Source organism: Balaenoptera acutorostrata, chromosome 15 (assembly GCF_949987535.1).
Source record: "Balaenoptera acutorostrata chromosome 15, mBalAcu1.1, whole genome shotgun sequence".
In the NCBI taxonomy this organism is placed as follows: domain Eukaryota; kingdom Metazoa; phylum Chordata; class Mammalia; order Artiodactyla; family Balaenopteridae; genus Balaenoptera; species Balaenoptera acutorostrata.
Genome location: NC_080078.1, coordinates 4,857,482 through 5,145,839, shown reverse-complemented (window position 1 = coordinate 5,145,839; position 288,358 = coordinate 4,857,482). Strand labels below are relative to the sequence as shown.

Here is a 288,358-nt window from a genome sequence, read left to right as displayed (position 1 = left end):
CATCAACTGATGAGTAGATAAAATGTGGGGTATCCACACAGTGGAATACTACTCAGCAATACAAAGGAACAAAATACTACTATGTGCTACAACATGAACGAATCCCAAAATAATTATAAGTGAAAGAAGCAGATGCAAAAGAATATGATTCCATTTCTCGGAAACGTCCAGAAAAGGCAAATCCATGGAGAAAGTAAGTCAGTGGCACCAGGTGGCCCACAGGCGCCCCCAGGGCTCCAGGCACCTCACCCACACATGCCTCCACCCTGTGGCCAGCTCCCTGTGGTGGTGAGAGTGAGCTCTGGCAGGTGACTAGTGAGCACACACAGAAAGCTGGCCCAAATCTGTGGGCCACGGAAGGACCACAAACTCCAGCTTTAGCACCGACCTTGGGAAAGCAAGGTACATGAAAAGGTGCTCAACATCACTGATCATCAGGGAAATGCAAATCAAAACCACAATGAGATGGACTTATATACACTACCAAATGTAAAACAGATAGCTGGTGGGAAGCAGCTGCATAGCACAGGGAGATCAGCTCAGTGCTTTGTGACCACCTAGAGGGGTGGGATAGGGAGGGTGGGAGGGAGACACAAGAGGGAGGAGATATGGGGATATATGTGTAGCTGATTCACTTTGTTATAAAGCAGAAACTAAGACAACATTGTAAAGCAATTATACTCCAATAAAGATGTTAAAAAAAAAAAAAAAAAAACAATGAGAGGGAATTCTCTGGCGGTCCAGAGGTTAGGACTTTGCACTCTCAGTGCCAAGGGCCCAGGTTCAATCCCTGGCTGGGGAACTAAAATCCCACAAGCCACGAAACAAGGCCAAAAAAAAAAAAAAAAGCACCAACTCACACCTGCTAGAATGGCTTGCTTCAAAAAGAAGAGAGATGCTCTGTCAAGGATGTGGGAAAACAGGACCCTTGTACGGTTTTGGTGGGACTGTAAATTGGTACAGCCAGTATGGAAAACAGTATGGGTTTCCTCAAAAAATAAAAGAAGAACTACCCTATGATCCAGCAATTCCACTTCTGGGAATATATCCAAAGGAAATGAAAACACTATGTCGAAGAGATAGCTGCACCATCACATTCACAGTGGCACCATTTACAACAGCTAAGACAGGAGACGGCCTAAATGTCCCTCAACAGATGAATGGATAAAGAAGAGGTATATATACACAATGGAATAGTACTCAGCCATAAAAAGGAGGAGAGCCTGCCATTCACAACAACATGGATGGACCTTGAAGGCATTACGCTAAGTGAAATAAGTCAGAGACATACAAATACTGTATGATCTCACTTATAAGTAGAATCTATTTTTAAAAAATACAAACATATAAAAAGAGATCAGATATGGGGTTACCAGAGGAGGGAGATGGGGGACACTGGAGGAAGGTGGTCAAAGGTACAGACTTCCAGTTATAAGGTACATAAGTACCAGGGATGGAACGTACAACACGATAACTGTAGCTGACACTGCTGAATGGTATCTGTGGAAGTTGTTAAGAGAATAAACCCTAAGAGTTCTCATCACAAGAATTTTTTTTTTTGTATTTATGAGATGATAGATGTTAACTAAACATATTGTGGTCATCATGTCAAAATACATGTAAGTCATTATGTTGTACACCTTAAACTTATACAGCACTGTATGTCAATTATATCTCAATAAAACTGGGGAAAGAAAAGGGGAAAAAGACCAACGCCTTGAAAGGGAACTCTGTCAAGCCAGGGGGCAGAGTTGGGAGCAGCTGTCCCAGCCTAATTATATTTTAAAAGAGGGCTGTAGGGCTTCCCTGGTGGCGCAGTGGTTGAGAATCTGCCTGCCAATGCAGGGGACACAGGTTCGAGCCCTGGTCTGGGAAGATCCCACATGCCACAGAGCAGCTGGGCCCGTGAGCCACAATTACTGAGCCTGCGCGTCTGGAGCCTGTGCTCCGCAACAAGAGAGGCCGCGACAGTGAGAGGCCAGCGCACCGCGATGAAGAGTGGCCCCCGCTTGCCACAACTAGAGAGAGCCCTCACACAGAAATGAAGACCCAACACAGCCATAAATAAATAAATTAAAAAAAAAAAAAAAAGATGGCTGTACATTTTTATAAATGTTAAATCATTTATAAGCAACAGTTTGCTAATACCAAAGTTCTATAATTAAAATACTCACCATTTTGAGATAAAAGAAAGGTTAGCTCCTTTCCTGGAGATTTCAAATTCATTTTGGAAGTTTTTCCATCACTTAGAGACTTCTTGATCTTGGGCTTTTTCATTAAAAAAAAAAAAGAAATCATAAAGCAAAATATAACTTCTGCATCATTATGGACTAAAACTAATTTTACATTATAAATAATTAGAAAAGTATTAATGAGGCCATTATCTTTATGCTAATTTGACTATTTTTAATATGCCTAAAATTTGACTTTTTAACCTGTATATTTGTCCTATTAAGGAAATGAATAACAGAGCTATTGTATCTGCTGGAAGGCTTCCCCCAGGAAAGCAAAGACTAGAAAATACTCCCTGGGTCTGTTGGGAAAGTATTAATCCATCTTTTAGTGGCTTTAAGTACTATATATATATATATATATATAACCATATATCAATACATGCTGTTTATGCCCACATTTTTATCTCCAGTAGATCTCACCTTTGAACTCCAGACTTTGTCTCCAGCTGCCACTTGCTGTCACCATGTGGATGTCTCATCAGGCACCTTAAGTCTGACATGCCCAAACCCAACCCTTTAATTTCGCCCCCAAAACTCATCTCCCCCTCAAACCCCAGTCCTCCCCTTCATGATAAATGGCAGCTCTGTTCTTCCAGTCGTTCAGGCCAAAAAAGAATCTTAGAATCATCTTTGCCTTCTCTTTCCCTCTCAAACTCCACAGCCTTCAAAATACATGCAGATAATTCCAAGAGCTTCCTTACGGGTTTGTCAACAGCAAAGCCATCGTGAGCCTACTGACCCCCCTTGCTCAGGGCCCCCTCCCGGCCGGGCACTGCCTCACTCAGTGCGTCTTCCTGGGCCACCCCGACGTGGCCACGCCTGCTGCTGCACCCCTTCCAACACCCCAGAGGTGCTCCCGCCTCAAGACCCCCGCACAGGACAGTCTCCCCCCAGCTGCGCTCACGTGTGGCTTCGTCCGAAGACCTTCCCTTCCCGCCCCACCCTGTCTCTCAGTCTCCACTGCCTGCCTCGCTTTCCATCGCATCACTGATCCCTCCCAAGTGTAAAGAAGTATAGCACTGCGGTAACGGGTGTAAATCCTGGAGTCGAACTGCCTGCGTGCAAACCCCCAGCTCCACTGCTTACCAGTTCTGTGACGGTGGGCAAGTTACTCGACCTCTCTGTGCCTCAGTTCCCCCTTGGAGCCGGTGAAGCACCTACAGGTCGTCTGGGCATTAAATGAGCGGACCCCTGGGAAGTGCACAGCACCGGGTAAGCACCCTGAGGGTGTTCACTCTTCCTGTTCTTCACGTGTCACCACGTCCCTCTCTCCCCCGGAATGTGATGCCCACGAGAGGACGGGCTTTGTGTTCCCGCCAGAACCCTGGCACCAGAAGAGCCCTCACCACGTAGCAGGTGCGCAACAGCGGTAGATACCGTGGCCGCGGCACTGTTTTCATCGTTAGCTGTGAATACAAACCTCTGATTTCCTTATCTTGCTCATGTCAAGCAAGACTCCTAACTTGCTTGAAGACGACTTAGTGCTGCCGTACTGCACCTCAGACTCCTGGCTTCTTAGCGCACTTGGACTCCTGTTCTGGGTGTTCTGATCAACGACAAACACATAGGAGGATTTCTGTTTTCCGTGGAGACACACGTGCACGTGATTTTAACGTGGTATGACTGATTTACAATGACCTGCACATAACGCACACTATGACGGTGAGTTTCGACGTGTCTACACCTGTGAAGCCATCACCTCAGGGAGGGGACGTATCCATCACCCCAGGTTTCCTGTGCCCCAGGAAGCCCTCTTCCCTCATCCTCGGGCAGCTACTTACCTGTTTTCTGTCACTACAGATCACTTGGCATTTCTAGAATTTTCTGTCATTGGAATCACAGCGGTATGTATCCTTTTCTGTCTGGCTTCTTTCACCCAGCATAATTAATTCACCCATGCTGTTGCCATGTGTCATGAGTTATTTCACTGCTGGCTCATTCTCCCGTGTGCGGTTATAATAGGACTTGTTTATCTTGATGGATGTGCGGTGCCAGACTGGAAGCCAGACGTGAACTTGATCGGATGGTTTCTGAGGCTGTTCCCGCGGCCAGCGCGTCCGTGTGTGGTTGCTGGAGTCCGCGGTGCTGCCGTCCACGATGGCCTGGATGAGTTTAAGGTGGACGCTGCACTTCCTTCCTGCACTTCCTTCCGAGCAGAGCCCCAGACCCCGCCTGTGGCCAGGCTCTCGGATGACCTGGAGGGCGCGGATCTGATCGGGTGGACTCTGCGCTACTGACGTTGAACCTGCACGAGGGTCCGAGGCACATCCTGGGACTCGTGGTCAAGGGCGCTCCTTAGGTGACCAACAGAGGTCTCCCTGAGCGAGCAGCTCTGGCGAGTCTCCCCGCTGGGGGTTCCGCTGGCCGCCAACACGCTCCCTTGTGGCTCCGAATGAAGGACTCAACGATCAGAAACCCTTCCAGCCCACGACCCTGAAACCCCCGCTCCATCTGACCCAGCGGCTAGATCTTTCGGTCAACGGCGCACGCTGTCCCTGCTCCCCCAGGGCTTTGGCGGGAAGCCCAGTGTCTAGCCCCATGAGCAGGTCCTGTCCTCTGGGACGCGCCCAGCATCCTGCACACGCTCGGGAGCTGTTCCTTGGCATCTCTGCTCTGGGACGGGCGATCCACTCTTGTAAACACTAGATCATGGGATGAAACGTTTCATAAAAACCACCTCAGGTGCCGTAGGCCTCGTGGTCCAGCCAGGGGAGCCCCACACCCCTGAGGGTGTCGGTAGGCGCTCTGACACTCATTACATATCTCCACTATCATAGGTCATGACCAGAAAATATAAAGACAATACACTCCTTTCAGAATGTGAAAAGAAGTCTTACATTATTTAAGTTATTTCCTGAAGGGTTACAAAAGCCCAAGATAGTCTTGATGATGGTTTAACCATTCCAGAATAAAACCCATTCCTTACTCTGTAAATTCTAAGGTATTATTTGTTACCTGATTTATCATTGTATAAGTGCTTCCAGCTTTGTTTCCAGACAAGTCATCATTTGGAAAATTTAAATAGAATTTAGTCGATTGGTTAGTAACAGAGATGAGTGCAAAGCTTAACAGAGCTTCAAAGAATTCCAGGAAAACCAGCTGAAATATAAGAAAATATAAAGGGTCTTATTCATCCTGACACACCTCAAGGTGGACCCGCAGTTCTGGGTGTTTGTTCTCCAGAAAGTACCACCTTGTTCAGCACTCAGGCATCATGGGCGCACACCAGTTTGCAATAAAAACTACAGCATTTAAAAGGTCTGTGAGGATGTATATTCTCTCCTTAGTTTGTAAGTCATTTTTCTATTTGACGGAAACATTTTATTTTATATTAGCTAATTGAGGACAGTCACTTTCAGAAGTATTTCTTTCTTGCTTGGACAACTAGAGAAGTGGCACCTGTAAGAGTTGGTGCTGGAATGGCTAAGCCCTCTGGAGATGCTGGGATAGGGTGAACGTATTTTGTACATAAGGAGGATATGAATGGGGAGGGGGGTTACAAAGGGAAGACTTACGGTTTGAACTGTGCCTCCCAAAAAAGCGTTGGAGTCCTAACCCCCAGTATCCTCAGATTTACAGATAATTGGGCTAAAGTGAGGCCATTAGGGTGGGCCCTAGTTCAATGTGGCGGCTGTCCTTATAAGAAGAGGGAAATTTGGACCCACAGACAGAAACAGAGAAGACAATGTGAAGAGACACGGGGAGCAGACGACCTCTACAAGCCAAGGAGAGAGGCCTGGAGCAGATCCTTCCCCACAGCCCTCAGAAGGATGCAATTCCAGCAACACCTTGATTTCTGACTGTTAGCCTTCAGAACTACAGGCAAGAGATGTGTTATATAAGCCAAAAACAGGTGGCTGGGGTGGAGGTTAGCAAGTACAGATGTCCTGAGGTAGGGGTGTGGTGGGCGTATTCAGGGGACAGCTAAGCAGCAGGTGTGAGACTCAGTGTCAGACGTGGACCCAGAGAGGTGGCCGTGCTGGCACCATTGGTGCCAATCCTATCTTGCTGTCCAAGGTAGAACAAACAGCCTGAGTTGGACCTGTACCGTTCGTGACACCTCTTTACAAACCTCAAGTTTAAAGTTGCTGTCAATTCCATCATGCATGAAAGGATTATCCTCTGCTATGACCTCCACAAATTTGCTTGCTGTCAATTCTTTATTTATCATTTTAAAGCTCTGTAAAAGAAACAAATCATAATGGCCGATAATTACAAACAGCTATATATTTTTAAAGTTAATTTATACCAATACAGCACTTTAAGGAGATGGTCTAGAAATAAGTATCTTAAAAACTGGTAATTTTGAAAAGCATTCTGGATTAACATTGGTATTTACCTCTCTACTCCTTCCCTAATCCCTCTAAGACAACAGTCAAGATTTTTTTAGAGGCATAAACATAGGACAGAGAACGGGAGAGTGGATGACCCAGATGTGAGATGTCAACACAGCTCTACTGGTGGGAAAGCGCTGGACCGATGGGCTTAGCAGAACAAGGAGCAGAGAGCTCAGGGAGTCAAGAGGCAAGTCGAGTCCAGTCGGAACTCAGGAAGGAGTCGGCTCTGAAAGCCGTGCCTCAGGTAAGGCTGAACACAGGAAGACTCCCAGAAAGTCTAGGTGAAGACCCTTTCCGCATCTAGACTGAAAACAGAAGGTTGACTCGCTGGAGACACTGAAGCACAGCGCATTTGGCTCCCCTGAAGTCACAGTCCTGCTGAAAGCAAGAATGAGGGGAAAGTGCGTGTGGGTAGGGCCCTCCCTTCACACTCACCCTTCCCTCCACTCTACTCTAAGAACCATGAAAACCGGCTTCGTATCCCCCAGGCAGGAGTTAGGAGAAATCCTCCCCTGGAAAATCGAACATCCAAGAGAAAAGCTCTGTCAACCGTAGGCTGGTGGAGGGTCTTCCCTGGCAGTCCAGTGGTTAAGACTCCACACTTCCAATGCAAGGGGTTTGGGTTCGCTCCCTGGTCAGGGAACTAAGATCCCACATGCCTCGCGGCACAGCCAAAAAACAAAAGACAAAACTGTAGGCTGGGGAGGAGAAAGGGGAGAGGTGGGGCAGTTTCCTGGCTTGGTTACTCCACAGTGAAACCGAATCTTTGACAAGTGCCGCGCATCCACAAGAGCTTCCAATCAGCCTTAATTTATTTTATTTTTTTATTTTTGGCTGCGTTGGGTCTTTGTTGCTGTGCTTGGGCTTTTCTCTGGCTGCGGCGAGCGGGGGCTACTCTTTGTTGCGGTGCGCAGGCCTCTCATTGCGGTGGCTTCTCTTGTTGTGGAGCACGGGCTCTAGGCACGTGGGCTTCAGTAGTTGTGGCACATGGGCTTAGTAGTTGTGGCTCGCGGGCTCTAGAGCGCAGGCTCAGTAGTTGTGGCGCACGAGCTTAGTTTGCTCTGCGGCATGTGGGATCTTCCCGGACCAGGGCTCGAACCCGTGTCCCCTGCATTGGCAGGTGGATTCTTAACCACTGTGCCACCAGGGAAGCTCCCAGTCAGCCTTAGAGTGCCACAGTCCTATCTATGAGTGGACAGCCAAGGTTCACCACACATGCTATGGGGAAAGCCTTAATATAAAAGCCAGAGAACAAAACCAACAGAGGTGGGGAAGGGAGATCGGGACTTGGAAGGAACAGAGGCAATGTAAAAAGCCGAGAAAAAAAAATTCCATTTAGCTCCCCCACCCCCAATTCATTTCTTTAGTGGAATAAGAGAGATTGCATCCATGTTTTAAAAACAAACAAAATGCTTAAAAAAGGGACAAAGGATTAGAAATTTGATAGCAGAAACTCAAATAGAAGGGGAAAGATAATGCAGGAAATCTCTCCTAAAGGAGAACAAAAAATGACAAAGATGTGGATGGTCAGAGAGAAAAGACTAAAATAAAATTAAATTGGTCCAGGAGGTTTGACACCCATGTTCCACAAAAAGGATGGAGAAAATGCAAGGCAGGAAATCTGAACAAGTAATTCCAGAGCATTTTGCAGGACTGAAGGGCACAGGTTTCCAATGTTGAAGCTCACGAAATAAATGTAAAAAGACAAATACCAAAGCTGCATCACTGTGAAATTTCGGAACAAGGATAAAAGATTGTAAAATATTTCAGCGAGGAAAAGAAATTACATCAAAATGATTGAGAAGCAACAGTAATCAAGACAGTGTGGTACTGGTAAGAGGATAAACATACAGATAAATGAAATACAATTGAGAATCCAGAAATAAAGCCATACATCTATGGCCAACTGATTTTTGACTAGAATGCCAAGACCAATCAATAGAGGGAAAAACAGTCTTTTCAACAAATGGTGCTGGGACAACTGGGTATCCACACACAAAAGAATTGTTGGACCCCCTACCTCAGACCATATATTGTACAAAAATTAATTCAAAATGACCTAAAAGTAAGAGATAAAACTCAGAAGACAACATAGAGGTTAGTCTTCATGATCTTGGATTGACAATGGATTCTTAGACTTAACACCAGAAGCACAAGTGAGAAAAGAAAAAAATAGATAATTGGACTTCATCAGAAACCAGCAAAAACAGAAGGTTTTAAATAAATCAGAGTCTCATAACATAACATACTCAAATGTTCAGGTTTCAGTGGGAAATCACTGACTCATGGTGCCAAGAACCAGGAAGATCTCAAACTGAATGAACAAAGACAATCAACATATGCCAACACCAAGATGACAGAGAACATAGAATTAAGTGACAAAGATTTTAATTAAAATGCTTAAATGAGCCATTACAAACGTGCTTGAAACAAATGGGGGAAAAAAGAAAGTCTCAGCAAATGAATGGAAGAAATAAAGCACTAAATGGAAATTTTAGAACCGAAAACTATAATAATTAAATTAAAAACCAATAGATGGGCTCAACAGCATAAAGAAAGGAATAGGGGAAAGAATCAGTGAACCTGAAAATGGAATAATAGAAATTATCCAACCTGAACAACAGAGAGAAAATAGACTGAAAAAAAACAGACTCAGGGACCCATGGGCCTGTAATAAAAGATCTAACATTCATGTTATCAGAGTCACAGAAGGAAAGGAGAAAGAAAGGTGGGTTGAAAAAGTACATGAATAAATAATGGCTGAAAACTTCTTAAACTTGGTAGAAACACAAACCTACAGATCTAAGAATTTGAGTGAATCCCACATAAGATAAACCCAACGAAATTCACATCAAGACACAAGTCAAACTTCTGAAAACTAAAGACAAAGAGAAAAATCTTGAAAGTGGTAGTGAAACGACACCTTCCTATAATGGAAAAAATTCACGTGACAGCAGATTTCTCATCAGAAAGCACGGGAGCCAGAAGGAAGGGGCACAGCATTTTTCAAGTGCTGAAAGAGGACTATAACTCAGAATCCTCTAGCCAGAGAAAATATCCTTCAGGACTGAAGGGGAATTCAAGACATTCTCAGATGAAGGCAAACTAAGAATTTGTTGCTAGCAGACCTACCTGAAAAGGATGGCTGGAGAAAATTCTCTAAATAGAAAGGAAATGATAAGGAATCCAGGAACTTCAGGAAGGAAGAACAAATATTGTAAGCAAAAATATGGATCAGTACAATATACTTTCCTTTTCCTCTTGAGTTTTATAAATTATATTTGGCAGTTAAAGCAAAAATTATAATGCTATCTGATGTGGTTCTAAAGGTAGGTAGAGGAAATATCAATTATATTATAAATGGTAGGGGGTAAAAAGATGTAAAGGGAAGTAAGAGTTTCTGTACTTCACTCGAATTGGTCAAATGATGACACCATTAGACTGTGATAAGTCTAATATATTTATAGATAGATACTCAAAAAAACACTATTAGATCTATCAAAATGAAATTCTAAAAAATTTTAAAGTAACCTATGGGAAGGAAGGAAAAAGAAAACAAAAACAGAGAACAAACAAAAATCAAAAAATTAAATGGCAAACTTACACCTAACAAACCAATTATATTAAATGTACATGATCTAAATACACCAATTGAAAGACAGATACTGGCAAATATTGCTGGTGGGACTATAAAATGATCCAGCCACTATGAAAAATAGTTTGGCAGTCTTTTAAAAAAAATTAGACAAATACTCACTATATATAACTCAATAATTGCCACCTGGGGCATTTATCCCATAGAAATCAAAACTTGTCCACAGAAAAACTTGTACACAGTTGTTCATACTATATTTATTCTACAGCCACAAACTATAAACAACCCAAATTGTCCATTGATAGATGGATGCATAAACAAATCATCACGGTATATCCATCGAATGGAATGCTATTCAGCAATAACAAAGAACGAACTATTTATACATGCAACAACATGGATGAATCTCAAAATAACTATGCTGAAAGAAGCTACACAAAGAGAAAATAGAGAAAAGAGATACAGAGGATATAGTATTATAAACTATTTTAGCTAGAGTCCCAGAGTGAAAAAATGGTTCTGAAGCAATGATTAAACAAGTAATAGTGGAAATTTTTTAAAAACTGATGAACAACATTAATCCATGGATTTCAAGGTAGCAGGTAGCAAGTTGGAGAGATTCCTACTGGCCAAATATGGGACAATTTGACCATGGGGGATGGAGGGAAGACTGCAGTGGACTGAAACACATCAAATATGTATAAGTCCAGGAGTTATAATGATATTTTCAAAAGCTCATTAGTCACTGTTGAAGAACTGCCAGGATATCAACTCATTCTGAAAATTAATAAAGGGAAAAATTGAGCACTTATCCTTCCTTTCCTGTGTATTTCAGAGTCATCAAATAGCTGATGAGGTAAAGTTCTTCTTCATATCGGATTCACAGCTAAGAAATGCAGATGGAATGATAGAAAATTACTATTGTGGGACCCTTAAGGAAATAACGGATGTTAGCAATGACTGTCAGGGCTACTCGAACCACTAGTGAAAGGTTTATGGGGAATGTTGAAATGGAAGGATTCTGCTGACACCATATGACCCACTGGTTGATCTCAGCATCACTAAAAGGGAGCATCCCTGATGTGACACAACAGGAATTAGCCAGAAGCACCTGCAGCTTTGTCATGAAAAAAAACAAAACCTGAGGGACTTCCCTGGTGGTGCAGTGGTTAAGAATCCACCTGCCAATGCAGGGGACACAGGTTTGAGCCCTGGTCCGGGAAGATCCCACATGCTGCGGAGCAACTAAGCCCGTGTGCCACAACTACTGAGCCTGTGCTCTAGAGCCCATGAGCCACAACTACTGAGCCCGTGAGCCACAACTACTGAGCCCACGTGCCTAGAGCCTGTGCTCCACAAGAGAAGCCACCACAATGAGAAGCCCGTGCACCACCACGAAGAGTAGCCCCCGCTCGCCACAACTAGAGAAAGCCTGCGTGCAGCAGTGAAGACACAACGCAGCCAAAAATAATAAATAAAAATTAAACAGCTTCTTTTTTAAAAAAAACAAAACCTGAATCTAATCAAGCTTCTAATTCTAGTGACCACTTTGATGGAAATAAAGGGGAAAAGGAACACCTGTCATCAACTCTCTGAGGATGCAGCCAACCAAAACTGAAGTCTGACCAGTCAATCTACAGGGACAAATGGCCTCATTTCATCAATAATAAGGGACCACGGAGAAGAGGGAAAGTGAATAAACAGCTGTATAATATTCCATCCCAAAAAACCACATACCTCAAAAAAAATATTTCCTATCAATACTAGTTTTTCGTATATATGACATTTAAATTTGTAAAACCAGTTTTTTGTATACATGTGACACTTAAATTTTTAAAATCACTCTATCCCTTATTAGTAGTCAATCCTTTTAGTTTTATCCTTTATCTACCCACAAGTATAAATTAAAAATATCATGAAAGAAAAACTACCAAGAATATGAGAATATTGTATAAATTAGATATTCTCACTATTTTCCAAACTAATAACTTTCTTAAATCATTTTTTGATGAACAATAGTTTTTTTTAAGTGACATCCATCCCCCCATCTTCCTTTAAATGGAAAGGTCTGCATCAATAAAGATGCTGGCGGCCCCACCGACCATAGCCCTCACCCCTCGCTGGGAAGCCCATTGGGCAGAAGCTCCTTCTGTTTCTCTTCCTTCCACTATCACAGGCCATTAGAGTTACTCTCCTCTGCTGATGGCTACGAAAATTTATCTCAGACCTTCACCTTGTTCCTTGCACATCATAGCTAGAATATTTTGCCTTTCTTAAATTAAAATCAAAGTACCTATAAATATAAAGCCAGTATCAGCCATGAGTGGTTACCTTCAACATCCAGAGGAAGTGTCTCATGTCCATTGTGAGCTCATGGGGAGGGGCTGCATTTGGTCTGCAGTAAACTGTGTAGATATCCCAGCACTTATCCACATAATTCATTGAATAGAGTGTCCGGTGGGCCTCGCAGAATAAATTGCCTAAAGATGCAATGGAAAAATAAACATCCAAAAGATGATTACAAAACTCTATTTTGGAAAAAATTATGGTAAATATAATCCTATTGGCTTTGTATTTACCTTTTACACGGCAGGCATTTGGGCGAATGTTCTCATTCATCAGTTTTGTAAAACACAAAAAGAGTGATGGGCTTCTGTCTCTGTGATTAAGAAGATACCATAATCACTGCTCCTTCCAGGAGGTGGAACTTAATTCCCCTCCCCTTGAGTATGCGGTGGGCTTAGTAACTGGCTTCTAACAAGCAGAGTATAGCAAGGGGAAAATAGTAAGTCTGCAGTTGAGAAACCTGGCTGACAGCACTTAACCACGTGATCAAGGTTAACATCCCCAGTAATGAGACAGATCGACATCATTTACCTGATAGGATGGTATTCTTCCCCCAAACTCATAACCTCAGTGTGATGATGAAAAACATCAGCAAACTGAAATCGAGGGGCATTTTACAAAATAACTGACCAATATTCTTCCGAAGTGTCATGGTCATTAAAGACAAAGAAACTATCACAGTTGTAGGGGACTAAGGAGATGTGATAAACACAAGGTGGGATCCTGGATTCAGTCTTGAAACAGAAAAGGGAAAAAACTCAGGAAGTCCTAAAAAAACCTGTAATTTAGTTAATGGTGTTGTAGCAATGTTAATTCCTTAATTTTGGTAAGTGTACCGTGGTTCTGTAAGATGTAATAATTAGGGGAAGCTGGATGAAGGGTGTATAGGAATTCTGTGTGTTACGAGAATTGTGTTGGCGACACTCTGTAAATCAACAATTATTTCAAAATAGTTTTTTATTTTTTAAAGATACAATATCAATTTTGCTCTGAGAAAGACAGGAAATTCTGGTCTAAGGAAGAGCTGGTGGTGACTATTTCTGAATAAAAACTTGAGGGCTATGTGCAGAATTGAAACATGACCCACGTCGGAAGGGTTTTCAGAATTTAATCTCGTTTCTCGTGGTTTTATGGTTAATATTTGTGGGAAACTTTTGTTTCTGATCCTTCATTTCAAGAGTATGAAAAATAATAATATCGAAGAAAACAGAACAATATCATAACAATCCAAACGGTGAGCTCAGCCCTCATCCTATCACGGGGTCCAGAAGGAGTACTTACTGGTATTCTTTGTGATGGATGTGGTAAGCCAACTGCAGGAGATAATCCAAAAATGTTCTCAAAAGTATTGTTGCAAATGGAGAATGAATTTCTTCAACTGGTATGTCCTTATTGGCTAAAAGAAGAAAATTGGGGAGGATACCTGGTGGTCTCTAGAACCTTCTATCTTATTTGCTCCTGGTACACAACTCAAAGAACTGAATACAATGGAGTACATTTTTTTCCTAGAGACTACCCTGAACAGCATATAAGCGTCCACCTAAACATTAAGGTCCACACGAAAGAGCTCCATCTGGTCACTTTAGAAGAAACTTACGAGATACCTTGTCCTGGTGTTTTTCAAAGTGGTCTGAGCCACAGTCTGATTAACGCTGCTAATTCTAAGTGGGTTTGAAGTGTGTTTCAGACACTGAAATTTTAAGTAAATAGGCGTTAGTTCTAACATCAAGAAGGTGATCTGAGGCCTTCGAGCCTGCCTGCCTGCCACAATTCAGCTGAAAGGAATAAAGCCTTCAAAGTTGTTAATTTTACTGCAGGGACTTTTCAACTTTAAATCAAGCCCAAGCCCAAGATTATCTAAAGCCTTTTCTTTCTTTTTTCTTTTTTTGAGCTGCTCTTTTTTTTTTTTTTTTTTTTTTTTAATTTAATTTATTTATTTATTTTTGGCTGTGTTGGGTCTTCGTTTCTGTGCGAGGGCTTTCTTTAGTTGCGGCGAGCGGGGGCCACTCTTCATCGCGGTGCGCGGGCCTCTCGCCATCGCGGCCTCTCTTGTTGCGGAGCACAGGCTCCAGACGCACAGGCTCAGTAATTGTGGCTCACGGGCCCAGTTGCTCCGCGGCATGTGGGATCTTCCCAGACCAGGGCTCGAACCCGTGTCCCCTGCATTGGCAGGCAGACTCTCAACCACTGCACCACCAGGGAAGCCCTCTTTTTTCTTTTTTAATTAATTTATTTATTTTTGGCTGCATTGGGTCTTCGTTGCTGCGCATGGGCTTTCTCTAGTTGCAGCGAGCGAGGGCTACTCTTCATTGCGGTGTGTGGGCTTCTCATTGCGGTGGCTTCTCTTGTTGCAGAGCATGGGCTCCAGGCATGCAGGCTTCAGTAGTTGTGGCGCACGGGCTCAGTAGTTGTGGCTTGCGGGCTCTAGAGCGCAGGCTCAGTAGTTGTGGCGCATGGGCTTAGTTGCTCCGCGGCACGTGGGATCTTCCCGGACCAGGGCTTGAACCCATGTCCCCTGCATTGGCAGGCGGATTCTTAACCTCTGTGCCACCAGGGAAGCCCTCTAAAGCCTTTTCTAGGCTATTCCAAGCCCTCCCTGATCCTCTCTGCTTTTGACCTGACAACTGGGCAGTTTTGGGGCTTTTTTTGGGGTGGGGGGGATTGTTGTTGTTTTCTCAGGGATAGGCAGGCTTCTCTGTAAAGGGCCAGACGGTAAATATTTTAGGCTCTGTGGGCCAGCCTCTGTCACAGCCACTCAGCTCTGCTGGTGCAGGGCAAAAGAAGCCGCAGACAAGATGACAACAAATGAGCATGGCTGTGTTCCAATAAAACTTTATTTACAAGAACACGTGGTTGGGCTGGATTTGGCCCACGGGCCGACTTTGCTGCCCCTGCTAGAGATGGTCTTTGACTGTTGCTGTTATTTCACGAGATTCTCTCCTCAGTCACATTTTAAGCACCTTGGGAACACGACCGTGTGTTGCTTTCTGGAACACCTCTCCCAACATCTGCCTTCCTCACTCCCTCAACATTTCCTAACTGGTGTCAGGGTGCTGTGATGTTATACTCTTTAAACCAGATGCGAAGGATCTGGAATACTCACCACTTAGTACCCTGTCCATATCGGCGAGGGTTATTTTATGGTGATGGAATTTGCAATCTTTTAGAAACCTCCAGAATTGAAGCTTTGTCATCAGAAAGGTGTTATCCAGAGAGTGATCACATCCTAGGCTGCTGTAAAAGCTATAGATTCTTCTTAATTCTGTAATATTTCTTAAGATAGCATATTCTACCTGAAAAGGGAAAGCCATACATATCTTCATCTTACCTGATAAGAGCAAAGGTAAAAGAAAACCTGTTTTCTAAATTAAACGAGGTAACACATGCAATAGCATTTACCTCAATAAATGTTATATTCTCCCCACCCATCCCCAGGTCAGTAAAGTGCAATTTCTGAGTAAGAGTAGAAAGACATGCTGTTATCTGGACAGTGGAATTACTTTCATACTGCTCTGTCCAATCCTATCCTGTTTCATCCTATCTCAATGACAGCGATAAAATTCTCTTGTCTACAGATCGATATCCCTCATGGACACAGACACAAAAATCTTCAACAAAATATTAGCAAACCAGGATATTCCCTGGCGGTCCAGAGGTTAGGACTCCACACTTCCACTGCCGGGGGCCTGGGTTTGATCCCTAGTCGGGAAACAGATCTCACAAGCCACGCAGCATGGCCAAAAATAAATAATTAATTAATTTAAAAATTCTTAAAAAATAAAAGACATTCAATACATGACAGCAGTCATCAACTGCATCTTCACAGGACTGTGGAGAGTCTGCTAATGTTTTAGCCTGAAATATAAATTTATAACAATACAGAAGGTTTTTACCTGCTTCTTTTCTTCTGATTGGTCTCTCTCCGGGTACATTTTCAGCAACAAACTGAGATCCAGCTCGATGCTCGAGCCTAACATGGAATTACTTTCACTGCCATCAAGCTTTCTGATGGTTTCTAGCAGGAGAGGACAAATATACAGGATAAATGTGAAAAACAATGTTAAAATATTTCAGTGTCATGTCAAAATGATTTTCTGCAGAAGTGTGACACAGGACTATTCAAAAACCTATAAGAAAGCAGTTGCTCACGGGAAACTTGTGTTTTCTGAAATATTAGGTGTATTTTCGATGCGATGTTACACATTAATTTGCCTTTAGCTGACAGGTGGACGCTCCCTACCGGCACTGATGGAGGATCTGCGATACTGGTTCCTGAGGGCAGATTCTGGAGTCGTGTCCCGGTAGCTGATCAGTTCACCTTCAAGATCTGGAAACTCTGCTAGGTGGTCATTGGAAAATGGGCCGTCATACACACGCCCATTCTTAAAAGTTAATCGGCCCTGCAGAGAGAAAAATAACTTTTTGCAGCTTAGGAAAAGTGTTTTTAGAAAACCATTGGTAGGGACTTCCCTGGTGGTCCAGTGGTTAAGAATCCCCCTTCCAATGCAGGGGACGTGGGTTCGATCCCTGGTCGGGGAACTAAGATCCCACATGCTGTGGGCAACTAAGTCCGAGTGCTCCAGAGCCTGTGTGCCACAACTAGAGAGCCCGTGTGTCCCAACTATTGAGCCCGCGTGCCCTGGAGCCTGTGTGCCACAACTAGGACCCAATGCAGCCAAATAAATAAATAAATATTTTTTTAAAATTATAGAAAAAGAAAACCATTGGTAAATGTACATCAATATCTTTTTCAAGGGTTTGGAGGCTTCTGTTTGCTTGTTAAGATCTGCACTTAGGGCTTCCCTGGTGGCGCAGTGGTTGAGAGTCTGCCTGCCAATGCAGGGGACACGGGTTCGAGCCCTGGTCTGGGAAGATCCCACATGCTGCGGAGCAACTGGGCCCGTGAGCCACAATTGCTGAGCCTGCGCGTCTGGAGCCTGTGCTCCACAACAAGAGAGGCCGCGATAGTGAGAGGCCCACGCACTGCGATGAAGAGTGGCCCCCGCTCGCCGCAACTAGAGAAAGCCCTCGCACAGAAACGAAGACCCAACACAGCCATAAATAAATAAATAAATAAATTAATTAATTAATTAATTAAAAAAAAAAAGATCTGCATTTAATCCACATACAGTCAGGCTCCTGGAGTCTCTTGTCACCGTGCAGATCCTCTCCTCTTCCCGATCCCCCTTCTCTCCCCTCACTGTATCTGCCCCACAACCTCTCCCCAACTTTAAGCACCCCGAGGTCGCAGAATGTGGCTTATTAAGTATGCTGATGACCAGCAGAGGTGCCTATCACAGAATGGGGACTCTCTTGGTATTTATCAAACCCAGGCCAGTGGTTGGTCTGACTCAAAGGTGGGCAAATGACCCCCAGTTCAGCTCAGTGAGGCTAAAGATGTTTGTGGAAAACTTCTCCAAAACGAGTTTCTTCTCTCCGTCTACTTAGTGGGGTATGAAGATGTGAAGCCTGGAACCACCGCAGCCATGCTGCAGTCATAAGGGAGGGCAGCATAACTGTGAAGCTGACATGGTAGGAGACATGGATGGATGGAGGAGAAACCCTGACGTCATAGAGCTGCTCAATCAAACCAACACTGAAACCCACATTATTCTTTATCATTTATGGAAGATTCAGTTAGATTTTCTGTTACTTGCAACCAAAACCACCCTAACATACACACACACACCAGACTAATTAAATAACCTCTAAATACAAAGGAAATTGATATGTTAGAAGTTATTTGAAAATTTATGTAATCATCTTAACAAAACAGTAAGTTATCCTATGCAAAATGGATAATGCACTTTACTAGACAGAGAATGACATGCCTTTACATAATCTTTAAAATGTAATCTTCACAGGTCTGTACTCACCATGCCATGTTTTTTATTGGCAACCCATTCTCCCTCATACATGGCTCCACTGGCATAGTAGAACTTTCCATGGCCATGACGGTATCCATTCACAAACTCTCCTACGTATTCATTTCTCAAAGGATACTGGGAGTAGGGGATTCTCTTTAGAAACCATGTGTGTGTGCCAAAACCATTCTGAAAAGAAAGCATATTTCCATGAGAAATGCTCAAAATGTTTCCTCTTTTTACCTAAATCCATTTAAAATTAGGTATGAATCAAATACAGGGACTCATTTGAAGGGGCAAAGAGCATGCGTGATAGAGTCTCACAGACTTGGGTTCAGCCTCAGCTCAGTTATTTACAAACCAGCACTTTGACATAAGGCTAATTAGTTAAGCCCTCTGGGTCTCATCTGTAAAGGGAAATAACACCTACCACAGGTTGGATGTAATAATTGAAAATGGTGTATATAAAGTGCCTGGCTTAATATCATTTTAAATTTTAATTATTTTTAACATACAGATTGATAAAAATATTCCCTCCTCAATCCCACATTCCAGAGGTAACCACTAGTTGGGTTTGAAATTCATCTCTGTTTTCCCCAGGCACATACAATCATACTAAATCAACATATTATATACATATATAAAGACATACACAATTTTTTCAACAATGGAATGTTTCTATATATACACCATTCTTTTTTTTTTTTTTAAACCCTATCTGGCTTTATTCATTGTTATACAAGCTTAGACAGCTTGGATATATATACCATTCTGTAAATTCTGGGTGTATACTGAAGAGAAATGAAAGCAGGGAATCGAACAAACAATGTGTACACTCATGTTCATAGCAACGTTTGCAACAGCCGAAAGGTGGAAGCAACCCAGGTGTCTGTTGAGGAATGAATAAACAAAATGTGGTCCATCCATACAATGGAATATGATTCAACCTTAAAAGGGAAGGAAATTCTGACACATGCTTACAGCATGGATGAACCTTGAAGACAGTATGCTAAGTGAAATAGGCTACTCACGAAAGGACAAATACTATATGATTTTACTTAGATGAGGTATCTAGAATAGTCACATTCACAGAGACAGCAGAATGGTGGGTGCCAGGGGCTGGGGGGAGGGGCAAGTGGGGAGTTATTGTTTAATAGGTACAGAGTCTCAGTTTTGCAAGGTGAAAAGAATTCTGTGGATGGATGGCGGTGACGGCTGAACACAGTGTGAATGTACTTAACACTGAACTATATACACTTAAAAATGGTTAAGATGGTAAGTTATATGTATATTTTACCACCATTAAAATTAAAAAGAAGAAAACAAAGTTGGAGTGGCCATATTCATATCAGAAAAAGTAGAGCTCAGAGAAATAAAAATCACCAGGGTTAAAGAATGATATTACAAAATTATAAAAAGGGTCAACTCACCAGGAAGACATAACAATCCTAAATGTGTATACACATAACAACAAACTGTCAAAATATATGAAGCAAAAACTGATAGATTTGAAAGGAGAAATAGACAAATCCACAACTACACTTGGATACTTAAACACACTTCTCAGAAATGGATAGAAAAAGTTGACAGAAAATGAGTAATGATATAGAAGATCTGAACAACACTATCAACCAACTTGATCTAACTGACATCTATAGAAAACTCCACTCAACAAAATCAGAAATACACGTAACATTCACCAAGATAGACCAAAATAAACCTCAACATACTGAAAAGAAATGCAATTATAGACAGTATGTTCTCTGACCACAGTGGAATTAAACACACAAAAAAACAATAGAAAAGTATCTGGGAAAATACCCAAATATCTGAAAATTAAACAACATACTTCAAAATAATTTATAGACCAAAGAGGAAGTCATGGGGAAATTAGAAAATATTTTGAACTGAACAAAACTTAAAAAACATAATATATCAAAATAAGTGGGATAAAGATAAAGCAGTGCTAAGAGGAAAAACTGTAGTATTAAATGTTCATATTAGGAAAAAAGAAATGTCTCAAATCAATAAAGCATCCATACAACTCTAGGAAAAGAGCAAATTAAACCCAAAGCATGCAGAAGGAAGGTAATAACAAGAATAGATATCAGTTATTTTGAAAAACATCAAAGAAAGCAAAACTAAAACTGGCTCTTTGATAATTTTAATGAAATTGATACATCTCTAGCAAGACTGATGAAGGAGAGAGAAAGCACAAATTACTAATATTAGAAGAAAGAGGGACCATCACTATAGATCCTATATATATTAAAAGAATAAGGGAATGTTATAAACAACTTTGTGCCAATAACATTAACAATTTCTATGAAGCAAGCAAACTCCTTCAGTATAACACAAACTTCCACAGCTTACTTAAGAAGAAATAGATAACCTGAATAGCACATTATTTACTAAAGAAATTGATTTTATAGTTAATATGTAGTTAATCATCCCACAAAGACAACTCCAGGCCCAGAAAGCTTCACTGGCATATTCAACTATATGGCTAAGGAAGAGATAATGCCAATGCTACAAACTTCCAAAAAATTGAAGAGAACACTTCCCAATTCATTTTATGAAGCTGACATTACCCTGATTACTACAAGCTGACAAGATGTTATAAGGAAATAATACTATAGATCAATATCCCTCATGAACATGGACACAAAAATTCTCAACAAAATATTAGGAAATTAAACCCAGGAAGATATAAAAAGGATGATATCATCATGACCAAGTCGGGTTTGTCCCAGGAATGCAAGATTGGCTCAACATTTGAAAATCAATTAATCTAACTCAACCAATCAATAGACTGGAGAAGAAAAACCACATGATCATCTGACTGGAGGCAGAAAAAGCACTAGACAAAATTCAATATCTATTCATGATGAAAACTGTTAAGCAAATTAAGAATAAAAAAGAGCTTCCTCAACCTGATAAAGGGTAGCTACAAAAAACCTACAGCTGGGGGCTTCCCTGGTGGCGCAGTGGTTGAGAATCTGCCTGCTAATGCAGGGGACACGGGTTCGAGCCCTGGTCTGGGAAGATCCCACATGCCACGGAGCAGCTGGGCCCGTGAGCCACAATTGCTGAGCCTGCGCGTCTGGAGCCTGTGCCCCGCGACGGGAGGGGCCGCGATAGAGAAAGGCCCGCGCACCGCGATGAAGAGCGGTCCCCGCACCGCGATGAAGAGTGGCCCCCGCTTGCCGCAAGTGGAGAAAGCCCTCGCACGAACCGAAGACCCAACACAGCCAAAAATAAATAAATAAATAAATAAATAAATAAGAAAATCCTTTAAAAAAAAAAAAAACCTACAGCTAACATCATGCTTGATGAGAGGCTGAATTCTTTCACACTAAGATCAGGAACAATGTGAGGATGTCCACTCCCTCCACTCCTAGTCAATATCACAAAATATCCTGGAGGTCTTAGCCAGTGCAATAAAGCAAGAGAAAAAAATGGCATACAGATTAGAAAGAAACATATAAAGTTGACTGTATTTGCAGGCATGGTTATCTAGATTAAAAAGTCCTAGAGAGTCTACAAAAAAGCGACTAGAACTATTATGAGTTTAGCAAGGTCCCCAATTAGTAGGTTAATATACAAGATGTCATCAGAAAATCCTAGCTATATAAACTATATAAAATTAACCATAGAAAGCTTTTCTTTTCTGCGCAGGAAATACATAGCTTTTTCTTAAAAATTTATTTATTTAATTTATTTATTTTTGGCTGCGTTGGGTCTTCATTGCTGTGCGTGGGCTTTCTCTAGTTGCGCTGAGCGGGGGCTACTCTTCGTTGCAGTGCACAGGCTTCTCATTGCGGTGGCTTCTCTTGTTGCAGAGCACAGCTCTAGGCATGCGGGCTTCAGTAGTTGTGGCTCGCAGGCTCTGTAGTTGTGGCGCACGGGTCTAGTTGCTCTGTGGCATGTGGGATCTTCCTGGATCAGGGCTCGAACCTGTGTCCCCTGCATTAGCAGGTGGATTCCTAACCACTGCGCCACCAGGGAAGCCCAATACATAGCTTTTAAAATGTAAGTAGTGTGTGTGCTTCCTGACTGTCCTTTGTGGTTTGTGAGAAGTGCTGATCACAATATGTCTTCAGGAAATGCCAAAATTGGGCACCGTACCCACCAGTTCAAAGCAACTGCTGTAATGCCAGATGGTCAGTTCAAAGATATCAGCCTATCTGACTACAAAGGAAAATATGTTGTGTTCTTCTTTTACCCTCTTGACTTCACCTTTGTGTGCCCCACGGAGATCACTGCTTTCAGTGATGGGGCAGAGGAACTTAAGAAACTCAACTGCCAAGTGATTGGTGCTTCTGTGGATTCGCACTTCTGTCACCTGGCATGGATCAACACACCCAAGAAACAAGGAGGACTGGGAACCAGGAACATTCCCTTGATATCAGACCCCAAGCGCATCATTGCTCAGGACTATGGAGTCTTAAAGGCCGATGAAGGTATCTCATTCAGCGGCCTTTTTAATATTGATGATAAAGGTATCCTTCGACAGATCACCATAAATGATCTTCCTGTTGGCCGTTCTGTGGAGGAGACGCTGAGACTAGTTCAGGCCTTCCAGTTTACTGACAAACATGGGGAAGTGTGCCCAGCTGGCTGGAAGCCTGGCAGTGATACCATCGAGCCTGATGTCCAGAAGAGCAAAGAATATTTCTCTAAGCAGAAGTGAGCGCTGGGCCATTTTAGGGCCAGGCTGCAGCAGGTGGCCATGAGAGCAAAACCCCTTCTGTACTACTGTCATGCTTCAAACACAAGACCTTACACTCAGCCCAGATGTGGTGTGGGACAGGACAGGCCTTTCCGGCAGGGGTTGGGGAAGCCAGCCTTTCTTCCTCTGCAGGGAATGGCCTGAGCTGTATTACGGGGCAGGCAAACTGATGTGTATCGTAGTAGGATGTCACTTTTGGTCTTTTGTAGTTTTACTAAACTTGAGCTGAGACCTTGTTGATTCTTTATTTTAGGGGGACATTAGCCTTTGAGTGTAAAAGGAATTGACTTTTTGCCTTCCCTCTTTAGGGGAAAATGAGGTGTGAGAGTGCCTCAGAATCAGGAAATTATATTGAGGGGAAATGCAAGTAGAGACAGGGAATGGACCTTGAAGCAAGGTATTTCATTTCACCCTATCTGGAGAAGAGCAAGGCCTACTACAGTATTGGCCAAGGCACTGCAATTTATGCTGTAGGCTGGGTTGCAAGTTAAGAGCCCAATGAGATTACTGACATTTACTTTTACACTACTGGGAGGGTTGTATGAAAACCTGAAGCCTGGCCTCTTCTGATAAATGCCTGGTACTGGTTCTGTAAAAAGATCAGAGTTAAGAGGCTTCAGTACCTTTGGAACTAAAAGGGGGAGGGGGAGACAAACACAGCGCTGGTGTTCATAGGGTAGGCTTTCTGTGTCAAAAGCACAGGGCTGGGGGCTTCCCTGGTGGCGCAGTGGTTGAGAATCTGCCTGCCAATGCAGGGGACACGGGTTCGAGCCCTGATCTGGGAAGATCCCACATGCCGCGGAGTGACTAGGCCCGTGAGCCACAACTACTGAGCCTGCGCGTCTGGAGCCTGTGCTCCGCAACAAGAGAGGCCGCGATAGTGAGAGGCCCGCGCGCCGCGATGGAGAGTGGCCCCCGCTTGCCGCAACTAGAGAAAGCCCTTGCACAGAAACGAAGACCCAACACAACCAAAAATAAATAAATAAATAAATAAATAAACTCCAATATCTTTAAAAAAAAAAAGCACAGTGCTGAGCACCTCGTGACTTCCCTGGGCTTCTGTCCTTGATTTACGGGTAGTTCATGTCCTCATATCATTGTCTTGAGGGAGGGTTGTCAGTGGGGCAAAGGCGGATTCCTCCTGGGCTCTTGAGGCTAGGGCAGAGTCAGGACTGAGAATCCTTCTGTGTATCATGTGGTGCCCTTCTGGACACCTTCCAGACACAGCTGCCCCAGCCTACCTACCCCTCCAGTCTTCAGACAAGCAAGAACTTTGAACAGCAGTATAGAATTCCCGGGGCCTTCAATAATAGCTTATTATATATGCCAGGCACTATTTTGTATTTATTCAGTCTCCATAATAACCCTCTGAGGCAGGTACTGTCATTTAGGGGATAGCTGCTTCTCAAGCCCTGTAACAAGTAGCATCTTGAAGCACTGCAGAGAAATGGTAACAGGTAATAATCCCATATTCCAAGGCAGCTGGCAAGTCTGGATCTGCCTTGGTCTTTTGACCAAACTTCTTTGAGTCTTGTTATCTTCATTTAAGATCTCTACTATAATGCTTTGTCAAAAATGATCATCTTGTACCCAATAAAAGCTTGTCTAGCCAAATAAGTCCAAAAAATACATAAATAAATAAAATAAAATAAAATGTAAATAATAATCCTCCCAAGAGTCATGTGACTTATGAATTTGCCAATGGAAGAACCTCGCTTGTGTGTGAGACCTCTAGAGAAAACTAAATACTAATAAAACAGCACTTAAAAAAAAAAAAAGGTCAATTTAGCCATAAAAAAGAATGAAATAATGCCATTTGCAGCAACATGGATAGATCTAGAGATTATCATACTAAGTGAAGTAAGTCAGAAAGAGAAAGACACCCTATGATATCACTTGTATGTGGAATCCAAAATACGACACAAATGAACGTATCTACAAAACAAAAACAGACTCACAGACATAGAGAACAGACTTATGGTTGCCAAGGGGGAGGGGAGGGCGGAGAGGGATGGATTGGGAGTTTGGGATGAGCAGATGCGAACTATTATATATAGAATGAATAAACAACCAGATCCTACTGTAAGGCACAGGGAACTATATTCAATATCCTGTGAGAAACCATATGGAAAAGAATATGAAAAAGAACATATATACATGTATAACTGCATCACTTTGCTGTAGAGCAGAAATTAACACAACAGTGTAAATCAACTATATGTCAACAAAATATATTTTTTTAAAAAAAGGCTGATTTAGACAAGTAATCATAACGTGAGTTTGTGAGTTTCTAAATTTAACACAGCTTGAATTTCAGATGACCAGGCAATACCCTACACCAAATAATTCATGGGCTGAGGATCAGCAGAGCACCCACCTCTGGGTGTATTCTGCTAAGACCAGTAAAACCAGCTAGCACAGTACCTGGACCCCCTTCTCCCACTGACCGGTATACTCTTCATTAGCTGTCAGCCACCTCATCCTGCCTTCCCCATGACGCATATTGTTCTCCCACTGACCTTCATATATATTTCCAGATTTGTAACTAGGACAAACAAAAATTAAAAACAATCAGTTATCTCATGTACAACATTTACCTTTAAGACTTTCTTAAACTTTCTCCCTAAATACCTTTGAAGAAATCCAATCCTTGTGCCCATACAATCTTCCCTGTATTTAAATTCAATGAATAGGCATGTGGTCCATAAAAACAATCATCTGGGTGGGTGGGGGGTGGGTGGGTAGAATAAATCACTTTGTAAAAACTTCTAATTACTTAATAAGGTGACAGTGGGTAAGAATAGTGTTTTTAATCTTTTTAAGTAATTCCCTATAGTATTATGATTGGTTAATATTTTGCCCCCAAATATTTTAATGCTTAAAATATTTGGCTCCATCAGCTCAATCTAAAATCTAGTCGATATGTCAATATCCCTCAGAAAATATGAAACTAATAATGGAGACCCATGATTAATATAGAAAACAAAGGGAGGCGGTTTCTACGTATAATAAAGTGAAACAGTATGATTAGACATCATATTTAATATGGTGTTTTTCTAAATTTTCCGAAGAATACTTCATCCCTGTTGAGATTATATTGGGGTTAATTTAAATATTCCACCCTGCTTATATAGAAAACGTGTTCTCTGTAAGTTCTGTGCCTATCTTTAAATAGCCTATGTGAAAGTTATCTGGGCCCACAAACGCTTTTCGCCAACACCCCAAACATGGCGGAGGGATACCTACCACCTTATCCCCCAGCCTTTTTTGATGTTGTGCACCCAGTCTCCCTCGTACCAAGAGGTGCCCTCTTGATTGTAATAAATGGAGCCCTAGAACAAAGAATATCATTTTATAAAATCATCAAGCCTCATAAAACAAATGCTTTTTTAAAGGTAAAGATTAAAATGTATGATTTTAAGGAGTCTAAATGATGCAGAAAATGTCATCCTTAGGTAAGACATATAATCCGTGTTATGTTTCTGGTTTGTGATTAAGAATACTGTAAAGTGCCCACCAAGTGAGAATGAGATAATGTCACAAATCAGTTACCCCTGAATAACAAAGTGTCACATACGGGATGAAACAACTACATCCATTACATTCAGTATATTCAGTAATTATTAGTCAAATAAGTACCTAAAGAAATCCTATTTTGTTGTTACCTAAGGTGAAGAGTAGTACCTTCCTTATAACTGAAGGTCACTCTCTTTTATGTACCAAAACCAGTTTGTTTTATCCATTTTGACATCTTACTTTACTGCCTCCGAGCATAAGTGAACACGGCATAATTTTTCTTTGATGATTCCTTTAAGGGAGTGGGAGTAGCCACTGTGCAAAGCATTTGGATCTACGCTAAATGGCCTCAAATTGCTTGTTTATTCACTGGTTTATTTCTGTGTGTGTGTGATTTTTCCATCTTCTTCCTCATTATCACGCTAACTTGTTCCTTCTTGCAGCCATCCTGGTACCTCCATCTAGAAGTCACCATCCCCAACTCCCCCAAATATCTAAACTGATCTGCTTTGAGCTAAGAAACAAAACAACAGAATGCAGAACACAAGGGAACAGTCTAAATCTGAGTAAGGTGATAATTATGAAGACAGACTTTCTTTTTCTTTTGACATTTTCTAAAAACAGTGCTACAGTATTTTATCATCCTATGTAAAAGTGAAACAATAGTACCAGAAACAGCAACCTCGCTTCAAAGTACCTATAACCTACATTGCTGGTGAGAGTGTAAACTGGGTTAGCCACCATGGAAAACAGTTTGGTGGTCCTTCAAAATGTTAAACATCAAGTTACCGTAGGACCCAGCAATTCCACCCCTAGGTATATACCCAAAAGAACTAAAAACAAGTACTCAAATAAACCTTTGCACTCATAGTCATAGCAGCACTATTCACAGTAGCCAAAAGATGGAAACAGCCCACATGTCCATCAATGGATGAATGGATAAACAAAATGTGGTCCATCTGTACAGTGGAATATTACTCAGCTGTAAAAAAGGAATGACCTACCTACAACACAGATGAACCTCAAAAACATGATACTCAGTGAAAGAAGCCAGACACAAAAGGTCACATATTGTATGATTCCATTTATACAAAATATCCAGAATAGGTAAACCCATAGAGTGAGAAAGCCGATCGGTGGTTGCCCAGGGCTGGGGAGGTGGGGAGTAACTGCCTAATGGGTATGGGGTTTTATTTTGGGATGATGAAAATGTTCTGGGACTAGACAGAGGTGGTGGTGGCACAATATTGTGAATGTACTAAATGCCACTGAATTGTTCACTGTAAAATGGTTAATTTCACGTGATGTGAATTTCACCTCATAAGAAAAAAAGTGAATATACTCTTCACAGCCTCCCACCTCCTGCTCTCTGTGTTTGCACATCCTATTCATAGCCAGGGGTCGCGTGGCTGCCTCACCCACCTTGCCGTGTCTCTTGCCGTGGCACCAGTGGCCAATGTAGGACACGGGCTGCGTGCTGCACTTGAACATGCCGAATCCGTGTCTCACGCCGTTGACCACTTCTCCTTCGTAGGTGCTGCCGTCCGGCCACGTGTAGACGCCATGGTTCATGGGGATGTTTTTCACAAAGTCCCCCTGGGGCAAAATGGCCATCAGTGTGGCAGAAAGAAGGCAGTGGAGAGATCCCTCGTCTTGTGGGCTGCTGGAGATGCGGATACCACGCCGGTCTCTCCTCCCTTGGAAGCGGTTGAATACCCCCTCCAGTTCCCACCCCCCTCCTCCCGTCTCTACACATCCCATCCTCCCATACCTGGTCCCTCCACCGGGCAGAAGCCCAGGCGGAATGAACTATCGGGAAAGCTGTGTGCACACTAAGCTCCAAGAAGCCAGCAGGTGACGTGGTACAGTGGTGGCTTCCAAGCCTGGCCTTGAGAATTTTGGATTCTGGAACCCGGCTCGAAGGCGGCTAATTCACTGGGTTCCAGTGTCACCCCCAGGAGATGCTGACGATTAGCCAGGCTCAGGGATCACTGATGGAAACCCTAACATACTGCAGACACACCAGCCAACCACCTGCCCCAGGATGAGCGGCCAGCATGCGGTGCCCCCACACCTCAGCCCAGAGGCATCGGGTTCTTTTCCAGGAACATGAACTCCTGGAGGCGAGGTCCCAGCAGAGGTCCCAAGAGGCCAGCCAACCTCCCAGAGGATGCTTCTGCGAGAGCCTGAATCCTGCCCATAAACCCTCCCCTGACTGGGTGTGTGTGTGTCTGTGATGGGGGCAGGTCTGTGTCTGCAAGAATGAGCCCCACCTGACCTTCCAGAGCTGATGAACCAGAGGTCCAGGCCAGGAGGCGGGGCTTGGGGGCAGTGGGGAGTTTCCTGGGAAAGACTGGCCTGAAACGGCAGTTGGGACCCAATCCTCTGGCCGTCCTGGACCTCGGCTGTTCTCTCCCCTCCGTGACGATGAAGGTGGACCCTCCCCTCGCTCTTCCCCAGCCTCATCTCCCACTGCCCAGTCCACTTAGCTGCCCACCTGGCCCACGTGCCTCTTTCCCTTACCTGGCTGTTGTTTGCATGTGAGCCTTACATCCCCTGTTTTAAATACTTTCATTACCACTTATGAACACCATCGCGTTAGCAGCTCTGCAACTGTGATTTTCAGGGCAGCGTTTCAGGCCCACACGCACTGTGGAGGCACTGGTCTCAAAATACACATTCCCCGACCCGGCAAGACCGTTAAGTGAGGCCCGAATGCAGCACAAGCAGCCAGTAGAGATCTGAGTGAGTGGGTATGGTTTGGTCTCTAGAGAAAAAAGCTACAGAAGAGAATGTATAACAAACTATTTGTGGGGCTTCCCTGGTGGCACAGGGGTTAAGAATCCGCCTGCCAATGCAGGGGACACGGGTTCGAGCCCTGGTCCGGGAAGATCCCACATGCCACAGAGCATCTAAGCCCGTGCGCTACAACTACTGAGCCCACATGCCGCAACTACTGAAGTCCGCGTGCCTAGAGCCCGTGCTCCGCAACAAGAGAAGCCACCGCAATGAGAAGCCCGCGTACTGCAACAAAGAGTAGCCCCCGCTCGCCGCAACTCGAGAAAGCCCATGCACAGCAACGAAGACCCAATGCAGCCAAAAATAAATAAAATTAAATCTTTAAAAAAAATAAACAAACTATTTGTGTTTGCAAAAAAGTGGGAGAGGCTGAAGAATACCTCTAGAATATACAAACGAAACTGGAAACTGGTGACAATTTACAGAGGGTCCCCTGCGGTAACAACTTACTTGTCACCTCTGTTCTTTGGTTCTATGGATATTTTTTTAACCCATGTGCTGAGTTACTTTTATGAAACTAGTATGTTTAATTGTGGGGACCTGACCATTAAATCACATAATTCGTTTAGAACTATAACATACTATACACTTTACCTCATATTTCAATCCATCGGCCCAGACGTAAGTCCCCCGTCCATGCATGAGTCCTTCTGAAAACGTACCCTTTGAAACAGAGCAACAAAGCGTTAGGCCCAATCTTGATTTACACAACTGCCACCCAGGGATTCAGCTTTTTTTTTTTTTTTTAATTTTATTTATTTATTTTATTTTTTGCTTGTGTTGGGTCTTCGTTTCTGTGTGAGGGCTTTCTCTAGTTGCGGCGAGCGGGGGCCACTCTTCATCGCGGCGTGCGGGCCTCTCACTGTCGCGGCCTCTCTTCTTGCGGAGCACAGGCTCCAGACGCGCAGGCTCAGCAATTGTGGCTCACGGGCCCAGTTGCTCCGCGGCATGTGGGATCTTCCCGGACCAGGGCTCGAACCCGTGTCCCCTGCATTAGCAGGCAGACTCTCAACCACTGCGCCACCAGGGCAGCCCCGGGATTCAGCTTTTACACTGGAACCGTGCTGCACAAATATGCTGGCCCAGTGTTCAGCTGGGAGCTGGCACTACACCGGCGTCCATCCTGTTCTAAAAAGGATCCGAGGAGGAGTCCAAAAAAACCCAGTTCCCTAAAACTGACACTAGGCAGTGCTGCGCAGCTGTTAAACTGAGCTGTAAATTCAGCCTTCCTCACCTGATTAAGCTGCTGGAAAACTCTGTAGTTCAAAAGAACTCATATGCTTTGGGCTTTGCATTTCAAAGTTTAAGGGTCTTTTGAAAATTATTTAGACTAGATTAAAACCATTATCTGGATATCAGAAATTATGACATTTGTCAACGTCACACGTTGTTTTCCCTTACTGGGAATTATCAGTACGTGTGAGTGTGTGTATTGACACAAACACAAGTGTACATAATGTACAGTTGTCCATATCGTTCATTTAGAGTGTCTATCGTTAATGTATCGGAACTAGTTGTTAAAAACTTAATACACCTGAATGTCGCAATGCAATCAGAGAAAATGCGTATAACATTACACCCAGTTCTTCCTCGGAATCACTTCTTTAGAGGTGGTGAGGTCTGGGGTTGATGACTGGAGAGAACCGAGAATCTGTAAACAGTGCCCTGACGCAGTGGTTCTAGACTCGACTGTGCATCAGAGCCACCGGGGTGGGGGGAGGTGAAAGCACAGATTACTGGGCCCACCCTGCACGCTGGAGATTCTGATTCATCACCAGGTCTGGGCTGGGGCCCAAGAATTGGTACTCTGCACAAATTCCCAGGTGCTGCTCCTGGTCCCTGGGAATACGCTTTAAGAACCACTGCCTTAACTTCACTAGCGAGAAGGTCCATTATGTCATCCATCCAGGTGAACCTGGCCGCACATCAGGCAGGGCTGGCGCTCAGGGAAACTGGCGGCAGCCAGAGATCTTCCTACTGCAGGCTGAGGCGCTCGTTTGGATTATGGAATCAATCGTGGTCGCAAGAAGCAGAGTTTTGTTTTGTTTTGTTTTGTTTTTAACAGAGTATTGATAGAACAGAAAGGATTGCGCTTCATCTACACAGGAAGGGCAAGTGTTTCGTGAAATGTTTGTTTTCAAGTTTTCTCTTTAGGAAATTGTGATCTAAACATGTGACCAATGCAGGTCTGACCCCTGTGGGTCGTGGGGCTACTGGGTCGTTCCACTGGGTCTGCCTCCTTCACCATTTAAAGGGGATCCAACTGATGATTACTTTCATTCGGAAGAATCTGAGTCTAAGGAAAATATGCAAAGTTTACAAAGCAGGTAGCTGGCAGCGAGGAAGGGGGCTCCTCCAGAAATAAAGGGGTGTTTGCCTCTCATTAGTGGGAAGGGCAAGGCTGCCTGGCCCGGCTTGAGCTACCAGGTGACTGCGTACCTGAGGTACCAGGTTACCAGGGTTAGCAGGAGCTGTGATCACATCCTCAGCAGCCCGGGAGGGGTTTAGCCCGTGTGGTCAAGCACTAGGTATCTTTGGATGGTATACACACTGGTGCCTTGTAGAAGCACCACAGCGGTGAAGGAAGATTCTCATCAGGATAAAGAAACACTATAAATGCCAGAACTGGCAGAGGCCAGACGGGACAGTCATTTTCATGAGTATCATCCAGCCATAATAAATGGCGTGGGGTTTTTTTATTTTGTTTTGTTTTGTTTTTGGCCAGCTGCATGGCTTGTGGTACCTTAGTTCCCCGACCAGGGACTGAACCCGGGCCCTCGGCAGTGAAAGCACAGAGTCCTAACCACTGGACCGCCAGGGAATTCCCATAAACGGCATTTTTAAGAGTTTTTACAACACAGGAAAATGAACATGTTATATGTTAATGGGAAAAATCAGGATACTGAAACCCATGCTTTTTGACCTCAACTACAAAAATCTGTTCTCCTATAATAAGCACACATTTCCTGGATAATCTGAACAAACGGATGAATGACTACTGCCACTGTAGCCTCATTGATAAAGACAAAAAATGAAAACACCCCAAAAGTATCTAATAATTATGGCATAGTTCTGAATGGTAAATTAGAGCACTATGCAATATTTTAAATAATTATGGAAGAGGGAATGGGAATTTAGTGTTTAATGGGAACAGGGTTTCAGTTTGGGATGATGAAAAAGTTCTGGAGATGACGGTGGTGATGGTTGTACAACAATGTAAATGTACTTAATGCCACTGAAACTAACACTTAAAAATGGTAAGTTTAATGTACATTTTACCACAAACAAACTTTTAAGTTATGGAAACCATACATTAAGACAGCAATGTCTTCATAACTGAAAAAAGATTCAAGGTGTTATCTACAAAATTAATACGCCCATGTAAAAGCACTGATCCATCCATTCAAGAAATAAAAGAGGAACTTCCCTGGCGGTCCAATGGTTAAGACTCTGCACCTCCACTGCACGGGGCGCAGGTTCGATCCCTGGTCGGGGAGCTAAGATCCAGCAAGCCACGCGGCGCACCCCCCCACCAAAAAAAAAAAAAAGAGACACAGCAAATTGAAAACATTTATGGCAAAAGGATACTGGGATTTTTACTCTTTGTGTTTTACTTTAGTGACCTTAATGTTGTTTGTACAAAATAAAACTTGGCAAAAGGAAAAAATCTAAAATGACTACTTTGTACTGAAGTAGTCATGTTTTTACCTTAAAATATGTACTCAGGGTTCAAAATAAAATCAGCATCAAGTACTTCCAATTTCTTTTGAGGAATCAGTGGACTTTCCGAAGATGCAAATCTAAAATTATCACCCTGCACTGTGCGCCCTGCCCAGTCCCAAAAGGTATAACTCACGCGGTAGGTGCAGCCTCCTTGAAAGATGGCAAAGGCTTCTCCCTCATACAGTCCACGGACTTTCTCCCCTTCATAGCTACGACGAAATAAAGCTCAAGGCAATGAATCATGTGAGCACACCTCAGTGACTGTGTGTTAAAATACGTAATGAACATCAACGAAAAAGTACAAATATCTCACATTCACTCAACAAGCATTCCCTGCCGAGGACCACTGTGTGCCTGCCCCCTTCTAAGTACCAGGGCTGCAGCTGTGAACAAGTTCCTGCCCTCGGGAGTTTATGGTTCAAAGAGGAGAGACAGACAGTAAAAAGGAAACAAATGAACAAGATAATTCCAGATCGCGTTCAGATTTTGTGAAAGAAATGATCGGGGAACGTGATCAGGAGTAAGGAGACGGCTACTTATAACAAAGAACCTGGAGAAGAGGATCCCCAGGAAGAGGAAACAGCAAGTGCAAAGGCCCTGAGGCAGGAAAGAGCCTGCCGGCTCAAGTTCAGCTGCACAGCTGGACCACACTGAGTAGGGGAGCAATGGATGGGAGGGAGACCAGGGGAAGAAGAGGCTGGGCTGTGATAAAGACTTGCTATAAAATCGAAAAGCTCTAGGAGGAATCATGAGAGGGTTTTAAGAGGTGGGTTGGACAAGACCAGATTTACATCTTAAAAAGATCACTCTGGCTGCTGTGGAGAACGGACTGTGTGTGGGGGGGAGCTAACTGCCAGGAGGGAGTAGTGGGAGGGGAGAGAGATGGAGGCGTATGGAATATTCTGGACAGTTTTCTGTCTGGGGTGATGAAAGCATTCTGAAAATGGGTAGTGGGGATTGTTGCATGACATGGTGAGTGTATTTAATGCCTGTGGATTTATACTTAAAATGGTTAAAATAGTACATTTTATGCTATGTGTATTTTACTATGATAATATTTTAAAATTTTTAAGATATATTCTGGACATAGAACCAACAGGGCTTGCTGATGTGCTGCCTTTGGGGAAGGGAGGTACCGAGAACAGCACCCAGATTTTTAGTTCAGCACCGAATGGATAATGTGTGATGTGTCACCTAGCTCGCCTCTAGGCTCTGAGGTAAGTGAGGTGGAAAACAAACGGACCTGTGACAGCTATGACCACATTGGGCTTATTCCAAGAATCCAAGGAAGAGTAAACATTAGAAAACCTATAAATGTAATTCATGATATCGGCAAATCAAAGAAGAAAAACCATGTTTATAACAAGATGCCAGAAAAGTATTTGATAAAATTCAGCAATCATTTTTTAAAAATTCTAATTAATGGCAGTCACTATGGAAAACAGTATGGAGGTTCCTTAAAAAAACTAAAAATACAGTTACCACATGATCCAGCAACACCACTCTTGGGCACATATCCAGAAAAAACAGAAATTCTAATTCAAAAAGATACGTGTACCCCAATGTTCATAGCAGCACTGTATACAATAGTCAAGCCAGGGAAGCAACCTGTGTGACCACTAGGCTGTTGTGGAAATGACAGAAGGTGACGCCCGAGACTAGGTCATAAAAGACACTGAGGGTCCCAAGCTTGCTCTCTCTTGATCACTCTCCAGGGAAGCCAGCTGCCATGCTGGGAGGACACTCAAGCAGCCCTGCGGAGACAGTCCACGTGATGAGGAACTGAGACTGACGGCCACTCCAGGGAGCCGCTGCGAAAGACTGTCCAGCCGGCCAAGCCTTTAGACAAACCCTGGTTGACATCTTCGCTGAGCCTCACGAGATCCTAACCCAATACCATCCAGCATCCAGCAAAGCTGCTCCCAGACTCCTGAGCCCCATAAACTACGTGATATTTATTGCTTTAATTGTCATGTTTTGGGGTGACTTGTGACATAGACAATTAATACAGGGAGTGATGTAAACCAAGTCAGCATTAGGAAGGTAAATCTACACAGGAGGCCTGGGGAGAGAGGCTAGAAGCAGGGACTCTTTAGGAAGTGAGTCCAATGGCCCAAGCAAGAGGTATGAAGACAAGTCTGTGCACAGTGAAAAGGACGAATGAGAGAAGCATGGAGGAAAAAGAAACACAAAAGGCAGGGGGAGGGAAGAGATTAGTTCTGTGACTTGGAGCCTGGATGCCCTGATAGAAACAGGGACCAAGGGAGGAGCCAAAGGCTGGGAGAGAAACAGCAACGTTTAGGGGAACCTTCTAAGGTGCGAATACTCAATTATTTCCCCCCATTAAGAACCTGAGGCTCAGAAAGATTCGGCGATGGGGTTGATGTCCTAGAGCTAAGACTCAAATCCAGATCATGGTACTTCAAGTCCTGCAGTCTTTGCGTTGGGACACAGAAAGTTTGAAGTCCAGTGGACGATGTCCACTAGGGAGGTAAAAATCTGAACCTAAAACTCTCGGAGAGAGAACAGTGCTAAAGACATAGACATTTACCGTCATCTAGGGAGATGGAAGTAAAGCTACAGTAAGAGATTATCAGGGGCTTCCCTGGTGGCGCAGTGGTTGAGAATCTGCCTGCCAATGCAGGCGACACGGGTTCGAGCCCTGGTCTGGGAAGATCCCACATGCCGCAGAGCAACTGGGCCCGTGAGCCACAATTACTGAGCCTGCGCTTCTGGAGCTTGTGCTCTGCAACAAGAGAGGCTGCGACAGTGAGAGGCCCGCGCACGGCGATGAAGAGTGGCCCCCGCTCGCCGCAACTAGAGAAAGCCCTCACACAGAAACGAAGACCCAACACAGCCAAAAATAAATAAATAAATAAATAAGGTTTCATTTAAAAAAAAAAAAGATTATCAAGAGACAGAGAACAGAGAGCATGAAAGTCGTAGAAAAGGGAGCATGGACGATGCAGCTCATTAAAATCACCTTTCAAAAGAAAAAAAAAATCACCTTTCTACTATGAGTTTGGTCAGAATGGGCTCTTCATACTGGGTGGTATCTTCATTCCGCAGATTGTCATTTTTGCACTCTCTCTTGAGTCCTGGTTCTTCGAGCTGCATGTCCAACGGTGGCACAGCACCTGGGGACATATCTTGCCTAGCAGCGTTGCCATCTTGTTTGGAAAACTCTGTACAATCGGAGAGAGACGAGGGAGAGCAGGCCAACTTATCCCCCTTTTTATCTGCTCTTTTCTTTTCTTTCACCATTGCCTTTAGAAGACCTAAGGTTTGCTCTATATAGGTAAGTATCAAATGACTCCTTGGGTTGAAAGCTGTTTGTTTCAAGGCGTTGATGAGTTTTACCTGAAAAATAAAAATTATGTCTCGTTTTACAACCCCAATGTCATTATCATTCTCTTCCTACAGCCTGAAAAATTAATTACAAGTATCGAGTCTCACCAGTTTATAAAAATAATACTATTTCAATATTGCATTGGTTGTTTCCTAAAATTTTTTAAATTGGAACCACCATCTACCACTTCTTTTCAAATAGTGCTCCAGTAAGAAGAGCAATCCTGTGCGTGAAAAATACCGACTTAACCTCTAAAATCTTACATGCCACCAGATCATGCTTTAAAAGCCCGTCTCTTTGTACGTCAGCATGGCAAAGTGCTTGTGAGCTGCACTGCCCCTTCCCAGCTGTTACTTGATGTCCTTCTGCTTCAGTTGTCAAACAGGAATAACAGCACCTTGTCTGGTTATAAGGATGAGATGATGCACAAACTCCCTACGGATCAGACAGTGTGCACAATCAATAATGAAGTGGTTATTTTTTCACTTTCCTGTTTCTGAACTTGAAATCATTGGCTACCTACTCCCTAGGACAGCACTGCCAGGGTCAAGCAAAAAATCTTGTGCTAATTATTTGCCCAAAGTCTTAGAGCTGAGGGGCAGGGCTCCAAAGCCATAGTTTCCGTGGCCCTCCCGAACTGGCCCCACTGAAGACATCCCGGTGCATCCAGCAGGACGCACAGGTGAGTCCCGGAGTGCAAGGCAAGATCCCCTTCACGTGCCCGCGGGGTGCAGTGGACGCCCCATGCCCTCCTCTGCCTGCATGGCATCCTCTGGCATCCTCCCGCTCACCCCACCTCTAGGCTCTGCTCACACCAACATGGTCCAGCTTCCCTCTTCCTTCAAGACTCCATGAGTCTTCCCTGCCCTGCACCCTCACTCCATGACTGTCAGCGAAGCAAGCTGCTCTCGCTTCTAAGCTCTCCTTTACCATAGGCTTTCTGGTCCTCCATCAGTGAAGCCTGAGCTGCTAACAGGGCAAACTTACTTTCTCGTGGCGTGTTTCCCATTAACTTTTGTATATCTTCTGTTCTCCCTGCCTTGAGACTCTATCATCGGCCGTTGACCTTCCTCAGACCGCACAGGAGGGGCGCGCATTCTCTGAGCTGGGGGTTCCAGCTCGGTCCTACCCCTTCCTAGGGCCCTCCCCGCCTCCCGCGCACCTGCTCGGGTCCTCGGAGGCCGAGGAAGAGCCGGACCTGGCCGTCACGCCCGTCGCGGCGCAAGCACGGCCACCGGCCTGTGACCCCGGGACCCCGCGGGGGCGCTCACCTCGCTGGGGCGCTCACCTCGCTGCGGACGCCGCGGGGCTCCGCCAAGCCCGGACGGAGGCGGCGCGGCGTCCTGATCCTGCCGGTCTCCAGGCAGCCGCGGGCCCCGCCCCGCTCTTAAAGGGGCCGCCGCGCGTGCTCAGCCCTTAAAGCAGAGCTCTGAAGCTGGAAGCACCTGACCTGGGTTTTCCCAGCTCTGCTAATGGCCGCGCGCGAGGCCTCTCTCAGCCTTTATCTTCGCTGTAACGCTAGAATAACTCAGGTGTTACTTTTTCATTATGGCCCTAAACGAATTACCCCAAACTTGGTGGCTTAAAGCAACACAAGTTTATCATCTCAAAATTCTGTAAGTTAGGAAACCAACAGGACTGGTTCCTTTGGCGGCTCCAGGGGAGAATCTACGTCCTTGCCTTTTCCAGTTTCTAGAGGCCGCCTTCCTCCGTCTTCGAAATCAGCAACGTTCCTCTCTCTGGCCCAGCTGGGAAAAGTTCTCCACTTTTCAGAAGCCATGGGCTAGACGGGGCCCACCCAGCCAATCGAGGGTACTCGCCCCATCTCACCACCTTTCCCTTACTCACACCTGCGGAGCCCCTTTGGCCACGTAGAGCAGGTTTTCAAGGGTTCTGGGATGAGGACAGGTGGTCTCTAGGGAAGGCCTGCCTCCCACAAACCCCAATATGCAGAGTTCTTGCAAATATTAAATCTTTTGGACAGGTCCACCAGCGCAGTGCTTGCACAAGTGGCAATGATCATTACTTGACTGTCTCCTTACACCTAAGGGATTCTAAGTTTGTAAATGGAAGGAAGCCCACTGTCTGGGCAGAGAGGTCAAGAGCAGAGTGCGGGTGGGAGGCCCACACTGGCCACTGTACCCCAACTGCCATCTGGACCCCGCAGAGGGCATTTTTACTTCCATTTCTGGCAGAGTTCAAATGGGACGAGACTCCATGAAAAACCATTTGACAACAGACAGGGATTCTTCTACCTCCAGTACCAGTCAGTAACTAGACCATCTTGCAGTTCACACTCCCAGAAAACCAAATCACAGCATCAAAGTTACAGAAAAATCAGTCTTTTATTTCCCCTTGCCTACAACGCTCTTTGCCACCCTGGCTGCAGCGGGGAACATTTAAAAATAGAGACCCCCAGGAGTGCCCTGGTGGCCTCCTGGTTAGGATTCCAGGCTTTTGCTGCCCTGGTCTGGGTTCAATCCCTGATCAGGGAACTGAGATCCCGCAAGCAGTGCAGCGCAACCAAAAACAAAAAAACAAAAACAAGAGACATCACCCCACGTGGTCGATTTCTTCCAGCTGGACAGAGTATATCCCTTGAGTTTTTTTGGATTATCTTCTAAATTTAATATGCATCAGGGTTGAGAATGACTAACTCAAAAGGATCATAATTTTCAATTTATGAAGTTAAACCATTAGGGATTTAATCATCATTAAGAGCTGAAAGTGGCAGGCTAAAATACGTCGGGCCAGAGCAGAGGTCTAGGTGACTTCCAAAGTGCTCTCTTTTTGTAAAACATGCTCTTGCGGCTACACACCACACACACACACACACACACACACACACACACACACACGTATGTTCAAATGTGAAACAAAAAATGTTGCAAGCAATGCTCCATATGGAATGAAAAAGTTCTCAAGATCATTTCTAAATGGATCTGATGCATTTTTAAGTAGCAGGTTCATTTAGAAACAAACCCCCAAAATGGTTACTTAAAACCCTGCCTTGCAAAACAGAAAAATCTGCAATAAGATCAATAGCTCTTTAAAATGAGAAATGTTGTCAGTTTTGAGAAATGATGTCCAGATTGGCAATGTGTCTCATGGTGGGCCTTCCGTGGGGACAGTTCCAGGGATGGTCCATCTCCCCCATGTGAGTGATGAGTTTCTTCATCTCACTTGTGTTAAGAGCAGTTCCAATCATCACCTGCATGTGAGACATGATGGCTTAAAGTTTTACTGGTTTTTGGTTAGAAAAGCAACTCTTCAGAAGCCCTGTTCTCTACAAAGAGGCTGGACAAGATTACAACAAAAGCAACAATTCTCTGAAAAGTCCTCCCCCGAAGAACTCTACCTTCTAGTATCTCAGCCCTCGGCCTCTTTGTGAAATCCAGCCCCTCCGTGGCTCTGTCGTGGCAGCACATCCTCAGGAGAGACGCCAACCACTCCCGTCCAGGGCCAACCAGTCTCGCCAGCTCCACCAGCATCCACATCCCAGCCGCCCCGACCTCCCACCATGGTGACTGCAGCGGCCCCCTGACGGGCCTCCTCGCTTTCCTCTTTCTCCCTTCAACTCGTCCTCCACTCGGCGGCCAGTGATTCCTTTTAAAGGTGCGTCAGATCACGTGGCTCCTCTTCGAAGCCCCGCCCCCCACCTGGATAAAAGCCCAAGTGCATCACCTGACTTGGCCCTCACTGGCCTTAGTGCCCACACCTGCGAGCAAGCAGCCCTTCCGCCCCCACTGCAGCCACACTGGCACCCCCTTGCCTCTAGTACAAGCCCATAAAGCGAGTACCTGCCTCAGGACCTTGTCACTGGCTGTCCCCTCTACCCAGGATACGCTTCCCTCAGATATCTGCATCTCTCATGTTCCCTCTCCCGCAGGCTGCTGCTCAAATGTCCCTGCCTCCCCGCAATGAAACAGCTCGCCTTGTCTGTCCTCTGTAGCCCTCAGGCTGTGCCTAAGCACCCGGGAGAGGCTATATCAGTTGGGTGCTCAGGGAGGCCCGAGGATGGGAGGGGACCAGGTGGGCGAAGAAGGCATGCGGAGCGGGACATCCAGGCAGAGGGACAGCGGGCGAGGACTTGAGGCGGGAAGGAGATGGTGTGGCCGGCGTGGCTAGAGCCGAGAGTAGGACACGGGGCCCACGGGTGCAGCAGAGGACAGCCCGCCCCTGTCAGCCCATGTGCTGCGTGGAGACAGTGCTGCAGTGCCAGGGACCCGCCAGCGTGGGGACTGAGGAGCGCCCCGCGGCCCCAAAGATCTTTGCGTCACACGAGGACACGGCATTGTGAACGCCTGGCCATCAGCACAGGCCAGGCCCAGCTCTGACTCTTAGCCCCGACTCCAGGATGGGAAGATCAAGGTTAGGCCTTTATCAAAGAACCATCTGTGGCTGAAGTCAGGTCCTGGGCCCTATTCTCTCCTCAAACTCTTGCCTGGAGGAATTTCATCCAATGCCATGGCCGTAACTTAGAAAACCTAAACCTTTCTCTCCAGCACTGACACTTCCCCTGGCTCTGGATTCACTGACTTGACTGTTCTCAGACACCTCCTCTCACGTCTAATAGGATCTCAAATACAACGTGTCTAACAGAGAAGGCTGAACCCCACCGCCCCCAAAGGTGAAAATGCCGCAGCCCTTGCCCCACCTCCCTCATTTCCGTTATGACACCCTCTCTGTGGTCTCTTCCCCATGGTCACCCTCCAGTACCTCCTGACACGTGCAGCGCAGACGCCCAGGTTCGGACCAGGATCCCAAGGACCCTAAGTGGGTCCCCGGACGGGGCCCCGCTCCCATCCTGGTCCCTCGCCCCAGTCACACGGGGTCAGCCTCTGGCTTCGCCAAACACGCCAAACCTTTGCACTTGCTGTTTCTTCTATCTGGAAAGTTCTTCCCCAGGGGGCTCCAGCTCACCTTCCAAGTGTCAGCTGGGAGGTCACCTCCTCAGACAGCCTCACCCCGACCACCCGCCTCACTTCCCAGTGCTCACTCCCCACCCCCATACTGTTTTCTGTACCGAACTTGTACCTGAGGCTGCCGTTCTTAATGTTATGTCCATTTCCCCCACTAAACTGTAAGCTCCACGAGGGCAAGGACCTCCTCATCTGCCGGGTCACCTGTGCCCCCAGTGCCCGGACCAGGGCCGGCCACCCAGCGGGGGCTCAAGGGGTCTCTGCTGAGTGAGTGAGGGGAGGGGGGGGCCAGGTGACGCAAACACATGCGCTCTGCTCCGACGTCAGGCTCATCACCAACCGCTGCTATCGTCTTCTAGAACCAGTCTGAGCAGCGGCAGCCAGACAACACGCAGTGCCCGCCCCTGGGGCTCCTGTGAAGAGCGAGCTGACCGCAGGGTTCTGGATAATCTCGTGCAGGGCCCCTGAGGGCACCTAATCTTTACCCACCAGTGTCATTAATACCCAAATACCCATAAGGTCCACAGACGAACCATGTGGATACCCAGCTAACTGCGTGGGAGTGACGAAAGCTCTGAGGACACTGCTTCAGGGACGCCAAGAAAGAGCAGTAATTATGGGTCGGAGGTCTGACCTCAGGCAGACGTGCAGGGCTTATGTGTTACAATGGCTGAGGACAATGGGACTCTACGTACACAGCCCAGAGCGACCATCACCCACATTTAATAAGGCTGACAAGTCAGGGGCTGAACTGAGAACTTCCAAGGCCCACGAGCTGGAGCAGACCCGCCAGGCTCCTGCAGATAAGCTTTCTTTACTTACAGACTTCCGACAGGCCCTGGAGGCAAACATCTGCCTGACCCGGGAAGGCCGGCACATGACACCGGGGCTGTCGCTCAGCATGAAGATCAGTTCATCTATGTCCTGGGGTCCAAAGGTCCAGCTTTTACTAGTTGGCAAGGAAATCAATTTAGCTCTTTCAGTGACCGGCGCTAAAAGAAGAAAATTTGGAGAAAAAGCCGTCATTTGAAAAATCCGTTTCATTTGGGTGCTATTTGTAAGGAACATCTGAAAGAGAGGGCAGAAGCAAAACGCTTTTGCGGGGAAGCATGTTCATCTCTTATAAAATACGCTGAAGTGTATGACCTCAAAGATCGTTCTCGGGCTTCCCTGGTGGCGCAGTGGTTAAGAATCCGCCTGCCAATTCAGGGGACACGGGTTCGAGCCCTGGTCCGGGAAGATCCCACATGCCGCGGAGCAGCTAAGCCCGTGTGCCACAACTACTGAAGCCTGCGCTCTATAGCCCGCGCGCCACAACTACTGAAGCCTGCGCGCCACAACTACTGAAGCCCACACACCTGGAGCCCATGCTCCGCAACAAGAGAAGCCACCGCAATGAGAAGCCAGCGCACCACAACGAAGAGTAGCCCCCGCTCGCCGCAACTAGAGAAAGCCCGCGCACAGCAATGAAGACCCAACACAGCCAAAAATAAATAAATTAAATAAATTTATCAAAAAAAAAAAAAAGATCGTTCTCAGCTCTAAAAGGACACAGTTCTACAGTCCTAAGTAATAACTTACCGTCTTCATCGATAACAAAGTCAAAACCATTCTTTCTGAATATTTCCAGATTTTCTATTAGAACTGCTTCATTGACAGCCGTTAAGTTGAGAGTCTGAGGTCTGAAAAACAGAGACCCAAACTAGACCTTGAAGTCAAACATTTGGCTCTAAAGCAGAAATAAAACTAAAACAACAATTCTGTGATTCTTTGAATTCATTTCAAAAAGCAACACGAATAACATGCTTTCAGCTATGAGTCTCTCCTGTCACAAAACTCTGAGCATTTCCTTTTAATTTCTTTTTTTTTAAGTTCTTTTTAGAAGTTAGAGTAACTCCAAAAGTAGTCTGCCTTTCCTCAATCTGCCATACCACCCCAATGACTGTCTTTTTTAAAATTCTCTTCTCCAAGATAACAATATGACCTAAAAATGCTATTTTTCCTCCTCACAATAAAGACGATTTGAAAAGTTGGGTTCGGTCACTACAGACATTTGAAAACAGAAGAAACAGCATCTGTTTTGCTATCCTGCTCCTTCTGCTTGCATCTTTTTTCTTTTTTTTAAAAGATTTTATTTTTTGATGTGGACCATTTTTAAAGTCTTTATTGAATTTGTTACAATATTGCTTTTGTTTTATGTTTTGGTTTTTTGGCCCCAAGGCATGTGGGATCTCAGCTCCAGGGATCGAACCCGTACCCCCTGCACTGGAGGCGAAGTCTTGACCACTAGACTGCCAGGGAAGTACCCCCTGCCTGCATTCTTCATCCATCCATCTCTCCTCTTGGATTTCATGAGTGCTTAGTAAGACAGACACCGCTAAAGGCAGGAGATATAAAGGTGAGCAAACACAGACCCGTTCTCTGCTCTCATGAAACAGTCTAGTGGGGAAAAAAAGACACTGATCAAACAGTCAAACAAACAAATTGTAATTACAAACTACACTGAGAATCAGGAAGAAGAGACACCCAGGGCCATAGGAGCACAGAGCATGTGAGACTTGGCCTGGAGAGAGAGGGCGTCAGGGAAGGCTTCTCTGAGGAAGTGACCTTTGAGCTGAGATCTGGGGCTGAGTGGCAGTTAGCAGGTGATGGGGGTGAGGGGTGGGCGCAAGGGCAAGTATTCTAGGCAGAGACAACAGTCTGTAAAAAGGCCCTAGGATGGACTATGGATGTTCCCAGAGCCACACACAAAGATCTGCTTCATTCTGCTTAATGGCTCTGTAGGAATTCATCAGGCCTGTCAAGGGAAAAGGAAGGATGGCCAGAGTATAGAGAACAGGAGAAGAGGGCTTACGAACAGCTGAAGAGGTCATCAGGGCGAAACTATGCAGGGCAGGTAGGAAAGGATGCAGTTGTGGTCTTTATCCTTTCATCCTGAAGTGTGATCCATGTGGGACCCACAGTGGCCTGTGATTATCCAGGTCAACTTGAAATGCCACAAACGAGACCGTACTTACACCAAATGGCTAAAAAATAAACGACCTCTGTAACAGGGGCAGGAATAGCTCAGTATTATAAAGTGGCTCATTCAATGTCTTTACTATTACTACTTACTCCTACTGAAAATAAATATAATTAAGCCATTCTGTAGGATACAGAGTACTCAGCAAATAAACTAGGTATGTTTTCCAGCTGAGTGGCTGTTTTAGTGGTAACTTCATGCTGGGATCTGCTGCTGTTGGGATCTGAGTTAATTATGTAGTTTAATTTCGCAAATGAAAATCCAAGACCTCTCCTTACGACTTCTTCAGAAAAGACTTCTGGTTTATATGCTACACCATCACACCGCTTTGTAAAATGGTCAGTGTAAAACATTCAATTTGGCAAAAGAGAGATAAATACCAAATTCTGCAGTGTCTAATCACTGGAATTGCTCTACCATAGCTGAGGACACACACACAGGCACTGCTGACCTTCTGAACGCGTGAATTCCATGTACTCTAAGTAGATATACTCTGTACTATAAATTGCTCTTCATCAAAAGGATTTTCTGGCCAACCAGTGATCAGCATTTTTGAACAGCTTAAAAGAACTTTAAGTATCTTTTGATACTTAAAGAATCCATTAGCTGTGTGACCTTGGGCAAATTATTAAACGTCTCTCAGTTTTATCACCTGTGAGATGTTGGTGGTAATACATAGTAACTACTTCAAACTTTGTGAGGATTAAATATAAATTGCTTCAGCAGTGCCTGGCACCAAATAAGCACTCCATAAATGGCAGGTATGACTATTATTATGCAAAAAGTATAAAAATCTGCTGCAAGGATACGTACAGCCAAAAAATATAGATAGATAGATAGATAGGTATAGATAGGTTTAGATAGAGATAAAGATAGACACACCTATAGCTAAGAGATCTTAAATTTGGGGGATGAAACAACACTGCAAATTCTGAACACTGAAATGAACTTACGCTATAAGCCTTTGACCCTGGAGAACAGTGTGCTGTTGAAGCATCTCGAAGTTGTATTTCTCATCCGTGGCATGCTGGTCCACTATGAAGATATCCGCATTCAGTTTGGTGATGATAAATCCCAAGTTAAACTGACCAATGATTTCCATTTCTGCAAACATCGTTTTGCTGCACGTAGAAAATGTTAATTATTAGACATTTTAATTTCTTTTTTTGTCTGCGCTGCACGGCTTGTGGGGTCTTAGTTCCCTAACCAGGGATTGAACCCGCGCCCTTAGCAATGAAAGCACGGAGTCCTAACCACTGGACTGCCAGGGAATTCCCACTTTAGAAGACATTTTAAAAGATTCCTTCTCTGCTTATAAAACACTAATAAAAAGGTACAAAAACATAAAATAGACAAAGTCCCTAAAAATCCCACTTTCTAAGGATAACATTATTCATTCCTCCAACTCTCCAGGTGACATTAGTTACTACTATTAATGATTTGGTCCATATCCTTCCAGACCTTTGACTATACACTGTTTAAAAAAAAAAACAAAAATGGAATCAATTCTTCATACCGTTTCACTCTCATCACTTAACAATGAATCTCAGATATTTTTTCAGACCCATATATATAGACCTACTTCATTCTTTTTAATGTCCATGTAGGAATTCATTATGTGGATGTACCAATTTGTCTGACAAACTCTACTAAAGGACACTTCAGTTGTATCCATTTTAAGAAACACAAACAAAGGTGCAACATCCCTGTACACAGATCTTCTCTACTGTGGATATATCTGTATGATAAATCCCTAGATGTGTTATTATATGTGTACACTTTACTTTGATAGGAGATCTATAAAAGTTTACACTCCCACCAATATGTACAGTTGTCCCTGGGTATATGCAGGTGATTGGTTCCAGGACCCCCAGGATACAAAAATGCACAGATGCTCACGTCCCTTACATAAAATGGCACAGTACTTCCATATAACCTACGCACATCCTTCCCACATACTTTAAATCATCTCTAGATTACTCATAATACCTACTACAATGTCAATGCTATGTAAAATAGTTGCCAGCACGCAGCAAATTCAAGTTTTGCTTTTTGGAACTTTCTGGAATTTTTTAAAATTTTCGATCTGCAGTCGCAGAACCGGCAGATACGGAGGGCTACCTGTGTATGAGTACCTTTTTGTCAATAGTGGATATCAATCCTTCTAATGGGGAGCACCCGACCCCCACCCCCTGCCCACCCCAGGCTGAGCTTCAGACTTTGTTGGAACAGGCGTGGCTGCATTTCATTCATTTATGAATGAAAATAAGTTGGTTGGAGTAGCAGAGTGAGCACTGCTGGGCCTCCTGCCTGCTGCCAGTGGCTGCCTTGTAGGAGGAAAAGACAAGGGCATCACAGCGCCCCCTGCTGATCAAGTCTAACAGTGCACCAGGAGAAATGCTTACATGGTTCAGCCTCCAGGACTGCAAAGCAGGGCAAAGAGTGGATTTGGAACTGAGAGGCAATAAACTGGTAATTGGCACAAATACCAACTCCCTGGCTCTGATTGCTCTTCCAGGAACCGTCTGAGTCTGCTCTGGTTGCCCAGGCAGATTGCCCATGGGAAGAACCTGTGCCGGCCTGAAGACCCGGGTCTTCTGTGTCTTTGGCAGGTGTATCTCCCACCATAAACTAGAACCTAGCATCTGGCTTAAAGAAACAAAGTTTTACAGCTTGGTATATTTAGTTATAATTCAAAATGCAGAAACAGGAGCTGGTAAACACAACCTCAATATCTTCACTGCTGCCTAATCTTTAGCTCAGTACTTTTTCCTGTGCTTCTCAGGAAAAAGTAAACCTCATCAGACCAATAGCTCAGAAGTACAGCCAATCCAACAGCCGTGCCCTGAAAGCCAGAAGCCAATGCCAGGCCCTTGTGGATCAGCTTCTCAATGTGACCTTCTGGGGTACTTGTCAAAAATGCTGATTCCTGGGCTCCACACCCAAGATCCACCAGATCTACTAAAGCAGAAACACTGGAATCTGGCCATACATAGGTCCTGCTTGTTTAACAAGCTCTCCAAGTGATTCTTGGGCATACCAACATTCAAAAACCACAGTAACAGGTGATCAATACATGTTTGCAAACTTAATTAAAATCTCTATTTAAAAATATTTAAGTAACCTGGCTCTCTTCATTGGCTCCCTCTGAGTTCACAACCAGAGAGGTTCATTTCCATTAACTACACACCTTTTAAAAGAAAGAAAGGTTCCTGAAAACCCTTCTCCGTGTAAGCTAGGCACTATGAATAACAAAGAAATTATATAACACTTGGTGAAGAATTTATAACTGAAATTAGGCAAAGCCTGTGTGGTCCAGGCTAAAAGTGCTATAAAATTGCAATGTACTTGCTGAGTTGCACTGTGCACAGGACACAGCACATTTCAGTAACTGGTGACACAAAACAAAGACAAAATTTTTTTTTTTTCCAAAGACAAAATTTTAAAAATAAAAACTATTTCAAAAGAATTCATCATTTTTAAGAGTCACAATGTTGGACATGACTACTGTCACGAAAGTGCTGGTGACCAGTGTTTTCTATTATCTGTATTGTGAAGATTTTTCTTTAAACTGACTTTTTTACTTAGCCTTATCTGATGCAATCTTCTTGAAATCATAGCTTTGATAATGTGATAATTTTTCCTCATACATGTTAAAATGGAAAGATGGGAAATAGCAATGTTCCCCAAAGCTGCCCTGAATTCAATGCAGGGAGAAGTCACCATGGGCTGAAAACCTCCAGGAAAAGGAATAAAATTGGGGCCAAGAAGGCCTTGATTGATTTGGACCGATGGAAAAGATACGCAGAGAAAATCTAAGGAAAAAAATTCTTGCAAGATTTCAGGCTGCAGAACTGCCTGGTGAAAGAGTTCTTTAAAGAAAATTAATGTGGGCTTCCCTGGTGGCGCAGTGGTTGAGAATCTGCCTGCTAATGCAGGGGACACGGGTTCGAGCCCTGGTCTGGGAAGATCCCACATGCCGCAGAGCAGCTGGGCCCGTGAGCCACAATTGCTGAGCCTGCGCGTCTGGAGCCTGTGCCCCGCAACGGGAGGGGCCGCGATAGAGAAAGGCCCGCGCACCGCGATGAAGAGCGGTCCCCGCACCGCGATGAAGAGTGGCCCCCGCTTGCCGCAACTGGAGAAAGCCCTCGCACGAACCGAAGACCCAATACAGCCAAAAATAAAATAAATAAAATAAATAAAAAAGAAAAATCCTTAAAAAAAAAAAAAAAAAAAAAAGAAAATTAATGTGATGGATGTGAGAGGCAAGGAAAAGAAGTTGGTGAGTGGAAAAACTGTTACCTTATCTCTTTTCTTAGTTCATCTTCTGCTGCTTGATTTTCTCCAGGGCAAATCTTTGCCCGAAACTTCCTATAATTTTGTCCACCTTCTCGTTGCTGTTCTTGCTGACATAACTGCTTTATTCGTTTGGCTAAAGAACTCATAGAAAAGTCAAGGGGCACTATTTTCTTGTTAATTTCAACAGCTACATCCACCTCGTACACTGAAGCATTCTGAGTTTTCACGGACTCTGGAGGGACATCGGGATTTAAAGGAACCCCTTCTTTTTTAAAACGTTTTGCGTTTGGGGATGAGAGGTGAGTAGGCTGCAGCAAAACTCTAGGTCGGGAGCCGCTTTCTTCGTGGCCTAAGTGGCAATTCGTGCCCGAAAGACGATGGTCAGTTTCAGGTAACTTCTCCAAAGACTCCACATTTTCTTGTGAAAACCCATCTTTGGGGGAGCTTGCCACATGGTCACTGCTGGGGTGGCTGCCCGTTTTGGGGGTGCTGGACCCCTCCTCAGAGCCGGCAGATGCGCTGCTGTGCCCCCAGCCCTCCTCCGTGTCCACTCTGCCCATCGGGTCACAGGGCCCCTGAGTGGAAGTCATCCCTTCCTCCCGAGCTTCAGAGATGTGCTTCCGGGAGCAGAGGGGCCCTGAAGCGCTAGGAAATGGGGTGCTGCTTTTCTGTCGTGGAGAAATCCGTCTTGGGTCGGTGGCCTTCGGGCCCCGAGACTTGTTCTCCACTGTGTGACGAAGGGAAAAGGCCTCTCTCAGTCTGGAAATGGTCACTGCCCTTTTCTCTTCCCCGCGAGTCCTTAACGGGGCGGGATCATCCTGCTTTTCTGGCACGGGCTTCTCCACCTCTGCCGAATGCCTTTTTATTAAGTGACCTAAGCAGATGTGAACAGAGAAGGGCATCAGGGGCTGCGCAGAAATAGAATAAGCGGATACTTTTACGTGAACAGGCACTTCACAAAAGGGGAGCTCCGAATGGCTGATCCAATGTGTGAACACAGTTCTACATGAACCATAAAGGAGACACGAATTAAAACCACAATGGGATGCCACTATATACTCAACAGAACAGGTAAAATTTTTTTAAAAAATGTTTACAAGGCTGAGGATCAAATGGGATGCTTAAATACTGCTGGTGGTGTTGAAATTGGTATAACTGCTTTGTAAAACTCTCTGGGAACATCTAATCTGAACATGCACACCTGTGACCCTGCACTGCTATCCTACCAGAAATGTCTACCTGTGCTGGCCTAAACCATGGATGGGGATATTCATGACAGCTATATTCATGGCAGCCCAATCCTGGAAACAACCCACTTGTCCACAAATAAGTCGTGGTATTTAAATACAACAGAACACTGTACAGCAACGAGAATGAATAAATGAATTGTCACACAGGACTTGGATGAATCTCACATACAAAATATTGAGAGAGAAACCAACGATGGAAAAATGTAAATACTGGATGCCTTCAAATTAAAAACAGATAAAACGAATCCATGGTGTTAGAAGTCAGGAAAACAGTTCCCACTGGGGGTTAGTGTCTGAAAAGGGGTACAAGGGTGGTTCTGTGGGTGCTATTTCCTGATCTCAGGGCGGATGCACTCACGACACATTTGCTTCTGTGTGGATGCTGTCCTTCGATGAAAGGGCTAAGAAGAGGGCGTTGATTTGACTGTGCCTCAAGATGCAGAGATAAGTTGAGCGGTTTCTCTCTGTATGGGGTTGCCTCTCTGAAAACGTGCGCGCGTGTGTCTGTGTGCATGCGCGTGCGCTCAGAGCTGCCACCACCGGCCCGTTCCACAAAGATGTGACGCTCCCTACCATCCTCCGCCCCATCCCCCGCCCATGCGCACACACGCGCACACACGCACGCATGCAGCCATACTATCCCATGCAGAGAGTGGGCGGCAGAGATGTGAGGTCAGTAGCTCGGCCGCACTCACGGCAGGGCTCCTGTGTGCCTCTCCCACCACCCAGCAGCCCCTCCTCACCCTTAGGAGCTTGTGTCCCCACCATATTCTCCGACTGTCACGACTGCCGACCGTGGCACTTGATGAGAGTGCACCTCACTGTCTTCCAAGTCAGCCTCTCTGCCCCCCAACCCCCCGGGGAAATGCAAGGACAGAGCCACTCTGGATCCCGCCCCTCCTCTTAACCCCTGGCTTATGGCTCCTGGTACCCTGGGGTTACGAAGCCTCATCCCAGAACGACTTCCTCCCATTGTCACCTGAGCTTTCCACCAAACATAATTTCAGCTTCCTGAGCTACTCTGGTCTTCCCCCCACCGCACCCCCAGGAGGACACAGTGATGGGGACCCGCCACCTCCGTCTCTGCACAAACAGACGTGGAGGTCGGGGGCAGGTTGGCCTAGAGAAGCGTATCCACCCCAAGGAGTGGATCTGGCTGTCAGAAGGGGTAGCCGCCAGCTCCTGCCTCTGCTACGGAAGGCTGCTGGGGCTCAGCTGTGGACTCCTCCCAAGGTGCCCCGGATGCACTTGGTTTGGATGCAAAAGAATAAAACCAACTATTTAAACGAAAGGCTGCTCACTCAGGACCAGGAAGTAAAACAGTGATTGTGCATATTTTTACAGAGGTCAAACCAGCCTTGGGCCAAGTCTCATCTCAACATGCTACTCAGTGATGAATGCACAGGGGGGCCGTGAGGGAAAACGGCAGAGTAAGGGCCCCCCCAAATTCCCTACTCCATAAAAGATAGGAGAAAACGGGCAAAAATGGTCAGAATCAACTTTTTCAGAACTCTGGAAATTAACAAAAGGCTTGCCACGATCGGGGAGTGTTTTTGTCCGTTTGGTTTTTGGTTTTGGCCGCGCTGCTTGGCTTGCAGAATCTCAGTTCCCCAACCAGGGATTGAACCCAGGCCCCGGCAGTGGAAGTGCTGAGTCCTAACCAATGGACTGCCAGGGAATTCCAATGGGGGCGTCTTTATTGAAAGGAGAATGGGTGAGTCTTGGTAAGAATGTATCCCTGGGTGATAACAGAGGTGGCTTGCGTCTGTTTTAATCCAGATTACCTTAAATCTGCAGCTACATACTTTCTAGGGTGACATGTCCTCTCTGAGTTGGCCGTTACCCCCTCTGACAGCCAGATGCACTTCTTGGGGCAAATACTCCTCTAGGCCAGCCTGCCCCCCATCCCCATGTCTATTTGTGCATTGTACAGAGATGGAGGTGGTAGGTACCGATCAAAATCTGATAGATTTTGTTTCATGCCAAAAAAAACTTTACCTCCGGAAAAATAAGGAAAGTATCACAACAGCTACAAGTTTTAGAAGCTGTTTATACACTTGTGTTTTTCTTACCTTCGACATCAAACAGCGGCTGCTGACTGACGTTGAGTTTGTTAACATCATTATCTAACATTCCTATCAAAGACGTCTTTAAAACTGCCAACAAAAGCTTCTCCTCCTGTAGTAAAATTTGCCTTTTATCTGGAGTAACGTTGATGTCGACACATTCTACAGCAAAATAGAAAAGATGCCAATTGTGTTTAAGTTCACGTTTAACAAGAGAGATTTCCCCATCGACTATTTTATTCACTTGCACTTGCCAAAAGCCGTGTCCAGATTCATATTCATACTATAAAACTAGCCCTTTCAAATAAACAAGGAAAAGATGAATAATTTTTTAAACACATGAAATATGCAAGCATTTGAGTAGGTAAATTGCAAAAGAAAAAAAGCAAATAAACCCATAAAAAGGTATGATAAAATTGCAAACTAAAATGTCATTTTTATCACCTATTGAATCTGGTTAAAAATTATAATACCTAGTACATTGTTGGTAGATGTGTAAATCGGTATAACAGGATCACATTCACTGACCCAATGATTCTACTTCTAGAAATTTATCTTAAAGAAATAATCAAAAATATAGGTAATGACTTATCTATAAGAACATTATTTGAATTTCTAAAAACTGAAAACAACTAAAATAGGCACAAACATAAAAGTTTATAATCAAGATATATCCACACATTGAAATACAGTACAGCTATTAAAATCATGTTTCTGAATAAACTTTAATGACATGGAAAAGAAAATGTTCACATCTAAGGATAAAGAACACAAAATTACCCAAAATTATTTTCTCACTCCAAAAAATATGGATAGATATATATATCATTATATATATATATTTTTAAGGTGTGCACATATATATTTCTAAGCACCTAAAAAAATATTGGATAACAATAAACCATAATATTAGCACTCAGAAGAAAAATAACTACATGAAATGAATTATTTTCAAAATCAGGGAGAACATTTAGTCTACTTTCTCCCTCGGCTGACATGAAAAAGTCACATTTTCCGAATAATACAATTAACGTAGTTTCTAGTAGAAAGCAGGAAAGTCTGTATAAAAAATAAAAGTCTAAAAAGATTTTTTTTTAATTAAAAAAATTTTTTAAGTCTATAAAAATATATATCACCATTAATTGTTACTATAAAAGTCTCTTTCTGGTCATATCAGAGCTTTATAATCTCATTTTATTCTTTTAGGAGTAAGTCACCAGGGACTTCCCTGGTGGCACATTGGTTAAGAATCCACCTGCCAATGCAGGGGACACGGTTCGATCCCTGGTCCGGGAAGATCCCACATGCCATGGAGCAACTAAGCCCGTGCGCCACAACTACTGAGCTTGTGCTCTAGAGCCCACGTGCCACAACTACTGAAGCCCGCGCGCCTAGAGCCCGTGCTCTGCAACAAGAGAAGCCACCACAATGAGAAGCCCGTGCACCGCAACGAAGAGCAGCCCTTGCTCGCTGCAACGAGAGAAAGCCCATGTGCAGCCAGAAAAAAAAAAAAGAGTACGTCACCAATTTTACTGAAATGTCAGTGGAACTTACCCATATCAACAGAAATGTTAAGAACAACAAATGGATATTGATGCCGGTTATACATGTGATAGACCTCATTCACAAGTCTGGAAACCTATACAAAAAACATAGAAAAGAATAAATGTTTCCTTCCCCCAGTTTCTAATAACATGCTACTCTAACCAACCGTTAAAAGGATACATTTTGAACAGCTTTCTTGAGGTATAACTGGCCTAAAACAACCTGCACTTAAAGTATACAATTTGAGGGCTTCCCTGGTGGCGCAGTGGTTGAGAATCTGCCTGCCAGTGCAGTGGACACGGGTTCGAGCCCTGGTCTGGGAGGATCCCACATGCCGCGGAGCAACTAGGCCCATGAGCCACAACTACTGAGCCTGCGTGTCTGGAGCCTGTGCTCCGCAACAAGAGAGACCGCGATAGTGAGAAGCCCGCGCACCGCAATGAAGAGCGGCCCCCGCTTGCCGCAACTAGAGAAAGCCCTTGCACAGAAACGAAGACCCAACACAGTCAAAAATAAATAAATAAATAAAGTAAAAAAAAAAAAGTATACAATTTGATAAATTCTGATATATATATACACCCACGAACCCATCCCCATAATCAAGATAATGAAGATATCCATCACCCAAAAAGTCTCCTCTTTCCTCTCAAAGGGGTATCTTTAATCATAGATTCATAAAACTGAATCTTTTTCCATACTCAATATGCTCTTGAAGAAATGTCAATAAAATGAGGTGCGGTTTAAATGCTCATAAAACACATTCAAATGTACACAGAAATGTATTTATATGACTTTATAATGAGATTATTAAATGGCATTAGGGATAAGCCATAAAATCACACGAATTACAATATAGGTTAAAAATTTAGAAGCTGAGGGACTTCCCCGGTGGTCCAGTGGTTAAGACTCTGTGCTCCCAATGCAGGGGGCACGGGTTGGATCCCTGGGTGGGGAACTAAGATCCCGCATGCTGCATGGCGCAGTCAAAGAAAGAAAAAAAAAAAAAACAAAATAAAAACTTCTACGCTATATATGCTAAAAAATATTAAAAAAAAAAAAAAGCAAAGAAAAATAATAGAAGCTGAACCATATTTGGTTGATAGAAGTAATTTTGGGGAATGCCCTGGCAGTCCAGTGATTAAGACTTGGCGCTTTCACTGCTAGGTATAATGTTGCTGAAGATGCAAAGTCAAAACTGACCACTAAAAGTGCTATAATCATATCAAGATGATCAGTTTAAGTTTGAGGCAGAAGTAATCTGGGCCCTTATTTTCTTGGAAAATGGACAGAACAAAGAGAAAATACAAAAGCATGTGCACGTGTGTCAGTCTATACCAAAAAGTCTAGATAATGGTGAATGTTTTAAAATGTTTACTTTCTTCTAATAGTGATAATTTTTACGATAATAAATATATTGGTTATTAATATGTGTCCATATGTATGCACGTGCACATATATATAATTGAAACCACTGTATGGTAGGTGTTTTTAAATGCCTAAAATAAGATAATTTATAGATAACCAACAAAGGATCTACTGTAGAGCACAGGGAACTGTAGTCAATATTCTGTAATAACCAAAATTGGAAAAGAATCTGAAAAAGAATAGACACATGTATATGTATAACTGAATCACTTTGCTATACACCTAAAATTAACACAACACTATAAATCAACTATACCCCAATATAATAAAAAAATTTTTTAAAAAGAAATTAACAGCGAGACATTTTAAAGATATTTTTAAAAATATTTTAAAATAACAATATAGCATTGTCTGTTAAAATAAATAATATCAATATATTTGCATAAAAACATGTTTTTAGAATAAAATTGATTAGAAGAATGAAAAAAAAGATAAAGTAATGTTTCTGAGTCAAAGTCCCAAGTTCCATGTAAATTGCCTGTGTCAGAAAATGTTATTCAATAAAAAATAAAATTAAAACTAAAAGCTAAAAGAAAAAACTAATCCCCCCATATTTTGAAATACCTTTGCTGGGTCACAAGGCCGCCGATTGATAAAGAAAAACTGTCTGTCCGTTGAACTTCTTCCCACGCCGTGAGCACAGTGAGAAATAAAACCTGAGATACTGTTCAATGTTAATGCCATTAGGGCGGGATTCCAGAGCAGAAAGGATCAGACACACATCAAACAGCACATTCTCAAAGTGAAAAATAAAAACATAACCCCTGGTGACAAGCTGACGAGTATTAACATTTCAGGTAACGTGTATCTGTGCTCCATTCCGGTGACTCATTAAGGAACACAGACCCTCTGGAATGTTCCAAAGCTCCCATCGTTAACAAATCCTCCATGGGCAACCCAGCAGGTTCAAAACTGATTCATTTCAGCTCTCACTTTCCCTATTAAATCCTTGGCCTCCACACAAGGAATGGGTCTCACCCCACACTCACATTCTAGAACCTTCGTGGAGTCCCCACCAAGCTGTCCAGGGAGCCCAAGGACCTGTATCCAGGCTCTTTGCCCACATTCCCCGCCTTTTTAAAATCTGTTCTCTTGGGATTTCCCTGGAGGTCCAGTGGCTAAGACTCCGCACTTCCAGTGCAGGGGGTGCAGGTTCAATCCCTAGTCGGGAAACTAAGATCCATACGGTGCGGCCAAAAAAATAAATATAAAACATAAAATCTGTTCTCAGTTAGCAAAATTCTATCACCTATGGCGTTGGTTAAGGGCTTCACCTGAGATTTACCCCAGGGATATTTGAGTTTCCATAAGAATGATACCTTAGCATAAGAAATGAATCCCCATCTTTAATTTCAGGGATAAGCCAAAGGCAAGTGGAGGGAGGGTAAGCAATATGGGCCCAATTCTGCTTATGGAAAAATGTCTATTTTTCTTACACTAAAACTAATGATGCTGGATTGGATTCTGGGTAAGGCACGAGTTAAAGGAAAAGTGCCTCTGTCCCTCTATGCCAGGTCCTGACAAAGTGAAACATTATACATAATTGAAGAGTTATTCTAATTGTTCACTAAACAGAGCCTCTTACACAAACGCTAATTTAATAAGAAACCCTCTAAAATGCACCAGTTACCCAGAATATTGTTTACATTAAAAACCTGGCTCCTCCACATAAATCCTCTTTCTCAGCAACAATACTGCCTACAGTTTATAATGGACATAAGAAACTATAAGCTTTAAAATCACAATCTTTAAAAACAAAACCAAAGGGGAAAAAAAAAAAAACTCAAAAAAATTGTTTGATCGTAATTTTCCTGGCACCAATCAACTTACCAAAACAGGTTATGCAGAGCCTGGGAAGAGCTCAGCCCGTATTCTTCACACACAGTGTCACTAGGGGGCAGCTGCACGAAAGGGATGAGGCTTTGCAACTGAAAGAAATCAAGGTTTACAGTTATTTCCTAATAAAGCGAGAACCGGCCTGACTTCAGAAAGGAAGATATAACGAAGGTTTCGTGTGTTTTCCTTCCTAGCCAAGCTATCCACATCAAGAGGACAAAGAATCTCAATAGTTGCATTTTGCAGTTCTATAATAAATAATTTTGATTTATTAGCAAGATGAAACACTTGTGCTCCTACTCATCCATAAACAATACATTGCCCACAATATTTTTTTTTCAAGGAGAGAGTAAAAGGATGATTTTAAAACTTGCAGCTCCTAAGATTAATTTTTGTGATAGGGATGTAGTTTTAAAAAAAATCAATTCTTAGATTTTATTCTCTATGCTACTGGAAAGGACAGGAGAAACCTGCCATAATCACTAGAGCAATAAAATGTTTTTAAACAACTGGCCACCCAGTTTTTTGTTTTAGAATGATTATTTTCATTGCGTGGTGGTGGCTGGATAAGAGTGAGCTTCGGTCTAGAGGCTAGGTGATCAGTGAAAAGACTGCCGGAGAGCTCCAGGTGAGAGATTGGAGCACATGAATCAAGAAAAAAACCAAAAAACCAAAAATCGGGCCACCACTACCTGTTTCTGCCCAAATACAGATCCGATATTTTCCTTCATGCTGGAGCCTCCACTGGTGCACACCACAGGCTGCCTCTTGCCCTGTCCAACCTGATTGGTGCAACTTACACGGACGCCCGCTGAAATGATACAGTAGGCGTGTAAGACCTGGACCATTTTGGAGAACTCCTGTTTAAAAAACACAAACGCAAGGACTCAACGTTACTTCAATCTTACAAGAAGCGCATGATTCGAGTTATACAGTCAATTCAAGGTTCTCCTATCATCTCACAAATAAGGCAAATTATTCCTGACAGAATGAGCGATGAGGGCTTCCCTGGTGGCGCAGTGGTTGAGAATCTGCCTGCTAATGCAGGGGACACGGGTTCGAGCCCTGGTCTGGGAAGATCCCACATGCCACGGAGCAGCTGGGCCCGTGAGCCACAATTGCTGAGCCTGCGCGTCTGGAGCCTGTGCCCCGCGACGGGAGGGGCCGCGATAGAGAAAGGCCCGCGCACCGCGATGAAGAGCGGTCCCCGCACCGCGATGAAGAGTGGCCCCCGCTTGCCGCAACTGGAGAAAGCCCTCGCACGAACCGAAGACCCAACACAGCCAAAAATAAATAAATAAATAAATAAATAAATAAGAAAATCCTTTAAAAAAAAAAAAAAAAAAGAATGAGCGATGAGTTGAATCTCCCTACGTGGTACCAAAGGGAAATCAGAGGATAAGGTTCTTCACCACACTTCCCTCATTTCCAGAACGTCCAGGCCTTCTGCTCTAAAAATCGAGAAGTATGTTCCCTTTGACCTTGAAATCCCTCCTCTGGAAATTTATCCTTGTAGAAAGACTGGCATAAACAATCAAAGGTCTATCATGAAAGGGCTTCCCTGGTGGCACAGTCATTAAGAATCCGCCTGCCAATGCAGGGGACACGGGTTCGAGCCCTGGTCCGGGAAGACCCCACATGCCACAGAGCAACTAACCCCGTGTGCCACAACTACTGAGCCTGCGCTCTAGAGCCCGCGAGTCACAACTACTGAACACGCGTGCCTAGAGCCCGTGTGCCTAGAGCCTGAGCTCTGCAACAAGAGAAGCCACCGCAGTACGAAGCCCGCACACTGCAACGAAGAGTAGCCCCCGCTCACCACAACTAGAGAAAAGCCTGCATGCAGCAATGAAGACCCAACACAGCCAAACATAAAAATAATAAATAAATTTTAAAATTTTTTTAAAAAAGATATATTATGAAAATGTTCACTGAAACAATCTGTAATTGTGAAAAATTATAAACAACCTAAGCAACCATCAACCAGGGGCTAATTAATTACAGTATATCCACATAATGATGCCATGATAAAAAATAAGGTAGTTACCAATCGACCAAAAAAAGGTATCTACAATATACTATATTAAAAAAATCAAGGTATAGAACAGTATATATAATATGATCCCAATTGTTTAAAGAAAAATAGAAACATATGTATAAAGATTGTATATACATGTACGCATTTAAAGTCTAAGGGATATAGGGACTTCCCTGGTGGTCCAGTGGTTAAGACTCCACACTCCAAATGCAGGGGGCCCGGGTTCGATCCCTGGTCACGGAACTAGATCCCACATGCATGCCGCAACTAAGAGTTTGCAAGCTGCAACTAAAGACCCTGCACACCGCAACTAAAGATCCCGCATGCTGCAACTAAGACCTAGAGCAGCCAAATAAATAAATAAATAATAAATATTAAAAATAAAAAATAAAGTCTAAGGGATGTAAACCAAACTCTGGGAGGTAGGCAGAGACAATACCAACTTTCTACTGCACACGGTTCCATGTGACTTAAATGTTTAATATTCTATGTCACTTGATTTCATTTTTTTAATATTTATCTTGAAAATTTTTCCAAGATTTATAAATACATGAAACTAAAAGGAGTCTGGAAAGACTCACCAAACTGTTAACAATGGTCATCTCTGGCAAGTACAAGTTCTTTATGCCTATATTTTCTGAGACACCAATTTTTTTTTACCTTAAGATACAAAATAATAATAAAAATTTTCTCTGTACAAAAAATTTTTAATATTTAAATTAAAAAATTTTTAAAGTTTATATTTTTGCAAAATTAATAAAGTTAAAACTCGCACAAATTGCTTTAGAGGTAAAGAAAGTTTTTAGCAGCATATGTTTAAGTTTTTTGATTACAAAGAATATAGGTACAAAACAGAAAAGTACTAGGAAGATGGCAAAAAGCACAAGTAATCACACATCCAAGAATAACCACTGGTAGCATTCATGCGTCTACTCTCCCAGGCTTTTTTCTATGCATATTTTGGCCAGTTGCTTTGTTTTTACAAAACTGTAATCATATACACACACACACACACACACACACACAAACACACACGTACTGAAGCCCCCGCACCTAGAGACCGTGCTCCGCAACAAGAGAAGCTACCGCAATGAGAAGTCCGCTCACTGCAATGAAGAGTAGCCCCTGCTCGCCGCAACTAGAGGAAGCCCATGTGCAGCAACAAAGACCCAACGCAGCCAAAAAAATAAATAAATAGATAAATAAAATAAATAGATATATTAAAAAAGAAAAGAAAAGGGTAAATCACCCAAAAGTTAGGTCTTTGAGGGGAAGAAGCAAGCTAAGCACTGCTCCAAAAATTAAGGGAAGAGAATGAACGGGAGTGCAAACCACCCTGACTGATCTTGGACTACATTTGGGCATCACACTCTCTAGGCTCTCGGATTCTGAATTTACCGTACCTTTCTTTTTTTAATTAATTAATTTATTTATTAATTAATTTATTTTTTGGCTGCACTGGGTCTTTGTTGCTGCGCACAGGCTTTCTCTACTGCGGCGAGCAGGGGCTACTCTTTGTTGCGGTGTGCGGGCTTCTCATTGCAGTGACTTCTCTTGTTGCAGAGCATGGGCTCTAGGTGTGTGGGCTCAGTAGTTGTGGCTCGCGGGCTCTAGAGCACAGGCTCAGTAGTTGTAGCGCACGGGCTTAGTTGCTCCGCAGCATGTGGGATCTTCCCGGACCAGGGCTCGAACCCGTGTGCCCTGCATTGGCAGGTGGATTCTCAACCACTGCACCACCAGGGAAGTCCCACCGTACCTTTTTAATATTCCTTTGAAACTCCTTATGGCGCACAGGTAGCGTATAAAATAACTGCTGCACGCTGACTGTCGTCCCTCTGGGTCGTGGGTAGGGGGTTTTCTGGAGGATTTTTCCATTGTGATCAAACACCAGTCGAGTCCCAACCTTCGCAGATGTGTGGCAGGTAGAAATAGTTACATCACTGTACGAAAAAGCCAGCAGAGCACAGTCAGCTAGAGACTCCCACGTGCTCGTCATCATGTGCTCATTTTCTCACTTCTGTTCTCTCTAAACTCCCCTAAAAAGATGATGATCCCTCCGAGATCATCAACAGAGTTTAAATGGGTGAGGAGTCATCATAAAATCCAAGGTTTGGCCCCCAATAGCTAGTGAGAGAGTTCTGTAAATGTTTTGTTTTGATAAAAGCTTTGATACTTATTTTGGTTAAACTGCAAAATAAAAGATCTCAAAACTTACATATTCACCAATAAAGATTTATTTCTCAGTTTGGCTACTACTGTTCTAACAAAATCTTAGAAGCTGTTGTGTAATTAAATAAGTGCTTCAGCTAAATTTTTTTCCTCAACATCAAAATAAATTAAAACCAATAGCATACGGCATCTATAATGTATTATCTATATGTCACTTTTAAATTGAGAAGTTACTGCTTTAATAAGGGTAACAATTTTTTTACAATACTATTTGCTTCATTTCATTCATTCATTGCTTACATTTCGGAAGTATTACCACTTAGGTTGGTAGTAAGATAAAACAGAATGCAGAAGTTAGTAGTTGAGACATTCAGATGGAAAAGTGTAAACAATAATGATTCTAATCATACTTTTTAATTTTCAAAGAGATTTTTATAAGGGGTCAAGTTAGTGGATAAAATTATTGCATCACCTCAGTGCACAGAGTGAGCTCAGAGCTTCCCCCCGAAAGCCAAAAGTTTCAACCTGAGTGAGGTCAGCAAACTCCTGAATCTTAGAAGTGTGATGCTTCAGAGCTGAAAGAGAGGTGGAGAGTAAGGCCGAAGAGATCGCAAGTGATACAGCAATGAACACACACCATACCCACCCAAGTGACTGGTTTTAAAAAGCTGTTTTGTGTTCCCTAAGACAGTGTTACCCCAAATTCTCAGACATCTGGCCCAAATATTTTAAAATAGGATTAGCAAAATTCAACTTACTTAAGCCTTCAAAGTTTTCTTCTTCTACCCCGCATCCATTGTCTGAAACTTCAATGAGCTCCACGCCATAGTCTTTAAGCCTGAGCTCTAAAAAGTTTAAAATATTGATTTCTCAAATTGATCCATGCGAAAAGCCTTTAGAGTGACAGTATTTATAACTTACAAAATGCAACTTTGAGTCCTAACTATATTTATTTAAATGTACTACTGTCATTTTGTATATTTTATTTTTTAAAGTCCTTCTTGGCTATTTACTAGCCCAGATAAAATAGTTTTGTTTTTATTTTCTTTCTTTTTTCTTTCCTTCAAGAGGATAATTTTAACACAGTCATTAAAGAGAACAAGTTCTGGAATCAGACTCCCTGGGATCATATTTTACTAGCTTTATAACCTCAAAAAAAAAAAAGTAAATTCCTTGTGCCTTAATTTCCTCATTTGTAAAACGGAGATAATTATAACAATAATAATAATTCCAATCTCATAAAGTTATTCTACAGATTAAATGAGGTATCCCATCTGTATAGTTCTTAGCACAATGCCTGCCTGGCACATAGTAAGAACACAATAAAAGTTAACCACTATTATTATTATTATTATTACTACCTAGCTAAATACTAGGCACATAATAAGTGCTAAATTTATGTTTAAAAAATAATAATTTCTCTGTATATCAATACCTGATTGTCTTATTACAGTAACAAACATTTCTTGAATAAAACAGCATAAACTGATGATTTCTTGTGGTTTAAAACTCTCCCAAACTTACCAATGTTAGTGGCACTGGCATCCACACTATTTTCTACCAACTCCTTCACAGCAGTGCTTAGACTAAGAACCACTTGCCCAGAACAAATCTGATGGACTGACTTCCGATCGATAGGTTTGATGGCCTTAGCAAGTTCTGAACTAAAGAAACGGGTTACAAGAAACAGCAAGGAGGCAATTATGCATTTTCATCCTGGTTTTAACTGTGGGAAATGATTCATCTCCGTTAATAGTTAATGGGTCTAATCCATTCATTGTATTAACATATCCATTTATTATATTCACAAATATAAATGTTGGTCTACAATCCTTAAACATCTGTCAGAAAGTCTTCTGAATAGATACTTCAAATGAAACAGACATTTAAAATCTAATTAAACTGGGATCTACATGGAGAAGACACATCCCCCTAAAGCTATGGGTGAATAATCTTTTGCAACGATAGTATCTTCTTTCTTGAAAATTGAAAGCAATGTTTCCCACACAATTTGAAAAGCCAAAATCTTGCTGGGAAATCCAGTGTTCATGTCAAAATCAAAACCATCTCAGAAATCGGGTACCAGTTGGGTAACTATTCCTATGGTTGCCTACAAATCCCCACTCCAAATCCAGGCTGCCAGCTCCTGCCTTAGCAAAGGCCCTCACAGTTCTGGCTGTACCTACCTTCAGAATTTTCCAACTGGTTTGTCTCCATTTTCTCTCTACTTCAATCAATCCTCCATGCTACCACCAGAGTTACTTTAGAAATCACAAATCTGGTCAAATAATTTTTCTGCTTTAAGAACTTACTAGCAGACTTCCCTTGTGGCGTGGTGGTTAGGAATCCGCCTGCCAATGCAGAAGACATGGATTCGAGCCCTGGTCCGGGAAGATCCCACATGCTGCGGAGCAACTAAGCCCGTGCGCCACAACTACTGAGCCTGCGCTCTAGAGCCCACGAGCCACAACTACTGAGCCCACGTGCTGCAACTACTGAAGCCACCACGCCTAGAGCCCCTGCTCCGCGACATGAAAAGCCACAGCAATGAGAAGCCTGCACACAGCAACGAAGACCCAACGCAGCCAAAAAATAATTATTTAAAAAAGAAAAAAACTTACTAGCATCCCACTGTCTGCTATATGAAGTTTCAAATCTAGTCACAATTGGACCCCAATCTACCTTATTTTCTCTCTCTCTCCAATCCTCCCATTGCCAATTCCCCTGCATTCTGGTCACAGCAAACAACTGTTTCCTGAATATCACAAGCTCTTTTAGACACTGCATCTTGCCCATACAGGTGTGTAGCCTCCTCCTCCTCTGCCTGGCGAACTACCTCTCGTCTACATGTTCACTAATTTAGCAATTTCTAGTAAACGGTTTTACTGATAACTTGGGTGTAACTGAACACAGGAGCATCCTTGGGAGGGAAATCTTTGGGTATTTCCCACAACATATAACACATAATAGACCCTGGGTAAACCCTTGTTAAAAAAAAAAAAAAAAAGAACAAACATCTTTACTCTTATTCGACCTTGCAAAGAATTCCACTCAAATTTGTCTTAAATGGAAAAACTGCAGATGACACCACTTAAAATGGAATAAAGTATCTCTAAAAAATTTGTTGATTTGGCAAGACACCATAGGCTACAGGTCCATTCCTGATATTTATTTGGAGGGGTGGAGATAAAACATTTAAACACAGACAGCGAATCTGGATTCAGGAATCTGACACAGTGCAACAGTGCTACCCGAAGATTCGCTACCCCTAATTCGGTGTAGCTGCCGGTAATCGCATACTCAAGGAGATACAGAAGCAATGCGTTTTTTAAAACTGTCCGCCGCAAATTAGCATGTGCCTTAAAGCCTCCCCGAAAATAACCCTCAATTTTAAAAAAGAAGAGAGAGCAACCAGGTAAAAAGGAAATAATTCCGTCTACTGGGATTTCAAGCTCCGGCTTCAGGTCCACAGATGCATGGCGGCGTCCGGGCAGCGGGCCGAATCCCCCGCGGACCCCGACCTCAAAGTGCACCCACAGGGCAGCGGGTTGGGGGAGCGCCGAGGAGCCTGGCCTGGGGCCTCCGTGCCGCCGGCTCGCTCAGCGCCGCGGTCACTTTCCCCTCAGGGGTCTGGAACGCTGTGGGCCTTAGACAGGGAGACCGCGAGGGGAGGCTGCAAGCTCGGCTCACCTCGGCCCGTCGGCTCGCTCCATGGATGCAGGACCTAACTCGGGAATCGGAACAGTTTGCGCCGCCGCTCCCACGGTTTGGGGGGTGGAGGGAATCCCCCCCCCCACCCTGCCGCCCATTGGCTGCTTCCGACACTGTGCCCCGCCACTTCCGGATAGGGCTACGAACGCCTCCCACCTCTCCTTCTCGCTGATTGGTTGTGTCAAAGGTCGAGTCCATGACGTCGAATGAGCAGGGGCCAATTAGAGCACAGGAATTGCGCTTTCCCGGACGCCAGCCTCCGGGTCGGAAAGGAGGTGGCAGCAGCCTGTCGTGGACTTGGACGGTTTCTGAGCGTTCGTGTCTCTCACCCGCCACCTTCCCTCCCTTGGGTTCCACAATGCCGATGTACCAGGTAAAGCCCTATCACGAGGGCAGTGGATCTCTCCGTGTAGAGCTTCCCACCTGCATGTACCGGCTCCCCAACGTGCACGGTAGGATCGGCAGCCCCGCGCCAGCCGCGAGCCACGTGCAGGTAGGAGCGCGCGGCCCTTGCCCCGGCCCCGCACCAGCCCAGTGCCAGGCGCCAAAGGCTCTAGTCCCACCGCCCGCCCGTCCAGTGCTCAGGCGCCCTGGCTCCACCGCGGTCCCGCCCCGCCGCCCTCTTGTTCAGTGCGCACGCGCTGCCGCCCTGGCCCTCAGTTGGAGGACTAGGGGCATGGGTCCTTCCAGGCCCGGACCTTGGGACCCGAACTGTCTCGAACAAACCGTGGGGACCAGACCCGATCGCCTACCCCACTCCAGCCTCACGCGCCCGCCGGCCTCCGAACGACCGTAACTCTTATCTATTAAAGGAGCTATCCATCTGGTATCTGTTTTTGCGCTTATGACTACTTAAACTTTTATATGACGAAATTTTACCCACAGAAAAGCGAATAGCACGTAAATGCTCGTTTTGAGGAATTATGAAGCGAATCCCAGTGTCACCACCACTCAAGTTAACACGTTGTCAGCGCCCCATTTAAAACTACCCCCAAAGTTCCCGACTTCCGCGGTCATTACGTCCAGCTTTTCTCTCTTATTTTGTCACCTGAGTATGCATCCCTAAACCATGTCGTCTTGGTGTAAGTGGAAGCATGCAGCGTGTGCCCTGCAGTGTCTGGCTGCCTCTTCTAGATATGATTTGAAGAATCCCTTTGCTGCCGTGAAAAAGCGAAGCGTTTTCTGCTCTGCGGTCTGCTGCTCCTTGGCTTGACTGTGCCCCCACGGCTTTATCCGTCCCGCTGCTCACGGGCGTCGGCTGGTTTTGCATTTTAGGCTGTTATGAATTATTCTGCAGAATATTCTTGTACACGAGCAGGCATAGGGTGTATACTAAGGGATGGGATCGCTGGCTCAGTGGGCTGGTCTGTCTTCAACTGGACTAGATTGCTTTCCAAAGCGGTCATCCTGGCTTATGCTCTCACCCGCGGTGTATACGAATTTCTGATACTGGCACCCTCCCCAAAGCTGGTGGGTGTACAGTGGCATCCTACTGTAATTTAGTTCAGATCTCCGAGACCTCTAACTCAGTCGAGCCCCTTTTCATGTTTATTGGGCATTTTGATTTCACCTCTTTTGTAAAGTACCTGCTCAACTTTGACTTTTTTCATTAATTGCAAATACACATTTTAATTTTCCAGCTGGAGAGACTTTCTGTCCATTCTGACTCAAGACGAGTGAATAGATAACGTTTGTGGCTTGTTTTCCCTGTCATCCTTTGTCTTAAGACCTTTCTGCCTCGATTGGAAGGGCGGTGGTTAGTTTAGTTTGAAACCAAATAACACAACTGTTGTCTCACTGCAGAGCTAAGGCAAAAACGCAGGCATGGTCCAGTATCTCTTCACCTGGAGATTCCCATGGAGGCATGGTCTGGTGCCCCTTAACTGGACAGTCCCATGGAATCAAAAAGAAAACCCCAGAGTGGGGAGCATAACATCCCTTTTGAGACCAAGTCCCCCTTTCTTTTTTTTTTTTTTTTTTAAGTATGCTGCCTAACTTCCTTTGGGCATTTAACTGTGAACTTGCAACTTTGAAGGTGATAACTTAGCAGATGATAACAATGTGGACAGATCAGTAGAAATCTAGCATCTCCAGAGGAAATGAGAGCAACACAAAGAATAAAATGCTTCTAAATCCATGTAAAACAGCACAAATGGATAAACACAACATGCCAAGTCACAGTCTCTCCTGAACAAAGGAAACAACAGGCCAGCATTAGAAGGTGTGGTAGGTAAAGCAGAACTTGAGCATCTTGCGTTCCTCAGATCGAGCTATGCTGGGCTCTTATCACAGGCCACATTCCACATGCAGTACTGGGTTCAGTCTTCAGGGAGTGTTGATGGGTTTTGAGTACAGTAGGTGCTTCACCCCTGGTTGGGCAGGGACCCGACTGCCATTTGTAGAAATGAGCAAAGTTGTACACAAAGAATGCACACATACAGGCTGGATTAAAAGATTGGAAGTATTACTCAGGAGGACTGATATTGAGTAACATGAGGATATCACACAGGTGGTAGCCTTACCAGTCACACATTTGCACACTTATTTCCAGTCAGCACCACATTATTTAATTGGCACACTGAACTCTATCCTTCTTTATCCCACCCAGATGGTAGTCATCTTGCATTTCTCTGCTGTTTGATCTTAAACAAGAGCAGCAGGTGAGGGGAGCTGAGATCGTGGAGATCCAGCTCTAGGGTAAATCGGCATTAACCAGCCGAGAGAAGGGGGAGGGATGTTGCAGACAGAGGGAAACTGATGAGGAAAAGCCCTGTGGCAGATGGGGGCCTGTGTGTTTTAGGATCCAAAGAACAGCATGGCCAGAGCCCAGAGCAGTGGGGGGAATGATGGGAGAGGAGGTAACCAGAGAACCATTCATACAAGCTATTTATCAATCCGGGTTAGGCTTTTTAGCCTAAGAGGTTGTTTTGATTTCTGGCTGCCATCGTAGGGATGGGTGGGTTGGAGGGGTGGACCAGAATGGATGCAAGGTGACCAGTGGAAGTAGGCCAGGGGAAAAATGGTGTCTTGGACTCAGGCATTGACCATGGTGGCACACTTACAAGTCATTGGATTCCAGAAAATTGACAGCCGCTGGTGAGGAATTGGCTCTGCGAAGAGGGCGGTGTTGTGAGTGACAAGGGGAGAAACAAAATGTTCCTTAAACTCACCAGCATACAAATGTGAGCAGGCACTCTTCCAACACTCACATTGTATCATGAGTGCATGTTTATTTTTTATTATTTTTTAAAATAAATTTATTTATTTAATTTATTTTTGGCTGCATTGGGTCTTCGTTGCTGCACGCGAGCTTTCTCTAGTTGCAGCGAGCGGGGGCTACTCTTCGTTGCGGGTGCGTGGGAAGGCCACGAGTGCATGTTTATAATAAACTCAAGGTCATTGCCTATTGACCCTTTTGTCTAGTCATGAGTGTCTTACTCACGCTTAACGTGTTCTTTGTTCTCTTCACTCAAATGGATTATCTTTTGTGAGAGCTTGTGAATCTGAAAATAGGTTGCACAGTGTGACTGCTGGGAGGTTTCTTGTTATTGCTTTTTAAAGTAAGTCGGTAGGGACTTCCCTGGTGGCGCAGTGGTTAAGAATCCACCTGCCAACGCAGGGAACACGGGTTCGAGCCCTGGTCCAGAAAGATCCCACATGCCGCAGAGCAGCTAGGCCTGTGCGCCACAACTGCTGAGCCTGTGTGCCACAACTACTGAAGCCCACGCACCTGGAGCCCTTGCTCCACAACAAGAGAAGCCACCGCAGTGAGAAGCCCATGTACCATGGCGAGGAGTAGCCTCTGCTCGCCGCAACTAGAGAAAGCCCGCGCACAGCAACGAAGACCCAACGCAGCCAAAAATAAATAAATTTAATTAATTAATTAATTAATTAATTAATAAAGTAAGTCTGTAGAGATTTGAGATTTATTTCTCAGCAAATATTGGGTTGGCCAAAAAGTCCCGTTATGGAAAAACCCAGACGAACTTTTTGGCCAACCCAATATTGTTAGTTACTTATGGTGTACTAATCCACTGTACCAGGCAAGAAAGATGCAAAGATTCAGTGAATGAAGGATGTGAATATTCCCTCTTTATGAAGTAATACATTTCAGCAGTGAAAAAGTTCTAGATGATTCTAAGATAATGTGAGTGCCAGTATTGCCTAGAAAATGATTTGGGGAATGGATCATTTGACCCCCCCACCCCGGACATACTTCCAAGCTTAAGGACACTGTTTTTTTAACCTGTGTGCTCCCTTTTTCCTTCGATTAGTATAAATGGTTGATTACATCCTCATCGCCACCCCCAATCTTTTTCTATTCATTTACGCAAAGTATTTTGAACTAGTTTGATAGAAAGAACAATTTGTGTTCGTCTTCTCTCATTCTCTGTTCTTAAAGACTAAATCACCTGAAATAGGAGTCCCACAATTTCAAAGTGGCTTTCAGGCACAACATTATTTGTTTTATAGCATTTGGGGATTGATTTGCAGGACCTATTGGACTGGGGCAAATGAGATGATTCTGCTACCTCATTGTAATGTCTTCTGAAAGGTGGGAGGTTCGAACTAAGTGGAAGACAAGTGATCAAACAGACTGCTTTGATGTGAGAGGAAGTGAACGTTTTGATGTTGGTCTGTTTAGGAAGAGTCGGACCCATCTCTTCAAGCTCTTGAGTCCCGCCAAGATGATATTTTAAAACGTCTGTATGAATTGAAAGCTGCGGTCGATGGTCTCTCCAAGATGATTCAGACACCAGATGCGGACTTGGATGTAACCAACATAATCCAAGCTGACGAGCCTGCTGCTTTATCGACTGGTGCATTGGACTTAAATTCCGTGCTTGGAAAGGTAAGTGCATCTAGAAGGATAAAGAACATCAGCGTGCTAGGTGGATGTTAGTGCTGGAAAATTGTGCCGGTGTGATTAAAGCCTTGGTTTTCGAGTTTTCAAAGGTGGTGCAAAAAGCACATTCCTCCTCTGATTGTGCCTTTGCACAGAACAGATTCATGAGCTTTGAGTGAAGCCAGGCAGGCTCTAATGCAGCTTCTGGATTTCTCAGACCCGGTGGAGAACGGGGGCGATCCTTAGGCAGAAGAGGGAGTCAAGAGTCCCTGCTTCCTGCCACTCGGGGCAGCTCCCGGCAGACTCCGAGCCCTGGAGAAATGGTCGTTCACTCGGTGCTTCTCTGAGGTTCAGCCGAGTCAACCCTGACTCTTTGAGAGTGGCCTGAATTTCAGAGCCTTGGCTGTCCAGGCGCAAAAATCCCACCGATCCTTTTGCAATTTGTTGCTAAAAGCCAGTCACAGTCTCATAACTCAGACATATTTTGCTTAAATTCAGTTTGCTGTGTTAAAATTCAGTTGCATCAGCCGCCTTTAATGTCAGTCTACAGGCTTCAGTTGATTTAGAGGACAATCTGATACGCAAAGAAAGAATGTCTTGTTACAAGTGGGTGCAAGAGGGTGCGTCCCGAGAATCCCTGCTAGCACCCTCCCCTGGAATTGGTGATAGAAAACGGTCCTGCTTAAAGACCTAACAAGCGGAGGCAGCACTGCCATGTCTCCCCCAGAGCTGTTTTTGGTAACGTCCGTCCCTCTGCACTCATGTATCCCTTCATCCCCCAGTTCGTGTTTGCATGCACCGGGGGCCCATGAGACCCCACTCAGCCAGTCCCCCAGGGCGCCAGTCTGCATAGGGGATGAGTCGGTAAGACAGCTGCGCCGGGTGTCCCAGCATGCCGGGGGGCCTCCCAGAGCACACGGTGCTTCAGATAAATCTTGATACCGCAGAAGGCACAGCATCAAGTAACACGCTATGTTCAGAGAAATGCAGAGCATCCAGCATAGGTCCACATGAAGGGCATCGGTCAGGAGTGCAAGACCAGAGGCCAGATTGTGGCCGGCTGTGGACAGAAAGCCACAGAGTTTGGCCTCTGTTGTATCATATGAGTTCATTAGTTATGAAGAGCGGATGTACAGAAATAAGATAGTCCGCATCTAAAGGCAGTGCGTGTTGCAGATCAACTATACTTCAATAAAATACATTTTAAAAGCAAAATAAAATAAAAAGGCAGTGTGTTTTGGCACTTTAACTCACACCTAGTTTTTAAAAATCTCCCTGAGCAAAGACCCTTTTCCAAGGGGTTCTTCACTGACACGTAACTCAAACAAATTGCTGTAGAAACTATATCCTGTTGGGCATTAGAAAGATTTAGTAAATGGAGTAATTACACGTGTGATTTTTTTTTTAACTTAGGGACAAATAGAGGTGTCAATCCTAACACGTTGCGCTAATTTGAGTAGAGTCACCTGTTATTTATCGGGAGCAGCACTGCAGGGGTGGAGGGTTGGAGTCGGCTGCCATCCCCTGCTTCCTACCGAGCCGAGCCCCCTTGGTAGCTTCCTTCCATCCCCAGCACTCGCAGCCTTGGCTGCAGGTGGGGTGACATTAGTTCCTTCTTCCCGAGAGGTGACGATTCTTTAGAGAAGCCTGGTGGGGTTCTAAGCACAGCACCTGGTACAGTGTCGGCACTCAGGTTGCTGTTGGTGTCATCTGCCCTGTTGGGGTTTGCTCCCCAGGATTACGGGGCACTGAAGGACATCGTGATCAACGCCAACCCCGCCTCGCCACCCCTCTCCCTGCTCGTGCTGCACCGGCTGCTCTGTGACCACTACAAGGTCCTGTCCACCGTCCACACGCACTCAGCGCTCAAGAGCGTGCCGGCAAACCTCCTCAGGTGCTTCGGCGAGCAGACGAGGCAACAGCCCCGTCACGAGTACCAGCTGGGTTTCACTCTGATTTGGAAGGACGGTAAGCGGAGGGGCCGGGTGACTGGGAGGCAGTGGGGGATGGGAAAGGGGCAGTCTGCAGCTGCTTGCCGGCAAAGTCCAGAGAGCTTGCGAGCTTGCGGGGGGGTTGGCGGGGGGTGGGGGAGTGTGCTCCAAGAGGAGCAGGTGCACCTTGGCCCAGAGGTGCTCTCCTTCCTCTGGGAAGGTGGAGGTCTCGACTGAGAGCAGTCTCCGAGGGAATCCTGTCTAACCAGCCAGGGCAGGGGAGTCACGGCTGTCACGGCCGTCTTGCCCTCACATTCCAAAACCTATCATTATGGGGACATCGACGTCCTCTTGTAATGGACGTTAGCCATTAAAGGCTGGCAGGATGTCATTCAGTCATTATCTCACTGGTGTGTGCGCTTCTCCCGGTTAAGTTACTACAGAGGGAATTGAGTTCATGTCCATCCATCGAGGCCTTGCTGCCCTCAGCCACACGTGGAGAGCCAGGGTGAGGGCGGCAGGAGGTCCTGGCCCGGGAGATGGGACCCCTCGTCTGCAGGCCTTATGCCCAGATCCTTAGGCACAGGCGTTGGAACAGATAGTCTGAGGTCCCTTCTAGCTTGAAAACCGTCATCATCTAATACCAGAAATGGTTACTTTATAACTTACAGTTTGCACTGTTTAAACCTGCAGTTTAAACTTTCTTGAATATTACTAACCTTTTGGAGGCCGACTAAAACTGCGATTTTCTTGAAAATACACTTTCCCTTGCCACCGGTTCGTGACTAACAGGGACTCCCCTTGCCACGCTCTACAAGCACGTCCTCCGGCGGCGCTGCTCTTGTTGACATTTCACAGAGTGCTTATTTCTTTTCAGTGCCGAAGACTCAGATGAAGTTCAGTGTCCAAACGATGTGTCCCATCGAAGGAGAAGGGAACATTGCACGCTTCCTGTTCTCTCTCTTTGGCCAGAAGCAGGATGCTGTGAATTTAACCCTCATAGATAGCTGGGTAGATATAGCTATTTTTCAGCTAAAAGAGGGAAGCAGTAAAGAAAAAGCCGCTGTGTTCCGCTCCATGAACTCTGCTCTCGGGAAGAGCCCCTGGCTCGTTGGGAATGAACTCACGGTGGCGGATGTCGTGCTGTGGTCCGTTCTCCAGCAGACAGGGGGCTGCAGTGGGACAGCGCCAGCCAACGTGCAGAAGTGGATGAGGGCCTGTGAAAACCTGGCCCCTTTTCACACGGCCCTCAAGCTCCTTCAGTGAACCTCAGTCACTGATTTTAAAGGGTTTAAATTTTAAGGATGGTGCTGTTTTGTGCCTGTTATTGGTAAAGGGACTTGTACTAAAATCAAAGTCTTTATTTAGGCCAGTGGTTAAATATCAATAAATGCATCATATAATTAATTTGTGGTTTTCATTTTATTTAAAATCCAGCAACACTGTATGCAATATACCGTGACAATTGCCAGCTACGTGGCAGGCACACTGGGGTACAAATATGAACGTATCATATCGCTGCCTTCGAGGAATGTAGACTTGGGGGGAAGCAAGTCTGTGAGGAAGGAGGGAGCCCGTGGGAACAGCGCAGTGTGGAGGGTAGGAAGGCCAGCAGCTGTCAACCTGGAACGGTGCAGCTAGTGCACGGGCCTGGGCTTGGGCAGCGATGGGTCCAGAGCATGCTTAGGTCTCTGCAGTAGAACCTAGAGGAGGACTTGGTGGTCAACAGGCAGAGTTCAAAAGATAAAGAACAGCTGAGGATGAGGCCTACACTTTCACTTTCAGAGACTGGATGGATGGTAATACTAAAGTGAGAAGTCCAGGAAAAGGAGCGTGTGGGGTAGGAGAAAGGCAAGAACAGAACAGGTTTCGTCTCGAGCAGTCTTAGGTTCAAAATGCCAGCCTTAAAAGGTACTTTCACAACCTCACTTTAGTAAGTCTTATACGGGCTTACTAAATACGATTAGAGTTATACCAGCCATACCCTAATAAAGATTGAAAATTTACATTCCAGTTGACTATTTAGCTTAAAAAGTCCACTCATATTTATAGAGCCTATTGAGGCTAGATGGGCACACCCCCATCTTTCATGTCACTCTCTTAACCCCTTTGCCTTGAGAGAGGAGACTTAGCTGCTTCTTTAGTTCTTCAATTTCTTTTTCTTGCTCTAGTATCTTCATCTGTAGGGTGAGATTAACCTGTAAAGAAAATTTTAAGCTCCGTTACAACGGCTTCTTCCTTTACTTTTAAATATACAGGGCTGCCTCTCTTTGCACAGTTCCAATATGCGTGGATTCCAGTTCTCACAGCTTATTATGCGTCACCCAGCAACGTGGGTCAAGTGTCAGTTACCAAGGTACAGTGACTCTCATTGCCTTAGCGCTTCAGTCCACAAAACACTGTGACCCACCATACACATCATCATCAGGAACAATCATCACTTCTTTCAAAGGCTCTGGTGGTTGGTCACCGTGCACCTGTTAGTCGGTTCACACACAGGCAGCGTATGGAGTTGTGCTGCCTCCTGTCTCCCAGTGATAAGCCCACGTGACATTTTTGAAAGAGGGAACTGGCCAACAAAGATGAAAGTACAGCAAAGTAATGAAAAGTGAGGACGCGAGAAGTGAGTATCAAACGCAAGGTGTTACAGACGAAGCAGCTGATCGCGGGAACGCCGATCCCACCACCATCAGACGCACTGAGTGCAGACAGCTTATCAACGTGAACAGGAAGAGGGTGAAGATGTCCCCAAGAAAACTTCACATTAAAAGAACTCCTGGAGACAGATCATAACATCAAAAGTGCCAAAGGTAAAATGCCAGAAACTGATCCAAACTTAGCAAGGAGTATGACAAGTCACCAAGGCATAGAAAAGGTGCTCACTCCGTGTGCTAAGTTACAGGACAAGATGAAGGTGGGCACTATTCAAGCTACTCTTGAAACACTTTAATTCTCAATTATAGTTTTATAATTTTTTTCATTTCCGCATACATCTGTAACTGATAATAAGAGAGTTTTAATGTTCTGACAAACATTTTTAAAGGTCATGGAACAACTGTAACTTTTCCCATTGATTTTTAAGCTCCTTTTGTATGCTGTGGGCTCTGCGTGGTCATTTTCACAGTCCTGCACTACACAAAGTGCAAAGTGAGGGCCACCTGTCTATGCAAATTTATCTGTACAGGTATGCATAGGTTACTCTATAAACAATTCTACAAGAAGGAGAAATCCTTACCATTAACAACAAATAACTACAGTCTCTACTCTAGCTTCACGGGGAGTTAGAAAATTCTCTCCATACAAGGATATCAATTCAACAACCACATCTGCTATTTTCAGAGACTGAGAGAAAAGCACTACACCTACCTGTTTACCGTTCAATCTACTAAAATTCACTGTTTTACTTGAAAAGAAATAAGCCTTAAACAAAAGACAAATCAACTAACCAGTTGCAAGTGGTTCCCCAACTCGTGTGCATCAGAACCGCTTCGAGGGTTTGTGGAAGCACAGAGAGCAGCCCCTTCTCCCACAGATGTCTCTTTTAATAGGTCGGTGGGGGAAGGGGAGGGTCTAAGAATTCTGGTGATTCACGGTGATTTTATGCTGCTGGTCTGGAGACTGCACTCTGGAACCGGTGCATCCACACAACGCTGCGTATAAATTACTCGGCGATCTCGCTACAATGCAGGTCTGGGGTGGCGCCCCGGAGCCTATGTATCTAACAAGCTCCCAGGTAAGGCTGATGCCGCTGGTCGGAGGACCCACTCTGAGTAGCAAAGCACTAGAGAACCTGTGAATTTCTCTTTGAATCAAGCTTTTTTAAGTCTTAGAAAGTTTCTGTTTATACCTGGCACTGAAACGACATGTCAGGAAGGAGGAAGGGGATGAGCTGCCTGGAGCAGGACCTCCTCACAGGACAGAAAACCAGACTCGCACACTGGGATGCTGAGATCTTAGGTTGGGTAAGGCGGTCTCGGCCACAGATGCTCCAGCTCCCCTGAGAATCACTGCTGTCCTATATCCTTTGGTGTGTGTCCCTTTCTACTAGTAGATACTTCGCAATAATTCATAAAAGGCCATATACCATAGTTGGAAAGGAAAACTAAAACCTTTTGACTTAGCAATCTGAGGCTCGAAACTGGAGCCCATGTGACCCTTTTCAGAGCAGACAGTTGGCAGTGGTCATCTAGCTTACCTGACAGGTATGCCACTGGCAACTCTGAGAATGGGTTGAAATATTTTGTTTCCATAAACCTGATTCTAAGCTCAACTGCTCTTCGTGAAATGGGATTCACAATTTAAACAAATTCCATTTTAAGCTTCATATTTCCCCCAGTATTAAAAAAATCATACATACATTTCCAGAATTTTGGAACAGTTCACTCTGCAGCAGCTGAACAGCAGACGGCCTCTGGGATGAGTTCTTTCTGGTTAAGTGCTGGATGTACTTGGCTTGGACGGGACACCTTTTACTGAGGGACTCGGGGATCTGTCCAGTTCTTAAACCTGTTAAAACATGTGCTCGCTCCATTTCTGTCCCAAACGGCTGAAAGAGCTCCAGCAGGATAACTCCCAAGCTATACATATCTGACTGAAAAAGGGGGGAAACGGTCAATGAGTAGTGAAATACACAGAGTAACATTTCCATTCCCACCCACCTTCCTTTCAAAAGCGAGAGGATTTTCTACAGAAGAATGATTGACAGTCCCTACAACGGAGGGAACACAGCGGGCTGGCTCGTCCCTCACAGAGGCAGGTGTCTGCCAGCTGGATCTACTGTAGGTGATCTACAGACAGGTGACGGTACTCTTGCAATCCCCAGCTCTAACACCAAAAAGGGGCATCCAGGGGCACGAAGGACTGAGGGCCAGGCGAGGGGCAGGGGTGATCCCGGCCACCCAGAGCGGTCACTACCATACAACTGACTCCACTGCTCCTTGAAAACCCAGGCCAGGTATAGCCTGAGAGAGACATGAGAGGCCACCGAGAGTCCCTGTGGCCTACCCCGGTCCCACCTCTGCCTCCGCTCAGAGTTAGGCATTCTTGGTAAAGTTTTAGCAAACTCTGCGTAAAACCTGTCACTTTTCCTAAAAACAGTCTTTTAGGAAGGTGTTTACTACATAGGATTTTCGGAGCTGCCATGGTTTTTCTGGCAGCTCTTTCCCAGTCACTAAAAAGTTGAATGATTCATCAAAAGGAAGAAAATTTACTAGGCTGTTATTTTGAGAAAAGAATTTACTTTAACATTCCTTTGAGGAACGAGCTGGATTAAAACTTTTCCGCATCTTCATTCTACCTCAGAGGGAAGCAAGTGTCACACTTGTCGGGGGCACTGATTTACCTAAGCTTGAAAGCAGAATGAACAGCTGAAAACAGACTTTGGTGAATCCTGCCTTCCTGAGGGGAAGGTGATATCTTGAAGGGAAAGCTCATTGCAAAAATTATTTTGTGACACCCACGGATTTGGAAATAGTAAAATAGCCTAAAAAAGTCAGATTCAGTTGAAAAGTGAGGCTTCGCACTATGGTAGTTTGATGTAAGAGATAACCTACCACACTCCGCTATTTCCAAATCACTTCGACATCAGACCTTCCACTGCATTTACTGTACTTTTTGTTACTTATGACTGCAGGGTAAGTCCACTGAAAGGGTAGACGGGAACAAACACTACCTTGGCATCATACTCGGATCCCTCCAACTGTTCAGGGGAAGCGTACAGGCAAGTGCCCACTCTGGAGGTATGTGTGGGTGTTCCTGTAATTTGAAAAGCCAGAGATGAAGCATGGTGGGGTTAGCACTGTCTACATAAAGACCCCTGACTGAGCAGGGCACTGCAGCTCCCAAGGAAATGACAGTTGCTTTTTTTTTTAAATCTCACCTTTGCTGTTAAGTCTTTATGATTCTCTTTAAATACTGACAGTGTTCAACCATGTCTCTCTCTCTCTTTTTTTAATGCAAATACAAACAAAAACAACCACCAAAAGAAACTTACTCTTTCCATTTCCATTGGCCCAGTCTGTGTTCTGTATGATGTCTGCACAGGCCAGGCCAAAGTCTCCTATTTTTACTTGCTGGTCGGGGCCATGAAGAAAAATATTTCTGGGCTGTAAACAAACAGAACAGGTCAACTCCACGGTGTTCTAGAATGAACAGTGAAAACATGTGGATGTTGAGAGTTTTCAACTCAGAAGCCAATAGCCCCTCAAGAATTAAAAATGAGAGCAGTGGTTCTCAAACTCGGTCGCACATTAGCATAACCGGAGGAACTTTAAACAAATCTCAGCGGCCAAGCCACTCCCCAGACGGATTAAATCAGATTTCCTGGAGGTGGACACAGGCATCGACATTACTTAAAGTCCCCAGCTTATTCCACTAATGTAGAGCGTGCTTGTGCACAAGTGCATTTCAGCCCTGACAGAACCTCAGAGTCACCGAGAAGGTTTTAACAACTACTATCCTCTCAACAAGTCAAAGACTTTGATTATTATTATTTTTAATGAAAACACTGATTTTTTTTAAAGCTCCCAGATGATCTAACATGTTAGTCAGGGTTGGGGACGGCCAGGTCACACTCTAAAGGTACACATTTCACTCTATTGAAGCAATCATCACAGACCCAACACATTTCCCGATGGAACTACCCCCAGACCAGTGGAAAACGCACCTCTGTTGGAGGTGGGGTGGAATTCCATTAAAAACTAGAAAGTGTTTAGCTTAAAAGTTAGGTCTTCTTAATGTAAATGTTTTGTTTGTATAAATTCCCTTATTTTAGCATTGTCAGGTTTTTTTTAACAGTAGCTGAATGGGAAGAGAAAACAGAAACAATCTTAGGTGCAAGATGATAATCTGGATACGCTTTTGTGACTAAGTAGAAAGTCCTGGAAACTGTGCTCCTGTATCTGGCACTATAGATACAGGAACAACACGTGAAAAAGTTTGGTTCTGATATAAAAATGCATCATCTTCACGGATACCATTCTCAACAGTTCTAGAACTGAATGGAAAGAATCATAAAGAGACTGAGACTGACCAATTCTGTAACGCGTTTGCCCTGAATTCCTAAGTCCCCTCTCGAAGTTGTACTCATGGGAAACATAACCAAGAGAGGCAGCAGGGGGCTGGTGGCTGATGGGGCCCGGGCCCTGGAAGAGGGCGCGGCGGTGTCATTCCACACCAGGCTCTACGAGGCCATCCTGAGGGAGGACTGCACCGCACTCTGGGCTCAGCTCAGAAGCCACCCCGTCAACGAGCCCATGACCGTTCTGGCCAGCTCCACCGGCTACAGATTACTGCTGAGCCAGGTACCCTCTTCCTCTTCTCGGTCACTTTTAGGAAAAAGACGTGATGCTTCAGAAGGAACGCCACCTGATTCCTGAGGACTCACTACACCTGGCTGCCCTCACCGTGCCCGAGGCTGGATGGTCCACGCCGAGCACCTGCACACGCAAAGCCGTGTTCTGCTGAGTCTGCGACGACTCCTGCCAGGGATCACAGGGGCACTGACTGAGCAGAGACTGGGGCTCGCGTGGCTGGAAGAACATTGATCTCATCCTCTCAAATGTGCCAATGCTGATTATGTCTGTGTGCTGGAATTATTTCTCCCTTTTTTACATATACTTTTTCATTTTCTGAATTTTTATACAGTAATTATTACCCTTATAACTTAAATTTTTTTCAGCAAGTCACCCTCTGCCCTTATCTTGCAGTCGTGCTGTAAAGGCCTATGTGTGTGTGTGTGTGTGTGTGTGTGTGTGTGTATAAAGAACTCGCATAAACAGCTCTGCTAATCATAGACAGAATACAAGCAGCATTAACTTTGAAACCCTAAAAGTGCAGGTTATACTACTGATACTATGACTTTGGCGAAGCCTTAAAAAACAAAACCTACTTGTCAATGACTCTGGGTTAATTTAAGGCCTAAGGGACTTGATAGCAATTACCATTAATTTTACACAATGAGCTCTTCACAAGTATCAACTTTCGAAGCTTTAAGTAAATTATATCTGCTGCCTTGGTAAATCTGCATTTATGTAAAATACAGATTTTTATAATATCAATATAAAATTGACTGGTTTGGGGTAATTTAAAACAGGCAAAAGGAGAATTTCAATGCACATAACAGAGAAATACTGAACCAAAGAGATGCTAAATACAATTATTTCCTTTGAAATAGCAAGCTAACCCAATTATTCTAACTATATTGGGCTACTTGTAATGTATTTTTTCCCCCCAAAGCAGACACAGTCCATCATCCCCATCTACCTGGCCGCGGAAAACCGCAAGGCACAGAGTTTGCTTTGTTTGTTAGAACACAGTGCAGACCCAGAAGTAAGGTAAGTTAACTCAACAGGCGACTGTTTCTAAATGAGGACACACACGATCTGTGTTCCTTTCCCGGTCATGTCTGGACTCATCCATTCTCCATGGGTGATGGACTACAGGTTACCACGTTTGGAATAAACCAATGTCCTTACTGACTAGATGAGATCCTCTGAAAAACCGGAAATAATACAGGAACACAAATCAGTCAGCCCACTTAAAGCATCGTGAGTATTAAGCGTTCAGCAATGGTGTTGTGGCAAATTAAGTCCTGGTCACAGCCCTCAGGGAGTTTAACAACCTAAGTTAGATATGAAAAATAAGAAAATGGAAATAGGCAAGGGATTTTCTTGGAAAGAAGTTTATCTTGCTTCCCAGTATACCTTCACCACCTAAACCAATGCTGACACTTCCAAAGTGCCCAGTAAATACTATCTGAATGAATGGGAGAAGTACACGGTATAAAAGAGAGTCGAGCCCCAAATCCTTACCACGCTCCGGAAGGGCGCCCCCACCCCGTCGTGCTCTCACCCTGCCCCCGAGCCCCACCCCAGCTCTGCAGGTCCTCCCAGGACTGGACCATCACCTTCCCCCGCCACGACCCAGAGGATTCCTCAGTACACCCTTCCCACCCTTTCTCGCCCTGGATGGGGCCTGCAGACCTCTCGAGAACTTTGCCCACTGGCCTGTTTACTTAGCTCTTTCGGATTAATGCTTCCACACCTGACTGTAAGCTCTGCAGCGTGGGGACTCTGCTGTTTCCCCACACCCCTGGTGCAGGGCTTACACTAAATCAACAGGTGAACTGAAAGTCATCTTCTAATCCCAGTGGAGCGGTCAGATGCTCATAAGAGACCTTCCCTTTTCTCTGCCACAATCAAGGAATCTTGGAGGCAATCCTGAGAGATTTCAGGAAAGGAGATGAGGGCCAAGTTGTCAAACTCTCACTCCGCCTGTGCTGGGCAGGGACTGACGATAAACTCCAGCTGCAGCCCCTGCCATCCACACACGCGAGTGAAAAGGTCAGGTAGAGGAGCAGGTGCGGGGCCGCCAGGGACTGAGTTAGCGGGCGTTCTGGCCCTTCACGGCTCACTTCTGTGGGAATCCCGGATCACACTCGAGTCTGCACAATTCTACTGACTGGCTGCTATCTCAGCACAGCCCTGAGGGGCTGTGGACACAGAGCTAACTGAGATGCAGCCTGGAAGAGGCCGCCGTCCCAGCAGGAGTAACACAGCTGACACGAGCTGCGACAGGAAGCTGGGCCCCTCCGTGCTGCAATGCATACCACTCTGTCCCCCCAAGACGCTGGGATACCCCAAGAAATTAAACAGCAATGCAGGTTCTCAAACACTTCTTTAGAGTAATTACGGGGGATTATCTTAAATAAACGTTGCCTTCTTAAGTAGTAGCTCTCCACGTCGAGCCATTCCCGCTGTGAATTGAGTGCAATCTGCCATCAGTACCTATTCCAGGGACACGAGAGGCCTCACCACGCTCCGCCTGATGCTCCTGCACTGGCCCATCACCTCTACCACGTGGACGAAGCCGGGGAACAGAATCCAAAGGATGCTGACGGACATCCAGAACGACGCAGTCCTGTGTCTGCGCATTTTGTGCGAACACGGGGCCCAGGTGAATGCGCGAGTGGCCGACAACTGGCGCTCCCCCCTCCATCTGGCCATCACATACGGCACCTCCCCGGTTCTCTCCATCCTGGCCCAGAACGGTGCCCAGGTCAACGCCATGAACGAGTCCAGCATGACACCCCTGCACGTGGCTGCAGATATACTGAATAAGGAGATGATGGAAATGCTCACTGCCCACGGGGCGAACGTCAACTGCGCCGTCTCCTCCACGGGCAACACGGCCCTGAAGCTGGCGGTGTGCACCGCGTCAAGCAAGGCCGGCCGGCTGCTGCTCGTTTACGGAGCCCAGGTAAATACCCAGGACCATGAAGGTCAAGCCGCGATCCACGAGGCGTGTTTTGGAGGCAGAGAGGCAATAATCAATCTCTTGCTCGAATTTGAAGCCAATGTTAACATATTAACAAGAAATGGGGACTCTCCGATGTATATGTACCTTCTGCGCGGTTCCAATATAAGAGACAAGGCACTTCTCACCAGGCTGCTTTACCACTGCTTTACCTTTGAGACTGACCAATAACCAAGGAATTCTACCTGCAGGAATCATGCTCCCAGAATTCCACCTCCTAAGGGAAACCCCAATAAAGTTATCTCAAAAACCCTTATCCCTAGAGGACAACTGTAAAAGAAACGTCAGAAATATTTATGGGGAGAAATACAAACAGCACTTGAAGCGACTTCTCCCAGGGAAGATCTGGAATTCTGTATATGGTTATTATGATTTAGCTCACCTCCTGAAATAAGATCTCAAAGTTGCACAGAGCCACAGAACTTCAGTAACCCACGTCGCATTTTCTGGCTAGACGTGTACCCAGAAAATACTTAACCCATCACCTTATACATCCCAAATGTACAAACTACTGGTTCTTAAACCTTTTTCAAAAAATAAAATGATTTGCACGTTAACTTTTTCTTCCTAAATAGTCTTTTAAATGCATTTTCCATGATTTAATTTTTGCCCCAAAAGTAAGTAAATTAATTTAAAACTCTCAGCCAAAGAAGTAAATATATTTTCTCTCTCTCGCTCTCTTTTTTTTTTTTTTCTGGCCATATCGCACGGCTTGAGGGATCTTAGTTCCCCAACCAGCGACTGAACCCGCACCCCCAGCAGTGAAAGCATGGAGTCCTAACCACTGGACCGCCAGGGAATTCCCTATTTTCTCTCTTTCTTGATAGTCTTTTATAAAAATTTGAATAGTAATTACAGATTTTTAAAACAGCAGAAAAAAATTTCCCATGTTAAATTTCTTTTAAGAGGGATAATTACAGAAACAGATTTTACCTCTAAGGCAGAAATGAGTATTTTTGTCAGCATGAAATACATTTAGCATCATCAGTTATATTAGTACTCAAAGCACACTTACTACCTGAAGACAGCTAGAATTTTCGAATGCCCAAAGATTACTCCTTTTAAATTCAATCTAAAGTTTTCACATTCTAGACCTATGGAACAATGATTTATACAATATAAAGGTAATGATAACCTCCGAGATAAATAAACTAGGGTACATGATCTCATTTAATTCAGTAAACCAATACCCAAGTCATCCCTGTAAGCAGCTGTCAATGATTTAATCTTCCCCACTTACCTTTAGATCTCTGTGTACAATTCCCATGTTATGTATGTAAAATACACCTTCCACCAATTCTTGAAAAATTTTTGTTGCAACACTGGCCATAACATAAGGACCTTTAAGTTAAAAAAAAATAGTTTTATTTTTCTAATAGTTTTTCACTTGTTACATAACATCAAAATGTAATGAGGGGACTTCCCTGGTGGCGCAGTAGTTCAGAATCTGCCTGCCAATGCAGGGCACAAGGGTTCGAGCCCTGGTCCAGGAAGATCCCACATGCCGCGGAGCAACTAAGCCCATGCACCACAACTACTGAGCCTACGCTCTAGAGCCCGCGAGCCACAACTACTGAGCCCACGTGCCACAACTATTGAAGCCCGTGCGCCTAGAGTCCCTGCTCCCCAACTAGAGAAGCCACCGCAATGAGAAGCCCGTGCACCCCAATGAAGAGTAGCCCCCACTCGCCACAACCAGAGAAAAACCCGTGCACAGGAATGAAGACCCAACGCAACCAAAAATAACTTTATAAAAAAAAAATGTAATGAACGTAGTTATAAGTACATTAACACCTGACACCACACAACATTCAGATTGTCAACACAGTCAATACTCCACAATGGTTTCAAACCTAGAAATCAGCAAACCAAGAAGCCACTGCAAATTAGCTCCCAAGAGTCGATGGACTTCCTGTCACCAGGAAGAGAGGACCTCTCATGTCACTCAGAGCCCCTGTATTAACTGCTTTGTAAACAATTCTCAGGCATTGGGTGGCTAGATTAAACTACGTTTCAGTCCCCTTCAACCCCTGACATCTGAGGTTTAATGCTAATAAATCTGGTGTCCTGGCCCGCTGTGGATTAAACACATTATTACGAATAACAGAATAAGAAAAAAGATAAATTATGTTAGCCCAAGGGGTGAGCTTCTATTGCCTGGAAGATTTGGAATGCCGCATTTTCCAAAAATGATGGACAAATGAAGTATAGGGGCGAAAAGGTAAATGAATTAATTAATCTATTAATATCATAACATAATATGGGAATTAAGAGGGTGGAGAGGTTTGGTAAGACTAAATCAGGGACTTCCCTGGTGGCACAGTGGTTAAGAATCCACCTCCCAATGCAGGGCACAAGGGTTCGAGCGCCGGTCCGGGAAGACCCCACATGCCGCAGAGCAACTAAGCCCGTGCACCACAACTACTGAGCCTGTGCTCTAGAGCCCGCGAACCACAACTACCAAAGTCCGAGCACCTAGAGCCTGTGCTCCGAAACAAGAGAAGCCACTGCAACGAGAAGCCCGCGCACCGCAACGAAGAGTAGCCCCCCGCTGGCCGAAACTAGTGAAAGCCCCCATGCAACAACGAAGACCCAATGCAGCCAAAAATAAATAAACAAAATAAATAAATATATTAAGTAAATAAATAAATAAATAAATAAAATCATAAGCCTATTGTTTACCTTTGAGCACGAGAGCACCACGTGGTCCCTTCTCCCTGAATGAGCCGACTTTGTTATAGAGCTCAAACCTATTCCACAACCTCCTTTTACACTGTCTAGCATATAATTTAGGGACCTCAAGTACTTAAGACAGAAAACTGTGTGTGTGTGTGTGTGTGTGTGTGTGTGTGTGTGTGTGTGTGTAAAAACAATGGTTCCAGGGAATTCCCTGGTGGTCCAGTAGTTAGGACTCTGCGCTTTCACTGCCGGGGCCCGCGTTAAGTCCCTGGTCGGGGAACTTAAGATCCTGCAAGCCTCGTGGCACAGCCAAAAAGTAAACAAATATTTAAAAAATAAAATAAAAACAACGGTTCCACTACAAGTACCTCTAGTATGACCCCCCCGCCCCTGAAGTGACCAACCTGTCTGGGAAGAAATGCAAGAAGGCCTTTCTGACTTTCCCAACTATTCAGAATAACTACCTTGCTTTGGTCTGTCTTTAATTCGGTTTTCCTTTTAACTCACCTAACACATCCAAACGGTAGGCAACTGCTGGAGGATTCAGTAATCATACACAGACCTGCTCCAGTGATCGCAGTTTCCACTCAGTGCTACATCCTTTGCAGGCACTGCTTTAATCCTCACAACGACCCCATAAAATGGGGATGATCCACATTTTACAGGTGAGGATAGAGACTGAGAACTGTTAACTGACTTACCCAAAACCTCCTAGCTGGTGAGTACCAGAGCCATGAGCCATGACTCAAACCCAGGTGTGCCGCTCATGGGAGTGTTGGGAATGATTCACCTAAAAAATGTGATTGATGTAAAGCTGGACACACAGGGCTGGAATGCTACAAAGATAAAACTTTTTATTTTAAAACATTTTTTAAAAGAAAAATATACATCCTGCTAGCAGTATGATCCATCTCTTGCCTTCACTGTTTTGACGGGTTTATCGTACTGGATGGTATAGATTAGAGTTCTCACCCCACACTTCATTAAAGACTCACTTTCCAAACGTAAGCTTCAAGATCAACTGCACACGGGGCTGGAATGAACCATTCTCTTTCCACAAAGATGGGCACATAGCACTATAATGTGCATGCAGCAGGCCAAGGATCCAGTTTTACTGGGTCCTAAAAATACCCCACGCACCACTTACCATGACTGAACTGAACAAAGTCTGGCATGTTCTAATTTCATGGAAAACCGAGGGGCACTGAGGAGCTGCTGGAGAGAGACGTTATGTCTCCGTCTCCATGGGAAGCTAGTCTAAGATTCTGAGTAGGCCAACTGACCTGTGTTCTAGGCCAAATAAAGGGTTATAGTGTCACTAGGAGTGAACAGCAAATGATTAATGATCGATATTTAGTTGAGCCTTTACTTAAAATCAGGTCACTCGCATTCCCTATTTTGATCATCTACCGCAGTGAATTTCAACTGTGGCCACACATTAGAATCAACAAGAGAACTTTCACAAAAAAATAACAAAGGCTAAGCCCTATCCAAGACCAATTATATAAAAATTACTGGTGTGGTCCCAGACAACACCCTTTTTCTAAAAAGATTTCATTTTTAAAAACAGTCTTAGATTTACAGAAAACCTGAGAAGACAGTTCCCACTTACCCCACACCCCGTTTCCCTGCCACCAATACCTTACATCAGTCTGGTACATGTCACAATGCACCGATCCTGATACAAGTCCACAGGCTATTCAGACGTCCCTAGTGTTTACCTAATGTCCTTTTTCTGTTCCAGGATTCCATCCAGGATACCACATTACATTGAGTTGTCATGCCTCTTGAGGGTCCTCTGGTCTGTGACAGTTTCTCAGACTTTTCCTGTTTATGATGACCTTGACAGTTTTCAGAAGTACTGGTCAGGTGTTTTGTAGAATGTCCCCCAGTTGGGATTTGTCTGTTTTTCTCATGATTAGACTGGGGTTATGGGTTTTGGGGAGGAAAATCACAGAGATACCGTGCCCTTCTCATAGCCTCTTATCAAGGGCACATACTATCAACATGAGTTATCGCTGTTGATGCTGACCTTGATTACTTGCTGAGGGGGTGTTTGTCACGTTTCTTCCACTGTAAAGTTATTCTTTTTTTATTGACAACATCTTTGTAAAGGTTCCCCAGGTGATTTCAACATGCAGTGTTAAGTTGAGAACCAGTGTTATAATATTCTACAAATATTAACCTAACAGAGTACTTCTAGAGGCTATTGTATAACTGCAGGGGAGTGGGGGGGATATGGATCTTGAAGGAGACAAACTTTTGACCACATGCCCTTCTATAAGGGTTTCTTTAAAGGTTTCTTTTTATAGAAGTATCGCATTTTCAGTCTTTGCTTTTTTTCTTGGCCACACCGCACGGCATGCAGGATCTTAGTTCCCCGACTAGGGATCGAACCCATGCCCCCTGCACTGGAAGGGCAGAGTCTTAACCACTGGACCGCCAGGGAAGTCCCAAAGTATCACATTTTCAGGTTAAAAAAATAAAACAAATATTTAAATTTTCCCTTAAAAATTTTTTAAAAGACCTTTTCTACCTGAAATCATTATACTAAATTCTAGCATAGTACTCTTAAATATCAACAAACTATGTATCTATAACAGAAAATATTAACATCCAAATACCTACTTATATTTCAAAAATGTGATTTTTCCCCCGATCCAAAGCACGTGGAGGCAGAAGGCGGCAGGTCTGTCTGTAGTTCCCAGCCCAGCCCTCGAACACCCACGTGGTACTTACACGCGGATTCATCCATGCTCTCCCGGCCCTGCTGGTTCCTCTCCGTGATCCAGTCCCACAGCGAGAGCTCACACAGCTGCATCTGGATGTGCAGCATCAGGTGGTACTGCACCTAGGGGGCGACACACCGCTGGCTCCCATCTGCACGATTTAGCGGACAAATGCTCCCTTGCCTACCCTAGCCAAGCACCAGGCTATGTGCTGTGGGCAGAGACTACAGACACAAGCCTGCCCGAGAAGCCGAAGTCTAGTGAAGGAGACAGAGGAATAAAGCAATACTTAACACAACGCGTCATGACCCAATTCGGCAGAGGCAGGTCCGGCTGGGGTTAGGCAGGTATTAAATGGAAGAAGCTCTTGAACGTGACAGAGTCCGTGGGCCCGAAACTGTTTAGTCTGCTCTCGAGATAAACAGTTTTTAAAGCTGAAGATAAAGCATCAGGCTGGCTGTATGGTATTCTACTACTCTATGGATACCCCAGAGTGTACACACACTTTATCTGGCTTCACATAACTAATAATTTGTCCAAGAAAAAAGTAAGCAAAAATTAAGCTCACTGTAGCCCATTCAGGAAAATTTTCCAAATGTATTACAGAGCAGTGAAATGATTCTGATGAAAAGTCCCTCAAACTCAACTCCTTTATATTCAGGGAACCTACTCAAAGTTTTTTGTGTTTCATAAAAATACAGAACCTCATATTCCCGGACAGCCAGAATTAATTCTACGTGTGAGTGTACAGATGGTATATACAGTTTTGTGATCCCAACACGACAGGTTATGCGCAGACCCTGTTAACGTTCAAGTTTAAATACTAACACTCAGTAAGGGTGAGAGTACCAGCACATCAGTGTAATCCTAATTACTGTAATTAGGACACTGAAAGCTGACCTGGTGATCTGCCTAGGACTTGTCTCCTAAAGTCACGTTCCAAAATACAGAAAATCTTTCTGCATAAATATATTCTGATAGCATGATGCTAAACAACCACAGAAATAGAACGTGTGTGATGCTTCCTGCTCCAGGGTGTACCTGTGAAATGCCCCCGTCAGGGAGGTCAGAAAAGGACCAGGAGGAGTTAACTAAGAGAAGGAGGGAAGACCAAATACAAGGGCCACGTGTCAGGAGGGAGCACGAGAGCAGAGACAGGGAGGAGGAGCCGAGGGAAGCCAGCTGAGGAGGAGGGCCGGCCGTATCCAATCACAGCCCTCCACACCGCTATTACAGGGAAACAGCAAATGGGCAGGTTCTGGGAGAGTCATCTACCTCCGTCTGCCCCAGCAAGTTGAAGTTTTCTTCAGAAGATTCTTCAGTGGACGCGAAGTTCTCTTCCAGGTCTGAATTATGCCGAACTGGCAGCCGACGCCCAACAGTCGATCTGGAAGACCCGTCAGCCACACCTTCTTCTTGGGGCTCAAGGGACGGTGCAAATCCACCGGCCTCTCTTGTGACTACACTGGCGCTGCAGTTCACCAATCTGTTATTCTGATTTTCAACGCCAGATTCTCCCAAGGATTTTTCTTCTTCTGGGGTGAATTCGGCGAAGATAATGAATGAGCTGTTACTTTCATCACTTTTAACATCACACTGATCTCTGGAGGCCAAAAAAAACAGTAACGATAAAAACCAACGTAAAAAAAGATCCAGAGTACCTCAACTGTTCCTTCAAGCCTGTATGAACCTGACTGGTAAACTCCTGACAAAAGAGACAGCCAATCTGTCTAGCAGCAGCATTTACTTAAAAACACTGACAGGAAATACCTGAGAGGAGGAAGAAAATAACTTAACATATTGTAATGAAAATAAGCAAAAAGAAAGTCTAAAACACTCCTGAGCTCCTAGTTGTAAAAGGCAAAGGTGACCCAAGGCAGGTGACTGGAGGTAACGTCCAGGGCGTGAAAGGACACGGCAGCCCACGTACCTGGGGTCCCCCTGGTCAGAGATCACTTCCAGAGACGGCAACTGAATAGAAATTCTATCTGCTGAACAGAAACAAAAGGAAATCTTCAAGCAGCCCAGTTTTCTAATTTACAGTCAAAGGCAGAGCTAAAATACATAAGTAAGACCAAAGGAGACAACAAGTTAAAAATGTCACGACCTTCTGGCAAAATGCAAATACACCAAGCTTATTCAAATGACTGGCAGATTTTAGAAAAGACAAAAACAGAGCTGTTAAACTATGCGAGGGCTCATCGAACCTTCCGTACAGGACCTGACAGTAAATATTTCAGGTTCTGTGGGCCCTAGGGGACTCTGCTGCCACTACTCAACTCTGCTTTCGTATTGCAAAAGCAGCCAAAGATAACACACGCGAGCGAGCCTGTGTTCCAATAAACTTTACTGACACTGAAATTTGAATTTCATATAATCTTTACAAAATAATTCTTCCTTTGATTTAACTCTTTAAAAAAAAAAAACATTCTCAGCTTGTGGGGTGCACAAAAACAGACGTAGGCCTGGTGTCACCCACGGGCCGAAATTTACCAACCCTTCAACTGTTTCATCTGAAACCGCTCACCTTGCCTTTGGGCCATGTGAACATGTTCTATCCAGGCAGTGTGATAGCCTACAATATTAGGATGCTGAAGACCTGCCAGCACCTTAACTTCCCGTAGCACCTGAAGAAGAAACATACTCAGAGCTGGTTTTTACTTACAAATTTGTTAAATGTTCATGGTATTAAATAATACTTGTTCCCTCTGTACGAGGAATCTAGACTGTGTTAAAATAATGGGAATACTTTTGTGAGAGACAAATGCAGTTGTTATAGCAACTAAATAACTTACATGCATATAGCACTTTACACTTTTCATGGCTCATATATAATCATTCCCTCATTTCATTCCTACAAGTTAGTCCAGACCTCCAAGGTAAATAAAACCATTCTTGTCACCACTATTTCAAGGGCAGGAGACAGAAGTGTCTTAGAGGACTAGGTCGTTTGCCTGGGACCACACAGTATGTCAGGGAGAAGACCTGGACCTGAATTGAGCGCCTGTGTTTTTCATAAAAAGCTTGTTATATATTGTATATGAATCGTTTACTTAAAAAATTAATTTCCCCAGCAATGACCCTGAAATGTGGTCAACCTAAAGTGCCTATAAAAAATTTAAGTCAAATAAAAATTTAATCTTGATGTTTATTTTATGGTAACCCATTCCTAGCAAACTGCAATCCGTACCACCAAGTATTTCCCAAATATACACAAACACGCACAAACTCTTTCAAAAGGACCTACATACTCAATTATTCAAAATAAGTAAATGTTTTAAATCATACCTTCATGCAATCTGTTTTAGTTGCACCCTTAATCAGGATTTTTTTAATTGCATAGTACTGACCATCTAATTTATTCCTGACCTAAAAGTAGAGGAAAAGACAAAGTATATTGTACCATTAAATCCAACTGAATAAAGAAAGTTCTTTTAACCTGACCTTAGATAATCCAAACTAGCCAAAGAGATAAAATTAAGCTAAAGGCACACGTCCTGGGGAATTCCCTGGCGGTCCAGTGGTTTGGACTCCACGCTTTACGCATCCTATTTACTATGTGTTCAGGGAAGTCAGCCGCAGTCAACTAGACTAATAGTTTTTCCAACTGTACTGACAGTCCAACTCCTAGAATCTCTAGGTCTGAAGAATGGGAATGTTAGCAAAAAGGCTATGTGCAAAAACACAGCAGCAAAACTTTTTCAACTAATACATTTTTTAATAAAAATTAACTAAAGAACAAAAACTCAAAGTTTCCAGAATCCACCTAAATCACCAACGTGGTTAGGAAAAAATTAAAACCTGCCCATGTTCCTGTAAATGACAAATCTAAATTAAAAGTAAACATACATGATTTCTAGGAATTTTCCTTTGAGCACTTTAAATAATAATAATGAAAACAACTTCTGCAAATACATTGTTTAGAGTAGGGGGTCAAAACAAATATGTGGAAAACCACCTTGTATACTCTTCCATATCCACCTTTTCCTAAGATGGCAAGCTCTTCAAATTCATTCAAGTAACGTGAAGTTTGTGCTTCAAAGCCTACTTCCCTTGATCTGAAAGTTAAACACAGTCAATCAATCAATCCCCAAACATGAGAGAACCGAAATGTTCTAAGACAGATCATGTTCACTGTATTACTAACCTGGCAAACCTCGTTTATCACTAAACTGTGATAATTTGGAAAGGATGAGCTAAAATGAAAGTTTTCATTCTCTATGAAGAAAACATTTGATAATTAGCAAATCAATAGCGTAATAGAGATAGCAAGGGGATCATTAATTTTAAGTATTTTACCAGTAATTAGTATTCCAATTAGAAATTATTGTTTTAATAATTATTAAGTTAATATCATGATTTATTATTATTGTTTTAACAGGAATCCTAAGGATGACTAACAGGCAGGAGTTAAGTAGCTAAGCTCAGTGATAAGTTTACTTAAATTTCTGAATGATTCAGACCAGTTACAGATTTTAAACGAGCATTTCCTACATACAGCCGAAATTCAGTGGTGTTCCCCTGACAGAGACTGGATGTCAGTGCTCTGAATTAAGAGTGGGGCTTATGGAATCCACGTGGAATTGTGGGGGAAGGGTGGTCAAAGACAGAATGAGAAATCTTACAAAGTTTTTAGCAAATCTTAAAAAGTTTTTAATCTTACAATGTTTTTAGTTTTCATAAACTACCCTAACTACGTTATTTTTAACCCCACTACTAATTTCTGATTAATTCAGGATTAATTCTTAATCCTGATTTCTTTTGGATCAGTTTACTCCTTGCATAGTCAAGAAAGTATTCAACACATACCTGATCTTCTGGATATGAGAATTATCCTCACAAGGACCCTAAAATCAAAAAGTTATTTTTAAAAAGCATTTTGAAAATTTCATGGAATAAGGAATCTATTAAAATTCAATGTTAGATCAGTATAAATGCTCAAACTAATATTAAAAAAAAAAAACCACACCCACCCAATGGCTTTTTCAATATTACTTAAGAGTTTGCAATTGAAGACATTTTTCTCTTAACTAAAAGATCACCCGTGAAAAAGCTATATTCTTGCCATCCAAGGACAAAGCTGAGATTTACCAAGGAGTTGCCACCGGCAAACAACGCCAGCTTCCCTTTCACATAAAAGCAGAAACTGACCACTGCTCCCGTGTCACCGTTCCAAGCCCCCAGCACCTTGTGCCTGTATGACTGCACGTGTCTCCCTGCTTCTGCCCTCAGTCCCCTCCTCTATGTATTCTCAACACAGCAGCTGGGGAGAACCCGTTAAAGTCAGGTTATGTCACTCCCGTGCTCAGAACCCTGCAACACTTCTCATTTTACTGAGTGAAAACCAAGGACATTAAAACGGTCCATCTTCATCTGCCCCTCGGCCCCGCCTCTCCCATATGCCCCCTTGCTTACTCCAACCTCCACCACTGGCTGCCTGTCAGCCTCACAAACATGCCAGCACACAGCTGCTCCTCTGCCTGGAATGCTTTCCCTCCACGTGATTCATTCCTCAACCTCAGCTCCTTGCTCCTGTCTCAGCGAGGTCCTACCTGCCACGCTACACGGCCCCTCCCAACATTTTCTAATGCCCTTCACTGCTTTATGTTTCTCCTTAACACTTACCACCACCTAACACCCCATGTATTTTTCTTTTTCTATTGTTTACTGCCCGCTTGTCAGAACATAAGCTCCCTGAGGGCAGGGACTTTTTTTTTTTAATACAGCAGGTTCTTATTAGTCATCTATTTTATACATATTAGTGTATATATGTCAATCCCAATCTCCCAATTCATACCACCACCACCCCCGCCCCAGGGCAGGGACTTTTATTTTGCTCACTGCCTGAACCCCAGCTCCTACAAGAGAGCCTAACACATAGCAGCCATTTGATAAACATCTGTTGAATAAACAAATGGGAGTTAACATTAAACCTATGTTATAATCAGGATTTCAGAATGCTTTAAAATACAGTTCTCTTGAAATGAGAATGTCTTTATCACACTCCAAGTACATTTCTTAGTGCTTACCTGACGAACTCTCTCCTTAGCTGACCTCATTAAGTGCGTAATAGCTCTGTTGTGATGTAGCCTCAAGGAGCTAAACTCATCACTACACGTGAAGGATGACAGCAGCCCCATTTTGATAAAGGTCTGACAAAGTACTATAAAAAAATATGGAAAACAATTATTAGAAAGGCCATCGATGAGATGGCAATTTTCAAGAACACACAGAAAATAAAGAGTCATAATAATAGCCTCTATAAGAAAAAAGTTATGTTGACGCACACATTACAGCTTGGGGACTGATTCTCTGAAGAGATGGAATGATTGGTTACACTCATTGATCGGGGGCTCATCTGTTATTTCTTATCTGACACTCCACATTCTACAGTCATTTGTTTACTGTGCTTGGTCAGTCAGTAAAGTACCAAGCTCTGTTTTTAAAAAAGGCAAGAAAGGAAAAAAAAAAAGGAGGGGGAGGGGTAGAATATATAAATAAATTAAAATTTAAAAGGCAGGAATGGAAACGAATGATTAGAACTGACAACAAAAGTGAATATGAATTGTTGTTTTCAATTATGGAATATCCTTAACCAACGTACAAAGAGCACATCTGAGATGCGTGTACAGACCAGATACCAGGGGGGAAGTCAAGTCTCAAGTCACAAGGCCAGGCTGCTCAGAAAAAGAAGTTTCTACAGAAGTGCTTGGTTTTTACTCATTCAAGGAATACAGGTACTACAGAGAAAATTCTATGTGAAAAACTCTCCATTTAGATTGTCAACTAACTAAACCACATCAAAAACATTTACTTAAATATCCTTTATTTTGAACACCATGACACGAAGGAAGAAAGGAAACCGAAATTCATAGTCAGAAGAGGGAAATAGTAAGTAAAAGGTAATAATGATATTAACACTGTCTCATTTCTCTTCAAAAAATAACCAACTTTGTCTTAAAGTTCGGACTTTAAAAAGGCTGTATATAAGGAATTTTAAAACATCTTAAAACCAGCAAGATTCACAGCTTTGCTTTAATCAGGACCAAGAGTACTATATTAAAAGCATTATAATCTGCTTCTCTATACCAGAAAATAATCCCCGGGTTTGGAACCTACAGAACACCCCCTTTTGTGCGACCCAACCCCCCCCAACACATATTCAAGAAAATAAGTGTATACTGGACAAATAAATTTTTTACCATTTCTTATGTCCCATGAAGCTTATCAAAGTGATAATTACCTTTAACTAAAAACATTATGTTCTTCTAAGATCACATAGAAGTATCTGTAAGTTTAAGGCTTTCTAACACCAAACAAGACTTGGGAAGACTTTTGGTAGAAAAGACACTTAGACTCTGTGGTGTGGGCTACTCAAGAGTTCCACTTCTGAAGCTGAACCAGAAATGCCATAATCTGTAATTCTACTCATTTCTGTGCTTGCTCCTCAGACAAGTAACCTATGGCAGGAATAAACATTTTCAACACTGGGTCGGCTGCTGCTGATTATTTTGATCTTTGTCTCGGGCTCCTGACACACAGCTCCACAGTTATAAAACTCTTATAATCTTCTGAGTGATAGGGGTATTAGGACGATCTTTTGTCTTAATATTTGGTCTCCGACCTCAGTTCCTGACATGAGAGCTTCTCAGAGCCTTGCAGTCTCCAGTGATGAGTCTTTTCGTATGCTAATGAGATGACTGGTGGCTGGAGCCCCTAGGTCACTTCAGGATGGGGGCTGGTCCCCAGAAAGACCAAGCCCTGATTAGAAGCTTAGAGCTTTCCACTTCACACCCCCGTCTTCCAGGGAGGGGAGAAGGGCTGGAGACTGAGTTAATAATCAAGCACACCAATGTGATGAAGCCTCAATAAAAAATCCCTAAAGTACAGGGTGGGTGAACACAGCCACTTGCCAGGAGGGTGGGGAACCCAAACTCTGTGGGGACAGAAGGTAGAGCACTCTGGACCCTCAGGACCTCACCCTGTGTGCCTCTGTATCCTTTATCATATCCTTTATTATAATAAACTGGTAAGCATAAGTAAGTGTCTCGGGCTTCCCTGGTGGCGCAGTGGTTGAGAATCCGCCTGCCAATGCAGGGGACACGGGTTCGAGCCCTGGTCCAGGAAGGTCCCACATGCCGCGGAGCAACTAAGCCCATGCACCACAGCTACTGAGCCTGCGCTCTAGAGCCCGTGAGCCACAACTACTGAGCCCGTGAGCCACAACTACTGAAGCCCGCGCGCCTAGAGCCTGTGCTCCACAACAAGAGAAGCCACCACAATGAGAAGCCCGCGCACCGCAATGAAGAGTAGCCCCGGCTCTCCACGACTAGAGAAAGCCCACGCGCAGCAACGAAGACCCAACGCAGCCAAAATAAATAAATAAATTAATTAATTAATTATTAAAAAAAAGTGTCTGCCTGAGTACTGCGAGCTGTTATAGCAAATTATCAAATCTGAGGAGGGGCACTGGGAACCCCCAATTTGGAGCCAAGTCAGACAAAAGTGTGGGTAACCTGAGAACCTAGGGACCTCCTACTTTCGACTGGCATCTGAAATAAGGACAGTCTTGTAGGACTGAGCCCTTAACCTGCCAGATCTGACACCAACTCCAGGGAGATAGTGTCGGAAGTGAATTGTAAGACACCCAGCTGGTGTAAGGAGAACTGGTCCGTGTGGGAGGAAAGCCCCACACATTTGGTGTCGGAAGTATTCAATGTGTAGAGGAAAACAGTTTCCTTCAACGACACAAAACACAACCGTTCCAGGGCTCTGGGCAAAAACGAGATCCGAATCAATACCTGGGATTTTCATGTACCTGGTCACCAACTAAACCGTAAGAGATCTTCAAAAATTGTATGAATTATCACTTATAAATCAAAAAGAACTACCTTTTATTTAAATACACACAATTTTGTGGTGATTAATCTTTTTGCAGGGTCCCCAGGGATGATATTCATAAGGAATTACTCCAAGGAAAACATAAAATAAATCTACAAATGTACTACTAAGGCTTATTTCAAATTTTTATATACCAGCTGCTTCTCAGACTGACAGAGTTAAACAACAGAGTAATTTTACAAGTTTTATTTAGCAAGGTTAATTTATTCTTACTAACATTTAAACACCTGTCTTGAACGAAGCGGGTTTGGTTCGTGCACATGGCTCAAGTGTTCCAGCAGAGAAACCAGCAACAGCTGGTTTGCAACTGCAAAAGGGAAGGTCGGCTGCTGTAGGGGTCCTTTCAGCACCTGGAGTTCTGCGGGAACATCAGATTCTGCAAATTAAAAAAGGAAAAAAATGTTAAGAAATGGTAAACATATCTCATAATGACAAAACAGCATATTCTAATTAGGAAAACACACTATTTAAATTTAAGGAAATAAAAAGCAAAACAGTAGTTAAGGTGAGTGGGGTTAATCAAGACAGACATTCTGGAATTGAGTTTTGAGTTGAATTCTGGAAATCTGGAAGGACTCGCAGAGAGATGCCAGTTCGGGAAGGGAGGAAGCTCTGGTTAGGGATGATGTGTACAAAGGTAGAAACAAATAAATATTCCAGCAAACAAGCAAGCAAGCAAGCAGGAACAGGACGGCTTCCTTCCTTCGAGAAGCAGAGAGAAAGAAGTTTGGCAGCAAAGAAAGGGAAAGGGAGGAAGAACGGAATCTTTACTCTGAGCTACACACTATGGACCAGGTGTTTTATATGCACAATCTCATCGAATCCTCCCGAAACGCCCTATGTTACCATTCCCATTTTACAGATGCAGACACTGATCTCATTGAGAGGTTAAGGAACAAGTTAGCAGGCAGATCAGACTGACTCCCAAGCCCATCCTCTTTCCACTGAACAAGACCAAGCGGACAGCTGAGTTGGCACTTAAAGCTGACAGTCGTTAAGTTCTCACGCACTGTTTAATACGTTATTTAACAGGCCGAAAACACAATGCAGGAAACATGTTTGAGGAAACTGTTCTGGACACGTGATAGGCAGCCTGGAAGGAGACATGCAAGAGTCAACAAGAAGGGGTTTCCCTGGTGGCACAGTGGTTAAGAATCTGCCTGCCAATGGCAACAAGTTCGATCCCTGGTCCGGGAAGATCCTACATGCCGCGGAGCAACTAAGCCCGTGCGCCACAACTACTGAGCCTGCGCTCTGGAGCCCGTGAGCCACAACTACTGAGCCCACGCGCCATAACTACTGAGCCCGTGCACCTAGAGCCCGTGCTCCGCAACAAGAGAAGCCACAGCAATGAGAAGCCCGCGCACCGCAACTTAGAGTAGCCCCCGCTCGCCGCAACTAGAGAAAGCCCGCGCGCAGCAATGAAGACCCAACACAGCCAAAAATGAACTTAAAAAATAAAATAAAATAAATAAATTTAAAAAAAAAAAGAGTCAACGGGCTTCCCTGGTGGCGCAGTGGTTGAGAGTCTGCCTGCTAATGCAGGGGACACGGGTTCGAGCCCTGGTCTGGGAAGATCCCACATGCCACGGAGCAGCTGGGCCCGTGAGCCACAATTGCTGAGCCTGCGCGTCTGGAGCCTGTGCCCCGCGACGGGAGGGGCCGCGATAGAGAAAGGCCCGCGCACCGCGATGAAGAGCGGTCCCCGCACCGCGATGAAGAGTGGCCCCCGCTTGCCGCAACTGGAGAAAGCCCTCGCACGAACCGAAGACCCAACACAGCCAAAAATAAATAAATAAATAAATAAATAAATAAGAAAATCCTTTAAAAAAAAAAAAAAAAAAAGAGTCAACAAGAAGTCAGGGTGAGCCTATAAAGCAGGTAAGTGACAGAAACGTGGAGGAAAGGACAGGTCCCAGAGATGCCAAGAAAGAAATGGACTGGTCAGGATTTAAAACACTAGGAATGAGAGGAAGGAGAGGTTAACGAGAGTGAAAACTGGTAAGAGGGGCTGTTGGAGGAAAGATGAGGAATTTCAAACGCTCAGGAGCTGCTGACCCATTCAGCTGGAAATGCCCTGTGGAAACAGGGCCCAGGTATCTTACACCTTCTAAAATAAGCCCCATTCCAAACATTTTATTCCACACTTCTCTATCAACTACTAAAGGTCCTGGAAGAGAGGTTTTGAAATCGAGACTTCATTCACCAATTCACCTCTCCGACCTGTAGGTGGCCCAAAAAAGACCTGCATGAATGGAGATGTGCTATTCATTTTAAATGAATACTTATTGCCTGAATATGAGAAAGAAAAAGAATGGAAAATGTGGCCATGTAAAAACTTCTCTATGTAAAGACATCTTAAAGTTAAAATATGAATCACAAAATCAGATACAGTACAGATACCTTTACTGTACATGACAAGAAAAAGGGAATAAAATTTATATAGTGCTCTTACAAGCTAGTAAGAAGATGAAGCACAATTAAAATTCAAATAGTCTTAACAAAACTAGTAAGTAATGACATACATATTAAAATAACCACAGTACAAGAGTTTGCCATCAGACTGGTAACTATTTAAAGCCTGGAATCCTTGGTATTGTTAAGGGCACAGAAAACTAGATACTTTCAAACACAAGGGGGTGTTTGCAACCTTTGACAATACACTGTAGAATTTCACGTGTGCAAAACTTTACTTTTGGAAACATAAACCAAGGAAATAATTAAACAAAGCACAACAAATATATATGTACAAGGTGTTCAGGATAACACTCAAAGTATTAAAAATTTGTTAAACAAGTTATACACATATAATAGAATACTATGTAGTTGTTATAAATGATGGCGTATAGAAAGATAATCGTAAATAATCCTGTATCAAGTCAAAGAAGCAGGCCATAAACAGTAACACTAATGAAGGTGAGGGAGATAGTTTCATACAAACCAATGCAACCTTTCTGGTTATCATTTTAGCAAAACATATCAAAACTTTTTTTAATACTTTTCTTTGACCCAACAAATCCTACTTCTGTGGCTCTATTCTAAAGAAATAATCAGATATTAACAAAGATTTGTGTATACACGTCAAACCCATCATTATTTCTAATGGTAAAAAAAAAGATAAATCTGTTTTCCACCAATACAGCGAAGACTAAATAAATTATAGTACAGAATGTGATGGTCTTAAAATAACATTCTTAAAGGCTAATTTGTCACAAGAAAATGCTAATAAAAGTTCACATTTAAAAAGCAACATAAGGGCTTCCCTGGTGGCGCAGTGGTTGAGAATCCGCCTGCCAATGCAGGGGACACGGGTTCAAGCCCTGGTCTGGGAAGATCCCACATGCCGCGGAGCAACTAGGCCCATGAGCCACAACTACTGAGCCTGCGCGTCTGGAGCCTGTGCTCCACAAGAGAGGCCGCGATAGTGAGAGGCCCGCGCACCGCGATGAAGAGTGGCCCCCGCTTGCCGCAACTGGAGAAAGCCCTCGCACAGAAACGAAGACCCAACACAGCCAAAAATAAATAAATAAATAAATAAATTTTAAAAAATAAATAAATAAATAAAAAGCAACATAAGGAAATTCCCTGGTGGTCCAGTGGTTAGGACTCTGAGCTTTCACTACTGGGGCCTGAGTTCAACACCTGGTCGGGGAACTAAGATCCCGCAAGCTGCAAGGCATGGCCAAAAAATAAAAATAAAAAATAAAAAGCAACATAAAATTTTTACGATCACGATTTTAAAATATATTTATATCTATATAAATGTACACACACACAAAAAGAATGGAAACATCAAAACAGACAGAAATCTCTGCCCCCTGTGTTTTCAATGACAGAGGCTACAAAAAGAGTGAAATTACAGTGAGCAGCTATTTTATAGTCTGCCTGTTTGATCCTTCATATCTAGGCATCTACCTGGCATACAGCAACTCTCACGAAGTATTTGCAAATGAATACACCAAATTATTAGCAGTGAGTTCTCCTCAGAGATGTGAATAAATACACTTTCCCCTCTTCTTCCTTTATGCCTTTAAATTTTGCACATGATTTCTCTAAATTTTTATCTTATCTGGACGACGAAATCAGACAGAAATCTTGAATCCATTCAGAATACCTTTCTTTGACAGTTTTAAATGCAAAATTCACCCCAAAAATTGTCTCTAGCTAAGCCAAAATGTAATGTTTGTATATTTAAATTACAAACAGTAATCTCTGGGCGATGAGATTATGGTTTTTCTAATTTTCTTCTTCATGCTTTTCTACATTTTTAACATATTCTGTAATGTGAAAAAAAATTTTAAGTACTGAATTGTCAACAACGGTGAGATTTTTTTAGGAGGGTTTTCTGCTTCTACACTTTCCTATTTTTATACTCTCCTATTTTCTACAATGAGAAAATTCTACTTTTTAATAAAAAACAAAAAAGAATGGTTGCTCAGTGGAGTCAACTGAACCTAATAAATCAAGAAAATGACAACTTTAAAAAAGACCAATGGACAGACACCCAAATGCAGGAAGGAGTAAAACTGAAAGGAAATGAAGGCTGAGGCTGAAAGCTTCCCATTTCACAGTTCTGGTCAAGAGAAAAGGAAGAGGTTAAGTGGCTAAAAGGAAAAGTGAGGTCAAGTTCTCCTATTAAAGAGTAGGAAATGGTATCTAAACCCGATGTGCATTAGAGTTCTAGAATTCTGCCAAGAAGGAGGGGAGTAAGACAAACAGGGAAGGGATGACCTGATTCAACCTCCTGAGGAAAGTATGATCCAAATGGTCCATTATTAAATTAAAGAACCTGTAGAATTAATCTGAGGTAAAAACATTTGTGTCAGATGAAAGAAGGAAAATGAATGAGTCTGACAATGGGCTTACTGTCGGCCCTCCTTCTAACGCCGTGCTGTTCCACAGGAAAAAAAAAAACATGCGGAAACTCTGATCAAAGGCTGATGGAGACTCCCTGCAGGCTGAGGGGCTAAAGAACACAGGTGTTACTTACATCTAGGTTGCAACTTTTCTGATGCTACCATTGGCGGGCAGAGTGACCTCCTCACATCAATACAGACGACCGTCGAGAAATCGTCTACCTATTGTTTGAAGTCTAGAAATGAAACTACATTTCTCACAGACCTAACTTTTCATATAAAAAGATAAAGTATGTCTGGACATTCTGGGCTTCTTTGGAAGAAAAGGCAATACGTAAATGCGGCAGCATTATTAGTAACCAAAGGAGGAGGAAATTTTTAGAAGCTTATCGACGATCACTCCCTTCAAGAATAATCTTCGGTTTGCAGAAAACCTTATCACAATGTTACAGAACAGACAGACTTGCCTGTTTACAGCTGGGACTTCTATGACATAATGCTTTACGCATCATCGAGCTGCTATAATATGACACATGTGGAAAAAAATCAGTTTGTCCATTAAAGAGTAATTATCTTACAACTGTCCTGTGCTAAGGGTCTACTTAAATCGCCCTCACAGTCTGTTTTTGTTTCTCTTTAAGATCAAGAATTGTAGGTAGTAGTAAGGATGAAAATCAAAGAATTTAAGGAATAAATTAAGACCTTTTCAACTCGGCTTGCACCTTTAAATCCCTACAACATGTTAATATTTGTTTCATGCTTCAACTCCACGTGTATTCTCTGTAATCATTCTATTCGAACTACCACATAGTAAAAACCTCCTTGAATCGATGTATTCATTTTTCATGGCACAATTTTATTTTAAAAATGGCCATACAGGGACTTCCCTGGTGGTCCAGTGGTAAAGAATCCACCTTACAATGCAAGGGACGTGGGTTCGATCCTTGGACAGGGAACTAAGATCCCAAGTGCCGCAGGGTAACTAAGCCTGCGCGCCTCAACTAGAGCCCACTGAACCCTGGAGCCTGCGTGCTACAACTACAAGAGAAAAAACCCACACGCCACAATTAGAGAGAAGCCCGCGTGTCGCAACGAAAAGATCCCGCATGCCGCAACTAAGACCCGACGCACCCAAAAAATAAATTAATTAAAAGTCCATACACACTACTATATATAAAATAGGGAAACAACAAGGACCTACTGTATAGCACAGGGAACTATACTCAATATCTTGTAATAACCTATAATAGAAAAGAAACTGAAAAAGAATATATATGCATAACTGAACCACTTTGCTATACACCTGAAACTAACACAACATTGTAAATTAACTATAATTCAATTTTTTTTAAGTGTTCATCCACTAAGAAAAAAAAAAAAGACCACATTCTGAGAACTTGGGATATTTGTTGCTACTGGGTTACAGAATATCGATACCTATACTACCATCATCAATATATTTACTGCGGAGACCAAACTTTTTAAATACATGCTTTCCCCACTCCCCTATTTTTAGTTGTCCAATATCTAAACTGAGCAGACGTTACATACCAGACTCTCTCCATTTTGGCCCCTATTTAATCTTAGTTCTGCTCATAATTATATGCTGTAATGCTCACTCTCAATTCTTATGTTGATGTCTGCAAGGGCTTAGCCAACTACAAATGTTACAGGGTAGGCTGTCCACATGAAACCTCCCTCCCTTCTGACACCAACTGCAAGTTTGGAAAAGTTCTCCAAATCACGCTCATGTTCAATTTAAAAAAATATTTTTTTTTTTTTTTTTTGCCAAAACAACTGGTTGCAGCTAAAGAGCCGATTGCACTTTCATTAAAACATTAGATACTCTGAACTGGTTAGACTCAATGCTGTAAGTACCTCTCGCTTTATGAATAACTTGACTGACTTTGCCGACTTAGCCCTATCTCCTAGAAACCAAAAGCCTCAAGGAAACTCGGGCGTTTTTTTTTTTAACCGAAGAGGATGATGTCCATACTGCCTCACTATGAGAAGTCTTTAGCTACGCGATTAGTGAAGCAAAAGACGAGAGAAGCTACAAATTAAAACTCTTAATCCAAACTGTTCAGCGCATAGGGTCTGCAGAGTTCCATTCCAGTAGTTTACAAAGCTCAAGCTCATCGCCCGACAACACCCCGGGGCTCAGGAGCTGGAAAACAGCCCAGCACGTCCGCAGCCCCGAGTCCGCAGAGGAAACCAAGGAACAGAAATGTAAACGATCGACCGGGCTGCAGACACCTGTTTCAACACGAGTTCACCTAACCCAGACGGCCCGCCCGCCGCCCCCATACGGCACCGCTGGGCCCCGGTTCAAGCCCGGATCCAGACGAACTTGTCCAGGTCCTGGGCCGAACCTCGCAGCTACCTGCCAGCCCCGGGAATGAAGGTGGACGGGGGCGGGGAGGGCCGCCGCCGCCGCCGCATTCCGGGTCCCTCACCATCATACTTGGGGTCCGAGCCCTCGGCCGGGAAGTCGATGGCAGGCGGCGCAGGCACAGCCCCTGCCGCGTCGCCCTCCGCCTCGCGCTCCCGGGCCCCCAAGATACCCCCCAGCATCGCCGGCCGCGCGCGGGCTGCAAGGCAGCCCTCCCGCCACCCAAGCGCCGCCTCCCTATACACTCCCAGCAGCCGCCACCGGATCCGGAAGTAGCCTCTCGGAAGGAGGAAGATCTGCCCGCCCTCCGGGCGCTTGAGGGGGCGGGCCCTGGTGCAGGCCCCGCCCCCTCCCCTTTCCCTTCGAGGAGGGGGGTTGGTCCCGCGCCGGCGCACCCCAGATGCTGGCGCGTGGTGGGCTGTTCTGCGAGCGGCGTTGCGGAAGGAATTGGGTGGCCCCCACGTGGGGTCGACCCCGGCCTTTGCTCCCCGCGGTTCAGCCCCACTATCCTCGAGACCTGAACACCCGACGAGTCAGCGCTCTCACTTCTCACTCCAAGACTCGGGTGCTAGTGTAAGAATCGGATGTCTGCAGGGACGCTGATCCAAATGTTTACTTTTTGCGGATACAGCGGTGACTGTTCATTTATTTATTTTAAAAAATCAAAAGCATCTGCAAGACTCGTCTCAAGGAGAACTGAACATATTTTGGTGAACCGTTAGGCCACAGCAAAACGGGAAATGCCAACTAGATTCCAGAGTGAATCAGCCTAATAAAAATTCCGCTGGTTTTGAGACGACTTTCACAAACCTGAGACAGGCTTTTCCAAGTGATCCCATGGCCGCAATGGACCAACGGTGGTTTGAAGCCATTGGCTGCAAAAATCCTCTTTGCCCTCTGGCGATGTCTCTGAAGACTTGGTCGCTGACACAATGTTGTTGGAAGTTGATTCTTAGATCGCAGATCAGATAACATAGCTGGAATAAAAAGCGTTTGGGGGAGTTCCCTGGCGGTCCAGTGTTTAGGACTTGGCGCTTTCACTGCCCTGGCCTAAATTCCATCCCTGGTTGGGGAACTAAAATCCCGCAAGCAACGTGGCTCGGCCAAAAATAAAAAGAAAAGCCTTTCAGATTTGGGGCCTCAACCCCAGTGCGATGTGCAAAAATGGTATTGTTTAAGAATTTTATTTGAACTTCCCTGGTGGCACAGTGGTTGACAGTCTGCCTGCCAATGCAGGTGACACGGGTTCGAGCCCTGGTCTGGGAGGATCCCACATGCTGTGGAGCATCTAAGCCCGTGTGCCACAACTAATGAGCCTGCGCTCTAGAGCCCGCAAGCCACAACTACTGAGCCCATGTGCCACAACTACTGAAGCCCGGGCACCTAGAGCCCGTGCTCCACAACAAGAGAGGCCACTGCAATGAAAAGCCCGTGCACCACAGCGAGGAGTGGCCCCCGCTCACGGCAACTAGAGAAAGCCCGCGCACAGCAACGAAGACCCAACGCACCGAAAAATAAATAAATAAATATTTTTTAAAAAAGAATTTTATTTGATGGGACTTCCCTGGTGGCGCAGTGGGTAAGAATCCACCTGCCAATGCAGGGAACACGGGTTCGAGCCCTGGTCTGGGAAGATCCCACATGCCACAGAACAACTAAGCCCGTGCGCCACAACTACTGAAGCCGGCGTGTCTAGAGGCTGTGCTCCGCAACAGGAGAAGCCACCACAATGAGAAGCCCGCGCACCGCAACGAAGAGTAGCCCCCGCTCACGGCAACTAGAGAAAAGTCCTCGCTAAGCAATGAAGACCCAACACAGCCAAAAATTAATTAATTAATTAATTTTTAAGAAAAGAATGAGCAAAAAGATTTAGCTTAAAAAGTTATTAATTGCAACACTAATTATAATACCCAAAACAGGCAATATAACTGGTTAAATAAATTACAAACATCAATACAATGGCACACTTCGCAACCATTAAAAATATTGGTATGCATTATCTGGTTCTCACCACTTTTCCACCACCACCAGAATGGAGAAAAAAAAAAAACAAACTCATTCTGGTCAGAATAGAATGAAAGAAATCTTTCTAGAAGATGACCTGCAATTTATAGCTAAAAGCTTTTAAATAAGCACACCCTTCCACCTATATATATATAGGTGTATATCTAAAGGAAATAGAGTGGTGAAAAAAGATAAATACAAGAATGTCCATCAAAGTGTAATTTATAATAAGAAAGCACTGAAATAATACAAATTCCAGATAGAAGAGCAGTTAGGGTACATCCCTGCAATGAAACCACATGCAGGCAAAAATTGGGAGAAAAAAAAAAAAAAAGCACGTTCCTCTCTTGGCTTCCATAATATCACACAATTTTAGTTTTTCTCTATTTTACTGGCCCTTCATCTCAATATCCCTTTCTGGATCCTCCTTCTCCAAATGTGTAATTCTGTAGGGCTCTTGTCATGTCACTCCAAATTCTGTCAGGAGATAACCACATGTACCGCTATCACTTTACATACCATCTATAACCTGACAACTCCCAAATGTATCTCTGCAACACAGACTTGTTCTCTTGGATGGCTTAAAAGCATCTCAAATTTGTCTGAAAGTGAACTCTTGATATTCCTCCTAAAACTTGTTTTCTACTACCCTTCTCCATCCATTTAAATTAGCACACAATCCACCCACTTGTCCAAGCCTGAAACCTGAGAGTCAACTTTTATTCCATATCCAGAACATATCTAGGCTGCCTACAAATTAATAAAAAAATAAATAAATAGAAACATGATACATATAAAGATGCAATATTAAACATTCAGGTAACCGAAAAGGAACCCCTAATGGCCAATAAACATAGGAAAAGATGCACACATTTCACTAGTTACAGGTAAGTGTAAGTTAAACAATGAAATATCATTTCAAACTATCATTTGCAAAAATTGAAGTTTTTGATACTGAGGGTTGGTGAGGATATGGAGAAAAGGAACTATCATACATTGCTAAAGAGCTATTTAGGGATATTGAGTGAAGCTGAAATGGTGTATACCCAAGATCCAGTAATTAATTCCCCTCTTGGGGACTTCCCTGGTGGTCCAGTGGCTAAGACTCCACGCTCCCAATGCAGGGGGCCTGGGTTCGATCCCTGGTTGGGGAACTAGATCCCACGTGCTGCAACTAAGACCCAGCACAGCCAAATAAATAAATTTTAAAGTATATTCTAAAGATAATAATTCCCCTCTTGGTTCCCTTTGGACACCCCTATCTGTGCCTAAGGATATGTGTATAAAGATATTTATTGCAACATTGTTTGTAACAACAAATACAAAAATAGCCTACTATCCATCAGTAGGGAAATAAACATATATGCCAACAAATATTATAGAACAGTTAGAATGAATCAACTAGATATACTTGTCTTATCATGGACATTTAAAACAACACAGTGGGGAATTCCTTGGCGGTCCAGTGGTTAGGACTCTGCGATTTCACTGCCAAGGGCATGGGTTCAATCCCTGGTCGGGGAACTAAGATACTGCAAGTCATGCAGTGTGGCCAAAAATTAATTAATTAATTAATTAATTAATTAAAACACAGTGAAAGTTGCAGAAGCCTTATTTTATATGTATAATAATGTTTACTGAGAACTGTGTCAGCCTCACTTACACAGTTCTATGTGCTTTTACAAATATTAACTCATATATATATATACAAATATTAACTCATATATATACAACTATTAACTCATATATATCATATAGGTATAACTGAATCACTTGGCTGTACAGCAGAAATTAACACAACACTCTAAATCAACTATACTTCAAAAAAATACAACAAAATTTTAAAGGCCATTTCACTGTTCTGTCAAGCCAGCTGCTTCAGGAAGGTAGGGGACATGGTAAGACCAGAGAATTTCATGAGCATAGATCCACTGCTGCACTCCAGTTGCTGGAAAGTGAGTTCGTTGATCAGAAGCAATGCTGTGTAGAATACCATTTCAGTGGATAAAGCATTCTGTAAGTCCAGATGGTAGTTTTGGCAGAATAATTGCATGCAGGGAAGGCAAATCTCTACCCAGAGTAAGTGTCTAGTCCAGTAAGAGCAAAATGCTGCCCCTTCCATGATGGAAGTGGTCTAATACAATCAACCTGCCACCAAGTAGCTGGCTGATTACCCCGAGGGAATGGTGACATATTGGGGGTTCAGTGTTGGTCCCGGCTGACGGCTGATCGGGCCATCAGCAGTGGCTGTAGTCTTGGTGAGTGGAAGCCCACCCATAACCTCCATCCCTGCCACCATGGCCACTTTGCCCATTGGGTGATTACAGGGGCAACTGGGGGAAAAGGCTGACTGGTATCCACAGAACGGTTCATCTTATTGACTTGATTATTAAAATCCTTTGCTGAGGGACTTCCCTGGAGGTCCAGTGGTTAGGACACCACGCTTCCGCTGCAGGGGGCGAGGGTTCGATCCCTGGTCAGAGAACTAAGATCCCACATGCCACACAGTGCGGCCTTATTTAAAAAAAAAAAAAAAAATCCTTTGGTGAGTATTCACTTGGGACAAAAATATCTTCACCTTTTTCACCCATCCAGGGACGTGTATCCACATATCTCTTCCCCAGACTTCCCTGTCATCAATTATAGACTTGCATTCCTTCCATTTCAAACTATCATTTGCAAAAATTGAAGTTTTTGATACCGAGGGTTGGTGAGGATATGGAGAAAAGGAACTATCATACATTGCTAAAGAGCTATTTAGGGATATTGAGTGAAGCTGAAATGGTGTATACCCAAGATCCCACATCCCATGAATCAGTATAAAATCACATCTGGCCACTTCTCCTCACAAGCAAAATGAATAACCAGATACATTGCTCAAAGTTCTGCTCAGTGGGAGGATTTCCCTTCACCATGTCCTTCAGGGATGTCCCAGAGAGGGGCCGTGGTGCTACAGCTGCCCACTTGTGGGTGGTGCCTGCATGCTGTGCAGAAGCATCTGGAAACCAGGCCCAAGTCTTCCCTTCCTTTGTATATGCTCTGATCATAGGCAGCTCTCCATAAGGCCATACTCGTAGGCGTGGAGAGAGAAGGTATTGCAGCGGGAGTGGGAACCGTGAACATTTGGGCCACTTCTTCATGTAAATTATGTGTGCCTTCAGGGCCTGCCTGGGCATGATTTCACTTCCATTTGGTGATGCAGTGCTTCTGCGCATGCCCAACTTTATGGCTTGTTGGGTCAAAGGACACCCAGTTCATGATAAGCCACTCAGGTAAATAAGATGTAGGATCTTACTTCCCCGACCAGGTATTGAACCCACGCCCGCTGCATTGGAAGCACGGAGTCTTAACCACTGGACCACTGGATCCTTGGGAAGTCCCAACGATCTCTTCTTTCAAGGCAGGCACAGAGCTTCCACGTCAGTTAAAATCAAATCTGTAAGCTCATCCTTTTCTTTCCCCTCTTTGTCCAGTGACCTTAGGAGTCACCAGTCAATCTCAATTTAACAAAGTGTTTTAAGGTATCGTATACAAGGTCACCCAGATCCTTGCTTCTTGTAAGTGTTTGATTAAGAGTATCCAGTGGTGATATTTTCTGTATCTCTATTGCCACATCATGCCGTGGGCTATGAGCATTCTCTTTACCTCTAGAAACAGAGTCACTACTCTTTGACACATCTATTTCGAGGTGAGAATGAAGACCATTCTCAGCAATCAGACTGTCGACATTCCAGAAAATGTCGACATTACTCTGAAGGGACGCACAGTTATTGTGAAGGGCCCCAGAGGCACCCTGCAGAGGGACTTCAATCACATCAGTGGAGAACTCAGTCTCCTTGGAAAGATAAAGAAGAGGCTCCGGGTTGACATACAGTGGGAGAAGAGAAAGGAACTGGTGACTGTTTGTACTATCTGTAGTCATGTACAGAACGTGATCAAGGGTGTTACACTGGGCTTCAGTTACAAGATGAGTTCTGCGTATGCTCATTTACCCATCAATGTTGTTATTCAGGAAAATGGTTCTCTTGTAGGAATCCAAAATTTGGGGGGTGAAAGATACATCTGCACGGTTCGGATGAGGCCAGGTGTTGCTTGTTCAGTATCTCAAGCCCAGAAAGATTAGTTGATTCTTGAAGGAAACGACATTGAACTTGTGTCAAATTCAGCTGCCTTGATTCAGCAAGCCACAACAGTTAAAACCAAGGATATCAGAAATTTTTTGAATGGTATCTATGTTTCTGAAAAAAAACCAGTTCAACAGGTTGATGAATAAGTTCTGAGTGATCCAGCTACAGAAACTGCAAGAGGCCAGACTCATATGTGATATTTTAAAAATGAATACAATCTCTTTTGACTTGGGAATTTTTCTTAAATTGATTATCCTTTCCAACTATTTGGCCAGTAAGCAGTTAAGTAAATTCTAGTGTGGTAAGAACAATAACAGAAGGAATGAGTGTTTTTTTTTTTTTTAGTAAGACTTAATGGGAGAAGTGGCTTGAAGGAGTAGCAAGGGTATTTCAGGCAAGAGGAACATGGGTACTGGTGACAGGCAACACTGTGGTTGTTCATAATTGGATGAAGAGCTTTGAGAGATGTCCTGAAGGTATCTGTAATTTTGCAGAGGCACGAATTTGAATATTTGTGAGGCAAGTGCCTGAGTCACAGTAACTTTGTGTGAAAAAGCAGCTGAGAAGTGATACAGCCTTAGTAAGAATTAGGAAAATTAGAAGATGGAGTTAATTTATATTTGTGATAAACATGGTTCCTGTGGCCCAAGGTTCTCTCAGTTTTACCCTAATTTCAGCCATTTACTCCTATGTCCTAGTCCTTGATATCTAAAAAAAAACTTATAACCCTTCCATAATCTCTTCATTCCATGTGTCATGCTTCAGATACACTACCATACTAGACTATCTTAACTCAATAGGATTGCCTCTAAACCTCTTCCTTGATAGAAACTCCAACCTTATGATTTCTCAGGCAAAACGTAACATTCAAGTTTGATTTCTCTTACATACTATGTGTCTAGTCTATCAGAAAAATCTGTGGGCTGTCCTTCAAAGTAAGGTATGCTCAAGGAATAAGCAAGAAAAAATAAAACCTATTTGGAACATAAAAAAAAAAAGAAATAGTCACTAGTCTTTCAACCTAATTTAACTAGAGAGCCAATTCCAGAAAGCCCGGAGCCAACTCAGAAAACTCACCCTTAAGTTTCCTCTCCTCTAGAACAACTCCTGGTATCAAAACCTGTGTAGTCAGTGTTCTCCAGAGAAAAAGAACGAATGGGATGTGTGTATATACAGAGATTTATTTTAAGAAATTGTCTCATGCACAAACGTATGGACACCGAGAGGGGGAAGTGGCGGGAGGGGGTGGTGGTGGTGGTGTGATGAACTGGGAGATTGGGATTGACATATATACACTAATATGTATAAAATAGATAACTAATAAGAACCTACTGTATAAAAAAATAAATAAAATAAAATTCCAAAATTCCAAAAAAAATTAAAAAAAAAGAAATTGTCTCATGCAATTCTGGAGGCTGGCAACTCCACACTTTGCAGGGTTCACTGGTATGCTGGACACCTAGGGAAGAAATGATGTTTTGATGCATCTGAAGGTTCAAGTCAATCTTTTTGCTCTATTCAGGCCTTCGACTGTTTGGGTGAGGCCCACTTAGATTATGGAGGGCCAGCTGCTTTATTCAAAGTCCACTGATTTAAATGTTAATCTCACCCCAAAACAGTCTCATAGAAACATCTAGAATAATGTTTGACCAACTATCTGGGCACCATGGCCCAGACAAGTTGACGCATAAGACAAGTGAGACACTGAGATAGGAAGGGGGTGGGGCAAAGGAGGGGGTGGGGAGGTACATCAGATTTCAGGACCAGAGGAAACCTGCCTGAAGGGGCCTCTTTTGAGCTGTCACTTGAATTATAAGAAGGCATCATCAGTGTTAGGACCAGGGAGGTGTCCCGAGAGAGAAAGAAAGTACAAACACCCTGGGGGTAGGAATGAATTTAGTACGTTTCAAAGAAAGAAAGAGACCAGGAGAAAGAAACAGGAGTGGCAAGAAAACCGGTTAGCTGTTGTGATGGGTCAGCCTTTCCACTGCACTTAGAAGAAAATTCAGAGTCCTCTGTAAGGCCCACAGGGCCTTTCAAGAGCTTCCCCGGCCTTCCTTTTCAGTCTTCAGTCATGCCACTCTCACGGCAGCCTATGGGACCAGGCCGATGAGCAAGACCCATGACTTAACACATTCATGAGGGAGGGACAGAGCAGAGATTGTTCTCAAGGTCACAGTTTCTGGAGCAAGGACAGGGTCACACAAGAAGTAGGACGGAAATCTCAGTAACTGAACAATTGGCCATTGGCTGCATAGATGGCCTTCACCCACCTCCTCCACCTATATTGCATGGACAATATAGCTTTTTCTTCATGGTGAGGTGAAGACGAACTCTCTAAAGAGATGGAAGTTTCTTGGTGGCGGGGTGGGGATCGCAGAGTGGGGGCTGGCATCCCGGAGGAAGTCTCCCTCTTTTGGGCAGTGTAGGCGTGCGTCTGTGTACATCTAAGTGTGTGTGTCTGTGTGTGTGCACAAATGCCTACCCAGTCTCTCCTTTACCTCCCCCATCACTAAGCCCCCCAATGTGAAGCCTTCCCACCAATATCCAAATGGACTTCAAAGTCACCTCTCAGTCATGGGGGAGAGATCAGTAACCTCAGAGGATGTCTCCGCTAGCTACCTTTATCAATCATCCTGTTACATAAATAATTATGGTTGCCCAACAGGAGATAAGTGCTATAAACCTTAATAGAATCAGTGGTATATCCATACATGTTTGGAAGTAACGAGATGGGGAGAGGTAGAAATTTCTCATCTATATGGTGGGGAGTTAGAAGATACTGTCTCAATTGGATTGATCAGTAAACAGATATTTATATTACAGAAGGTAACTAATAAGGTGCTTAGTATACTGTGTACAACTGGGGGTTGTATACGTTTTATCATCTTTCCTGAGTACTTCCTCATCTGATGTTAAGGAAGTTGTCCAAGTGGCGCATTGGGATCCAGTCTTCTCCAGTTTGTCTCTAATTCTACCGTGTCTCTAATTCCTCTATTTTTACCACAACAGCCCCAGCCACCTGTAGGCATCTAGTAATGACAGGTGAGAGTGAGAGTTTGGGAGAGGGTACCACACCTTGGTAGCTGGCCTTCAGGATGGCCCCCAGTGATCTCTGCCTCCTGGTCTTCACACCCTTTTCAAGTTCCCACTCACACTGTACTAAGGTTGGTTCGTATGATCGTTAGCGTATGGAGAATTGATGGTCTGAGATGTCCAAGGTGAGTTTAAAAGATACTGTGACTTCCACCTTGCCCTCTCTCCCTCATCTCTCATTCTGGGGGAGACACGCTGCCGTGTTGTGAGCAAGGCCCAGGTGATGAGCATCTGCGCCTGCCAGTGACACGGAAGCGTGCTTGGAACAGACTCTTCTTCCCCAGCAGGACCATGAAATGACTGCAGCCCAGGACAACTGCTGGACGGCAACCTCAGGAAAGACTGAGCTAGGACCACTAAGCTTTGCTGCTCTCAGATTCCTGACCCTCAGAAACTGTGTGAGAAAATAAGTGCTTGCTTGGGGGTAATTTATTACACAGCAATAATAAATACATATGCTTAACTAGATTTCCAGCCTCTTATCAGGGTGAGAAACTGCCTAAGCCAACGCCTTGTAAAGATTCAGTTGATCTGACTGGTTACCAGGCAACAGTTGTGATGTCATAAGGATTAGAACCCTCATTTAGTAGGGTCCTGCCAACCGTTGGATGGCAAGTCCCAAATGAAGAGCAACTTCTTTCGGGTGAGCATATCTATTTCTCCTTTCCTCTTTACTTTCCCAAATAAGGTGAATTACTAATGGATCCTCAAGCCAAAACTGTTTCTTGATATTCCTTATGTCAGTGGACACATTTTACATGGCGATTTCAGGTGGTTATCGCCAATTAGAGTGGATCACTCCCATTTCAATCCCTGAACTTAGCTCTTTCAGTTTCGGGGCCTCAATCCCAGTGCAATGTGCAAGAGATGTTAAGTTTTTGCTTTTAACAATTTTAATATAGGGCTAGTCAGATAAACAATTTTAGCAAGCTGTTAATATTAAAAATGAATAACTTTGTAAGTAATAATCACTTTATAAAGTTAAGCTATAAAATATTCCAACTGGGGCTTCCCTGGTGGCGCAGTGGTTGAGAATCCAGCTGCCAATGCAGGGGACACGGGTTCGTGCCCCGGTCCGGAAAGATTCCACATGCCGCGGAGCGGCTAGGTGAGCCACACCTACTGAGCCTGCGCGTCTGGAGCCTGTGCTCCGCAACAAGAGAGGCCGCGACAGTGAGAGGCCCGCGCACCGCGATGAAGAGTGGCCCCCGCTTGCCGCAACTAGAGAAAGCAAGCCCTCGCACAGAAACGAAGACCCAACACAACCAAAAAATAAATAAATAAATAAATAAATAAAATTCAAAAAAAAAAAAAAAGAGGAAGTAGGCTCATAATATTGTCATTAGGATTAAAAGGAGATTAAAAAAATATTTCAACTGAAAATACCAGGATACATATTTGAAAAAATATTTAATATTACTTAATGCTTCTGTTTCCATCCAATATGAGCTATGTAATGCAGAGCTAGGGCAGTTTGAGGTAACATTTTTTTTAAGCTCCTTGAGACTAAATAATGAAATACTGCACTATTAAAAACGACTTTTAATGTCTCTTTTGAGAGTCCCTGAGAACGCTCTACTTCTATGTTCATATTCTTATAACCCTCACACCTTAATGGTGGATTTTATTTCTCAAATTATTCAAAAAACTTTGTAAGAATACAGTTCTATTTTACCATAACTCTGGAAAGGAACTTCATATTCTTTACCTCCCTGTTCCCAGTAGCTGTGTAAAGTAGCTCTTCCAGGAGCTAACATCAAATTTGCTGCCCAGGAATCGGAGAACCAACCTCTAAAATTTTACACTATTGAAATTTTGTTTGTATATTATCCTTTGGAATTACCTGAAAGCATTTTCTTTGTTATGCTCACCAGTGCCTTAATGGTGCATTTCTTTTTTGGAATCCAGCATAGAGGTTAATGTAGAGGAATAAGAGTGAAAACTAAAACAAAATCATATATTTGGTAAAACAAAATTTTTATTATTAATAGTATCATACAATAGGTAAAATCTTCTGGGAAACATTAAAACATTTTGAGTCAAGTTCCATATGACCATTAAACTCTATCCCCTCTTCTTTCCCCTTTCTAGAATAAAGCACTCTTTACTTTTTTTGTCCAAATCTTTTTCTGTTCACTTCTTTGGCTAGCCATGTGCCCATAGAAAAATATATATAACATTTTGGACTTTAGTTTTTGGATTCTTACTGAATGTTGTATTACTGTTTTACAAATTGGTTTATTAGTCAGCAATTTGACTCTGAGAACTTCTTTCATTACTGCATTTGAAATACTACTCACGTGCAGAGCTTCTATGACAGAGTTAGGTGAAAATACTTTCAGATCCCCCAGCAAGAGTGGATTTGTACTTATGTGCAACATAATTGCCTATGAGGCCCCCTTTCTGACCACCATTGCTACCTTTTTATGCCAGTGTCCCCCACTCCTTTTATTTGCCTAGTAGATCTTTCACAGTTTTGTTTATTAGCCATTCCCTTGTAGTTGTTGGAACCTGTAAAATGCAAATCTAATTCTCCCTTCCTCATGGTGTCGTTGAATGTAATTAATGAGTTAACATGTAATTCACACATACAGAAGAGGTACCGGGCATATAATACCACGATAACAAGTATTATTATTATATTATTTTATTATCTCTGATGTATGTATTACCTTATTACCCTAGAAGCAACTCTTCTAAGAGACTTCATTCTGCCACAGACACTGACTGACAACACTGAGATCAGAGAAAACACCCTGGTGGTAGCAAAACTTCTTTAATCCTCCTTTATTGAACTGAGATATTTTTCAGAAGGATGAAAAATATGTGAATTTTCTCCAACAGCTCTTTAAGACAATCTACACACTGAGATCTCCCTCATTCTCTTTTATTTCTGCTTTTACATACACTGCCCCATCTGCCTACAAAATCCCCGTGTCCCTAGCCTGCATTTCTAGTCTTACAGTAAATCTGTGCATATACAGCTTAATGTTGAAGAATATATGTTCGGACACTAATTGTGAGATCATGAGCAATGTACTTAACCCCTAATCTGTAAAATGGAAATATTAATTTGTACCTACTTCATAGTCTTGTTGTAAATAGTAAATGAGTTAACATATCTAAACCATTTAGAGGAGGTGCCTGGGGCATAGGAACCTTTCAGCTATTGGCTGGTGTTAACACCTTTGCTTAATGATGATCCTTCCTCTTTGCTCCTAGGAGGCTGATTCTTCGTGCCAACGCTGACCAGCACCACTCAGGTCAAACACTCTGACCCTGGTGGTAGTGTCAGCTCCTTCGTCCTTCACCATTAGAATCTCCCTAAGCAGAAAGATTTCTTCTGAAAGGGTATAATCTTGTATCTTCAACACTCATCCAGGTGAGTTAGACATTATGCTTCCTTTCTCTCCATTTCTTCCCACTGCCCTTCTCCTTGAAACCTGCAGTGTCCTGAATTCCCTGGCGGTCCAGTGGTTAGGACTCCACACTTTCACGGCTGAGGGCCCAGGTTCAATCCCTGGTCAGGGAACTAAGATTCTGCAAATCGCACAGTGTGGCAAAAAAAAAAAAAAAAAAAAAAGAAGAAGAAAGAAAAAGAAACAAGAAACCTGCTGTGTCCTAAGAATGTAAATGTTGTATACGTGTGGTTAAGTTGGTGCAGCCACAGAAGGAAACGAGAACAAGACTTGGGAGGAAGAAGTTGATTATACTCCCAGGTCCCAAAGAAGGGGTCACTACATGCCATGCAAGGGCACAAGGAAAGCAATGGGTTTTGGTCGAGTGGCACAAGACAGGAGTGAGGGGAAAGTCTGAGCCAGAGCCTGGATTGGGTTTCCATGGGAAAGGCAAGGCACAGCAGAGTGAGCAGTTTAGGATTGGCTGGTTGGAATAATTCCAGCAGGCTTTGGGCCATAGGGGTATCTCTAGTGGCCTGGTACCTGGCCCTGGGGTGATTTAGGGCAGAGGAAGTATTGACTCATGTGTGAGAGTTAGATAAGAACAAGGCAGGATCTACAGGCTTGGGATTGGTTGGTTTGCATGGGTTGATTGAACCCTTTGCTATCTCTAAGAATTGGCTAGCTCTGGGAGGGATACTCTCTCCTGGCCAGCAAGCTTTTTAAGATGTCAAAACATCATAAAATACAGAAAATAAAAACACATGATTGGGACTTCCCTGGGGTCTATTGGTTAAGACTCTGCACTTCCAATGCAGGGGGCATGGGACACGATCCCTTGTCAGGGAACTAAGATCCCGCATGCTGCAAGGTGAGGCCAAAAACAAACAAACAAACAAACAAACAAAAAAGACATGATTGGGGACTTCCCTGGTTGGTGCAGTGGTTAAGAATCCACCTGACAATGCAGGAGACCCGGGTTCGATCCCTGGTCCAGGAAGATCCCACATGCCGCAGAGCAACTAAGCCCGTGCGCCACAACTACTGAGCCCGCGTGCCACAACTACTGAAGCCCTCATGCTGCAACTACTGAAACCCATGCACCTAGAGCCAGTGCTCCGCAACGGCACCACAATGAGAAGCCCGCGCACTGCAATGAAGTGTAGCCCCCGCTCGCCGCAACTAGAGAAAGCCCGCGTGCAGCAACGAAGACCCAACGCAGCCAAAAAAACCAAAAAAACAAAAAGAAACCGCCAAATAAAAACACATGATTAATCAATGAAGATCTGGTTCCTTCGGCCCAGAACACTCCCCTGCTCCAACCCCCACTTCACCCGACTTCCAGTTACTTATCCCTCAGGTCTCTAATGAAATGTGACTTGTTGCATTTTATACATATCATACTATGTCCCTTCCTTTATTAGTTTGCTAGAGCTACCATAACAAAGTACCACAAACTGTGTGGCTTAAACAACAGAAATTAATTTTCTCATGGGTCTGGAGGCTGAGCGTCCAAGATCAAGGTGTCAGCAGGATGGGTTCTTTCTGAGGGCTGTGAGGGAGAATTTGTTCCGTGCCTCTCTCCTATCTTCTGGTGGTTTGTTGGCAATCTTTGGTGTTCTGCGGTTTGTAGAAACATCACCCCAACCTCTGCTTTCATCTTCACATGGCATTCTCCGTGTATGTGTGTGTGTGTGTGTGTGTCCAAATTTCCCCTTTTTATAAGGACTCCTGTTACTGGATTAAGGTCCAATTCAAGGACCTCACGTTAACTAGATTACCTCTATAGAGACCTTGTCTCCAAATAAGGTCACATTCTCAGGTAGTGGGAGTGATGACACGAACATATCTTTTGGGAAGTGACACACTTTAACACAGAACACCCCCCTCACAGCTTTCTCTTCATCCCACTATGTTAGTACCTCCTGCTGTGCACTTTATAGCACTTGTATCCACGCTCCCCCCCATGGCATTTACACTTCATTGTAGATGTTACTTTTTTTAAGCCAATTTCTCTTTCTCCCTCTAAATCCTCTCCCCATATAAACACAGTGGAAATCCCATTAGTACAAGCACTGTTATATGTCTCATTCATTTTTCTCTATATCATGCACACCCTCTGATGCTCAGTGGATACTCAATGGAAAATTGATGAATGAATGAAAGAATGAACCATTTGGAGGGGAAGATGGTCAATGTACACAACTGTACTCTAACTTAATGTGTTTATTGCCTAGAGAACATTTAAAACATTTTTACTAATTTCCAAAAGGAATCCTCTTGGGATGCATGACATTACACTTGTAACTTAATTAAAAGGTATTATACATTTATCTAATAAGCAATTTATTATGTTCTAGAAAGAATCCCCTTGGAATCAGTTTCATCACGGTTGCAATCTAATCTGGGACACATGATACCTATTCAATATTGCGTTATAACTCTGCCTTCAGCAAGTATCACTTGGTTGTGTTTAATCATGTTCTTCATATAAGTCCTACAAGTAGTTTCAGCTTATTATTTATTATTTACTATCTTGTTTCATCTGTGATGAGAGTCACGGCTTAAAACATTTCTAAGCTGTTATTGTTAATACTTAGAGATCAGTTGACTTTACATATATGTCTCTTTTAATCAACCAACCTTTCATACTCTAATTGGGTTTCCATTGATTATATTGATTCTCTCTTATCTTATTATTTTTTAAATAAATTTATTTATTTATTTTTGGCTGCATTGGGTCTTCGTTGCTGTGCACAGGCTTTCTTTAGTTGCGGCGAGCGGGGACTACTCTTCGTTGAGGTGCGCGGGCTTCTCATTGCAGTGGCTTCTCTTGTTGCGGAGCATGGACTCCAGGCGCACAGGCTTCAGTAGTTGTGGCACACGGGCTCAGTAGTTGTGGCTCGCGGGCTCTAGAGCGCAGGCTCAGTAGTTGTGGAGCACAGGTTTAGTTGCTCCGCAGCATGTGGTATCTTCCCGGACCAGGGCTCGAACCCGTGTTCCCTGCATTGGCAGGCGGATTCTTAACCACTGCGCCACCAGGGAAGCCCCCACTCTCATCTTATTTTTATTCTTGTTTTTTATTTTTTTACATTGGTCCAAAAAACACGAACCTTGTTAACCATTACAGTAATAGCACGCACTATGGTTTTGTTCCTAATTAGAAATTATTTTAAACGTAAGATGTTTTATCTTTCTTTATATGATCAGCCAGCTAGCTAAATCCTTATTTCTTAGTAAACATGTTTTCACAACTATTTCTCCTCCTTCACTTGAAACCTGAGGTCATTATACATCACTGCCCTTTTCCCTGCTTTTGTCTTCTGACTTTTGTTTCATTCCCTTATGTTCATGGGAAGGCTGTAGTCCCCGACTCTGTTTTAGCCATCCTACTCCTCAATTAAAATTATTACTCTCAGGACTTCCCTGGTGGTCCAGTGGGTAAGAATCCACACTCCCAATGCAGGGGGCCCAGGTTCAATCCCTGGTCAGGGAACTAGATCCCACATGCATGCTGTAACTAAGAAGCCTGCATGCCCCAACAAAGAGCCTCAGGTCGCAACTAAGACACAGCGCAGCCAAAATAAATAAATTAATTAAAAATATATATTTTAATATTACTCTTAATTTCAACATCTATATGGATGACAAAGTCACCTTGATATATAATCTGTACGATTTTTCAAAGAGAAGTAGGGAAAATGGATTAATAGAAGAACCAAGAGACTGGTGATTAGTGCTCTTTGAACTCTCTTAAGAACCAGCCCCCGCCCCCATGACCATGTTTCTTGTATTTTCCATGTGTAACACCACTTCTGTATTATGCCCAAACAAAACTGGCATTAAAAAAAAAAACAAAAAACTTTTAAGAGTGATGTCAGGGCTTCCCTGGTGGCGCAGTGGTTGAGAATCTGCCTGCTAATGCAGGGGACACGGGTTCGAGCCCTGGTCTGGGAAGATCCCACATGCCACGGAGCAGCTGGGCCCGTGAGCCACAACTACTGAGCCTGTGCATCTGGAGCCTGTGCCCCGCAACGGGAGGGGCCGCGATAGTGAAAGGCCCGCGCACCGCGATGAAGAGCGGTCCCCACACCGCGATGAAGAGTGGCCCCCACTTGCCGCAACTAGAGAAAGCCCTCGCACGAACCAAAGACTCAACACAGCCAAAAATAAATAAATAAATAAATAAATAAAGTAGCTATAAAAAATTTAAAAAAAAAAAAAAGAGTGATGTCAGCAAAAGCGGTAGAGTATGAACCTGAAGGAGCCAACTCTAACACTGAAAATCCTGGCCAAACTGTCAGAATCACCCTTATCAAAACTCTGGAAGATACTTAAAGGTTTTCAACAACTAAGCAAATGCTTAACCATGAAAAAGGTCACTGAAACAGGCTTGGGAGAAGGCTCTGGCTTTTTTTTTTTTCCTTTGCCACGTGGCTTTCAGGATTTTATTTCCCCGACCAGAGATCGAACCCACGCCCTTGGCAGTGAAAGCATGGAGTCCTAACCACTGGACCACCAGAGCATTCCCAGGCTCTGACATTTTAACTTAGTCTTACCCTATTTTAATGAACCCTTCCCAGGGTAGCAGCGATCTTGAAGATGGCAGCCTGTTCCCAGTGTGGCCACATCTAGTCCAGGAACAGAGAAGACCTTGACCAGAAGGAAGTCTATTTTGACTTGCCTATGGGTGCCTGAAAGATACAATGGCCTGCCTTTGTTTTATCTAACCCAGAGCACTCTCAGGATGGAAAAATGGCTATGGCTACCTGGAGAATGTTCCTGGAAAACACTGAAAACCAAGTGAACAAGCCACTGCTGCCTGGGGCAAAAAATAGCAGTTGAGACAAACAGTAGACATGATAAAAGATGGGGAGGAAAAGCTGGGGAGTGAGAAACTTTGGAGAAAAGCCTTTGAAAAAAGTCCCACATATACTGGGAACCTAGGAAGCCATGTGCATGGCCAGGGTAGGATGCAAGCTCAGAAAAGATCTGGGAAGTCTGGCTTGTCTTTAGACTCTGCATAAGCAGAAAGTGATGGTTAGGGCAGAGTTGCAAATGGCCTGGCTAAGAGTTGAAGGGATGCCCTATATACAGCCAACTTGCAAAGAACTAAGGACTGTTTTTTCTTTCTTTCTTTTTTCTTTTTGTTTTAACATAGTATTCAAAATATCCAATTTTCAATGCAAAATTATAAAGCATGCAAAGACACAAGAACGTATGGTCCATTACCAGGACAGAAAGAGACAAACAGTAAATAGGGAAAAACTCACACTCCTCCTGTGTTTCTCCTTTAACTCTTACACTGCTATCACACTCACAACACTTCTGACACCAGATGTGCAGGGTTTTTCCCTCTGGCAAGAAATGTGTGACATCAGATGGGAGTCCTACAGTTTAACTCAATTCTGACACTATCTGACTGGAGTTAGTGTCAGATCTCACAGGTGAAGGGCTCAGTTCCACGAGACTTGCCACAGTTCAGATGTCAATCACAAGTAGTAAGACCCAAGGTTACCCACAGCTTCTGACTTTTCTATAAATCAGAGGTTCCCATGACCCCCACCTGGGATTTGATTCTTTGCTAGAAGAGCGCACCCAACTCAGGAAAACACTTTCTTACATTTACTAGTTTATTAAAGGATTTGTTAAAGGATATAGATGAAGAGCCAGATGAAGAAATATATAAAACAAGATCTGGGAGGGTCCCAAGCACAGGAGCTTCTGTTCCTGTGAAGTTGGGGTGCATTGCCCTCCTGGTACTTGGATATGTTCATCAACCTGGAAGCTCTCTGAACACCATACTATTGGGATTTTATGGAGGCCTCCTCATACAGGCATATCAATTATTAACTCCTTTTCTAGCCCCTTTTCAAGCTTCTAATTATGGCTTGGTTTTTCTGGTGACCAGCCTCCATCCAAAAGCCCACCCAGAGTCACCTCATTAGAAAAAAAGATGTTCTTAGGGCTCATATCACTTAGGAACTTGCAAGGGTCTTAGGAGCCCTGTGCCAGGAATGGGAAGAAGATCAAATATATATTACTAAGTATAAATCACAATACCACAAACAGAAACTGTCCTTGAGAAAACACAGACATTGGTCTTACTAGATAGACAAAGATTTTAAAGAAACTGTCCATCAACAGATGAATGGATAAAGATGTGAGATCTTATATATATATATATATATATATATATATATGTATGTATATATATATATACATATATATATATATACACATATATATATATACTTTATACCTTAAGGAACTAGGAAAAGAAGATCAGACTAAACCCAAAGTTAGCAGAGGGAAGAAAAAATACAAGTTAGAGTGGAGATAAATGGTATAGAGAATAGAGCAATAGAGAAAATCAATGAAACCAAAAGTTTGTTATTTGAAAGGTTAATAAAATTGATAAACTGTTAGCTAGATAGACTAAGGAAAAAAGAGAGAAGACAATAAAGTCAGAAATGAAAATGGGGACCTTATTATTGATCTTATTTTTTAAAAAGGATTATAAGAGAATACTATGAACAGTTATATGCTGACAAATTATATAACCTAGATGAAATGGGAAAATTACTAGAAACACACAAACTCCCAACACTGACTCAAAAAGAAATAGAAAATCTGAGTTGAGTGTTTTTATCATGAAAGAGTGTTGGATTTTGTCAAAGACTTCGTCTACATCAATTGAGATGATCATGCAGCTGGGTTTTTTCCCCCTCATTCTACTAATATGGTATATAGCAAATAAAGAGACTGAATTGGCAATCAAAAACCTACCAACAAAGAAAAGTTCAGGACTGCATGGCTTCCCTGCTGAATTCTACCAAATATTTATAGAGGAATTAACACCAATTCTTCTCAAACTCTTCCCAAAATATAGAAAAGGAGGGAATACTTTCTATTTCACCCTGAGGCCAACATTATCCTGACGCTAAAGCCAGACAAAAACATCACAGGAAAACTACAGGGAAATTCCCTAGTGGTCTAGTGGTTAGGATTCAGTGCTTTCACTGCAGGGGCTGGGGTTTGACCCCTGGTTGGGGAACTAAGATCCCGCATGCCGTGTGGTACGGCCAAAAGAAAAGAAAACTACAGACCAATATCCATTATGAATATAAATACAAAAATCCTCAACAAAATACTAGCAGCATGCTGGAATGATTAGACATCACGACCAAGTGGGATTTATCTCAGGAATGCAAGGGTGGTGTATATACAAAAAATATACAAAAAAAAAATCAATGTAATACACCACATTAATAGGATGAAGGGAAAAAAAGCCCAAACACATGATCATCTCAATTCACACAGAAAAAGCATTTGAGAAAATCTAACACTCTGTCATGATAAAAACACTCAACAGACTAGCAATAGAAGAGAACTTCCTTAATATTACAAAGAGTAGCCCCTGCTCGCCGAAACCAGAGGAAGCCCAAGCACAGCAACGAAGACCCAATGCAGCCAAAAATTAAAATGGGCAAATGACTTGAATAGACATTTATCCAAAGAAGATATACAAATGGCTAATAAGCATATGAAAAGATGTTCAACATTATTAGTCATCAAGGAAATGCAAATCAACCCACAACGAGATACCACTTCACACCCACTAGGATGGCCATAATTTTTAAATAAGAAAAAAAATAACAAGTGCTGGCAAGGATGTGGAATCTTCAAACATTGCTGGTGGGAATGTAAAATGGTTCAGTCACTGTGGAAAACATTTCAGTGGTTCCTCAATAAGTTAAACATAGGGAATTCCCTGGCAGTCCCGTGGTTAAGACTCCGAGCTTCCACTGCAGGGGGACATGGGTTCGATCCCTGGTGGGGGAACTAAGATCCCGCATGCACATGGCGAGTGGTGTATCCAAAAAAACCCAACAACATAGAATTACCCTATGAGCCAGCAATTCTACTCCTAGGTATATACCCCAAATAATTGAAAACAGGTGTTCAAACAAAAACTTGTACACAAATATTCATAGCTGCTTTACTCACAATATCCAAAAGGTGGAAACAACCGAAATGTCCATCAGCAGATGAATGGATAAATAAAATATGGTATATTCGTACGACGAAATATTATTCACTCATAAGGGATGATGTACATCCTACAATGTGGATGAATCTTGAAAACATGCTATATGAAAGAAGCCAGACATAAAAGACCTCCTATTGTGTGGTTCTGTTTACATCAAATAACTAGAATAGGTAAATTCATAGAGACAGAAAACAGATTAATGGTCACCAGGGGCTGGTGGGAGGGGCAACTGGGGAGTGATCACTTAATGTATAGGAGGTTACCCTGTTGCAGGGGGTGGGGTGAAAAGGCTCTGGAACTAGTTAGTGGCGCTGGTTGCACAACATTGTGAATGTACTTAATGCTACTGAACTACGCACTTAAAAATGGTCAATATGATAAATTTTATGTTGTGTGTATTTTACCATACCATTAAAAAAAGCAATGAAATGAGAATTCTTAAGTAGGTACTATAAATATTTTGATAGTCTTCGATGGAGACATCTCTAAGGGATTTCTATGAAGTGACATTAAATATCATAGAAACTCAAGATAGGCTTAAATAGTTTTGGGGTTTCATATCTATAAATCTATATAGATATATAGATATGCAACTTGATTTTATCATTTGATAATATGCCTCATGGAACTTTTGCCCACTAGTAGGTATAGAATAGTTTCTTTCCTTTAACTACTGATTAGTAGTCTACAGACCTTTATTATCCAATATGGTAGTCACTAGCCGTAAGTGGCTATTGAGCAACCAGAAATATGGCTAGTGCCACGTGTTTAAATGATAATATTTGGGGTACACTGGGTTAAATGAAATATATTATTAAACTTAATTTCACTTTTAAAAAAATAAATTTATTTATCTTTTGGCTGCGTTGGGTCTTCGTTGCTGTGCGTGGCCTTTCTCTAGTTGCGGTGAGCGGGGGCTGCTCTTCATTGTGGTACCTGGGCTTCCCACTGCGGTGGCTTCTCTTGTCGCGGAGCACGGGCTCTAGGTGCGCGGGCATCCGTAGTTGCGGCACACGGGCTCAGTAGTTGTGGCACACAGGCTCTAGAGTGCAGGCTCAGTACTTGTGGCTCACGGGCTTAGTTGCTCCGAGGCATGTGGGATCTTCCCGGACGAGGGATGGAACCCTTGTCCCCTGCATTGGCAGGCGGATTCTTAACCTCTGCGCCACCAGGGAAGTCCCTAATTTCACTTTTAAAAAAAAAACTCCTTAAAATGTGACTACGAACATTTTAAATTACACATGTGGCTGACATTATATTTTTATTGGACGGGGTTGCTATGGATTGCTCATTCAGGAACCATGAGAGTAGATTAGGGCCCAGAAGAAAATCAGGAATCCCAGAAAGTGTGGATCTGTACTTTATGCAACGTATGTTTACCCAGGCCCTCTGTCCTGATGTTCCAATTTTACAATTTTTACCAGATTTCTCCATTCCCCTCATTGGACCTGTGTATATTTCTTTTTTTTCCTTTTGGCCGCGCCACACAGCATGTTCCCTGACCAGGGATCGAAATTGTGCCCCCTCCAGTGGAAGTGCAGAGTCCTAACCACTGGACTGCCAGGGAATTCCCTGGACCTGTGTATATTTCATAGTCTATTTTAGCCATTCTCCCATTTAAAGTTGTTTCTAATTTTTCAATATTATAAGCAATGCTACAGTGAATATACTCTAATCAGAATAACTTACAGCTATGCTGTCCAATACAGTAACCACATGTGGACATTTTAATTCAAATTAGTTAAAATTAAATAAAATTAAAAACCTAGTTCCTCAGGCATACAAGCCACATTTCAAGTGCTCAGTAGCTATATGTGAGTAGAAGCTACTCTGTTAGCACAGAACCTTATCATCACTGCAGAAAGTTCTACTGGACCGTGCCAGCTGAGAGATTTAAGAACATGGATTCTGCCACTTACTAGTTTGTGCAGTCTTGAACGAGTCAGCCTTTCTTTGCCTCAGTCAACTCACCTATAAAATGGAAATGCTTATAGTACCTACATCAAGTGGCCGTTTCAACAATTAAATGAGTTAACTGGTGTAAATCTTTAGAAGTGATGTCTGGCACATAATCACTTCTGTTGAACTGTTAACAATTACTAGTATTATCATTTGTAAACTTTCTTGAGACTTGAGTCTACTGTCAGACGTTGATTGTCATTCTTCACATAAGAGAAACTCTGAGCCTGGCGGTAGCCCCTTCCTTTGGCATCCTTCACTTTGTTCAGCTCCATGTTGAGACATTTTTCTAATAAAGTTGTAAATTGTTTCCTTCAAATGCGTATCAAGGTGAATTACACATTAAGTCCTCCTTTCCTCCCTTGATTTTCTCTACCCGTCTCTGTCTCTGAGTCTCTCCTATCTGAATTGGCCCAGTCCTCATGTCACTTTGCTCATTGCCACTCAACCCACAGGCTTCAATCTCTCTGTACTTTCTGCAGGGAAGCCCACTCTGAACTTCCCCCTCCTGTTTACCTGTACCCCCCCACCCCCCAACTATGTTATTTTTTCCCACGCTTCTCTTCTGGAAAATTGTCATTAATTGCTTAACTGTTTTTCTTAATAAATTTATTTATTTTAGGCTGCGTTGGGTCTTCGTTGTTGCGCGTGGGCTTTCTCTGTTTGCGGTGAGCCGGGGCTACTCTTCGTTGCAGTGTGCAGGCTTCTCATTGCAGTGGCTTCTCATTGCGGTGCCAGTAGTTGCAGCACACGGGCTTAGTAGTTGTGGCACGCTGGCTCAGTAGTTGTGGCACGCAGGCTCTAGAGTGCAGGCTCCGTACTTGTGGATCACAGGCTTAGTTGCTCCGCGGCATGTGGGATCTTCCCAGACCAGGGCTTGAACCCGTGTCCCCTGCATTGGTAGGTGGATTCTTAACCACTGCGCCACCAGGGAAGTCCCGCTTAATGGTTTTATATCAACATCCTGAAAGCTACCGAGGCAGGAACAGTTTGGACTAACATATCATTTCTCCTTCCCTGATTTCCAGAATAGATACCCATATATTTGGTTATCTAGGTGGATATTTGCTGAACGAATGCAAGTGTGAACTGTTTCAGGAGAGAGGAGCTATACACAGCTAAGGGTTGAGTGTGTGAACAAATGGCTTTATTGCCCAGATGAACATTCAAAACATTATAAAACTAAAACAAAACAAAACAAACAAAAAATAATAAAAAAGTTGTAAGGGCTTCCCTGGTGGCTCAGTGGTTAAGAATCCGCCTACCCATGCAGGGGACACGGGTTCGATCCCTGGTCCGGGAAGATCCCACATGCCGCGGAGCAACTGGGCCCGTGAGCCACAACTACTGAGCCTGCATGCCACAACTACTGAAGCCCGTGCACCTAGAGCCCGTGCTCCACAACAAGAGAAGCCACCACAATGAGAAGCCCGCGCACCGCAACAAAGACCCAACACAGCCAAAAATAAATTTAATTAATTAATTAATTAAAAAATTGAAACGTAGATCAACTCTACTTCAGTTTAAAAAAAAAAGAAAAAATCAAATATATTCTTCCTTGAAAACTTTTGGGTTGTAAGGTCTTATGTTGGGGTGCTAATTATCCATTAGGATAAAGTTGGCTTTGATAACTTTGATTTCATGAGAGTCCAAAGCAAGACTCAAAGACCTGAACTAATAAATAGAAGCTGGAGCTGGAATTTACACCTGGTCCGTGTGTCTCCCAACAGGACTTCTGCTCTGTGTGTCTCCAAACAGCACTTCCTGGTGACTGCGTCTCAGGCCAGGCAGCATGGACAAGTCTATTGGTGGTGTTATCTGTGCACTCTGATAGTGAAAGGTAGGTACACTTTTTCTTTTTCTTTCCTTTCCTCTTCTTCGTGTGTGTGTGTGTGTGTGTGTGTGTGTGTGTGTGGCCAAATATGGTAGGTACTACTTTGGAATATGCTTTGTGACTAATCCATTTTTTGTGTGTTTATATCATTTCTTCTTTGTTCATACTGATTATGAGTGAAATCCATAAGAGATAAAGGACCTAGTTTATGTTGGCTCGGAGGAGTTCAGAGCAAGGATTGACTAAGATTATAGGTACTCCTCCATGCCATTGTGAGTATAGAAGAGTGCCAAGGGATGGAGTGGGTCGTGGTGGGATTCAGCTGGTGCTAGATGAGCCCTTGTTGGTTAAGTTTGCAGTGGTCCCTTGTCACCCTCCATGATCCATCCAGTTTTTGCAGGGGCCAGACTGGTTACTAAATAGGCCCATGATGGAGACCACTAGCCCTGTATCCTCTGCAACTCTGAGGGTGGCACTGTTCCCAGCCACCCCCCCAAGAGTTGCTCTCTTGGCCAGAGAGGACAGTTTCGGGGGCTTCCACACAGCTTTTTCTGCTACAATAGCTCTTACTCTACAAGTCCAGGAACCAATGTGAGGGCTCTTGCAACCACTAAGTATGACCATTTGGATATTACATTTGGAAACCAGGGAAGTGACCACTGTAGCCTGAATGCACTCGCTGAGGGACTGGGGTCAGGACCCAATATATTGCTTGACCCCATATATTCTTACTCCCTTAGCCAAAAAGGATCCCTGTGGAGCGCTTTAAGTCCCCATCTGTGGGTACTTTAAGTCCCCATCTGTCTGCATTAACTTGGTCTCTGTATCCAATAGGCTGGAAATACCTGAGTATTGCTCTTTGTAACCCAGTATATGGCTCCCTGAGTAAATTAAATGGCCAGAGGTCTCTTTGGGAAGGATTTGGAGAATCACTGCTGTGTACATTTGCTGTGGATCTGGCTTCTCTTTTACTGAATGGGTGTTTTGGATCTGAGAACTGGCTCAGGTGGGGAAACTGGGAAGGAGATTGTGACTTTCCACTGGGTCACCTGACTTCAGTCTTCTGCAATCCAGATTATATATATATATATATATATATATATATATATATATATATATATATATATATACACATATATATATATACACACATATATGTATTTCATTACATATATTATGCCTTTGTTGACTGCCCATCTATCTAGTCCCATGTCCTATCAGCCACCTCCATGGATCCCTGCAAGTCAGGTGCCCCTATCTGTCATTCTGACCCTGTTTCCCTCTACAGCAATCATGCCCACATTGCTTCTAATGGGTAAGTGCTGTCACCCAGCCTCTGTCACTCCAGGATCCCATTACTAGAGAGCCCAGTTCTGTAGCAGCATCCCCTATTGTCGGCCCTGGCCTACAGATCCCACTGGGTGTCACCGAGTTTCTCAGCAAAGCTGGTGGTGCCCCCACCTCTCATGGCCTTGGTAAACAGAGTGTCCTCCGGGTCTTCTTATGGAATATATCCCGCTAGGAGCATCCATTCTAACAGGTTCACTTCCCTGAGCCTGTTGATCTCTTCCTTCATCTACCATGGAAGTCATATTATCTTGACTTCACTTAGTGTGTCTCACTTCTCTTGCCAAGTACTATCCATATGGTGTATCAGAAGCAGTCCACTCAGGGCCCTTGACAAAGTGTTAGACCTATATTATGGGACAGTGAGCCCATATCTACAAACCCTTCCTTATTCCCACTCCCACCCCTTGATCTAGCCCATTTGGGATCCATTTTGAGGCTTATTTAAAGTTCCTGCTAGTATATATTAGCACAGTCCCGCAAGCTCATTCCATTCCTCCCTTAGCAAGCCTACAACACTTCCCCAGGTAGGCCATACTGAGGCCTAATTTTATTTTATTTTAAAAATTTATTTATTTATTTAGGCTGTGCCGCATGGCATGTAGGATCTTAGTTCCCCAACCAGGGATCGAACCCGCTCCCCCTGCGTTGGAAGCTTAGAGTCTTAACTACTGGACCACCAGGGAAGTCCCTGAGGCCTAATTTTAGTGAATGGTCTAGCGGCCAGAGGGGGCTATGGGGCAGATCCTGGAAAATGCATTGTCTTGTAGGGTACCTGCCTCATTTGAAGCTTCTGCATAGTCTTCAGATTGGGGGGTGGGAGTTGGCCACTTCTACAGGCCCCAAAGGTTCAGAGGAGTCTGAAGTTCTACCACTGTTTGGTTCTCATCCCTAGTCTCATCCCTAGTCTTGGAGTCCCACCTCTTCCTAATCAGAGCCCAGACTATGGTGTTGGGGATTAACCATGGCTGAGTTGACCATTTCTAAAGATCAGCTCATTTTAAGTGAACCTGAGCCTGGTCCTCAGAACGAATGCTCTGCTGTCTGAGTGCAGGTGGTGGTTACAACAGACTCCTAAGCAGGCCCACTGGCTTTGCTGTATATTGATGACGGATTGACCAGAGGCAGTCATTTTCCCTCTTTCAAGCATCAGTGGCCACCTAATTTCAGTTTAGAAAATTACTATTTCCCCCACGTCCTCAATCACCAGAGAGATTGAATAAGCCGATGCATCCCCATCTACCTCTCTCTCACCCAGCTCCCCCAAGGTGAGGGTCATCACACAGCTGCCGGCATCTCAGCTACCACTTGAAATCCTGTCCTTAGACTCTGCTTCTTAGGACCATTCCTGGTACTGACTCTCTAAGCTGGACCACCGAGAAGCAGGGCTTGAGACAGAATTCAGATGCATAGGATACATCGAGGGAGTGTTAAAGGGAATGAAGGGAGGCAGAGGGCAGGGAAGAGTTAGGCAAGGATGTAGTCTCAGTAGGAGATGAGCTTCCTTCTGATTCCATGGGCTCTGGAATGTAAACCGCATCGCAAGGCTGGTCACTAATTGAGGCAAAGTCTTTCTGAACCCCTGCGTTGGTGAGCCATTGGTGTAGACTGAAAGGGGGGAGGGTAGGTGGGCTTAACCTCCCCAGAAGGCAGCTCCCCATCAGCCAAGAACAGCTGTCAGAAGGGGGCAGCTGTGGGTTATTAGCGACTAACATATATAACAGCTGGGAGGGGAATTCGTGAATCAGCCAGCAAAGCGGATCTAGATGGGGCATTAACAGAGCCCACCACAGGCTCCCTCAGTATCTGGAGGTCCTTGAAAAATCTGATTTATTCCTCTTTGACACCTTTTGCTCTTTGATCATGTGATCACCCGGATTGGGAGGTGGCGCACTTGGTGTCAGTTTACCTCTCGCCTAAAGACAGTTTTGGTCAAGGCAACTGGCTAAGTAATTTGTGTAGGTCCCACAGCTTGTAAGAACAGAGGCAGAGTGAAATCTTCTCCTAACAGCATTCACTTTGGATTAAGCTCTGGTCTGGAGGAAAACAAATTTCTGGGGCAAAAGCCAAAGACCCAGCTGTCTGAAGGCAGGGACTTCCTAATGTCCTTTGTTAACTACTCTATTTATGTCATGAGTTTGCACTAAAGTGGCACCAAAATTCTTTAGAGGAAAAGGGCCTCTATGTTTGCTTTCAAGGCACGGAGGAAGGAGCAGAGGACTGTGTAACAACCCCTCCCCTCCAAAAAAATTCTGTTCTGGAGAGAATGCCAAGGGATTTTTTTTTTTTTAAATCTCTTTTCCTACTCTACTGTATTAAGACGTTGACTGCAGGGGCAGTTTGTCAATAGGATGTGAAATGGAAACTGACATTAGAAGCCAAACTTCTCATGTGACTTCCAAAGGAAGCATTTTGAAATAACCACAAAGCTCAGGTGACTATTAGGCATTTGACTCTTTAATTCCTTCTTATTCTGTATTTAATCACCTGAAAGTCATTTGGTAAAGGCAAGCAAATTACTGGATCCATTCCTATGGCTATTCTGTTCTTCCAAGTCTCTTATTAGTGTTGCCAGGACGGTGCAGGTGAGATTTCATAACCATTCTTCATCAGGAAGTAAATTGTGGTGTTAATCCCAAAAGTGGGTACTGAATTTTGGAGGTTTGGAATTCACCTTTTCCTTTTTTGTTTTCTCAGACAACTTCAGTGTTCTGCTCCAAACACACAACTGCTATTTTTATCACTTCAGTGATTTCTTTCCATAATAGTGAAATTAGCACTACTTTAAAAGACATAGGCGGAGTAATAAGATTCTCATGGCGGCTTCATGGAAGAAGAGACACAGGCAGGATTTCCATAAGCAGAAGTAGGAGTGGGGTGTTTGTAGGAAAAAGGAGGTTATGGCTGGGACACAAAAGAGGAGAGGGAACTGTAGGCTTTCAATGCCAGGTAAAGGAGTTGAGACTTTTCCGTGGGCCAAGAAAGTAGCTAAAGGCTCTTAGGAGGGGACCAACATCTGATCTGTGTCTTTGAAAGATCATCCTGGCCACAGTGTTGAAGTTGAAAGAGAGTGGAGTGACTGTTAGGAGACTGTGGGCAGGCGAGGGGCGAGATTAGGAAGGTTGCCCCGGGAGGGTGGGGATTACAGCCCGTGGGTAGGTCGGGTGGGTGTGACCTGGTGTAAGGGGTTAGGTCAGGAAAGGAGAAAAGAGACAGAGGGAGGACTCAGGTTAGTGCGGGAGAGGGCCACGTCCCTAATCAAAGCAGGGAACCCCACAGAGAGGAGCAGGGTCGTGGTGGAGGGGAGATGCCACGATCAATCAATTCGTTCTCTGCTCGACCTCGCGGTGGAGACATCCAATAAGCGGCTGGAAGTATGGATCTGGCCCTCCGGAGCAAGAGCTGGTCTAGCTGCCCTCCAAGAATGCGCAACGCTCGGATCTGAGATGAGATCGTGACGGGATAGGTGGAGGTCTGCCTTTTCTGGAGCCGGGTTTAAAATTCTCTGCTTCCAGTAACAGTTGGCGAAGTCTGATGGCGCGCTGGAGCACCGCTGGGTCCGGCGTTCTTCAATGCCGGGTCTCTAGGCCGAGGGGCATCTCCTGGAGCCGTGTCCATTAGGGGGGAACCAGGTGTCCCGCGTGCGCCGTGCACACGCCGCGGGGCTGTCTCGGCCCCCCGCTTCGCGGCAGCCGAGGGCCGCGCGATCGGCTCCAGCCGGCCGCTGGGGAAAGACCTCACCCGCCCGCGCCGTACGGCTCGGCTCCACCAATCAGCGCGCTCCTTCCGCGGCCGACCGGCGCTCCAGTGACGCGCGGGCCAGCCTGCGCCCGCGGCGCTTTGGCGATGGCCCCTCCCGCGCTAGCCCGGCCAGTTAGCTGCGCGCTGCGCCTCCTGTGCGACGGCCCCTGGGCGGCGGCGCGTGCGGGCGCGGCCTTGGCGCGCCCCCTGGCGGCCCGGCGGGGCGCTGCGGGCGCGGCGCTGACCCGGAGGCGGCGGCGGCGGTGCCCGGATGGAGGCACGTCATTGTCCCCCGCCGGGCGGCTGGGCTGTGTGCGGCGGCGGCGGCGGCGGCCGAGGGGGATGGAGCGAGCGCCGAGCCGGGTCAGGTAAGCTCCCGCCTCCTTCCTGCCCGCCGCTGGCCGGCGTGGGGCCCGCGGAGCGCCCCGCTCGCCTCGGCCGCAGCTGGCCTGGCCGCCTCTCTGCCGGCGCGGCCCGCCGGGGGCTGGCGCGGCCCCTCGCCCGCCGCCCCCTCCGCAGCGGCGGGCCGCCCGGGACCCCGCCGCGCCGGTGGCAGTGCCGCCACCGCCGGCCGGGCCAGGCCGCTGGGGAGGGGGCGGTGGCCGCGACGGCCGCGGCGGCCGGGCTCCCAGAGCCCCGGGCTGCGCGGGGAGGCCGGACCCCCCTGGTTGCCATGGACACTGCCCTCCCACCCCCACCCGGCCCAGCCCGCCCCCCTCGGCCCGGGGGCTGGGCCCGGCTGGCGGCTCCGGGGCAGCCAGGCCCGCATGGGTCTGCCCGGGGTGGGCGTGTGCCGGCCGCCGACCGCTGAGCCGCCCGGAGTCCCCGGGCCGCCCGCCGCCCCCCGCGTGGCTGCCACCTCCCGCCCCCGAGTGCTCCTCGGAGCCCTGGGCTCGCCTCCCCACCCCCACTGCGCCCCCCAAAGAGACAAACTTTCCCACCCGGGCGTCCCGCCGGCCCGCCCGCCGCGCCGGTCCGTCCTCGCGGGGCCGTCCACCTAGCTAGTCCACCGGGTGTCCGAGTTCCCCATGCCTGCCGCCGGGCGGAGCGGGCACCCTCGGGAGGAGAGGAGGGGCCGGCCGGCCCGGCGTCGCGTCCCCCAAAGCGCGTGTGCCCTGGTCTTGTTCTTTATCTTCGGGGCAGGAAGACCCAACTTACCTGGGGCGAGGGCGGTAGCGGGGGAGAGGGCGGTCAGTTTCAGATGTTTGAGAGGAAGATTTGATGGGACAGAAGTTTTACCATCTAGGACTTTAACCTTGCTATAATGAATGCAATTGAGATTACTTTTGTGGAATAGCTCTTTTATATTACGGGAGGCCTTAGGGCTTACTTGTTAATGGGAAAACATGTTGGTTATTTAAAGTAAATACACGCAAATAACAGTAAAACTGGTTGAAAAACTAGTTAGCCTCTAAAACAGCAGTATTTTAGGTTCTCGTACGTTTTAGTGGAGTCTCAAATTTTAACTGGTGCATTTGAAACATAATTCTCCTCTTCTGACTGTATATTCATTCAAAGTGCATCGGTGTTGTGAATAATCGGTTTCACTTATTTGTGTTTAGGGTCAGTTTCACTTTCTTTTCTGTATCATTGAATTAAGTCTACAGAGTTTTTTTTGTAAAAGTTTAAAGCGAATTGATTTGTTTACTTACAAATAAGCAAAATCCAGGTTGTCTTTTTAAAGCTTGTGAGTTTTCAAATGGAAATGCAACAGGAATGTGGATTACATTGTTTATTAAGAAGCACAGGTATAACAGTTTGTTTTTGCATGTATTGATATTTTTACCACAATGTATGTGGAGTGCCATAATGTTCAAATAGCCATATGCTTATTCTTTTAAAAATGAAAAAGAATAATGTATTCTAGCATTTGGTCACCACAAGGGAGAAATACCATATAAGGGACAGCATTTTAAGACTTTCAAGTAAAACATTGTACTTAAAGCAGGTACACTTAATGGAAACAATTGAGAAGTCACTTTGTCTCATTCCTCCACACACATCCAACCTTGATTTTTGTACTCAGTTTTTTTCAAACACGCTTTTGTAACTTTTTGTTTGTCTATCATCAGGAGGTGTTGAGAGAAATTTAAACTTTTCATTGAAGTAGTTGCTTAAAAGTCCTGAGATTTATTTCAGTAATGTTTAGAAGCTTTACTGAGACTAAAGAACATGTGACATCTGAATCCTGAGCCCTATGCAACATTGTTTGGCTTCCAGAAAGGTTTTCTCCATAGCAGATGGAGTTTAGTTTAATACCTCATGGTTTCAGGGTAAGAAGTCATTGGCTGAATATACATCTGAAGGAGAATGGATGTTTTTGGTTTTCCCAAATTATAATGCTATATGGTTATCAATGACTGCGTTGTACGTTTTCCTTGTTTTTTTTTTTTTCTTAATTTAAGAGTTGTGTGACCACCACCCCCCGCCCCGCGCCGCGACCCCCCCAAAGGCAACTGGAGCAAGTAAAATGGTTTTATTTGGTCATTTGTTAATGATTGTCCTGAAGGGATGTTTATCCCAGAAAATCAAGGTTTTTGCTATTTAAATTACTGTAAATAAGGCTGGCTTAACCTTCACTGTTTGGCTTTCTTTTTCCTTTTCCTCCTTCTCTACTTCTTTTTCCCTTGTTGTCTTACTCTTGCCTCCACACTGTTTTGTAATTTCTTTTGACTGTCAGATGAGGAAAGTATAAACTTTATTTGGATAATATGGCTCAGGCTTTCTTCCTGAATAAAAGTCCTGTGTTTTACCTAGATTGACTTAAAATTTCAGTTCAGTTTTTCTTTTCGTTAAGATCTAATTAACATCTTCTTCTCTATTTCTACATAAGATTCCAAAAATATTTAAGTTTGTACTTTTTTGGGGGGTGATAATCTTAATTTAAATCTTTAATTTAAAATCACAACAAAATTGAGGCTTTTAAAAAAACCTTATTGTGAGTAGACAGTGCATCAACATTTGTTGAAGTGTCACATACACGGGTAATTATTTTACTGTGTTGAATATTTTTTAAAACAAGTTTTAAAGGCTATTCCTACTTCAGAATTTTTAAGGATTAAATGAGATACTTTATATAAAACAGTCAGCGAAAATTGGTGCTAGGAGCAAACACTGGTTACGTCCTGTCTTCACAACTCATTCATTTGTTCAACACGTGTGTGGAGAGCTTTCCTTGTGCCAGGTCAGGGCATGTAAACAAGAACATGATGGAGAGCCACAGGCAGGACGGCTGTGGAGTCCATGCCCGAGAGCGCTACGGTGGAAATCAGCCTGAGGGTGCCCAGGGCGCCGCCAGAGCTTCCAGGAGGGGTTCTCAGACTGTCTTGGGGGAGGGGACTATCAAGGAAAGTGTCCCAGAGAAAATGAATTCTAAACGGAGAAGGGGGGTGGGTGTTCACTGGCTGGAGGTGGAAGGGTGGAGGAGATTTGGGGAAAGAAGAACAGCATGTGCAGAGCCCGGAGAGAGAAGGCGGGACAGGACCACGGGGCGCGGAGAGGCTCCTAGGGCGGGCGGGCAGTGTCCAGAGTCCAGGTGTTGGGATGCTGGGCCGGAGGCAGTCGGGGCACGCCTGGAAGATCATCTGCAGAGCAGTGGCCTGCCAGATTTGGTTGCTGCTGGGCAATATGGGAAACATTCCTGAAGTGCTGTGTTGTGGAGTTTGGTAGAGCCCGAAGGGACCCCAGCCGGGAATTTTGGGCTTGGGACCTTTTCCCATTTGTGACTAGTTTGGGTAATAGTTGCTCCATTTCGTAGACCCAGTGGATTCTGTCCAGTCTCTTGTAGATCATTATGAAAATTAAGTAAGTTAGTGTGTGTTCAGTGAGTAACGCAATGCCTAGCACATAGAAAGTGCTCAGTTAGTGGTGGCCCTAAGATTTTAATAGGGTTCAGAGAGAAAATTATAATTAAGTACTTTTATAACATGTATTTGTGTTCCAGTTTGATGTCAGTAATGCCTTATGGACTTCATTTTAAAAAATCATATGTGCGGGGCTTCCCTGGTGGCGCAGTGGTTGAGAGTCCGCCTGCCAATGCAGGGGACACGGGTTCGAGCCCTGGTCTGGGAGGATCCCACATGCCGCGGAGCAACTAAGCCCGTGAGCCACAATTGCTGAGCCTGCGTGTCTGGAGCCTGTGCTCCACAACAAGAGAGGCCGCGATAGTGAGAGGCCCGCGCACCGCGATGAAGAGTGGCCCCTGCTTGCCACAACTAGAGGAAGCCCTCGCAAAGAAACGAAGACCCAACACAGCCATAAATAAATAAATAAATAAATAAAATTAAAAATATATATATATAAAAAAAAAAATCATATGTGCGAAATAAATGAGCCTCTTCAAAATGTGTTTCAAAAGGGAGACTTCCTATATTTAAAAAAAAAGTAATATATTTCAAACAGTGTCAGTTTGGACTTTAAGCTTCAAATTAAAGCTAGATTTTCTCTTCATGTAGTTGAGACTTTTCCTTGAGGAATTATATATGAATTGAAAATTGAGCCAAATGTGTTAGTGCATTTCACATTCTAGGTTTAAGCAAGGGAGAGAAAAAATATAGGTTCTTGGTGAATGTATAGAGTTGGAAATTGAGGTACCTGATTATAAAACGAAATATCAGATTTTCAGAGGGCATGAAATAGAATGACAAGATCTAATCAAATACTTCATTGAAGATTTTATAATTAAAAGTTGTTGGCATGTTCAGATTAGCACAACAGTAAATATCCCAAGGAAATTATTACAAAGTTAAAAAATAGTGTTGCTTTTGTATTGGGGTGATTTGTTGGAAAATTAGCCTAGCCGTTTTTAATTGTTTTCAAAGATCTAATGGTAGAAAAAGTAGATTGTTTTTCTTACCTTATGAAACAAATGTATGCTTTTCTTATCTTTTACAGAGGTGAACAATGACCATAGTTGACAAAGCTTCTGAATCTTCAGACCCATCAACCTATCAGAACCAGCCTGGCAGTTCTGAGGCAGTCTCACCTGGAGACATGGATGCAGGTTCTGCCAGCTGGGGTGCTGTGTCTTCGTTAAATGATGTTTCAAATCACACGCTTTCTTTAGGACCAGTACCTGGTGCTGTAGTTTATTCAAGTTCATCTGTACCTGAAAAATCAAAACTATCACCACAAAAGGATCAAGGTACTACTTTCTAAAAGAATCACTACAAGAAACTCCTGTATAAATGCTGTCAGTGGGTTGGTAGTTTCAGAGAGGGGCTTATTTTGCAAGATACACTGCCACCTGAATGGCCAGCAGAGTAGCATTATTTGACAGGCTTCATTTTCCTCTGCTGCTTGTTCATGATTAACATATGTATCATAACAAGGTAAGATTATTTTTAGTTACTATGAATTTATTTGTAGTTGAATTCCTAATTTTTTGAAGGATAAACTTTGTCTTGGTGAGAATTGAGATGGGCAAACATTTCATTAACTTGTCAATTAACTATAGTGCCCTAAGTAAATGTCTACCTTTTAAAATTTTAAAGATTTTTTTTTAAGATGTTTTTAAAAATGGTTGCCTTTTGACAAATGAGCTCCACCCAACTTTGTTTTTGTTTTTTGTTTGTTTAGTTTTTGCCAGTTAAAATCGTCTGTAGAAAGAAAGCTCTTTGAAAGCGAGCAGATCATGTAAATGTTACATTATGTATAAAGCCAGGTTAATGTGGTTATATTTGTTAAAACCCATCCTGATAAGTAAGACATTGACACTTCAGTTGGTACTCCTGAGACTTTCGGATTTGGAAGCTTTGAAACCTTAAGAGATCAGTTCCTACTCAGAACATTGTTTGGTTTAGAATAATTTGGCTCTCACGTTGTTTTGAGTCTTCCTAGTGCGTGTGATATTGTGATGTGGAGGTGGGTGGTATGATTTGCTGAAGGTGTTTTGGGTGAGGGGACATTTACATCACAAATCAAACAAGGTAACTGAATGTTATACAGAGAGGTTTAAAGACCTTTATAAGCAGGGCATTCCCACAGGACATCCTCTCACAGACTCCAGCCTCCTGTCACCTTGCTGGGGCTCCTCTCTCTTCCTCAAGATTTAGTTTGTATCACCCCACCTGGCCCTTTTGGGGGCCTTGTCACGCTCTTTGAACATCCATTTCTCCTTTCCTGATTTTGCTCTCCCTTCTTCACGAAGCTGAAGCCTGCCTTTTTGCATGCTTAAACACTCAGTATTGCTATTAAAAGAGAGAACCATCTATTGGGCATCTCAGTCTTTGGTAGTACTGAGGAACTGGCGAACTTTTGAAAAAACAGTCTTGCTATGGATGATTTTTGACCTTTCTAAATAAATAGTTTTTGAGCCTCACCTGAGTATCATTAGCAATCTGTTTCTAAGTTTTAAAAATAGATAAGAAATTTTTAGACCATGTAGACTATACTTATGAGTATGTATAGTGATGCCTAACAGCCTGTTTCCCTGCTGGTAAATTTGGGATGACATCACTACCAACCTTTGGAACTGAGAGTATCTGACAGCTAGTGAGGACTGAGTAGGTGAGATGATGGTGAGGATGCCGTGCTGGTGGGGGTACAGAATACGAGCGTCCGTAGCAAATATTACAGGGAATCGACGTTCCTGCACTTTTATTGTGTTGTAGTTTATTTATTTTTAAAACTATTTTAATGAAAAATTTTAAGTAGGTGCAGAAGAGAGAATAATTGTAATGAAGTCTCAGCCCCTCAGCCAGCTTTTTTTTTTTAAACTTTTTTTTTTTAATTAATTAATTTATTTATTTTTAGGCTGTGTTGGGTGTTCGTTTCTGTGCGAGGGCTTTCTCTAGTTGCGGCGAGCGGGGGCCAGTCTTCATCGCGGTGCGCGGGCCTCTCACTATCGCGGCCTCTCTTGTTGCGGAGCACAGGCTCCAGACGCGCAGGCTCAGTAATTGTGGCTCACGGGCCCAGTCGCTCCGCGGCACGTGGGATCTTCCCAGACCAGGGCTCGAACCCGTGTCCCCTGCATTGGCAGGCAGATTCTCAACCACTGCGCCACCAGGGAAGCCCCCTTCAGCCAGCTTTGATGTTTATCAGCTCCTGGCCAATTATACCTGCACCTAGTTACTCCTCTCCCCACTCCCCATCGTTTTAAAGCAAATCCAGGACTTTATACTTCATCTATAAATAGTTCAATGTGTATATTTAAAGAATTCATGTCTGAAAATTAAAAGCTTTTTATATTAAAAATCCAGTCAATGTGCAGATTTCCCAGGTTGTCGTATAATTTTTTTTAACAGTTGGCTGTTGAAATCAACCTCCAAACAAGGTCTATGCTTTGCATTTGGTGAATGTCTTTTAAGTTTTTTTTAATCTGTTAAATGCTGCCCCCGCCCTTTTTTTGTCCTTGCAATTTGTTTATCAAAGAAACCAAATCATATAGAGTTTCCCACATTCTGGGCTATTTCTTTTAAAATGTCCCTTTCTCCCCTGTATTTCTGGTTAGCTGGTCATAAGAATCTTGATCAGATTCAGGTTTGATGTGTTGCTATTTATTCAGCTTCGGAAGTATACAAAGCTTTCTTTTTAAATATTTGTTTTATTTTTCTAGCCCTAGGTGATGGCATTGCTCCTCCACAAAAAGTTCTTTTCCCATCTGAGAAGATTTGTCTTAAGTGGCAGCAAACTCATAGAGTAGGAGCTGGGCTCCAGAATTTGGGCAATACCTGCTTTGCCAACGCAGCGCTGCAGTGTTTAACTTACACGCCACCTCTCGCCAACTACATGCTATCACATGAACACTCCAAGACATGTAAGTGTTCTGTATTATGTTATGTGTGTAGTGTTATGGTATGCTAACCTACTTTTATTTTTTTTCTCTGAAATGAAAGTGAAGATTTAAGCCAAGAATTTGATTAGCACTAAGGAGTTGGTTTCTTCTTTTAGAGATCATGGAGGAAGACTCTTAAAGATTTACATTCAGATCGCATAAAAAACATTTTGCACGTAATTTGACCTGTAGAATTATTTAAAAAGAAACATATTTTATCAGCATTTGGCATTTCTGAAGCCCCTGCTGGCTTTCTACACTTGCTAAAAAATGTGACATAAATGTCTACTGCCAACAGCTTAGGACAAGCAGGGTTAAGAATCCCACTTCTCCTGGCATCCATCCCGTGTTGAACGCTTGATTCATTTACAGGCTTTAAGCATTAGCGGAGAGGAGCCTCTTATCACTGCTCCTCACCTCCTGGAAATTCATGCAGGACTTTCCCTTTAGTGTGTGAGAGCTCGGTTTTCAACCCAGAGGGCAGGAAGTTAGTTAACACATGTTATGTCTTTAATTAGGTGAGAGCCAACTCAGTGGTCAACTAGTGAAGTTCAGAATTTAGAACATATCCGTTTTTTGAGGTTTTGACCTTCTGCATATAGTATTGTACATACTGTTCCCCCTTTATAAATGAAATCTCCTTGTTCTTTGATCTACATTAATGTGTGTGTGTGTATGTTAGGGTGCTAGTCCTTCATTATTAGGGTGAAAAAAAAGCCCCTTGGTTTCTTTTTGAATAGCTCTTTACTTTATTGTTTTTTTTTGCGGCTTGTGGGATCTTAGTTCCCCCACCGGGGATTTATTTATTTATTTATTTATTTGGCTGTGCCGGGTCTTCGTTGCAGCATGCGGGATCTTTGATCTTCATTGCGGCGTGCGGGTTCTTTAGTTGTGGCATGTGGGATCTTTAGTTGCAGCATGCGAACTCTTAGTTGCAGCATGCATGTGGGATCTAGTTCCCTGACCTGGGATCAAACCCGGGCCCCCTGCATTGGGAGCGTGGAGCTTAGCCACTGGACCACCAGAGAAGTCCCCCAACCGGGGGTTGAACCTGGGCCCTCGGCAGTGAAGGTGCTGAGTCCTAACCACTGGACCACCAGGGAATTCCCGAATAGTTTTTTACTTAATGGAGAATTCAGACTCACTGTTTTAAAACTTTTTTCCCCCAAAGAGCAAAATAATGGTTTTAAAGGATTTGGAAAGTACAGAAAATTTTAAGGTAACCAAAAGAAAATCACCTAGAATCTCACCATCAAGAGGTGTTTGTTATGCCAGTGTTTCAAATTACAGAAGGAAGATTCTGTTTGCCCTCATTTTCTTCTTTTTTAAGTCCATAATTCATTCCCCACAGACAGCTTTCCTATCACTTTTGCACTTAATGAAAGTAGGATGTGGATGAAAACCCAGCACTGGCACCTGGACAGAGAGAGGGAGGATGGAGACAAAAATGCAGATGCTCGGGGTGTCCAGAATTACGTGCCTATCTTTTATAGGCCATTGGTAGTTTTCTCTTTCTCTCTGTTTTCTCAGCTTTATTGAGGTGTTGTTGATAAACAATAAATTGCACGTTTAAAATACACAATTTGATGCATTTTGACATTTGTGTATACCCATGAAACGATCACCACAGTCTACATCATGGACATATTCATCACCCCCCTAAAGAGTCTCAGTGCTTCTTTGAAATCAGTCCCTCCCACCCTTTCCTGTCCCTCATCCCCTCCACCCCAGGCAACCACTGATATGCTTTCTGTTTACTACAGATTAGTTTGTATTTTCTAGAATGTCTTATATGTGGAATTACACAGTATATATTTTTATATTGCCTGACTTCTTTCACTCAGCACAATTATTTCAGCATTATTCCATGTTGTTGCATGTATCAATAGTTAATTTTTATTGCTGAGTAGTATTCCATTGTATGGATAGATGTACCACAGTTTGGTTCTCTATTCACCTATTGATGGACATTTGGGTGGTTTCCCATTTTGGGCCATCACAAATTAAGCTACTATGAGGACTTCTTTGGTGGCACAGTGGTTAAGAATCCACCTGCCAATGCAGGGGGACACCGGTTCAATCCCTGGTCTGGGAAGATCCCACATGCCACGGAACAGCTAAGCCTGTGCGTCACAACTATTGAGTCTGCGCTCTAGCGTCCATGAGCCACAACTACTGAGCCCACGTGCTGCAACTGCCGAAGCCCGCATGCCTAGATAGAGCCCGTGCTCCGCAACAAGAGAAGCCACCACAATGAGAAGCCCGTGCACCGCAATGACGAGTAGCCCCCGCTCGCCGCAACTAGAGAAAGCCTGCACGCAGCAACGAAGACCCAACGCAGCCAAACAAAACAAAACAAAACAAAACAACAAATTAAGCTACCTTGAAGTCTTTGTAAGGACATGTTTTCATTTCTTGTGGGTAAATATCTAGGAGAGGAATGGCTTGGTCCTATAGTATGTGTGCGCTTAACTTTAAGTTACTTCCAAACTGTCTCCCAAAGGGATTGTGATATTTTACATTCCCACCAGCAGTGAATGAAACTTCCATTTGCTCCCTATCTCCCCTAATACTTGGCGTGGTCAGTCTTTCCAATTTTAGACACTCTAATAGGTGTGTAGTATAATAGTGTCTTACTGTGGTTTTAATTTGCATTTCCATAATGAATAATGATGTTGAACATCTCTCCATATGGTTCTTTGCCATCTGTGTATTTGCTTTGCTCAAGCGCCTGCTCATATCTTTTGCCTGATTTAAAATTGGGTAGTTTTCTTATCGTTGAGTTTTGAGAGTTCTTTACGTATTCTGGATAGAAGCCCTTTATCAGATATGTAATTTGCAAATGTTTCCCAATCTGGAGAAAATAGTCTCCTCACACTGTCTTTCAAAGAGCGTGCTTTTAGTTTTGAAGAATACTGCTTCATTATTTTTCCATTTTTATCATCTGTGCTTTAGATGTTGCATTTAAGAAATCTGCCTAACCAGAGGTTGCAAAGATTTTCCCTTTGTTTTTTTAGCAGTTTTATACTTTATTTTTTATATTTAGGTCAGTGATACATTTTGAGTTAATTTTTATTTGTGGTGTGAAGAATGGATTAAAGTTCATGTTTTTCAATATGGATATCCAGTTGTTCCAGCATTATTGTTCAAAAGGTAGCCCTTTCTCTACTGAATTATTTTTGTACCTTTGTCAAAAATCAATTGATCCTATACATATGGATCTATTTCTGGACTCTGTTTTGTTACACTGATCCACTATCTGTCTTGACACCATAACACAGTGCCTTGTTACTATATATTTAAAAGTTTTGAAGTCAGGTAACTTTTCCAACTTTGTTCTCCTTTTTCAAAGGTGTTTTGGCCATTCTTGGTCCTTTGCATTTCCAAATGAATTTTGAAATCAGTTTGTCAATTTCTACAAAAAAGCTTCCTGAGATTTTGATTAGGATTGTGTTGAATCTGTAAATCAGTTTGGGACGAATGGCATCCAAACAGTATTGTCTTCTGACCCACAAACTAGGTATTTATTTAGGTTATCTTCAGTTTTTCTTAGCTGTGTTGCATAGTTTTCAGTATACAAGTACAATGTGTACATTTTTTAATCCGATTTATCCCTAAGTATTTCATATTTTTGAAAGCTATTATAAATGGTAATATTTTTTGTATTTCGATTTTTGATTGTTTATTGCTAGAATATAGAAATGCAGTTGAATTTTGTTTATTGATCTTGTATCCTACAACTTCCCTAAGCTCCTTAATTCTAGTAGTTTTTTTTTTTTTTAATACAGTTACTTGATTGATTGCCCTTGTGATTACTTAGAGGCACGTTTTTAGTTGCCAGATGATTGGGGATTTTTCAGAAATTGTCCTGTTACTGATTACTACTTTAATTCCATTGTGGTCAGAGAAGATACTTTTATTGTTTGAATCCTTTGAAACTTGAGACTTGTTTTATGCACCAGAACTTGGTCTAGCTTGTTAAATATTCCACGTGTACTTAATAAGGATGTGTATTCTGCTGTGTTGGTTGGAGTTTCTATAAATGCTGATTATGTCTAGTTACTTGATAATGTTGTTGAGGTTGTCTTTTATGTCCTTTTACTGCTTTTCTGTCTACTTGTTCTATCAAATTTTGAGAGAGGTATGTTGAAATAAAATAAATTTTTGAATTTGTTTCTTCATTCTGTTCTATCAGTTTTGCTTCATGTATTGTGAAACTCTGTCACTTAACGTTATTATGACCTCTTGGTGAACTGACCTATTTATAACTTATGAAATGACCCTCTTTATCCCAAATAATATGCTTTACTCTGAAATCTGCTCTGTCTGAAATAGAGCCACTCCAGTTTTCTTATTAATGTTAACATGGTATATCTTTTTCCATCTTTTAACTTTTAACCTATTTATGTTTATATTTAAAGTGGATTTCTTGTAAACAGCTTATAGTTTGTTCTTGTTTTTTAATCCACTCTTACAGTCTCTGCCTTTTAAAATATAAATCATTTATATTTAATGAGAGTATTGATATGATTGGTTTTACATTTACCATCTTGCTATTTGTTTTCTAATTGTCCTGTATTCTTTGTTCCCTTTTTCATCGTTTTCTGCCTTCTTTTGGAATGAGTAATTTTATATTTCCTCTCCTTTATTGGCATATTTTCTCTAACTTTGTTTTCTCTTTTTAGTGGTTGCTTTAGGGTTTAGCATACATTTTTAACTTACCATAGCTTACATTGAGATACTATTCCATTTCTTGTGTAGTATAAGGACTTTATGACAATATACTTTCATGGTCTCTCTCTAGGCATTTGTGCTATTGTTGTCAAACATTTTATTTTTACTTAATTTGTATCCACATAATATATTGTATTATTTTGCTTTAAATAAAATTTAAAAGTTTTATTTTAAGTAGTTTGTTAAGGTTTCTTTACCAGTCTTTTATATTTACTTACTATTTTATCATTTCCACTGCTTTTAATTCCTTTGTGTAGATCCAGGCATCCATCTGGTATTTTTTCATAAGCCTGGAGGAATTCCCTTAACTTTTCTTGCTGGTGACAAACTCTGTTTTTTGTTTGTTTGTTTGTTTTTTAAATAAATTTATTTATTTATTTTTGGCTGCATTCGGTCTTCATTGCTGTGTGTGGGCTTTAGTTGCGGCGAGCAGGGGCTACTCTTCATTGCGGTGCACGGGCTTCTCATTGTGGTGGCCTCTCTTGTTGCGGAGCACGGGCTCTAGGCGCGTGGGCTTCAGTAGTTGTGGCATGCAGGCTCAGTAGTTGTGGCTCGCGGGCTCTAGAGCGCAGGCTCAGTAGTTGTGGCGCCCGGGCTTAGTTGCTCCATGGCATGTGGGATCTTCCCGGACCAGGGATCGAACCAGTGTCTCCTGCATTGGCAGGTGGATTCTTAACCACTGTGTCACCAGGGAAGCCCCCAAACTCTGTTTTTTTGTTTTTGTTTTATTTATTTGTTTGTTTTTTATTCTTGGTCTGAAATATCTTTATTTTGCCTTTTTTGAAGCTAAACTTTATTTTGAGGTAATTTTAGATTTACTTGCAGTTGTAGGAAATCACACAGAGGCATCCTATGTACCCTTACCCAGTTTCCCCCAGTGGTGACACTGTAGTTCAATCTCACAGCCAGGATATTGATATCGATGCAGTCAAGGTACAGAACATTTCCATCACTAAGGATCATGTTTCCCTTTTACAGCCAAGCCCACTTCCCTCGTGCCCCCACCTCCTCCTTAATCCCTGGCAACTACTAGTTATCACTTCTATTATTTTATCATTTCAAGAATGTTACATATATTGAATTATATAGTAGGCATTGGCTTTTTCACTCAGCAAAATCTGGATATTCATTCACTTTGTTGTGTATATTAATAATTTGTTCCTTTTTATTGCTGACTAGTATTCCATGGTATGGATGGACCACAGTTTGTTTAACCACTCATCCATTAAAGGACATCTGGGTTGTATCCAGTTTCTGGATATTATGAATAGAGCTGCTGTAAACACTAGTGTGTAGAGCATATGTGTGAACACAAGTCTTTATTTCTCTGGAATAAATGCCCAGAACTACAGTTGCTGGGTCATAAGGTAGTTGCATGTTTAGTTTTGTAAGAAATTGCCGAATACTTTTCCAGATTGGCTGACCAGTTTCCATGTCCACCAGCCATGTATTGAGTTCCCGTTGCTCTGCATTGTTGCCGGCATTTGGTGTTTCACGATTTTTCATTTTAGCCATATGGTAATGATGAGTATAATGATATCTCATTGTAGTTTTAATTTGCATTTCCCTAATGCCTAAAGGTCTTGAACTTCTCTCCATGTGTTTATTTACCATCTGTATATATCCTCTTTGGAAAATATCTCTTTGTGTCTTTTGTTCATTTTCTGTTGCGTTCTTTGTTTTTATATTGTTGTTTTGTTCTTTATATATTCTCGATATTAGGTCTTTTTCCGATGTATATTTCCAACATTTCCTGCCAGTTTGAAGCTTGTCTTTTCATCCCCTTAACAGGGTCTTTCCCAGAGCAAACGTTTTAAATTTTGGTGAAGTCCAATTTTTCCTTTTATGGATTGTGCTTTTGCTGTCAAGTATAAGATCTCTTTGCATAGCCCTTGATCCTAAAGATTTTCTCCTATTTTTTTTCCTACAAGTTTTATAGTTTTACATTTAGGTATGTGATCCATTTTACATTAATTTTTGTATAGCATGAGGTTTAGTTTTTCTGTCTGTGGATGTCCAGTTGCTCTAGCACCATTTGTTTAAAAGGCTATCTTTCCTTCATTGAATTGCTTTTGCACTTTTGTAAAAATTCACTTGAGTGTATTTGTGTGGGTCTATCTCTGGGTCCCCTATTCTGTTCTGTTAAAGTATGTATCTGTCCCACAACACGGTTGGTCTTTGTTATTGTAGCTATGTAATAAATCTTGATATCAGGTAGAGTGAGTCCATCCACTTATTCTTTTTCAAAATTGTTTTTTTCTATTCTGATTCCTTTGTCTTTCCATATAAATTACAGAATAATCTTGTCTATATGTACAAAAAAATCTTGTTGGGATTTTGATAGAAATTTTATTAAACCTGTATCTCAGTTTGGGGAGAATTGACATCTTTACTATGCTGACATTTCCAGTCTGTGGATGTGGTATGTCTCTGCATTTACTTAGATCTTCTTTACTTTGTTTCGTCAGTGTTGTGTAGTTATCAGCATGTTTTGTTTTGTTAGATATACACCTAATCCTTTTATTTTTTGAGGAATTATAAGCATCATTATATTTTTAATTTTGGTGTTCACATTTTTATTGCTGGTATATAAAAATACATTTGATTTTTGTATATTGACCTTACTGACTTCACTTAATATTTCTAGGCTTTTTTTTTTTTTGGGAGTCCTTGTATTTTTCTATGTAGAGAATCATGTCATATGCAGATAAGGACATTTTTACTTACTCCTTACTGATCTGTATCCTTTTTTCCCTTTTCTTGCCTTATTTCACTGGCTAGAACTTCTAGCAATATGTTGAATAAGAGTGATCAGAGCTGACATCCTAGCCTCATTTCTGATCTTGGGGAAAAGCATTCAGTTTGATGTTAGCTGTAGGTTTTTGGTATATCCTTTTTATCAAGTCAAGGAAGTTCCCCTCTATTTCTTTTTTTTTTTTTTTCCTCTTCTATTTCTGTTTTACTGATTCCCGCTTTTTATCTTGAATGAGTGTTGATTTTTGTCAATAGCTTTTTCTGTGTCAAATTGATATGATCATGTGAATTTCTTCTTCAGCTTATTAATATAGTGGATTATACTGGTAGATTTTCCAATTCTGAGTCATCTTTGTATCTCTGGAATAAACTCCGTTTGGTCATGATGTTTATTTTTATATTTTGCTGAATTTTTGTTAAGGATTTTTACATGTGTTCATGAGATATGTCGGTCTGTAATCTTCTGTTTTTGTACCACCTTTGTTTGGTTTTGGTATCAGGGTAATACTAGCTTTATAAAATGAATTTGGGATATGTTAACTCCTGTTTTTCGAAAGAGATTGTGTAGAATTGATGTAAATTCTTATTTAGTGTAGAATCCATCAGTGAAACTATCTTGGCCTGGAGATTTCTTTTTTGGGAGTTTTAAAATTGCAGATTTAATTTCCATAATAAGTATAGGGCTATTCCAATTATTTTATATTGGGTGGGTTGTGGTAGTTCACTTCTTTTGAGGAATTGGTCCATTTTTCCAAAGTTGTCAACTTTATGTGTGTGAAGTTATTTATAATATTCCTTTGTCATCCTTTTGATGTCTGCAGGGTTGATATCCTTGTTTTTGCTTCTGATATTGGTATTACTGTAAATTTCCCTTTCAACACTGCTTTAGCTGTGTCCCCAAACTTTTTTTTAAAATAAATTTATTTATTTATTTATTTATTTTTGGCTGCGTTGGGTCTTCGTTGCTGTGCATGGGCTTTCTCTAGTTGTGGTGAGCGGGGGCTACTCTTTGTTGCGGTGTGCGGACTTCTCATTGCAGTGGCTTGTGTTTTTTGCGGATCACAGGCTCTAGGCACGCGGGCTTCAGTAGTTGTAGCATGCGGGCTCAGTAGTTGTGGCTCATGGGCTCTAGAGCGCAAGCTCAGTAGTTGTGGCGCACAGGCTTAGTTGCTCCGCAGCATGTGGGATCTTCCCGGACCAGGGCTCAAACCCATGTCCCCTGCATTGGCAGGCGGAGTCTTAACCGCTGCGCCCCCAGGGAAGTCACTGTGTCTCCAAACTTTTGATATGTTGTCTTTTTATTTTCATTCAGTTCAATATATTTTTTAGTTTCCCTTGAGACTTACCCTTTGAACCATGGGTTATTTAGAAGTGTGTTACTTAGTTTCCAGGTATTTATAGACTTTCTTGTTATCTCTCTCTCACTGATTTCTAGTATTTTCCATTGTGGTCAGAGAACACACTTATTATGATTTCAGTTGTCTTATTTTTTGAGGTTTGTTTGTGGCCCAGGATATAGTCTATCTTGGTATATGTGCTGTGAGCTCTTGAAACAAATGTGTTGTTGGGTGGAGTGTTCTATAAATGTTGATCAGATCTCATTGGCTGCTGGTGTTGTTGACTTCTTCTGTGTCCTTGCTGATTTTCTGTTTAATTGTTCAATCAGTTGTTGACAGAAGGATGTTGAGGTTTCCAGCTCTAATTGTGGATTTCTGTATGTCCGTTTTCAGTCCTATCAGAGTTCAATTCATGTATTTTGCAGCTTTGTTGTTTGGTACAAACACATTTGAGATTGCTTTGTCTTTTTGATGGACTGATCCTTTATATAATCTCCCTTTCTCTGATAGTTTTCTTTGCTCTGAAGTCTACTTTATCTGCTATTAATATAACCATTCCTACTTTCTTTGGGTTAATGTTTGCATGACGTGTTTTTCCATCATTTTCCTTTCAGCCTGCTTGTATCATTACATTTGAAGTGAGTTTCTTATAGGCAGCATATAGTTGAATCATGTTTTAAAATCTGCTTTGTTAATTTAAGTCTTTTAATTGGTGTAATGTTTATTGATATTTAAGGTGGTTGTTGATATATTAGGACTTAAGTTTGCCATTTTGTTTTTGTTTTCTGTTCTGTTTTTCATTTCTGTTTTCTTATCTCTGCCTTCCTGTGGGTTATTTGAATATTTAAAAATTTGTTTTTTTATGTTTTTGAGTGTATCTCTTTATACAGTGTTTTTAGAGGTTGCTCTAGGTTTGCATTATTTATACATAACTTTTCACAGTCTACTGATGTTGTCATTTTACCAATTCAAGGGAAGTGTAGAAACTTTACCTTCTGTCTCCTGTATTCGTCCCTAGTTACCACGTAATTAAATATTTCCTCACATACATTTGGGACCACATCAGACAGTGTTATGATTTTTATTTCAACTGTCACATAATTTAAAAAACTCAAAGAGAAGGAAAGCCTATTGTATTTGTCTGTATTTTTGATTACCATGTTTTTTTCTTCCTTTTTGATGTTCCAGGGTTCCTTTTTTAAAAAAATTATTTCCTTTTTGTTTAGAGAACTTCCTTAAGTCATTGTTTTAGGGTAAGTCTACTGGCAACAAATTCTCCTTGTTTTGCTTCATCCGAGAATGTCTTAATTTCACCTTGATTCCTGAAGGACATTTTCACTGGGTATAGGATTCCGGGTTGACAGTCCTTTTCTTTCAGCAGTTGAAAATTATTCTGCTACTTCCTTTGTCCTCCATAGTTTTTGATGTGAAATCCATTGCCATTCAAATAGTTTTTCTCTTATAGGTAAGGTGCTGTTTTTTTTCACTACTTCCAAGATTTTTTCGATGTCTTTAGTTTTCATAAGTTTAATTATGATGTGTCTTGGCATAAATATCTTTGTTCTTTTTCCTGTTTAGTGTTTGCTGTGCTTCTTGAATCTATAGAATGATATCTTTTGCCAAATTTGGGAAAATTTCAGCCTTCATTTCTTATAATACTTTCGACCGAGCCTTCTCTCTCCTCTCCTTCTGGGATTCTGATAACATGTGTTTAGATATTTTGTTAACGTCCTGAAGGTCCCTGAGGCTCTGTTCATTTTTCTTTCCCAGTCTGTTCTTTCTGTATTGTTCAGAGTAGGTAATTTCTCTTGTTCTTTGTTCATGTTTACTGATTCTTTCCTCTGTCAGTTCCATTCTTCTACTTAGCTCATCCACTGAGCTGCTTATTTCAGTTATTGTGTTTTTCATTTCTAAAATTTCCATTTGGTTCTTTATATCTTCTATTTGTTGAGTTTTTCTATATTGTTTTATTTGTTTCTAGTATGTTCATAACTACCTGTTGAGGCATTTTTATCATGGCTGCTTTAAAACTTCTGTTAAATAATTCTAACATATCTACTATCTTAGTGTTGGCATCTATTCATTCATTGTCTTTTTTCACTGAGTGAGAAATTCTTGGTTCTTAGTATGATGAGTGATGTTCAGTTGAAACCTGGACATTTTTGTGTTACGTTATAAGGTATTGGATCTTATCTAATATGTGTTTTAGCTGGCTTTCTCTGACACCATTCTGGCAAAGGAAGAAATATTAGGTGGAGAAATATTAGGTGTCTGTTGACACCCATGGTGGGGTTTGGGGCTCCATGTTCTTCCTGGGCAGGGGTAGGAGTTTCTGCTCCCCACATGATGTCCACTGACACAGCAGTGGCTTTTTACCACTGGGTGATAGTGAAAGTCCTGATTCTGACACTACCCACTGGGGAGTTCAAGGGTTGATTCTTTCTTTCTTTTCTCTCTCTTTTTCTTCCTTTCTTTCTTTCTCTCACTCTCTCTCTCGAGGTATAATTGATTTACAATATGATATGTTACAGGTGTACAGTATAGTGATTCACAGTTTTTAAAGGTTATGCTCCATTTATGATTATTATAAAATACTGGCTGTATTCCCTGTGTTGTATACTATATCCTTGTAGCTTATTTTATACGTAATAGTTTGTACTTCTTAATCCCCTACTCCTATCATTCCCCTCCCCCTTCTCTACCCCACTGGTAACCACCAGTTTGTTCTCTGCATCTGTGAACCTGTTACTCTTTTGTTATATTCACTACTTTGTTGTATTTTTTAGATTTCATGTGTAAGTGTTATCATACAGCATTTGTCTTTCTCTGTTTGATTTATTTAACTTAGCATAATATGGAAGGATGCTTCTTTATTACTGGGTTTGTGGGTGGAAGTCCAGGCTCTTCATTTGATCTTCACTGCCATTGTGGGACGGGGGTGTGGTTTGTTATCACTCAGCATGGATGAAAGTTCCCATTCCTAATTTACCTTTTCTGACACTACCCCAGTGGGTAGGTTGGGAGGCTTCATTAAAGCCTGGTAAGTGGGAGACGAGGCTCCTCACGTGGCCATGGGTAGGTGTGGCACCACAGTTTTCCTGTGTGTTTGACTAGGGTGAAGCAGTTTTTGTAAGTTTTCCGCCTTGCTAGGCTGCCCCTTTCCTGGTCCTTTGGCTAGAGATAGCAGGCTTTCACTGTGGCTTTGTTCCCTCCATTTGTTGGTGTTTCCAGGTCGGTGGCTTCTTCAGCTCCAAGTCTGGAATATATGAAGCACAAAGAAATCCCAGGGAACTCACTGCCATGTCATTCCTTGGGTTCTGAAATTGCTAGCTTGTCTTTTTCTCTCTACCTTTCACAGCTTTCTTATGTTTGCTTCACATACAATGTCCAGGATTTTTTGTTGTACTTAGTGGGAGGAGTAGGGGAAAGTACCGCTAATCTATCTTCCGAGAAGTGGAAGGTCTCATCTTTGGTTTTGAAAGATGTTTTCATGGGGTATGGAATTCTCTGTTGACATTTTTCTTTTAATACTTGACAGATGTTACTCCACTGTCTTCTGTCTTGCATTGTTTCTGACAAGAAGTCTGTTGTCAGTTTTACCTTTGTTCCTGTATACATAATGTTTTATTTCTAACTGCTTTAAAATTTTTCTTTTTATCACTGTTTTTTGTAGTCTTTTGTTTGGGGTTTGTTGAGGTTGTTAGATCTGTAAATTTACTGTTTCAGATTTGTATACCTTTCAGTCATTTAAAAAACCTTCTATTATAATTAACATAAAGTTAATTTCTTTAGTGTACAGTCCTATTAATTTTGGGGGGGTCAGTTTTACGAATTTTAATACAGGTATAGGTTCATGTAAACCACCACCTCAGTCAGAATACACAACTGTTTTGTCACTCTAAAAAAACTTCCTTGTGCTATCCCTTTGTATACAATCATTATTTCTTTGTTCTGTCTCTTCACATTCCAACTCCAATTACATGTACATTAGGGACAACTTGAAGTCGTCCCACAGGTCACTGATATGCTTATTTTTTGTTGTTGTTATTTTGAGAGGTTTTTTTTTTTTTTTGAGGTTTGTGTGTGTGTGTTTCATTACAGATAACTTCTGTTGCTAAGTCTTCAAGTTGACTAATCTTTTCTTCTTTTGTTTCTAACCTGTTATTAATTTCACCTGGTGTGTTTTTCATCTCAGAGATTCTACTTTTCCTCTGTAAAGTAGATTTGGCTCTATTTCCATGTCTCTCCTTAACATGCTCTTTTTTCTACCTCGAGCATAGAAATTATATATATATATATATATATATAATGTCTTTTTTAATGTCCTTATTTTTGAGTCTTATATCTGTGTTATTTTCAGGTCTGTTTCTGTTTATTTGCTCCTTGTTAGTGGTCATTTCTGATCTTTCCATGCCTCATCTTTGAGTATATAACTCAGTTGTACTCTTCAATTAGAATTTTATGTTGTTGGGTGCTGGATTTTCTTTTTATTCCTATAAATATTTTTGAGCTTTATTCTGGGACACAGTTATGTTAATGGGAAATAGTCTAGGACTTCCCTGGTGGTGCAGTGGTTAAGAATCCACCTGCCAATGCAGGGGACATGGGTTTGAGCCCTGGTCCAGGAAGATCCCACACTCCACGGAACAACTAAGCCTGTGCGCCACAACTAGTGGGCCTGTGCTCTAGAGCCCGCGAGCCTCAACTACTGAGCCCGTGTGCTGCAACTACTGAAGCCCGCGTGCCTAGAGCTTGTGCTCCGCAACAAGAGAAGCCACTGCAATGAGAAGCCTGTGCACTGCAAAAAAGAGCAGTCCTCACTCGCCGCAAATGGAGAAAGCCCACGCGCAGTAACGAAGACTCAACGCAGCCAAATAAATAAATGAATAAATAAATTTTTTTTTTTTAACAAAAGGAGGGCTTCCCTGGTGGCGCAGTGGTTAAGAATCCGCCTGCCAATGCAGGGGACACGGGTTTAAGCCCTGGTCTGGGAAGATTCCACATGCCACGGAGCAACTAAGCCCATGCGCCACAACTACTGAGCCTGCGCTCTAGAGCCTGCGGGCCACAACTACTGAAACCCATACATCTAGAGCCCGTGCTCTGCAACAAGAGAAGCCACCACAATGAGAAGCCCGTGCACTGCAACGAAGAGTAGCCCCCGCTCGCCGCAACTAGTGAAAGCCTGCGTGCAGCAACAAACACCTGATGTAGCCAAAAATAAGTAAAAATAAAATAAATAAATAAATTTTTTAAAAAGGAAATAGTCTGGACCTTTTGAGGCTTTTAAAGCTTTGTTAGGCAGGTCTGAGCAGCCTTTAGTTTTAGGCAGTTTCTTGACTTCAGTGTAATTGACATTTAGGACCAGGTAATTCTTTATCGTAGGGGCTGTCCTGTGTTTATTGTAGGATGTTGAGCAGCATTTGTGGGCTCTACCCACAAGATGCCAGGAGCACCATTTAGTCATGAGCTAAGAGTGGTTTTCATTTTTTTAAAAAGTTGTTTAAAAAAAAAATGCAACAGAGACCACTGTATGTGGCCAAGAAAGTCAGAATACTTACAGAGAGATTTTGAACCCCTTGTACAGGAGACATTCCTTTACTGTTTGAGACAAATGGTAGTATAAGAAAAAAAATTCTTATTTCTTCAGTATAGACAATAGTTAAGAGCACAGGCTTTGAAATTAGAAGGGTATGATTTGAGTCCAGTTATGTGTCTGCCCCTTAATAACTATTTGACTTTGGGCAAATTTTTAACTCTCTGAGCCTCAGTTTCCTTTCTTGTAAAGTAGAGCCAGTATATACTTATCACTTAGGTTTGCTGGAGAATTAAATGAAAATGAATAAAAGTATATAGCTCAATACATGACACATAGTAACTGTTATTCTTTTTTTTTTTTTTAATATTTATTTGGTTGCGCTGGGTCTTAGTTGCGGCTTGCCAGCTCCTTAGTTGCCGTTTGAAGGCTCTTTAGTTGAAGATCGAGGGCTCCTTAGTTGTGGCATGCAAACTCTTAGTTGCAGCATGCAGGTGGGATCTAGTTCCCTGACCAGGGATCAAACCCAGGCCTCCTGCATTGGGAGTGTGGAGTCTTAACCACTGCGCCACCAGGGAAGGGAAGTTCTGTAACTGTTACTCTTATTTCAGGAGTGTGCCCGTTATTTATAATACCCCTTGATGTATATATAGAGTCATATTTTGCTAATTTGGAGGATTATCATCTGTTATCTTTCAGGTCATGCAGAAGGATTTTGTATGATGTGTACAATGCAAGCACATATTACCCAGGCACTCAGTAATCCTGGGGATGTTATTAAACCGATGTTTGTCATTAATGAGATGCGGCGTAAGTATCCTCTATAGTAGTTTATATTAGTATTTGTTAGCTAATTGGTCTTAATGGTCTAACTGGTAAATGATGAGCTCCTTGTGTATTACAACAAACAGTTTATTGTATATGTATATGTCTTTAATGAATAACAGGTTTTTAGTAAACTGTTTACTATATAAACACATTTTGAAACCTAAAGTGAAAGATGACAATATAGTAAAGAAGGTGGTTTTCAGTTTAATATATAAATACATTAAAAATTTTTTAAAACTCAATTTATTAATAAAATCATTGATAAGCTTTACAGTGTTTTTCTCAGATATTTGGATTTCTATGCTAATACTAACTCTAATATTGTCCTGCAGGTTTCTTTAGTTTTCAATTAGTTTTAATTCAGTGAATGAGTATTACACTCTACATAGTGATGGGAATTACCAAAATAAAGTTAATTATACTTTTAAAGAAAATTTTATACTCATAACTTAGCAAATTTGTGGATAAATTTCACTTTTTCTATACAATTTTTAAATGACTTTAAAATTTCCTCTTGAATTGTAATGATTCTGATAGGTCGCATGAGATATTTTTATGCACTTTCTGTATGTTTTTTGTAATAAGCTTTTACATCATCTTAATTAACTGAGTTGGAATAAAAAATGCTTGCAAATAAAACAAAAACCTAACTCTTAATCTGGTATCTAGCTGGGTAATTATAGGGGTGGATAATTACACAGTGACAATTTATAATCTTTTTGCCTAAAAAGCTGCTGAAGATAAAGAGATGTTATATTGGCCCTTGGTACTATTAACAGGCCAGAGTAGACAATGCAAAAATTTTTTAAACATTGTAGGATCCTGGCAGAATTTTAGCCAGGGGTGATTTTGTTTGTTTAATTACATGTATAGATCACACACACACACACACACACACACACACACACACACACACACACATACACATACGGCAGGCATGTCTAATATTTTTAAACTTAGTCTTTAAGAGAATGTCATTGTGTGTATATACATACATCCATGAACATACACCGCCCCGCCAACTCCAAACATATATGGTTGAATAATGAAATTGTCATTTTTGTAGGTCAGAACTGGTAGAATATTGGCAATTTCATATGATTCAAGTTAATATATATTTATATATATTCATACACATTAAAATTCTATGTATATTGTTTATACTTTTGTGTTGTTTTTCATTATTATGTAATTTTGTCTTGCGGCTGTTTAGTCAATTAGAAATAGGACCAAGATGATACTCAGTGGAGAATATAGTATGTTCTCTAGGTTATTGGGATAGAATTTAGATAGGTTCACGTGTTTATGTTTTACATGGATTCTCTCAGGAAGATCTAGGGCCAGATTTAAGATGTGTGCACTGACATAACATTTGGGACAAATTTTTGAAACAGTACAGCCAAAGTTGAATTTATTCAGGTATCATTTTATTGCTGAAGACATAGAGTCTCTGGGCTCTCGGAAACTCTAGCCCATGTGGACTTTTAATGGTCTAAAGGGCCTGTCCTAGCTGTTCTCAGGGGAGCTTATTAATGCTGTTTCCTCATAAAATAATTATCGGGTATTTTCTAACCAACGTATTGACATAAGATGTAACTCTAGGGGGAGTACAGCCCGGCATGTCATGTGATGATAAAGCTTTGTCTTTACTCGAACTTTATAGGCATAGCTAGGCACTTCCGCTTTGGAAGCCAAGAAGATGCCCATGAATTCCTGCAGTACACTGTTGATGCTATGCAAAAAGCATGCTTGAATGGCAGCAACAAGTGAGTACAACACAGCATCGGTCAACCCCCATTCCCACCCCCTGCCCACCTCGTTGGCTCACCAGAACTCAGTCTAGCCTTTTACGATGGGTGTGCAGAGCTCTCTTTCGGCCTCAGCTTTTGACTTTGTGCTGCCTCTTCCTCAAGTGATTGGCATTATTTTCAAATGGTTGAAATTTTAAAAGGTGTGCTTACTATAATGATTTGGATTTAATTGCAGACGTCAGGACATGAATGTTGGTCTTGATGTTATTTAGTTTCTGAGTATCATCACCCCTCTGCAGCTCAAAACTAACCACTTCTCCTTTCTTGTGCCAGCGTTTTCTGAGTTGATCTCTAGACTTTGAAATCTGTATTTGTTCCCTGTGTCTTTCTCACTCTGGTCAGTTTCTGCAGTTTCTTCTTTAAAATCTAAATGTGGGCTCAAGAGGAAGATTGGAGAAACAATTAGATAACACGTCCTAACCCACTTGCTATTGCCTCAACACACCCAGCAAGTCTCCCATTGCCTTCCCACTGCCACCAGCACTGCCTTGGCCAGGCTGTCCCTGTCTGGATGACAGTAGGCTGCAGAACAGGGGAGAACGCTCTGTGTTCCCTGCCCTCGCCGGCGAGTCCTCACGCGGTGTCACAGTCCTGCTTCAGGGCCAGATTCCTGCCTCACCCCAAACCCTCACTGTGTTCTCATGAGGCACGGCGATTCTCTGGCTGTCACACATACTGTGCAGCTCTGCTGTTTGAATTCTTGTTCTTTTATAGATGTACCTGCTTTTAAAATCTGGTTATAGCCTCTGTCATTTTTGTAGAACTCTTCTCTCATTTTACTGTTTGACTTTTTCAGATTAGACAGACACACCCAGGCTACCACACTCGTTTGTCAGATATTTGGAGGATACCTAAGATCTAGAGGTAAACTTCTGTTTAAAGGTTGATAAGTGTGACACAGTATGTGGTTTAACAAATGCAAAGGATAGGAAAGGGTTACTAATGGAAAATGTATCTCCCTTCCAGCCCAGACTCCCATCCCCCATCCTCAAAGGCAGCCCCTGTCCCAGTTTGTGGTTATCCTTCCAGTAGTTTCCTGTGCATGAGCAGACTGGCTGCTTTTCACATTGGAAACCTTTTTACATTTCAGCACATATAGGTCTAACGGAGTCTTTCACAGTTGCAGTAGTATTCCATTTATTTTAGTTCCCTATCAGGGAATTTTTAGATTGTTTCTAATTTTTGTTGTTTTTGTTACCATCAGTGCTTCATTGAACATCCTTGTATACACATGCCTTTATGTCCATGTAAAAGTGTATATACACAGGATAATTTGTTAGAATCTCCTTATCAAAGGGTGTGTTTATTTTAAACTTTGACTCCGCTGTGTCACTCTGCCAAGAGGTTATGCCAGTTTACACTCCAGCCAGCGGTGAACGTGCATCACATTAGTGCCTCTCACTGTGTAGTAGTAAAATTGTTTGCCCGATGTGATAGAAGAAAAAAGTACCGTGTGTTTTTTATTTTGTGATAGTATTTATATGTTCTGTCATTTCAGTAGTTGGTATTGCCATACTGATTATACTTGGCTTATTCTTTGCATTTTCTTTTTATTTCAGTCAAATGTTTAAATTGCAAAGGTGTGTCAGATACTTTTGATCCATATCTCGATATAACATTGGAGATAAAGGTAAGTTTGATAGTTGTTGTGGTGGTTAAGTTAAAAAAAGTCAGTCATACTTTATGTATTTATAGTTCACTTATAATTTAGACTACACATGTTAGAGAATATAAATTGAAAAATTTAATATTCTAGGACTTTATTTAGAGGAGATTAAGCTTTGTATTAGGCATCGTAAAAAGCTTAAAACATTTAATAATTTTATTACCCTTTGACTTTTCACTTAATCTTAATAAAACCAGATTCTGATGCCTCTATTAGCCAAATTTAGGTGGTTGTTATTCTTTAGATCCTGTTTTGCTTCTTGCATTTTCTAAACTCCTATTTTTGGTTGTCTTAAGCTTTTGTTTTTCTGATTACAAGTGTAATACTAATGATAAAAATGAGAAACATTGCAGAGACGTGTGAGATCCTGTCCCTCAGAATGTACTCTTGTTAACGGTTTGATATAAACTGCTTCCAGAGTATTTGTTTACTGTTTATAAAAATGGGTTTATACCTTCAGTCTGTTTGGCCACTTCCTATCTTCATTGCATTTTGCTTGGGCTTTCTGTGTGTTGTGCTTCAGCCGATTTACATGCCTGATTCCTTGCTGGTAGATACTTCATTTGTTTCCAGTTTTATACTATTTTAAATAATGCTGCAGCAAGCAACCTCTTCACATATTTTTGTTGACTTTAATCTGCTCTTTTTTTTAATGGGAGGGGAATTAGCTTGGTGTGTACATGTATTAATATAAAACTGAACGTCATAATGAAAGAAGATTTTCTTTTTACATAAAAATTCACATGTGCTTTTATACTTTCGAGTCGTCTTTTTTCTTTTTCCTAACAAGCGGCAGGGAGTGGTAATGTGGTGTTGGTGCTGCTCTGTCCCCAGGCTGCTCAGAGCGTCAACAAGGCATTGGAGCAGTTTGTGAAGCCGGAGCAGCTTGATGGAGAAAACTCGTACAAGTGCAGCAAGTATGATGGGTGATGCTGGAGGCCGCATGGGGGGGCGGGGAGGCTTGGTTTGGAAGGTTCGGTGCGTCTGCGTAGCCCAGGGCTAGAGTCCCGTTACCGGCTGGGAAGACCCGGGGTCTCTCTTCCCCAAGCCAGGGCACGCTGTGTCTGTGTTTACACTCGTCAGAGGAGTGCGCTGAGGAACGGGAGACGGAGCCTCGCTCCCGGGGAGGTGGGTGGGCCTGGACAGGTAAGGCCATCCACTCAGCACAGGCTAGTGCTGCCGCGTGTGAAGCTTGGCTGCGGTGGCGTGTGGCGTGTGGCGTGTGTGTCGAGCAGCATTTACATGGACTCTCCTGTGTGAGAGGGTTGGGGTGGATGGGGAGTCACTTTCTCCCAGAGCAGTTCAGGATCTCTCTTAACTGCTGGCTCTTTCCCAGGATTTGGGGCCGTATCTGCTAGAAACCTTGAATTTAAGTTATTCTTTAATGTTTCCCCATCAAGTCGAGAGAGCCTATTTATTTTTTAAAGGGGGCAGTGTATTTCTTCCTTTCTTCCTTTCTTCCTTCCTACCTTCCTTCCTTCCTTCCTTCCTTTCTTCCTTTCTTCCTTCCTTCCTTCCTTCCCTCCTTCCTTCCTTCCTTCCTTCCTTCCTTTCTTTCTTTCCTTCCTTACTTTCTTTCTTTCCTTCTTTCTTCTTTCTTTCAAGATTTATTCATTATTTATTTATTTAATTTATTTTTGGTTTTGTTGGGTCTCAGTTGCGGCATGCAGGATCTTTCGTTGCGGCGCATAGGCTTCTCTCTAGTTGTGGCGTGTGGGTTTTCTCTAGCTGTGGCACACAGGCTCCAGGGCACTTGGGCTCCGTAATTGTGGCATGCAAGTTCCAGAGTGTATGGACTCTGTAGTTTGCGGCACGCGGGCTTTCTAGTTGAGGCATGCAAGCTCAGTAGTTGTGGCGCACGGGCTTAGTTGCCCCGCGGCATGTGGGATCTTAGTTCCCTGGCCAGGGATCGAACCTGTGTCCTCTGCATTGTAAGGTGGATTCTTTACCACTGGATCACCAGGGAAGTCCCAAGAGAGCCTATTTTAAGAAAGCCCTGTTTCATATGTTTTAAGTAGATTTTCATTTTAAGTCAGGTAATACAGGTAAGCGTTGTTATTGAATATGGGCAGACCTCAGGGATAGCGCGGGTTTGGTTCCAGACCACCACAATAAAGCAAATCTTACAATAAAGTGAATCACATGAATTTTTTCGTTTCCCAGTGCACAGAAAAGTTATGTCTACGCTATACTGTAGTCTGTGTGCAATAACATTATGTCTAAAAAACAATGTACAGACCTTCATTTTTAAATACTTACTGTTAAAAAATACCAAAATAACTAGAATAGTAACATCAAAGATCACTGATCACAGGTCACCATAACAAATATAATAATAATGAAAAAGCTTGAAATATTGCGAGAATTACCGAAATGTGACACAGAGACATGAAGTAAGCAAATGCTGTTGGAAAAACGGTGCCGGTAGACTTGCTCCATGCAGGGTTGCCACAGACCTTCAATTTGTGAGAATTGGAATATCTACAGAGGGTAATAACGTGAGGTGTGCCTGGGGTCGTTTTGTGGGGGCACAAGGCTCCCTTTCCTCCCAAGACCATAGGGATTTCGCCTTTGTTTTAAACTTCATGGACATTTCCAGTCTTTACTTTCTTCCTTTTGTATCTGGGCTTAGTTTTCACAGTATTATACCAGCCAGTTTTTCAGTTTGTTTTGAATTGAGAGAAACTTATATTAATCTAATTTAAAAAATATCAGTGACCTATCATACCTGACATTTCAGAACTGTCCTATCTTTTTCTTTCATGCTAATTAAGCAGTTTCCCCCGTACTTTAAATTTTAATATTTTCACTGTTGGTTGAAAAGGGTGGTGTTTCTCATCTCATAGCCTTCTTTTGGAAACTTAATTTAGAATGTTTCAGAGGAATAACAAGGGAAAGACTTAAAAAACCCCATATTAATCTTCTTAAACATTTGTTTCTGTTTTTTTCCAAGGTGTAAAAAGATGGTTCCAGCTTCAAAGAGGTTCACTATACACAGATCTTCTAATGTTCTTACACTTTCTCTGAAACGTTTTGCAAATTTTACTGGTGGAAAAATTGCTAAGGTATGTAGATAATATTATTAATAACCATTTATGTTGAGCCTTTCAAGGCTTAAGTGTCAGCAACTAAATTGAACAGTTTTATTATCTGATTTTCTAAGTTCTTCCAGCACTTGGTAGTAGAAAAAAATGTCAAAGAATTGAGCTAGTAGTTTGGTATGTGTGTTTATGAGCCTATGTGTTTTTTTCTATATCCTTTAGCTGGCTAGACTTTCTGAAGACAAATTGATGATTACTATCTTCATTGGGGCTTCATAGTCAGTGCAGGTGACGAGTGGCTACAGGGAGTGAGCTTGTGTCATTTGAATCCAAAGAGGGTTCCCAGTCAGATCTTGCCATTCTTTCATCAGAGCTTATTTTGTTTATTCATTTGTTTTCTGACTGGTAGTATACTGAATTTTCCCATTTTCTTCCCACTTTCTGAAGATTGAAAGTGGTCAGAAATCCAGTAACATGCAAAAGAAATCTGTTCCTGAATTGTTAAAAATAAAAATAAGACAGTCTGGACTCTCAAATCCAGAGTTGTGATTGTTACTGTCTCCTTTGATGGATTTGGAGGATTCACTTAACGTGGATCCTTATTTGTTTAAAGGAAATAAAGAATACAGTGGGATTGCATTAAACACACTTAGGTTCAGGTGTGCTCCAGGTTAATTCTGTCTTTTGAAATGAGGTTCAGTGTGTTGGGTTTCTGCCAGAACATAGGGTGCAGTACTCTGGGGTCTCCTGTGCCTGTGCACATGGGATAACCTGCACCTTCAGAAATGATGTTCCTTTTTCCTCTTTCCATTCCTGTGTAGGATGTGAAATATCCTGAGTATCTTGATATTCGACCGTATATGTCTCAGCCAAATGGAGAACCGATCATTTATGTTTTGTATGCAGTACTGGTACACACTGGTTTTAATTGCCATGCTGGCCATTACTTCTGCTACATAAAAGTAAGCTCTGTGGATTTTGCTAATAACTATTTTTACAATACACTGTAAGATAGCCCTGGCATTTTGGGGAGGAAAGGTGGGGCTTTTACAGTTAAAATGTGAAAGCCCATTTTTCTTACGTCTGTGGATTGGTGTTCCCTATTTACCTAATTGTATCTAATATCTCTTTTATTGGCTGTTTTGCAGGCTAGCAATGGCCTCTGGTACCAAATGAATGACTCCATCGTATCTACCAGTGATATTAGATCGGTACTCAGTCAACAAGCTTATGTTCTCTTTTATATCAGGTATTGTCAGGAAAGCAAATTTTCATCTTTTCTGTTATGTCATCTCTCTTCCTCTCATCAACATATTTAAATTCGATATTGTTTGTTTAAACAGCATCTCGATGGTGGGGAGAGTAAGGAAGGTGGTTTTCAGTGTGGATCATGAGTTTGCTTTAGCTCCCCGCTCTTCGGCAGGTTAATAAAGAAACATGCAGAAGAAAGGGAAGGCGGTAGTCTCAGAGGGTGGACTTCTGCTGCTGGTGGCAAATCGGGTGGGCCAGGGGGCCTGGGAGGCAGTGAGCGGAGGCCTGGAGAAGGGGACTCTTGAGTACCTGGGTGTGGTCACCTCTCAGCCACTGAGCACAGGCGGCCAGCCACCTCCCTGGGCCAGGCCTGGGCCAGCGCCAGCACCCCTGCTGCTGCTGCACATTCTGACTCGCTAATTCCATTTCTGGGAATGTAGGGCCTTGGAGCAATCTGATGGGTGCTCCAGTGTATTCGTTTGTAGTAGCTGGAAATTAAGAACATCATGAAATTTCCATCAATAGCAGAAGATCATATAAATTGTAGCAAATCCATATGATGGAATACAATGCAGCTGTTTTATAAAGCTTTTTAAAATGATATGAGAGAGTGAGTGCTCCATATATGGAGGAAAAGCAGTTTGAAATTTTACACGCTGATACTGAGGAAACCAGAGCAGGCTAAATAAAGCCTGGAGGAGAAGCCACTCAGCCTGAGGAGTGGGCGCCTCGAAGCAGTGAGGGGAGGCACAGTGTTTTTGTTGGTTTCTAACTTTTCAGGATATTACAGATTTTTCTACAATGGTATGTATTTATAATTAGAAAAATAGAAATAAAAAAGAAAAGAAAAATACCCTTCAAAAAATTAAAAAATTAAAGAACAGTAGCTTTCAGATAGTGGCATCCTCAGAATCCACAGTTCAAAATACCGTTTGCCCAGTGACCCTGTTATCTCCCGATCTGAGCGCCCGGCGTTGGCCTGGACCTGACGGGGACCCTGCGTGGAGCTCTGCGCATCGTGTCACCTGTTACCTGAGGGTGGGGTGTACATGAATCTCTTTGGGGGAGATGTCCCACGTCACCTTGAGCACTGTCACTCTCTGTCCCCAGGTCCCACGATGTGAAAAATGGAGGTGAACTTACTCATTCCACCCACAGCCCTGGCCAGTCCTCTCCCCGACCGGTGATCAGCCAGCGGGTTGTCAGCAACAAACAGGCAGCATCCGGGTTTATCGGACCACAGCTTCCCTCTCACATGATGAAGGTAACGTTCCACGGGTAGAATGTCATCTTTATGTTCATCTTTCCAGCCCTCTAGTTAACATTGCAGTAGTTGTCATGACCTCATCTACAACTGAATTTCTTGGCCAAAAAGTTTATTCAAGCTGTTTATTATATTTCAAATATACAGAAAATCTCTGAGTATGAACACAATGATCAAGAAGAAAGTCTGGTGTAAGTCTGTTTAAACGCTAGAGATTTTAGCTTCCACCTTGGACTTCCATTCACTTAATGGATTAAATATTTGGGGATTCTTGGTTAATGCTGGCCTCCAGGAAAGTGATGCCTTTACAAAAAGAACACTTCAGTCGTGTCCGTTTAGCCCTTTCAGGCATGTGGCGTTTTCTGTCTGCCGTCGGCTGGGCCTGGTCACGCTCCCTCACGGCTTCTCGGGGGGAGTGGAAGGTACGCCTGGTTCGCGTGAAGCCCCGAGTCCTCAGTGGAGGCCTGCCTTTTGCTTGACATAGGTGTTGAGATTATGGACATGTTGGACTTGTTGGAATAGCCTGTATACACCTTGGAATAATCCTGTCACCTGTGCCGTAGTGTTGTAACAGCCTTCAGTTTGATAGGGACTCACAGATTGAGTGGCTTAGGGAGCTAAGGCAGCAGGTCCTGCACTGGGCGCTGCCTGCGTGAGGCCTCAGGACATGGCCAGCTGGAGAGCACATGCCCTGTGTGGAGGGGCCACTGCTGTTGCTTTTTCAAAAGGTTTTTTGGTTTTTGTTTTTGTTTTTTTTTTTAACTATGAAGCCTTCCAGTGTTAGGATAGCAGCTAATTCAGATATTTAAGAAAACATTTTGAAGACCAAACAGAATTTATCTGTGAGTCAGAATTCACCCATGACTACCAGTTTGCAACTTCTGGGTTATAGCAGCAAAAGTTGGGATCTGGAGCAAAATAACTGCTCGAGTAGGAGTCGGAGATGATGGGGGCAGGGATGGCTTAGTGAGCGTGTCTGTCCACGTGCCTGTTGCCTTGGCCCGTGGGAGTTCCCCGTGGCTGGTGCTCCCTTCTGCCCGGACTGCGGTGGGCTCCCTGGAAACCATGCAAGGAGACCCTGCGTGACTCCATGCCCAAAGGGACCTGCTTCTTTCTGTCAAACTGGCGCAGGAAGAATTTGCTCTGGGTGTTGTTCTCTGACAAACAGAGTGGTCCCTGTTCACCAGAAATTCATTCTCAGAAAACTGTGCCCTGTGAAAGGTTTGTGGTGGGCAGGCCCACAGGAGAGGGGGAGGGCTTTCTAGGTGCGTGAAACTTGTTATTCACAAAAGAAAAAGATAACCAAAGTGGGAGAGGCCCACGGCCTCAGGTTTCTGAGTCTGCGACTGTTTCTGGAGCTCTCACCTGGCTGTGGTCTGCTTGTTTCCAGAACCCACCTCATCTAAATGGGACGGGACCCTTGAAGGAAACGCCGAGCAGCTCCATGTCAAGTCCTAACGGGAATTCCAATGTCAGTAGGACTGGCCCTGTTAACGCCTCAACGTCTGTTCAGAACTGGTCAGTTAACAGGCCCTCAGTTATTCCAGAACATCCCAAGAAACAGAAAATCACGATCAGTATTCACAACAAGTTACCTGTGCGCCAAGGTCAGTCTCAGCCTACCCTTCACAGCAACTCTTTGGAGAGCCCTAACAAGCCTGCCCCGTCTTCTACCATTACCACTTCTTCTGCAATACAGTCTACCTCGAGTGCCCCCATGATGCCCGCGTCTAGTAAGGTAACAAAGCAGATCACCCTGAGGGAGTCCTGCCCTGAGCCTATGATGAACGGCAGGTCCAAGCTGAGCTCCGGCGTGCTGGTCCCCTACGGCGCCGAGTCGTCCGAAGAGTCCGACGAGGAGGCGAAGGGCCTCGGCAAGGAGAACGGTCTCGGTCCCCCCGAGAGTGTGTGCGCCCCTGCTCCGGAGGCCAAAGATGTCGGGGCCTCTCCGCACGAGCTCCGAGAGCCCGTGGCTCTAAATGGTGCTACCAGTACGGACAGTGACCCGAAAGAAAACGGCCTGCCCTCAGATGCTGCCACCTGCCAAGTCCAGCCTGTTCTACACTCAGAAAACGCCTTTTCTAAGGCAAACGGTCTCCCTGGGAAGGTGAGCCTGCACTGGGCGGGGCAGGGGCGGGCTTTGCTTCCACCCTCGTGTCCGGCGGGTCACGTGACTGGGTTTCAGGTGGCCCCCGGAGCTGAAATAGCTCTGTTTTTTTATTGTAGTTGATGCCTGCTCCTTTGCCACCTCTCCCAGAAGACAAAATCTTAGAGACCTTCAAACTCGGCAGCAAAGGGAAAGGCCCCACAGATGAGGCAAGGTAGGTACTGTCCCAAGGCCGTGGGCCGCGGGCCGCAAGCCACAGCGGGGCCTGTGGGTGCGGCCGCTCGCGGAAGTCTCGGTGACCCTTTTGGACCCTGGAATGATTTGAATAACGATCTGTCGAACTCGTTCATGTTCCTTTTAAGAAAGTAAAGTAAACACGTACAGGGTCTGTTAGTCCAGCTGACGCCCCCCCTCCCGCAGGGCCTCCTCTCGGGGGCTCGTCCTCAGCCCCCGGCGGAGCCTCCCGCCGGCACCGTCCCACTCAGCCCTCCGTGCGACAGGCGCCGGAGGAGGTGTGAAGGGGGTGGCGCAGGGCTTCTCGACTGTCCAGTAGCGAAGACTTTGTTTTGCTCCCTTTAGAATTCTGAATTAAATTCCTAGTTAAGATGGTCTGTCTCCACACTTAAAAAGAAAAAAAAGAAGTCAGTGCATTGACCTCAGCGTCATGTAACGGGAATAGAAGGAAGGGTCAGAAGGCAGTGGCGTGTCGCCATGCCAACAAGCCGGGAGGCGGGGCCACCGCAGGACACGGGCTGGGCCAGCAGCTCGGCGCCACGCACAGGTCACATCACGCATGTCAGCGCCGTGACGTCCTCCTGGTGGACGACGTGTGGCCAAGTTCTGACCAACCTGAGATCGACACCCTAGCGGTGTCTGTGAAGCGGCCAGTAATAGAGCCGGGGTTTTCACCCACGTGAACGCTGGGACGTGGGCTCTTCTGTGGGGCCGCCTGCCTCGCCCCCGCCCACTGGTGCTGGTGAGGCTCCCGCATCGTGGGGCTGACCCAAAAATACACCCCCGTTCCAGAAGGGCCCTGCGGGGGGCGTGCCCTCACCAAGAACCACCATTAGGAACGCTCACTTAGAAAAACGAGCAAAGCGCACGCACTCCCGGTCGACCGTGAAGAGGGGGCACTTGAACACTCAGTCCCTGGCAGGATGGCTGTCCTCCTTTCTCTGTCCTTGTCCGGCTTAGTTTGTCTTCAAATGTAACGTGCGTGAGAATTACGACCGGTGATTGTATAAGCAGTCAGTCCCCAGCTACGCACGTTTCCTAACCTCACGTGCGGCCTTGAACACGTCACTGCCACGCTCGAGATCACACGTGTCTTCTCTCTCCCAGATATTTTCCCGCTGCAAAGCGGGCCCGCTTTAGGGTTTTTCTTGCTTTCTGGCAGCTTTCATTAACTTCGAGACTCCATCAAAAGCAAGGCAGAGTTCTTTTACTACAGAAAGTGTTTCTAAAGCCTCAGTGATTCCTCACAATCTGTAGGTAATTCAGGGAGCTCATGGCTCTGTCTGGAGGTAGCTACTCTAGCTCCGAGGCTCCAGGAAAATTCAGAGAAAAGGGATCCAAAGGAAAAGTAAGAGCCCCATCGTTATTTGACTTTTTTGATGGTCCAGACTTAGTTATTAAGAATTAGAAGTATATCTGAAAACAGAAGGCGCCTAGAATTGCAGAATTATTATTGCTGAAAAATGGGGTAGGCTTGATAAAAATTTTTACATTTTTATTTAATGAGAAAATTTGAAGTTTCCAAAAATGATAAGCCCAGTTTTAGGTTTAAACCAGATGTAGTAAAGCCATAAAATATTTAGTAAACAAGCGATTTCAAGTGTTTGTCCCTGTAAGCCAGAAAGCAAACAAGTAAATGGCTGATTTCTTTCTTTCTTTCGGTGGGGCTGCAGTACAACTGGGACAGAGGAGAGGCCTCCGCAGGACCCTGAGGCTGACCTGGAGGCTGGCAGCTCCGCTCCCGATTCCCGTGAGAACCTGGAGCTGGTCACGAGCCTTAGCAGCAAATTTAAGAAGGTTTTGTCGCCCTCGGACCCCAGCATCAAACCTACCAAAGAAGAAGTCTCTGAAAACATTTTGGCAAAACCCGAGGAGGCTTTGCCGAGTATCAACACCTTTTGTAACACCAACAAGGATACCCTCGGGGACGATCAGCTTCCTAAACCGTGTGACCCTGGGAATTTAACAAACGATCAGAGCAAACCGTCCCAGGACGTGAAAGGGATGTTACCAGAGCGTCCCCAGGACCCGGCGGCAGCAGAAGCAGCGGGGAGGCTGAGCCCGAGTCCCTTGTCACGTACCGAGGGCGACTGTGAGCCTGAGCCCTTGGGTCACAGCAGTCGGGACAGAGGCACGGATGTGGAGGGTCCCCCTCAAAGCACAGGGGTGTCCGCAGATGGGGTACCCTCTCCGCAATTAGACAGGATCGCAGAAAACCGTCCAGAGGGGGTCCCCGAGCAAAGTAACGGTGAGAGAGGTGAAGACGGTAAGGCCGGGCAGAAGGTCCAGGAGGCTTGTCCAGTGCAGGAAAAAATCAGCAGCCTCAGAAAGGTGGACCGAGGACATTACCGCAGCCGGCGAGACCGGTCGTCCAGCGGCGAGCGCGCGCGGGCGAGCAGGAGCAGGACCGAGGACCAGCGTCGCCGGAAGCGGCCCCGCCACGGGCGGGAGCAGCCCCGGTCCGAGTGGCCCGAGCCCTGCGCCGCGGCCCTGCACGCCCCCTGCCCCGGGTCCCTGGCCAGGTCCGGCCACCGGCGCTCCCGGAGCAGGGGGATCCCCGACCAGGAGTGGGGCCGCTACCACCATGGCGAGGGCGAGCACGCCTGGGCCCGGGAGAAGCACTACCCGGACAGGATGCGCTGGGGGCGGTGCAGGTACCACCACGACAGGTGCGCCTCGTACCCGGCCCGCGAGCCGCGGGACTGGAGGCCCTTCCACGCCGAGCGAGAGTACGACCGAGCCGGGCCCTATGGCAGCCGGCCCTACAAGGACCACTACAGAGGCCGGAAGGGCTACGAGCCGGCGGCCAAAGAGAGGGACCGGCACCGCTTCAGCAGCCCCCGGGCGGGCCTGGCCCACGCGCCCCCTCCGCACCTCGCTGACAAGCATGCCCACGAAAAGGCTGCGCTGGGGGCTGAAGACAGCAGCTGTGACCTCGCCGGTCGGTTTCACGAACACAAGGACATCAAGTCACGGAAACGGAGGTACGGTAGTGTAGAGAATGATGACAGTCACGTAGAAAAGAAAGCCTGGAGAAGCTTACAAAAGGATCCTTTAGAGGAGCCTAAAGTGAAGAAGCACAAAAAATCAAAGAAGAAAAAGAAATCCAAAGACAAACACCGAGACCGAGATTCCAGGTGAGGGTGTGTGTGCTTGGTGACCTGTGAAGGGCTGTGTCCTGTGTATGTGACTCTGATTTGTATTTTTTATCTCTGTGGGTTTTGGACTTCCCTGTTTTTGTAGATTCCTAAAACTTAGCTCTGTGTTAAGCTGGATCTTATCTCATGGTATTTTGAAATGCCCGAAAACCATCTTTTCAGATGATTTTGCCGTTTTCAGTTAGTGCTTTTTAACTTCTAGGAGCAAGTGTGCAGTGTTTGGTAGATAAAGCTTGGGATTCTTTGACTTCACAGTGATTGTTAATATGTTTATTCACAGATGTAGTTATATTTTCACGTCTGCTGATACTTCCTTCAACCTCAGTGACTGCCGCGTGGCAGGAAATGGGAGGCCGCCATCCTATTGAATGTGCCTGTGACCCAAAGGGCTGAGACACATCATTTGTTGCATTTGCCTCTGTCTAGTTTTCTGTCTCCATTTCTCAGTTTGAAATCTCATTGGGACATTTGTTTTTGTATTTTTAAAAAGCTAAATTGGTCAGTAGTTTTCTTGAAAATGACTTCTCCACGATGAGAGGGGTGGGCACAAACAGTTACTGCGTGTTGCGTGCTGTACACACGGGTGCCTCTTAACATCGAAACCCTGGGAGACGGTTACCAGAAGGCACAGGTAAATAGTGGTTACTTGAAGGAAGAGGAAATCAAACAACCTTCCCTCCTATGTGCCTGAGACACCTGGCAAAAATATTTTTTCCTTCAGCCACTAGTTTCAGGAAAAATTGATGAAATCCTTCCTCTGGTGTTTTGGCCATAGCTCCCCTCCCAAACAAAGCTGAAGGGCATTGGTGGGGAAAGGTTGAAATTGGTGAATTTATGACCCCAGACTTAAAAAATGATTACAATGAAAACAACGCATTTTTCATTAGATAAGGGTTTACCTGTGTTCACGTAATGAGTGTCAACAGTAGTGGGTATAAATCAAAGTCAAAGACCAGTTCTCCTTGGGGTGGTTTGCTTTTCCGGTGGTTTGAGTTCTGGCTTTTTCTTCCGCAGGCATCAGCAGGACTCAGACCTTTCGGTAGCGCACTCTGATGCTGACCTCCACAGACACAAGAAGAAGAAGAAGAAGAAGAAGAGGCACTCAAGGAAATCGGAGGACTTGGTTAGAGATTCAGAACCACACTTGCCCAAGGCCGCCAGCTGTGAGACTGTGGACCATTTCCGGAGAGCGGACAGCGCTTTCCCCCTCACAGACAGCCAGCCTCTGGAGGGTGTGGGACCTTTCCGTGAGAAAACAAAACATTTCTGGATGGAAACCAGGGATGACAGGTGTCATCCGTCTGACTGTGGCCAGGGTAAGAGGACATACTTGGAACTGCGAATATAGAAACTCTTTTCTTTGGAAAGGGTGGTTAACACAGGGAAGGAGCCTCAAAGGGCGTAGAAGGTGTAAGTCCCCTCTGAGCTCCCCGCCCTGTGTCCTCTGCCCGACGGCTGGCCCGAGGCTGCTGTGGCCGGTCTCGATGGTTAGCCGTGCCGCCTCGGCGCTTACTGGAGACCTGAGTTACGCGGAACCGGGAACCTCTGGAATTTATGGCTCTGAGTGTCTGATTGTGGACCAGAACTTGTGTTTTTAAGCAATTTTTGATAGAAATATTGTTGTGGTACATTCCTTCTCTCCAGAATCCTTAAGCCTTTGGCACTGGGAGTAGAACCTAGAACTCAGTTTGGTGACTGGCTCGCTGGACGTCACGCTTCAGGCCTGGGTTGGTGGGGCTTGGGCTCCTGACGGGGTTCCCTGGGTCACTGCAGGCCTCTGGGCTCTGGGATTCTTGTCTGCTTTGCACAGTTCTGTCTTCCCTTGTACCTTCCCAGCCTTTTCTACTCTGATTGCTCTGAAAGCAGCCCCCCTTGCTTCCTCATCTGTTCCGATGACCTTCGACCCTGGAAGGAGTGCTGAGCGTATTTGAGGGGGCCGGGGGCCTAGGGCAGGGCTGGACTGGCCACCGCCTTTGCGCGGCCTGACGGTAAGGAAGAATTTGACGTTTTTAAATGGTTGGAAGAGTCAAAAGAAGAATATTTCATTTCACATGAAAATCATGTGAAATTGAGGTGTCTGTAGAGCCGCAATGAGCCCAGCCCAGCCCGCCCGTCCGCCCGTCCACGGGGCAAGGTGTGCTGGCCTCGCCCTGGACCCCCGAGGTGCACCCCCGCGACCCTGCCCGCTGTCCCAGATGCCCGGGGGCCACGGGGTTCTCGACTGCGTCCTGGACCCGGGTGAGGTGTCGTTTGTTCGGGGGCAGCCCTGTCCCATGCAGTGGCCCGGTCCCACGGTGGGTGGTGGAGGAGGGACAGAGGGCCGCACAGTGCTCTGGCGTTTGGGAGGAGCAGAGAGCAGAAGGGGTGGCGCGTTGCCGAGTGGTGGGGGGCATGCTGGGGCACGCGGCGTGGGTGAGGAGTCGTCGGGGCGGCAGGAGAGGGACGCTACCGGTGGGCTTGCTCTCTGTGTTTGTTAAGAGGGGAATTCTTTGCATTTCCACACTGGTTTCCCATGAACAGTTCAGCGATTCGGGGAAGGCACTTGGTGGGGATGAGTCCCTGCTGACGTCTGCTTGGCGCTTGGGGCGAAGTGGAGACGGGCTGTTCGTGTGCATTCTGCGCAGGTCCGCGGGGATTCTACGTTTTTGCCAGAATCTTCCCCTTCCGGCTGCAGGTCTCTGGTGAGGACCACAGCTGGAGGCCGCCAGCGCACCCGCAGAGCTGGCTCGGGGGACAGTAGGTGGCGTGCAAAGCCCAGTAGTGGGCATGTGGTGGCCCAGACGCGCGTCTCCAGAGGCTGCAGGCAGGGGGGTGGCCCCTTTCCTGTCCTCGATCTGACGGCGCCCAATGACTGGTGTGCGCCTGGCTCGGGCGCCCGTCCCGTCCTGACCTCCCGGGAAGGGCCACCTGCTCGGGCCCAGGCCAAGCATCGCTGTGGGCTGGTGGAGGCCAGACCTCTTGGCCTGCGTGTGTCTGTCCTGGTGCCTCGACCACTGACCTCTCTTCCACACTCCTGTTCTCTGGCGCCATCAAGCTCTCGATTTCTTTGGCCTAAGATCTGTTCGCACCTAATGTTGAAACGCTGATGGGCTTACTGGGGTCAGAGTGGACTATGCCCGAGGGGACGTGGCCCTCAGTCGTCACCTCAACTCTTGTTTTCAGTGAAGCACTTGGAGACACAGCTTGTGTAGGACTGATTTCAGGCAACAGACATTAAGCTTCTGAGGACTGCTTCTGAGTGTAGTCACGTAACGCACACACAGCGTAGGCACTAAAATTTTTGCAAAACCATCATTAAAATGTTTCCTAACCTTTGCTTTCTAGGTGATTGAAAACGTGGCCTCAAAACAAAAAATTCACTAGTTACGGTAAGCTCTTTTCGTCTCGGTATGTTCTTCCTGTTGGTTTGTAGAGCCGCTGAGGGGCCCTGAGGAGGGAACTTTGGGCCTCGGCTTCGGGGGTAGCAGGTGGGGAGTCAGTCCTGGGGGGGGGTGGGATTTGGGCCCCTTAAGTCAGAGAGTCGCTCTGCTCCCTCCCTCCCTCGTTGTAAGAAAGTGAGGGCAGGTCAGAAGCTTCAGAATCAAGTCATTTGATAAACATTTGAAAGATGGAGAAGCCATGTCGTCTCGCAGCCCCACCTGAGGGGCCGAGGGGAGCCCTTCCCGTGCCCGCCGCCCGCCCCGCGCACTGAAAGGGCTCGGGCTTGGTTTGATCGGAATGGGTTTTGGGTGCTTTTTTACAGCAAATCAAAACCTGGAGTGTCATTTCCTCCTGGCCTCGTACTCAGTGGCCCCAGGAGGTGGGGTTGGTGTCCTGGGCGTGCTGCACCTGCGGGGTTGCTCTCCGGAGGGAATTTCGTCCAAACGTGTAACTTCTGGTAGTCGGCAAGGGGGGTTTAAGTGAACTGTCTGCAGGAGATTAACTTGCAGTTGATTTAACACGCATTACAGCGTGTCCTCAATGGGAAGACCCGAGCCGCGTTAAGGAATTAGCCTCTTCCTACCTAGAGCAAGGGAATCGCCGGGTTGCGGCGGCTCCGCGGCGGCCGGGCTGGCGGGACCGCGCCCAGCAGAGGGCGCCCTGCCCGCGGGCCTCCGCGCCACCGCCGGCTCCTTCACCGCCCGCGGGGAGACCTGGGGGCGCCTGCTAGCTAAGGGGAGGGCGTGAATGAAGACGAGAAGCCCCCCCCCCCCCCCCGGGGGGCTCACAGGGCGCTGGGCTCCCACTTCCTGCCTCTGGACCAGCTAACGCCCGCTGCCTCTTGTCTTTCAGATTCAACGTGTTCAACAGAAGCCATCCCCAACCCAGCTTAAATTATAAATAGAGAAAATAACTTTGTTCAAATCTGCGTGGTGCTTCTTTTAGTAAATACTGTACAGATTTTACCATGGAGGACTTTTTTTTTTTAGTTTTTACCTTTTCTTAATTACCCTTATTCCAAATGAACACTTTCTACAACTGCTGACCATTGTAAAATAAGACTGTGTATATAAATCACATTGAAAATAACGCCCTGGACTAGAACATCTCAAATGCTGCTTAATCACAGACTCAGGTTGATCACTCGTATTCCATGTAACGCTCCTCCAGGCTGGACGTCCGGTGCAAGACCAACCGGGAAACCATGGAATTAGTAAAAGTACAAACTGACAGCGTGTATATTTAATTTAAAAACTTATTTAAAGATTCACAAGCTCTCAACTCGACTTTTGAGAGCAGTCTGTTTTCTGTAATGTCTGATACTAGAAACTAATTTGCTTCATATTTTAGTTGTATTCAAGATTTGAAGATGTATTTTATAGACAAGTTCTGTTTTTGAACTTTGTGGAACTATTCCAATCAATTTACCAGTTATGATGAGTATTTACATTATGAATGTATAATCCGAACATTATTTGTAAGGCCTACAGTATGTTTTTGTTACATAACAACACTTTTTTATACAGTGTCTCTCGTCTTGACTATGATATTGGAGTCTGACTTGTCAGCTTGGTCCCTTAAAGTTTCTAGTTACAGACAAAAATCATACTGTGATTTTATTTTTAATATGGATATGCTATCAAACTGTGATACACTTATAATTCACTGGTCCTGCATCAGGAGTTGGAGTGGGGAAAGCTGTATTTAATACAGTTTGTATCTGAATAATCTGTATGGTTTATACAGTTTGTGTTGTTCAGAGATGTCTAAAGTTTGATCTTTGTTTTTTTAAAGATTAAAAAAGCACTTGCCCCACTGTAATATACAGCATGTAAAATTTATATAGTATATAAATGGCAGCAAATTAAACCTTTTGTGTCTTATTTTTTACTGCTGTTTTCCCCATTTGCTTACAGACACTTCTCATGGACTTCTTTCTCTTTGCACTTTCCTAAAACCTCTAAAGCTCAAGCCACGGGCTCTCAGTCCCAGACTGAGAGGTGCAGACCCCAAATGGGTGAGGGAGAGTCAGGTGTGGGCTGCTGGACCCGACAGTCTCCCTACTTTAAAGAACCCAGTCACAGGCAATCTTGTTTTAACAGTGCGTTTTTATTTAACCAACACAGTATTTGCAATTTGACAGCCATACAACTCTCCAACTTCACCATCCACTTTACAACAAAATATCAATAGATACAGGGTATTTCTTCATGCAAGTTGGAGTATATACACTGAATAACAAACACTCCAGAAGTCATATTATATATGTACATTATTTACATATTAACTGTATTTACTGTAAATAGAAATGTTTTCTAAGAAAAAAATAAAACAAGAAATCACAATGTGTGGTTTCTGGTCTACAACAGACCTAACTTCTCAGCAAAGCACATCTATGTAGATATGTGCATTTTAACTTGAAAAATATGCATTGCTTTATATGCAGCATTAAATGCTGCTTCATCTATAAATAGCTCTTATTTGGACTCAGTCTGGTACCACATTAAACTGCTCAAAACTGTTCCGTGATCCTGAAGACACTTGCTTGTCTGGGTCCAGGGTGGGCCAACTAAACCCCAGGTGTTAACGGGAGCTGGTGGGGCTGTGGAAGCCGCCGTCTCCCGCCCGGCGACCCCCTTCCCTGCCTCCTGCCCTCCGTCTCTGGAGGAGACAGAGCTGGGACTGATAATTCAAGCACTGAGCACAGACGGGGGGAGCGGGGAGGGGGATGAACGGGGGACCACGCTGAGGTCCAGGCAGCCGGGCCGCGCCCCACAGCCCCGTCAGGTTAACGCTGTCACACAAAACCTGGAGTTACATGATTTCACGTAACACTCCGAGGGCAAGTGACACAGATTCTGAGCACCATGGCCTTCTGCATTATTCCGGGCAAATAGCCATCGGGCAAGGCTCCTTCACAGATGGCCAGAGGAACAGATTTCTTCCAGGTGTGTGTTTCCTTACGCTCACTTCTCCCATCCCCACCCTGAGGCAAACCCGAAAGACAGAAAGCCCTGGGTCCTACCTGGGTCAGACAAAGGAGAGACCGGTTATTCCACACAAAATCCTGATGGAGCCGGCGCCCCAAGCAGCCCGGGTACGGGGCCAGCCCGAGGGGAAGGCGCTGCCGGGTCGTCGTCAGCAGTGTTTGGTCTGGTGGTCTGGGCAGCGTCTCTTTTCACGGAAGACTGGGGCCAGAGTTGCATATATGCCAGTCACGCGTTTCAAGAATGCTGACTTGCCTTTCTCAAAACTAGAGGTTCGAATCTGAGGTATCAGTACAGTAGCAAAGCCTAAAAGCTTGGGAATGAACCAAAAAAATCAGTTTGATGCATGTTGGAGAGTCCTGGGTGCAGACCCCTTTGCAGTCTGGTGTGACTGAGCGCTACGTCAAGGTCAGCTGCACCGAGGCCGAGGGCCCACAGCCGTTCAGTCTCGGCATCAAGGCAGCTCCCAGGAACGGTTCCTTCTGCTCTTTACATCTCCACGTAAGTGCGTACAGCCTGCGGTTGTCATTCTCCGACTCTGCTTTTGCACAGGAGAGGTGATGACCTCTCAAGTGTGCAAACGGAGGGAGTGCTTTCGCGGTTGGGGCAGGGAAAGGAGGTCCTGCAGGGGAGGGACTCTCCACCGGAACAGCCCCTGTGGGCAAGGGGGTCCTATGTATTACATGCGGGGGTCCTGGCGGCGGAAATAAAGCTCCCAATAAAAAGGCAACTGTCACCAGCCCTGAATGTCCCAGCACCCAGCGCCTCTCAGCCGGCCCACCCGTGCACCCTTGGGCCAGTTCTGCGACGTGCTGGGGCCCAGCTCCAGCCTGCCCCTAGCGCACGACTGAGCACCTCTCATTCAGCCACCAGCAACCTGACAACCTCCTGGTCGGCGATCTTCAGCAGTCCCACCACCAGTGCATATTTGGGGTTTTAAACTATTTACAGAAAAGCCTAAGCGCTCCACTTCTTCATCCCCCCCGCCTGCTCTTTTCCCTCCCCATAACGGAAGATCAAATCTCTGAAAACATGGAATAAGGTTATCTCTATCTCCTTATATGTCTACTCATTACGTTAAGAAATCTGGTCAAATTATTCTAAGCATTCGTTTTGCCAACAAGTTTTAAGTAGTGAAGACAGTGGTCACAGCTGGTCTGAACCACGTGTTCAGTTGGACCACAGGACACTGCTGTTTGTGGGCATGATCAGAAATGGTCAAACATGAGCAGTTTCATGTGGTCCAACATATACGCTGTCTATCCTGGGATTCAGAGGTTACAGGATAAATGCCCCAAACCGAAATTTATATTTTAACAATTTGCCTCTTTAGAAAGTATCTGTGGGACCACAAAGTCTGAGCTGAACGGTCCCAGAGGACTGGCCTCCGCCCTACCCCGCCCAGTGCTGGTCGTCAAGGACACATGCGCCTCCCTCCACCAGGAGCTCCCCTGGGCCCCCCCCCCCAGCGGGATGCCCCCCCCAGCCCCCCGGGGGCTGCATATGTGTACACATGTAATTGTTCTCAGTGCACAGTATATTCTTGTGTCCAGAAGTTAAATTTATAGCTGCCATTCTAAAAATACTACTGTTAGAAAGTATCTTTCATTATAATTTGAGAATATAAAAAGGCATATAAAAGCTATAATCCTATATATCTGAGAAAAAAAAACTCAATAAAAAACTGGTAGCTTTTCCTTTCCTGTTATGATACAAAACAGCGGCTTCCAGAACGGCGAACACCGCCACAAAGGAGCACGTGTGACCCCGCGTCTGCCACGCGGATTTTCACGGCTGAACCACCAGGCGCAGCTGCTGAACGAGACTTCGAGAAGGATGCGCTCGGCGCCGGGAGGGCGGCGGAAGGGACGACGTGAGGCCCCTCGAGACCAGCGGGGGCCGCCATCCCTGAGGAGCCGGGCCGGGGGTCCAGGGCGTCGCGGGGAGGCCCCCAGTCACTCTTTGCTGCGGGGTTTGAGTTTACTTTTACCTGCTGCTCAGGCCAGGAAAGCTCTATTTCTTATTGGCAATCCTCCTTTTCCTCGTGGCCAACATGTCATAGAAAGGATCCCTGCTGATACTCGCTCTGGGGGGAAAATGAGAAAGAAACTCGGTTAGGCGGGGAGGGCCGGTCCTCTCCCACGCGGCCCCGCCCCCTCTGCCCCACCCCCCCCATGACCCACCCACACCCCGGGCCCCGCCCCCGGGCCCAGCGCACCGGATGGACTTCATCCACTCCTCCTTCTCCTCGGGGCTGGGCGCCGAGATGCGGTACACCACGTGGTTGCCCTCCACCACCCGGCCGTCCGCCTCCGTCTTACAGGCTTTGATGACCTGCCCTTTGTGGCTCGGGTTATAAAGCTCGAAACAGTTCTGGTGGAGACAGACACGACAGTCACCCGGCGCCGGGGGAAGGGGAGGGAAGGGGAGGGGAGGGGAGGGAGGGAGGGCGGGCGGCGGGGAAGCCAGCTTACGGGTTTCCGCGGGTCTTCCACCTCCCGGATGCTCAGGTTCTCCAGCGGGATGATTCCCCGGGGCTCCTTATCCTGCGGGAGGAGAGCGCTCAGCCAGCCTCCCCCGGCACCCGCGGAGGGTCCCGCGACGCGACCCAGAGGACGGGCAGCCCCGCACTTGCCCTGCACTTACCGTCGTGTATTCAAAGTAATAGAGGCAGTTGTCGGTGAGGATGAACCAGCGCCGCTTCCAGGTCTTCACGCGCCCCCCTAAGAGCAGAGGAACCCCGTGAGTCAGGGCGGCGCGGGCCCTACACAAGTTAGTGCGCTTTTCAGAAATGCCACAGGGGCCGAGCTGGGTTTTAAGTTTCCTTCCTCGTGGAAAATGTTTCACATTCTGCCCCCCCCCCGCCCCGATACCGCCCGACACTCAGCCAAATGCTGGCCGTGCTGTGCTGCCTGGCCCGCTCCGCATGCACCCCGCCCGCCTGCGCGGCACCCAGATGACCCGAGCGCTTCCCAAATCTGCTTCCTGGAAGAGTTAGTCGTGATGAATGGTCTTAATTTCCCCACATGGAAATGACAACAGGATGAAGTCAGCGCGCTGCCGGTCTGTCCAGGACTTAATCCCGTTACGTCAGGGCCATCATCACATTACTGAGGACTTCAGGCCGCCCTGGGATCCATCAAAATCGATTACGCCTTGGCCCAGGGAATTATTAGATTGAATTAATCTCTTAAGATCTGGGACACACACGTGTACACACACACACACACACACACACACAGAGCTCATCTGCACCTACTCTCTTTACACTATGGAAAAGAAAATCATTTTTACCCTCAAATATACAGCAGAAACAAACTGGTTTCCATTTCTAGTTTTTGCTCCTGACACAAAGTTTAAATACAAAAACTGAAAGAGAAAACATGAGCCTGGTGACAGATGCCCACGATCCACGGGCACAAGGTAAGCAGCGGCTCCCCTGACCCACTGCTCCCCAGGGGACATGCAGGCAGGCGAGACCCTCATGGCCAAGGGTCATAAACCCGGTCCCTGCTGTGAGGAGCCTGGGGACACGGGGGGACATGAAGGGACATGAAGGTCACCCTGAGGGCCGAGGCACGAAGGCCTGACGTTTGTGCAGATCTGGGGCGGGGGGAAGAGACACGCGTGAGGACACCCAGCTGCAGAGAGGAAGCCCCGCCTGCAGATTCAGTGCCACTGAGGGTCCTCAGGGACTGAGACCCTCACCCCTGCGTCACTGATGATACGTCTGTCCTCGTGACGGCCGCAGGCAGGCTGGGTATGCGGGGCGGCCATGCGGGGAGGCAGCCTCAGCCATGCCCTGAAGGAAGGTCCCCAGATTCCCCGGCTCCCCATCTCGCTTCCCATCCCCGTCAGAAGCCTTCATCCCCCCCGCAAGGCCTCCATCCCCTTGAGGCGTCCCCCAACCCGTCCGTGTCTCGTCCGTGTCTCTCGGACCCGTGGGCTGGGTTCTCACTCCCCGAACCCTGCGTGCAGGCTCATCTGGGCTTTCTGTTCCCTGGAAGGCCTCTCGGCTCTTCGTACCTGGGTTCCCACCCCACTGCGCCCAAGTTCGGTGGCAAGTCTAGAGGAGCCCAATCCCTGGTCCAGCTCTTGAGACCAGGGGAGCCTCTCGGGCCGGGGGCAGTGGGCATCAAGATGGAGGCGTGTGGTCTGCGTTGACCCCTGAGCCCAGCCCAGCCCCGGGCCCCTGCTCAGGGTGGCTGGTGGTGACACTCTTGGTCTCCGAGCCCCATCAGGTTTTGATGCAGGAGACCGAGCGGCTCCGCTCATGTACGTGTTTGCGGCTGGACTTCAGGACGCGGGACACACACACACCTATAGGAAGGAGCCCGGCAACACCTGACTAGTATAAGCACCCACTTTCTCTCTGTCAACACCCTGCTGCTGGCATGGCTGTTAGCAGACACGCGCTCTCGTGCTCACTGTGCACGCCTCTCCTCCACGCCAGCCCCACTCTGACCGCACTCCTGTCTGCGTTAACACAACGGACTCACTCGCAAAACATAGTGACTACATGGTATTTACCGTACCAGCATTTAAGCGACACCACCAAGCTCTGCTCTGGTGGGGCACCCGGGCCTCCCGAAAAAGCCGTGTCCTCTAACTTCACGATGAGAAACAACCAAGCAAGGTCACACTGTGATCTCCGTTCCTATCCCAGCACGTGCGTGGCCACAATTCTGGCTTCTCTGCCCGAGTGTCCAGGCCATGCAGGGGCCCAGGGCTGCGTGCCCTCACCAAGTACAGGCGCTGCACCCAGGCCCAACCCAACGCGGCCTCCGCATCTGCTTCCTGCACACAGACCGCCTCCTCGGTCCCTCGGGGACTGACACCCAGTGACCCTTCCCAGCAGCTCGGCCAGTGTCAGAACTGTTGGCGGGAGTCTGGAGCGCACACGGGTCACCAGTGTGCTGGGATCCCCCTGGGGACGCTAACAGCCCCGAGAGCAGAGCGGCCTCGGGAGCCGAGGCTCCGGGCTCCAGGTGTGAGCTGCGTCGTCACCGGCTCTGTAGCCTTAACGAGGACACGAGCGCGAGGCCTCGGGAGCAGGGAAGCAGCAGACCCGGGGCGCCAGCCAGCCCTGCGGCTCGTGACGGTGCTCTGTGCACTGACGCTGCGGCCCGCTTATCTGCTCAACCAGGTCACAGGCCTGTTGTCACTCATTTTGTTCAGTCTCTAGAGCCAGCCGCATCCCCACTGGCACTGGGGCACACTAGCTGCCAGGACCGCTTGTGCTGTCACCATCCCGAGGGGGGCACTTGCTGGCAACACAGCAACGGGAAGGGCCCGAGAGCTGTTCTGGGCACCTTCCTCTGCCCTCACCCCAGGACCACAGGCTGGATGGGATCTCAAAGTCTGGTGCCTCTGGAAGGTTACTCAGGTATTCAAGTCCAAGACTACGGTTCTGGGTTTTTAGGCAAAGATCCAGAACTCTTCCAAACCCTGGCATAGCCAGAGAAACGTCAGAGCAAGACCCCAGATCAGAACAGCTGACCGGTGTTGCACACCCCTACGCCCGCCACACTGTCACCAGGCCCATGTTTATCCTCTCTCAGTTAAAGGCACAAAATCACCAGAACTCTGTAGGCCCCGGTGTTTGCAGAGTGCCTGGATGATATGTCAGATCTCTAAGGCTCCAATGTCACAGGAAGGTGGAAATCCCAACCCCAACCAGAGTAAAAACCCCCTACCAAAAAAAAAAAAAAAAAAAAAAAAACCCCTACCAATTCCTAAAATTGCCCAGAAAATAAAAATGCTCTTCTACTTGTTTGTCAGTGGCTATGAAGTCCTTAAAACGCTGCTGGACTCTACACAGGTGGTGCAAACGCGCACCGCCCGGTTAGTGGGCGGCGGGTGACTTGGCCGTCCCGCGCTCGGGCCCGGAGGATGCGGAGGGCTGAGCTTGTTCCCTCCGGGCATCCCCACGCGCCTCCGGTCCCTCACTCCTTACCCGGCCCCGGGCGGGCGTCGTGGCCGCCGCCCCCTGCGAGGAGGAGGTGACCCCAGCACGTCCGAAGCCACAAGGGCCAGATGGATGACAGCCGAGTCAGAGCTTCACACAAACCGACAGAGAGAAAGGAAAGAGCAGCTGGGAAGGGGCAGGAAGCCACTGGGTACGTACCTCCTAACGCAGAACAAGCAGGGACAGCCCGTCACAGAACAGAAAGGTGGGAGCCACAGGCAGAAGGAAAACAACAAGAAGGCACATTTAAACCACTCATCAAAAATCAGCCACACCAAACCAAGCGAGGCGGCAGGCTCCGGGGCGGCGGCGCCTGCCTCCGGTACAGAAACTGCCGTGGGCTTATCTGGACACTAGGGGGGGCAGTTTGCTAGGACGGGCACTGCGTGCGGCCCCGGCAGGATGGCCTCGCTCGGCCGGGCGCGTGGGGTGCTCCGTGGAGCGTTCGTGCCTCCGGTCGGCCGGGGAGGCCCTGGAGGCACCGCGGGGACTGCTGCCGCGGGAGGAGGGGCCTCGGCTCGGTCCCGCCCCCGGCGCCGCTCACCCAGCTTCAGGAGCCAGCCCTCCCGGTCTGGGTTGAAGAACGTGTGCGTCAGGTCGTTGCCATCGTCCTCGGGAATCTTGAACGGCTCGTTCTTGATGCTCTCGTACAGGTTCTGCGAGGAGGGAAGGCGGCGGGCGCGGAAACTCAGGTGGAGGAGGAACGGCCGCCCCCGCGTCGCCCCCCCAGCACGGGGCCCAGGGACCCTGTGAAGACACCGTGAAACAAACGACCTGGCGCCGCTGCCCTGGAGCTGAGCCTGACGCTCCCGAGCACGGAGATCGGGGACGGGGGACGCGGGGGCTCACCCGCAGCAGCTCCTCGGGGAGGTCCCCGCCCTCGTTGATGCCGCGGTTCATGGTGACAAAGCGCTCGGCTGTGGGCTTGTCGCGCACGTTGTGGTTGTGAAGGCTGGTGTTGAGCATGATGATGGCGAAGGACAGCACGTAGCACGTGTCTGGGGGGAGTCAGGGCCGCGGGGCGTCAGCGCTGGCCCAGCGCGCGCCGCCCCTGCGTGTGCCCGGCGCCCGCAGCCCGCGCTCACCCGTGGATTGGAAGACGCCGGGGTTGCACAGGCAGTAGCGAGCCGCGAACGCCTCCATCATGCGGTCGATCTTCTGCGCCTCGCCCGGGAGTCTGAAGCTCCACAGGAACTGCCTGAAGGGGGACGAGAACCAGGGGGGGATGCACGTCTCCACGGCCCGGCTGGGCGGCGCCTCCGCGCCTAGAGGCCCCGGCCGGGGCTGCGGGCGGAGCGCGGGGACCCACGGGACACAGTGGCACGGCCGCTGCCTGTGCTCCGCCACCCACTTGCGGGAGCGAGTCGGGAGCCCCCGCGGCTCTGGGCCAGACACTGACCCAGAGGAACAGAATCCGCGTGGATGCACCCCAGGCTCCCCAAGCCTGCACCTCCCCGTGACACCGTTTTCAAACACCGAATCTAAAACTCCTGAACCACGGCTGTAGGATTGGAACCCGCCAGCGTGTCCTTCAGCTGAGGCCAGGGGCTGAGCCCAGAGGCGCGAGTGTCAGACAGCAACAGGGCTGCCACCTTGGTCCACAGGTGGGGGAACGGCCACGAGGAAACAGGCTCGAGCTGGGGCAGAGCACGGAGGAGAAGGGCCAGACCAGGACCAGCCAAGGCCGTCGGGCACACTGGGTCCAGGGGTGGCCTCCGATGGCAGGAAACCCACACCCTCCCAGGCACACGCTGGGTGTCCACACGGTTGGTGTTCAAGGCCAAATGTGGCATAAAGTGGGCCCGTGCCTGGGCGGCACTGAGATCATGCGTAGAAGTGGGAAAGAGGCACGCCCACAACTGTCAAATATCACACAAAATGAAAAAGCAAAGCAACTATGAATGGAACGCAGGACCAGCGGCCACAAGGAGGCAGGCGTGGCCCGACACCCCCACTTCCCCCTCCCTCCCCCACCTCCCCCTCCCCCCCCCCACCAGGCTGTAGGTCTGCAGAGGCCCTTCGCTTGCCAGTGGGTCACCCGGCACCGCTGGGCCACCCGCCCTCCCTCTGCGCAAGAGCAGGTGATGAAACACTCACCTTAAGGCTTGTACCAGGTTGAGATCGGCAAACTCGTGGAGTTCCACAAAAGCTTGAAGAACTTTAATGTTAAATTCATCCCTAGGAAAGAAAATGTATTTTACAGCCTCACTGCATGTTATTTCAATAATTTTAAATGACACTTCCTAAAGCAAGTTTTCATGGTTTTTAACGTCATATGACTAAAAGATCAGGTATTTTTCACTGTGCGTTTGTTTTCAGGCTGAAAACAAAGGAGACCCAGTAGGATATTAAGCGTTTACTTCACAATCAGTATGAGTTAGGGCAAGACCCCAAATACAAGCCCGATCGATGGCCAACGTTCCAAGTTCCCTGCGCTGAGCTGTAAGGCACCGACCCAGGTGCTTGGTACAGATTCTCAACCTCCAAAACCACCACGAAGCAGGCGCTAATCTCGTTCCCACCTCCCAGGTGGGATTTTGAAGCTCAGAGACAGGAAGCAACTCCTCCAGGGTCATAAGGCAGAAAGCACAGTCCCGGACCCAGAGAGGAAGGTTTGGAAGAGAAGTCATGCCTTACATTAATAACTAGCTTTTAAAAACTAAACTTAGCGTGAGAATACAGTAAAACAGGTAAAGTTTTATGACAAAAAACCTGAAATGACGTAACGGCGACAGCTCAATACACTGGCATTTTAACTCCAAGCCGCTCCCACAGGCCCTGGTCTGGAGGAGCCTAAGGACGCCCCGGCCAGCAAAACGCCAGGGTAGCACCCAACCCAGGCTGCAAAGGGCTGGCTTACAGGTGTGGGCCACTGACCATGGGGACACCTGTAACTCGCCCTCCCGGGGCCTCACCTGACGATGCTCACCTCCACAGGTGCAGGCCCATGACCTGCCAACAGCAAGGAAACGCTGCAGCTCAGCACCCGTGACTGCGACACCACCCACCCGAGGGCTGAGGATGGAACCCAAGGCGGGAAGGGCCCCGGCACAGAGTATGTGCTGCAACTTCACCCCCTCCTTTCTCTTTGAGATGAGCTGGTGGCAGGTGTGGGGCTCCAAGCCCTGGGTGTGCAGAAGCGGGTGCGGACAGGACCCTCCCGGGAAGCAGCGAGCGCTCAGCCCGTTGCAAAGACTGGCTATTGGGTCCTGGTTTGTCCAACACTGCATCCGTCAGCTGGTGTCCTGCTGAAAAGGCCGCGTGGCATCGTAAAGGGCACGCTCGGGGTGGGTGGGTGTGTGTACACGTGCGTGTGTGTGCGCAAGCGTGCTGAGCACCGGGGGAGCGGCAGGCAGGCTGGGGTACAGATTTGTGCAGCAGGGACAGGCCTGTGACCCAGCACAGCGGTCTGTTCTGAAGTCCGCGTTCAAGGCAAGACAGCGCACAGCAGGGTCCCGGAGCGCAGGGAGCCCCGCCGTGAGGCCGCCACCTCCACCCGGAGGGGAGGAGCGGGGGGTCCGGGCTCACAGGTGTTCAGTGCTCAGCTTGCAGCCAGTGTGAAGCCCCCCAAGGCAGGGGGGTTCCACCCATCGCCCGCTGGAGGGCTGTGTCGGGGGCCTCAGTCCTGAGAATTCAATTCTACCCCCGCGCCAGTCCTCCAGGGACTGCCCGCAGGCCAGACCGCTCTCCAGAGCTCTCCACCTGAACGTCCACCAGGCCTCGCAAGCTCCGAGGCCCCGAGGCCCCGCCTCCCGGGCTGCTCGGCCCACGGCCTGGAGCCTCTCACCGCCGCATCACCCCTGCCAGAACTCCCCCCCCACCCCCGGCTCTCCCTGGACCTCAGACCCAGAGTCTAGCACCTCCCACCTCCTGAGCGGCCACCGGCCTGGCCAGAGCCACCCCCTCCGCTCCCGCCTCCGCGCTGCCGTTCACTCCGCGCGGGGACCATCTGCTCCTGCCCCTCCTCCGCCGGGAGCCTCCCACGCCCCCCACTTCCCATCACCCGGAGCACATCCGCCCCCTCCCCGCATCCTCACACAGATGCCACCGCCCCAGTCAGACGCCCTGACCAGCCCGTCACACTGCTACCCACTCCCCCAGCTCTTCCGCGGTCCCTTTGCCCTGGTCACCTTCTGACAGACCATGTTTTCTTATTTAGTTTGCTTGTTATGTACTGTCTGTATTACTGCAGCCAATGCAGTTCCACAGCGGAGGTACCAACACCACCCAAGTGCCTAGAACAGTGCCCGGCACGGAGCCAGGACTTTTTTTTTTTTTTTTTTTTTTTTTTGGCTGCGTTGGGTCTTCGTTGCTGCGCGCGGCCTTTCTCTAGTTGCAGCGAATGGGTGCTACTCTTCATTGCAGTGGCTTCTCTTGTGGCAGAGCACGAGCTCTAGGCACGTGGGCTTCAGTAGTTGCAGCAGGCGGGCTTCAGTAGTTGTGGCTCACAGGCTCTAGAGCGCAGGCTCAGTAGTTGTGGCACACGGGCTTAGTTGCTCTGCAGCATGTGGGATCTTCCCAGACCAGGGCTTGAACCCATGTCCCCTGCACTGGCAGGCAGATTCTTAACCACTGCGCCACCAAGGAAGTCCCCATATTTTTGGACTAAAAATCTGCAGGCACTGCCAGACCGCACTTTATACTAACGTCATAGTTAATTTAATCTCCGTAGTCGCACAGCTGCCAGAGGACGCCAGGGAGTCACAGACTCTGGCCCTCCTAGCACGTTGTCCTGTGCTAGGTGCCTGTTAGACTCGGTGCCTGAACTCCTAGGAGACCCTTCCATTTTTTTAAAAAACAGCTTTGTCGAAGCATAATTCACAATCCATATAGTTTACCCATTTCAAGTGTATAATTCAACGGTTTTTAGCATATTTAGTATATCACAGATCTGTGCAACCATCACCACAAGCAATTCTGGAACATTTTCATTCCCCCCAAAAGAACGCCCACACCTTAACCATCACCTCCCAATGCTCACAGCCCCCCAGCGCCAGGCAACCACTCTGTGTTCTGTCTCTATAAATCCGCCAGTTCTGAGCATTTCATATAAAATGGAATAATACAATATCGTGGCCTTTTGTGACTGACTTCTTTTCCTCCTATCATAATGTTTTTAATGTTTTAAATCCATGTTGTAGCATGTACCAATACGTCCTTTCTTCTTAATGCCAAATAACATTCCATTGTATGGAGAGACCACATTTTCTTTATCTACTCGTCAGTTGCTGGACGTCTGAGTTGTTTCCACTTTGGGGCTGTAACGTGGCTGTGAACATCGGTGGACAAGTTTTTGTGCGTACAAGTTTTCTTTTCCCCCTTGGGTTTGTAACTAGAGTAGAATTACTGGATCACATGGTAAGTTTACCATTTTGAAGAACTGCCAACTACTTTCCAAACTGGCTGCACTATTTTTTACATAGCGGTGTATGAGGGTTCCAGTTTCTCCACATCCTCACCAACATTCATCATCTTCTTTAATTACAGCCATCCTAGTGGATATGAAGTGCTATCTCACTGTGGTTTTGAGCTGCATTTCCCTGATGACTAATGACGTTGAGCATCTCATCATACGCTTATTGGCCTTATCATATGCCTATGTATATATCCTCTTTGGATGAATGTCTATTCAGATCCTTGGCCCATTTTATAATTGTCTTTTTATTATTGAGTTGTAAGAATTCTTTTTATATACTAGATACCAGTCTTTTTCACATTTATATATGACCTGCAAATATTTTCTATTCTCTGGGTTGTCTTCTCCCTTTCTTGAGGACGTCCTTTGAAGCACAGATGTTTTGAAATTTGATGATTCTACTTTTTTCTTTTGCTGTCATATCTAAGAAACCCTTGCCTAATCCAAGGTCACAGAGATTTATCCCTGTTTTCTTCTCAGTGTTTTATAAAGTTTTAGTGCTTATACTTAGTCTCTGACCCACTTTAATTTCTGTATATGGTGAGTGACCCAGTGACACTCTTTTGCAGGTGACTGTCCAGCAGTCCCCACACCACTTGCTGAAAGGACCATTCGTTCCCCCGCTGAACTGTGTTGGCCCCTCAGTTGATGTATATATGAGGGTTTATTTCTGGATTCTTTATTCCATGGTCTTTTCTTCTACTCTTATGCCAATACCACACTGTCTTGATTAGTGTAGCTTTAGTCTGTTTTGTAATTGGGAAGTGTAAGTTCTCCAACTTTGTTCTTTTTTTTCCAAGACAGTTGTGGCTATTCTGGGTCCCTTGAATTTCTACATGAATTATGGGATGAGCTTGTCAACTTCTACAAAGAAGTTATTAGCTCAGATTTTGCTAGGGAGTATGTTAAATTTGTTTTGTTTTTAACTAAAAAATTTTTTTTAGTTAATTATTTTTTCGCTACGTTGGGTCTTTGTTGCTGCACACGGGCTTTCTCTAGTTGCAGCGAGCAGAGGCCACTCCTTGTTGCAGTGCACGGGCTTCTCATTGCGGAGGCTTCTCTTGTTGTGGAGCAGGGGCTCTAGGCGCGCGGGCTTCAGTAGTTGGGGCACACGGGCTCAGTAGTTGTGGCTCACGGGCTCTGGAGCACAGGCTCAGTAGTTGTGGTGCACATGCTTAGTTGCTCCGTGGCATGTGGGATCTTCCTGGACCAGGGCTCAAACCTGTGTCCCCTGCATTGGCAGGCGGATTCCCAACCACTGCGCCACCAGAGAAGTTCTGTGTTAAATTTGTTTATCAATGTGGAAGGTACTGCCATTTTTGCGATATTAAGTCTTCTAATCCATGAACATGGATGTCTTTCCACTTATTTGGATCTTTTTTTTAATAATATGTTACAGTTTTCAGAGCAAAAATATCATTCATTAAAATTTATTCCTAAGTGTCTTATTCTTTTTAATGCTACTGTAAATGGAGCTGTTTTCTTATAATATCCTTTTCAGCATTTTCATTGCTACTGTATAGACATATGAGTGAAACTGTATATTGATCTGATATCTTGCAACATTACTGAAATTATTAGTTCTAATAGTTTGTTAGTGATTCCCCAGGATTTTCTATATGCCAGATTATGTCATCTGCAAATAGAAACGGTTTTAATTCTTCCTTTACAAATTACATGCCTTTAATTTCATTTTCCTGCCTAACTGCCTTGGCTCGAACTGCCAGTACCAAGTTGAATGGAAGCGCTGAGAACAGTCTTGATCTTAAGGGGAAAGCATGAAGTTGTGGGTTTTTCACAGGTGCCCTCTATAATGTTGAGGAAGTTCCCTTCTTTTCCTAGTTTGAGTGTTTTTATTATGAAGCAGTAAATGTTGTCAAATGCTCTTCCTAAATCTACTGGGATGATTGTGTGGGTTTTGCTCTTTATTCTACTGATACGGCATCTATTGATAACTGATCTGCGTATGTTGAACTAACCTGGCATTCGTAAGATAATGAATACAGTTGACCCTGGAACAACGTGGGGGTTAGGGGCACCGACTCTCCACTCAGTTGAAAATGTGTGTAAACTTACACAGCCCTCTACATACGGGGTTCCTCCATCTTCACGGTTCTGCATCCGCAGATTCAACCAACCGTGGATCACGTAGTTCTGTAGTATTTACTACTGAAAAAAAAATCCACATACAAGTCAACCTGCACAGTTCAAACCCGTGTTGTTCAAGGGTTCTGGTGCATAATCCTTCTTCGATATTGCTGGATTTGATTTGCTAGTATTTAGCTGAGGATTTTTGTCCTACAGTCATAAATGATATTGGTCTGTAGACTTCTTTTACTGTGATGTCTTTGATGTTGGTATCAGGTAGCACTGGCCTCACAGAGTGAGCTGGGAAGTGTTCTGCTTTTCACTTCTGATCAAGTATTTTTAATGAAAAGCTCGAAACAGAAACCACGCTGGTTGAGCGACTGCCGGCCTTCTGTTTAAAAACACTGCCGTCTGCTCCTTGCCCAAGTCTATTCTGACACGTTCAGGGGATGTGCTGCCTGAGGCCTCCTGCCCTGCCCTCTGCTAAGCAGAGCCAGTGGACTTTTAAGTGGAGCAGGTCGAGAAAGTAAGCCTGACTGGCCGCTCTCCATTTAAAAAATAACAACCTTCCACCTTTACTCATGCCCCCAACTAACAGGGGAAAGGCGACAGCTGAGAGACCCGGGTATTTCTGTGCAAAACAAACGAAGACGCTTTCCGAGGCAAGGAGCGAGAGGCAGTGGCATTCTTGGTTCCGTCCTGGTTTCCTGGATGGGCAGAGGATTCCAGAGGAGCGCCGACCCCGCCCAGCCCCAGGACACCCACCCCTCTCTGCTCACAAGGGCCCAGGGGAGGATGCGGCTGCCTGGACTCGCTCGGCCTCGGGGAGCACAGCCACCCCCAGAGCCCACGTGACAGGCCCTGACGCAAGGGTCGGCCCGGGTGGGCAGGCTGCCCCCTGCCCTTGAACTCACCTTTCACCCAGGTAGTCCCCGATCACGGTCTTATTCAGGCCTTCCCCTTTATACAAGAACTGGGCCACGTCCTCCGGGGAGCACTGCAGCAGGTCGTTCTCTATTAGAAACTGAATTCCCTGAATAGGAGCGTAAAAAGGAAGCACCAGTTAGGAGGGTCACCAGACTCGTACTTCAAAGACAAATACATTTAGTGTCATGACCTTACTGGTTCGGACACGGCAAAACTAATACAAGAGCATGATGGGATTCTCACATCACCATAACACATCTTACCCATCAGAGAAAAGCACTTCCACGCCTCCTGGCAAATGAACAGGCTAAGAGACAAACAAGTTACTGAACAAACCGTTCTAAGTGTTATTAGAGATTGTAAAGGCAGAAGGAACAATGACACCGAATTTCCCCAGCTCAGGAAAAGGATCTGTGCTGTGTGCGAGAGGAACACATCGTACATGGTTGACCAACCCAACACCCATCCCAAGCCCCCCCTTCCCAGACTCCCCTGCAACCAGAAATGACCTTGTGAACAGATCTGGTCAAACAGACAGAGATGAAGTCTGTGAGGAGGACCCAGGAAAGCTGCTCCTTTCCTGATAAAAGGGGACCTTGACAGCTCCTTCCTCCTCCTTCCTGCCCTGAATGCAGGTGTGATGGCAGGAGCCCTTGCAGCCGGTATACAGGGCAAGGCTGGGAAGAACACAGGACCCCAGTCCTGCCACCTGGGAGCCACTCGACGCCCTGCGGCCACCTCTGCCGTGAGAAGACAGCCCGCTGCATAAGCTGTCTTCACGGATGTGCTGCCACCTGTGGCTGAACAGGTAACCAGTCACCATGCCACTGAGCTCACAGCAGTCAAAGCCACACCCATGGAAGGACCTACAGAGACCAGCCCAACAGTCTCTATGAACGGCTGCAGAGGGGCTGCTGGGCCCAAACTATCGGTTCTCTGTCTCACGGGAAGCCCTAATAATAGCAAAAACTTACCTCAGGCAGAGCTTCTGAGCTGGTTTCAAAATACATGTTGGAAAGCTTGTAAGGGAAGAGGGAATTCTGCCCAGAAGCTGTTCCTACAAATGCAGCTAACAGCCTAAAGGCCCAAGACCAGGGATCCCTCATGCCCCATGAATCCATCTGAAGAGTCTATTTTTTAAACACATGAATGTCCACAGCAGCCTCATTCAGAATTTCTAAAAACTGGAAACAACCCAACAGTGGGTCAGTAAGAGAACCGACAAGTACCTTGTAGCACATTCACATCATGGAAGACTATAGCACGAGGTGGAATAAACAATAGCACAGATGAATCTACAGACGTGACATGGATAAAAGGACTCAGCATATTCTAATTCCACCTACGTAAATTTTTAAAAAGGCAACACTCATCTATGCTGATAGCGCAGAATTCATTCCCTAGGAGGAGACGCCAGGAAGGCGCCCTGTAATCTTCCACAGCTGCGTCTTGTTCGGGGTTGTGGTTACGTGAGTATTTAAATTTGTTAAAATTCTTCAAGCTGTACATTTAAAATTTGTGCACCATGTTATTCTTCAAAAAAAAAAAAAAAGTTTACCAAAAAAAACCCAGTAAGTCTGACAATCTTAAATTAACTGCCCTATATTTCTGGTGGGAGCTTAAGTGGGTACAGCCACCTGGGTATCACCTTCCGAATCTGAAGACACACACGCACTGGAGCGAAGCATTCCGAGCCTAGGTGTGCAACTGTCCTCACCCAAATTCCGGAAAACAAGGCCTTGGACAAGGGCGGTGCTGGCGCTACTTCCTCAGGGGACACGATGCCACGCCCAGGTGCCCGTGGAGCAAGGCGAGGGGAGACTGCAGGGCTGGGGATGCCCTCAGGGCTCTGTGAGGGAGGGGAGCTCTGTGGGGCTGGGCAGAGGTTCCGAGTCTGACCTAAAAGCCCTGCCACGAGGCCAGAGGCAGAGCTGCCCCCAGCTGCCTCGCTGGAGCCCTTGGGGTCCTTGTCGTGAGGACTCACGGGCTGGCTGTGGGTGGAGACAGGAGACTCTGCCGCTCCCAAAACCGTAGGGGCAGGGGACAGGGCCTCCTAGGAGGCCGAGGTCGGGGACAAAGGGACCAGCAGCAGCAGGGGGGATGGAGGCTCACATCGGGGTGACAGTTCTGGCCTGGTCTTTCGTGACCACTTCGGCTGTGATACCAGGGAGGGTGGTGGCCCAGCGGCCAGCCTCCCTTCTGCGGTTGCTACTTGGCCGTGCGTCCTCAGCGGGGCCGAGGCTGCAAGAGGGTCTTGCGTCCTTCCGACCCTGCTCTCTCCCCACCCTGCCAGCTGTCTGCAGTCACCCGACCGGCAATCTCTGCGGCCAAGGGGCCCCGGCCACCCCGTCAGCCTATGCCCCCCAGAACTGAACGGGCTGCGGATGAGGCTTTCCTGGATTCTTCCAGGTGCACACGACCTGCTCTAAAACCCGACGCTCCCCAATCGCTCGGAAACTTCTCCGAGAGGAAGTGCTATCTAACCACCTCCCAGGATCTGGGAAGGCAGACAGGCTCAGCACAAGGGGATCCCTTCTGCGCTTAAACGTCACATAAGGCAGGCAGAGGAGGCCCCGAGGGAAGCCTGAGCTCCCTGTGCAAGAGACGGAGGCCCTCCCTGGTCATGGAAAACACGGAGCCGCTGGCATGAGCCCAGGCCACAGGCAGAGAGAGCAGCTGCGAGGGAGAAAGGGGCTGGCTGCACCCGGGAGGGGACGAGGAGACAGAGCAGAGGAAGAGGGCTGCTCTCGGCCCGAGGACACGCACCCCTGTGCAGAGAGGAGGAGACGTCACACTCCGGGAGGGACGCAGCCCCGGGCGAGGATGCTGGCAGCCCCGGGAGCTGCGGGAGAGGCTGCGGCAGGGGCTCCCTTGGAGCCTCCGGAAGGAACGGGCCCCACCCACACCTGGATCTCGGGCTTCCGGGCTCCCGAACTGCGAGAGAATGAATTTCTGTTGATTGAAGCCACCAAGTTTGTGGCAGTTTGTTACGGCAGCCCTAGAAAACGAATACATTAGGTAAACACTAATAATTCAGAAGTCCTATTTTATTGCTATTTTTAGTGGTGACTCTTAATTTTAACAAATTTTTAAACTTATATTCATCTACCAACATCCAGAAAACCTTAGCCAGCTTTTAATTTCCTTCCTTTCCTTCTTGCTACTTAACATATTGAGATAATCTGGGACTTAACTTTTAAAAGTATTCTTACAACAATCACTATGTAGACTTAACTGTAAATTCTTCTGGTCTCTCTGCTCTTCTGTTTTTCAATCCCACATCTTGCCCTTGGGCTCCCCTCTGGATTAGAGATGTACTACTCCAACTACTCCATTTCTGGTGCTCAGAGAAGGTCTTAGTGGTTAATTTAAATCACTTTTCCCCAGACTTTGGAAAACATGATTTCCCTGTTGCCCCTGATTCAGTGCTGCTGCTGACGAGCTTGCTGTGATTTGTGTTTCTTCTTAGAGAATCTGGTCTTTCCTTCCTGGAAATTTCGTACACTTCTCTTAATCCACAGGTTTCCTGATATTTTACTCAATATATCTATGCATATAGGTCTTTAAGAAATGCATCCAGCTTGGCATCTGGTGAGCCCTTTGAATTTGAGGATTTGATCTTAATCTAGTTCTGAAATATTCCAATATTTTTTTGAAATATTTCCTCCACTTGTTTCTTTTTTTTTAAAAAAAAAAGGGTTTTTAATTTATTTTTTTTTTACTATTATTTTAAAAATTTATTTATTTAGCTGCCTTGGGTCTTCGTTGCTGCGCGCGGGCTTTCTCTAGTTGCGGCGAGCGGGGGCTACTCTTGGTTGCGGTGTACGGTCTTCTCGTTGCGGTGGCTTCTCTTGTTGCGGAGCATGGGCTCTAGGCACGCACGCCTCAGCAGTTGTGGCACACGGGCTCAGTAGTTGTGGCTCGCAGGCTCAGTAGTTGTGTCTCAGGGGCTCTAGAGCTCAGGCTCAGTAGTTGTGGCTCACGGGCTTAGCTGCTCCGCGGCATGTGGGACCTTCCCAGACCAGGCCTTGAACCCATGTCCCCTGCACTGGCAGGCGGATTCTTAACCACTGCACCACCAGGGAAGTCCCCACTCCATTTTCTTTTCTCTCCTTTGGGGACTTCTATTAAGCAACCTTTGAGCTGCCGCGGCTGTCATCCACGTCCCCTTGTAGTTCCGCGCACAGCTACGGCGAGAATCACCCAACTCCACCTTCGGCTCACGAATCAACCTGCAGCCGGGTCCTCTGTGGGTTCCAGCCCAGCCCTTAGGTTTTTACCTGACGCTGTTTTCACTTCCAAGGATCTTTCCCCCAACTCCCCATTTCTGTATCATGGATAAGCAACGTCCTATCACGTCTCCTTGACGAGGTTTATATAAAATACAAACATATGTATGCGAATACCCTACTTCTAATGTTTCCTTCTGTTGTTTCTACGAGGTCTGCTTCCTCCAGAGCCGCTTCAGTTCTGTTGGTTGAGTCCACGTCTCTTTCGTGGTGTCCGTTTCCTCCCACTTAGCTGGTTCCCGGTTGGCTGTCCAGATTCGCACGGAGGACGCTCTGGGAGCTGGACCGCAGTCTGTTTCCCGCTTTCGTGGCGGCTGCCTCCAGGGATCTGGCAGAGGGGCGCGTTACGCAGGCGGGGTGGGGGTGAGGGCTCGGCAGCTGGTCTCCGTCAGTGGGTGTTTCCCCCTTAGTGATGGCAGCCCCCAAAGATGTAGCCCCCTTCTCACGGACGAAGCGCCCCCCTGGCTTCTCCCACCTGGGGGCGCACTCCGCTGCTCGACCCGAGGGGAAGGGTCTCGATGCCCGCCCCCGCGATGGCCCGACACCCACACCTGCCTCTGAGCAGGCGGAAGCCCTGAAGCTGCTGCCCTTCCCACAGCCTCCTCTCCCTTACTTGTGCTCTGGGCAATTCTCCTTGTGTCTTTCAGGGATTCCTCAATTTCTAGGCCACCGAGTCTACTCCTGCTTACTGCACATTTATGTATTATGTTTTTAAAGGCACTTCTAGGACGTTGGGAATAAAAGGGAGAGGCTGCCGAGTGTTTTCAGCTTCCTTGATCTCATCAACCGCCTCTCTTCTGTATTTATAAAGCCAAGTGCTACTCCTGGGTATCCACGTACCCGAACAAGCCAAAGCTCCTTGCTCAGTGTGTTATCGCTCTGGGACTTAAATCTTCCTCCTGGCCTGAAAGAACGAATTCACTCTGACAAGAGCCTCGTGTTTCACAACGTCACATGGTTTAATAGGGGCCTGGGCCACGGGGGAGATGCAAGTTTGAATTGTGAGATCATCCAGTGCTGTTACAGACTGGATGTGTGTGTCCCCTGAAAATTCCTATGTTGAAGTCCTAATCCCCAATATGATGGTATTAGGAGGTGGGCCCTTTGGGAGGTGATCTGAGTTCGATGAGGTCATTTGGGCAGAGCCCTGGTCTGATGGGATCAGTGTCCTTATAAGCAGAGATGCCAGAGAGCCTGCCCCCTCTCTGCCATGTGAGGACACAGCAACTGGACAGCCGTCTGCAAGCCAGGGAGAGGGTCCTCACCAGAACCTCACCATGATCTAGGACGTCCAGCCTCCAGAACTGTGAGAAAAATTATTCTGTGGCTTAAGGCACCCAGTGTACGGTATTTTGTTATGGAGGCTGGCGTTGACTACAAGTGCTGAAACCAAGTCTACAAAACCAGAGAAATTTAATAATTATTCCCAGAAAAAGCAAACATGCAGACTCAATGTGTCAAGTGCTTTTATCGCACAACATAATTACAAGTAAGTTGTCAAATGGAACCAAGAATTAATATTTCAAAAAGTCTTTTAGGTGAACAGTAACACAAAACGAAGCCTGTGGTGCAATTCGCCGCAGCCCAGGCACAGCAGATGAAACACCCATGTGCGAGACGGGTCAGCAGACACCACAGGGCTGGCCAGGGGCCCGGGCCACCTAGGCTGGGCTCAAGGCCACCTACGAACCAACCCCAGAGTCTGCCAGAGCCCAGGAAGCACCACAGTCACAGGCATGAGTCTCAGAGTCGGGTTCTGTGCTCCCTAGCTGCTCCCCAACTGTGACACAGGAATTAAGACGGAACCAACCTCAGGAGGTCGTTGTAGGGACTGAAGTCTACCAGGCCACGTGCTTCCTTAGCACAGCTCCCGACAGAGTTACTTCTCAGTAAACGTTAGCCATTATTACTGTAAATCTGACGCACAGTGTATGTAAAATAAGACAACAGGCAAGACCCTGATGGTGAGGACTTCAGGCACCACTCAAAGCAAGTACTTATTTGTCTGTTTCGAGAGAAGATCTGAGTCTCTCCATGAACTGAATGGTGTGCTACCCTGCGCTGCACTTGAAAATTTAAGGCCCAGTTTTTAAAACTTCTGCTTGTTAGACCGTCTCTCTCCTGAGATGCTTCCAATGCTTATTACATCTGCTGATAATTCTACTCTATAAACTAAAAAAAAAAAAAAGACTGTTACTAATCCCAAATATCAAATCATTACCAAATTCACAATTTGAATTGTTCTCACCGACAATCTGGAGTTGATTTATACCCTGTAAGCAGAGAATTAGGAAGCAACAGGAAAACTGCCACAGTGGCCAGAGTACCCGAGTTAAACAGAGACCCTCTTGTGCTGCAGCCCTGCTAATATCTTGACAAAACCCAAATTTGCAAACCTTGAATAGGGAAAAGTGGTACGTATATCTTTAAATAACATCTGCAACTGTGCTTGCACCTACAGATGTAAGTTTACAGATCTGAGACCTTGCGCAGTGTAATTCCAGCCATCAGCAAACATTTGCCAAATGAACAAATAATTAAGTAATTAGTACAGAGATGCCAGGAAAAACAAGGAAGATGTTAGAAGTGAACACCAATTAAAGACCAGTGAGGGGACTTCCCTGGTGGCGCAGTGGATAAGACTCCACACTCCCAATGCAGGGGGCCTGATCGAACCAGGGTTCGATCCCTGGTCAGGGAACTAGATCCCACATGCATGCCGCAACTAAGAGTTCGCATGCCACAACTAAGGAGCCCACCTGCCGCAACTAAGATCTGGTGCAACCAAACAAACAACAACAAAAAAAGACCAGTGAGGAAAGAAGTCACAGGCAGGGAGGGCCTGAGGCCACCTCTCTGTGGACACGTCTCTACTCTCCTCTCCTAGACCATGAACCTTAGCAGCTGATCAGGTCCACTCTTCTCAAAACCAAAACGATGTTACAACTGAGCCATGTGTTACACAAAGTTTTATAGGTTCAGCTAGTAGGTCCTTTAGCTCAAATCTCAAAAACAAGATGCTACATGTTGCAGGTTTCATTTCTTGGGGGGTGCTTTCCTAGAAAATCCAACTTGAGGAAAGACCAAGATATTGGCTTAAATCTGGAGTCGCTTGGTCTTTCAGACAGATGTCTTCTTTTTACGGTAAATGAAAGGAAGAAAGCCCTCTCCCTTGAACCTTTTAACCCCCTAGACCATAACATCTACCATCTCTGCCCCGACGGGCCACGCGACTCCCTGGCCTGGGGCTCCTGAGGGCCAGCAAAAAGCTCGGCCTGGGGGAACCAAGGGGCCCGACTGAGCGTTGGGCAGCTCCTGGGAGGCCAGCCCCAAGTCGGAACTTCCCAAAGAAAGGCCTTCTGGTCCAGGGACTTCTGCTGCCCCCGCTCATCAGCGGCCCCCTTTGCGGTAAAACTGAACATCAACTCAGTGTCTTTATGAGGTATACGCCCACCCTTGTCCAAGAGGGAGCATGTCTTTAAAATCGATCAATCCATCAGTCTCTCACAGGCCAGAAAACTGAAGATGTCCTCTTACCTTTTTGGGATCCATGTTGAATTTCTTCCTTCCCATGGCTATCTGCTTGTTCCTCTGAGTAGTTTTGCTGTGCGTTTGAACAAATTAAGAAGTCGTTACTGGACGTCTGCACAAAGCACCGGGAGCTCACGTCCCCTCCCGACAGGACAACTCGGGGAAGGAAAGGGCACAGGCCCCCAGGCGCCCCTGCCCAGGTGGAAGCAGCATAGGTACGGCCACTGCAGCTCTTTTCTCTCGCAGTTGCTAACCTGTTCAGCAAGAGCAGAGCTCCTTGCTACACAGAAAGGTCACGTCTGGGCAGGGTGTTCTGAGGGGCCTGCGTGGCTTCCTCAGCTACAAGGCCTGACGGTGAACTGGACCCCATGGGGAGGGAAGATGAGGGGGCGGAGGAGGAGGACCAGGCCCCCACAGGCTCCCCACCGCCCAGCCCCAAAGCGTCACGAGCTCGGCTGGAGGGCGACCCGCAGGTGCAGCTACAGCTGCTCACCTCTCCTCCACGGACGTGAGGTTGTCGATCTCTGTCATCACTTCCGCGATTTCATATTTCAGCCTCTGTCGAGAGAGAGAGAGAGAGAGAGAGAGAAAGAAAGAAAGAAAGAAAGAAAGAAAGAAAGAAAGAAAGCAAGCATTGTGGGGGTGAGAGAGGGGGTCTCCACCTTCAGAGACCTTTTAGCCCCCCAGGTGCAAGGTCCCCTCAGGTCTCATGGGGACATCACAGGTACGGAGAAACCAGCACTGCTTACGGACACAGAGAGTCTCGTGGTCAGAGCCACCCCGACTCATGAGCAAGCAAAATGACTGTTTGTCCACCTCCCATCAGAACGAGAGCAGAGGGGTCCCGTAGGCAGATTCTGGAGTGTCTGTGTGTAAAATCAAGAAGGGACCCTGGGGAGAACATCACAGGTGTAAAAAGACACAAACAGCAAAAGGAAAGCAATGAGTCCTGTCATACGTCACCCACACATGCCCACCTGCCTTCGCCGGCACCTGACTTCTTGGGAAGACCTGGGGCGAGGCTTAAACTCAGTCAGGTCAGTATCGGGCCTCCAACCACCGTCTCAGGATGATTTCTGTCACTTTACATGAGACGATGCACCGTGGACAGAGCCCAGGAGGTGACAAGGATCTTGCCTGGGGCCCTCAGGCCAAGGACCCAGAAGGGACAGACCCCCCAACCACTTACTGGCTGAGACAGCTCCGACCTCCTGGGCCTCGGCGTCCTCAACTCAGAAGTGAGGTCGTTGGAGCTACACAAGCCTCCATGGGCACTATTATTACTAACGTCCAAATCGGAACGTTAGCCTTACAATATGTTCTTATTCTTCAACCAAAGCACACATTCTGGGTTATCTGATTTTTCTGAGAATGACGGGTAACCTTAGAAGGAAAAGTTTCATGAATTGTCTCTCAAACACAAAGAAATTTTTATTCAGACCCTATGATCTTAGGTGCCAAGAAACTTCAGGCTCAAACTGTGAGCCCCTAGAAAGGAGCTGCTGTCTGGACACGGTTCGGCTCCGCAGCAAGTGGCCGGGGAGGCCGCGCTGACTTCGGCGTGACAACGGTTAGGAAGCGTCCCAGGCAGCAGCCGCACGTCCAGTCGATCCCCCGAGGAAGCCGCAAGTGCTGCTCCTCTGTACCGTTTCTGCAACTATCACAGATGCCCCAACTCTGAGACTGTGGCTTGACTCCTCTGGGTCTCCCACGGGACCCCCTCCACCCTGTCCTCTGAGCACACAAGTGTGCAAAGTGCAACGGTTGTCTGTCTGTGTTTTGTCTGTCATTCTACTCCCACCAGCTAGTAGGTGCTCGGTGCACAGCTAGAACTCAAAATATGTTTAGTCCATTATTCAAAAGACACCTGAGTGCCAACAACGTGCCAGGCAGCATGCCAGGGACCCTGGCAGACGAAGCGGGGCCTCGCCATCGACTTCCGGGAGCAGTACGTGCGCAGGCGCCGCTGCCGTGTGAAGACGCCCTTCGTGACTGTGCAGTCACACGTCGCTCGCCCGTGACTCCAGGCATGACTTCTCTCCCAGTGAGTCCACGCCGCCCCGTGAGCACGAGCTCTGCTTCACCAGCCCGGGTAACTCTTACGCTCTGCCTCTCCGTATGGTTCGGATAAACGCATACTAAATACCCACTTTTCTACATTTTCACGAAGCTACTTGATTTACAATTTTTTTAAAAATTTATTTTATTGAAGTATAGTTGATTTACAATGTTGTGTTAATTTCTGCTGTACAGCAAAGTGATTCAGCTACACACACACAACACACACACACACACACACACACATAGTCTTTTTCATATTCTTTTCCATTATGGTTTATCACAGGATATTGAATATAGCTCCCTGTGCTCTACAGTAGGACCTTGTTGTTTATCCTTTTTTTTTTTAATTGGAGTATAGTTGCTTTATACTGCTATGTCAGTTTCTGCTGTACATCAAAGTGAATCAGCCATACATGTACATATATCCCCTCTTTTTTGGATTTTCTTCCCATTTAGGTCACCACAGAGCACCAAGTAGAGCTCCCTGTGCTATACAATAGGCTCTCATTAGTTATCTGGGGTTTTTTTTTTTTTTTTCAGTTTTAAATTTTTATTTATTTATTTATTTATGGCTGTGTTGGGTCTTCGTTTCTGTGCGAGGGCTTTCTCCAGTTGCGGCAAGCGGCGGCCACTCTTCATCGCGGTGCGCGGGCCTCTCACTATCGCGGCCTCTCTTGTTGCGGGGCACAGGCTCCAGACGCGCAGACTCAGTAATTGTGGCTCACGGGCCTAGTTGCTCCGCGGCATGTGGGATCTTCCCAGACCAGGGCTTGAACCCGTGTCCCCTGCATTGGCAGGCAGATTCTCAACCACTGCGCCACCAGGGAAGCCCCAGTTATCTGTTTTATAGTAGTGTATATATGTCAATCCCAATCTCCCAATTCATCCAACCCCCCCGCCCTTTCCTCCTTGGTATCCATATGTTTGTTCTCTACGTCTGTGTCTCTATTTCTGCTTTGCCCATAAGATCATCTGTACCATTTTTCTAGATTCCACATATATGCGTTAATATACGATATTTGTTTTTCTCTTTCTGACTTACTTTACTCTGTACGATGGTATCTAGGTCCATCCACCTCTCTGCAAATGACTTGATTTACAATTTTACCTAAAAGCAAAAACTAAAAGACATTTTTTTACCTCGATGTCATCAATAAGTTCCTTTTTTCTTCGACGAATGTCTAAAAGTTCTTCTCTCTCTTCTAATGAGAGGTCTTCAGGCACTGAAAGAAAAAAAAAAAATCAAGTTAAACAAGTAAACAACAGCTACTCCAGAGAACAATTTGCCAACTTCTGGTGAGGCTGAAGATGGGTATATGTACAAGCCAGCAATTCTGTGTGTAGGTACTATCCCAAGGAACCCTCGCTTACAGACCACATGTAAGATATTCATAGCAGCATTGTTTTAATAGAAAAACAACCTAAGTTTCCACTAATAAGAAAATGAATAAACTGTGGTATATTTATGAAACAGAATCCCACACAATTAACAATGGCTGAACTCAGTCTTCCAACACAGATGAAACCCACAAATGAAAAGAAGATAAAAGCAGGCTGAAGACATACACTGTACGTGACACCTTCCACAGAGGGGTGACATATACATACGCAGAGCATAAATAAATGCACAGAAATGATCAACACCACATTCCTTTATTTTAATGGCAGGTTTTTTTTTTTAAATATTTATTTACTTTTGGCTGAGTTGGATCTTAGTTGTGGCGTGCGGGCTCCAGAGCATGTGGGCTCTGTAGTTGTGGCACGCGGGCTTAGTTGCTCCGTGGCATGTGGGATCTTAGTTCCCCGACCAGGGATCGAACCCACGTCCCCTGCGTTGGCAGGCGGATCCTTAACCACTGCGTCACCAGGGAAGTCCCTCAACACCACATTCTTGATAGTGGTTCCTTCTGAGAAGGTTGGCTTGTGAGGAAATACATTCCAGAATGATATTAGGGAACGTCAATGCAGTGGGTAAAGGTTGGCTGGTACATGGACATTTAATTTTAATTGACAGGGTTGTTCATAATATCCTTGCATTAATGATTAACCTCTGCAGTATTTTCCATTCCTACTATGTCTATATTCTCTTTTCTTTGTGCTAGAATTGGCTTTTATCTCATTAAGCTTTTCAGAGAAACAGCTTTTAATAATCCTCTACCGTGTGTTTAATTTCTATTTCATTAATCTGTTTAAAGAAACAAAAGATTAAGAATCTGAGTAAATAGCAAGAGAACATGTAGAGCTTCTACAAATTTAGATACTGTGATCATGGTGCAGGGATAGACAAACGGACTGATGAACCAGAAGACAGTAGCCAGAAAAATAAACACAGACCCACAGAAACTTGATTTACAACACAACTGACATTGCAGCTCAGAGAGACAGGGCAGACTCTTCTATGTATGTTACGTGCTACATCAGTTATCTCCATGTAAAAAAAATGAAATTGAATTCCTGGTTATATTTTTAATCGGTTCCAGAATAAAGGCTTAAATTCAAAAGGCAATAAATACTACACAATTTCTTAAGAAGAAAAATAGAAAATGTGTTTATAAATTCAGAGTAGGAAATTATACCACACCACCAAACACCCACCCCTGCCACCGCCAAATAACTTTTGAGAGCAGCCATTATTATCCTAATTTTATAACTGAGGAAACTGAAGCCAAGAGACGTCTAATGATTTTTCCTGGTGATAGAGAAAGAATATTTGAAGACGTACTGGCTAAAATGTTCCATATTTGATAAAAGACATGAATATACACATCCCAGGTGCTTGAGCTCCAAGTAGGATAAACCCAAAGATCCACAGGGTCCCCGAGTAGGCTACGGGCGGGCCCAGCAGCTCAAGAGTGTCATCAGGGACCCGGTCTTTCCATTCTATAGTCCAAAGTGTCAGCTTCATCGTAAAGCTGCTGCTAGCGGCTTCCAGAGGCTTCTTATTCATGCATGGGGTGGGATGGGGTGGGGTGGGGAGACGCAGATCAAGAGAAAATGTGAGAACCAGCAGAGAATGATGCATCCAAAACCAAGAGAGGAGAGAATTTCAAGAGGGAAAAACCCAACAACGTTAAATGCCACAGTAAAATAAAGAAGCAAGTGTGCAATTTTTGAACCTCCCAAGGAATTACTCTTACCAGCAAGCAAGCACCTTACTGTAATATAGAGAGAAATCAAAAACTAACCGGTTGGTTGACACTATCCTGTTACGAAAAAAATAAATGCACCCAAAGAGTCAAATCGAGTCTGTCCAGTATGGACTGGGCTCCCAAAAGGGGCCTCATTTAAAAAAAAAAAAATGTTCTGCTGAGTTCTCCTATGTAGCTATATGAAAACAAGAGTCTGAACGGGTGCCACTCTAGTTCAATCATCAACAGACTCTGGTTTAAGAAAACCCACCTCCAGTTTTCTCCCCTCCAACCCTGATGATGAGTAGGGTTGGCTGATAACAGTGAAGGTACATTTTAAGTGAATCTAAACACCAGAATGATTCAACTCAAGATCGTAAAGCTTCTAATCATGATCTTTAATGGACTTCCTTGATTTTCTCCCAGTAATGCCCATCTTTTCCTATCCCTTTAAGGACTTAAAGAGTTAAAGTACTGACCATTTACTTTACTCGTAATTCTGACCAGAATTTGCATGTCTAAAAGAAAGACAAATTCTGTAAGGTGGGATAACGATATTGTGACTATGTTAAAAAAAAAAAAAAAGTCTTTATTCATACTGTAGAATTTAGGAGCTGTAATATTATTACATCTGGACTTTACTTTGAAATAGTTCAGCAAAAAATTAATCAAGCAAAATGGTAAGTGTTAAATCTATTTGATGGATATATGGGCATTCATTACCTATTTTATACTCTAAGGGTTTGGAATTGATTGATTGATTGATTGATTGCTGAATTGGGTCTTCGTTGCTGTGCACAGGCTTTTCTCTAGTTGTGTTGAGTGGGGGCTACTCTTCGTTGTCATGCGGGGGCTTCTCATTGCAGTGGCTTCTCTTGTTGTGGAGCACGGGCTCTAGGCGCGCGGGCTCAGTAGTTGTGGCGCACGGGCTTAGTTGCTCCATGGCATGTGGAATCTTCCCGGACCAGGGCTCGAACCCGTGTCCCCTGCATCGGCAGGCAGATTCTTAACCACTGCGCCACCAGGGAAGTCCTGGAATTTTTCATAAGTTAAAAAAAAAGTTTCAACTATAAATGGCCAGTAGCACCTTTTCAGGGTATTTGGCTAAAGTATTAATGAAAAATAATGGAATGTTTCCTGGCACATTTAAAAGAATAAATAAAAAGAAAACAAGTATATAATGAAATACTCAGGACCAATCTCTGTACAGCTGTCACTTAAATATCTTGATGTCCCACTATTTCTTTTAACACCCTGAATGTACAGTGAATACCAGCATTTTGCTGGTATTCAGTGAAATTCTATCAGTATCTCTCTGCATTCAAAATAACTTTGCAGCCACATAATCCTCTCACTCACAGATAATTTCACGCATGCAAGTGCCACAGGAAAAAAATGGGAAGATAAGCCATGTTCAGAGAAGGTGTTCTTAATTATCAAGACCTTTCCCACAACTCAGCAGTCTTCTCCCAATGAAGGCAAAAAGAAGGTTTGGTTCACTTTATCATCTACATTTTGTCACTTTGACATTGTTAGGTAAGATGAAACGAAAGTCTACAGCTGATTTATTTTTTCTCCTAAGAAATCCAGTGGTTTATTTTTCTTAATTGAAAGAGTTATACATGGATATGGTTATTACACACATACATACTCTCTCTCTGAAAACATACAAAAGGGCATACAATGAGAAATTTCCTTCCAACCTCAATAAAAGCTTTTTTTGAAAAAGCAAGTTAACTGGAACCTGCTGGTGAAATTTCGTGCAATCACTGCAGTTGATCACGGTCTTCCTGATTCTCCAGAGATAAGGGCCTTGCTTAAGCCTCACCGCTCGGGGCCCGTTTCTCGGCTGCAGAATAACGGGAGACGGTTAGCCACGACACAGCAGGTGTGGTTTCTACAAATATAAATGTTTTCACAGGGGAAAAGCAATGTGGAAGGATGTCAAGAAATTCCCCATTTTAGTACAAAGGCATTGCCAGAGAGGTTTCAGATTAAGAATCAGGAGCGATTTGTGTAATTTAGCCCAGGCCCCTGCCTTTCTTGAGAAGGCACTGGCTTCCCACAAATGGAGGCTTGTGGGTGGGAGGTCTGTGTTTAGGGTTCATGATTTGTATGAATTTACCTAAAGTACTTGGGTGGGAAGTTCTGCTTTCAGCCAAGACGAAGTAACAGGCATAGATTTACCCTCCTGTCTGAAATGACTAAAACAACGGACACAGTTCTACACCCTGCCAGGTATCTTTCAAATAGGAAGGTGAAACAAAATCATTTTCAGACATTAAAAACTTGAAAGAATTCATCACTAGTTGATCTGTACTATAAGAAACGTTTAAAAGTCCTGGGGTGGGGACCTCCCTGGTGGTGCAGTGGTTAGGAATCTGCCTGCCAATGCAGGGGACACGGGTTCGAGCCCTGGTCTGGGAAGATCCCACATGCCGTGGAGCAAATAAGCCCATGCGCCACAACTACTGAGCCTGTGCTCTAGAGCCTGCAACCCACAACTACTGAGCCCGCGTGCCAAGAGCCCGTGCTCCGCAACAAGAGAAGCCACCGCAATGAGAAGCCCATGCACCACAACCAAGAGTAGCCCCCGCTCGCCGCAGCTAGAGAAAGCCCGCACGCAGCAACGAAGACCCAGGGCAGCCATAAATAAATAAATAAATAAATAAATTTATATATATTAAAAAAAAGTCCTGGGGTGGGGTGGGGGGTGGAGAGATACCAGATGAAAGTCTGTATCTACACAGAAGAATGGAAAATACTGTAAATGGTAACTATGTGAGTAAACATTTTCCCCTCATGATGTGAATCTCTTTAGAAGATTTACTGCTACTGTTCAAAGCAAAAATAACAAAAAGTGTGTTGGGTTGATAACACACATAAAAGTAAAAGAGCACAAAGGCTGGGAGGGGAGAAATGAAAGTACACTGTTACAAGGTTCTTACCCTGGATGTGAAGTGGTGTAATATTATTTGATAGTAGACTCTGATAAATTAAAGGTATATAATATCTAAAAAGCATTACTACTTAAAAACTAAAATAAACCACTAAGATAAAGCATGCAAAAAATATATTAATAAGAAACTGAGAATCATGACTTTATGATGTTTAATGAAATCTAAGATCCCATCAAATATAAGATGAATCCTCCACTTCAGTGATTTCAGAATGTAGAAAATTTTGCAAATCAGAATCAATGGAAAAAGGGAGATTATCATACATACTGACATCAAAGCATAAGCAAATGGTATCTCAAAGTGTTTTCTAATTTTCAAATTATATTAATAACCTATTTACCTAACAGATTCCAATCCACCAAGAAGCTATAATTTGGTTCACTGCTATAAATATCTAATGACTCCCTTACAAATTTTACACGCACACACACACACACACGATCTTCCATAAAGTTAATCAGCAGTTCTCCTAGGGGAAGATAATGTTCCACAGATGTGAACTGTGGCCAGAAATCTTCCCCTTGTTTTAGTCACTAAATGTCAAATGTGATAATTTAACAAATTTGATAATAGGTGATAAAACAGGGTTTCAAACAATCACATGCACATGACTCACAACTGCATATTTTTGGTACCTAGTCCTAATGGAAACTGATGTCACTTAACCTTAATTTTACGTTGATTACTAATCAATACTAGCTTTTTTGTTATTGTATGGTATTTTTCAGAGTTTTGGTCAATGCCACAGGGCACTAAGAATGCTGGGAAAGCATGGGCTTGGCCTCTGGTCCTGTTAATTCACTAAATGGGAACTCTGTACTGGAGTGTGGTTTAACCCAAACAAATAATACCTACCTGGAACACCACAAAAACCAGTGACTTAAACTGTTAAAGCAGGATGAGTTCCTAGCTACTACGAAGCAGTGTGGTTATACCAAGAACATAAAGGCATGCTGTGGCCGTTGGCAGCTGTGCCTCTGGGTCTGGTCACCACCCAAGGACTGTATGCCTTCAGTGAGGTGATAAAGCTGAGTCCAAATGGCTCACAGGGCCAGCAGTATGTCAACCACACTGGGGGCCAGGTCAGTGGAGGCTCCGGATCGCTAAAGCACTGCGACCAAACTGCAGCGGCAGCCTTTCTGCCCGGGACAAGGAAGAAGAGAGTGTGCCTCGCGGGGAGAGAGGCGCTCTGAGAGGCCGGGCTTCTACGGGACAGGAAGGTCCTGACCCCCATGGACCACTCAGCAGTCACCTCCTGTCACGTCCCCTCATCCTCCTTCGTGATCTTTCTTTGTCCTGGGACACTCATGCTTTGCCTAGCCTTCTTTGGATTAGGTGAAATACCCCTTTAGACAAACAAAAACTCAAGAGTTGGCCACCAGCACACCATCATTAAGGGAAATTCCGAAAGAATGAACTTCAATCAAGAGAAAAGACCCAAGATGGGAGGGGCGGGACACCAGAGGGAATCATGGGCACAGATTTACAGAAGGAAACCTAAAGAAAAAGTGACTACACAGGATGATACCTACACAGGATGTCTCATAGGATAAAAAATAGCCAGCAACACTAGCATGGAAATGGGAAGAGAAATAACTTGCTCTGAAGTTCTTAAGAGTTCTGAGGAGGAGGGCCTGCATAATGAACTTTGACCTGGCAAGCTAAGAATCCATGTTAAAATGTCTAGGCTAAGCAGCAAAGGAATGGAAATGGAGTTCAAAATGCCCAAACCGAGAAAGAGGAAGAAAAACTGGAATAAGAAAAAAATCCAAAACAACAAAGAGAAAAACTGTTAGATATGTAAATTCTATCTCAATACAGCTGAAATTTTAAAAAGAAAAGCCATTAGAAATACAAAATGCAAAATATGGGAGTAGGAGAAAAAAAAAAAAATCCAAGCATTGATTTTTACTGTGGAAGACTGAAGAAAGAGGCTGTGATACGGCACAGTTCCTCCGATCAGGAAGGTGGGAGGCTCGGGGACTTCCTTTGCCCAAGAGAGGGTGGCACAGAGGACATCATGCAGGACCCGGAACCCAGGCCTCACACCCCTTCTGTCTGGGAACCCCAAGATCACCGTGCTCCAGAGAAGCCCGGGTCAGCAAGCTTCTGAATGAAACCTACTGTGGAAAGAGACCACTGGCAGGGAGAGTCCAAGACATCCCAGCTGTTGCAGCCGCCTCGGCTGAGGCCCCGGATCTCAGGGAGGCAACTCAGCCCCGGCTGACCTGCCAGCTCCTTGCAGCCACGGGGGTGGGTGGACCCAGACAAGAGCGGTCTGTGAACTGCCAGCCAACTCCCAGAAATGGGAGCAATAGTAACCACTGTTGTTTTAAGCCAATCACTTTGGAATACTTTGTTATGAAGTCGTAAGTAACTGATACATTTACAATGAACATGAACAGGAAAAACGACCAAGTTTAAAAACCCGGACATAAAAAAAATGCACAACGAAAAAACACCCAACTAAATGCTCTTTTTAAGAGGTTTATTTATTTATTGTTTTGGCCTTTTTTATTGAGCCAAATATACACAACATAAAATTTACCATTTTAATCATTCTTAAGTGTACAGTTCAGTGGCACTAAGTACATTCACAATGTTGTGCAACCATCACCACTGCCTATTTCCAGAATTTCTCATCATCCCAAACAGAAGCTTTGTAACCATTAAAGAGTAATTTCCCATTCTCAACCCCCAAGCCCTAACCGCTGGCTAGTAACCTCTTTTATACTTTACATCTCTCTGAATTTGCCTGTGCTAGGTATATCATGTAAGTAGAATCATACAATATTTGTCCTTCTGTGTCTGGCTGATTTTACTCAGCATAATGTTTTCAAAGTTCATCCACATTGTATCAGAATTTTATTCCTTTTTGCGGCTGAATAACATTCCACGATGTTTAGCCACCATTTTGCTTATCCATTCATCTACTGATGGATATTTGGGTTGTTTCTACATTTCGGCTACTGTGAACAATGCTGCTATAAACGTGAGTGTACAATTTTTGAAGTTTAAATCCACAAACACGGATTTGGTCCACAATCAAATACCATACTATATATCACCCCTCTTAGTACATCATGATACATGTTAATATGTTAAAGATTCCATGAAATCTGTAACCAAAAAAAGAAGCACCAACAACACTAATTGTATTAAACTAAGAGGATTCTTAACTGACTTGACCATGGACTCATCTTTTAAAAAATAGAACATCTCTATGCTGTGTAGCCTGCTGAACATAATTAAGGACAAACAGGCCTAGGTTTGTTTTTTTAATTAATTTTTATTGGGGTATAGTTGCTTTACAATGTTGCGTTAGTTTCTGCTGTACAGCGAAGTGAATCAGTTATACATATACATATATCCACTCTTTTTTAGATTCCCTTCCCATTTAGGTCACCACAGAGCACTGAGTAGAGTTCCCTGTGCTATACAGTAAGTTCTCATTAGTTATCTATTTTATATATAGTAGTGTATGTATGTCAATCCCAATCTCCAAATTCATCCCACCCCCCTTGGTAACCATAATTTTGTTTTCTACATCTGTGACTCTATTTCTGCTTTGCAAAAAATGTTCATCTGTACCATTTTTCTAGATACGAGAGGCTTATTTATTTATTTATTTTTGGCTGTGCTGGGTCTTCGTTGCTGCACGCGGGCTTTCTCTAGCTGTGGCGAGCGGGGGCTACTCTTTGTTGCGGTGCATGGGCTTCTCATTGCGGTGGCTTCTCTTGTTGCAGAGCACAGGCTCTAGATGCGCGGGCTTCAGTAGTTGTGGTGTGCAGGCTCAGTAGTTGTGGCGCAGGGGCTTAGTTGCTCCGCGGCATGCGGGATCTTCCTGGACCAGGACTCAAACCCGTGTCCCCTGCACTGGGAGGTGGATTCTTAACCACTGCACCACCAGGTAAGTCCCAAGGCTTATTTAAAATATAAGAACACATAACGATTGAAGGCAGAAGGGTAGGGAGTGATATACCACAGGAAAACTGCTCCCATGACATGAACACAGGCAAAACAGACTAAAGATAAAGTCACTAGATACTGACATTGTTCCATTAATCACAAAATTAACAAGTCTGAACATATATGCATCTAACACAATAGCTTCAAAACATATAAAGCAAAAATTGACAGGGTACACGTAAAAATGGACTCTTCTTAAAGGCAAAAAAAAAAAAAAAAGAAAAAGCTATAGATTTGACTAATACAATTCACAAGCTGAACTAGTAGACATAATATGCTTCATCAATTTTAAGAGGTGCGTCTTTACGTCTCTGAAATCTAGTGTGACATACAGAGGTCACCGCCTTCACATCTGTGAATACACTTATGACTGCCAGGGGCGCTACTAAAGTGCTACTCCTTGATGGTTCTGCTAAAAACACAATTTAAGAACCATCTCATAAAGAAATAAGAGGCTGACTGTTGCTTCAAACCTTGCATTGGCACCCTCTAGTAAAATCAATAAAGTCTCAGCGTGAAACCCTGCAGAATTTGAACCCCGCCCCTCCCAGACGATACAGGAGGGCCCTTCAGAAGAGCTGTGTGCCTGTGCCTTGAGCAGCAGAGAGGACAACACTGCTGTGTGTACTGCTTCTGTCAAAAACGCAAACACCTGCTCTGTGCAGAGAACGAGGCTCTGGTCCCAAGCTTTAGGGGTACCTTAACCAACTTATTTTGCTCATATTTTACCTTCTATATGTATAGACAATTAGTAGACGTTGTTTAGAAATCAATGCTTAAAGAAGTTTAAAGAACTCTTCCAAACAGTATAAGTAAAAAAAATTCTAAGTGAGAAGAAATCATTAAGTCTGGTTTAATTGACAGCTTTTTTTTCCCTTAATGGAACATAAAATAATGACGCATCTTACAACTGATGGAGACACAGATTCAATCAGATCACTGCCCCCAGCAGCTGTGCAATATGCATTCTTTTCGGGGGCATGGGGAACATTTATGCAAGCCAACTGTATACAGTCCATCAACAAGGTCTTACTAACTCTCACGGGACCAGTGTGGTGGATACAATGAATTGGCTTTGCTCCACCGAAAGCTCAAAATTACATCGCCGGACTCTCTTACGTTTAGACTACGGAAGATGAATTAGGCCCTACCCATGGGATGCACCACCCAGGATTCCACAGAGGGAAGTGAAGCAGGGGTCCTCGTCCTGCCTTTGCTTAGAGAATGCTTCTTGGCTGGCCAGCGAGGATGTGGAAGCAGAGGATTTCCGTCAACAGCCTTCTGGCACTCATTCTCCAGGCTCCTAGGAATCGAGACGGTGCTGCAGCAGAGTGCCTTCTGGATCCAGGCTTGTGGACCCCTTCCTCGCTGGAGATACACGTGGATCTCAATGATTCCAGGGGTCGCCTATGAGGAGCTCCATTCGTGACTCTATTCTGGAGACCAGGCCAGAGCCCAGTGCCCTAGTCATTCCAGGGCTGTGTCCAGCACCCCAATTCCCTATTACTTTATCCCTTCCTGCCCCAGACACAGCCAGCTTCGTGTGTCTCCCGTGGAACTCTTACGGAAACAATGCTATCATGAAGATCACGTTCTCTGAGCACAGAATAACTACGTTAGAAATCAATAACAAAACAGTGATTAGAAAAACCCATTTGTTTGGAAATTAAGGAACACAATTCTAAATTACTCCTTGGTCAAAGAAGATATAATGTAAATGTGAAAATTCTGAGAAGACAGTGATGATGAAAAACTACATATCAATACTTGTATGCTCCAGCTAAAACAATCCTTAGAAACTCACAACCTAAAATGCTTATTTCAGAAAAGAATTAAGCTGAAAATAAGCAAAGCATTCACCTTTAAAAAATTAGAAAAATAATAGTTTAAAACCCAAAGGAGAAAATAACAGAAAAGAAATTCATTTTAAAAATGCAATGAAGTGCAGCCCCTCTGGCAAAAGTCTGGCAGTTCCTCAAAAGGTTCAACAGTGAGTCTGCATGTAATCCAGTGAGTCCCCTCCTCCCAGGTGTTTACCCAAGAAAACTGAGTACATACGTCCACACAAAACCTGGTGCACGGGTATTCACAGCAGCATCAGTCACAACAGTCAAGAAGCAGAAACAACCCAAATGTCCACCGAGTGACGAATGGATAAACGAAGTGTGATATACCCACACAATGGAATACTACTCAACCATAAAAAGGAGTGAAGCACCGATATTTGGACATGTTATGCTCAGCCAGCCACAGGAGACCACGTACTGTATGGTTCCATTCACAGGAAACGTTCAGAACAGGCCAAGAACAGACAAAACAAATCTGTGGTAATAGAGACCAGAAGAGGGATTATTAATCTGGGGTGGGAGGAAAGGTGCTGAATGAGAAGTCAGACAAGAGGGCCTTCGGGGGGACGGCAAATGTTCTGTATTTTGATCTGGGTGGTAGTTACACAAGCATGCGTGCTTATCCAAGTAAAACAGCCTGAGTTCCGTGTGCACTTAATCTCGGGGCATCGTATTTACTGCCCCTGCAAGTCTACTTCTGGGTAAGTGATCCCTTATAACCCTCCATAGAGAGAAGGAAGAATTTCCTGGAAGACACTAAAAGAGCATTCTAAGAGCCTGCCACACACTAACAGAAATCGATGCTTGCCCACCTAGGAGGACTTCAGGACAGACTGGTCTGAGGTACAAAAAGACGAGTCAGAAGGCCTCACTGCCACCTCTGCCTCACATTCTGTACCTCTAAAACACAAAACACCAAGTAAAGGGCAAGAAGCCACTGCGGCATTATAAGGGACATGGGGGAAGGGGAATTTTTTTTTCTTTTTAGAGCAGACCTCATCTTTATTGCACTTTACTCCATTGTGCTTCACAGATATTGCCTTTTTTTTTTTTAAACAAATTAAAGGTTTGTGGCAACCCTGAATTGTCAGATGTTATTTTTTAGCAATGAAGTACTTTTTCATTGAGGTATGCACATTGGTTTTTTTTGTTTTTTTATAAATTTATTTATTTTATTTTTGGCTGCATTGGGTCTCCGTTGCTGCGCGCAGGCCTTCTCTAGTTGCAGCGAGCGGGGCTACTCTTCGTTGCTAAGCATGTGCTTCTCATTGCAGTGGCTTCTCTTGTTGCAGAGCACGGGCTCTAGGCGCGCAGGCTTCAGTAGTTGTGGCACGTGGGCTCAGTAGCTGTGGCTCACGGGCTTAGCTGCTCCGTGGCATGTGGGATCTTCCCGGAACAGGGCTTGAGCCCATGTTCCCTACATTGGCAGGTGGATTCTTAACCACTGCGCCACCAGGGAAGCCCGCACATTGTTTTTTTTAGACGTAATAACGCTACTGCAGACTTAATAGACTGCTGTACAGTGTAAACATAACTTATATGCACTGGGAAACCAACACACACAATGTGACTCGCTTTACTGCAGTGGTCCGGAGCTGCATCTGTGACGTCTCCAAGGTTTGCCTGTACAGGATAACTTATTTCAGAAAATTGAAAATCCATCAATTATTAACTACACCATTATTTTGTGTCCTGTTAAGAAAAAGCACTAAGACTACCAAATTTAATTTTAAGATGCCAAACTGTAAGATGCATTCCAGTTTTAGAGAGGTTAAAATGTGTATCTTAGGGCTTCCCTGGTGGCGCAGTGGTTGAGAATCTGCCTGTCAATGAGGGGGACACGGGTTCAAGCCCTGGTCTGGGAAGATCCCACATGCCGCAGAGCAACTGGGCCCGTGAGCCACAACTACTGAGCCTGCGCGTCTGGAGCCCGTGCTCTGCAACAAGAGAGGCCGCGATAGTGAGAGGCCCGCGCACCGCGATGAAGAGTGGTCCCCGCTCGCCGCAACTAGAGAAAGCCCTCGCACAGAAACGAAGACCCAACACAGCCAAAAATAAATTAAAAAAAAAAAAGTGCATCTTAGAATCAATGACAGAAGAGCTATGAAGAATGCTTACTTTATAACGGAATAACATCTCTTAATTCAAAATTGGTTTTAGAGCAGATAAAAATCATTGCTAACTGCTCTAGAAGACGAAACCTTTGTAATGACTGCTGTTACTCCAAAGTCTCCCTCACCCTCCGGTGTTCGCATCTATCCCTGGGAAGGAGTTAAGAATCATCGCACAACAGAGAGATGAAGTCAGCAATAAACTAAGAATGAAAGCAGTCACTGCAAGTTTTTTAAATAACCGCTTTGTCTTTACACTCACATAGGGCCGCACGCCCTCCCCAAGTGAGTCTGCACTCGTATATAAACATCCTCTTGATGACCAACTTGCCAACCCACAACTGTCGCTTTTCCTGGTGGGTGATGCAGCCAACCACCACTAAGCAACAGGAGGACTTCCGCGGTGGCGTGTGTCCTACTGAAGGCAGTGGTGAAGGGCAATTATCCCCTGGATCCATCCAGCAAAAGCACACGGGAGAGCCAAGAACTCAACCAGCTCTCTGGACTCCTCATCAATAGTGTTGACAATGATCTGAATCAATGATTCCAGCTCATTATCTACACCTGTTCTTACACAACAAGGTCCACAGGACCTCTCCATCAGCATCACCTGAAGGCACTTGTCTAAAATAGGGTTCCAAGGCCCTACCCCATGCCTATCAAATCAGAACCTCTAGGGTAGGAGGCCAAGGACTCCGAACTTTAACAAGCTTCCCAAATGATTTTGTTGAACATTGCTAAAATGTAGCTATGCACGGCTAAGTCCTTAACACAAATTATGAACGCAATATATTAGAGAGGCAACATGACACAGTGGTTAGAAGCCTAAGTCCTGCAGTCAGACTGCTTGTCTCAAACCTTGTCTCTGCCACTTACTAGCTGTGTGACCTTAAGCAACTTACCTAACCTCTCTGCCTCAGTTTCCTCACCTGTAATAGGATATTACCTATGTCTGCATTACTACAAAAAGCTAATCAAAATTTAATGCTCTTCTTGACTGTTGCCTGAAATTTAAAGATAAATATTACATCTTAAATTAAAGCAAGAAGAATTTAAAGATCTTGAAAGAGACATGTTTTTACCTCAATCATGAACAACTAATAATGAACAATGAGACTTTCTATTTCTACCGTGGATAACTGAAAAAGCAAAACAAACAACTTTTGACATCAACCCTGTTTAACTGATTTTTTTCCCAGGCAGAAGTTGTGATAGGGGGTGGAGGATAGAGGGGGAACAGCTTCACAAATACACAGGCATAAAAATCGTGTGAAGACAGATCGGCAGTTCCTGATAAAGCTAAACACCACCTTGCAATATACGATCCAGCAATCACACTCCCAGGAATTCACCCAACTGAGTTGAAAACCTCTGTCCACATGAAAACTTGCAAACGAATGCTTACAGCACCTTTATTCATAATTGCTCCAGGGAATACCCTGGCGGTCCAGTGGTTAGGACTCTGCACTTTCAGTGCTTGGGGGGAAGGTTCGATCCCTGGTCGGGGAACTAGGATCCCGCAAGCCGCGGGGCATGGCCAAAAACAAAACAAAAATACTGCCCCAAACTGGAAGCAACTAAGATGTCCTTCAGCAGGTGAACATAAATTGTGGCACAACAGACAATGGAATATTACTCAGTGTTAAAAAGAAATGAGGATCAAGCCGTGAAAAGACACGGAGGAACCTGAAATGCACGTTACTAAGTGACAGAAGCCAGTCTGAAAAGGCCACACACTGTGTAATTCCAGCCACACGAACTTCTGAAACTATGGAGACAGTCAAAGGATTAGTGGTTGCCAGGGGTTCAGGGGAACGAGGGGAGGGATGAATGGGTGAACACAGGGGGTTTTTAGGGCAGCGAATCTATTCTGTATGATACCCTAACAGTGGATACATGTCATCATGCATTTGTCAAAACTCATAGAACTATACAACACAAAGAGTGGACCCTACTGTAAACTATGGACTTTAGGTAACAGTAATTTATCAACACTGGTTCATCGACTGTAACAAACATACCACACCAAAGTAAGATGTTAGTAACAGGGAAACCAGATGTGGAGGGGACCACATGGGAACTCTGTACTGTCTGCTCAGGTTTTTTTAAAATATAAATCTAAAACTCTAAAAAATAAATCTACTAATAACGTTTCTAAAAAGAGATAATGATATCCAAAGCTTCTAAATAATTTTCTTAAACAATTTTATGAAAGTCAACTCTGGCAATGTAATCAGCCCTGACTTCCAACAAGTTCTTCTGAAGATCAGAGAGAAGATGAAAGAGGCTCCTTATCAGATTTCAAATGAGATTTTCAACCACGATGTCAGAGAAACGTCACCTAAAATTTAAAATCAGATTTGATTCTTTTCATTTAAATTACCGTCAAAAACTTTGCCTTTGAAAGCGTCATTAAGTTGGGGAGATAAGAATGTTTTTATAACCGGTTTGCTGAAGCCATAGGTGAGTTCTGGCTAAAAATGCATAAAATCTGCATCAGTAAGCATGTCCCCAAAAGAAATCCTCAACGAATATGTCCATCTTCTTTCCAATTCATTTCGCTAGTTCCGATGAATAACTGACATCACCTTGAGTAGCGGCCCCCAGGCTTAAAAGGAAAGCAGCATCTCTCCTTCCAAGGTGTATCTTTAACTACGTATCTTTCAAAAAGAAAGATGAGCATCAGTGCTTTCCTTGGTAGACCGCCTTGACTGGTAGAGTCATCACACTTAAATATGCTGGAACAGCCCACCCCCCCCCAAAAAAAGTGGAGGACAATGATTTAATCTTATAGACCCTGAAGTCAGATTATCTTCAGGCAAGTCTTCAGTCTGATGATTGATTACAAAATGGCCAAAGAGCCTAGAATTTCTTCTCAACTGCCTTCCCAGCTGCAGTTTTGGAAGTGCGCACTCAACGAAGCCCATCCCTGCTCAGCACACAGAGAGCTCCCCATGGCCCTCAGCACAGAACGCGGCCTCCTCACCCGGGCCTGGGGTGCAGCGCCCTCGCCAGTGGACGCCGCCCGGTACAGCTCCTCTGCGGGCTCCTTGCCTCGCTTCTGGACCTCAGCGCAAACGCGGCCTTCCCCGTGGCCTGAAGGACCCCGGGCTCCCGGCACGACGTTTTCTGCAAGACTCCACTGTCTCCGTTTTCCTAAGCACCCAGCAGCTTCGGGGCGTAGCAAGCAGTCGTCACAGGGACGGGACGCAGGTGCTCTGCAGCCGCACGGCCGGGCGCAGCTCCTGCATTAGCTTGTGAGTCTGGACTCCTGCACTTCACGCTTCTAAAAATTTTTAATTTTTAATTGTGGCTTAAAAAGAAACATAAAATTTACCATCTTCACCATTTTAAAGTGTACAGTTCAGTGGTATTAAGTATATTCACATTCCAGAACTTTTTCCTCTTGTAAAACCAGAACTCTGTACCCGTTGAGCCCTAACTCCCTAATTCCCCTCCTCCAGCCCCTGGTAACCACCACTCGAGTTTCTGTTCCTATGAATTTGACTACTTTAGATACTGCTTACAAAAAGAATCATACAATGTTTGTCCTTTTTGTGACTGGTTCATTTCACTTGTCCTCAAGGTCCATCCATGTTGTAGCATGTGACAGTTTTACGTATGAATATACTATATTTTCTTTATCCAGTCTTCTGTAGATGGACATTTGGGTTGCTTCTACCCCTTAACTATCGTGAATAATACTGCAGTGAACATGAGTCTACAAACATGTGTTTGAGTCTTGTTTTCTACTCTTTTGGATATACACCCAGAAATGGAACTACTTGATCATATAAATTTTTTTTTTTTTTTAAGAACCTCCATACTGTTTTCCACATCAGCTGTACCACTTTACATTCCCACTAACAGTGCACAGGAGTTGCAATTTCTCTGCACGCTTTTCTCCTCTTCAATAGGGACAATATTAAACACTTCAGGAGACTGTCCTACATACAAGTACTGCGTGTTAATATTATCATCTCACTGATTTATTGTTAGTTTGTCTCCTCCTACAAGAATGTCAACTCCCAGGGATAGGTTTCTTGCCTACCTTGTTCACCACTGAATTCCCAGCACCAAGAACTAATGACTAGCACACAGTAGGTGCTCAAAAATATCTGAATTACCTCAGTATTCAGAACACAGGTTTTTCACAAAAGCTACTCCAGGGATGAGAGTTGTTTGCTTATTTGTTAATTCTTTGCAATTAAAAAAAGTAGTGCGAACACTTTCATGGTCTTGGTGGATTCCTGAAAATATACTCCAGCATCATCCACTGTCAGGCGGTGCAGAAAACAGTTTGGGGAGGAGGGGGGAAAAAAGCCTCCCAGAGCATTTTAATAAGATTTCCATGATTTTGTGTCAAGTAATGTTCACATCGAGGGCTTTAATGACACTACTGCCAGCATTCTACACAATGAGGCAGTCTGATCCCACTCTTTTCATTATAACCTCAATCCTGGTACAATGTCCCTACCTTTTTCTGCCATTGTCTTTAATTACTCAATCAAAAAAAAAAAAAATTTAACCTCCTTGGCCCTCAACCCGGGGGCCTGGAAGCCCACAGTCTAATAGGTACTGCTCCTAAGTGTGACCTGTTCTCTTCTTGGGTCCCTGAGTACACAGTCTTGTCCCCTCTTCCCAGATTCCTTAGTTAGTTCAGGATCACACCCAGTAGAAAATAAACACTGTTCCTTAGAAGCCAGCAAAGCAAGAGCTTATCAGGATGGCCCAACACTGAGGAGAGGTAAATCTGAGCTGCACAAACACGAATTTGGAGGGAGCTCTTCTTGGCAGAAGGGACAGAGGGCAGACTCCCCTCACCTTGTGGCAGTAACTAGAACTTCTAGAAGACAGGTGTTTTGGTTCCAGGTTTCTGGAGGGCCCATCTTGGACCATATAAATAAGAAAAAAACCTGCCAAAAGAGTGAAGTGTTGTGATACCTACAACTCTGAAATACCTATAAAATAAGATGGACTGATGGATGAGAGATGGATAAATGGATACACCTGGGGTAAAGCACACAGCAAAAGGTTAATGGTAGAATCTAGGAGGTGGGCTTATGCATAGCCACTGTATAAGTAATTCTTTAACTTTCTGTATATTTGAAATTTTTCATAATAAAATGTTGAAATTTTTTTGAAAATCTGAAACATTAAAAAAAAAACTTTAGAAGCCTCATTAGAGAACTCTACAGATTTCTAAACCATTTTAAATTCTCTTTAATTTCCTGTATAAGGAATGCTTTACAAAAAAGAAGAACTCTTATTTTCTCCTCAAATATTACTAAGTATTCCCAAATAACCTACACGATATCTGGCTCTTCAAAACCACACAAACTGGTGTAATCTCAAAAACAAGCATGTATTTTCAGCCCTGGAATTCCCTTGGCAGCTGGCACTTAACAGGGCCACAGCCCTCCATGACCTGGGAGTGACCTTAGAAGCTAAAAAAAACTGAGCACGCCTGACAAAAATCATAAGAAAAAAATTAAAAGATTGACAAATATGGAGCAAGGATAACTTGCTAGTTTAAGAAACAAGTAGAACCTGTAAGATCTATTGTTTCCCTCTTTTCTGTAGGATGCGTGAGGTTTGTAAGATCTCCTACAGTAACATAAAATTACCACTCATAAAACAAAATGATTTAAGGGCCAATGCTGACAGTCTCCCTGTGAAAGGCTGTGCGAGTCTCTTCACCACCCCAGGCGAGGGGCTGCCAGGTCACACTGTTAGTACAGAGACGATACTACGTTCTTAGCCTGATTTTAATCAGCTTTGGACAAAGCGTAAGGTTCTCGTGGTAAATAAAAACGGACAAAAATTTAAACAAAACCCACCCTACACAAAACTACAGAGTTATTTTGTGTGTGAAGAGGATGGGATGGGACACCCCTTATCCCTCTGAGGGGAATTATACCTGTTACTTTTGAGTATTTTGAAAGCTTAATGACAGGATTTTAGACATCACTTCCCAACAGGGGGCACCGGAGTCAAAAAAGTCCCAGAGAGACGTGCGTGACCAGCAAGTTTTTCTCAATTGTTGCCTGAACCCCAACGGGCCAAGAGGAGAAGCTGCTCCACAGGTGACAGGGGCATTCGATAGTCAGAAAGGACACAGAGAATTCCCCTGAAACAAATGAGGACAAAGAGGGCGGGCTGCAAAACTGCTTTTTTTTTTTTAATGACTGAAAACTTCCCGCATCTGTCAAAAAACAAACCTATAAAAATTCAAGAAGCTGAGCGCACTCTAAAGGATAAACCCAGAGACCTGTGCCAAAACACATCATATGCTTTTGTTTTTCTGTTGTTATCTTTTTTTTTTTTAATTTTTATTTGTGTACAGTTGCCATCATATGCTTTTGAAAGAGAAAAAAGGTTTGATATCAGCCAGAGAAGATGACACCTTCCCTACAGGAGAGAAACAATTCAAATGATTGGATTCTTCATAGAAACCACAGTAGCCAGAGGAAGAAACCCAACATTTTTCAAATGAAGGGGAAAAAAATTTTTTTAACTATTCTATCAACCCTGAATTCTATATCTGGTGAAATTATCCTTCAAGAACAAAAGAAAAATTAAGACATTCTAAGATGAAGTAAAACTAAGAATTTGTTACCAGCAAACCTACCCTGAAAGAATGGCTAAAGGAAGTTCTTTAAAAACAAATGATAAACAGGGAGTTCCCTGGCAGTCCAGTGGTTAGGACTTGGTGCTTTCACTGTGAAGGCGCGGGTTCAATCCCTGGTCGGGAAACTAAGATCCCACAAGCCAAGCGGCGCAGCTGGGGAAAAAAAAAAAAAGAAGATAAAGTAATCTTGGAATACAGGCAGACCTCAGAGATATACTGCAGGTTCAGTTCCAGACCACTGCAATAAAGCCAGTATCACAATAAAGCAAGTCACACGAATTGTTTTCTCAGTTCATATAAAAGTTATGTTTACGCTGCACTGTAGTTTATTAAGTGTGCAATAACATTATGTCTTTTAAAAATGTACATACCTTAATTTAAAAACACTTTATCGCTAAAAAACGCTAACCATCATCTGAGCCTTCGGTGAGTCGTAACCTTTTTGCTGGCAGAGGGTCTTGTCTCGATGTTGGACATTTAACTGAGTTTAAGGTGAAGCCTGGTTTCTTGTTGCTTACCGTAAAATGCAAGAGGAAAGAGGTAAGTTGAAGGAAAAACTGTTACACAAAAAGGAACCAAGATGTGATGATTTGAGAAAATCTCATCTTATCCAGATTGTAAAAGATAATAAAATCAGGACATTCACTGTAAGAAACACGTGCTCTAAAGAGAAAGCCAAGGTGTGGCTGGCTAATGCCTTGCAAATGCTTTGGAAGAAATTAAAGAACAGAATATTCACTCACACAGAAAATTCTCTGACAAGCCTGCCACTCATTAATCCCGCCAACCATCTCGGCAGAAGCCAGGGATAGAAATGGGGTTATACAGGAAAGATCTATTGGGGACCCTCTTGTCTAATGGAGTGAATCCCATGAAACAGACAGAGACCCACAGGTTTCTGAGAATGTTATACCAGCAGAAACACGGCGTGCTTGGTATGAAAAAGAGAGAGGATGAAATGAAATAAAGCTGTCAGACTCCCAAAATTCTACAGACGGGAAAACGGGCTGGTAAAACTACTCAGATGCAAACATGCTAATCTCAAGAAAAAGGAAAGATCACTGTGAGGACAGAGCCTTGAGCCACAGAGGATTATTCCCAGGCCCTGACACCCAATGACCTTGCTTGGTTGGGTTTTGAAATTGCTTGGGAGCAGTGACTACTTCTTTCCTTCCCTTCCCTTCCCTTCTCTCTCTCTCTCCCCTCCTTTTTGGAATGGGAATGTCTGTAACTGCTATCCTTTGCCTGTCCCACCACTGGATTTGGGGAACAGATAACTTGTTTTCTAACTTGACAGAGCCACAGATGGAGAAGAATTTTACCTCAGGATGGATCAGACCCAGAGTCTCACCCACACCTGGTTGAGATATGGGATTTCTGAGCTGATGATATTTAGATGAGACTTTCTTACTTTGATTTGATGATGTAATAGGTTGAGACTTCAGGGGATTTGGGGACGTGATGAACGTATTTTGCGTGTGAGACAGATATGAATCTTTGGTAGGCTGAATGATGCCCTCCCGCAGAAGAAATCTAGGACCTAATCTAACAAAAATTAAGTTAACACAGACAAATACTATGATAGACCATACCTTGGTGCATGAAATAAACCTCAATAAATTTAAAAGACGTGAAATCACACACAGTGTGTTCTCTGACCACAGGGGAGTCAAACTAGAAGTCAGTAACAGAAATATAGCTGGAAAGTCTCCCAATATCAAAAAACTAAACACACTTCCAATTAATCCATGGGATAAATGCAAAATCCCAAGGGAAATACAAAACATACATTGAACTGCATGAAAATGAAAATACACACATCAAAATTCATGGGGCATCACTAAAGCAGTTCTGAGAGGGAAATTTATAGCACTAAAATGGTTACATTAGAAGGGGAAATGTATCAAATCAACAATCTAAGTTCCCATCTCAAAAAACTTTAAAAAAGAAGAGTAAAATAAACCTAAAGCAAGCAGAAAGAAGGAAAAAATAAAGAGCAGAATCAATGAAATTGAAAACAATGATGAATAGTCCAAACATTTGTAGCTTCCACCAGAATTTCAGAAAGACAATAGAGAAATATCAATGAAACAAAAAGTTGGTTCTTTAAAAAGAAAACCAGCTATCCTCTAACAAGATAAAAAGAGAAAAGACAAATTACCAATATGAGGAATGAAACAGGGGATATCACTATAGCCCTTGCAGACTATAGTGACATACAGGATAGGATATATATAGGATAGTGATATATATACATATAGGATAAATACTGCAAACAACTAAGATAACACGCACCAACTCCCTAAAGAGCAAAAACTACTACCACTCACCCAAAATGAAATAGATAATCTGAAGAACATATAACAATTAAGGAAACTGAATTTGTAACTTAAAACTCCCCAAAAAAGAAATGGCCAGGTACACATTGTTTCACTGGAGAATACTACCAAACGTTTAAAGAAGAATTAACACCAATTCTACATAATCTCTCCCAGAAAAAAGAAGAGGGACCACTTCTCATTTCATTTTATGAAGTTAGTATTATCCTAATACCAAGATGAGACAAAGACAGTACAAAAAGACTAAATTACTAACCAATATCTCTCATGAACATTGATCTAAAAATTGTTAGACAGAGATCTCCAGGAAGAAATAAGTGTCCCTATTTGCAGATTACAAGATAACCTACATAGAAAATCCTAAAAAACCTCCTAAAACGTTAAAGTGAGTTCAACAAAACTGCAGGATACAAGAACATGTAAAAATCATGTTTCTATGTACTAGCAGTGAACACGCAGAAACCAAAGTTTAAAATGTAACACCAGCACTCAAAACAAAACACTTGGGCGTAAATCTAACAAAACATGTACAGGACCTTGTATGCTGAAAGCTACAAAAAACTAATGAAATGAAAAATTTAAATAAATGGAGAGATATACCATGTTCATGGATTGGAAGACTCACCATAGTAAAGATGCCATTTCTCCTCAAATTGATAAACCAGTTTAATGTAATTCCTATCAAAATCCCAAAATCCCAGCAAAATTTTTGTAAATATATGTATATAGCAAAGATTATTCTAAAATTTATATGGCAAATCAAAGGAATATTAGAATAACCAGAACTATTCTGAAAAAGGCTCAAGTTGGAGGAATCACTCAGAGTAGAAAACTCCAAAGAGCCCACACTCCATGCAGCCAACTGATTTTTTTTTAATAAATTTATTTTATTTATTTTTTGGGTCTTCATTGCTGCATGCAGGCTTTCTCTAGTTGCAGCAAGCAGGGCTACTCTTTGTTACGGTGTGTGGGCTTCTCATTGCGGCGGCTTCTCTTGTTGCGGGGCACGGGCTCTAGGTGCATGGGCTTCAGTAGTTGTGGCACACGGGCTCAGCAGTTGTGGCTCACAGGCTCTAGAGTGCAGGCTCAGTAGTCGTGGCGCACGGGTTTAGTTGCTCCGCGGCATGTGGGATCTTCCCGGACCAGGGATCAAACCCGTGTCCCCTGCATTGGCAGGCGGATTCTTAACCACTGTACCACCAGGGAAGCCCGGGCCAACTGATTTTTGACAAAGGTACAACAGCAATTCAATAGAGGATGATAGTCTTTTCGATAAACGGTGCTGGAATAACTGGATATTCATAGGCAAAATAAGGAGACGACCTACACTTTATATAAAAATTAACTCAAAACAGATCACAGATTTAACTATCAAGTGTAAAACTATAAAACTTTTAGAAGACAACGTAAGAGAAAAGCTTTGGGAGCTAGGGCTTAAAAAAGAGTTCTTAGACATGACAACAAAAGCAGTAACCATAAAGGAAAAAAAACCCAATAAACTGAACTTCATCATAACTAAAAACTTTTGCTCTGATAAGAGGATAAAAAGTAAGCTACAGGGCTTCCCTGGTGGCGCAGTGGTTGAGAATCTGCCTGCTAATGCAGGAGACGCGGGTTCGAGCCCTGGTCTGGGAGGATCCCACGTGCCGCGGAGCGGCTGGGCCCGTGAGCCACGGCTGCTGAGCCTGCGCTTCTGGAGCCTGTGCCCCGCGACGGGAGGGGCCGCGATAGTGAGAGGCCCGCGCACCGCGATGAAGAGCGGTCCCCGCACCGCGATGAAGAGTGGCCCCCACTTGCCACAACTGGAGAAAGCCCTCGCGCGAACCAAAGACCCAGCACAGCCAAAAATAAATAAATAAATAAATAAAATTAAAAAAAAAAAAATCTGAGACTCAAATTTCAAAAAAAAAAAAAAAAAAATCCCTTAAAAAAAAAAAAAAAAAAAAAAAAAAGTAAGCTACAGACTGGGAGAAAATAAGCCACATGTCTGATAAGGGACTCTTATCTAGAATTTACAAAGGACTCCCAAAACTCAACAGTAAAAAGCAAACAATCCAATTAGAAAATAGTCAAAACACAAGAAGAAACATTTCACTGAAGAGGATAAACAGCAAATAAGCAGGTGAAAAGAGATTCAACATCATTAGTCATTAGAATAATGCACCACACCTATTAAAATAGCTATAATTTAAAATAGTGACAATACCAAAGGCCAGTCAGGATGCAGAGAATCTGGTGGGAATGTAAATTGTTACAGCCCTCTGGAAAACAGTTTGCCAATTTCTTACAAATGATCCACACTTACCATATGACCCAGCAATATCACTCCTGGACATTTACCCCCAAGAAATGAAAGCTATGGCCACACAAAAACCTGTACACAAATGTTCATAGCAGTTTTACTTATAATATCTAAAAACTAGAAACAACCAGCGTCCTACAATAGGTAAAGAGAGAAACTTGGTACATGCACACCATGGAATACGACTTAGCAATAAATATGAATGAACTAACTATTGATACACACAACTCAGATGGATTTTAAGAGCATTATGCTGAGTGGGGTAAAAAAGGCAATCTCGAAAGGTTACATACTGTATGATTTCGTTTATATAACACTTTTGAAATAACAATATTATAGACGTGGAAAACAGATTAGCCACTGCCTGGGGTTAAGGATGGTTGGGGGTGAACAGTAGGTATGACTACAAAGGGGTAGCAGGAGGAAGATAAAGATCTTTGTGGTTCTGTATCTTGATTGCAGTAGTGGTTACATCAATCCACACAAGTGTTAAGATGACACAGACCTATACACACATCGTACCAATGCCCACTTCCTGATTTTTAGATTACAGTTACATGAGACGTAACCAATGAGAGGGGATGGGTGAAGAGCAAGGAAGACCTCTCTTTGCAACTTTCTGTGAATTTATAATTAGTTCAAAATTCAAAGTTTTTCTAAGTTACATCACCTAAGGGAAAGAAAACACCAGGTGTTTTTTCTATACCCTTGTGACGGGACAGAAGGAACTGGTTACACCCCTGATCTCCAGTTACAGGGCCCTGCGAGCCCTCTCAGGGAAAACTGGCAGGGGGTCCGAGAGGGCTTTTGGCTCAAGAGCGGGAGAACGGCGGCCCCCCTGCCAGTGCTCATCACGGTCTCTGAATGGGGTGGGATCAGAGCGCGAATGAAACACCAGCCAGACTTTCAAGGACACAACTGTCAAGGTCCGTCATCACTGACTGAACATCAGGGCTCACGTATTCCAAAGACGTACCACCAGGTGGAAACGAGCAGGAAACACAGAACCACCGTCTCTGTGCTGCAAGAGGCAGGAGCCTGGCTTTCCTCACCTGCTTCAGCGGTGATACCCGCCCACCTGGAGGATTCGTTAGCGTTTTAACAGCTAGGGAAGCAGCAGCCCAGACAGAAGTTACTGTGCAGTGTTCTTCACCTGAACCATTTCGTTGCATACCATTATAATTCATTATAACACAGAAATGTTCCAGATTTTGGGGTGATGGTTAATTTTTGTTCGACAACACAGCTAATATGACAAAAGAACATTTTTTTTTTTTTTTTTTTTTTTTTAATGGCTGTGTTGGGTCTTCGTTTCTGTGCGAGGGCTTTCTCTAGTTGTGGCAGGCGGGGGGCCACTCTTCACCGCAGTGCGCGGGCCTCTCACTCTCGCGGCCTCTGTTATTGCGGAGCACAGGCTCCAGACGCGCAGGCTCAGCAATTGTGGCTCACGGGCCCAGCTGCTCCGCGGGCATGTGGGATCTTCCCAGACCAGGGCTCGAACCCGTGTCCCCTGCATCGGCAGGCAGACTCCCAACCACTGCGCCACCAGGAAAGCCCAAAAGAACATTTTATAAAGTAGTTCTACACAACACTTTGGTTGGCCTGTTCAAAACAGTCAATGAATCAGTAATTAATTCAACAGGGACTGAACATTTGCTGGCAGCCTCTATTGAAAGCAAGAAAAAGTGAGTAAGGATATTTCACTTCTCCACTTACATGGAGATTAGGTATTTATACACAAATTAATTCTCCAGGATTTCAAGAACAGACAATGTGTGTGACAACAGCAGTCAAATCATCAAAACCTGTGAATGGGGCAAATACTGCCTTTTCAGTTTCCACACAAATAATTCTCATTAACAACTCTACCCCCATTCACTCATCTTTTAAATCTTTCTACCACACTAAAAGCAAAGACACATGTTCATGCAGAAAAAGCAAATGAGAAGCAAAAGAAAAAGCAGCTACAACCCCCCACACAGAGATAACCAGAGTTAACATTCCAGATTCGTCCTCCCAGGATACAGACACATACGTACACACAGACACAGAAAGAGAAACGGAACTTTTAAGAAGTTGTAATGGGACGGTACTAACATTACAGACTTTGATGGCCCGGGCAGCTTGGGGACCAGGTCGCATTGGCGTGGCTTGCTCCATCTTGAGTGCCACTTACTTTCTTATAATAATTAGCACCTCACTGTATCACTTCTCCTCCTGACCACACAAACTAGCACTTTATAAAACACCATTCTACCCTTTTTTAAAAACTTTGTAAAGATATGATAATCAATAAAAACAAAATTAAATCTTACATCACAGGACCAAGACATACCTTTTGTATCAACACTAAGTTTCTTAAGTCACAATTTATCTCAGTCTCTCTTAGCTTATTTTACATCAAAACTCACTCCCAAAAGAGAAAGACTGCACTGCACTCATTAAAGCAAAAACTAATCTAATAGCAATTCTAATAGAGAAAGAATGACTAGCTTTCACGCATCCACTTAATTTCAAATGCTTAAATTTAACCCAATTTTCAAGCTCCCCATACTTAGATCACAAAAACCAAAGTGTGTTAATGTTGTTTTACACTACTATATCTTTAGCTTTCACAGCTAAAAGAAAAAAGATAAATTGGACTTTATCAAATAAAAACTTTTGTGCATCAAAGGACATTATCAAGAAAGCGAAAAGACAACCTACAGAATGGGAGAAAATATGTGTAAACCATATATCTAATAAGGGTCTAGTAACCGGAATACATAAAGAACTCTTATAACTCAAAGACAAACAACCCAATTAAGAAATACAAAGGACCTGAATAGACATTTCTCCAAAGAAGACATACAAATACCCAAAAAGCACATGGAAAGATGCTCAACATCATCAGTCATTAGGAAATGCAAACCAAAAACCACAATGAGATGGTACTTCATACCAAGTAGGATGGCTATAAGAAATTTTTTAAATTAATTAACTTATTTATTTATGGCTGTGTTGGGTCTTTGTTGCTGTGCACGGGCTTTCTCTAGTTGTGGTGAGCAGGGGCTACTCTGTTGCGGTGCGTGGGCTTCTCATTGCGGTGGCTTCTCTCCTTGCGGAGCACGGGCTCTAGGCACGTGGGCTTCAGTAGTTGTGGCACGCGGGCTCAGCAGTTGTGGCTCATGGGCTCTAGAGTGCAGGCTCAGTAGTTGTGACGCACGGGCTTAGTTGCTTCGCAGCATGTGGGATCTTCCTGGACCAGGGCTCAAACCCATGTCCCCTGCATTGGCAGGTGGATTCTTAACCACTGCGCCACCAGGGAAGCCCAAGAAATTTTTTTTTAAGTATAATAACAAGTGTTGGCAAGGACGTGGAGAAATTGGAACCTTCATACACTGCTGGTGGGAATGTAAAATGGTTTAGTCACTCTGGAGAACATTTTAGAGGTTTCTCAAAAAGTTGAACACAGAATTACTATATGACCAAGCAATTCCACTAGGTATATACCCAGAAGAACTTAAAACAGGTATTCAAACAAATACTTGTACATGAATGTCCTTGGAGCACTGTTTACAACAGCCAAAAGGTGGAAACAAGCCAAATGTCCATCAACCAACAAATGGATGAACAGGTTGTGGTACATCCACAAAATGGAATATCATTCAGCAAAAAACAAACAAAAAAAACACTACTGATACCTGCTACCACATAGATGAACCATGAAAACGCGATGCTAAGCGAAAGAAGCCAGCTACAGAAGACCACATACTGTATGGTTCCATTTATGTTAAATGTCCAAAAAGGGCCAATCCACGGAGACAGAGAGCAGGCCAGCGGTGGCCGAGGCTGCTGCGGGGACGAGGGATCTTGTCGGGATGACGACGATGCTCCGAGACGGCCTGGCGATGGCTACACAGCGCTGTGAATTTACTGAAAAGTCACCGAACTGCACACGTTAACTGGGTGAATTTTATAGCATCTAAGTTGTACCTCAATAAAGCGGCTAGACAAAATAAGACTTTCGGTTAGTCTTTTCGTTTTGGATCCAACTCTGCCGCCGTGTGTCCGTTTTTCGTTTTCCCCTTCTCTGTATTCCCATGGAAGTCAGAAAAACTGGAATACGTGGCATGTGATGGTGGCCCCCAAACAAATTCTAAACCAACAGCCAGCCTATCATACAATGAATAAAATGTCTAATATTAATAAAGACTGAATTATAAGATAAATCAAGACAGTACAGTATTATTTATGTCATACTGTCCAACAAGATGAATCCAATAATCTGTTCACAGAAATTGCTGTGGGGGCAAAGATCAAGCTCTGTGATAAACACTGTCCAAATAGGGTCTCTATTACTAACTATGAGGCTTGCAAAAAACTAAAGGTAGAGAAAATTTATGCTGAAAATATTTTTTAAAAAAAAAAGGTAATTTTGTCTATGAACAAAGAAAAGCCCATTTCAAACGTTCATCACTAGGCGGCCCAGAACATCAACCTCAGTCACTAGCCTGACAAACCCTACCTCAGGGAGAGAGGGTGTACTTTTTTTTAAAATTAATTTTTATTGGAGTATAGTTGCTTTACAATGTTGTTAGTAGAGAGGGGTTTTTTAAAATAAATTTATTTATTGTATTTATTTATTTTTGGCTGTGTTGGGTCTTTGTTGCTACATGCGGGCTTTCTCGAGTTGCAGCGAGCGGGGTCTACTCTTTGTTGCGGTGCGTGGGCTTCTCAATGCGGTGGCTTCTCTTGTTGCGGAGCATGGGCTCTAGGCGCGCGGGCTTCAGTAGTTGTGGCTCAAAGGTTCAGTAGTTGTGGCACACGGGCTTAGCTGCTCCGCGGCACGTGGGATCTTCCCGGACCAGGGCTCGAACCCGTGTCCCCTGCACTGGCAGGCGGATTCTCAACCACTGCACCACCAGGGAAGCCCGAAAGGGTGTATTTTTAAAAAGGCAGCGACATATCCGTGCTTGGCTCCCGCTTTCAGCTGGAAGACCGGACAGGTCCCTTCCATACCCTCTGCACACCCACCCCTCAAACAACAGTCCCCACCACCCTCCCCTGGAAAGCAGTGTAGAGACTTCCTCATCCTTGCCAGGAAGCCTGCACCACGGCTCAGTCTTGAGCAGACTGGACACAGCTGTACAACAGCTGGCACTCCGCTTCCCATTCACAAACATCTAAAAGGTATAACAGAACACTCGAGGAATTGAACGTGAGGTGGGGGAGGGCTATTTTAGGGCAAAGCATGCAAATCAGGGTGGAATCCATGTGTTTTTTTATCTCACAGTCCAGGAGGGAAGGTGAGGTGGGCAGTCTGGGCTGAAAAGCCCAGAGATTGTTCCAGCTACTCTGTGGCTAAGGTCCTATGAACCTTCTAATCATCTCCTGAAATTTCAGCCTGAGCTGTCAGGTTCTGTAATGCAATTCCGAGCCCCGATTCGTAGTCAGGGTCTCAAAGTAAAGCGACAGGACATCTCAAAGGCTTCAGGAAGTTGACAGCACAGCAGAACTTGGGCGAGGAGGGCTGGCTTTTCAAAGTCCCCAAGACTGGGTCAAAGGGCAGCCCTGGCACAGGGGTGGGTGCTCTCCCTCCTCTAAACCCATGAAATGACAGGAGAGGCTTCTGAAGAAAGAAGAAATCACTAATAGCCTAGAAATGCTGAAATCACCTCAAAATGGAAAGCAGACAGGTACAGATAGAAGGAGAGATCAAATTCAAGGAAAAACACATGCAGTAACATGGCTGCAAAGTTAGTGTTTTAAAGGAGTTCTAAGCCTCGGGTGAGTGGATGTACTATGTGCAAATGGTTTTTTAAAAAAGTCGAATAGTAAAGAAAGGCTCCTAATGAAAAACACACGACCATCTCAGACGGAAAAACAGCATTTGATAAAATTCAACAGCCCTTCGTGACTTAAAAAAAAAAAAAAAAATGCAGTAAACTAAGAATAGAAGATTTCTCAACCTCAGTAAAGGATCTTTGGCAGAAACCTGTAACACTCATCAGACCTGGAAGTCTTCCCAACAAAGACGGGCCAAGGCGCAGGCCCCGCCGCCGTCACGGACAGCTGCCTCCAATTCACGGGGCTCCCAAAGGGAAGAAGCATTCACATCAACTAAGTTTTCAGTAATTAGCAAATCTGTAGTTCTCCACCCAAATGGGCTGTTAAGATTCTTTGTGTATCTTCCAAGACCACCTCATCTCATAAACTTTATTGAAAATGTTCCTGAAAGTGTTATTATGATTCCTCCAGCAGAAAATTCCACCGTGAATGTGAAAAGCAAACTTACAGGACCTCAGCTGAACCAGCATTTAAAAACTCAGCTTTTTGGAGAATGAGAGCCTCTGATTTGCTGCAGGTCTGTTTCTTTAATCATGGAAACGTGGTAGGTGGGGTAGATTTCAACAACCAGACCATTGCTCAGGCTCACTCTGACTCAGAATCTCCTATTTAAAAAAAAATATTTAACAATGAATGTGAATGTGAAAATGTGAGGCTTTCCCTTATTTTACATCCTTGTTTAAGTGTTTAACTCTGCTAAACCAAGGCTCACAGAAGAATGGTCTAAGGAACCGTGTTCTTGATTCTCCATTCCCTTTTACTATCTCAAACCGCTGCCGATCACCTTCTTTCCAGTTTCAGAGGCATGTTGAATAGACCACACAGCTCAGCACTTTCATAAAGGAAAACCGTGTGTGCCTGGCTTAGAGGACATTTCCATTTTTATATACATTTGCTTTAAAGCTCATACTTTTCCATGTCCACAGAACAGAAGGACATACTTAACAGGCCCTCTAGCCATGCTCTGTGCAGAATACTCAGCACCAAATACGGAGTATTTTGCGGGGAAGAGAGGGGTTGGAAAGAAGTCTTTGTGAGCAAAGAAATCAAGTTCTCAAGTTGTGTGGGAGGGTAGGATTCAGGGGTCAGGCCACACTGAAAGAGCCAGGCTGGGAGCAAAGAGACTCCCCCCAAATGACCTTAAAAATAAAAAATGAACGGTTTTAAAGCAAGTCGAGGAGGCAAAAGAACTTCTTATCTGCATCCAAGCCATGCTCAACGTTAACATTTCAGCTTCTGGAAATCTGGGCTGTCTCCCCCTCTGAGACGTGTCCTCCCACTCCAACACCCCTCCCACTGCCCAGATCCGCAAGAGGATTCCCTCACACTTGAGAACACTGTATTTTTAGGAATGATTTTTAAAAATCTCCCTTTTTAGTAGGAGATTTCCTCCTTCCACTTTGTCTTATCTTTTTCTTTTCCTTTATTCCTGTGATGGGAAAAGGTCCCTTAATTTTGTTAGACATCTTTATTGGTAACTGGCAGCTTCTGAAGCTGCGGTGACTAGAACAGAAGACACTGCACAGGGCCGCGAGAGACCCTTCCCTCTGAAGGCTCCCGGCGCCGACACCAACAGGATCAGAGCCACTGTGTACACACACCCACCACGCGTCCTCAGAGCAGAGAGCAACAGATGTTTAACAGCTGTCCAGTAACAGCACAGGCCAGAGGAACAGAAGGTAAAACTTGACTGAGCCAAAGAAAGTGAAGAGGGAGATCCAAGGAGGAAACACGCAGTCGTTAAAGGCGGCCGGGGCACCAGACCCCCTGACCGACTCACCTCTCCCAACCGCTACAATCTGCAGCCAAATAAATAAAAGCAGTCACGTCTTAACTTTAAATACGTTCCCCCAAAATGTTAAAACATTTCTGCTTCTCTTTTTAAAAATATGGTGCCTCTTTAACCTTATAAAGAAACTATCTCGCTACCGCCAGGTGTGCTCATTTTCCTGAGAGGCGCACAGAGTGGAGAGCACGTGGTCGCCAAGGCACACCCCAGGAACACGCGACCGGGGGCCCACAGCTCAACTCCATCCTCACAAGCCTCGCTCGAGTTATTTCATCTGGTTAGGTCTCAGTTTCCTCATCTGTACAATGGGGCTGACAGCACCAATCTCAAGGACTGCTGTGGGAACCACCCAGGAGCTACTACTCCAAACGCAAAGCGCCGAGTGCAACACCTGGCACGTGGTGGACAATTAACAACCAACCGTTAGTACTGCTGCTGCTGTTACTGTGATTCTATTAATAACTGTTAACATCCTTCACCTAGAAACTTACAAGGAGTTTCTCCTCCTTACAGTAGAGCCTCAGGCACCTAAAGCTAAAAACTACCTATCTATTCCCATTCTACTAGGCAGGGAAAGAGGAACTTTTGGGGAGATTTTTGGAACCTGTGGAGGGCATCAAATGACTAATGCAAACCCCGAGGAGACAGAAACAGTCAAAAATAAACACTTGGAATCCCAATTTGCATTCTACTTTATCAGCCACCAGACTCAAGGAAAGTTCTGTCTTGGAGGACTGAAATTACAATCTGAAGAATGTTCATCACAGTGCAATGTACATGGAAAAAAAACCCCAATGTAATCTAAGTGTTCACAATAGGAGACAGGCTTGCATTCCAACGACAATACCACACAGCCAATCAATGACAACGTGGATCTCGCTGGCATGGAAGGATGTCTACAACATAATTAAATAAGAAGAGCTGGGTAGGAAACCATAAGTACATACAACTGTGTTCGTGTTTTGAAAAATATATATACTCACTCACAGAAAAGTCAAGTTACACAAACCAAAATGGTGAAAATGGCAGGATTATAGATGACTTTCATTCTCCTCTTTGTAATTTTCTGAAAACTTTTAGGAGTTTGTACTTTTACAATCAGAAAAAAGAGAATCGATCATGCTATTTGCGTCTTAAAATAAGACATCACCCCGTGGCTGAGCAGGTCGCGCGTGGCATGCCACGGTTCACAGACAGCTGCTCTCACAACCTTCAGCAGGGTTTCCCCTCACCCCTTGGGGTCCTCTCCAGGCCTTTTCCCTCCCAACGGTACCCACCACACCCAGGGCTTTCATTCATTCAGCAAATACTACTCCACGCCTGCCCGGAGCAGGGACTGTGCCTGCAGCAGGGCCACTCACATGAACAAGACCACAAGGCCTCCGCCCGGCTTCTGCTTTCTGTCCTGTAAGGCAAGGCAGCATACCCCACCCCCCACACGCACATCACCACCATCATCATCATTATCATCATTACAATAATAACAGTAAGTTCTATGACGGAAAAGAGAGAACAGTAGGAACTTTAGATTGAGGATTAGGGAAGGCTGAGGAGGTGACCCGGAAGCTGAGCAGGATGGAACCAGATGAAGAGCAGGGTCAAGGATAAGAGTGTCCCGGGCAAGGGGCCCCGTCCGAGCAGGGATCCAAGGGCTCTGCAGGAAGTGAGAAACCTGCTCACGGTTCACGTGCCGTCGTGGCAGCGTTCTGCAGGGAGGTAGGGCCAGCACCTCTCCCGAGGGGCCTCACCCAGAGACGCTCACCACCGGAGGGCCTCTGCAGGCCCAGAAGCTGGATGTGTTTATTACCTGCCAGGAGTGGACCCACCTCTCAGGTCCTCAATTACATTAGTCACACTTGAGAAATTTATGTTTCAAATCAGCATGCCCAATTATCCACGGGCAATAAGAAATACAACTGCATTGCTTTCAATGCTGACTGATCAATTCAGAGATAAATAGGAACCTATCCCAGGGGACAGACAGATACTAGAAATTAGCATGATCGCCACATCATTCCCCAAGTGGAGAGGAAATGGAAAACCGCTGTGTGCCCAAGCAATCAAACCACAAGGGAGGCTGTGTAAGGGCATCAGGATCCTGACCAGATGCCCCCATGCCTCCACAGGGACACCGCACGAACACCCGAGCCCACTGCTAACGCCTGCTGCATGCGTCTTCACGTTCAGGACGGGGTCTCCACCGAGCTGGACCCCCAGAGGCCAGCAGGCCAGCTCTGCCTCTGCTCCTTCAAGGACACACCCCATCCTCGCCTCTGTTTTACTGGTCAGGCAGCCACCTGTGTCCCTCTGAGGAGGAGATGGTATTGATTTTACAGTCTGTAACTCCAGGATAGGAATTAACCTCCCCCATTCACAAACTCTTTGAGGATACCTCACTGCTGTCCTGAAAAGCCTCAAAACAAGGCCCTCTTCCAGATTCTCATCCTAAATTCTTCTCTGATCCTAACCGGGACAAGCTGGGTGCTCTGCTTTCGCACCCCCACCTGCACCCCAGTCTTTAAACTTACCTTGTCTCCTGGTCTCTCCACACCCTCAAGGTTTCACTTCCTCCCAGTCAGCCCAGAGATGCACCTGTCTAATACTTTCCTTACTTTCTAGCCCTTCCACCAGACCCACTGCCAAGCCCAACCCTGGATAAGCTCAACCACCCTTTAGTCCAAACCAGACATAAGCACATTCCCGACAATTAAAACAAACCAGGAGGCAAATCAGTTCTCCCACCTTGGGAAAACGCCAGCCAGACGCAGGCAGGCCCCGGGAGTCGTGGCTGCAGGAGAGGCCAGAGGCCTCCAGGGATCAAGCACGCTCCGGCTCTGACTGCCAGGCCTGGGGACACGGGGCTCTCTTGCCTCCCGCCTGCCACTTATTCTCCCAACTGCTATCCCCCTGCTCCTGCTAAGACCACCAAGAGCGCAGTGCCTGCTGACCCTCCTGGCCTGACGTGAGGGGCCACCTGCCATCGTGCAATCCACGGAGCCCTGGGGCCGGGAGCCCGCTCAGCGAGCTACTTCTGGCCCGGGCTCTGACTCACAGACTGTGGTCAAGAAACAGACAATGTGGAAATGACTTGGCCAGTGCCAGCAGCAAACAGGACCCAGTGGTGCAGCTGCAGCTGTAGCTAGACGGCACCCTAACCAGGCTCTGACGGCCCAGCTTCCTTTGGCAGTGCTCAGTTTTCTGGGCGGGGTTCTCTAGACTTCCCGCAGGCTCTGTAACTTCCCCTGTGTCTTTCCAATGATTTCCTTTGGTCACTCGACACCGCTCTCCCACTACCTCCACTCTTACTCCTCTTTCTACCTCAGCTTCCTGGCATCCCAGGATTCTTTTCTTCTCAAGCTCCTTAAGTAGTGCTTCTCCCTAAATATTCATCCCTCAGGCACCCACTTTCCTCACTCTACACATCCTACACTTCTCTTGATATCTCAGTGCTTTCACAATGTCAAACATCACCTAGGTGTTGGTCACTCCAGTATATTCAATTGCCCGCCAGACAGTCTCATAGAATGTCATATAGAAGTATCACTGTGTCCAAAAACTAACCCATCATGCTGAACTCTGCACATTCTGTTTGTTCTGTTCCATGCCTGGATTCAAGCCTTTACTAGGAATCATGTTAGACAAGCTTTGAGTTATCTTTGACCTACATCCAAGAGGTCACCAAATCCTGTCAACTCTACCTCAGTAACAAGTTTTTGTTTTGTTTAAGACAGTAAATCTGTCTCTTCACTTCTAGTCCCAGTCTGTACCCTATCTCAAGACGTTATCACTGGTCCAAACTTGACGCTGCACAGTTATCTTTCTAAATCACAGAGCTGATCACAGAGTTACCACCCTACGGGCAGAGCTGTACTCAGTAACTTTGACCACGTGCTGCAGGAGCCTGGTGGGGCCGACCTTCCCGTGTTCTGGAGCTGCTGCAGAGAGCTGCTCTGTCAACAGGAGAGGTCTGTGAGACAGCCCTCCCGAGGATGCAATTATCAGATGAGTACAGGCACCCACTGCCCTGGAAAAAGAATAAAAGTACCTTCTGGGTCCTGACCAAGGTTTTCTTTGCAGTAATTCAAATCCCACTCGTCCAATCTGCATCTGGGCCAAGGAGTCTCTTGGAGGCACAGGAGAGATGCCCTCGTTCCCTCCTGTTAGAGAAGTTCCCAGGCAGCCTGACACACTGGGCGTCCCAGGTCAGCCGGTAGGCGAGGACACCATGAGAGGGTGACTCGGGCTCAAAACCAAGGCCCGGATGCTCAAGGAGGGCGCTGGTTTCAGCACAACTTGTACTTAAGATAGAAGCCCCTGGGGACCCAGCGACCCCGCCAAGCAGCTGTGCTCAGGGAGGAGCAGCTGCGTACTCAGCGCCAGCAAACAGAGCCGCGACTCCCCCAGCTCTCCGGGCACACGGCCCGACCAAGGAATCCCCGGAGATCTGCAGGACAAGTCCTAGGTCAAGAAGGGTCATCCTGAAGGAGACGGTGCACTTCCTAGTCCTCAGTAACGAGAGGGCTGGAGTGATTTGTTGGAAAAATAAGGGACGTGGCCCAAGCTGGTGGAGAAGGTCGTTCCGTCATGGACGGTTCTTCCCCACCTACTCGGCACAGGAACCGGAGCCTCCCTCGCGCCATGTAAGTGCCTCTTCTCTGGTCCTCGGAGACGCTTCCAGCCTCTTCTCCCGCCCGGCCCCTAGCCTCGGCTCGCTGCCCCGGGCGCACTGCGCGTCCCCGCCGCCGTGCGCATGCGTGTCCTCCTTGCCGGAGGGCCCGCCCCAGCCGTGGATCGCCTGCTGGTCCTCCCGGGCTCGGTCACTGCTCGTTCCCCGAGGTCCGCCCTGGTCCCTGCGGCCAGAACTGCTCCTCCCTAAGGCCCTCCGCGGCGTGGCCCGCGATGCCACCAGCTCTCGTCCTGGACTCCGCGTCCCCCCACAATCCCCCCCAGGCTCCTCCTCATACACGATGCTCACCTAACACATTATTACTCCCAACGAAAACTGGACACCACACGACAGCTGGCAGGGTCCCGCTACCGACTTCCACAGGTTGCTCACCTCTGAAGTCGAGCACACTGTAAAGCCGCCAGGCAGAGAAGCCCCATTCAAGTTCGGGGATCCCTGTTCTCTTCTCCACAACTCGACTCCACCAAAAGAGCAGGGCCTCCCATTATTAGAAAATTAATTAATTTAAAAAAATAACAGTTAAGGAAAATCAGTACAAGTCAGTAGACACAAATCCACCACTGTTTAAAGAAATCTGGAATGTTTGTATAGACAGGATTGGCTGCCGCTTAAAAATGAAACCAGCCCAGCCAGTCGAGGAAACCACACGTGAACACCCCTCCCAGGCCACCTGGGTTCTCCTCTGTAACTAACGACTCCAGGATTACAGCCTCAAGCAGGAAGACAACTTTGGAATTTGAGCAAACTGCACCACATAGACACAGAAGGGGATTAGAAACTCTGCAGAATGTATTAACCAGCCAATAATCATTTCTTATGATTAACTTTCCGGCCCCAGTCTCCAGAAGTGTACTCATACCCACCTGCTACACACTGTTTCAAAGAGATTACTGAAATTTCCAGATTTCCCAATTTTTTTTATTTTTTTAAAATTTATTTATTATTTTTGGCTGCGTTGGGTCTTCGTTGCTGCGTGTGGGCTTCCTCTAGTTGCGGCGAGTGGGGGCTACTCTTCGTTGTGGTGCGCAGGCTTCTCATCACGGTGGCTTCTCTTGTTGCAGAGCATGGGCTCTAGGCACGCAGGCTTCAGCAGTTGCGGCACGAGGGCTCAGAAGTTGTGGCTCACGGGCTCTAGAGCACAGGCTCAGGAGTTGTGAAGCACCGGCTTAGCTGCTCCGCGGCATGTGGGATCTTCCCGGACCAGGGCTCGAACCCATGGCCCCTGCCTTGGCAGGCGGATTCTTAACCACTGCGCCACCAGGGAAGCCCCCAGATTTCCCAATTAATGTTCTAGAACAGAAGGCCTGCTTCTCTTTAATACAAATGAGTAAAGCTTACAACTCTTCATATGAAAGACAGCTAAATCAATAAAACAGTTGCCTCAACGTCAACAGTCAACAGGCCTGGATCAGCTTCTGACTTTTTCTTGCGGGGGGGGGGGGGGGGGCATATTTCCTCACTCCACTGCTCAGAGAAGGCTCATATCTAAGCAGAGGGATGCTTGTTGAGAAGCAGCTCAGAATACTGCAGATCAAAGGAGCTGGCTACAGGGCAGGAGCTGATCAATGGCCACCACTTGGCAGCCATCACCCTTGGGCAGACACGCACTGTCTCAATTCACATGAGTTTAGCCTGGGACAGTGTGGCCTGTTAGGGATGGCAGGCACAGGTGCCACAGAATCCCAGGATTCTGCTTTTCAGAGGACGGCACCTATCTCCACCCATAAAGGCTCAAAAAACAAATCACCACATGGACGAAATTAGTTACTAAGAAGCAGCACCCACCTCTCACCTACCTGGTTCTCTGATTTCTATTTAAAAAAACACAACTTTAAAAAAACAAAAACAAACAAACAAAAAAAAAAAAACACACAACTTTGATTCCCACAGGGGTTTATGCCAATTAGAAAGTTCCACTTATGTGTCCAAGCAGTACACAGGAATTTGGCTACTTATAAATTTATCTTTATTTCGTCTACAAAAAGTCTCAGCCTACTTCCAGGGATGGCAAGAGTAACAAACCCAAGAGAGAACATAAGACTTAGCTACACACATGGATGTATTCATCCTGTATTGCTAGAAAGCGGGCTCGCACATCCAACTGGCTGAGATACTGAGCAATGAGTACAGGGTCGGCTACCGGCAAAGAACCAAGGTTCTCACTCATTCAAACATTCTAATAGGAGAAAATACATTTTAAACATCTTAGACAACCTTCCTACTCTATCAAGTACCCTCTGCGGTTGGTTATCATTCAAACCTAGGAAAATGACTACAGAACTTGTTCCAACCAGAAGAAGAATGAACTATTAATATTTTAAGAGCTAGTTGTATTCTTTTTAAAAGAATTGCTTTTTAAGTTCAGGTCCATGAAAATCAGAAAAAACACTGTGAATCTTAATATCTATTTAATTGCTTCATCTGTCACCAAAAGGAACAACCCTTAGGCTCCCATTCAAGCACAATTCCTCCCTGCAGGTAAGTGTTTGAACAATTTCCACTAAAGGAACTTCTTTACCTCTCTTCTAAAAAGAATAAAAGGAATGAGGAAAAGATATTGAAAGATTAAAGAAATGACTGCTAACAAACAAGATGAAGTTCAATAAAGACTAAAGAAAGTCGTATGCTTAGTAAAGAAATACAAACCACAGCATAATGTAAATAACCTACAGTATGGGTAAGCATGCTGAGTAAGCAAAAGCAAACTTAGAAAGCCTTTTGTGAAACTGTTCTGTATGATACTATGATGGATACATGTCCTTACACATTTGTCCAAACCCACAGAATGTCCAACACCAAGAGTGAGCCCTAACATAAACTGGGGACTCTGGGTGATACAGCTCTTGGTAGAGGCATCTCTGTAACAGGTGTACCACCCCCTGGGGGCTGCCCACAGGAGGGCAGGAGGGGGGGGGAGGGCAGCAGGTACATGGAAAACCTCTGAAATTTCTGCTCCACTTTGCTGTGAACCTAAAACTGCTCTAGAAATAAAGTCTATTTAAGAGGGGGGACGAACAAAAGAAAGCCAGCCCTTCCTTTCTGCTCTCTGTGGTCTCTGGCCATCACCACCCACATGTTGCCACTGTTGTCTCCAGCTCTGTCCCCTTTCCCCACTGCACTTTCTGCTTTCACAAACACACAGGCTCCCAGTGTTTGAACTACCTTCTTCAGTTAATGACTTGCAAATGTGATTCCCAGCCCTAGTATCTCTCTCTTAAGCTTCAAACCTATGCCTCCATATGGAGGACTCACTAGCGGCTCAAAATGAAAATTTTTCAAAACAGAACTCAGGGCCAATGCAAAAGGACAAGAGACTAAAATCAGAAGAATAAAAACTGAAAAGGAGGAGATAAAATTATCACTTGCCAAAGAAATGACTGTGTAAGTAGAGAATCCAAGAGAACCAACCAAAAAGCTACATTTCTAAAACCAGTAAGATAATTTGGTAAGCTAGTGAGATACAAAATATACAGAAATCAACAGCTTCCATAAATCCAAACAATAACTAGTTAGATAATAAAATGGAAATAAAATGGAAAGAACACCTCAATTAAGATAGCAATAAAACATCAAGTATTGGGAAATAAATTTAATAAATGTATAAAACTTAACGTAAGTGGAAGGAAAACTTGAACACATTCCTGAATGACCTAACAGACTTGAGCGAGAAGATGCACCATGTTCTTGGATATAAAGATGCAACATCAGAAAGATGTCATACCCTCCAAGGTCATCTATAAATCTAATGCCATCCAAAGTGGCAGCTGTTTATTCTCTGTTGTAGACAGGCGGATTATAAAGATCATGAGGGGGCTTCCCTAGTGGCACAGCGGTTAAGAATCCGCACTGGCAGGGGACACGGGTTCGAGCCCTGGTCCAGGAAGATCCCACATGCCGCGGAGCAACTAAGCCCGTGCGCCACAACTACTGAGCCTGCGCTCTAGGGCCCACAAGCCACAACTACTGAGCCCGCGCGCCACAACTACTAAGCCCGCGCACCGCAACGAAGAGTAGCCCCCCCACTCACCACAACTAGAGAAAGCCCACATGCAGCAACAAAGGCCCAATGCAGCCAAAAACAAAATTAAATTAATTTTTTAAATAAATAAATAAAGATCATGAGGAAAAACAAGCAAAGAAAAAGGGCCAGGAAAACTCTGAAAAGGAAGAAAAGTGAGACGGGGGGAGGAAACTAACCCTAAACAATATTAAAACACCATGGCCTATGAAGAAGGAAAATCGTGTAGTACTGACATAATAGACAGACCAATGGAACAGAACAGTAAGTCCAGAAAGACTCAAATCAGATGGAAATTTAGTGTATGACAAGGTGGAAAGGTAAACATGAACTTTTTAATAAATGGTGTTGGGACAAAATAGTCTTTTGGGGAAAAAAAAAAAGCTGTATGTATACCTCACACCATACACCAAAATCAATGCCAAGTAGTTCAAAGATTTACATGCAGCAAGGGAAACTATAAAATAAAACACAGACAACATTCTTTTATAATCCTGGAACGGGGAAGTCGTTTCTAAATATGACTCAAAATTTAGATGTTACAAAAGAAAAAAAAATACATTTGGTTACATTAAAAACTAAGATTTGAGACTTCCCTGGTGGTGCAGTGGTCAAGAATCCGCCTGCCAATGCAGGGGACACGGGTTCGAGCCCTGGTCCGGGAAGATCCCGCATGCTGTGGAGCAACTAAGCCCATGCGCCGCAACTACTGAGTCTGAGCTCTAGAGCCCGCAAGCCACAGCTACTGAGCCCATGTGCCACAACTACTGAAGCCTGCGTACCTAGAGCCCATGCTCCACAACAAGAGAAGCCACCACAATGAGAAGCCCGCGCACCGCAATGAAGACCCAACGCAGCCAAAATAAATCAGTAAATAAATTTATTTAAAAAAAAGAAGCTGGGGCTTCCCTGGTGGCACAGTGGTTAAGAATCCGCCTGCCAGTGCAGGGGACACGGGTTCAAGCCCTGGTCCAGGAAGATCCCACATGCCGCAGAGGAACTAAGCCCGTGCGCCACAACTACTGAGCCTGCACTCTAGAGCCCGTGCTCTGCAACAAGAGAAGCCACCGCAAAGAGAAGGCCGCGCACTGCAACGAAGAGTAGCCCCTGCTCTCCGCAACTAGAGAAAGCCTGCGCACAGCAACAAAGACCCAACGCAGCCAAAAATCAATAAATAAAATAAATAAATTAAAAAAAAAACTATTTAAACAAAAAAGAAGCTATTGTATTAAAAAAAATAAATAAGATTTTATGGCAACAAAACAAGCAAATAAAAAATAAGCAAACAGAAAGTCATAAAAGCAAAGTCAAAAGAGAAATGGCAAATTGGGAGATAACATTTGCAATTCATGGGAATGAATCCCCTTAACAAAGAATGATCTTCTAGAAGTTGAAAAGGAAAAGGCCAATAACCCAAAAGATAAATGGGCACATAATGAGAGGAAAGCAAATGAAAACTAAACTAAGATTCCATTTCTGACCCATCAGGCTGTCAAAATCCCCAAGCTGGCCAGCATTCTCTGCTGATGAGGCTGTGGGGATTATGCGCCCTCCCACGTTGCTGGTGGGAGTTAAGAACAGTAAATGGGTGTGGAGGGAAGTCTGGTAACGTCCACCAACATCTCAAATCCATTTTTCTTTTGGATCTGGAATCTCACTTCTGAAAATTTACCTCTCAGATAAATTTGCAAAAATTGGGGATCCGTAAGGGGAGGCTATGGGATTAGCAGATGCAAACTATTGTATACAGACAGGATGGATAAATGACAAGGTCCTGCTGTAGAGCACAGGAAACTATGGTCAATATCCTGTGATAAACCAGAATGGAAAAGAAGATGAAAAAGAATGTGTGTGTGTGTGTGTGTGTGTGTGTGTGTGTGTATAAAATGTATATATGTATATGTATAACTGAATCACTTTGCTGTACAGCAGAAATTAACACAACATTGTAAATCAACTGTACTTCAATAAAGTTTTTTTTTAAAAAGGGGAGGCTGAGTTGGGGATACATTTAGTTCGGATTCAGTGGGATATATTCATGTGGCTTTTGGTCACTTCTGCGGATCACCTTATAGGAAAGAGGCATAATAGACAAATGACTCGAGGAATGCTCTTCCTGCTCTGCACCTACTTACCTGATGAAACCATCAACAGTGGACGGGCACAGGGGTTATTTTACTGTGAATAGGTCTCTCAGTGCCCAACACCAGAAGGGTGGTGAGGGTAGTGGAGGAGAAATGAAGTTTGAACGGTATGGGGTCAGAAGGTAATCTGTGGAAAATGGTTCCCATCATTGGGTATGTACATTTTTAAACAGAAGATTTGATTCTAACACTGAAGTTTAATCAAAATGGGAATGCTCTCCTGTTAGGAATATACTTGATGATTACCACATGCAATAATATAAATACACCCTATTTTTTTCTTCTTTGGTGTTTATTGTGAAAATTAGAATTTATGAGAATTCCTATGTGCATAGGTTCTAAACCTGTGGTCTGGAACTAGCAAGTAAGTCTGTGTTGAACTTGCATGTTTGAAGCAGCCCAGTGAAATCACACTGTATCTGGTGCACCTTGTCCTGATTAAGCCTGGTAGTGCCAGATTCTACAGACAAAATAGCATACAAAACTGCCACCTAAGCGACAAAACAGCCTGAAGAAACATGGTTTCAGGTGACAAAATTCCAAACCTGCTCATCTACAAGCCACAATTAAATTATCTAACTCAACACAACTTAGTGGCAATTTTTAAATGCATTTCAATTGCATTTGTACGTGCATGACATTTAGAATAATTTTGTATATTTTTATCATTCAAAAATTCAAATATGATATGAAGAAGTATCCTGGTAAGATCCAAAACCAGAAGCTGAAAGAAAGACTGGAGAAAGCTTCAAAATGTAAAAAAAAAAAAATTCTTGTATTACGATGGAAACTTAAAACTCTCGACGGTCAAAATCTTGAAAGAAACTTTCCTAAATTATCAATAGTTCAAATTTTGCATTCAACCATCCTAGGGGAAAGACTGAATTATCTTTATATTCCTTTCACAGTAAAATAGGAAATTACTGCTATGTGGAGAGGCTACCAATTAGCTAGGGTAGGCAACGAACAACGGGAGGAGAAGCATAAAGTTGTGCAAGAATAGAAAAGAGGTGTGGCGTTTCTCTGAGTTTTCACCTGTTTGTGGTTTTATAAGCTCTTCAAAACTTCGAAGTTGTGACTTCTTCATTCTAAACAATTTCGCTTTGATACTCAATTCTGTATTATTTTTCTTAAAGAGGGTGTTCCCAATTATAAGTTTCAGGTCCCACAAAAGCTAGCTCCGCCCCCGCTGCCCACGGATGCTCTGAAGGGGCAGTGCACTCGGCTTTCAGTGCTCGGCACCCGCGAAGGTGCACCTTTGGGAACCTGCGTCCAGAGGGAGCGGCCGCCACGCCAGACCCTCCTCACTTCACCTCCAGCCACACCACCCCTTCTCAAGCCCTTCTGCCTCCAAGACCTTCCTAAAGATCTGTCCAAAAATATCTCGAAACAGCATGGGGATGAGTCACGGACGATCTAAATTTCTAAAAGAATACAATTCACAAAATGGACAATCTCCCACCAACCCCCTCCTTTTGAAAAATTTTCCCAAATGTGGGCCAAAAAAAAAGCAGGTAATGATCCTCTAAATAAATTCAAAAAGCCAATGACAAAAATGAAACCGAACCATGGTACTCTGACCTGATGTGACCTTATCCCATGATCAAACTGACCTATGTTTTTCTCCCTCTAGTGATGTGGAATGTATATATCTTACTTTAGATTCCTAGTGGTTACCTTTAAGTTATTTTTTCAAAAACCACACCGCTAACTGTATTTTTCTATTTTTCAAGATCAAAAATCTTGCCTGTAAGACAAGGCAGGACTTTTACTTTCTCCCAACCTTCCTGTCTCCCCCATCGCCTACTTCTTGGCTTATGTTAGAGTTACTTGGATCCATCTTTATTACTGCTGCCATTTTTACTGAATTAATGGGGTTTTTTCTTTTCATTACATATCTTCTCTTTCAAGATTTATGACATTTGAATTTTGATTTGTAACCAAATTTATAATTATACACTTAAATTTATGTTTACATGATTTCAATTCAATGTCAGTTTTATTTTATATCCCAACTTTCTCCTTCCTGAGTTATTTTAATTAATCTTTTAGTGGACTGGAATTTACCTTTGAAAAAGTTTTGTTTTTTTTTTTTTTCAAGAAAAATTCACAGCTGGTCTGTCAGGAGGATATTAGGTACAGGTAGCAGAAAAAGAATAAGGACTAAAGAAACAAACTGCCTCTCAATTCTTAAGTGCAAAGGCAGGGTGAGCTCCAACCGCAGGCAGGGTGCTAGGCCTGACTTCTGTACCTTTAGAGAGCATCTGTTTGTTGCCTTCACAGATGAACAGCAATTAGTGTAATTATTTAACTCTTGGTTACAACCTTTTATTTTTTTATTTTATTTTTGGTTACAACCTTTCAGCCACAAAACTCTCAGCCTCCGCTCTACTATCTTGTGGCAATGTTGTAGTAAAGCCTAAAATCATCCTGATTTTTCCCTCTTTCTAGGTAGCCTTTTTTTTTTTTCTTCTCTCTCTCTCTTCTGACTGGCTGCTTGTACGGTATTTTATCTTTGAAATTTAAACATTTCACCAGCACACAGTTGCTCTTTCCACTAATTTCACCTTAGCAGAATGAGTCCTTTCAACACACAGAAGCAGCTGTTGTTTTTTCAGCTCAAAGATACGTTTTTCCATCGTATCTCTGATCACTGTTTCTGTTCTACTTGTTTTGGTAGTTTCTTCAGGAACAACTTATTTAGATCACAGCACTAATTTAACTTGTTACATTGGAAATGATGCTCTTCCTGCAAATGCATTTAGTATCATTACTGTTTCTTCCTCTCAGCTCATTCATTTCACTTTATCTGCCTGTTGCCTTATCTCCTCTTTCAATCATTTATTTCAGAGTATGCCTTGAATTTTATTAAAAAACAACACAAAGCAGATTCAACCTGAAATTTACTTATAGTTTCTATGATTAGTCTTCTTCAAAATTACACTTTTCCTCTGCCTCAAAAAGCATATAGCCCCCTCCCTTATTTTATTTTGGCAACATACTGGTTTTATTTATCGTTGAACAGTGATATTCAGGTGCAATTTGCCCCCAAAACAATGTCTGGTACTCCTTAGGGTGCTGAGTTTGGTGGGCTTTTTTTTCCCGACTAAGTCCATCAGCGGAAGGGCTGATGCACACGAAGTTGCATCACCCATTCATGGGTGGTCCAGCTTCTCTGTGAATCTATCATGTTGGTTCTGTGACCTAGTTTCTGTACATCATTCTCCATCTGGCAGGGCTTCCGATCCAGAGAGCTGGGGTGCTCCCACTGCACCAGGGAGGACAGCTGCAGAGCCGGGGGAGGGGGACGCCCCACTAGTCCTGAGCATTTTTTGCAGCCGCGTGTGTCCTCCGGCCTCCGAGCACAGCTGCCCGAATACCACTGCTGCGAGACAGCCAACCCACCCCAGCCGCCTGCAGCCACGTGGCCTCACTCACCCTCTTCTCCCCCAAGTTAGCAGAGGCGATAGCATGTCCTCTTACACTTCTATCCCTGCGCTGAGCTCCAGGGGAAGAGTCATGAGTCAGCACTTGGTATTTCTTCACCCTGATCCCGATTCTCCCCATTCATTTTTTACACTTTTTTTTTTTTTTTCCTCCTCAATCACTTCCATCAGGACCTAGTGATTCAAGGGAGGAAGGGAGGTAGAAGTTAGACAAACGCTAGTGCTCAAGTCACATCTTCCCTCGAGTCTTCAAGGATCCTTTTTTTAGGTGTTCTTCTATCTTCTGAACGCTCTCTCTTTGCGGGTCAGCTATTCCCGCTATAAAAATGTATTAAATTTTCTCTTCCATGTTGTCAGTTTTTCCCCATCTGTCTGGAGGCTGCTGCTGTCTGGACATTTTTACAAGTGAGATGCAGCCGCGTGGCTTCCTCCAGCACTGGATTAAGTACCTTCTCTTGCCTGACTTCTGTCCTGAATGGGAAGGTTCACTGTGTTCTGTCCCTGGCAGGTTTCACTTGGGATGAAAAGTCAGGGCAGCAACCTTTAGGTTGAAAAGCCCCCATAAGACAGAAGAAAAAAAGCTTCACTTGGGGTGCTGGTACCTACCCAGGGAGATCCAATTCTCCCCCAGAGAATGCTATCTCCATAAAGAAATATTTGCCTGATGGTAAAATGCTATCACCTGCCTGCCTCAAAACAAGAAGGGAGCGGTGGGAATTTCCTAGCAGTCCGGTGGTTAGGACTCAGCACTTTCACTGCCATGGGCCTGGGTTCAGTCCCTGGACAGGGAACTAAGATCCTACAAGCTACATGGTGCGGCCAAAAAAAAAAAAAAAAAACACAGCAACAACAAGAACAAGGGAGAGAAGAAGGGGAGAGCCTCCCCGGGGACGGCAGCAGCCCGAGTCTACGTGCACATCCACGCTCGCTCAGCTCAGGGGGCTGCCCGGGAGCCCTGCCCGCTCACTCGCGATCTGCATTCTGTTTTATCTGTTTATAGGTTCCAATTTCTTGTTTCTTCCGAAGGTTTGTTAAAAAAAACAAAACAAAACTCTCCTCCGGGAAAGGTCCCTTTCCCAGTCTCTCTGCTGCTCAGAGTTTCCTATCGCTTCCTTTTTTATTGTTTTCTGGGATTTCAAGGTGAATAGAGGATGAAATTCTGGTCTCATGTGTCCACCGCTGGGATCACAGTGGCAAAGCCTCACTGGATCCCCGACCAGTAGATTCTCCCTGCTTTTATTAACATAGTTGAGTACAGCTCCCTGGGAAACTCGGTTTCCTGAACCCATATATTGGTCTTCAGAGTAAAAATTTTCTACAGACGACATGGTTCTGCTCTGGATGCACAACAGTACAGACGTTATAAACTAAGGTATTATGACAGTAAGGCTTCAATTTAGTCCTTCAAGTACAAAGGTTGAAAATGAACTTCAACTTTCTCAATGAGAAGAAACACATGCAAACCTAAAAACCTTCAAGACGGCATACAAACCACGGATTCAACCATGTGACAGAGGTGAGTAAAATCTCTCCCAACACCAAAACCAATCCAAGTCTCCCCTGAACTCACGGGAAAGGTATAGGCACTCTACACTGAGTCATGTCAGGATGTGGACCCACCTGGAAAATGGAATCATGCTACAATGTGGATGAACCTGCCCAGCGAAGGAGGCCAGACGCCAAAGGCCACAGGGCACCTGATTCCATTTACATGAAATGTCCAGAACAGGCAAATCCGTGGAGACAGAAAGTAGATGAGTGGTTACCGGGGGCAGAGTAAGGGCAATTATGCTAATGGAGATGGGGTTCTTTTTGAGGTGATGAAATGTTCTAAAATTAGGTGATGGTAGCACAACTTTGTGAATATACAATACTAAAAACCACTCACTTGTATTCTTTAAAAGGGTGACTCTTCAGACATAGAAAACAAACTTGCTACCAAAGAAGAAGGGGGTTGGGGTGGAGAGGGATAAATCCAGAGTTTGGGATTAGCAGATACAAACTACTATATATAAAATAAACAACAAGTTCCTACTGTATAGCATGGGAAACTATATTCAATATCCTGTAATAAACCATAATGGAAAAGAATATGAAAAAGAATATATATATGTATAACTGAATCACTTTGCTGTACACCAGAAACACATACAACACTGTAAATCAACTATACTTCAATTAAAAAAAAAGGAAAAGTTAAAAAAAAGGAAAAGTAAAATCAGCAGAAGGATATTTGAAAAAATGAAGTTTGAAAAAATTTTCAAAACCTAAAACAATTTAAATAAATAAAAGGGTGAATATAATGTTATATAAATGATAGTTCAATTTCCCAAAAAAAAAAAAAAAGAAGAGGTACTTTATTACCAAATCAGGCTCACTGCTGTAACACCTTCATTAGATCAAACAGTACTTCAGGAGAACAGGGTCTCGGATGCTGTACAGAGCAGCAAACCAATCATTTATAAATCTAAGAAGCTACCAGATTATTCTTAAGTTTAAAAAAACACCCCAAAACTATGAGTAAAACTGGGACAGGAGAGAAGTAAAGGAGACTGGTAGGAAGTCTCTTGAAGGGTCGCGAAAATTCTCCTTTCAGTGGGAGACAGAAAATAGTAACTTGCGGGGACCCAGGAGACTGAACTGTCCTAGTGTAAAACAGGTAAGGATTCTTCAAAATATCGTTCCTGGTGGTACAGATACAGCAGTGACCTGAGAAACAGAACAAAGCTCCCTTAAATTTGTTAAGTAGTACCCATCTCTTATATCCACTGAAGTGTCACTGGTTTATTTTTCCTATAAAGTTCATACAGCCTTAAGACGTTCAATGATATTTCTGTGCTAAATACTATATTTACTACTGATGCCCTGAACCACAGAAATGTAAAGAGATCATCTAAAACTAGAGTACAGAATTTCAAGGAAACCTGTCCATAAAATCAAATCCAAAAACAACAACCCGGAAGATCACTACAGAACCGCGTGATTCCTTCACAGGCAGCGCTGGTCTCGATTTGCCCCCAAACAGGATGTCTGGCTACAATTAGAAGAAATCTGAGAGGGCTTCCCTGGTGGCGCAGTGGTTGAGAGTCTGCCTGCTGGTGCAGGGGACACGGGTTCGAGCCCTGGTCTGGGAAGATCCCACATGCCGCGGAGCGGCTGGGCCCGTGAGCCACAATTGCTGAGCCTGCGCGTCTGGAGCCTGTGCCCCGCAGCGGGAGGGGCCGCGATAGAGAGAGGCCCGCGCACCGCGATGAAGAGCGGTCCCCGCACCGCGATGAAGAGTGGCCCCCGCTTGCCACAACTGGAGAAAGCCCTCGCACGAACCGAAGACCCAACACAGCCAAAAATAAATAAAAATAAAATAAATAAATAAATAAATAAAAAGAAAATCCTTTAAAAAAAAAAAAAAAAAAAAAAAGAAGAAATCTGAGAAATGTGACCTCCTTAACATAAAAAAAGGAAAACAAAATGTTCAAGATACACAAGCATGTGAAAATCACTAGCAGTATGATAATTACGTTTATCACAAAAACTGTTTCAAAACACACGATCCATCTTCAGCTACAGGGTGATGATATGTACTTGGTCCTTGTAAGACAGAGTTGACCAGAGATACAAAGCTTGTATAGGAATTACTTCGAAGCAGACATGCAAATGTGAAGTTTAATTTTATTGAACTGCTGATTCTGTACTTACTTGCTCTCTGGTAAACGCATAACTATGAGTTCTACTGAACAGATCTAAGCAAAGAGAACGCCTCTTTTCACAGACAGCTGCCACCTCCACAGGAGTGCGGACGGGTCTTTGAGGAGTCCCTGCCCCGTTGTACAAGGGGAGGGCTCAGTCCTCTGGGTTCTCACAGGTACTATTTTCTGCCCTCCCCCCCCCATCCCGAAAACAACACGTCAGCCTCATGCATGTTCTCTGGTTACATGGCTGTATACCTAACACGATCAAAAGGGAGAGACTAAAACACCTACTGGACTCGTCACAAACAGAACGAACACTTCAGGGTGGGTCTGAAAGGGAGACTCCTGGATCCGGTCCTGCTTCTTGAATACTTCTGTAGAGTGTCATTTTTTTTCCCACCCTGCCCTTTCCTTTATTGAATTTTCATACAATGAGCTTGCTATGACCATCACCGGATAGACTAACAACAACAAAGAAGTTACAGCTGGATCCTGTATTAGTCTCAGCTGCAGCTGAAGTTCAAAAACGTTTAAAGCCAATAGGAAGGCGCTGAGGGAAGGGGAGAAGAAAAAGACTCCTTCCTGGGAGTTAAAAGGTCTGCTCTTCCTCCAAGGTTCTGGCAGCAAAAGCATCTCTTCTGTATTATGTAAATATAGTTTGTCTTACTAAGTTTTCCAGTTCTAAAGTTCGTTTCTTTGTAAAACCATGGCCAAATATTAAAATAAAATCCTTACTATGTTAAGCCAGATAACTAATCACCTCCATATGCGGGTAGGCCTAACCAACCACTGTGTATATTTGTTCCAAGTTCACCCACGCACATATTCCACTGACATCTGAGCTGTTTAGTAACTCCTTTTGGTCACCAATCTAATCCACATTTACCAAAGAACAAGAAAAATGAATGGGACTTTGACCTTGAATCAAGCAGATGATTTTAACATACTTATAATTTAAAAATGACATTAAAGAAACCAAAGCACTCCTCTCTTCTCTTCATATATGTAATCTAGACTATAGGATTCAAGTAATGATATTAGGCAACCAGCCTGGACTCTTTAAAAAAGTCAGTCACTTGAAAAAAAAAATTTTTTTTAAGACTCAGGAGACATAACTAAATACAAGGTGTAGACCCTGATGAGAACCTAGATAGATAAGAAAAATAGTTATAAAAGGCATCTTGAGAAAAAATTGGGGAAAGCAGAATTTGGACTACATGTGAAATGATAGTATGGAATTACTATTAGTTCTCTTAAGTATGGTAATGGTTGTGTTTAAGTAGGAGAACGTCCTTAGGAGATGAATGCTATTTAGTATTTAAGGATAAAGTGTTATACTATATGTAACTTACTTTCAAACGGGTTAGCCAAAAAAAAAAAAGTAGTACATATTAGAGATAAGGCAAATGTGGCAAAAATGCTAGCAATTAGGTTAAAGATACACGGGTATTCACTGTACTATTTCAACTTTTCTGTAGATTTGAAAATTTTCAATATACAAAGTTGGAGGAGAAAAGAAACAATAGTCATACTGCCAATCATCAGTTATTCCCAAACCCAAACACAAAACATCTTCCAGTTCGCTCTGCTGTGCTTCTAAGGGTGGGCAAGGGGCTGACTATGTTGACGACAAAAGGTTTCAAATGCCTGCTGTTTATTGGGGATTTTTGATAAACTTTTCATTAAATAACTTCACTTGGGTTTTTCAATGTCCATTTTACACATGGGAAGATTGAAGCTCTAGGAGATTAAGTAGTTTACACAATCAAGGCTAGAGGTACCACAGCTGCATATATTTGCTTAAAAATACGTCAACAACAAATAACAACCAGTTCAAATGTCTAAGCAAACCTCTCTAAGAGTCTCAGATTCTCAGAACAAACCACTAACATCACAGCTGACTATCTTCTGCCTTGAGCCGAGGAAACTGAAACATCCTTCGATGGCTGATCTGATAGAACAAACAGGCAAAAATTCTGAAATCTTAATCCCCAGAGATCACAAGGGGGAAGGGGGCCTCTCCAATCCCACGGGACTGAGGTTGTCTGGGAAGGGGTAGCTGCGTGGGTCTCTCTGGCACGGTCCATCCCGACACAGCCCGCCGGGAGGAGGCACGGCCGAGGACAAGGAGGGCCGTCCACCACAGCGCTGGGCCGTCCTCGGGCTCCCAGTTCCAATAAATGGATGAAAGTAACGGTCTCTAAATGGAGGGGGGCGGGGAGGGGGGACATGTTTAGGGACATTAGGGGAAAAGAGCTTCAATAAAACATGCAGAAACGGTCTCATAAAATGAAGGGTTTACACTAAAAGACTCCCCTCTCTAGCACTGGGGGGAGATGATCAGGTTAGTTTTACCACCTGAGCTTGGCCCTTCATCTCTAACAAGTGAAAGCCGGACTGGCCCTGACTGTCAGTTTACAACTCTTTAATTAAGGAAATGGCTCTCCTGTCAAATCTGTTCCTGAAATTCCCAGTCACCCATCTGTCTCCTGACTGCTAAAACCAAGATAAAACCGCCCAAGCCAAGCTCACGTGACTAGAGAGCTTCCAGACGTAGGGAGACAGCTGGGGCCAGCGACCAGCCACCGAGTGGGGCTGAGGGCGTGCCCCCGACTCAGTACTGCTGGGCAGACCTGAACCACATTTCCAGGTGCAGGCTTTTCTCTCAAGAGTGCAATTCTTTTTACCCTACCTCGAATTTTCACAGGTCAGACAGAAAAGGGAGATAAGATTTCAAATGCAGAAGTAGCCAGACTTCTGGAAGTCTTTGTCGTCTCTACATGCGGGAGGGTCTGCTCTTTGTCAGGATCATAACACTGGACAGGAAGATATGAGGAAAGAACGGCCTCAGACGCCCCTCCGCTGGAGGAGAAAAGGGTGGAGCCCGCCCGAAGGTACCAGGGACTCAAATCCTAAAGCCAAATGTCTAAGCACTGACAGCAGCAGAGCCCAGGGGGAATATCTCGGCTTATGTTCTTTCCAGGTTAAAAAAAATAATCATGTTCTGCACGTCCAGCCAAACTGCTGGGCATCTGTGAGGCAGAACCACCACAAGGGCTGCCAGAGGAGCGTGGGACACGCGCTCCGGACTCCTCTTGTGAGCAAGATTCTGAGCACCTAAAGACCAGTCTGACCCACAGGAAGGAGGGAAGAAGGCATGTGATGTTCTTTTGTCAAAATAAAAACATCATAGTAACCGTCTGACCAGCACACAGCTTAACCACTATTTTAAATGAAAAGGCTAAGCTTTAGAAACACGTGACTTTGGGGAATCTACAGCAGATACTCTGTGATTCCTGGGGAAACGCAATGCTTCAGAAGAACAATTATCTAGCATTAAGATTCTTGTTACACAGGCAATGAAAGGCGTCATTTTATCCTCAAGATGGTTCTTGCTCTCATGAGGGCATCACATACTGAATCAAAGTCTGCAGTCACTTGTCCTCCCACACTCGGGAAATACAGCCTCATCGTGTGAACAGGCCAAACATTTAAAAGTCACTGAAATCCTCCCATTTTCCCATACTCTAATACAAACAAAAATGAATTCATTTGCCTGTCTCAATTCAAAAAAATTTTAATCTAATTACTGAAACTTGGAAAAAGACATGCTTGATCATTTTATTTCCTCTCCAGAAAGAGCTAAAAGGAAGTCCTGTCTTCTAACAGAATATTAAATGGCCAATGCCTGCCACTTCCGACTACTGCATTTTTAAAAATATTTCTGTGTTAAAATAAATGCAGTCATGGACCTCGCTGGTGGCTCAGTGGTTAAGAATCCAACTGCCAACGCAGGGGACACGGGTTCAAGCCCTGGTCTGCGAAGATCCCACATGCTGTGGAGCAACTAAGCCCGTGAGCCACAACTACTGAGCCTGCGCTCTAGAACCCGCGAGCCACAACTACTGAGCCCATGTGCCACAGCTACTGAAGCCCGAGAGCGCTAGGGCCCAAGTGCCGTAACTACTGATCCTGTGTGCTGCAACTACTGAAGCCCGTGTGCCTAGAGCCCGTGCTCCACGAGAACCCACCGCAATGAGAAGCCCGCACACCGCAACGAAGAGTAGCCCCCGCTCACCGCAACTAGAGAAACCCCAGGTGCAGCAATGAAGACCCAATGCAGCAAAAATAAATATATAAATAAATAAATTTTTAAAATGATAAAAAATAAAGAAATGTAGTCGTAAGGATGTGCGAAATGAAACTGTTAATGGATTTACAAGCATGTGAAAATATATTTTGCTTTATTCAAAGTAGCAGAAAGTGTTCATCTCAAAAAGAAAGTGTAACCTAGCTCAGTTCTTAACGGGATAAATATATACACCCAGTGAACACGTGTGGCAGAGAGAAGAGGTTTCCTCTTGGCCCTCAATGGCCAAGATGAGATCCTTATTCTTAATAAATAAGAGAATGAAACCCGCCTACCGCTCCAGCCAGTATCAGACAACCCCGCAGCCCCTGGTTCCAGCCACTTCTCCTCAGCCCTGGAACAAGACAGGTATTTACAGTCACATAGGACAGGACACGTGGAGACGCGGGGGGGGGGGGGGGCTCCCCAGTGGGTGAAGCCCAGCAACTCCGCCAAGGGTCCAGCAGATCATCCTCAGCATGGGGGCCTGGAACTGGACGGACTTCAGGGACATCGTGAATGTAAGTTGGCTACCCACCCAGGCCCAACAAAGGCCATCGTAAGAAGAGGAACTGTTTCTTCCCTGTGTATTTTTCCAAGGAGGAAGATACCCTTCCAAGAAGTCCCCCTGCAAACTGCCCTTCACAGCTCATTGGCCAGATTTAGCTTACACAGTCAATAAGGAAAACGGGATTACCTTACCTGGTTTAGACCATTTAAGATTCACTTCCTCGTGGTGATAAGGTCCCTTCACAATGGGCAGATTATCTGCACAAATCAGGGTTGTTAAATAAGCAAGGAAGGAAGGGAGGATGGATTTGTGATGGGGAGCACGATGGCCTGCTACAGACTCGAATTCAGCCCTACCACAAGGCCAGCCTGCACGGCAGCGGGCAACAGAGAAATAAACCAGCTGAGCGACCCTTCCCCCGCCGCCCCAAAATATCTAGATCCCATTTTATGGTTTAAAATCAAGGGTTGTTATTTAAAAGTTACATTTTATAGAAAGGGAAACTTTTTTTAATATTTTAAAAAGTCTATCAGCCACCCTAGCACTAAATTAACTATAGAAATAGCTAAATAGTGACTGTTTTAATGAAGCCTCGTATTATCGAATTGTGGTTTTAAAGAACCTCCAGAATGTAAAATAAATGCAACCCAGATGTTCATGAAAAAAAAAATGAAAACAAGATTGTTTTTACTTCATAGCAACCAAATAGGTCAACCCATTTCCTCCTTCAGAGAATTCTCAGAGGACCACAAAACTCCACTCGAAGAGCATGTGTTTCATATGTATCTGTCCAAAGAAAAAGGAAACTCTGCTGTCCAAGATAAACGAGGAATATTATATGTTCCCATGAAAGTGAATTAGAAAATTGCAGTAAGGCTGGGTCTACATGTTGCCAAACATCTGGATGAAAACCGAAAAAAAAATTCACTAATTAGCTAGATATTGGGAAATACTTTTCAATCATCATTAAAATGTCTGGTTTTATAGCAAACTGCCATTTTTATTTATTAATTACAGGAATAAGTTGTTCCAAAGAAGAGTACAGTGATTAAAAATAGCCCTGTTGCAAGTTTAAGACAGGAACTTATTTTCCCCTATTTGCACAGTGGTCCTGGTGACATTAAGTCAGCAAAAAAGAGTAAATCTGCTCTATCAAAGTAAATCACAAAATATTCTTAGCCAACTAAATTGACTCAGGTGAGTCTTTTCTAATATTTACAGAATACTGAAAGATATTTACCCAAAATAAATGCTTGCTGAGTTGTTGCAGTCACGTTATAACACACTACAGGATCTCTCATATGTCTATTCTATCATGTCGACTGGGGAGCTGACATTAACTATAAAAAGTTTATGTTTGATTAACTTCAATATCAGGATGGAGAGTCATGTATTTTCTACTCTCATTTAAATGATTTACTATTTTCCCACAAATTCAAAATATTTAATATGCTTTATGCAGCTTTTAGGATCCTTTGGTAAAACCTATTTTTTCATTTCATTTCACTTCAGAAGTTTCAATAATCCTCCGCTACAAATTGATAAACCTGCTTCCCGAAGGACATGCCAATAACCTTTAAAAAATAATTTCTCTCTCCCAAAGTTATTTACACTAAGAGTGTGAGCGTGCAAACGGCATTACTATTCTAACTCACCTGATGAATTACTGTCGGTCCTCTATCAGAAGGACTTAACTTGAGAAACGCTTAGTTGCAAAACAAACCCACGTTTCCCTCCCTAAGTTCCCCGCCACTCACCACCCCCCGACGCTTTCCCTCTATTCTCGCCACACAGCAAACTTCTAGGGAAGGGCCATGGCCCAGGCTTCTCCTTCAGCAAGGAAAAATCTCTCCCATTCACGCCTTAGCCCTCGCCAGTCTAGCCTGCTCCCCACCTTTCACCAAACTTTTTTTTAAAGACACCAAACCCTGTAGACACTTGTCCATCCTCATTTTAGTCCATCTCTCGGGAGCATTCGGCCGAGCTGAACACTCCCTCTTCTTAAAGCGCTCCTCCCTCCTGCAATGCCACACAACCTTCAAGGTTTCCTCGACCTCACTGGTTATCCTTTCTCGGTCTCCTTTTCTGGGTTGTCTGCAGTCCTGGGATTTTTCTCCTCTCTCTCAACTCTCTCCCCTAAGTGATCTCTCACCCATTCCCATAAATTAGAAGAATTTAAATCTTCCCAATGTTTATCTCCTATCCAGACCATTCTTCTAAGCAGCAGACCACATAGCTAAGCATCTTCCTACCATCTCTACCAGGACATCTCACAAAAAAGTCCGATTTTAAACACCAAAACTGAATTCCTAAGATTCTGTTTCCGGTAAAAGCTGACCAGCTTGTTGCAGACAACCTTTCTGCCAAGAACAACTAAAAAAGCTGAGCAAATTATAAGAAACAACAGTTTGAAGGTATCAGAGAGCTACCAATGCAGTGAGGACCTAGGAGGCCAGGATCCCAGAGAGAAGGTGCAGAGAGGTGAGCCCAATCATCTGAGCCACTCTTCTCCTCGAGACATTTGCCAATTCACAGCAGAAGGTCAAAGGCCAAGAAGCTAAGCAGAGACAAGTAGTTGAGAATAGAATATGAGGTCAACAGAATCTCCAGCAGTCTGATGGGACTGGGGGGACAAAATTAGAATTCAGGGGCTGCCAAGTAGAAGAGGCCCTGGTAAACACCCCGAGCTTTCAGCTGGGACCACCAAAGCGCTATACCCTGGGAGAAGGGTAAACCAGAGAGAGACCAACCCTCACAATGTTAAAGTGATTATTTCCCCACCCTAACTGCCTGCCAGAAGCCTCTCTTGAAGAAGATAGTCTCAAACTACCTCTACAGTTTTTCGTGCACATCGTCTAGAATTTAACTAAAGCTTAACAGGCAATCTAGAATCAAGATCACAGACTGAAAACCAAGGGTATAATAGACAACAGAATATATTCACAGGATGTCCAAATATTGACGTTATCAGACACCAATAACTAATAAAGAAATTCACTGGACAAGACAAAAAATTTTAACAGAAAATTGGAATCTAATAAAAGAATCAAGAACACTGAAAAAGGCAATAACTGAAATTAAGAACTCAACAGATGGGTTTAAAAGCAGATTAGACAGACATGAAGAAAGGATTGATGCACTGGAATGAAGATCAGGAGAAAATATACAGAGTGAAGCATGGAGAGATCAAAAGGATGAGAATAGAAGAAAAGTCAAAGAGATATACAGGACACAATGAAAAGGTAATTAGTGTCCCAGAGGAGAAGAGACAGGAAATGCAGCAAAAGTAGTAAATGTAGAGATAGTGGCCAAGACTTCTCCAAATCTAACTTAAGATTAAGTCTTGTCACAGCACTACCAACAAGAAGAAGAACCACCAATCCCAATAAGAATAAATTCAAAGAAAACCACGTCTGGACACTTTACAATAACACAGCTAAAAACCAAAGGCAAAGAGAAAAATCTTTTTTTTTTTTTTAAAGGTTTGTGTGTGTGTGTGTGTGTGTGTGTGTGTGAGATGTGGTCCATTTTTAAAGTCTTTATTGAATTTGTTACAATACTGCTTCTGTTTTATGTTTTAGTTTTTTGGCCGCGAGGCATGTGGGATCTTAGCTCCACAACCAGGGATCGAACTCGCACCCCCTGCATTGGGAGGAGAAGTCTTAACCACTGGACCACCAGGGAAGTCCCGAGAAAAATCTTAAAAGCAGCCAAAGGGGAGGAGAAAGACACACTATCTTCAATAGAACAAGACTGATACAGCTGATTTCTCAACAGAAGCAATGGAAGCCAGAAGGCAATGACTTGACACATCAAAGCACTGCAAGTAATTAACCTGCTCACCTACAACTGTACACCCAGGGAAAATGTCCTTCAAAAGTGAGGACAAAATAATGACATCTTCAACAAAAAACAAATGAGCCCCCTCCAAATGGTTTTCTCTCAAGACTCCCCTTCTCCTGAAGCAGCACCACCCACAGTCACGTGGGCCAGAAACCTAGGAGTCATCTCTGATTTCCTGCAGTTCCTTCGCCTTTAACCTCCCAGCTGTCAGTATGCCCATTTGATCCTCCAAAATACATCTAGCAAAGCAATGCAAATTATAACAGTACATCATTTCTTACCCAGGAGATAGGCAAATACTTAAAAGTCTGACAAATGCCAAGAGCTGATTACGATGCTGATAATACACCTAGTGAGAAAGCAACCTGCCAGCATCTGGCGAAACAGAAAGCACACCTATAAGCCACAACTGTGATTCTAGAGAGATACTCAAGAGAAACTTTCACAGTTTGTAAAAGGAGAGGAGCCTTGGTATTCTTTGCAACAATGTAAAATCAACATAAGGGTCCAAGGCAGGACAAGAAAAATAAAACGTTATGGCAGTTAAAAGAAACAAACAGGGTCTCTACATAATAATATGGATAACCTCCAACACAAGCTGCAGAACATTACACACAGTATGATGCCATTTTTTGATAATTTTTTAAACAAACCAAAAAGAGATCCATATATTGCTTACAGACACACACACATACATATTCCAGTACGAAAACTATTCCAGAGGGCCCACATCACATTCCTCATGGTTGCCTTTAGGAAATACAAAAGAAAGGAAGGGGAACAGGACCAGAACTGCTCGACAGGAGCGAGCTCCACTTTACTCAGTACTTATTAACAAGTATTTACTGAAGGCCTATTCCACACCAGGTCTCAGGTCTTGGAGACACAGCAGTGGTTAAAAGCAGATGCTATTCCTTCTTTCACAGAACTTACGTTCTAAGAGAGAAGAGACGATCGATGAACAGGTATGTAGCAGGTGAGGAGTGCTAGGAGCCAAGAGGAAAAATGAGGCTGGGAAAGGGGACAGTGGGGTGCTACTTGAGACAGGCTGGGGGAGGAAGGCCTCTGTGGTAGGGAGACGTGCGAGCAGAAACCTGAAGGGAGCAAGCAAGCACGTACGCAGATACCTAAGGGGAAACCACCGTGGGCAGCGCTTGGCAAGTTCACGGAACAGCAAGGAGACCAGCGTGGTGACAAAAGTGGGGGAAAATATCAGAGACCACAGGGGACTAGAGCAGGGGCAAGGACAGCCCCAAGGTGAGAACGTTTTTTTATGTTTTTAAAGGGTTATCAAGAAGAAGGGTTTGTGAGAGCCCAAGTGTGGCCCACACCGCTGAGAACACCTGCTGTCGGGCCTTCTTACAGGAAAAGCGCGTAGGCCCCTGGCCTAGAGCACAGGGACGCGACACTGCAGGCAGCAGGGACGCCAAGGACGCTGCCGACTTGGAGAGGAGTGACACGACCTCTGCTTTAGAGAGACTGCTCTGGCTGCTGTGTGCACAAGGGCAGCGGCAACGAGAATGCTGGACGGCTAAGGCAAAGCAAGTGCAAGACCGCACCAAAATCTGGGCCCGAGCAATGGGAAGAACGATGCGGCCAGGTGCTAGGATGGAGACACTTACCTGAGATGCTTTAATTACTTTTTGTAAAGACCTTAAACGATGGGACAGAACATTAACAGCTACTACATGGATTCTGAGTAATGGGAACGTGTTGTTTCATTGCTTTCTGTACTTTTCCGTGAGTTTTTATATAGGTTTGTCCTACGCCGATCTTTCCCTTCACTTTTGCCGCCCCCCCCCCCCCCGCCCCGCAATCCACCTCGCCCTTGTAACTCCCACCCGAACCCCTCCTCACTGGCGCCTATCCCCACGTCCTCTCTTCCCCTCCTCCGCTCTGTTCCCCACTCGGTAGCCGAGGACACTCTTCTTACAAGGCAGGGTGTCCAATGCTTAAGAACGTGGCCTCTGAAGCCAGGACGCCTGGGTTCAAAGCTCGGCTCCACCACTTACTAGCTGTAAGTTACTTGGCTTCCCTGTGCCTCCGTTGTCCACTGTCATCCGTAAATGGTGCTCATGTTAAGTACCTAACAGGGTTATTGCGAAAAGTAAATAGGTTAAGATCTGTAAAGCAGGCGGGGCAGAACTGGACACAGAGACCATTGTGTAAATATTAGCTACAATTACTTAAACATAAATCAAATGTCATCCCCTAGTTTAAAACCCTTCATTGGCTTCACGCACTTAGAATAAAATGTAAATTCCTTACCTACTCAAACTGCCTGAAGCATCCCAGTTCACTGCCGGCTCAGACCACACACAGCAGCTTTCAGCCCTCTGGAGGCGCTCTGCTTCCCCAAGCCCCGGGCCCAGCCTCTGCCTGGTCCTCAACCCCTTTAGGTCACACCTGAAAGAGTTTTCCCTCCAAGAGGCCTCCCCTGGCTACGGGCCCTACCTACTCCTCCCACCACGGGCCCCCAACTCTCCCCTCAACCCCTTGTTGATTTCCTTTCACACATCAGCATAATTTGCAATGACTTTATACATCTGTTTACATTTTTCTTCAGTCTCCCGTCTAAACAAAAGCTCCAGGAACGCAGGAAATTCATCTGCTTTATTCACTGTATTCACCCTTCCGCCAAGCACAGGACCTGGCATTTGGTCGGGATGCTATCAATATTTGTTGAATAAATAAATGTTCTAGAAAACAATACACTCTAAGCATACCCTAAAAGCACCTATCATGTCACTTTTTAAACATTCCAAAGAAAGCAGTTAATTTCCTATGCAGACTGAAAAAATAAGTAATTTTATAACTTTCTACATGTTACATTGATTTTAATATACAAAAACTCCAAACATATCGAATCACTTTGTTGTACACCTAAAACTAACATAACATTGTAAATCAACTATAATTCAATTTTTAAAATTCTCTCAAAAAGGGTGTTTTCTTACTAGCATACTATTTTTCTGTGAAACTGGTTTCCAGTTTGGGAAACAGTGGAGATGGACAAGCTTTTCTGAATTGCAAAATACAAAAAGGCATAGAGCGAAGTTTCCCGGGCAGTGACATTCCCCATCTGGTTGGTTCCCAACACCCTCCCCAACAGGTAACCATTGTTATTAGTTCCTTGCTTAGCCTTCCTGAGAATTTTCATGCATATGCAACCACTTCCTTTATTTCTATTTAACAGAAATGGTAACAAACAGTGCACATTTGCCTACACTTTGCTTCTGCAACTTAGTAAAATATTTTGGAAACCTCTGCCTATTAGTTCATAAGGAGCCTCCTCATTCCTTTATACAGCCTCACGACTTCAATCGCCATCTGGGTACATAGCGTGCAGTGAACACTCGGGTTATTTGCCATCTTTTACTATTACAAACAAGGCAGTGAATAATCGTGTACCTACGGTATCTCACGCATGTAAAAATATACCTACACGTTAAATTCCTAGAACTGGTATTGCTGCGCCCAAGGATGTACATACTTGTAATTTTAAAAGCTGCTGCCCAGGGCACCTGTATCTATCGGGGGTCCAACCAGAGAAAGAGAAGGCCCTCAAGGAGTTGAAGTAGAGGGAATTGAAAACAAGGAATTGGTTACACATACAATAGAAAAGCTGAGAATCATACAGGAAATGGTAAGACAATGCAGAGATTAGCAAGAGGAACAAGTTGCTACCACCTCTAAACTGGAGGGTCACAGGGAGGAGGTCCTTCCAAAGCTCAGGGGCTCGGTCAACGGGCAGGAGCTGGAGCCAAAAGGAGACCAACCGCCAGACACACGGCTGAAGGCAGAATGCGAGCAGAGACGATAACCTGGCCTCTCCCTTCCTCCTGCCATCCAATCACCCACCAGCGGCTCCCACTGGCCACCCCTAGCCCCGAGCCAGCCGACCCAGGCTCTGGGAAATGTCCCTCTGCAGGCAAAGGGCAAGCAATGGATCCAAGCCAACCAAACACAGGCTGGCATAGCCTCCTTAAGAATGGTAACTAATTTACACTCCTATCGCCCACAGATGGTTTCAAGTGTAGGGGTTATCGCTGGCCTGACAGGCAAGATCTGGGATCTCAGCCCGGCCTTAATTTATATTAACTTTATTGGGTGAGGTGGAGCAGCTTTTCAGGTGAAGCACAGACTTACGTCTCATCTACGCTGATTGGGGTAAGGAGGGGAGAGGGGTGCAGGAGGGAGGGGAAATCAGTAAAGTTATTCACCTCATCTGCCACAGATGGTCCATTCAGGAAGTTCAGTCACACAGACCCCCAAACTGAGCATTAGGATGGTGGCAATGAGCCAAACTAGCCAGTCACCTTCCAAGTAGAGACATATCTCAAGAACTGTTCTAGAAAAACTGAAAGGCAACAAGGCCCCAAAGGAATGAAAGATACCTTAACTACACTCAGCACACATTATAAATAACAGCGTGTTCTTGTAATCTAGTGCCCCCCAGGTGTTCCTGCTTAGAACTGCCTTCCACCCATTCCTACCACTACCCCCTCTCCTAATCCTGCAGTTAAAGAACAAACAGTAATACCCCGGACAAAAACTTAAAAGTATCAAAACAGCAAGCAGGAATCATTTTTTGAAGTCTTCTAACCAGACCAACACATTAGCAAAAAAGATACTTTAATTCTTTTGCCCCTGGCATAACTACTGTTTGAATAGATTATTTACCCTCTCTGGTAAACAAGCTGAAACTGACTTCCCCATATACAGTTCAGAGTTCTGTACTACACTCTAAAAATATACCCAAAAAAGTTATGTTTTGCAAATGACTGGCAAGCGAAACTATTCTCTTTCAAAGGGCTGAACTTTATTTTTAAAAACATGAATTTTAAAGCAAAGCATTTTTAGAAATCTAAATGGTGATAAAAACTAATGAACCATAAAGAGGTATGTTAACTTCAAAACCTCCATCAATCAAGAGTTAAATATAAGCACACCAAATTTATATGACAAGCACTATATATGTATACAAGACTCTTCCTTCAAAACTCTAAGATTTCCATCTATTCAAAAACACACTTACTCTAAAAATGCCAAACATATTTTAAAGTGTCTTCCATAAGGCAAGGAAGAAAGAATTTAATAAACCATATCAATAAAGCTTAATGAGGCAGGGACATTTTAGTAGATAATAAATATCTGTTCACTGTTGACTGTTCCAGTGAAGTGAATTAAATGATACTTTAAAAACAATCATACCCTTTTTCCCACTGCAGGGTAATTTTTTTTTTGAAGAGATGATTTCATATAATTTCAAACATTCAGAAAAGTTCCAAGAATTGTACAAGAAACACCAATATACCCTTGACCCAGATACACCAAGTATTTACATTTTGCCCCATATGCTTATCCTTCTGTCTCCCTCTATTTTTTCATGTGTGTGTAAACTTTTTTTTCTGAACCATTTGACAGTAAGTTGAGGCCCTGTACTTCTTTATACCTTAATAATTCAGTGTGTATTTCCTAAGAAAAGGAATATTTTCTCTATTTTTATTATCAAAACCCAGAAATTTAATACTGATACAATACTATTATCTGATCTATTGCCTATTCAAACTTTATCAATTGTCTTATTAGGGTAAATTTTTTAAGTTTTTTTTTTCCAAATTTGAAAGTAATATATATCATTCCAGAAACTTGGAAAATATAAAAACCGAGAAAATAAAACATCCATAATATCAGCAGTTTTCACATTGTTTAGACCATAATATATAAAACTGCTTATTTTTAATGGTTGTAAAATACTTCATCCAGTAAACTCCCCATAATTTACCTCACCAGTCTCCTATTAGGCACTGTCGTTTCCAATTTTCTATTATAAATAGCGTTAATGCACAGCTCCTGTGCATGAGATTTTTTTTTTTTTTTTTTTTTTTAAATCTCAGGATTGTATTCCCAGAAGAGCTATATTAGCCCAAAGAAAGTCTTGATACTTTGGAGAGGTAATACTATCCTTCGCTATAGTATTCAAGATCTATACTGGCTTCCTTTTTTCATCTTTATACCTGCTTTTACCTTCAAGTTTTCTACATTCCTTAACTGACAAGAGTCCAAAACTCCTTCAAATGAAATCGCCAAGCCAGCCAGCTGCCTGGACTCAAATGTCAAACGTTTAAATATTACAGTTGTTTGTTTTCTAAAAAGGAGACACTTGTCTGCCGGTGCCGTTACCCCAATTGTGACAGGCAGGAAACACCGCGTCCACGGAGAATCCATCACTTATGTTCTTCAGACAGCAGCCTGGCTGGAGGAGAGTGTGCACCTGGGCTCCTCCTTTCCACACAACTTTCCATCATAAACAACACACCCACTCGGTGCCACAGTGCTACCCCTAGCTCCAACTATGAGAACTGAACTCGACAAATGCCAGGATTCGGGCCAACTTCCCCCCATCCCAGCCCCACCGCTTCTTGGGGCGCAAACATTTCCCCCGGAGCAGCACTTAAATGCTAGAAGGCACCTTGATTAACCACTTCATCCTGAAGCGTGCAACACTGCTGATTCTTACAGGCAGCTGCTCCGCAGCCTGTAATTAAGATTTTTTTTTCCAAAATGCTCCCTTATTACAAGGGATTCTGATGATTCCGTCTGTCAGCATAAAGGAGATCTTTAGCAAAAACAGAGAGAGATCCTTAACTTTGGGTGTTCCTGTAAAACAGGGGTATTAACCCTTTGCTTCCCAAGCCAACGACCCACTCCATCCACAGACACTACACAGACACGTTATTCGCTTTTAAAGGCGTAATTCGCATCATGACACAACAGTAATCTGTATTCCACTAAATAATTTACAACAAACGCGAATCTTCTAGCAAGAGGTGACCGAGCGTCAGACGGACAGCTTGGTTTTCTGGTCTCACCTCCGGGCGGGCTGCAGCTCCTGACTCCGACCCCTCGGCTCCTCTGACTTTTTAAAAATTTATTTATTTTTGGCTCACTCCGTAACGTTCCCCTATTTCATAAAATGCATGCGCTCTAGCTGCCCCCTCCTCATTTAACGATCCCACTGACCACTTCTGACCTAAAGCCAAGAAAACTGTCACGACGTTCAACCCTCTCCCCCCAGCCACCCTTCTTGGACCCGGAGGATCCCCAATTCAAAACTTTGCCCTCCCGGTTTCCCGTGGACTCCCCGCTTCCCACCACCTGAGAGAAGACGCGGGGAAGGTCGTCACCGGTGGTTGGGCTCCGGAGGGCGTGGACGCCCTTGGCGACCAGAGGCGGAGAAGGCCGCCCCCAAGGTCCCCCGCCTGGGGAGAGCGACCCCCAAACCCCAAACCGAGCCTCCGGGAGGGCCCGGCCGGCGGGCAGCCCCGGCCTCGTCCCGGACCCTCGCCCGGGCTCCGCCTCGGGGCCCCCGGACCCCCTCCTCGGGCCCCGGGCCCGGCGCGCGCCGCGGGCCTCGGCGGTCGCCAGCCGGCACCGGTGCTGCCCAGACCCGGTCTTCTCAGGCGGACCCGGACCACCGACCCCCGACCCGGCACCGGCCGTCCCCGCTCCGGTCCGGCGCGTCCGCGACCCCCGCCCCAGGCCGCCAGCCGCGCCGGCCACACCTCCGACACTTACCGCCGCCGCCCTCGCCGCCGCCGCCGCCGCCGTCTTCGTCCATCTTGAGGCCGCTCCCGCAGCCGGCGAGCCCGGGGCCGGCGGGCGAAGGGCCACGGGTGCGGAGCGCGCGGGCGGCCGTGCAGCTCCAGCAGCGCGCGGACCGGGTCGCTGCCCGGGCCTCCTCCCGCGGGGCGGGGCGCTCGCCGCTCGGCGCCGCCGTCACGTGGCGCGCAGGCCCCGCCCCCGGCTGCGGTGGGCGGGGCCCGAGGCCGCGCGGCCCCGCCCGCGGGAACCCGCCCGGACCCCTCGTGAACGCGCTCGGCCCCGCCCGGGGCCCCGCGAGGGTGAGAGGGGACCCTCCGGGGGCGACGCGGGCTTGCACACCCGGCCCCCCCCCCCGCCTCCGAGCAGCCTTGGGACGGACGTGGGGTCCGGGGCAGGCGAATGCCCAGTCTACAAAACCCGGCGGCGGGAGGTCCTCCTCGCACGTGCACCCAGGGAAAAAAGATCAAGAAACGTATTTAAAAGTCAAACCTTCGCCCTTCGGCCCGAGAAATTTTAGAGTAATTCCAGCCTTCCCGCTTTTTGGTGTAGAATGGAGCCTCTCCTTTTCTGGAGATGAGTGCACTTCAACAAAGTGTAAAGCTTGTAAATAAACGTTATCACGAGGTTGGAACCGAATCCCCAGCCGGCACACCTGGGGCCCACCCTCAGAGGGATTTGTAGGGTTGGCCCGTCCGGCCCCAGTTGCTCCTGCGCTTTCTCTCCCGGCTCCCTTGGAAAGCTGCCAGCTGCCCTGGATTTATGATGCAGAAGGAGCTCTGAATTGAATTTCCCGTGGGCACAGCCAGGGTCCTCAGCACAGGCCTCCTGGGCAGAAGGCCTCAGCTTGCCCCTGCTCCATATCTTCCCCGATCTCCTTTCCCACTCCACATCTTGCTTCCAGTAACTCCTCCTGAACCATTGAATGGGGCCCCTCCCAAGCTTTTCTGTTCAATTTGCTGGAACTAAATTGCATTAAAGAAAAGGAAACATTGTAATGGAGGAGATAATTCATCTCTAATATAATTTTCCAGCAAGTGTTTTATATTTACAAATGGCCCATTGAGTTGAAGGAACTTTCTGCTGTCATTTATCAAAATGGACATTTTTCACTTTTTTGTTCAAGGGTGTGGAATGATTCCAAAGAGTGCAATCTCCTGATAATCTCAAAAATTAAACACTCAGCATTCTGGTGCTGCTCAGGCCTCCCGGCACACTTCTGGGTGAGATAAGACCTGTGGCAGCCTTATGTGACAAATATACAACAGAAAAGGGGTCTAGGCATCAGGAGATGTAGGTTTGCATCCCAGCCCACAGACTTGGCTTCCTGGTCTTGTTCCTGTTGGCTTGGTAATCTTGGAGATAACAGTGTAGTTACTGAGAAAAATGACAGCGTACTTTGAACTTGATAATGTGACATGTGGAACTTTGAACTCAGTGATACTATCAATTTTAAGTGCTTTTAAATGTCAACTCCTAATTCTTTAGGTTTCTTAGAGTGTGAGCCATAGATGCTTCTCTCAAAGTTTGAGTCTGAAAATTGCCTCTCTGATCTCCACCCAAGCTCATTTCCATCAGAATCAGTCATAGCCCAGTTATTTGTAAGCAGGGTATTATATTATCTCCACAGCTTAGCCAGGGCCTCCATTTCGACAAAGCCTGCAAAAAGTGTTGGGAGAATAAAGGCTCGGACTATAAGCCTTTATTTCTGTACTTGAAGGGCGTAATTGGAAGACTTAAAAACCTTCAGTATGCGAAGGAATTAATATCTAATTGAAAAATTAGATTTTTGGGAAAAGAGCTGCTTTCCAGTACCTCTTAAATGCCACCAAGATAGCAGGTATCTAATCTGCTCACATGCAGGTTGGCCCTACATAGGAACATGAAGTATCCTAATTATCCACTAAGATAGGCACTCACTTTATGCCCATCTGGGTTACTCGGATGTTGAAAGCTTTATAAGTGAATCTGTAAGGAAACAATTCATGCAGCAGATACCACTCCAAGTGTTAAACCCAAAACCTTGTTGCAATCATTCCATCAGACAATACATATTTAGGGACCTGCCGTGTTTCAAGCACTGTCCCAGGTGCTGGGAATATGATAATGAAAAAGATAGATTCAGTTCCTGTCCTCAAGCGACATACGGCCTAGAAGGAATACAGCCATTAAGCATATAATTACTCAAATAATTACTTAATTGAAAATTTGATGTCCTATCCTATTTATAGACTTTCTCACAGTGTTTGCTGTTTCCTGTCTATTGGCTTTGCAGCCTTGAAACTCCTTCAGACCAAGACTGTAGTCTGTATGTATTTTGTCTCTGTGATCCACTGCAGGGCCTGGCCATATCAAAGAAAAGTAGAAAGCAACAGTTTTTGCTTGAACTAGACATATTTGGTATTGCTGCTGGAACAGGGCAAGCAAAAGTGAGAGACATCTTGAAAACATGTTGAAACCCATTTATCAGCCCTTTGACCATTGCAGAAATAGTTTAAGAAATCAAGAATGGGCACACATTCTGGAAAGGTCAGAGGACTTCTCCTTTGTATAGTCATCTCCATCCTCCAAGTGGAAGTCTATGAAATCGGACAGAAGTGTCCTCGCCCAGCACTAAGGTCACAATAGCCAAAACCCTGCCAAGGCCAGTTTCTTCGCACTCAGTCAGAAAGAGGCTGCCCACGCCGCCTACACAGAGCAGTTCCCGTCTCCTCTGATACTGATCAAGAAATGCAGAGACAGCAGTGACCGTCAGCAGATGGAAATCTCAACTAATCCGTTACATCTGCTCAGGGGTCTCTGGTCCAGTCTGGGAAAGGCACACACAGTGGCCAGCTCGCTGCTGGCTCACGGTCACAAAAGCAAAGCAATGCTTTCCGAAATCTAATTTCATCTAGGAAAGAAAACGTCTCATTGGAATCGAGATGATCTTGTGCAGACTAGCATTCTCCGCTCTGCCCAGGCAAACAACGGGGGTCCAAGTGTCAAGTCACATCCTCATTAAATTTTCAAAAGCCCAGACATCATGTCCTTCACAGCGTCCATCTCCCTTTCCAATTGTTCAGTGCAGTCTACCTTGGTCTTATTCTCTCCCCCCTGGAATCCACACAATTGACAACAGTTCTCTGGCCTCAGATTACCAAGGGCAGCTTAACTCCTTTTAGATTGATTAGTCACTTGCATTTTTGCAAGAACAAAGGCGGTCAAATTTCTCAGTAGTGGTAAACTTGGGAAAAAATAACTTGGCCACCATTTCAAGCTATTTCTTTGGAAGAAAGGCATTTCACATACCCACTCAAGGCAGCGTGGATATGAAGAGTTATCAAATGCAAAGTGTCTTCCGTAGTAATAAAAAGCTGTGTTATTTTTATCTCGTTCTTCATTTTTATAGGATGTCCCTGACCTACTAAAAACAAAAACAAAAAAAAAATTTTTTTTAATTTAAAAAGGTCCCCTTCAGATGTTGGTCAGAGTCTGCTGTGTGCAGCTTAAACTCATCAGGAAAATCCATCCCCGGGTGCAGAGTGGACTATCGGACAGGCAATTAAAGAGGAAAAAAATGTGAAAATGACATACATTAGTACATAGAACATCTGTCTGTGATCATGGTCCTCTGAATAGAAACTGTGCTCTTAGCCAGCAATCAAGTGACAGAACAAACACCCATCACGGACCCAGAGAGCCTAACTGTGCCCAAGCAAAGGTGAGTCTGCAATTTGACTTGTAGGATGGCGAAAGCCAGCCATGAATTCCAGTCATTCACTGACTTTGCCAAAAGGCCGCATAATGCCCAGTGAAGTCATTAGGTTCCCAGCCACGATGCATCACAGCACACCACCTCTGCTAACTGGATACTGCAGGCTCTAAAGTCAGACGGCCCAGGTACTTTGAGTTCTTGGCTGTGTGACCTTGGGCAAATTGCTTCGCCTCTCTGTGCCCTAGTTTCTGCAGCTGAAATGGAACCAACAACGACCTTGCCCCATATGGGTACTCTGAGAACTAGAACTAGATGCTATCGTACACCAACAGTGTACGGCACACAGTAAGTGCTCAATCAATGCTCATCATTGTTATGCACAGAGGCAGAAAGCTTCTCCACTACCTCTTTCACAAGCCAGACAGGATGCATGTGACAAAGCTGAATCTTAATAAGGGCTCCCCGCCTTCACGGCCACCTTCTAGCTGCTGTGTTTTCCTCCCAGTCTGTCTTCTGCAACATACCTTGCCACACTCCATGCCCTCTGCTTGTGAATTGTCCCACACTTTATACCTCATTAGTCCTCTAAAGAACTGGGTTCTTAGGGCCACGGTCACATGCGTGCAACTCCACAGGGGATTCTGGGGACTCTGTGCCCCTCCCTTGATGTTACTTTATTCATTCGAAACCTGCTTCTTAGCTCCCCCACCATGCAGGCCCTGAGGATTCAACAAGAGCCAGCAGTCAGTGACGTTTAATGATGGCCCTGTCAGACCTCAGCATCCAGAGGGACAATAACAGTCCCAGAAGCCTTCACCACACACCCCCTTGCAGCTGCCAAGGTTCCTTTTCTTAGGCAAAAAAGAGAGAGGGGAAGGGTCTGGCATGCACACCCCACTCAAATACTTCTCCCTCAATAATAGATTAATCATACTAGTTTAATTTGTAGAGATCTTTTGTTTGGTCAATACATTTTTAGCATTTAATAAATGTTATTAAAATTCATCACTGAGGTTTTGAATATATAAACACACTATTGAGGACCCCTATTCAATGGAATAAAAACAATGCAAGTGATTGCTTGTCTTTCCATCATGTTGCCCAATGACACAATATTAAATCTCTCTTTCCCCTCCTTTAACAACGTACAGGGCAGATTCTGACCATCCTGATCACTTTTGTTGTTAAAAATAATGCAGCTTAGGGGCTTCCCTGGTGGCACAGTGGTTGAGAGTCTGCCTGCCAATGCAGGGGACACGGGTTTGAGCCCTGGTCTGGGAAGATCCCAAATGCTGCGAAGCAACTGGGCCCATGAGCCACAACTACTGAGCCTGCACGTCTGGAGCCTGTGCTCCGCAACAAGAGAGGCCGCGATAGTGAGAGGCCTGCGCACCATGATAAAGAGTGGCCCCCACTTACCGCAACTAGAGAAAGCCCTTGCACAGAAACTAAGACCCAACACAGCCAAAAATAAATAAATTAATTAATCAATTAATTTTAAAAATAATAATAATAATAATGTAGCTTAGACAGACTTCTGATTCCAGAAATATGGAGTTGATGTACTTTTTCCTATTCCTCCCGCTAAGTACAACTAAAATCCATGAACATTACACAGGAAGACTTGGAAAGATGAGGGCAGAAGGACTAGGGACATCGGGAACCAAGGAACAACATGGTGGTGAGTTCCCTGAGTTTTCTTTTTGCCTCAGAGATCCCAGACTTGATGCTGGAGAAGCCAGAAACCCAGACACACCAACTGGTGCAAAGAAGGAAAAACTACAACAAAAGCCTCCTCTCTCTAGTCGAAGGATCAGGAAAGGTACAGCCTAACAAGACAGAAAACTTTTAGATAATAAGTTTCTACTCCACTGCAGGCAGCCCCACTCCCACCAAAATCAGCAAAAGGCTGAGAGAGGAGCCTAGCTCTCCACTCTCTCCAAGCTGAAAGGAGGTATCCCAAACCAATGCCCCCTCTCCAAGGCTGGTACTGGAGAAAGTCCAGTAGGGGACCCAGACTTTCACTCCAGCCAGGCAGTAATGAGGCCCCCTCTCCCTCTCCACTGGGTCTGGGGAGCATCAGGACTGTGACCACCCTCAGCAGTGACAAGGCCCCCTGCCGCCCATGGTACCAGTGGAGGCCATGGGTAGCAGTGATAAAGCACCCCAGCCTCTCCCAGCTAAGGCAGTATCAGCAGGGGCCTGGGGGAGCCTGAACTTCCATCTCCACTCAGCAGTAACAAGGTACCCTTTCCCCCAACGCAGGATGTCCACGGAGGCCAAGTGGAGAACCTGGACTTCCACCCCCCACCTGGTAGTAATGAGGAGGAATTCCCCCCCTTACTTTGCTGGAGGTGTCAGTGGAGGCAGACATAATAAAAATATTTATCGAAGGCCCAAAGTCTTATAATAATACCAAAAAGTCCAGGAAACAATTGAAAATTACTCATCGCACCAAGAACCAGGAAAATCCAGGTTGAATGAGAAAAGACAATTGATAGATTCTGACACCAAGAAGACAGAGATGTCAGAATAATATGCATAAGATTTTGAAGCAGCTATTAGAAAAATTTTCAACAAGCAATGATGTACACACTTGAAACAAACGAAAACATAGAAAGTCTCAGCAAAGAAATAGAAGATCTCAAGACTTCCCTGGTGGTCGAGTGGTAAAGAATCTGCCTTACAATGCAGGGGATGCAGGTTCGATCCCTGGTCAGGGAACTAGGATCCCACATGCTGCAGAGCAGCTAAGCCCGCATGCCACAACTACTGAAGCCTGCGCGCCTAGAGCCCGTGCTCTGCAACAAGAGAAGCCACCACAATGAGAAGTCTGCACACTGCAATGAAGAGTAGACCCCACTGACCACAACTAGAGAAAGCCTGCATGCAGCAATGAAGACCCAATGCAGCCAAAAATAAATAAATTTATTTAAAAAAAAAAGAAATGGAAGAAACAAAGAAGAACCAAATGGAAATTTTAGAAGTGAAAAAAATAACCAACCCCCCCCCAAAAAAATCAATTATGGGCTTACAGCAGAATGGAAGGGATGAAGGAAAGAATCAATGAACTTGAAGAAAGAGCAACAGAAATTACCAAATCTGAACAACAGAGAAATATAGGCTGTAAAAAAATGAGCAGAGCCTCAGGCATCTGTGGGACTATAACAAAAGAACTAACACTCTTGTCATCAGGGTTCTGCAGAAAGAGAGGATAAAGAGGGTGGAGTAGAAAAAGTATTTGAAAAAATAATGGCTAGAAACCTCCCTAATTTGGCAAATATCCTAAACCTACAGATTCAAGAAGCTGAGCAAATACCGAAGAGGATGAATCCAAAGAAGTCCATGCCAAGACACATCATAGGAAAACATTGAAAATAAAGAAATGGACAGTTTTTCTCTCTCTCTCTCTCTCTCTCTCTCTCTCTCTCTCTCTCTCTCTCTCTCTCTCTCTCAGCTGCTGCCACCATATGGACAAGTCTCAGCTAGATTGGTAGAGAATCCTCAGCCAACATCAACTGCTAGCACTTGAGACAGGAGATGAGTTGCCACATTACAGCAGCACATGAGGATCCCAGGCAAAGCTAACAGAAGAACCAAGCCAGCAGCCCCTTGAGAACTGTGAGCAAATAGATATAGTGATCAAGAATTTCTTGGTAAGGAGCTCCACTGATATTTTTGTTGTGTCTGTCGGTCATCAACAAGGTTTGGAACTCACTAGTGTAGACCTTGGAGACCAAGTTCTACTGGGTCACCTGTACTTTGGAAGCCTACTAAGTCTGCTCTACTCATGGCACCTGGGCAAGGAAACCAATTCTCTATCACCTAGTGTACAGGTCAGGACTTTTTCTATTGCAAGTATCAGAAAACCCAACTAAAACTGCTTAAAGAAAATGTATTGGGCTTCCCTGGTGGCGCAGCGGTTGAGAATCTGCCTGCCAATGCAGGGGACACGGGTTCAAGCCCTGGTCTGGGAGGATCCCACATGCCGCGGAGCAACTAGGCCTGTGAGCCACAATTACTGAGCCTGCGCGTCTGGAGCCTGTGCTCTGCAACAGGAGAGGCCGTGGTGGTGAGAGGCCCACGCAGCACGATGAACAGTGGCCCCCACTTGCCGCAACTAGAGAAAGCACTCGCACAGAAACGAAGACCCAACACAGCCATAAATAAATAAATAAATAAATAAATAAGTAAACAAACCCAAAGTTAAAAAAGAAAATAAAGAAATGGAAAAAAATCTTGAAAGCCGTGAGAGAGAAACACCTTATGCTCTATATTTTTAACACAATAAAATTAATTATTTAATTAATTTTAAAAAGCTGGGGAAAAAAAGAGAGTACAAAGTGAAAGAGAAAAAAAAAGCTGGTACTTTGAAAAGATAGGTAAAATTGACAAACTTCTAGCAAGACTGAAAAAGAAAAATGAGAGGGAAAACATGCATTACCAATATCAGGAATGAAACAGTGCCTGCAGAGATTAAAAGGACAATAAAGGCATACTATGAAACCTATATACTCATAGATATATGACAACTTAGATGAAATGGGCCAATTTCTCAAAAAGCAAAAGCTGTCACCACTCACCGCAAATGAAATAGGTAATTTAAAGAACCTGTAACAATTAAGGAAATTGGAATCATAATTTTTAAACTTCCAAAAAAGAAATCTTCAGGCCCAGATAGTATTACTGGAGAAGCCTACCAAATGTTTAAATGAACATCAGTTCTACACAATTTCTTCCAGAAAAGATAAGCAAAGGAAACACTTCCCAATTCATTTTATAAAGCCAGTATTACCCTGTTAACAAAACCAGACAAAGACAGCACAAACAAGGAAAATTACAATGTCCTTCATGAATATAGACACAAAAATCCTTAACAAAATATTAACCAAAAAATGTAGCAACGTATAAAAAGAATTACACACCAGGACTGAGTGGGATCTATTCCAGGGATGCAAGCCTGGTTCAACAGTCATAAATCAATTGATGTAATCTACCATGCTCACAGGCTAAGAAAAATTACATGATCATATAAATGGATGTGGAAAAAGCCATTCACAAAATTCAGTACCATTCATGATTTAAAACTCTTTGACGCTAGGCATAAAGGGGGACTTCCTTAATTTGGTAAAGAAAAAAAAAAAATCTACAGGACTTCCCTGGAGGTCCAGTCGTTAAGACTCCACGCTTCCCCTGTTGGGGGTGGGGGGCATGAGCTCGATCCCTGGTCAGGGAACTAAGATCCCGCAGGCCATGCGGTGTGGCCAAAAAAAAAAATCTACCAAAAGCCTGTAGCTAGGACTTCCCTGGTGGCGCAGTGGTTAAGAATCCACCTGCCAGGGCTTCCCTGGTGGCGCAGTGGTTGAGAGTCTGCCTGCCAATGCAGGGGACATGGGTTTGCGCCCTGGTCTGGGAAGATCCCACATGCCGCGGAGCAACTAGACCCGTGAGCCACAACTACTGAGCCTGCGCGTCTGGAGCCTGTGCTCCGCAACAAGAGAGGCCGCGATAGTGAGAGGCCCACGTACCGCGATGAGGAGTGGCCCCCGCTTGCCGCAACTAGAGAAAGCCCTCTCACAAAACGAAGACCCAACACAGCCATAAATAAATAAATAAATAAATAAATAAATAAATAAATAAATAAATAATCCTTCCCTCTACTAAAAAAAAAAAAAAAAAAGAGGAGGGGAACATAGGTAGTCTGGCTTGCAATCGGTGTTTCTGTGTATTAGGTTTGTGTGTTTGGGGTTTTTGGATCATTGCTGCCATTTGTAGTTTTTGTTTGTGTACCAAGTTGAATAGTGTCACCCCACCCCAAAATTCATATCCACCCAGAATGTCAGAATATGACCCTATTTGGAAGTTGGGTCTCTGCAGATGTAATCAGTTAAGATGAAGCCATACTGGATTAGGGTGGGCCATAAATCCAGGGCCTCCTGTCTTTATAAGAAGAGAGGACGCACACAGGGGAGATGGCCGTGTGACAGAGGCCAAGACTGGAGGGAAGCAAGTACCGTCTAAGCAAAGCCAAGTACTGCTGAGGACCCAAAGCTAGGAGAGAGGCGCAGGTCGGCCCTACTGACACCTTGATTTCAGACTTCTGGCCTCCAAGACTGGAAGAGAATACATTTCTGTTGTTTTTAAGCCACCCAGTTGGTGGTCACTTGTCACTGCTGCGCTAGGAAACAAATACAGTCCGATTCTGCCTTTCCCACGATCTAGAATAAGTGGCATCTTGCTAAGGATGCCTGGGGGGTGGGGGGATGGGGGGGCTCCTCGGGCAATCAGTGTGGCTTCCTCACAAGGAGAATGAATCCCAGATCCTATCTGGGACCTGAAGAAGTGTCTCCTACACAAGAAAAAGAGGGACACACCCTCAAGCACGCAGCATTTTTCTGTGTGTAAAAGAAGAGCAGGAAAACCAGCAAACAAAAATCACATTCTTGTACAGCCACATGAATGCACTGCCCGGGGCGCGTTCGCCTGGCGCCTGCTTGCTCAGCAGAAGGCCGCGGGTCAGCTGGCTGGGAGCTTAGTCACGGCCTTTCAAACCCTCCTCCGCAGCTTCCAAGTTCAAAGGAGAAAAGAAACAAGGCTTTCTGGACCATCTGAGGGAGACACCCTGCCGGTACATGTGAGTCAGGGTGAGACGGTATCCTAATTTCTTCAAAGGTTTTCAAGTTCTCTTGGCTTCTCCTGAGTGGAGTGGTTTTCAAGTTCCTCCTAAGTCTCGCCCTCATTCTTTACCTTTCTGCCTCTATGAATGCCCCTGGACTCAGGATCAGAGCAGGCAACCAGGCTGTGTGGCTTTTCCTGGCGCCTCCACCCACAACAGCAACATCAGCCTCTCCACCATCACCAGCATCATCACCATCTCCATCGTGGAATAAGTACAATATTATAGGCACGACTTCTGAGCACCTGCTGTGTGCCAGCCTCCATACGAAGTCCCCTCCCAGCTCCCTCCAGGTAGGCATTGTTCAGCCCCCGGAGAGGCAAGGAAGCTGAGTCTCAGTAACACAAATTAAAATTGTGTAAATAAATAGTGTGCCTGACAGCACCCAAGGAGAAAGTGGAGGCCCCGCCAGTCATCCTGCCTCCACTGCCCCTGTTCTTTCAAGACACCATCCAGCCTCTGAAACACAGAGAAAGGAAAACATTCCGGCCACTCCTGGAATACCACACGTCCAGGAAATACCCAGCCTGCTGCCTGGACACGATCGATGTCCTCACCTGTCCCCCCCCCTTTCTTTTCCCATCTTCTGTCACATCTTTGTTAAGCCCCTACCACATGGCGTGGACACCAATCAGGGGGCCTGGCTTCACATGTACGACTGAATTTCCAAGTGACTGGTCAGAGGGTTTGGGTTGGGGTGTAGGTGCTCAGTGGGTCCGGGGGCTCCCTTTGGGGTGAGGCAAACGCTTTGGAACCAGGTGGAGGTGGTGGTGGCACAACATCGTGCATGTACTACGTGCCACTGAATTGTGCACTTTAAAATGGTTGATTTTTAGGGACTTACCTGGCAGTCCAGGGGTTAAGACTCCAAGCTCCTAATGCAAGGGACACGGGTTCAATCCCTGATCAGGGAACTAAGATCCCGCGTGCTGTGCGGTGCAGCCAAATAAAATAAAATAATTATTTTTAAAAAATTTTAATAAATAAAATGGTACAGACTTCCCTGGTGGCGCAGTGGTTAAGAATCCACCTGCCAATGCAGGGGACTCAGGTTCGAGCCCTGGTCCAGGAAGATCCCACATGCCGCCGAGCAACTAAGCCTGTGCACCACAACTACTGAGCCTGCGCTCTAGAGCCCACAAGCCACAACTACTGAGCCCATGTGCTGCAACTACTGAAGCCTGCACGCCTAGAGCCCATGCTCTGCAACAAGAGAAACCACCTCAATGAGAAGTCCACGCACCAAAACGAAGAGTAGCCCCCGCTCGCCACAACTAGAGAAAGCCCACGAAGACCCAACACAGCCAAAAATAATTAATTAATTATAAATAAATTAAGTAAGTAATTAATTAAATGGTTGATTTTTAGATAATCAACAAGGACATACTGTATAGCACAGGGAACTCTACTCAACACTCTGTAATAACCTATATGGGAGAAGAATCTGAAAAAGAGTAGATATACGTATATGTATAATTGAATCACTTTGCTGTACACCTGAAACTAACACAACATTGTAAATCAACTATACTCCAATATAAAATAAAAATTAAACTCTCTCCCTCTCTCTCTCTCTCTCTCTCTCTCTCTCTCTATATATATATATATATATATTTTTTTTTTTTTAAAGAGGGAATTCCCTGGTGGTCCAGTGGTTAGGACTTTGCTCTTTCACTACCAAGGGTCCAGGTCCCATCCTTGGTTGAGGAACTAAGATCCTGCAAGCTGTGCGGTGCAACCAAAAAAAAGAGGAAAAAAAAGAAAGACAGAAAGAAAAGAAATAAATAAAATGGTTGATTTTATGTGGTGTGAATTTTGCCTCAATAAGTTAAAAGGGTTTGGGAATTGCATGACAAAGGAACTCCATGGCTGAGGATGTTTAATGCTGTCACAGCCTAAAAGCCCATCTCACCTCCTTCTTTGCCGGAACCACTTCAGGCAGCAGCCAGCTCCCCAGGACAGCCTTGGTGTTGGCGGGTCATTCGGTGAGCCGCGCTGGGGCACAATTTCGGTGGCACTGTCCTGCCCTCCCATTTCAGTGTCCCCATGTCTTACACATCCTGTTCACACTAAAGCTGAAGTGAGACAGGATAGCCAGGGACTTGAAAGTAGGGTCTGCTGACAGGTGACTCAGGAAGATGGATTCTCCAAGTACCTGCCCCTCCGAGGCTATGATTTCCCCTTCGGTGGTGCTTCTAGAAAACTGATGACAGACAGAACGACCCGCGCATGTTGCTGAGCACCGTCCCCAGGGAGCATGAGAAGGCAGCTGCGTAATTGCTGGGTGGCCCCTGACGGCTGTGACCCTCTGACACGTGTTGCCTGGCAGGTCTTCCAAGAGATGCTGCAGGAGGCCCCAGCAGGACCAACCTGGCCGCAGGTGAGGAAGGGCAGCTTCCAGCCTTCTTGACGAGGAGGGAGAGAAATTGAAACAAAAAACAGCCAAAGAATCCCATCAAAGGTGCCCAAGCAAATCCTGGTCCACACACATTCACAATAGCCAAAGGTGAAATAGATAGCTAATGAGAACCTACTGTAGAGCACAGGGAACTCTACCCGGTGCTCTGCGGCGACCTAAATGGGAAGGAAATCCAAAATAGATGGGATATATGTATACGTATGACCGACTGACTTTGCTTTACAGCAGAAAATACACAACATTGTAAAATAACTATACTCCAATAAAAATTAATTTTAAAATAAATAAATAAAGTTTATAAAATAAATTATCAAAATGGTAATTAAAAAAACAAAAAAACAATAGCCAAAGGTGGAAACATCCCAAGTGTCCATCAACCGTCAATGAATGATGGATAAACAAGGGGTGGAAATCCATACGATGAAATATTGCTCAGCCATAGAGGGGAATGACACACCCTACGATGTGGATGGGCCCTGAAAACATGAAGCTCTGTGAAAGAAGCCAGACACAAAAAGTCCACAGTCTGCATGATTCCATTTATACGATCTGTCTCAAATAAGTAAATTCATAGAGACAGAAAGTGAATTGGTGGTTGCAGGGATGGGGGAGGGAGGGGCGTGGCGGATGAGGAGTGGCGCTTCATGGTATGAGTTTCCCTTTGCAGGTGATGAAAATGTTTGGGGAACTTGTTAGAGGTGGTGGTCACACAACATTGCAAATGTACTAAATGCCACTGACCTAACACTTTAAAATGGTTAATTAAAAAAATTATATACATGTCTGTAGGAAAATCTACATAACATAAAGTTTACCATTTTAGCCATCTTGAAATGTCCGGTTCCGGGGCGTGAAGTACATTCACATTGTTGTGCAACCATCACCACCACCATCCACCTCCAGAACTTTGTCATCTTCCCAAACTGAATCTCTTTCCCCTTTAAACACGAATTCCCTATCCTCCTCCTCCTTCAGCCCTTGTCAGCCACCCTTCTACTTTCTGTCTCAACTCCAGGGACCTCTTATAAGTGGAATCATATAATATTTGCCCTTTTGTGATTAAAATAGTTAATTTTATGTCATGTGAATTTCACATTGATTGGAAAGAAAGCGAGAAAGAAGGAAAGGAAGGAAGGAAGGGGAAGGGGAAGGAGAAAGAAAGGGATGGGAAGGAAAGGGAAAAAGAAAGAAAGAAAGAAAGAAGAAAGAAAGAAAGAAAGAAAGAAAGAAAGAAAGAAAGAAAGAAAGGAAGGAAGGAAGGAAGGAAGGAAGGAAGGAAGAAAGAAAGGAAAGAAAGGGAGAGAGAGAGAGGGAGGGAGGGAAGGGTGGAAGAAAGGAAAAGAAACCAATCAATCCATCTTAGCCCCCTCCTCACTGAGACTGTTGTAGCCACAGACTGGATCTGGGTCAAGGTGACCACAGCCCCTTCTGAATCTACCCTTCACCCTCTACTGTCATCCCCAGGGATGAGACTGAATTGGCAGCAGGTCAAAATAAAATGTTTGTGGGGCAGTAGCAGCCTTAGGGGGCCTGTGAGATGCTGGTGGGAGAAAATGCCGTCCTGGGCCTCACATAACAGCTTCATGAACAACTCTCAGGTTTAAGTGCATGAGAAAAATGTCTCGGCTGTGGTTTCCTCTCTAAGTGTTCCAGAGCGGACAGCTCATTCCTGCTAATGGAAAGGCCTGCATCCGCTTTCTGGATGTCGTGAATGGGGTAAAAACCCAGGAGAGAAAGTGCCCATGCCATCACCAATCGCACCCCGTCCATTTGTGTGCTGAGCCTAACTTCAGGTTAATTATTTATGACGGGGCTCCAAAGGAAGTGTTAGTAAGAGACTGGCTGCCTCTTCTAATTGCCAGATTTCTGAGAAGAAGCTTCAGCCTGGAGGGATTTTTGTGATTAGAATGAAAGGAAATATAAAAAAGCAAAGTGTGCTTTGGCCTGGTCCAAAAGAACAGACTACTGAGAACTAAAAAGAAAAATTAATTATTAATAACCAGAATATGGAAAGAAAAGGGGACGACAGAGGAAAGACGGTTTCTACCCAGCCCTCACCTGAATCTCCCGCAACCAGAAACCAAGGGGAGCTGCCCATAGAGTCATACACCAGACGTGGAGCAGATCGGTTGTCGATTCTGAAGATGAAACAGCATAAGGCTGCCTTCTGTTGGGAAATCTCAGAGCCAGGGGTCTAAGGTAGAGGGGGCTTCACCATGAAATCAAATTGAACTTTGGTTTTCCAAAAACAGCACGTGTGACACCTATTTAATTTCTAGCCATTTTTGTCTTATAAGCGCATCATCTAACTTTACAAAAAAAATTTTTTATTGAAGTATAGTTGATTTACAAAGTTGTGTTAATTTCTGCTGTACAGCAAAGTGATTCAGTTATACATATGTATATATATTTTTTAATATTCTTTTCCATTATGGTTTATCATAGGAAATTGAATATAGTTTCCTGTGCAATACAGTAGGACCTTGTTGTTTGTCTATCCTGTATATAAAAGCTTACATCTGCTAACCCCAACCTCCCACTCCATCCCTCCCCCAACCCCCTCCCCCTTGGCAACCACCAGTCTGTTCTCTATGTCTGTGAGTCTGTTTCTGTTTCATAGATAGGTTTATTTGTGTCATATTTTAGATTCCACATATAAGTGATATCATATGGTATTTGTCTTTCTCTGTCTGACTAACTTCACTTAGTAAGATAATCTCTAGTTGCATCCATGTTGCTGTACATGGCATTATTTCATTCTTTTTATGGCTGAGTAGTATTCCATTGTATATATGCACCATATCTTCTCTATCCATTCATCTGTTGATGGACATTTAGGTTGTTTCCGTGTCTTGGCTATTGTGAATAGTGCTGCTGTGAACATAGGGGTGCATGTATCTTTTTGAATTAGAGTTTTGTCTGGATATATACGCAGAAGTGGGATTGCTGGACCATATGGTAGCTCTATTTTTAGTTTTCTGAGGACCCTCCGTACAGTTTTCCACAGTGGCTGCACCAACTTACATTCCCACCAACAGTGTAGGAGGGTCCCCTTTTCTCCACATTCTCTCCAGCATTTGTTATTTGTAGAGTTTTTAATGATGGCCATTCTGACTGGTGTGAGGTGATACCTCATTATAGTTTTGATTTGCATTTCTCTAACAATTATCGATGATCAGAGTCTTTTCATGTGCCTATTGGCCATTTGTATTTCTTCTTCGGAGAAATGTCTATTTAGGTCGTTTCATCTAACGTTTTTGTAGCTGCTTCTTACTTGGGCAATGAGTACCCAGCCCTTGGATCATTCACATCCCGCAAGATCAGAAAGGAAGAAAAAAAAAGAAAGAAAAAAGGCTTCCAAATAGTCCCATTTTGCTACTCAGAGAAAATTTGGTAGGGAAAGAAGTTATAATGATAGCAGATAAAATGCAATTTGAAAGTTACCTGTTTATTTACGTATCACCCTTGTCCCCAGCTGTCACTGACAACTAAGAGTTGACTTACTTATCAGTTTAAATCCCAGGTACTCTTCCTTGGGAGCAAGAAGTGGCGTATCAGGAAACAGTGAGAAGTTCCGTGGCAAAGACACAATTTGTAGCTCAACTGCTGGAGGATTTTTTCATTTGCATCCCACCAGGCAAACTCAAGTCTGAGTTTCTATGACTTTTGAGGCACATTTTACTTCCTTGCCTGGCACTCCACTCACCTCAGCAAGAACTAAGGTGTGGAATTTAATAACAGGCATGCTTAATTATAGATGTTGCATTTGCCTGTCCTGGAGGATTGAAAACAAAGTGTCTCCTAAAAAACTCAAGACCGGGGTCATGAAGGGGATCAGACTCACAGATCAAGAAATGCCACCAGACGTTTAAGAAATGGATGGATGGGAACTTCCCTGGTGGAACAGTGGCTAAGACTCTGCGTTCCCAACGCATGGGGCCTGGGTTCGATCCCTGGTCAGGGAACTAGATCCCACATGCCGTAACGCAGATCCCGCAGGCAGCAACGAAGACCCGACAGAGCCAAATAAATAAATAAATAAATAAAATATTTAAAAAACAAAAAAAAGGAAATGGACCGATGATGAAGCAGGGAGGGGCTGTGTATGGTGACTAAAACTCTTCCAGGGTTATCCACTAGAGGACCCGCCCCGGCGAGGCCCCTGATGATATGGGCAGTGCACCGCACGGGTCCAAGTTGGAAAATATTGCTATGACTTTTCCTCTGCCAGGAAGGTACCTCCCTGTTTCTTTCCTCAGTCAACTCAATGCCCTCAAGACCGTTGCCTGACGATGTAATTGTCCGCCCCCCATGGTGGAGTGAGCTCCCCATCACAGGAAACATTCAAGTAGAAATAAGAGAAAATACGTCTGTACTACATTTGTTCCAAAGTCCCTTCCAGCTCTTCAGACTGTGTGAATTTTCAGGTTAACAGAATTGAAGGTCATTCCCAAATCACAACAGCTGCTCTCCGGCCAACATTCCATCAGGTGAATCATGGAGGGAAACAGCGGTGGAGGTTATCAAAACTAATGATGGACAAATACTGTGACCGTGAATCAGAGAGGGCCCCCCCCAGCTTCAAGGTAGGGTCCCCATCTGAGGATGTGGGAAACTGGCACCCTCGTGCCTTGCTGCTGGGAATGTAAAATGGTGCAGCCGCTGTGGAACACAGTTTGACAGTGCATCAAAAAGTTAAAGGTAGAATCACCATGCGACCCAGCAATTTCACTCCTAGGTGTATCGTATACCCAAAAGGATTGAAAACAGGTATTAAAACAAATACAGCTGACCGTTGAACAATGAGGGGGTCAGGGACACCGACCCTCCGCCCAGTTGAAAATCTGCATTTAACTTATAGTCGGCCCTTCACATATGGAGTTCCCCCATATCCGAGGTTCCCTGTCCCCGGATTCAACCAACCACGGAACATGTAGTACCTTAGTATTGACTATTGAAAAACATCTGCCATACAGTTCAAACTGATGTTGTTCAAGGGTCAACTTATATACATAGTTCATAGAAGCATTATGCAAATAGCAAATAGCAAAAAGATGGAAACAGCCAAAATGGCCATCAATGGATAAATGAATAAACAAATTGTGTTTTTATATATACATAAAGTATTTTAATATACATTATTATATACACAATTATGTATATATTATATAATATTATCTATTGTATATAGTAATATATAATAATATATATAATGGAATATTTCTCAACCATAAAAAGGGATGAAGTATTGATATATGCTACGTGATGAGCCTTGAAAACATTACGCTAAGTGAAAGAAGCCAGACACAGAAGGTCCCACGCTGTATGATTCCATTTACATGAAATATGTAGACTAGGTAGAGCCACAGAGACAGAGGCAGACTGATGGTGGCTAGACGCTGGAGGGCGGGAGGAATGGGGAGTGACCACTGAATGGGCACCGGGTTTCCTCTGGGGGTGATGAAAATATTTTGGAACTCGACAGCAGTGGTGGTGACACAACACTGTGAATGCACTAAATGCCACTGAATTGTTTACTTTAAAATAGTTAACTTTATGGGACTTCCCTGGTGGTCCAGTGGTTAGGAATCCGCTTTCCAATGCAGGGACGCAGGTTCAATCCCTGGTCTGCGAACTAAGATCTCACATGCCATGGGGCAACTAAGCCTGCGTGCCACAGCTAGAGAGAAGCCCGCCAGCCGCAACTAAGGCCCAAACGCAGCCGAAAATAAAATAAATTAATTAAAAAAAAAAAAAAAGAAATGTATCACAGAACTAAAAAATACAATCAACTAGTGAATATAACAAAAAAGAAGCAGACCTCACAGATATAAAGAACAAACTAGTGGTTACCAGTGGGGAGAGGGGAGGGGGGGGAAGGGAAATTTTTTAAAAAATAGTTAACTTTACGTTGTGTGAATTTCACCTCCGTTAAAAAATCTGTGAATGGTTCCCAGCCCAGAATGAAGAGAGGTCCCTGGAGCTCACTGCTGTGTGCCTCAGGCAAGGTGATTGACCTCTCTGTGCTTCAGCTTCTCAGTTTATCAACGAGAGACAGTAATACCCGCCTTTCAGAGTTGTCCCTAAGATTACAGATCATTTTACATTATGCGCCTGGCATGTATTAACTATTATGAAAAAAAAATAGGAGACACCTTGATGTGAACATTTCTAGAATGGAATGGAATGGCTCTAGAATGCAGAGCCAGCGTCCTCGCCGACATTCTTCGATCAATAAAACAGGTGGTCTAGTTGTCAGAATATACTACCTCCCTCTTGAGAATCGGTTTATAAGAGAGAGGAACAAACGTTACTATTGTATCACCTTCTGCTTACACAACTATCAAGATTGGAATCACCAGGTCAGAACTCAGCATTTACTGTGTGCCAAACGCTTTCCTTGTTGGAGCTCGCCCAACCCTGGAGGCCTTAAGCGTGTGTTATTATTCATGAAGGTTTGAGAGCTAGGCGAGCCCTCGGAGTGGGCGGGGAGGCCCAGAGAGGTGATTCGTTGCCCACCATCACACAGCTTAGGACCCACGTCCTAGCCCCTGTGGGACGCCCCTTTCCACCTCTCCAAGGGGCACTGGAGGGCAGCTCAGAAATTTTCTAGAAAGCAGAAAAAAAAATCCTACATGAGATTTGAAATCTGACATGAAGGACAGGTGATGTGCACCCCTGAAACTCAGCAGTACACCCCGAAAGTCAGTGTCCCTGCAGAATTTTTCTGAAGAGTGGCTACACCTCAGCAAGCTTACTTTCACTGCAGTTTCGACCCTAGATTATTAAGCTGAATACAAACAGGCCATTTGCAAGAGATGATAAATGATTTAAAATATAAATAAATACATTGACCCTTACCAGCAATTCAATTAGCAAAAAAGAAAAAGAAGAGAGAGAGAGAGAGATTTACCTGTGCTGAGGAAGGCACATGTGAATGGGTAAAACCCTGTAGGAAGAGTAAATTGACAATATCTTTTAAAAGCCTTTCAGGGGCTTCCCTAGTGGCGCGGTGGTTAAGAATCCTCCTGCCAGGGCAGGGGACACGGGTTCAAGCCCTGGTCCAGGAAGATCCCACATGCCGCAGAGCAACTAAGCCCATGCGCCACAACTACTGAGCCTGCGCTCTAAAGCCCATGAGCCACAACTACTGAGCCTACTGCCACAATTACTGAAGCCCATGTGCCTAGAGCCCGTGCTCCGCAACAAGAGAAGACACTGCAATGAGAAGCCCGCGCACTGCAACGAAGAACAGCCCCCGCTCGCTGCAACTAGAGAAATCCCACGCGCAGCAGCAAAGACCCAATGCAGCAATAAATAAATAAATAAATAAATAAATAAATAAATAAATTTATATTAAAAAATGCCTTTCAAACGCTCACACCCTTTCACCCCATAATTTCCCCTTCTAGGACTTGAGCC

General features: G+C 44.5%; 8 protein-coding genes, 1 long non-coding RNA gene and 1 pseudogene across 23 annotated transcripts in view; 6 read left to right on the top strand and 4 right to left on the bottom strand.

The window, feature by feature from the left end:
- The window catches only part of LOC130704872 (uncharacterized), a 3,269-nt gene extending 2,736 nt beyond the window's left edge, over nt 1-533 (top strand). The window contains exon 3 of the long non-coding RNA XR_009005407.1: nt 1-533. This exon is cut by the window's left edge and continues 1,151 nt beyond it. This is a non-coding gene — a long non-coding RNA (uncharacterized LOC130704872).
- The window catches only part of LOC103005014 (radial spoke head 10 homolog B), a 67,765-nt gene extending 2,861 nt beyond the window's left edge, over nt 1-64,904 (bottom strand). The window contains exons 1-32 of one of the 9 annotated variants that reach the window (XM_028167584.2): nt 64,758-64,904; nt 62,592-62,731; nt 61,826-61,912; nt 61,540-61,642; nt 60,655-60,838; nt 57,553-57,720; nt 56,855-56,952; nt 55,589-55,688; nt 53,609-53,693; nt 52,061-52,216; nt 48,742-49,612; nt 45,393-45,560; nt 42,999-43,099; nt 42,240-42,409; nt 36,154-36,506; nt 33,280-33,355; nt 30,018-30,086; nt 28,047-28,220; nt 26,355-26,440; nt 25,533-25,653; nt 18,389-18,565; nt 16,753-16,912; nt 16,406-16,527; nt 15,616-15,805; nt 13,794-13,908; nt 12,746-12,825; nt 12,498-12,646; nt 6,307-6,414; nt 5,190-5,333; nt 3,655-3,780; nt 3,321-3,425; nt 2,175-2,268 (exon numbers count right to left, since the gene is read on the bottom strand). In XM_028167584.2, the coding sequence (XP_028023385.2) occupies nt 3,363-3,425; nt 3,655-3,780; nt 5,190-5,333; nt 6,307-6,414; nt 12,498-12,646; nt 12,746-12,825; nt 13,794-13,908; nt 15,616-15,805; nt 16,406-16,527; nt 16,753-16,912; nt 18,389-18,565; nt 25,533-25,653; nt 26,355-26,440; nt 28,047-28,220; nt 30,018-30,086; nt 33,280-33,355; nt 36,154-36,506; nt 42,240-42,409; nt 42,999-43,099; nt 45,393-45,560; nt 48,742-49,612; nt 52,061-52,216; nt 53,609-53,693; nt 55,589-55,688; nt 56,855-56,952; nt 57,553-57,720; nt 60,655-60,838; nt 61,540-61,642; nt 61,826-61,912; nt 62,592-62,731; nt 64,758-64,876 (4,863 nt within the window). In that variant the 5' untranslated portion in view covers nt 64,877-64,904 and the 3' untranslated portion in view covers nt 2,175-2,268; nt 3,321-3,362. Of the gene's footprint in view, nt 1-2,174; nt 2,269-3,320; nt 3,426-3,654; nt 3,781-5,189; nt 5,334-6,306; nt 6,415-12,497; nt 12,647-12,745; nt 12,826-13,793; nt 13,909-15,615; nt 15,806-16,405; nt 16,528-16,752; nt 16,913-18,388; nt 18,566-25,532; nt 25,654-26,354; nt 26,441-28,046; nt 28,221-30,017; nt 30,087-33,279; nt 33,356-36,153; nt 36,507-38,821; nt 39,707-42,239; nt 42,410-42,998; nt 43,100-45,392; nt 45,561-48,741; nt 49,613-52,060; nt 52,217-53,608; nt 53,694-55,588; nt 55,689-56,854; nt 56,953-57,552; nt 57,721-60,654; nt 60,839-61,539; nt 61,643-61,825; nt 61,913-62,591; nt 62,732-62,980; nt 64,450-64,757 lie in introns of those variants that run through there. The other 8 variants (XM_028167582.2, XM_007186730.3, XM_057529182.1 and 5 more) reach the window with 8 other exon arrangements.
- Nucleotides 22,422-23,139, top strand: LOC103005862 (peroxiredoxin-1-like). The gene has a single exon (XM_057529190.1). The coding sequence runs from the start codon at nt 22,470-22,472 to the stop codon at nt 23,067-23,069; it is 600 nt and encodes a 199-aa protein (XP_057385173.1). The 5' UTR covers nt 22,422-22,469; the 3' UTR covers nt 23,070-23,139.
- Nucleotides 64,905-65,011: 107 nt separating the features above from the next.
- On the top strand, nt 65,012-72,962 carry AIMP2 (aminoacyl tRNA synthetase complex interacting multifunctional protein 2). Of its 2 annotated transcripts, none has more exons than XM_007186735.3 (4): nt 65,012-65,151; nt 69,424-69,630; nt 71,361-71,592; nt 72,433-72,962. In XM_007186735.3, the coding sequence occupies exons 1-4, from the start codon at nt 65,137-65,139 to the stop codon at nt 72,819-72,821; spliced, it is 843 nt and encodes a 280-aa protein (XP_007186797.1). In that variant the 5' UTR covers nt 65,012-65,136; the 3' UTR covers nt 72,822-72,962. The 2 variants fall into 2 exon arrangements, with proteins under 2 accessions (XP_007186797.1, XP_007186796.1); XM_007186734.3 differs by having other exon boundaries at nt 65,013-65,271.
- Nucleotides 72,963-72,964: 2 nt separating this feature from the next.
- On the bottom strand, nt 72,965-103,694 carry EIF2AK1 (eukaryotic translation initiation factor 2 alpha kinase 1). Of its 5 annotated transcripts, none has more exons than XM_007186737.3 (15): nt 103,491-103,694; nt 96,396-96,554; nt 93,307-93,440; nt 92,087-92,124; nt 91,236-91,335; nt 90,566-90,646; nt 89,805-89,904; nt 89,208-89,268; nt 88,553-88,880; nt 87,288-87,399; nt 83,110-83,210; nt 77,548-77,659; nt 77,227-77,309; nt 75,913-76,146; nt 72,965-73,753 (listed from the first exon to the last, which is right to left on the bottom strand). In XM_007186737.3, the coding sequence occupies exons 1-15, from the start codon at nt 103,606-103,608 to the stop codon at nt 73,643-73,645; spliced, it is 1,872 nt and encodes a 623-aa protein (XP_007186799.3). In that variant the 5' UTR covers nt 103,609-103,694; the 3' UTR covers nt 72,965-73,642. The 5 variants fall into 5 exon arrangements, with proteins under 5 accessions (XP_007186799.3, XP_028023387.2, XP_057385169.1 ...); XM_028167586.2 differs by having other exon boundaries at nt 89,208-89,265; XM_057529186.1 differs by having other exon boundaries at nt 103,418-103,613.
- ANKRD61 (ankyrin repeat domain 61) lies at nt 78,641-82,263 on the top strand. Its single transcript, XM_028167588.2, is given in 4 exon segments — nt 78,641-78,856; nt 79,791-79,888; nt 81,350-82,019; nt 82,021-82,263. Coding segments are annotated over 4 exon segments (1,227 nt in total).
- Nucleotides 103,695-109,111: 5,417 nt separating the features above from the next.
- LOC103007199 (60S ribosomal protein L9-like) lies at nt 109,112-109,703 on the top strand (annotated as a pseudogene).
- A 23,459-nt stretch (nt 109,704-133,162) lies between these two features.
- On the top strand, nt 133,163-175,752 carry USP42 (ubiquitin specific peptidase 42). 2 transcript variants are annotated; one of them, XM_057529639.1, is made up of 18 exons: nt 133,166-133,353; nt 137,879-138,128; nt 140,541-140,741; nt 155,820-155,930; nt 157,612-157,714; nt 158,556-158,623; nt 159,319-159,389; nt 160,260-160,342; nt 162,379-162,490; nt 163,288-163,428; nt 163,615-163,715; nt 164,828-164,981; nt 166,372-167,088; nt 167,208-167,302; nt 168,996-170,459; nt 171,495-171,796; nt 173,805-173,848; nt 174,753-175,752. In XM_057529639.1, the coding sequence occupies exons 2-17, from the start codon at nt 137,888-137,890 to the stop codon at nt 173,810-173,812; spliced, it is 3,972 nt and encodes a 1,323-aa protein (XP_057385622.1). In that variant the 5' UTR covers nt 133,166-133,353; nt 137,879-137,887; the 3' UTR covers nt 173,813-173,848; nt 174,753-175,752. The 2 variants fall into 2 exon arrangements, with proteins under 2 accessions (XP_057385621.1, XP_057385622.1); XM_057529638.1 differs by lacking the exons at nt 173,805-173,848; nt 174,753-175,752 and having other exon boundaries at nt 133,163-133,353; nt 171,495-173,796.
- Nucleotides 175,753-175,990: 238 nt separating this feature from the next.
- CYTH3 (cytohesin 3) lies at nt 175,991-268,314 on the bottom strand. The gene is made up of 13 exons (XM_057529113.1): nt 268,121-268,314; nt 202,308-202,390; nt 199,600-199,664; nt 199,113-199,179; nt 191,274-191,392; nt 184,953-185,033; nt 183,941-184,053; nt 183,705-183,853; nt 183,400-183,511; nt 179,534-179,610; nt 179,362-179,433; nt 179,106-179,260; nt 175,991-178,973 (listed from the first exon to the last, which is right to left on the bottom strand). Exons 1-13 carry the CDS (start codon nt 268,161-268,163, stop codon nt 178,901-178,903), a joined length of 1,209 nt encoding a protein of 402 aa, XP_057385096.1. The 5' UTR covers nt 268,164-268,314; the 3' UTR covers nt 175,991-178,900.
- Nucleotides 268,315-280,836: 12,522 nt separating this feature from the next.
- LOC103007501 (small integral membrane protein 10-like protein 2A) overlaps nt 280,837-288,358 on the bottom strand; it is a 54,515-nt gene continuing 46,993 nt past the window's right edge. Inside the window, exon 3 of the mRNA XM_057529976.1 lies at nt 280,837-280,922. The gene's annotated coding sequence lies outside the window, so the exon portion shown is untranslated. The remainder of the gene's footprint in view (nt 280,923-288,358) is intronic.

Coding starts and splice junctions, on each gene's coding strand:
- LOC103005862 (XM_057529190.1), top strand. CDS start 22,470: ATGTCTTCAGGAAATGCCAAAATTGGGCACCGTACCCACCAGTTCAAA.
- AIMP2 (XM_007186734.3), top strand. CDS start 65,137: ATGCCGATGTACCAGGTAAAGCCCTATCACGAGGGCAGTGGATCTCTC. Junction 69,631..71,360: donor TAAATTCCGTGCTTGGAAAG/GTAAGTGCATCT, acceptor TTTGCTCCCCAG/GATTACGGGGCACTGAAGGA. Junction 71,593..72,432: donor CACTCTGATTTGGAAGGACG/GTAAGCGGAGGG, acceptor ATTTCTTTTCAG/TGCCGAAGACTCAGATGAAG.
- EIF2AK1 (XM_007186737.3), bottom strand. CDS start 103,608: ATGCTGGGGGGTATCTTGGGGGCCCGGGAGCGCGAGGCGGAGGGCGAC. Junction 93,441..96,395: donor TTCAAGACAGGTGTTTAAAT/GTTAGTAAGAAT, acceptor ATTTTTTTATAG/TACTTTGTCAGACCTTTATC. Junction 89,905..90,565: donor CTAAAACAGATTGCATGAAG/GTATGATTTAAA, acceptor TTTCTTCTTCAG/GTGCTACGGGAAGTTAAGGT.
- USP42 (XM_057529638.1), top strand. CDS start 137,888: ATGACCATAGTTGACAAAGCTTCTGAATCTTCAGACCCATCAACCTAT. Junction 157,715..158,555: donor TGCTTGAATGGCAGCAACAA/GTGAGTACAACA, acceptor TGACTTTTTCAG/ATTAGACAGACACACCCAGG. Junction 160,343..162,378: donor AACTCGTACAAGTGCAGCAA/GTATGATGGGTG, acceptor TTTTTTTCCAAG/GTGTAAAAAGATGGTTCCAG.
- CYTH3 (XM_057529113.1), bottom strand. CDS start 268,163: ATGGACGAAGACGGCGGCGGCGGCGGCGGCGAGGGCGGCGGCG. Junction 184,054..184,952: donor AACCTGGTACAAGCCTTAAG/GTGAGTGTTTCA, acceptor GTCCCCCTTCAG/GCAGTTCCTGTGGAGCTTCA. Junction 179,611..183,399: donor GGGCTGGCTCCTGAAGCTGG/GTGAGCGGCGCC, acceptor CTCTGCTCTTAG/GGGGGCGCGTGAAGACCTGG.